The sequence below is a fragment of the Trachypithecus francoisi genome, unplaced genomic scaffold (genome assembly GCF_009764315.1).
Source record: "Trachypithecus francoisi isolate TF-2019V2 unplaced genomic scaffold, Tfra_2.0 Lachesis_group6, whole genome shotgun sequence".
In the NCBI taxonomy this organism is placed as follows: Eukaryota; Metazoa; Chordata; class Mammalia; order Primates; family Cercopithecidae; genus Trachypithecus; species Trachypithecus francoisi.
Genome location: NW_022681471.1, coordinates 79,170,577 through 79,458,934, shown reverse-complemented (window position 1 = coordinate 79,458,934; position 288,358 = coordinate 79,170,577). Strand labels below are relative to the sequence as shown.

At 40.8% G+C, this 288,358-nt stretch overlaps 3 protein-coding genes and 1 pseudogene across 4 annotated transcripts; 1 reads left to right on the top strand and 3 right to left on the bottom strand.

Moving 5' to 3' along the window:
- Positions 1 to 44,321: 44,321 nt before the first annotated feature.
- Positions 44,322 to 65,552, bottom strand: AMER1 (APC membrane recruitment protein 1). The gene is given in 5 exon segments (XM_033201243.1): positions 44,322 to 50,808; positions 50,811 to 52,163; positions 52,166 to 52,390; positions 52,393 to 52,542; positions 65,331 to 65,552. Coding segments are annotated over 4 exon segments (3,402 nt in total). The 5' UTR covers positions 52,445 to 52,542; positions 65,331 to 65,552; the 3' UTR covers positions 44,322 to 49,036.
- Positions 65,553 to 89,382: 23,830 nt separating this feature from the next.
- On the bottom strand, positions 89,383 to 95,834 carry ASB12 (ankyrin repeat and SOCS box containing 12). 2 transcript variants are annotated; one of them, XM_033200984.1, is made up of 3 exons: positions 95,661 to 95,834; positions 90,015 to 90,861; positions 89,383 to 89,657 (listed from the first exon to the last, which is right to left on the bottom strand). In XM_033200984.1, the coding sequence occupies exons 2-3, from the start codon at positions 90,835 to 90,837 to the stop codon at positions 89,524 to 89,526; spliced, it is 957 nt and encodes a 318-aa protein (XP_033056875.1). In that variant the 5' UTR covers positions 90,838 to 90,861; positions 95,661 to 95,834; the 3' UTR covers positions 89,383 to 89,523. The 2 variants fall into 2 exon arrangements, with proteins under 2 accessions (XP_033056875.1, XP_033056874.1); XM_033200983.1 differs by lacking the exon at positions 95,661 to 95,834 and adding an exon at positions 91,926 to 92,051.
- A 58,563-nt stretch (positions 95,835 to 154,397) lies between these two features.
- On the bottom strand, positions 154,398 to 275,523 carry MTMR8 (myotubularin related protein 8). Its single transcript, XM_033200985.1, is given in 17 exon segments — positions 154,398 to 157,341; positions 159,530 to 159,618; positions 159,621 to 159,655; positions 212,092 to 212,220; positions 214,859 to 215,059; positions 217,843 to 217,892; positions 219,014 to 219,139; positions 225,665 to 225,735; positions 225,738 to 225,773; positions 227,231 to 227,363; positions 230,833 to 230,967; positions 232,131 to 232,259; positions 236,933 to 237,033; positions 237,036 to 237,089; positions 238,334 to 238,496; positions 241,581 to 241,703; positions 275,353 to 275,523. Coding segments are annotated over 17 exon segments (2,127 nt in total). The 5' UTR covers positions 275,377 to 275,523; the 3' UTR covers positions 154,398 to 156,813.
- LOC117077321 lies at positions 257,754 to 258,707 on the top strand (annotated as a pseudogene).
- Positions 275,524 to 288,358: the final 12,835 nt, after the last annotated feature.

The following is a 288,358-nucleotide window of genomic DNA, read 5'->3' as shown; positions in this document are numbered from 1 at the left end:
TAGCTCTGAGACATTTGAAGGACTGAAGCCTTCTTTTCTCATCTCATCAAGGTCATTCTCTGCCCAGCTTTGTTCCATTGCTGGCGATGAGTTGCATTCCTTTGGAGGGGGAGATGCGCTCTTATTTTTTGAATTTCTAGTTTTTCTGCCCTGCTTTTCCCCCATCTTTGCGGTTTTATCTGTCTCTGGTATTGATGATGGTGATGTACTAATGGGGTTCTTGTGTGGGTTTCCTTCCTGTTTGTTATATTTCCTTCTAACAGTCAGGACCCTCAGCTGTAGGTCTGTTGGAGATTGCTTGAGGTCCACTCCAGACCCTGTTTGCCTGGGTATCAGCAGCAGAGGTTGTAGAAGATAGAATATTGCTGAACAGCAAGTGTACCTGTCTGATTCTTACTTTGGAAGCTTCCTCTCAGGGGTGTACTCCACCGTGTGAGGTGTGGGGTGTCGGTCTGTCCCTAGTGGGGGATGTCTCCCAGTTAGGCTACTCAGGGGTCAGGGACCCACATGAGCAGGCAGTCTGTCCCTTCTCAGATCTCAACCTCCGTATTGGGAGATCCACTGCTCTCTTCAAAGCTGTCAGATGGAGTCGTTTATGTCTGCAGAAGTTTCTGCTGCTTTTTGTTGTTGTTGTTGTTCACCTGTGCCCTGTCCCCAGAGGTGGAGTCTACAGAGACAGGCAGGCCTCCTTGAGCTGCTGTGAGCTCCACCCAGTTCCAGCTTCCCAGCAGCTTTGTTTTCCTACTTAAGCCTCAGCAATGTCAGTCGCCCCTCCCCCAGCCTCGCTGCTGCCTTGCGGTTAGATCGCAGACTGCTGTGCTAGCAACGAGGGAGGCTCCGTGGGCTTGTGACTCTCCCAGCCAGGTGTGGGATATAATCTCCTGGTGTGCCCATTTGCTAAGACCCTTGGTAAAGCACAGTATTGGGGTGCGAGTTACCCTATTTTCCAGGTGTTGTGTGTCTCAGTTCCCCTGGCTAGGAAAAGGGATTCCCTTCCCCCTTGCGCTTCCCAGGTGAGGCGATGCCTCGCCCTGCTTCAGCTCTCGCTGGTCGAGCTGCAGCAGCTGACCAGCACCGATTGTCTGGCACTCCCTAATGAGATGAACCCAGTACCTCAGTTGAAAATGCAGAAATCACCTGTCTTCTGTGTCACTCGTGCTGGGAGCAGGAGACTGGAGCTGTTCCTTTCGGCCATCTTGCTCTGCCCCCCCATTTTTCCTTTCTAGTCCTCTGGGCCTGTGATCGGAGGGGCTGCAGTGAAGATCTCTGACATGCCCTGGAGACATTTTCCCCATTGTCTTGGTGATTAACGTTCAGCTCCTCATTACTTATGCAAATTTCTAAAGCTAGCTTGAATTCCTCCCCAGAAAATGGGTTTTTCTTTCCTACCATATAGTCAGGCTGCAAATTTTCCAAAGCTTTATGCTCTGCTTCCCTTTTAAACATGAGCTCCAATTCTAAACATATTTTTGTGAATGCATATAACTGAATGCTTTCAGAATAATCCAAGTCACCTCTTGAATGCTTTGCTGCTTAGATATTTCTTCCACCAGATACCCTAAATCACCTCTCTCAAGTCAAAAGTTTCGCAGACCTTGCACCCCCTGAAGCCATGATCAGAGCTGTACCTTGGCCCCTTTTAGCTGTGGCTGGAGCTGGAGCACCTGGATGCAGGGTACCAAGTCCCAAGGCTGCACAATTGTGCAGAGGCAAAAATGATGCCAGTCTCTTTGCTAAAGCATAGCACAAGTGAATTTTACTCCAGTTCCCAATAAGTTCCTTATTTCCATCTGAGACTACATCAGTCTGGACTTCATTGTCCATATCACTATCAGCATTTTGGTCAAAAAAATTCAACAAGTCTCTAGGAAGTTCCAAATTTCCCCACATATTCCTGTCTTGTTCTGAGACCTCCAAACTGTGTCAACCTCTTCCTGTTACCCAGTTCCAAAGTTGATTCCACATTTTCAGGTTATCTTTATTGCAGTACACCACTATTCTGGTACCAATTATCTGTATTAGTCCATTTTCACACTGCTATAAAGAAATACCCGAGACTAGGTAATTTATTTTAAAAATATGGATTAATTGACTCGGTTCCCCAAGGCTGGAGAGGCCTCAGGAATGTTGGGGTCTGCGTGTTTCCTAAACAAAGGAATGAACACACAAGACAACACAAGACAAGACAAACATAGCGGCCGCCCCGAACGGCACGCTCTGCTTTATTTTATACAGTCATTTGTGGAATGTTGCCAAGTCACAAGACACATTGTTGTTTTTCTGACCTTTCCCTGACTTTCTGGATTTTCAAGATTTTATACATAAACCAGCCCCCAGGGTCTGCTGTTTGCAGCTGGCTCCTTTGTCCTCCCTGTTTGCAGGGAAGGAACGCCCTGCTTCATTTGCAAGAGCAGGACTTATCAGGAATGTCTCGTTTGCGAGCACGTAGTCCTCTACATTTCCCCCTTCTTATTTACAGGTTTGAATTTCTTTTAAAACCATCATCACATGATGGGCTCGCTGGGATTTGGTGTTTGCCCTTTGGCACCGTCTCCAGCAGACTGTGAAAATGACAAAGGCAAGAACAACAAACAATACATTACTAGAAACAGAAGTCAGTTAAGTTTTCACAGGACTCATGGGGTTCAAAGACGTCAAACTTTGTGCAATACCAGTCATTAAATCTGCTCCAGTCAGCAATGGTAACTGATTGCAAAATGTTTCAGAAATGTTTTGTGTTAATTCTTGTATTTCTAGGGAAAGATTATTATGGCCAATTAAAAATCTCTTTATCTCAGTCCAATTATGTACAGTGTTGTTAAAAGGAACAGGAGTAATACAAAATTGGGTAGTATTCCAATCACATTTCAACAAAGCTTGGGTGTTCAACACTGTTAGCTGATCTCCCAACCAAGAAACCACTTGCTCCAGATTATCCACTCGTTCAGTCAAATGAGCATCTATGTCTTGTTGCTGCTGCCACAACAAATGTGATTGTTCATGCCATTGTTGTACGAATTCTGCATTTTGTATACTCTGGGGTAGAGCTACTCCAGCAACAGTGGCAGTGGAAGCAATTGCTACAAGTCCTATCACCGTGGTCATGACGATTCCAACCATCCTCCGACTGCGGTGGACAAGATCTTGCATAACCTTGTAAATTTGAGTAACCCCAGCAGATTCACTCCAAGTACGTGTTAAGTTTACAGGTAGCCAGGTTTCTTTTCTGGCTCTTAGTATATATAAATCGGAATGACACTCATTCCAATTATTATTCCACCAAGTAGTATTTATACAACTTAAGAATGTACAATTGTTTGTACAGTTAACTACCCCTGTATTATTATCCCATTTAAAAATTCCTGTCAACAACAAGTAAGGCTTTCTTACACACACAATAACATATCTAGAACTATTTTGATGCAAAGATATATGGAAAGGGTTAGCAATATTAGTAAGATTTAAGGACATGTTTCCCATGAAAGTGAACATTGGTTTATCAGCAGCTAGCAACTTCCAAATATAACTTTGTATTTGTGAGGTATTAGCCAAATGTGGCATGGGGGTGATAAACCACCATCATGCCAAATAATAGTTTCATTGCCATCTGCAGCAATGCTGTGATTACTCTTATGCCAGCGCAGGTTGACATGACTAAATTTAGTTTGAAAATCTCCATGTACACTCCAATCAGTAACAAGGTATTTACGACCTTTCCCTTTTACTTCTAACAACAGTCACGGCCCACTACCTCTACATCTAGTCCACTCTAGTTGGGAAACACCTCCGGACACATTGGGGATGGGGTATAAAGATAATGTAGTTGGCAGAGTTTCATTAAGTAATGCAGTATGATTATACTTGAAACTTTGAGAAACAATAATCATAGTAAAGGCAGAGATATGACTATGGTTATAGCAAACAGCCTAAGCCTCATGAGAAAGATGCAGACAACATGGACTACTCCCAAGACATATAGGTAACCCTTCAGCCCCAAATTGATAGGAACTATTTACTGTGCCAGTGTCTAATTCAGGATCCTGGTTTAAAAAAGGCGATGACATCCAAGCAGTATCATTAGTAAATACTGAGACTTCTCTGTCTCCCCAGGCCACACCTTGATATAAGGGGGGGAAAGGAATATAAGCCCAGTGTGTAAATTCTCCAGCCATTACCTGACAATTTACTACGGCCAGCATAGCCAGGAATAAAGTCAGTGGGGTTTTGGGCTGCCCAGCTTGTTGAACAACCCCTTCAGCTTTCTGAGTAAGCTTTTTCAGTTGACCCCATGTCGGGGGCTCCACACGTCGAGTCCCGAAGGTGAATGTTCTCTGAGCGCTCAGATTCAGCTCCTGAAATTCCTTGAGGAACTCTTCGGATCGGCTCCTCTTCGCCATGGCACTGTTTCAACCATCGAGATGGAAACCACTCGTCTCTGGCACCTGTATGGACAAGAGCATAGCCTCGGCCCCATTGTAAAACTTTTCTTTTTAAATATTGCCCTTGTAATGAGGGATAATACACCCACAGATTACTGTTTTGCGGCTTTTCTAAGGCTGTTGAAAATGTTTCACCGCTGCAGACTGCTGTAATTGGCGCCAATGGTTGAGAAAATTTAAAGTAAAAAGGGCTTTCAGAATTTGATGTTTTGGGGAATCTCACCCATCTCCCCCTTTTTTTGTTTTAAAAGTTGTAATTTTAAGGTAGCATTTGTTTTTTCAATAATTGTTTGACCGTGACTGTTAAATGGAATACTAGTGGAATGACGAATATGGTATAAAGAAAGGAAGGCAGCCAATTTACGAGAGCAATAAGCAGGGGCATTATCAGTTTTTAGTTTAGCAGGAACTCTTATACCTGTAAAGCAAGTAAGTAAGTGAGTAATAACAGAGTCAGCCTTTTCAGAAGGCAATGGTGTAGCCTATTGGAAATGTGACCAGGTATCAATTGTATGATGAACATATTTTAAACGACCAAAAGAAGGAACATAAGTTACATCCATTTGCCAACTGTGATTTTGTTGAATGCCTCGAGGATTAATACCTGGACTTAAAAAAGGTGCAATAAGAGGAGCACAAGATGGGCAGCCTCTGACAATAGCTTGGGCTTGACGGCATGTTATAGAAAATCACTGTTGTAATCTTAAGCTATTAGTATGATGTAGTTGGTGCTCATCCTGAGCCCATTGGACACTTTCAATAAGTGAGGAATCAATCTGGTTATTCTTAAAAGTTAAAGGTCTTGGCAACACCTAATGGGAAACCGTGACACACAACACCTGGAAAATCGGTCACTCCCACTCTAATACTATGCTTTACCAAGGGTCTTAGCAAATGGCACAGCAGGAGATTATATACCACACCTGACTTGGAGGGTCCCATGCCCATGGAGCCGCCCTCATTGCTAGCACAGCAGTCTGAGATCTAACTGCAAAGAGGCAGTGAGGCGGGGGGAGGGGTGCCTGCCATTGCTGAGGCTTAAGTAGGTAAACAAAGTGGCCTGTAAGCTCGAAGTGGGTGGAGCCCAACACAGCTCAAGGAGGCCTGCCTGTCTCTGTAGACTTCACCTCTGGGGACAGGGCATAGCCAAACAAAAGGCAGCAGAAACCTCTGCAGATGTAAATGTGCCGGTCTGACAACTTTGAAGACAGTAGTGGTTTGCCCAGCACGGAGTTTGAGATCAGAGAACGGACAGATTGTCTGCTCAAGTGGGTCCCTGACCCTGGAGTAGCCTAACTGGGAGACATTCCCCACTAGGGGCAGACTGACACCTAACACCTCACACAGCTGGGTAAACCTCTGAGATGAAACTTTAAGAGGAACGATCAGACAGCAAAATTTGTTGTTCAGCAATATTCACTCTTCTGCCTCTGCTGCTGATACCCAGGCAAACAGGGTCTGGAGTGGACCTTGAGCAAACTCCAACAGACATGCAGCTGAGGGTCCTGAATATTAGAAGGAAAAATAAACAAACAGAAAGGATATCCACACCAAAACCCCATCTGTATGTCACCATCATCAAAGACCAAAGGTAGATAAAACCACAAAGATGGGGAAAAAGTAGTACAGAAAAGCTGGAAATTCTAAAAATCAGAGCACCTCTCCCCCTCCAAAGGAATGCAGTTCCTTGCCAGCAACGGAACAAAGCTGGATGGAGAATGACTTTGACGAGTTGAGAGAAGACTTCAGACAATCAAACTTCTCCGAGCTAAAGGAGGAATTATGAACCCAGTGCAAAGAAACTGAAAACCTTGAGAAAAGATTTGACGAATGGCTAACTAGAATAACCAATGCAGGGAAGTCCATAAATGAACTGATACAGATGTAAACCATGACTAAAGAACTATGTGACAAATGCATAAGCTTCAATAACTGACTCGATCAACTGGAAGAAAGAGTATTAGTGATTGAAGATCAAATGAATGAAATGAAGTGAGAAGAGAAGTTTACAGAAAAGAAGTAAAAACAATGAACTAAGCCTCCAAGAAACATGGGACTATGTGAAAAGACCAATCTACGTCTGATTGGTATACCTGAAAGTGATGGGGAGAATGGAACCAAGTTGGAAAACACACTGCAGGATATTATCCAGGAGAACTTCCCCAACCTAGCAAGGCAGGCCAACATTGAAATTCAGGAAATACAGAGAATGCCACAAAGACACTTCTCCAGAAGAGCAACTCAAGACACATAATTGTGAGATTCACCAAAGTTGAAATGAAGGAAAAAATGTTAGGGGCAGCTAGAGAGAAAGGTTGGTTTACCCACAAAGGGAGGTCCATCAGAATAACAGAGGATCTCTCGGCAGAAACTCACCAAGTCAGAAGAGAGTGGGGGCCAATATTCAACATTCTTAAAGAAAAGAATTTTCAAGCCAGACTTTCATATCCAGCCAAACTAAGTTTCATAAGTGAAGGAGAAATAAAAGCCTTTACAGACAAGCAAATTCTGAGAAATTTTGTCACCACCAGGCCTGCCCTACAAGAGTTTCTGAAGGAAGCACTAAACATGGAAAGGAACAACTGGTACCAGCCACTGCAAAAATGTGCCAAAATGTAAAGACCACCGAAGCTAGGAAGAAACCACATCAACTAACGAGCAAAATAACCAGCTAACCTCATAATGACAGAATCAAGTTCACACATAACAATATTAACCTTAAATGGAAGTGGGCTAAATGCTCCAATTAAAAGACACAGGCTAGCCAATTGAATAAAGAGTCAAGACCCATCAATTTGCTGTATCCAGGAGACCCATCTCACATGCAGAGACACACATAGGCTCAAAATAAAGGGATGGAGGAAGATCTACCAAACAAATGGAAAACAAAAAAAGATAGGGGTTGCAATCCTAGTCTCTGATAAAACATACTTTAAACCAATAAAGATCATAAGAGACAAAGAAGGCCATTACATATTGGTAAAGGGATCAATTCATCAGGAAGAGCTAACTATCCTAAATATATATGCACCCACGATAAGAGCACCTAGATTCATAAAGCAAGTCCTTAGAGACTTACAGAGAGACTTAAGCTCCCATACAATAGTACTTGGAGACTTTAATACCCCATTGTCAACATTAGACAGATTAACGAGACAGAAAGTTAACAAGGATATCCAGGAATTGAACTCAACTCTGCACCAAAGGAACCTAATAGACATCTACAGAACTCTCCAACCCAAATCAACAGAATATGCATTCTTCTCAGCACCACATCACACTTATTCCAAAATTGACCACATCATTGGAAGCAAAGCACTCCTCAGCAAATGTAAAAGAACAGAAATAATAACAAACTGTCTCTCAGAGCACAGTGTAATCAAACTAGAACTCAGGATTATGAAAGTCACTCAAAAATGCTCAACTACATGGAAACTGAACAACCTGCTCCTGAATGACTACTGGGTACATAACGAAATGAAGGCAGAAATAAAGATGTTCTTGGATAACATTCCAGAATCTCTGGCACACATATAAAGCAGTCTGTAGAGGGAAATTTATAGCACTAAATGCCCACAAGAGAAAGAAGCAGGAAAGATCTAAAATTGCCACCCTAACATCACAATCAAAAGAACTAGAGAAACAAGAACAAACACATTCAAAAGTTAGCAGAAGGGAAGGAATAACTAAGATCAGAGCAGAACTGAAGGAGATAGAGACAAAAAAAAATATATTTCAAAAAAATCAATGAATCGAGGAGCTGGTTTTTTGAAAAGATCAACAAAATTGATAGACCATTAACAAGACTAAGAAAGAAGAAAAGGGAGAAGAATAAAATAGACACAATAAAAAATGATAAAGGGGATATCACCACCGACCCCACAGAAATACAAACTACCATCAGAGAATACTATAAACACCTCTACACAAATAAACTACAAAACGCAGAAGAAAAAGATAAATTCCTGGACACACACACTCTCCCAAGACTAAACCAGGAAGAAGTTGAATCCCTGAATAGACCAATAGCAGGCTCTGAAATTGAGGCAATAATTAATAGCCTACCAACGAAAAAAGTCCAGGACCAGACGAATTCACAGCCAAATTCTACTAGAAGTACAAGGAAGAACTGATACTGTTCTTTTGAAATTATGCCAATCAATAGAAAAAGAGGGAATCCTCCCTAACTCATTTTAGGAGGCCAACATCATCCTGATAACAAAGCCTGGCAGAGACACAACAACAAAAGAAAATTTTAGACCAATATCACTGATGAACATTGATGCAAAAATCCTCAATAAAATACTGGCAAACCACATCCAGCATCACATAAAAAGCTTATCCACCATGATAAGTAGATTTCATCCATGGGATGCAAGGCTGGTTCAACATATACAAATCAATAAATGTAATCCAGCATATAAACAGAACCAATGACAAAAACTACATGAATATCTCAATAATGCAGAAACGCCTTTGACAAAATTCAACAGCCCTTCATGATAAAACTCTCAATAAATTCGGTATTGATGGAACATACCTCAAAATAATAAGAGCTATTTATGACAAACCCACAGCCAATATCATGATGAATGGGCAAAAACTGGAAGCATCCCTTTGAAAACTGGCACAAGACAGGATGCCCTCTCTCACCACTCCTATTCAACATAGTGTTGGAAGTTCTGGCTTGGGCAATCAGGCAAGAGAAAGAAATAAAGCATATTCAGTTAGGAAAAGAAGAAGTCAAATTGTCCCTGTTTGCAGATGACATGATTGTATATTTAGAAAACCCCATTGTCTCAGCCAAAATCTCCTTAAGCTGATAAGCAACTTCAGCAAAGTCTCAGGATACAAAATCAATGTGCAAAAATCACTAGCATTCTTATACACCAATTACAGAAAAACAGAGAGTCAAGGATAGGTGAACTCCCAATCACAATTGCTTTAAAGAGAATAAAATACCTAAGAATCCAACTTACAAGGGATGTGAAGTACCTCTTCAAGGAGAACTACAAACCACTGCTTAATGAAATAAAAGAGGACACAAACAAATGGAAGAACATTCCATGCTCATGGATAGGAAGAATCAATATCGTGAAAATGGCCATACTGCCCAAGGTAATTTATAGATTCATGCCATCCCCATTAAGCTACCAGTGAATTTCTTCACAGAATTGGAAAAAACTACTTTAAAGTTCACATGGAACCGAAAAAGCCCGGATTGCCAAGACAGTCCTAAGTCAAAAGAACAAAGCTGGAGGCATCATGCTACCTGACTTCAAACTATACTACAAGGCTACAGTATGCAAAACAGCATGGTACTGCTATCAAAACAGTGATATACACCAATGGAACAGAACAGAGCCCTCAGAAATGATTCCACACATCTACAACCATCTGATCTTTGACAAACCTGACAAAAACAAGAAATGGGGAAAGAATTCCCTATTTAATAAATGGTGCTGGGAAAACTGGCTAGCCATATGTAGAAAGCTGAAAGTGGATCCCTTCCTTACACCTTATACAAGAATTAATTCAAGATGGATTAGAGACTTAAATGTTAGACCTAAAACCATAGAAACCCTAGAAGAAAACCTAGGCAATATCATTCAGGACACAGGCATGGGCAAGAACTTCATGTCTAAAACACCAAAAGCAATGACAACAAAAGCCAAAATTGACAAATGGTATTTAATTAAATTAAAGAGCTTCTGCACAGCAAAAGAAACTACCATCAGAGTGAACAGGCAACCTACAGAATGGGAGAAAATTTTTGCAATCTACTCATCTGACAAAGGCCTAAATCCAGAACCGACAAAGAATTCAAACAAATTTACAAGAGAAAAACAACCCCATCAAAAATTGGGCAAAGGATATAAACAGACACTTTTCAAAGTAAGACATTTATGCAGCCAACAGACATATGAAAAAATGCTCATCATCACTGGTCATCAGAGAAATGCAAATCAAAACCACAATGAGATACCGTCTCACACCAGTTAGAATGGCAATCATTAAAAGGTCAGGAAACAACAGGTGCTGGAGAGGATGTGGAGAAAGAGGAACAGTTTTACACTGTTGGTGGGACTGTAAACTACTTCAACCACTGTGGAAGACAGTGTGGTGATTCCTCAAGGATCTAGAACTAGAAATACCATTTGACCCAGCCATCCCATGACTGGGGATATACCCAAAGGATTATAAAGTATACTGCTAAAAGACATATGCACACGTATGATTATTGTGGCACTATTCACAATAGCAAAGACTTGGAACCAACTCAAATGTCCATCAATGGTAGACTGAATTAAGAAAATGTGGCACATATACACTGTGGAATACTATGCAGCCACAAAAATGGATGAGTTCATGTCCTTTGTAGAGACATGGATGAAGCTGGAAACCGTCATTCTTGGCAAACTATTGCAAGAACAGAAAACCAAACACCGCATGTTCTCACTCATAGGTGGGAATTGAACAATGAGATCACTTGCACACAGGAAGGGGAACATCAGACACCAGGTCCTATTTTGGGGAGGGAGGAGGGGGGAGGGATAGCATTAGGAGATATACCTAATGTAAATGACGAGTTAATGAGTGCAGCACAACACATGGCACATGTATACATATGTAACAAACCTGTACGTTGTACACATGTACCCTAGAACTTAAAGTTTAATAAAAAAAGAAAAAAAGAGTCAAGACTCATCGGTGTGCTATATACACAAGACCCATCTCACATGCAAAGACACATATAGGCTCAAAATAAAGGGATGGAGGAAGATCTAACAAGCAAATCGAAGCCAAAAAAAAAAAAAAAAAGCAGGGGTTGCAATCCTAGTCTCTGATTAAACAGACTTTAAACGAACAAAGATCAAAAAAGACAAAGAAGGCCACTACATAAAGGTAAAGGGATCAATTTAACAAGAAGAGCTACCTATCTTAAATGTATATGCACGCAATATGAGAGCACCCAGATTCATAAAGTAAGTCCTTAGAGACCTACAAAGAGACTTAGACTCCCACACAATAAAAATGGGAGACTTTAACACCCCATTGTCAATATTAGACAGATCAACAAGACAGAAGTTTAACAAGGATACCCAGGACTTAAACTCAGCTCTGGGCCATGTGGACCTAACAGACTTCTAGAGAACTCTACACCCCAAATCAACAGAATATACATTCTTCTCAGCACCACGTCACACTTATTCCAAAATTGACCATATAATTGGTAGTAAGACACTCCTCAGCAAATGTTAAAGAACAGAAATCACAACAAACTGTCTCTTAGACCACAGTGCAATCAAATTAGAATTCAGGATTAATAAACTCACTCAAAACCACACAACTACATGGAAGCTGAACAACCTGCTCCTGAATAACTATTGAGTAAATCATGAAATTAAGGCAGAAATAGAGATGGTAAAACCAATGAGAAGAAAGACACAATGCACCAGAATCTCTGCGACACATTTAAAGCAGTGTGTAGAGGGAAATTTATAGCACTAAATGACCACAAGAGAAAGCAGGAAAGATCTAAAATTGACATCCTAACATCACAATTAAAAGAACTAGAGAAGCAAGAGCAAGCAAATTCAAAAGCGAGCAGAAGGCAAGAAATAACTGAGGTCAGAGCAGAACTGAAGAAGACAGAGACACAAAAAATCCCTTCAAAATAAATCAATAAATCCAGCAGCTGGTTTTTTGAAAAAATCAACAAAATACATAAACCGCAAGCAAGACTAGTAAAGAAGAAAAGAGAGAAGAATCAAAAAGAATCTAATAAAAATGATAAGGGGATATCACCAACGATCCCACAGAAATACAAACTACCATTAGAGAATACTATAAACACCTCTATGCAAATAAACTAGAAAATCTAGAAGAAATGAATAATTTCCTGGAAACTTACACCCTCACAAGACTAAACTAGAAAGAAGTTGAATCTCTGAATAGACCAATAACAGGTTCTGAAATTGAGGCAATAATTAATAGCCTACCAACCAAAAAAAAGTCCAGAACCTGATGGATTCACAGTCAAATTCTACCAGCGGTACAAAGACGAGCTGGTACCATTCCTTCTGAAACTATTCCAATCAATAGAAAAAGAGGGAATCCTCCCTAACTCATTTTATGAGGCTAGCGTCATCCTGATACAAAAGTCTGGTAGAGACAAAACAAAAAGATAATTTTAGACCAATATCCCTGATGAACATCGATGCAAAAATCCTCAAAAAACACTGGAAAACCAAATCCAGCAGCACATCAAAAATCTTATCCACCACGATCAACTCGGCTTTATCCCTGGAATGCAAGCCTGGTTCAACATATGCAAATCAATAAATGTACTCCATCACATAAACAGAACCAATTACAAAAACCACATGATTATCTCAATAGATGCAGAAAAGCCACTCAAAAAAATTCAACAAACTTCATGCTAAAAACTCTCAATAAACTAAGTATTGATGGAACGTATCTTAAAATACTAAGAGCTATGTATGACAAACCCACAGCCAATATCATATTGAATGGGCAAAAACTAGAAGCATTCCCTTTGAAAAGTGGCACAAGACAAGGATGCCCTCTGTCACCACTCCTATTCAACATAGTGTTGGAAGTTCTGGGTGGAGCAATCAAGCGGGAGAAAGAAATAAAGGGTATTCAATTAGGAAAAGGGCATTCAATTAGGAAAACAACACACATCTTGAACCATCTGATCTTTGACAAACCTGATAAAAACAAGCAATGGGGAAATTATTCCCTATTTAATAAATGGTGCTGGGAAAACTGGCTAACTATATGTAGAAAGCTGAAACTGTATCCCTTCCTTACACCATATACACAAATTAACCTTAAGATGTATTAAAGACTTAAATATAAGACCTAACACCATAAAAGCCCTAGAAGAAAACCTAGGCAATACCATTCAGGACATAGGCATGTACAAAGTCTTCATGACTAAAACACCAAAAGCAATGGCAACAAAAGCCAAAATAGACAAATGGGATTTTATTAAACTAAAGAGCTTCAGCACAGTAAAAGAAATTATCATCAGAGTGAACAGGCAACCTACAGAATGGGAGACAATGTTTGCAATCTACCCATCTGACAAAGGGCTAATATCCAGAATCTAAAAAGAACTTAAACAAATTTACAAGAAAAAAAAAAAAAGCCCCATCAAAAAGTGGGCAAAGGATATGAACAGACACTTCTCAAAAGAAGACATTTATGCAGGTAACAGACATATGAAAAAATGCTCATCATCACTGATCATCAGAAAAATGCAAATCAAAACCACAATGAGACAGCATCTCATGCCAGTTAGAATGGCGATCATAAAAAGTCAGGAAACAACAGATGCTGGAGAGGATGTGAAGAAATAGGAATGCTTTTACACTGTTGGTGGGAGTATAAATTAGTTCAACCATTGTACAAGACAGTTTAGTGATTCCCCAAGGATCTAGAACTAGAAATACCATTTGACCCAGCACTCCCATTACTGAGTATATACCAAAGGATTATAAATCATGCTACTATAAAGATACACACACACACATATATGTTTATGTGGCTCTATTCACAATAGCAAAGACTTGGAACCAATCCAAATATACATCAATGATAGACTGGATTAAGAAAATGTGGCACATATACACCTTGGAATAGTATGCATCCATAAAAAAAAAAAAAAAGATGAATTCATGTCCTTTGCAGAGACATGCATGAAGCTGGAAACCGTCATTATAAGCAAACTATCACAAGGACAGAATACCAAACACCGCATGTTCTCACTCATAGGTGGGAGTTGAGCAACAATAACACATGGACACAGGGCGGGGAACATCACACACCGAGGATGGTCAGGGGTGGGGCGCTGTTGGCAGGATAGCATTAGGAGAAATACCTAATGTAAATCACAAGTTGATGGGTGCAGCAAACCAACATGGCACATATACACCTAGGTAACAAACTTGCACGTTGTTCACATGTACCCTAGAACTTATAGTATAATAAAAAACAACTAAAAAAAAAAAAGAATTGAAGGGAGGGAGAGGGGATGGGTTGAAAAACTAACTGTTGGGTATTATGCTCAGTACCTGGGTGAGGCGATTAATCATATCCTGAACCTCAGCATCACACATTATACCCAGGTAACAAACCTGGACATGCACCTCCTGAATCTCAAGTAAAAGTTGAAATTATTTTTTTAAAATGAATATAATTCATAAGTGTTCAGCTCAGGAAAGTTTCAAAAGTTGAACATGTTTATGTAACTGGCATTCTACATCAAAAAATAGAACATTATCAGGACTGTAAAAGCTCCCTCCTTCCTGTACCAGTCACTACTTACCCTTCCAAAGTCATCACTGTCCTGATTTATAGACAGTAAATTAATCATGTCTGATTTTGAAAGGCATATAAACAGAATCATAGAAGAAAAAAAAAAAAAGTCTGGCACCCCCGCCCATTTCTTCCTTTCTTTCCACGTGATCTCTGCATGTGTCAGCTCCCCTTCACCATCAGCCATAAGTGGAAGCAGCCTGAGGCCCTCATCAGATGCGTAATCTTTAACTTTTCAAGACATCAGAATCATGAGCCAAATAAATCTTTTTTCTTATAAATTACCCAGCTTCTGATATTTCTTTGTAGCAATACTATACAGATTAAGATGAAAGGTTTACTCAGAGACAAAACAAAAAAAAACAAAAAAAACAGTCAAGGGGAGAATGAGATGGGATCACAGACTCTTAGAAATGAAAGGCTCTCTCCTCCTCTATTGCTCCGACAGGAAACAAGGGTCCCAAAAAGGGAAGAAAGGAGCCCAAAGTCACACAGTAAGATACAGACACCAGATATCAGATTGAGGTCTAGGGATCTTAATTTCCAATCTATTCACTTTTTTTTTTTTTTTTTTTTTTACTAATTTTGTGAGGCAAGTAATTGATATCAAGTTGCATATTTAACACTAGTATGACCCTTAAAATACGATGGAGGTTGAACACAATTTTTTTTTTAGTGTAGCTTCTATCTCGTAAAATAATGTGAAATTTGATCCACAGTTTGAGGCTGGGAGAGATGCAATGTACAGAACACTCATGGTATTAATGTCGCCCCTCCCCCGCCCCTGCCCTCACCAATATTCTTTCTGTCTCCTAGAGTGGCTATTGCATCAAATAAAATAATATTAGTGAAAAATCCCATCCCCACAGCACAGACAGACACTTATCCTCTGATTTCTGTAAAATAAATAATAAATTTTTATTGAGTACAGTGTCTGTGACAGGGATTATTCTGAATTATTTACAGATAGTAATCCATCTTATTACAGCAATCCTTTAAGGCAGTTGCTGTTGTTATCATCCCAACGTTAAGGCAGGTACTGTAAAGATCACTTCAACTTTAGGGATGACAAACTGAGGCACAGTTATGTGACTTCCCCTGAGTCACAATGGGAGGAGCAAGAAAGAGTTGTCTGAACCCTTATTTTCAGAGCAAAGGCTTTTAAGAAGAAAACTGAGATCAGGGGTGTTGTTTGGTTTCAATATTATAGTCTCTAGCATTTCTGAGCACATTATATTTTCTATGTGATTCTCTACACATTCTCTTTTTGCTCCTCACAGTAAACCTGGTGGCTAAGGAGGGAGGGAGGGAAGGACACACCACATCCATTTATGACAGATGAGGAAACTGAGGTCCGGAGAAAGAAATAGCAATGCAGGCCCAGGAGACAAGAAAGTCAGGATTTTGCCCTAACTGCTAGGCGGGCAGTAGGCAGGCACTTCTACAACGCAGGGCTATGGGATTCCCATCCAAAGCTTCAGGGAAGACACTCCCTGATTCCTGAGAAAGATGCTGGGAAGCTGTAGATCAACTTCATCGGTGTGGTGCCTGCCATAGATTCAGCTAGCCAGAGAGGAATCAACATGAGACCATCCACACTGTATTCTGGCCAAGCCTAGAGTGGCTCAGAAAGGATAGACATGGCAGCATCAGGACCTGAAACTTCATCACCCTGTTGTTGAACGTTGGTTCAGATTTTACTTTCAGATAACAAATTACTAAGTCATCAAAATGGCATAGTGGAACTAGGGAACCAAGCTTTGAACAGAGAGTCAGGGGATACAGGGGACCCAGCTGCTTAGCTTCCTTTGTGACTTTGGCCAAGTGCTGCCCTGATTCAGCCTGAGTTCCTCCTTTCTAACATGAGGAGGTTGGACTCCTTTGTTATTTAAATTTCCCCTAGCACAGGAGTTTTTAGCCTGAGGTTCAAATTTAAAATTCAGGAGTTAATTTTAATGAAAAAAAAAGTTTATTTTTACTAAGCTCTGACTGAAAATTGCCATTTCCTTCAGTGATGAATGTTGGCACCAAACCACAGTAGTATTAGAAGCAGAGATATATTTGTATCATACTACAGTTGTGGTAAAAATAGTGAAGTATTATTAAAGCTCATCACCACTTTGTAATTGTGTTAATAGACTAATGCATCAATAATGATAAGCATATATTACTATATTATAGATTTTAATAGCTTCATTGATGTACAATTTACATACCATGAAGTTCACCTGTTTAAAGTACAGAATTCAATGATTCCGTATATTTAGAGTTCTGCAATCTTCATCATAATCTGATTTAGAACATTTTCATCACTCTAGAAGACATCTTGAACCCACTGTTGAAATCCTTCAGCCAAAGACCACCAGGAAATACACCTATGTTTGGGTTTATTACTGCAGAAAGAGAGAACACACACCATGGGGAACCAGGGGGTGTCTCAGTAAGAGGTATAAGAAAAAACTTATTATAGGAATTGCGTTTTCGTTGGATGATTTGAAAGTGTATCTAAAGAAGTGGAGGTTTGCTCTAGATTGTATGCTATTAAAATGGAGGACAATTTTATGATTGCACATTTTAATAACTGTTATCTATAGGGAGGGAAACTAGAGCAAGGATAAAGGTGTAATTGGTAAAGAAGTAGCAATCATTCGTTTTGGCCAAGGAGGGGTGCTTGGTACAGATAGCATAGCAAGCTGATTTTTGCCTGTGCTTAGACAGAAGTATGAAGTGACCTTGACTTGTCTCATTATATAATGGTCTCATAGTAACCTTGTCTGAAGTTGGTATTTTGTGAGATTATTAATATCGTCTATGAAAATAATATTATTTAGCTGTGAGTGCGAGGCCAGCCTTAAATGTTAGAGACTGCTCTTTCTTTCTTTCTTTTTTTTTTTTAATTCTCTCATTTGGATAAGGACAGATGAAGTTGGGCCACAGCACATCAATCCAGAGTACCCAGATATTAACCACTGCAAGATTTTGATTACTATCTATAGGGTGTCCATCCAATATTGTTTGTAGTTTATCTGGGGTTAATCCTTTCTACTACTTCTGTCATAGGATGAGATTTTGAAACACCTGACTTGACAATAGCTGCTTAGTAGCATTTAAGACTCTGGACAGGATATATTGGCCAACTGTAACATAGGCAATTGTCAGAAACAAAATGATTATTAGTCTTTGCCATAGGTCCAGACTCAGGCAATGGAAACATGTCCAAGAATTCGGTGGGGTCTGTTTCAGAAAGCCAGGTGGCTTTTTCTCTTAGCCTAGTCACAGACTGTTCTGTTTGTCCTGTAGTATTCATATAAATGCAATAATAAAAAAATGTCGTAGCACAATTTCCCTTGGCTGAGAGGAAAGAAAGGGCTATACAATTACCCATGACAACTTAGTTAATTAATTCAGACTAATTTGTTGGCCTTCCAAAACAGAAGTAACTTATAATTTAATGACTTGTGAAAAAGTTTTCAATTATGCTTTCTAGTTCTATTATTCCCACTATGAGAACTGCAGATCACAGAATATTCATGGAGAAGAAATTGGTTACCCCTCCAGGAAGTTTTACTGAATAACCTGTACTTGTTTTATTTTGGAGGCTTCAGGGTATTGCCTTTAAATAAATAAAATTTACTGAAGGGATAGTTTTAAATATCTGGAAATATCTACCAATTGCTGCTAACACACAGGAAAAATTAATGAACACTAGAACTCATTTTTCCTATCTACCTGCAATGTATCCTTTACCCACCTCTCTCCATTTTTCCCTCCTCCTTACTCTCCCCAGCCTCCAATACTGGGTTTTTCTTTATGGGAAGTTTCTTGATTACTTATTTAATCTTTTTACTTTAATAGGTCTAAGTAGACTTTTTGTTTCTTCTTGAGTCAGTTACAGTAGTTTATGTCTTTCTAGGAATTTGTGTCCATTTTATTTATATTATTTATTGACATATAAATGTTCCCAGGATTCCTTTATAATTGTTATTTCTATATAGTTAGTAGGAGTAATATCTCCTGATTTTAGTAATTTTAGTCTTCTTTTTTATTTGTCAGTCTAGCTAAAAGTTTGTCAACTTTATCAAAATTTTAAAAGAAACAACTTTTGGGTTTGTTGATTTTCTCTATTTTTTTCTATTTTCTATTTCATTTATTTTAGTGATAACTGTGAAAAGAAAATAAAAACTCAGGACCCCAATTCACTATGCCAAAAGGAGAAAAAAAAATAAGCTAAAAGCTGAGTCATGCAAGAAATTGCCTTTCCTTTTATTCCTAAGCAGATAGCTACAGGTGAAAGTTTAATATTTCCACTATATGTTCACTTTATCTTTATGTAAAGTGCCGATTTACTGAGCATGGGAGTAATACATAACTGACTATTCCCCTACCTGCTCCTCTTCTCTTGCAACATGTGGATTCAATAATGTGACCATAGCCTCCCTCTTTTCCTTCTAGCCTGATTTTCTCCTTTAAATATCCAAGCCCCCAAAATCATCTTGGATAAAGGCACAGATTTGTCTCCCAGGCATGTCCTTAACCTTGGTAAAATAAACATAAATTGATTGAGACCTGTCTCAGATACTTTTTGGTTTACACAACTTTGAGGTCACATTTGACAGAAACCAGTCTTCCAAATTAATCCACCTTGGGGAAGTCTCGTGACTCAAGGGCAACATTCTCTCTCTGAGTAAATAATGTTACTGTAAATTTCTCAGATTTTTGATGTATTGATCAATGTATAACCTACGGACACTAAATTCGATGCTGATTTATTTTAAGGTTAGCTGAAGCATGAATTTCCACTGGATTGCCTTGCATCTAGACATATTTAGCCTCTATGATATAATCTGTAACCAATGATTATAACTTCTGTATTGTATCCTCCAATGAAAAGAGGACAACTCCATTATGAGGAGTCCCTCTCCCTTCTTTTAAACTTCTATAAAATCCTCTCACTTAGTGACAGATTTCAGAACACCCCCCAGCGTTGATGGTGTGTCTTCCAGATTGATCCTCACATTTGGCTTCCAATAAAGTTTTATCAAACTATTTCTGCCTCAATAGCCTTAATTTCAGTCAAATTTAATTATAATGTTTATTATTTTCTTCTTTCTGCTCACTTTGGCTTTACTTTGGGTTAAGCAATTGGTTAAGATAATTCTTCTTTTGTAATATAGGCATTTATAGCTATAAATTTTCAAGAACTACTTTAGCTGCATCTCAAGTTTTGCTGTGTTATGTTGGTGCTTTTATTCATCTTAAACTGTTAATTTTTGAGTAGTCTCTTCTTTGTACCATTAATTATTTAGAAGTGTGTTTTATAAATTCCACATACTTATGAACTCAAATTTTCTTCTGCTGTTGATTTTTAATTTTATTTCATTGTGGTCAGAGAGTCTTATATTATGAAATATGTATTTGGTACTTTTCCCCATTCACAGCATACAACATCCTAAATCCTTGGAATCTTCAAAGGGATAAGTATCTTTTGTATGCTAATGAGTTGACCACAGGAGGCATGGTAGTGCATGCCTGTAATTCCAGCACTTTGAGAGGCCGAGGTGGGCAGATTGCTTGAGCTCGGGAGTTTGAGACCAACCTGGGCAACATAGTGAGACATAATCTCTAAAAAAAGACAAAGAAAATGAGTTGACTGATGGCTGTAGCCTCTAGGTAGCTTCAGGATGGATGCTGGTCACCAGAAAGACAAAGGCAGAATTAGAGGGCTGGAACTTTGAGCCCCACCCCCTAACCTCCAAGGAGGAGACAGGGGCTGAAGATGAGCTGATCACCAATGGCCGATGATTTAATCAATCATGACTATGTAATGAAGCATTCATAAAATAATAAAAAAAAAAGAGTGGATTCGAAGAGCTTCCCGATATCTGAACACATGGAGATTTCTGGAAGGTGGTGCACCAAGGAAGGATTTGGACAATACGCACATGTAATTCTGTACCCCCACCCTGTGCATCTTCCTTTGTAATATTCTTTAAAATAAATCAGTAAGTGTAAATAAATGTTTACCTGAGTTCTGTGATCCACTCTAGTAAATTGATCAAACATGAGGAGGGAATCATGGGAACCTCAATTTATAGCCCATCAGTCAGAAGCACAGGTGAAACAACCTGGGCCTTGTAATTGGCATTAGAAGCAGGGAGCAGCCTTGTGGGACTCAGCCCTCAACCTGTGGGATCTGATGCTATCTCCAGGTAGATAGTGTTGGAATTGAACTGGGTTGGAGGATATCCAGCTGGTGTCTGCTGCAGAATTGCTGGCTTGCTCGATGTGCACTTACATCTGCTGTCAGAAGCACCTTGACAGAGTATAGTGGGAGAAACTGAGGTTTTTGTTTGTTTGTTTGTTTGTTTTTCTCAGAGAGCATGAAGTGCATGATTTCAATCCTCCTAAATCCACTGAGGCTTGTTTTACGATCTAGCATGTGATCTATCCTGGAGGATGTTGCATGTGCACTTGAAAAGAATGTGTATTCTGCTGCAGTTGGATAGAGTATTATACAGATATTGTATAGTTGATTTATAATGTTGGTCAGTTCTTCTATATCATTGATATATTCTGTTATTCTTCTATCTTTACTATTCTAAAATGGCCATCTTTATATATGCTAACAGTTTTTGCTTCAGTGTCTATTTTGTCTCATATTGATAAAGCCACTCATGTTCTTGGCCAGGTGCAGTGGCTTACGCCTATAATCCCAGCACTTTGGGAGGCCAAGGCGGGTGGATGACTTGAGGTCAGGAGTTCCAAACCAGCCTGGTCAACATGGTGAAACCCCAGCTCTACTAAAAAATACAAAAATTAACCAGGCATTGTGGTGGGTGCCTATAATCCCAGCTACTCAGGAGGCTGAGGTGGGAGAATCACTTGATCCCAGGAGGCAGAGGTTGCAGTGAGCCGAGATGGTGCCAGTGCACTGCAGCCTGGGTGACAGAACACGAGTATCCATCTCAAAAAGAAAAAAAAAAAAAAAGCCACTCATGTTCTCATATGATTGCTGTTTGTATAGTATATCTTTTTCTTCCCTTTTACTTTCAACCTATTTGTATCTTTGAATTTAAATTGTGCTTCCTGTAGAGAGCATGAAGTCTGATTGTGTCTGATGATCACTGTCTTTTGATTGGATTATTAATCCATTCACATATTATGTTACTATTGATATGATTAGATTTATGTCTGCCATTTTATTTAATTTTATTTCAAAACATTTTTCTGTAGAGATGGGGTCTCGCTATGTTGCCCAGGCTGGCCTCAAACTCCTGGCCCCAAGTGATTCTCCTGCCTTGGTCTCCCAAAATGCTGGCATTACAGGTGTGAGCCACCATGTCTGGCCTTTGTTTTCTATGTGTTCCATGACTATATATTTCCTCTGTTCCTCCTTCACTATGTCCTTATGTCATAAATTGATACTTTTTAGTGTAAAATATTAATTTCTTTAATTTTAACCATAATTTTTTGAATTATTTTATGAATGATTGCTCCAGGAGTTACAATATGAATCATAGTGAATCACAAGCTACTTTAGATTTATATAAAATTATTTCTAGTAAGGTATAGAAACTTTACTCCTGTGTAGCTCTCTTCCCCCTTTTTCATGTTATTACTATTATAATATTATACCTATATAAGTTTTCAAACAATACTTTTTTATAATTTTCATTTCATATAATTTAATGTCTTTTTTTTTTTTTTTTTTTTTTTTTTTTTGCGATGGAGTTTAACTCTTGTTGCCCAGGTTGGAGTGCAATGGTGCGATCTCGGCTCACTGCAACCTCCACCTCCTGGGTTCAAGCGATTCTCCTGCCTCAGCCTTCCCAGTAGCTGGGATTACAGGCATGTGCCACCATGCCTGGTTAATTTTGTATTTTTTGTAGAGATGGGGTTTCTCCATGTTGGTCAGCCTGGTCTTGAACTCCCGACTTCAGGTGATCCTCCTGCCTTGGCCTCCCAAAGTGCTGGGATTACAGGCTAAGCCACCGTGGCTGGCCAATTTTATATATTTTTCAAGAAACAAAGAGAATAAAGAAGAACACACATATTTATAGTTTTTTTTAAATTAGACTTCTTATTTACCATTTCTGGTTGTCTCTATTTCTTTCTGTAGATTTGAGTTGTCCTCTACTCTGTTTCCTCACCTCCATATAGCTTAATTCCTACTCTCTCTTTATATTGTTATTGTCAAATATGTTGCATTGCTACATGTTATAGATCCCAAAATAAATTTTATGTCATTGTTTTATGTAATTGTTTTTTAATTCGCATATTATAGAATTCACCATTTTAAAGAGTACATTTCAGTAGATTTTCAGATATTCACAGAGATGTGCAAGCATCACCACTAAGTCCAGTTATATTCATAACCCCCAAAAGAAACGACTTACCCATTACCAGTCACTCTCCATCCTTTCCTATGCCTAACCCTTTGCAGTCACTAATCTGCTTTCTGTCTCTAAATTTGCCTATTCTGGGCATTTCGTATAAACAGAATCACATCATATGTGGCCTTTTGTTTCTGGTTTCTTTCACTTAGCATAATATTTCAAGGTTTATCCATTATGTAGCATGTATTGGGACTTTATTTCTTTTTATGGTTGAATAAAATTCCATTGCATAGATAAAACATATATTGTTTATCCATTCATCAGTTTATGGACATAGTGTTGTTTCCACTTTCTGGTTATTATTAACAATGGTGCTATGAGTATTTGGGTCCAAGTTTTCATGGGGACATATGTTTCCAATTATCCTGGGTGAATACTTAGGATTGGAAATCCTGAGTCATATAGTAACACTACTAAATACTATGTTTGGAACTATTTGAGGGACAGTAAAACTGTTGTCCACAGAAGCTGCACTATTTACATTCCCATCAGCAATATATGACAGTTCTAATATGTCCACATCCTTACCAACATTTTTTATTTTCTGTTTTAAAAAAATTATAGCCATAATTGTGAGTGTGAAATAATACTGCATTGAAGACTAGATTTGCAGTTTCTTAATGAATAAATACACTGAACATATTTTATTATTGCTTATTGGCCATTTGTATATCTTCTTTGGAGAAACATCTATTCAAATTTTCTGTCCATTTAAAACATTTTATTATTTATCTTTTTATTGATGACTTTTAAAGTTCTTTAGATACTCTGAATACTAGACTGTAAATCAGACATGTGATTTATAAATATTTTTTCCCATTTGTCTATTGTCTTTCTCTTTGTTTACAGTGTTTTTTAATGCACATTTTTAATTTTGATGAAGTTCAGTTAATCTATTTTTGGTTGTATTTTGCTGCTTGCTCTTTTTGATGTTATATATACATATATATTTATATATATATATAGACCAACCTAAGTTCATAAAGATTTACTCCTATGTTCTCTTATAAGGATTTTACAGTTTTAGCTTTTACATGTTTCCTTCTGATCTATTTGAGTTAATTTTTGTATATGGTATGAGGTAAGTGTCCAAATTCATTCTTTTGTATGTGGAAATCCAGTTGATATAGCACCATTTGTTGAAAAGATTATTTTCCCTCATTGAATTGTCTTGACACCCTTGTCAAAATCAATCAACCAATAACGTAGACTTTCTGTTTTATTCCATTTATCTATATCTATATCTATCTATCTATCTATCTATCTATCTATCTATCTATCTGTCTATCCATCTTTATATCAGAATCCCACATTCTTGATTACTGTAGCTTTATAGTAATATCTGAATTGAGAATATTACTTTTCCAAATTTGTTTTCCTCTTTCAAGAACTTTTTGGCTTTTGGATTGCTTGCATTTTCATATGAGTTTTAGAATCAACTTGTCAATTTCTGCAAAACAAAACAAACTACAAAAGACAAAAAAAAAAAAAAAAACACTTAACTGCAATTTTTTATTTTATTTTTTATTATACTTTAAGTTCTAGGGTATGTGCATAACGTTTATATCATGTATAACTCCCCAATGCAATCCCTCCCTCCTCCCCCCTCCCCATGATAGGCCCCAGTGTGTGATGTTCCCCTTCCCGAGTCCAAGTGATCTCATTGTTCAGTTCCCACCTATGAGTGAGAACATGCGGTGTTTGGTTTTCTCTTCTTGTGATAGTTTGCTAAGAATGATGGTTTCCAGCTGCATCCAGTCCCTACAAAGGACGCAAACTCATCCTTTTTTATGGCTGCATAGTATTCCATGGTGTATATGTGCCACATTTTAATCCAGTCTGTCACAGATGGACATTTGGGTTGATTCCAACTCTTTGCTATTGTGAATAGTGCCGCAATAAACATACGTGTGCATGTGTCTTTGTAGTAGAGTAATTTATAATCCTTTGGGTATATACCCAGTAGTGGGATGGCTGGGTCATATGGTACATCTAGTTCTAGATCCTTGAGGAATCGCCATACTGTTTTCCATAATGGTTGAACTAGTTTACAATCCCACCAACAGTGTAAAAGTGTTCCTATTTCTCCACATCCTCTCCAACATCTATTGTTTCCTGACTTCTTAATGATTGCCATTCTAACTGGTGTGAGATGGGTCTCATTGTGGTTTTGATTTGCATTTCTCTGATGGCGAGTGATGACGAGCATTTTTTCATGTGTCTGTTGGCTGTATGGATGTCTTCTTTTGAGAAATGTCTGTTCATATCCTTTGCCCACTTTTTGATGGGGTTGTTTGTTTTTCTTGTAAATTTGTTTAAGTTCTTTGTAGATTCTGGATATTAGCCCTTTGTCAGATGAGTAGGTTGCAAAAATTTTCTCCCATTCTGTAGGTTGCCTGTTCACTCTGATGGTAGTTTCTTTTGCTGTGCAAAAGCTCTTTAGTTTAATGAGATCCCATTTGTCAATTTTGGCTTTTGCTGCCGTTGCTTTTGGTGTTTTAGACATGAAGTCCTTGCCCATGCCTATGTCCTGAATGGTACTACCTAGATTTTCTTCTAGGGTTTTTATGGTATTAGGTCTAACATTTAAGTCTCTAATCCATCTTGAATTAATTTTCGTATAAGGGGTAAGGAAAGGATCCAGTTTCAGCTTTCTACTTATGGCTAGCCAATTTCCCAGCACCATTTATTAAATAGGGAATCCTTTCCCCATTTCTTGTTTTTGTCAGGTTTGTCAAAGATCAGATGGCTGTAGATGTGTGGTATTATTTCTGAGGACTCTGTTCTGTTCCACTGGTCTATTTCTCTGTTGTGGTACCAGTACCATGCTGTTTTGGTTACTGTAGCCTTGTAGTATAGTTTGAAGTCAGGTAGCATGACGCCTCCAGCTTTGTCCTTTTGACCTAGGATTGTCTTGGCAATGCGGGCTCTTTTTTGGTTCCATATGAACTTTAAAGCAGTTTTTTCCAATTCTGTGAAGAAACTCATTGGTAGCTTGATGGGGATGGCATTGAATCTATAAATAACCTGGGCAGTATAGCCATTTTCACGATATTGATTCTTCCTATCCATGAGCATGGTATGTTCTTCCATTTGTTTGTGTCCTCTTTGATTTCACTGAGCAGTGGTTTGTAGTTCTCCTTGAAGAGGTCCTTTACATCCCTTGTAAGCTGGATTCCTAGGTATTTTATTCTCTTTGAAGCAATTGTGAATGGAAGTTCATTCCTGACTTGGCTCTCTGCTTGTCTGTTACTGGTGTATAAGAATGCTTGTGATTTTTGCACATTAATTTTGTATCCTGAGACTTTGCTGAAGTTGCTTATCAGCTTAAGGAGATTTTGGGCTGAGATGATGGGTTTTCTAAATATACAATCACGTCATCTGCAAACAGGGACAATTTGACTTCTTCTTTTCCTAACTGGATACCCTTGATTTCTTTCTCTTGCCTGATTGCCCTAGCCAGAACTTCCAACACGATGTTGAATAGGAGTGGTGAGAGAGGGCATCCCTCTTGTGCCAGTTTTCAAAGGGAATTTTTCCAGTTTTTGCCCATTCAGTATGATATTAGCTGTGGGTTTGTCGTAAATAGCTTATTATTTTGAGGTACGTTCCATCAATACCGAATTTATTGAGCGTTTTTAGCATAAAGGGCTGTTGAATTTTGTCAAAAGCCTTTTCTGCATCTATTGAGATAATCATGTGGTTCTTGTCTTTGGTTCTGTTTATGTGCTGGATTACGTTTATTGATTTGTGAATGTTGAACCAGCCTTGCATCCCAGGGATGAAGCCCACTTGATCATGGTGGATAAGCTTTTTGATGTGCTGCTGAATCCGGTTTGCAGTATTTTATTGAGAATTTTGCATCGATGTTCATCAGGGATATTGGTCTAAAATTCTCTTTTTTGTTGTGTCTCTGCCAGGCTTTGGTATCAGGATGATGTTGGCCTCATAAAATGAGTTAGGGGGATTCCCTCTTTTTCTATTGACTGGAATAGTTTCAGAAGGAATGGTACCAGCTCCTCCTTGTACCTCTGGTAGAATTCAGCTGTGAATCCATCTGGTCCTGGACTTTTTTTCGTGGGTAGGCTATTAATTGTTGCCTCAATTTCAGAGCTGTTATTGGTCTATTCAGGGATTCAACTTCTTCCTGGTTCAGTCTTGGGAGAGTGTAAGTGTCCAGGAAATTATCCATTTCTTCTAGATTTTCTAGTCGATTTGCGTAGAGGCATTTATAGTATTCGCTGATGGTTGTTTGTATTTCTGTGGGGTCAGTGGTGATATCCCCTTTATCATTTTTTATTGCGTCTATTTGATTCCTCTCTCTTTTTTCTTTATTAGTCTTGCTAGCGGTCTGTCAATTTTGTTGATCTTTTCAAAAAACCAACTCCTGGATTCATTGATTTTTTGGAGGGTTTTTTGTGACTCTATCTCCTTCAGTTCTGCTCTGATCTTAGTTATTTCTTGCCTTCTGCTAGCTTTTGAATGTGTTTGCTCTTGCCTCTCTAGTTCTTTTAATTGTGATGTTAAAGTGTCAATTTTAGATCTTTCCTGCTTTCTCTTGTGGGCATTTAGTGCTATAAATTTCCCTCTACACACTGCTTTAATGTGTCCCAGAGATTCTGGTATGTTGTATCTTTGTTCTCATTGGTTTCAAAGAACATCTTTATTCTGCTTAACTGCAATTTTAATAGAGACCATATGCAATCTGTAGATCAGTTTGGGGATTAATGTTATCTTAACAATATTAAGTCTTCCAATTCATGAACATGGGATTGCTTTCCAACTTTTTTATGCCTTCAAATTCCATCAACTTTTTTTTTTTTTTTTTTCAGGATACAAGTTTTACACTTCTTTTGTTAAATTTATTCACAGGTATTTTATTTTTGATATTATTATACATGGAATTTTAAAATGTTTATTTCCATATTGTTCACTATTAGTACATAGTGTGTGCAAGTGATTTTTGTATATTGAGCTTGTAACCTGCAACACTGTTGAGTTGATTTATCGACTCTCAACTCTGGGTGAATTCCTAAGGATTTTCTATATATAAGATGGTGTCATCTGCCAATAGAAATATTTCACTTCTTCCTTTTGAATATTGACACCTTTTTTGTCTAATAGTTTCGCTAGATTCTCAAATACAGTGTTGAATAGAAGTGGCACAAGTGGACATCCTTGCTGGTTAATGATTTTAGGAGGAAAGTTTTCAGTATTTAAACATTAAGAATTATGTTAGCTGACTGAATTTTGTAGATGCCCTTACTTAGGTTGAGGAAGTTCCTTTCTATTCCTAGTTTTTGAATGTTTTTATCATGAAAGGATGTTGGATTTTGTCAAATGATTTTTTTGTGTGTGTCTATTGACATGATCATTGCAGTTTTGGTCTTTTATCGTATGGTGTATTGCATTGATTGATTTTTCATATGTAAAACCAATGTCTCATTTCTGAAATAAATTTCACTTTGGTCATAGTGTGTAATCTTTTGTAAGCTTCTGGATATTTGTCTGCCAGTATTTTTGTTGAGGATTTTTACATCTATATTCACAAAGAACATTAGTCTGTAGTTTTATTTTCTTATGATACCTTTGTTTTGTTTACTTTTGGTAACAGAGTAATTTTGACCCAACAGAATGAGTTGGGAAGTGTTCCCTCCTCTTCCACTTATTTTGGAAGAGTTGTAAGAGATTGGTGCTAATTTTTCTTTAAACTTTTGGTACAAATCACTAATAAAGTTAACCCATCCTTGACTTTTCAAAATTTTAGAATAATATTCAATCTCTTTACTTGTGATAGATCTATTTACATCTTCTCTTTTTTTTCTTGTGTCATTTTCAGTAGTTTGTGTCTTCATGGAGATTTCCTCTTGGTTATCTAAATTGTTGCATACAGATGTTCATAGTACTCATTTATAATCCTTTTATTTATTTAAAATCACTAGTAATGTCCCCTCCTTCATTTCTGATTTTAGTAATTTGAGGTTATTTCTTTTTTCTAGATCACTTAATGTACAGGTTTGCCAAATTTCTTGATCTTTTCAAAGAACAAACCTTTTTTTTTTTTTTAGAACAAACCTTTTGTTTCATTTTGTTGATTTTTGTGATTGTTTTACTATTGCATGTACTTATATTCTATTCTTGGAGTAGACATACATGAAAATGCCCTAATTTCTCACTTCTGGCTGACTTTTTGGCTCTGCACAAATTAAGGTAGAGTTTTAAACTGCTTGCCTGAATGCTGAAGACTTGTTCCAACATATACACTGAGCTACTTGGCAAGAGCTGAGAAACTTACTGGTTCCAAGCATTTAAGAATATCTCTATCCAGTTATTAGTCAACCACTCTGCTAACCAAACAGGAACTTCAGAGGCCACGCAGGTTAAAGAATACAGACGTTATAGAGTTAGTTGAGGATAGTCACTAATCAAGCAAATAGTAACAAGTGACAACAAACACACACCGGCAGAATCTGATTCCAGAGTTGCCACATTATATTACTTAAAAGTAAAATTTTTGACACATGCCAAGAAACAAGTATGACTGATATACAGTGGGGGAAGCATTCAATAGAAACTGGCCCCGAGGAAGGACTTTGGACTTACTAAATAAAGACTTAAAATGAGCTCTTTTTAATATGTTCAAAGAACTAAAGAAAACATTTCTAAAGAACTTTCTCTAAAGAAAAGTACACGAATAATGTCTCACTAAATGAGGACAATCAATAATGAGAATGAATGTATAATAAAGAACCAAATAAAATTTCTGGAATTGAAAAGTTAGATAACTGAAATTAAAAATTAATTAGATGTGCTCAGTGAAAGATCTGATATGGCAGAAGAAAGAATCAGCAAGCTTGAAGATATGTCATTTGTGATTATCTAGTCTGAGGAAAAGAAAGAAAAAGAATGAAGAATAAACAGGCTTGTGGCACATAGGCATAACAAAGGAATAAACGATGGAAGTCCTAGAAGGCAAGGGTAGAAAGAAAGGGACAGAAAGAATATTTGAAGAAATAATAGCTGAAGTCATCCAATTTTGATGAAAAACATTAATTAACACATCCAGGATGCTCGATGAACTTTACGTAGGATGAACTCAATAAACTTCACACCTAGGCATATCGTAATCAAACTGCCAAAACAAAGACAAAGAAAGAATATTGAAAACAACAAGAAAAAAATGACTCAGCATGTGCAAGAAACCACAAGAAGATCAACATTTACCTTCTCATCAGAAACAATGGAAGCAGTGGGATGGCTGAGTCTAAGTACAGAAAGAAACAAAAAATTCCTGCCAATCAAGAATCATATATATGGCAAAGGTATCCTTCAAATTTGAAGGAAAGATTCCTAGATAAACAAAAATAGAGAGAATTCATTGTTAGAAGACATGCTTTACAAGAAATGCTAATGGATGTTCTTCAAGCTGAAAAAAGTGACACCAGACAGTGATTTGAATATACTGATACACCTGAAAAAAAAACAGCTCCAGTAAATGCAATTATATAGATAATGATAACAGACAATATAATTACATATTTGTTTCTTAACCAATTTAAAAAGCAATTGCATAGGATAACATTGGTAAAGTCCTTTCAGAGTAAAAGCCTCCAAAAATTTTCCCATCCATTAAAGCAACATAAAACTTGGTAAAAATAGTCAGAATCAACTTTTTCAGAACACTGGAAGTTAGCCAAAGGCTCGCAGAAGCTGGGTGGTGTTTACTCAAGAAATACGACTGAATCTTGGTAAGAGCAGTGAGATTTGTTGTGTTTCAACTTGCCCTAGTCCCATTCTCCACTATCCAGTTAAGCAGTAACTTTGAAAAATAATAGCCTACTTTCTTCAGCATCTTATCAGCCCTTGGAGAAAGCAGAATGGAGCTGCAGCTCTTTAAAAATCTTACTCCTAAAGAATTGTCATTATCTGACCTGTCTGGTGGTTTCCTGGAGGAACCCCTTACAAGCCTGACTTGGAGTTTTCCCAGTGATAAAAGCCCTCTATCTTGGCAGGGGGCGGGGGGATGTTTTTTGAAAATAATTACAGGCAGCAGTTTTACATTTGCAGCTGCCTAAGACAATTGATAATATTTGGGTAAATAGCAGACTAACCAAAATATAAACAGGAAAAGTGGAACAATAAGATGTACACACAAACTTTGAAAAGGTCCAACATATTCCTAAGAATCTGGAAGACCATACATGTGCCTAGGAATGTGCATATACTCAGAAAGACTTGAGAAGGCTCTAAGCTGTCACTTCTGGCTAACCTTGAAGTTGTGCACAAATAAGAAGAGAAAGCTAAGGTAAACATGTAAACTACCTGACTAAGTATAGAGTTGTAAACTGCCTGGATGAATACCCCAACAAAGTACCCCTCAGCAAAGACTAGGAGATGTATTGGTTCCAAGCATTTAAGGAAATAACTGTGCAATGTTAGCTGACCACTAAGCTAACTAAGCGGAAACTTTAGTGGTCACACACAAAGTATATGAACTTTACAGAATTCGTTCATAAAATCTGCAAAAGAAACAAAAACAACAATTACAATAAACATCAACAACAGCAAACCCTCAGAAGCAGGGAAAATCTGCTGTCCAGAGTTGCCATATTATATCACTTAAATTACAGTGTTTTAATTTTTAAAATTATGAGATTAGCAAAAGCACAGGAAATTATCGTCCACACACATGATAAAAAGCAAACAATTAGAAACTGTCCCTGTGAGAACTCAGACATAGGACTTACTAGACATTACTTTAAATCAATTATTTTAAATATGTTCAAAGAACTCCTTTAGTTCTTTATTATTTCCTTTAAACCATATCTAAAGAATTAAAAGAAAGCATGAAACTGATTTCTCACCAAATAACAATAAAGTGATAGAAATTATCAAAAGGACCAATAGATATTCTAGAGTTTTATATAGGCAAACATAAAAGACAATATAAATTTTACTACCATGTGACTTAAAATACAACTACATAAAGCAACAATTATGAACCTATGTTAGTGGGTACACAATGTGTAAAGATGTAACTTGTGACAATAACAGCATAAAGATGGGGGGACACAGTGAGATAAAAGCAGTGTTTTTGTATATTATTGAAATAAAGTTGGTATCAATCCAAATTAAATTGTTATATATTAAGATGTTATTTATAATCCTCAGGGAAACCACTAAAAAAATAAAACCAAGAAATGTGGTAAAAGAAACAATAAGAGAATGAAAATGGTACACAGGAAAATATCTATTTAACTCAAAGGAATGCAGTAATAGAGAAACAAAAAGACCTAAGAAACTTGAAAACAAATAGCAAACTGGCAGGCAGAAATCCTACCTTATCCATAATTAGGTTAAAAGTAAAGGAACTTAAATTGTCCATTTAAAAGGAAGATACAAGACAAATAGCTAACTGGACGGCAGAAATCTACCTTATCCATAATTAGTTTAAATGTAAATGAACTTAAATTGTTCATTTAAAAGGAAGATACTGAGAGATTTGATAAAAAAACATGATGCATATACTTCCTATGAGAGACATGATTTAGAATCAAAGACACAAATGGGCTGAAAGTAAATAGTTGCAAAAATGTATATCATGCAAATAATAACCAAAAGAGAAGTAGAGTGGCTATACTAGTATCAGGCAAAACAGACTCCTTCAAATTATCTACAGATTGATGTAGTCCCTATTAAAATCCCAATTTATGTCTTTTCTTTTTCTTTTTTTCTTTTTATTTTTTATTTTTATTTTTATTTTTTTGAGGCAGAGCTGGAGTGCAGTGGCATGATCTCTGCTAACTGCAACCACTGCTCCCAGGTTCCAGTGACTCTCCTGCTTCAGCTTCTCAAGTAGCTGGGATTATGGGTGCCTGCCATCATGCCTGGTGAATGTTTTTGTATTTTTAGTAGAGACGGGGTTTCACCACGTTGGCCAGGCTGGTCTCGAACTCCTGACCTCAGGTGATCCACCCGCCTCAGCCTCCCAAACTACTGGGATTATCGGCATGAGCCACTGCACCCAGCTCCAACTGATTTCTTCACAGAAGGCATTAACGTTTGATTTTTCTGGCTCTTGTTATAATGAGTGATTTTTTTATATTGTATCCTAGACATTTTGTATATTATGTTAGGGGGCTCTGCTTCTATATAAATGTTTTATTCGAGCAGGGAGTCATCTTGTTTATCTTGTTTATGTTAGGAGGCAGGTCCTGGTCTACTTTTGTGGGCCGTGGTTCCAACGGCAATTTAATTTTCCTTATGATCTTTATGCTGCTATTTTAATCTGCTTAATTTATTTGGTGCTTCTGGGGCCCCAACTTGCTTCTGCTGATGCTGCCTGAGGGGTGGGAGGAGTGTTCCCTAGGCCAAACCACCTGGCAAATCTAGATTAGGGCAAAAGAGTCATTGTCCTGCAGGGAGAATAAGCACTTCCCAGGCAGGGCTGGTTATTTTGATGGGACAACCCTGCTGATGCCACCTAGTCACCTTGTGTGTCTCAGTGGGAAAGGGGAGTCTTAGGCCTGTTAGGGAAAGGAAGTGGTTCCTTTACCTGCTTATTGTCAGTGGGGCTCCCAATCAACCCCCTTTGACTATGCTGCCAGGATCACCTGATGTTGGGACACCTATTCTATCTTGGGGAAGGTTGAGCCTTCCTGGGCTGCCTTTTGATGCTAGGTTGACAATTAGGAAATGCCAGGTTGTGGTTGCCTACTTCTCTTGGATGGGTGATCCGTGATGCCCTGCAGTTGTGCTATTCCTTCAATCCTGTGGTCCCATCCCAGCTTGCTTTCTTCTTATCACTTTTTCAAGTTTTGGTGGTGTCTTGCACTATTTTCAGAGTTTATAGTTGTACTTTGAGAGGAAGAACAGGGAGAAATTAGCTGAAACTATCTTTTGTAGACCAGAAGTTCCTGTGAAGCATTTCAGAAAATCCTTATTAATTGTCACAAACAATGAGCAATATGTGATTTCTATCATCAAGGAACTATGGTCTAGTGGAAAAGATGAGACAAGAGTATAAATAATTCTAATAGCTGCATTTACTATTTAACATATTTTAGCCTATAGTTAATAAATATTCAGTTTCAAACATTTATTAACTTGTGCAAATTCTGAGGGAAATACTTATATGTTGCCCATTTTAAGGATGATCAAGAAAATTTAAGCAACTTATTCAATGTCACATAGCCAATAGGTAGCAAAGTCAGGATTGGGACCTAAGCAGTCTAGCTGAAAAGCTGCTGCTCTTACGACTATGCTAAGTCACGTGCCAACAGAAAGAGACAAATGAATGACTATAGTGTTTAGGAGAGCAAATGAGCCCATCATGATGTGGAATTCAGGAGGAAGTGGCCTTTACGGGGCATCATAAGAGATAAACAGGATTTCCAATGGGCAAAAGTGATGGAAGTCTAGATGGAGGGAACAGCATGTACAAAGGCCCTGTGGTGGTAACAATGGGGGCCTACCAAGGAAACAGCTGAAGTATCCAGTATATCAAGAGGTGGGAGTTAGGGCTGCAAAGGAGGTTGGAGCCATAAGAGAAAAGGCTTTTAATGTCACCCTGAAGAAGTCATTCTTAATTTCATAGGCAATAGTGACCTCACAAAAGGCATGGTCTGAACAGTTGGGTGATACTTAAAGAACATTCTGGTGGCAGTAGTTGAGAAGGATGGAGCCCAGTGGAGGCTAGGAATAAAGGCCTGACCTAGGACCATGGCAGCTGAGATGAAGAAGAAGGGACAGATTCACGAGATATTTAAGAGGTAGAATCAGCAGAATTCTTGCACTGATTAGAAATGGAGACTGAGTGAGAGAAAGGAGTCAATGATAACTGTCAGTTTAGGAGCCTGGAAGACTGGAATGTTGAATTCTTCTGGCTTCATGAAATGGAAAAGGCAGTATAGATCCTCTGTATAGAAATTATTTTGAGACATAAAGCCTATTCTGCTGACAGACAGATAGGCAGACTTCTTTTTTCAAGGCAAAATTACTTCCAACTTTCCTCATGGATTCTATTTCCAACTGCTATATTCATTTTCCTTTGCTTTCTTCTGGACATGTTCTAATCTCTGACACTCTCAGAATGCAAGACACAGGCAGAGTGGTGAGGGTAGGGTGGAGGGAGGGAGGCAGAGAGAAAGAAAAAAAAAGTGTGTTGGGACAATGAGTCTAAGACGTAAGAATATCCGCTGGATTCTAACCTTTAACTCAGAGGAGACAAAGAGACAAAAGGACACTGTGGATAACCTACTCCATCAGTACTACAGTTCCCATGTCAGAGCCTTGTCCATTTTGACAAAGAATCAGAGGACAAAAGAGTGATGATGAAGCCTTCAGGGTTAAGACAAGGAACCATGAGTCCTGGAGCCTAACTCCAGCTCAGCCTCAGATCATTGGAGGGACCTTGGGAAATTCTCTTCTATTCCAGGTACTCTCTTCTGCTATAAATACTCAATTAGTTTTAACCATATGTAGTTGTCAATACTAGGCTAGTTTTGATTGACACAAATAGCAATATCTCATGGTTCAACTTAATACTCTTATCTATTGTAGTCATGTGCCTGCTTATTTTACCAGCCTGTATGCATGTGCATTCACACACAGATGCTGGCATGCATGCACACACAGACAGACACACACACATACACACACACACACACACACACACACCACTGCTAGATTGGCAACTCCCTTGTGGCTGAGACAGGTCTGGATCTCCGGGGAAAAAAAATAAAAGCCCTGATTTATAGTGTCTTCTGATTTCCATTGTGGAAATTACTCCCACCATAGCCAATTTCAGTCTACCAATGTGATGTCACTGTATGTAGAGTTAAGAAGAGATGTGTACAATTGGCTCTTGAGAGCTGTTACCAGCTGACCCTGGCACATCACTGTTTGTTTCCATATCTATAGCACCTAGCGCAGGATCTCAGACTTAGCATGAGGGCAGTAAAAATTTATTACTTTGGAGATGCAGCCTCCTCCCTAGAATCCAAGCTGCACAGATAATGCCAGTAATAATGACAACCATTTTGTCTTCTTCCTTTACAGTTTTCAAAATACTCTTTATAACCATTGCACAGGAGGGGGATATGGCAGAGATCCCTATTCTTACCTAATGGCTGAGGAAGCTGAGCTCTAGAGCAGTGAGGGAAGTGCCCAAGGTCACAAAGATGAGCAGGCCAGAACCAGAAAGGCAAGTCTTTGATCTAACTCCCAGGAGGATAAGTGAACACTCCTACTGCCATTGGGCTGTACTCATTGGAGCTCAGCTCTATCTCAGGTTATGGTGAAGACACTTTTTGACTCATGAGCCTAAACCTGGGATGCTGCAAACAGTTTCCACCACCTGCCCACAATTACTCTGAATAGTGGCTGCCATGAATAAAGCCAGCCAAGGAGGAAGCTACATGAGACCATCTGTACCCTGCATGGTCCTCTGGCTAAGCCAAGAACATAGTCAGTCTTGGTACTGAGAATGAGAGTGAGAAAGAGAGGAATATCAAAAGATTGAAATTGAGGAGCTGGGAGCAGCAAGAGAGTGAATTCCTCTAAGTATGCCAATTTTTCATATTCCTAAAAAAAAAAAAAAACCCACTCACAAGTCAAAAATAAAACTCTAAACTTACTGTGTCCAATGACTAGCCTATCACAGTGTTGGTCTCACTATTGGCAGTTTAAAGGATTTTTTTTAATTTGTTTTATTATTAAAAAAATTGTGGGTACGCAGTAGGTGTATATACTTATGGGGTTCTTAACATGTTTTGACATAGGCATGCAATGTGAAATAAGCACATTATTGAGAACAGGGTATCCATCTCCTCGGGGCCCAAGCCTCGTGACAGAGATTAATTCATAGAGGGCAGAGGACAACCAGTGCCAGAGTATTCACATAATACTACCACCTTGAATTTCTATATCCTTTTACAATTTTCAAAAATTAATTTAATATCCCATGTCTACAGCATTGTTCAGTGGGGGAATGAGAATGGCCTCCACTGGATGACAGGGCTGGTGAGAGGGAGGATCACTGGGCATTACTGATCCTGTTTAGCAGCTAAGAAAATAGACTCAGACCTATCCAGGTTCTCAAAGACTTGCCTGTTACTCTGGCTGCTCCCAACACAGGCCTGTCCCAAACAGTTATTTCAACTTCCAAGTGAACAGGGTTACTTCTCAGACTGGCCTACCGCTAAGCCCAGCCCTAAAGGTGGAACCAGAGATATCCTACAAATACTTGGCTTTATGTCTGGACTACCCTGAAAGTAGTGCTCAATGGACCCTGAGGAAAGCATCTTGGTGGATCCCCTGTTTGCAACCTGTATGCAGATATGGCTCATTCGCTCACACACAAAGCTACTGGAGACTCATAAAAGCCCAGCCTTGGCACCAAGCACTAGCAACTGTCACCTCCTTCCTGCTCATCTGTTTGGTCCCACTGTTATGCACTTGCTTCCCCCCTTGGCACTGGACTTCTGATGCCCACTTTAGGTTCCTTACTTACATGATGATTTTAATTCTGATTAAGCAGTTCATATCTTAGCCTGGTTTTTCAGGTACAATGCAGGTCTCTGGGCTTTCGATTGCAGGTCAAATAAACACTTGCCACTGACTTCGTTTGAAGTCTCCATTTCAACCTTCCCTGGGAAAAGCAGCATTAAACTTTGAGCCTGAATGCTGACAGCCTTGGGTCTCCTGAGATCCCAGGTCTAGCCACCAATAGACACTCACATAACTCAATGGGAGAAGCACACGAGGTCCACACTCTTACATCTCCATCTGCTGAGCCCTACAAAAATGTGATCATTTTGACCAAATTCTCTCCAACTACAGGGTCCTACCAAAGATCCAAAATGAGGTTGCCTATGTGCCAAGGATAGGAGACACAATGATAGTCAAGACTGACCACCATATGTGCAGGGCCTGCATGGGGCAGGCAGTAGACAGAGAGGCTTTATACACATTATTGCTCTCTCCCATGACGAGGTGCAGATTATTTCTTCTATTTTATAGATTAAGATGTTGAGGCTTAAAGAAGGTCTCATTTACGAAGGTCATACAGCAGGTAGGTCACAGAGCCAGGAATAAGACTTGGGTCTGTTTGACTCCAAAATTCATAATATCACTTAGACTCTTACAGGTATCCAGGAATCATGACAAAGAGCTTCAGTAAATTTATCCAAATTGTTCACCTTAGCATACTAAAATATAGAATTACCTGCTCTATGATGGTGAATTTTTAAACCTTATTCATTCTTCCTCAAAGAATGTCAGCATTAGGCCAGGCACAGAGGCTCATGTCTCTAATTCCAGCACTTTGAGAGGCTGAGGTGGGCAGAGAGCTTGAGTCCAATAGTTGGAGACCAGCCTGGGCAACATGGTGAAACCCCAGCTCTACCAAAAATACAAAAAATTAGCCTGGTGTAGTGGCCTGTGCCTGTAGTCCCAGCTACTTGAGTCTGAGGTGGGAGGATTGCTTGAACCTGGAAGGCGGAGGTTGCAGTAAGCCAAGATTGGGCCACTGCTCTTCAGCCTGGGTGACAGAGTGAGACCCTGTCTCAAAAAAAAAAAAAAGTCAGTGTTAAAAGTATGCTAGAGAACATCAAGGAAATAATGGCCCCATACCTCCCTGCCTAGGTTAGGCAGTCCCTAAGAGATCATATCTTATTCAGGGACCCATGCTTGAAGGGGGCACCAACACACTGGGGTATATCTAAGAGGGAGAAAGAAGGCTGGGGAGGGGGCTAAGACCCAAGGCACATAAGGAAGGACTGAAAGGAGCTTACTTGTTATGGTCTGAATGTTTGTGTAATCCCCAAATTCATATGTTGAAACCTGGCCCCCAATGTGATAGTATTAGTAAGTGAGGCCTTTTGGAGGTGATAGGTCATGAGGGTTCTGTTCTTATGAATGGGATTAATGACCTTATAAAAAAGGCCCAAGGAAGCTGTTTGCTCCTTCTACCATGTTAGGACAAAGTAAGAAGGCACCCGCTGGGCATGGTGGCTCACGCCTGTAATCCCAGCACTTTGGGAGGCCGAGGTGGGCAGATCACCTGAGGTCAGGAGTTCGAGAGCAGCCTGGCCAACATGGCAAAATCCCATCTCTAATAAAAATACAAAAATTAGCTGGGTGTGGTGGTACAAACCTGTAATCTCATCTACTCAGGAGGCTGATGCAGTAGAATCACTTAAAACCAGGAGGTGGAGGTTTCAGTAAGATGAGATCACACCACTGTACTCTGGCCTGGGTAACAGAATGAGACTCCATCTGAGGGAAAAAAAGCAAGAAGGGGCACCATCTATGAGGAAGTAGGCCTCACTAGACACTGAATCTGCTGGCACTTTAATCTTGTGCTACCTAGTCTCCAGAACTGTGAGACATAAATTTCAGTTGTTTATAAGCTACTGAGTATGTTATAACAGGCCAAATGGACTAAGACAGAGCTGAAGCTAGTTAGGCATGGAAAAGACACTTCTACAGGTGACTTGAGTCAGCTCATGTCACTGCTCCCACCTCAGGAGTCTTTACAGTGTACTTACAATTATCTACAAGGCCCTGTTTCATCTCCCTAGCCCCAACACTACCTCTATGATATCGTCTCCTAGCATTGTCCCCTTCACTCACTCTACTTCAGCCATACTGGGCTTATGTCTGTTCCTCCAATACATTATATGCTCTCACCTCAGAGCCTTAGCTCTTCTCTCAAATGTGACCTACTCAGTGAGTCTTCTCTAGCCACTCTATTTTAAACTGCAACCCCTGTCTCTCCTCCCCTACTTAATTTTTCTCCTTTGTACCTATCGTCATTTGACACACTATTTTATTTTATTTTCTGCCTCCCTACTCTCACAAAAAAGTAAGCTCTGTGAAGGTAAGGGTTTTATCTCTCCTGTTCACTTCCATATGCTTGGCATGGAGAACAGAGTCTGACACAAAACAGGCACTCTAATATTTATTGATCCAAAGAATACCACCTCTGCCTTCAGATCTGGAAGGGCTATGATGGGGTAGATAGCAGACAAGATCTGTGTGGCACCCAAGGACTAAGCTAGGCCAATTCCAGCTCAATATAAGAAGGGGCATCTCAGGTATTAAAACTTCTCCAGGAGTCTATGCCAGCTGCAGTGAGCAGGCAGAGGACACATGGTGTACGAGGGGACTTCAAGCATCAAAAGGGGCAGGGTGAGAAAAGAACTGCAGCTCAAAATTCTATATTCTCCAACCCCTGCCCCCCACATTTACAGTGAGGAAACTGAGACTGAGAAATCACCCAAGTTCCCAAGAGTTATAGGAAGAGCAATGACTAAAATCTTAGGGTCTTGAGTTCTAGGATAGTGAAATCACTTTTTTCCCCAATGAGAAAGTCTTCTGTGGCAGACTAATTTCTAGAAATATTTATGTTTGTGTATGTTGTCTCTCTATGTCCCCATTCCCCATCTTTCTGCTCCACGGAGGTAATCAGGCCCTTGACAGACCTCTTACAAGAGGGATTTTGCAGTGTAGAAAGAAGAAGCAGACTGAAGCCACTAAATCTATCATTCTTTTATAAAACCCCCCAAACCACAGTGAAGACATAATATCCTACAGGCAAAGGAAAGATGGAAGAGACTTCTGAGAGCCCAGAGAGAGAAAAGAAGAAAGATTCCTACCATTCCCAGCCCCAGCTGGGAAGGGACAGTTCCTGAGTCTGGGACTGTAGGAACCCTTAGCTGTAGAACCTCCTCCTCAAGGAGACGGTAGACATAGTCCTAAGGTGCTCAGAGGGAGGAAGAACCTAAGATCTCAGGCTCTTACTACTATTAGTGTAAAAAATGAGGTGTCAGTGACGACTGGAACAGATGGGAGATTAGTTGCCCTTGACCTGGTTTTTGAGCACCACAAATAGTCCCTGGATTCCAGTGCCACCCTTGAGGGAGTGGGGACTCCCAGTCATGACTGACATGGAATTTCCCACTTCCCTGTTTGGATGGGGAGTCTGGGGTCAGAATTCAGTTACTTCAAAGAAAACAAACAATGGCTGTTTCTTGCCCTGACACATCTGAGTCTGAAGATGCAGATGGATGCCCATTCCGTTTTCGGCCTCTTAAAGGACATAACATTACTTAGAGCATCCACTTCCTGTTGGTGATGGGTGCTGCACAGGAGCCCTTGGAAAGCTGCATGAAGTGCCCCATGGGCTGGAAGGAGCAGAGAAAATGTGCTCGGGCATCCAGAGGGAGCAAATGGGAAAGTAGGAGAGAAACTGGGGGAACAAAGAACAGCCTTCAAGAGCCCATCAGACAGCAATTATTCCCCCAAAGAAAGAGACTATTTCCCACTGTGGCTATTAAGTGATTTACAATTAAGTAGCTCCTCATGAGGCAGTGCTCCAATTGATGATAAAGGTCTGAGTGGCGAAAGCAGAGTGGTGGGAGGCCCTGTCTCCAGGCATGTAAGTGCTTATGTCTATTGACTCACTCTGCTATTCATCATCTTTCCCAGGCCACTTATCAGAAGATTTAAGTGAGAGTAGTGTTGAGCTCACCTGGAGGGAAACAATTCTCAGAGATCCAAGGCTGGGGGTTGGGAGGGGGATGGGAGTCCCACCCTGGACTCCACCAGGGCCACAGCCACCAAGCTCCCCTGCTGACTGGGGGTGGGGGCCTTGGAGCTTGGAGGCTGGGCTGGGCACAGTGGGATAGGGAGGCAGCTAGCAGTCCCTTTCAGCTTTCGGATGCTCTGACCTGAGGCCAGCTGCTGGGACCATTGCTGTGAGCCCTAATGTTCAGCTGACAGCTTCACTGAAGTGCAACGGTAAAAGCACAAGATTTGGAGTCCAGTGAGCTAGTTGGGTGAATTTTGGAAAGGGTCTTCACCTCTCTGAGTCTCAGTTTTCTCATCTGAAAATAGGGATAACAACAAATGTCAACTTCATAGGGTTGAGGATTACACAAGAAAATGTAATGTTTAGTGCCCCGCACATATCAATGATATTATTCATTCTGTGCTTGGAGAATTATTAGCAGTAAACTTTCTCTTCTACCACCTCTTCTACCCCAGCCTGCCCTACCATCTTTTCCACACTGACTTGCAGTCAGTATTCTGTATAATCATGAACAAGTCACTCTACTTCTCCATGACTCTATTTATTCATCTATAAAGTGGGGATGAAATTACCTGCTCTTTTCATCTACTTTGTAGGGACATTTAGAAGATAACAAAGATGGAAGGAGTTTGCAAACTACAAAATGTCACCCTCAGGTCACTTGCTCTTACTGGCTAGTTTTGGTTCCCAGAAGCCAGGCAGCTCAGCTAAAGCCTAGGAGTTATTAAGCAAAGGAAGAACATGATCAGTAGGGCCCACAGCCCAGTCAACCTCCTTGGGAGTGGGGCAGTGGGAAACTAGCAGCTTGCCCACAGCAGTTTCCAAAAGGCTTACAAAAAGCTCTCTTATCTGATGGATTTATGTCTGCTTTAAACATTAACTGGGAACAAGGGCAGACCACTTGCTAGGCACAACCCCAGCCCTCAAGCAGACCATAGAACAGTGCTGGAGCTGACCAAAGTGAATTTCTTGATGATAAAAGGAAATTCTTAAGAAATTCCCTCCATTAACACCACCCACCCCTCCGGCCCCCCACCCCAATAAGCACTGCAAAGCACTCCTCGGGGACCACAGCAAAGGCAGCCATCTGTCATGGCAGAACAAGAAGAGCTCTTGTCTAGTAGGTTCAACACACCAGCATCATGTGGGTAAAACAATAAATACTCCCTCCCAGGCCACCTGAGTCAGAATCAGGGTGAGAAATCCTGCACTTAGGTAGTTGAAAACGTCCTGAGTCATTTGAGGTAGCCCAGTCTTCTGACTTACATATGGGAACTAGTCAAGTAAAGTCTAGCCCAAGATTTGCCAAAGATGAGATTTGCCCATGGCCCAGTTGATTAACTGGGGGCAAAAACTGGGCAGAAACCCAGGCCTCTCAGACTCCAGGACCCCTATGAATTTCTAATGGATATAATGAGATTTTTATGGACTTTCCCAGAGGTTCTTGCTCCAAAAGTTCCTTTAGCACCCATGCCTGCTCCTTCCCTCCCTGGACAGCCCAGGAGAGTTAATCCAATTTCTATGAAATATCAACTCCCCTCCCATAAGTTTCTCTTTTTTTTTTTGTCTTACTAACTTGCTTTTAATTGGCTTTGCTTGATTCATGAAATACCGAGGGCCACTAAGCTTCTTTGTTGGTCTGGGAAGGGGCCCTAAGGATCCCTTCAATTATATCCATGGCAGCACTGCCCACAGCACTTTCAAGCAACTGTGGCTTGCTTAGAGATTGCAGTTGGGGGGAACTCAGGAATGCATCTACAGCAGGTGCCAGATGCCCTTGCTTGCCAGGGACCAAGGGTAAGAATCTGGATTAGAGAAACCAAAGCCATGTGCACAATCACCTTCTCTTGGTTGGTGGCACAGGTAGGCATTTGTGTGGTAACAGAAAGTGGCAAGTGATTCCTACCTAGGCTAGGACAGGCCTGGAAATCAGCACATGTCCCCAAGGTGACTGATTGTTGCTGTGGTATACCACTGGTGCTCACTGGATAAGATGCCCTGGAGTAAGTGGCAGAAGCCACATTCCCCCACCCAGCCCAACAGCTGAATAGGTTGGGCAGGCAGCTATCTGGCCAGCATCTCTGACCATAGGCCTGGATAAAAGATGCCATTCCTGCAGCTTGGCCTGCTGGTCCCACCATTAGACATAACCTTTTGATTGAGCCATCAGCAGGAGGTACACATCTTTGTCTCCTGGCTGGTAGGGAGACCGCATACTTGCAGAAATTGAGGCTAATTTTAGAAATGCTAGCCAGCCCCTGGCAGTGCACAGGGACTTAGGGGGCAGGTCTTAGGGCATAGAAGGTGTGATAGAGAGTTTACCAATATGGCATCTGACTGGGATGTAAGGCATGGCTTGGATGAAAAACTGCAATTTCCTCTACTTTCAATTTCAGCCCTGGCTTCTGTTTCCTCTGCTAGGTTCTCCCCACTCCACCTCCACCCACCACCTCCTTGGTTTCTCAATTTCTCTCCAAGGGCAATCTCAACAACCATGGGTTACAAGCACGCTACTGTGGAACAAACCACAAGAATGCACATTAGTGACTGAGGGGTTCCCTCTTGAACCCAGAAGTTTATTAGCATTCAGCAAAGAAGTATACGTTGTTACAAACAGGCAGTGCATCCAGATATCCAGATGTCAGTGAGAGCTAGAAGTGGAGAGGTCAGAACTCAGGTGATTCTGTGATGTCTCAGGGATGGAGAAGAGGAAACTCAGGTACAGCCAGGGGCCACACTCCCCTTTCTGCACTGGGAGAGAAATAACTCTTACACCTGGGGTGATGATGTACTGCAGTTCCTAATTTCTTCCCTCCTTCCTCCAGCCATTTTATGTAACATGACCTAAATATACATTCTTGTTTTATTCCCCCACCCCCACCCCCATATACAGCAGGAAAAATAAGCACCAATAATAATAACAATAATTAAAGTCCCACCTCTCAATAGACCCAACCCTCACACATATACATACCATGTGGATTTTCTTCTTTGGAGTGACTATAGGATTGGAAAGTTGGGGATCAGGCCAGCAAGCCATCACCCTGAAAGTCACTGTTCCCCAAAGTACCATCCACGTGTGAGCTGGAGCAGGGCAGGGGAGGGGGAATGGTGGTAGGGGAGGAGATTCTCCCAAAGCAGCAAGAGGGGTGAAGGAGTTCCCCAAAGCCTCTTCTGGGCAAATGTCACAATCAACTGAGCTCCTAGGAAGTCCTATGCAAGGGTTTCCTCAACGAGGTGGTAAATTCCTGATAGTGCAAGCATCATTGTCATCTGTCTCCCACAGCTTCTCGGGGAAAGGGGACATGGTTGAAACCCCCTGCCTTCCCCATTGGGTGGAGAATGTCCCCAAAATGCTCCTTTGGAGAAACTCAACAAGACAAATAGCACAACATGGGCACTCTGATTTCAAAACAAAAGCACAAAACATAAAGGGGGAAAAAAAAGGCACATGAGTACTCTCAGAAGGTCTAGACATGGGGAAGGAGGGTTCAAAAGAAAGAAAAACATAAAATAAAGCCAGAAAATGACAAGCTGTCTACCAGGTCCCACACGCCTGAGTCACCTGGCGTTTGTCTTCAGTACCTGGGCATCTTCTGCTGTCCCTATCATGAGGGGAGGGAATGGACAGTGTGATACAGCTAACGTAGGGAGAGGAGAAAGAGGGAGGGCCCTAGGCAGTTGAGATGCCAGCCCTCTGCACAAGCAGCAGCAATTTTTGTGTCATCTTTGTTTTGTTTAAAACTGTAAACAGCACCGCTTAAAAATAAATCAGAAAAGAACAATTGATAAACATTGTTTTCCATGAATATAAAATGCAAACAATATAAAAATAGATAATTGACTTTTGATATATATATATATTAAAAACAACTTGAATGCAACATACACATGGGTAAACTTGAAGTCTCCCTGCTAAACCCCATGCCTCCCTCTAGCAACTGGGCCTGGGGGCTGAGGGCAGGTGGGGTGGTGGCACTGGCACAGGTAAGGAAAGCTGCTGGCAGCAGGATGAAGGGTACATACCCAGCCTCCTGAGTGTGTGAAGCTACTTCCCTTCTTGGCATAGGACTAAGGAGGGAGAGAGACTGGTGTTTACTGAACCCATTATCCGGGCAGTCTTGTGGCCTGGTACCCAAGTTGAGGCCAGATAGGTAGGGCTGGCTTGAACTGGGCCCCAAGGCAGTGCTTCCTTGGAGACTCTAAAGCACCAAGAAACTGGCATCCTGGCCCTGGGAGAGGCCTACTAGGTAGCCTTCTCTAGCCACATTCACTAGTTCTCCAAGGATCAGTCTCATCTGGGAATTCTCAGGATCACAGCTGTCTGGCACTAGGCCTATTGGGTAACAAGATGAAGGCAGCTGCTTTCACTAAGTCCCATTTTCCCTTAAAGTCACATCTAAAAGCGTTATTCTAGGACCTTGCAATGGAGACATGGTGTTCATGTAGTCATAGTCTTGGAGGTGTGGACATGATATCAACAGTTTTAGTGGTCTGGGGTGTATTTGCTGCCAACCAAGTCAGCACTGGTCTGTGTTTGCAAACAGGCCTGAAGCTTGGCTGGCTCTCCCAATGTCACCCTGTGCTGTCATCACCATGGGTCCCCAGACAGGTCTTCCTTCCTCCTCTAGGCTGCAGTTGGATTTCAGCCATAAACTGCTTAGCTCTAGAGATTCAAAGGAACCTGCTTCTGCAGCCACATATCTTGGCTGCCCCACTTCAGGTGGTAAGGATCCTGTCTCTGGGCTGGCTAGGGCAGTGAAGGGACTTGCAGGCAGCAAGGCTGTCCAAACCATGTACTCTCACTCAGCCCCAGGCCCTACTCTGTGGTGTGTGACCTTCCAAATCCCATCAAAGTGTGTCAGGGCTATGCCAGTGCCCCTCAGAGACAATGCCTCATGCTGCCTTCCTGACCCTGAGGGCAGCTCTCAGCCCTTAGCCAAAGGTTGACCACCTCCTTTTTCTCTTCCCAGATAGGCTGGTGGCCCTTCTCCAGCAGGGTCTGGAGGCTGGTGATGGCTCTACTGCCTGCTGTGGCTGGCACAATCCACATGTAGACAGGAGCTCAAGCTGCCCTGAAAGAAGAGGCAAGAGGTGGGTTTTTCCCTGTTGTAAAGGCATTTGGTGAGTGTTTACTTCCTGCCAAACAGCCAGGCCAATTTCAGCCCCACCATTCCAGAGCAGCTTTGGTAAGAGGCCAGAAAGTTGGAATTTGGGCACTTCTCTCTTGGAATGCTGTGCTTGGGGTACCCTCTTTCATTCTCCAGCTCCACAATAGATACATTTCTTCACACTGTATCTGTAGCCAAAGTCAGCTTGAAGAGCTGGTCTGGGTCCCTTGAGTGGTGGTGTTAGTGCCATGCAAATTCATGTGGTGCTTCCAGGGGTGCAGCTTCTACCAGCCAGGTCTGCTATTTGTGAGTAAGGGCCAACCCCAATCTGAGAAATGGTGACAAAGACCAGCATGGACACATCCCCTGGCCAAGAAACAGTTTGCCCACAAAGTCACCTTGACTTAGAGGGCAACACCATCTGTTTCCAAGCTAAATTGCTGTATCTCAGGAATGGTAAGAACCCTGTTGACTTCTTCTCTCAACAGGCATGGAGATGGGGGGATGTGGGGGCGGGGGTGCAATAATCATAATTTGAGTGAACACAGCCAAGCAAAAAATGTTCCATATGCCATTTCCAATAAAGATATGTAAAAGGAACCCTCTCCTATAGGTGACTAATGAGAGGTTGGGCTTGGCAAGATTAGCCTGCTCCAGTGGCTTCCTGACAGCAAGCTCTTCCCCACCAGTATTTCCAACCTAGTTTAACATGAAAACTGCAGGGATGCAGAAGAAGGTAGGGTGCCATTCATTCCATAAAGGGCTGCAACTGCCAAGAAGCCCTGTCCTTTGATGATGCTGAGGACTTGGCTAATTGGAAGATAAAAGCTCTTTAAAGGGCCCAGAACAGCAGCTGAGATGCCTTTGGTATCCTATCTTGGAGTGCAAAGCTGGGGCCTTATTGCAGAGTTCAAATGATGGGGTGGGCAAGGCTTAAGGAACTTTTTGTGTTGGGAGGATTGAGAAGGGAGTAGTTTTCCCTTTTAAGAAACTGAGATACCTCAAGCTCTGCAAAGTCTGAAATCCCCTCTCTTGCTGGCTGTGATAAAAGGACCCTCATTTTCTATCTTTCCCCTACACCCCACAAAAACCCCAGTCCCTATAGTCAAGCCTAATTTAGGTTGCTTCTCTTCCCTTATCTCAATTAAAAGACCAAGTTCCTTGTGATGAGATTATGAAAACTTCCTTTAGAGGAAAAAAGAGCAAAAATTCAAAAGTTTCTGCAACTCAGGTAGTCACAGGCTTAAAAGAAAGAAAAAAAAATCCTATCATTCCAGAGCTCAAGACTCTATGGCAGTGTCCACAACAGAACTTTGTTTTGTCTTCTGTTTGCAAATGGATTAATTTTATCGCTCCATCAAGGGGATTAGCATTTTTGTCTTTAACCCAAGCTATGGCAGGACAGCTTAAAAGGCCCCCATCTGGTCATGATGCCGAAGTCCACAGCGATAGGCTATGAGACACATGCTACTTGATCCTAAGGACAGCTAGCTGGGATGAATAGCTTATAGTCATCTGATATAATGATGGCAGCTATGCCAAGGCTAGAAGGAATAGGGGTGGGGAGGATCTGTACCATAATTTCACATTGCTAATAGCAAATAAGCCCCACTTCCCCAAGTGGGAGGCAATGCAGACTTGGCTGCTAATCAGTGGTTCATCATTCACTGGGGGAAACGGGCAGGGGGCGCTAAAGGTTTAGCCTGTGTCAAGGATGCATGCTAAATATGTGTGCGTGTGTATGTGTGTGTGTGTGTGTGTGTGTATGTGTGTGTGTGTGTATGTGTGTGTGTATATATATATACACATACACACACACATATATATAATCACTAACTTGGCAACTGGAATAGGCACAAAATTATAGCATCCCAAACCTGGCATGGGTCACAAGAAGAAACCTCAAAAGCAAAAACTGGAGTGCAGTAGCAGCAGCAGCCTCCCTGGGCAGATGCACTTGAGTTGAATGTGGCCATAGATGGCAGAAGAGGGAAGTGGGAAAACCAAGGTGAAAACTCATAGGAGTTTTCCTTGGCCCAAAGGGTTTTCAAGTTAAAGAGCAACCCCCATCCCCCCACCCCTCTGCCCAACCCTTGATCCCCATTCACATGCTCAGGCCCCGTGCCCCTACTCCAGAACTGATGATAACTACTTGGCTAGGTTTCCATTCATGGCAGTGGAGGAGTAGCTGGTGGCAAGACAGGTACCTTGCTCGGACCTCTCCTTTGACAGGTCAAGGCTGGAAGGTCCATAGTGAGTGGGCTGAGGCTGGGGGTGCTCAGGCTGGACCCTGGGCAGCTGAGGAATGCCATGGGTGATGCCCACAGGCTTGGCCTGTGGTAGAGGGCTGGGGCTGAAGCCTTCAGAACTGGAAGAGCAACTGGGCTCATCAACAGGCAGCAGCATATCTCGAGGCCTGGCCCTCACACTCTGGGAGGCCTGTGGCTGGAGGTTATAGCAAGGGCCCATGGGCAGGTGTAGGTGTGAGGGACGAGCTAGCTGAGGCCCGGATTCCCCAGGTGCCCTTGACTCTGGCACTGATAGTGACACTGACGTGGTCATAGGAGGTATGCAACAGGTTGCCTGCTCATATGGAGACTGGCTGGAAGGTCTGTCCAACTGGTTAGGGCTTACCCAGGCAGGACCTGGCCCCACTGGAATAGGGCAGGGAGCCCAAGCAGGCCAATCATAGGCCCCTGGGGGTTCAGTATAGAGGGAAAGGGGACTGTCTCGGCTCCACTCTCCTTCTTCCTCCTCTTCGTCTTCTTCATCTGAATCTTCCTGCTGGGCCTGCAGCTCATCAGACTCCAGGTAGCCCTGGGCCAAGTGGGAATTGGAGAGCTCCATCTCCAGGGTCTCTGCAGTGTCGAGAGAGCGGCTTCTCCTGTTGAGGGCCATAGCAGCAGGTGGAGGTCGAGGGTGCAGGCCAGGCAGTCCCAAGTATCGAGGGAGGCTGCTCACACCCCAGGGCAGGCCTTGGTAGAATCGACTATGGTAGTTGTTGAAGGCATGTTTGTGATAGTAGCCCAGCTCAAAGGCTTCCAAGGAGGCTGCAAGATCTTCATCATTGTGGAACTCAGGATTCTCTTCACACTTGCCTTCCCCATCCCGTTCCACATCAGCGATGTCAAAGGTCACCATGGGAGGCAGCTCAGGGAGGTTTTGAGTGAAAGATGAGTCAGAGTCAGAGCTGTACGACATGCTGGAAAAGAGGTTCCCATTGCTGGTGAACTCTACCAGGGCCTGTGAGAAACTCACAGTGGCATTCCCTTCCTTCTCAACCTCCTCTTCCTCTGGATCTTCAGGGGGTGAATAAGTAGGGTAGGCCCTCCTGGGAGATCCTCCAAAATTTGCTTCTTGCATATCTGGCTCAAACATGGCATCACTCTGGAAGAGCTGCATCAGGCAGGTACTTTGATCTTTCTTGGAGCAGGTTCCTTCATAACGCTTCTCCAGAGGACGGAAGTCCCTCCAGTCTGGCTCGCTGCTCGCAGTGGTGGGAAAAGCTGAGGTAATTCCCCGGTGGGAAATCTGAGAGGTCCCTGATAGCCCTGCTGCCAGGCCCATCACTGATGGGCCTAAGGGCCTCATCTGATACTCTAAGACGGGCTTCTCCTGCCGGGCCTGGGCTTCTCGGACTTGAGTCTCTCTAGAACGAGCCTCTCGGGCCTGGGGTTCTCGGGTTCTGACCTCCCTGCCACGAGCTTCCCAAGTGTGGGCCTCCCTGGCATAGGCTTCCCTGCCATGAGACTCTCGAGTATAGGCCTCCCTGGTGTAGGCCTCCCTGGCATGAGCGTCTCGAGCACGTGCCTCCTGGGCCTCAAGCTGCTCCCGCCGAAGCTCCCAATACAACAACTGTTTCTGGATGGTCACTAGCCGTTCTTCCTCTGTCTCCATTGCCCCAGGTGGCCGGGAGGAAGAAAAGGCTCAAAGTTTAAGAAGGGGTCAAACATCTCAGAGCTTCGACCATGGAGGTCATAAAGGCAGTCATCTCCAGGTGGAGAGTTCTCAAGGCTGTCATCTGGCTCATAGAACTCATATAGGGCATCTCCACTGTAACTGTCTCGGGGTAGACAATCCCTGTGGACAAGCCCCAGGGCCTCACCTGAATCATCCTCAAATCCAGGTGTGGTGGAGTCATAATAACCTTCATCACTATTGGGGGCAGATTCTTGCTGGTCACTCTGAGGAGTCAAAAGTTCCCCAGGGGCTAGGCCAGGATAAGACCTAACTGGGTCAAGGAGCATGTAGCCGTGGTGGCCTGGGGATGTGGTGGGATGGTAGCCCAGGTTCATATTGGGCCTTGGATACATCTGAGCAGTTGCCCACAGATATTCTAAGTCATCATCTTCTTCCTCCTCCTTAACCTCCTCTTCTTCCTCCTCTAATTCTACCTCTTCTTCCTCTTCCTCTTCCTCCTCGTCATCATCATCTGGCAAGGCCATCTCCTCTCCACCTCCTTGGTAGGTCACCAGGCAAGAACTTCGCTTGGTCCCATCTCGGTTTGCTCTCTGGCCCCCAGAGGCCATGCTGTCTGTCATACTGTCCATGTCCTGTTCTGCTATAATGTCACCACAGCCTGTCAATGAGTCAAAGCTTTTCAGGGATGTCACATCCCCAAACAAGAGGCTCAGCTGGTCCCCCACAGGGCCATTGGGTGGGTTTACCTCTCCTGCTACTACCTTCTCCCCTGTTTCTGGGCTATGGGGTTCCTCTAAGCTACTGGATTCAGGGGCAGGTTTGGGTTGCACATGTGCTGAGGCACAGGCCTCCATGGGTTTTTCTGGATCTTTACATGCCATTTTCTCAGTAGTTGGTGGAGAAGGCTCTGGTGTTGGAGAAACTTTTGGCCCAGAGGCATCTTGGGGGTTAGCATTTTCCTTTCTAGGGGCTTGGAAGGTCTCTTCAGAGCAGGGCACCCGAGGGGCTGAGCTCACGTGCTCATGAGGCCTGGCTTTGACCCTCTCAGACCCCTTGGCCCCTGGCTCACTTTGCTCAGCCCCAGTGACCTTGCTCTTCCGGTGACGGCGGATACTGCTAAAAAAGCCTTTTAGGCCTTTCTTTGGCTTGGGCATAGAGGGAACCTTCTCAGCCACAGCTTTCTCTGTGGCTCCAGCCACAGACGTGTTACATCTGGAGCCTGTCTCCAAAGCCCCATGGGTACTCTGAGAGCTGGGAAATCGGCAGGGTAACTCAGGCAAAGGCAGGGAGAAGCCAGTTCCATCACTGACAACATCTTCAGGGCCATGGGCTGCTTCACTCAGGCCATCGTGGTCTTGCTCTTGCTGAGACTTTTCTTGGAGCTGCCTTTCCCAGAACCTTTGCTCCGTCCCCCTCCAAAGAAACTAGGCAGAGTACAGATACCCTTCTTGCCACCAAAGAGTTTCATGGCAGTTTTCTTCAGCCTACCTGGGCCGGATGAGGATGGCTCTGATGTTGGTCCTTCTGTCGCCTTAGCTGCCTTGTTCTTGGCTCCTTTTTCTGTCGTTTGTTCATGGGTACTCCAGAGGCTGCAGCTCCTTTGGCCTGAGCAGCTTCATCCTTTTGGGTCTCCATGATGATGGGGACAACTGAGGTACGTCCAGCTGGAAATTCAGCCTCGGGCTTCCAGGCACTGTTATAACATTATCAGTCAGGAAGCATCACAGTGGGGTCTGGAGGAGATAGGAGAGACAAAGACAGAGAGACAGATACTAGTGAGCAAGCATCCAGGCTGGGTTTGCTTTCATCGGACATCAGGCTTGAGTGGAACGAGAAAGTAAGGGAAAATGTGGGGCAAATCTTAATCCACTCGATATGCTTGGCTTGCTGGGCCAGCTCCCTCTGGGCCCCAAGGCAGTAAAACTCTACACTGAGCAACAAGAAGCCTTCACCCACTACCTTCTTGCTGGGTCCACTCCCTTCAGACCATCCTAAGCTCAGGGGACCACTGGCAGGGGGACCTGCAGTTGTGTGAAAGGCCTAGTGGTGCTATTGGTTGTGGGAGGTATTATCAATTATCAAAGGGGATGAGGATAGGGAGAAACAAGAAAGGAAAAAGGGATGTTGGCTCCAACATCACAGAATTTTTGAAAAGTATCTGGCAAAACAGTCTATTGAGTCCTCACAGGGTTCTGTTGGATTCAAGCTTCAGTTTCATATTAGTCTGGGCTCTCACTGACATTTCATCTGAGACTGAGAAGTGGCCCTGAAGTTTCACCTTCCATCCATAGCTTCCTAAATTGCCTACAGAACCATGCTCAGGCTTCAGAATCTCAGAATAGGAGCCTCACAGATCCAAAAACTAGGTTTGCAATCTAGGACCTGCTAAGACAATGAAATGGAGCCTCAAGAAAGGTACTCTCTGGGCTTCAATATTCGCCATCCAGAGGCCTACCAACATCTCTCCCTCAGAGAGGTGATATGAGCGTGGGTCTAAGCCAGACCCTCTATTGGCTGTCCTGTTGGGAAGATTTTTTTTTTTTTTTTTTTTTTTACCTGAAAATGTGGAAGCAACTTGGGAAGATATTTTAATGTGGTCATCAATGGAACCCCAAATTCCCCTTGAGAACCATGAGGTGGACTGTTTCTCGTCTACTCTCCTCCTCTTATTATTTTTGTCCCCATCTAGCTCCCTATCTAGGAAGGGAACTTCTTGAAGGCCTTGCGTGATTCATATCCTGGTGTGTGAGATAGGTTCCTAATAGCTTTTTAAATAAATAAATCTGGTGCAAGCCACACCCTTCTGGTTAAGGCTCTCAATCCTCCAAATGCCCAAATACCAACAAAGATGGAATAAAAACAAGACCTAGCCACTACCCACCACAATATACCTCTGCACCTCTGGTCATCGGCTAGCTCAGTGACCAGCCTGCTAAAACCCAATGACCCCTCCCTGGGAAGTCCCTCACCAATGTGTCCCCTCTCTGTAGAGTGGCACCAGCAGATGGGGGATCTGGGAGGAGAGGAGAGAGGGGAAGGGGAAGGAGAGGGAAGGAAGAGGAAGAGAGGGGGAGAGAAGCAAGCACCCTTGGTCCAGGAACAGCTGGACAGTACACCAGGCCTGTGATTGCTTGCCACAGTAATGAGATTCACACATTCACCTGAAGTGGAAGACTGTGGACCAGCACTGAGCGTGGAAAGAGGCTGGCAGCTACCCTCTAGCCTTGGAGCTCCTGCTTCTGTCTGGCAAACATTAATTTTGTGCCGGCTGCCTTGCTTGGCTTGACACTTGAACCATCAGTGTGATAAAGAACACGCTACATAACTGAATATTAAAATTGGAGCAAGATAACAGCTGGTTATCCAGAAAAGAAAAGAGCAGGTGAAAAGGAAAGTTCATTTGAACCTCTCTCTGCAGAGATCTGCATTGCCATTTGCTCAGGTTAGAGATTTTTCTGTGACATATTTTGACATCACACTATTCCAACTCAGCCCTGCAACTGATAGTCCCACAATAGACAGCGCCCCCTCCCACCTCCAAATACACACACAATCATACCTAAACACACAATCACCCAGTTTCCTGCCCCTGGGTCTAGTGGGAGTAGGGGTCCTATCATGTCTGAATGCCCCACTTTCCACAGCACATTTTTACCTCAGCCTTAAAATTACTGGTAAGGTTATCATCACGGTGATGGGGATAGGGGAGTTGGGGTGGCAGTACTGGAGTTGTTTGTGAAATTCTATTCCTCTCTGGAATTCAGTGCTGCAGGGCAGGCCAAGAAGGGAGAACTCCCAGCCTTTGCTTCTAGGGAGCTCCTAGGCAACAGGGAGAGTCCTACATGTAACAGTCTGTTAGAAACTGGACCACACAACAGGAAGTGACCAGCAGGCAGGAGAGCGAGGTGAGCATTACCTGAGCTCCGCCTTCTGTCAGATCAGCGGAGGCAGATTCTCACAGCAGCGTGAACCCTATTGCAAACTGCACATGCAAGGATCTAGGTTGCACTCTCCTTATGAGAATCTAACAAATGCCTGATGATCTGAGATGGAACAGTTTTATCCCAAAACCTTCCCCCCTCCATCCGTGGAAAAACTGTCTTCCACGAAACAGGTCCCTGGTTCCAAAAAGGTTTGGGACTGCTGCCTTAAAGAATAGCCCGTTATTTCTTAAGCTGGTTGGTGGAGTATCATTCTTTATACCTTGTAAACATATTCAAAGATAAATGTGAAAGGGAGAAAGACACTTCTTGGGCAGTAAGGCTGGACCTCAAGGAAAACCTCAGAGTCAAGTGAGAAACTTTATGGACCTAGACATCCTTGTGAATCAAAGGCTGACTTGTCCTGCTGGGTTTGGGGCTGGAGTTCCTGGGAACAGAGTGAGTAGGCAAATTGAATCACAAAGAAGGCTGCTTTCTGGAGCCTTGATGCCCCCGTTGGAGGACAGTCTCTTTGGGCTTTCCCTTGCCCTTGCTCCTATGCTCTGTGGAGTAGAGGCCAGCCCACCCAGCTCTTTCTGTATTGTCCCCTTTCCTGCCACAGGGAGCTGCAGTTTGTTGTGGAAGGAGCCATGGACCACAGGGCTGGGGTCCAGGCCATGTCAGCCTCCCATCTGCCAAGGGACCCTGAATGTGCCAACGTAGCCTGCTGAAACTCAGGTACTTGTGAGCTATTTTGGGATCAAAACAGCTCCTCTACCTATCCTTCTACCTGCCCACTACAGTGGTGTGACGATTTTATGTGATAATAGGCACAAAAAAAGCACTTTATAAACTGTATAGTACAGTGCAAATGAGAAAGACTGTCATTACTGTTATTATTACTCCTTCTAGGTCAGATCCCAGTTTCTTAGGAAGCAACTGACCATGTGTTAAAGGCTGTTCATTTGGGAAAGCTATTCACTCACTGTGGGGAGCTCAGGGACTTGCTGCCTCGGTCCACGCTGAGAGGGAGACAGATATGAGGGGGATTTTAAAGAGGTGGGTGTATCTACACAAACTCCTCTGCTAAGAGGTTTGAAAAGTCCTCTGTGTGTGTTGTGGGAGATAGATGAATTAGGCAGGGTGTCCCTGGGATGGAGTTTCTCTCCCTCCAGTTCAGGCCCTTCTCCTAACCAAGTCCAGGGTCATCTTTGCTGGCAGGTACCAGCCTTAAACTGGTACTCCGCGTTCTCTCTCCCAGAGCCATGTACCCCTATAGCCATTCACAGTGTCTGCCTATGTTACCCAGAACACTGGGAAGGAAGGTAGCAGGGTCACCCATAGCTGGTAGCTCCCTAGCCTAGCCCCACCTAGCTACCTCTGCCCTAGGCCTCTTCTCCATACTCTGTGCTATCCAAACAGGTGCCAAAGCTATCCTTCCTCAATGGGTTATGCTGCCTTTACTTAGGACCACAAGAGTTCACCAGGAGAGTCAGGTGGGGCAGAAAGCAAAGGAAACAGCAAAGGACAGACTCTGCAGATCCCCTAGGCTGGCAGTGGTTTTCCCTGGGGGTTCTGACAAGAAAGTGACACTGCCAAATGCAGGGCCCCACAACCCTCATGTTCCTTAACCAGTGTGGCTGAGTTTCAAGTGGGTTGGGGGTTAAGAGAACCCTCCCAAGCCACTCTGTGGTCCCTTGCAGGGGCTGCCTGCTGCAGTTGCTGCTATCATGGCAGAAAGCAGACTGTGGTAGAAAGTGCTGGGGCCATTCCAGCTCCCTGAGCCAGATTTAGGCCATTCTGGGGCCAGTGGAAGGCTGGCTACAAAGGAAGAGCTTCTTCCTTCTCCTCTCCACTTAAAACATAGGCAGGAGGCCAACCACATACCCGCCCTAGAGACCCTTCTCAAGGAGAAGGGACAGCTGCAACACGAGCCTTGCACATTCTGCTCCAAATCAGCTTCCTGGGGCCAGCTTGGCCAACTTAGAGAGGGCTGAATTGGGGGAAGAAACAGAAGCATGTGGATTTATGCAGTAGCTCCAGAGACATGGCCTTGACTAGTCATAGTTCCTCAGGCCTGTTCCAAGCAGTCTTCCTGAAAGCAAGCCCACTTCAGGCCCACCTGCCTTCTGTATGTTGGGGAGGGTTGGTTAAAGAAAAAATGGTGAGGATGGCCCTCCAGAGAGCTGGCCAGCTCTGCGCTGGAATCAACTCTGCCCAGCTAGGGGAAATCCAGGAAGTTTTTTTTCCCATGTTTATGCCTCAGTTTCCTTAACTGCAAGATGAGGCCATTGAGAGTGCCTACCTCTTAAGGCTATTGTAAGAAGCAAAACCAATCCACATAATGTACCAAATCAAGTGCATTACATAGCAGAAGCTCAAAACGTTATAGTAACTAACTTTTATTCATATTTTATTCAAATTATGGTAGAACAATTTCTAGAAGTAAAATCATCTCAGTCAGGTTCAGTAGGGTGCTCCCTCGGGCTCTGTGGGTAAGTCACCAAACCTCCTTGGGGCTCAGTTTCCCCAAATGGCAAGTGGTAAATGAGGATAACTGTATGGTCATGTCATAGGAGGCTTTACTTGCTCATTTAGCCAACTTTCGATATTCAGGAACCTAAAAGAGTCAGCTAGCTACTGGCTAGCAGCCCAGGATTATGTGGGACTTTAAACTAGCCAGGTTCTCTAGCCCAGGTCAAACTCAGCTAAAAGTACCAACATCAAAGGAAATGCAAATCAACAGATATTCTTCACACTCAGGGTATTTACCACTTTATAAAGCACTTCCCACTCCCACACCCCCCATTTGCCCTCCTCAACCACCCCATTAATCAGGCCTGGTGGAGGATGGCAACTCCTTGTCACAGAGAAGGAAACTGTGCCTAGACTTGGGAAAAGACTTGTCCAAGGTCACATAGTGAAATGGTGACAGAGCCACACTAGCTCCCAGGACTGTTGAGTCTCAATTTCATGCCATTCTGCTGCACCGTGCAGGCCACCAATCAAAGGAGGAAGACTGAGCGAGAGAACTGCAAAGGTTCCCCTCACACCAGCAAGAACTATAATCTCCCACTCCCATCCCACCTCTGTCCCAGCCCTGCTAAGCCTTCTTTGCCACATTTCCAGTCCTCACTGGTTGCCACTGTTTGGATCCTACCAAACACATTCCAGAAAGCCTGGTGGCATCAGAATCTAGGGGCCAACAACCCAGCCTGTGGCTGTTCTCCTCATCAGCAACCCTACTAGCACTCCTCTCAAACTACAGGACATGTCACTCTACTCCCCTTTTCCTTAAGAGATAGGTTTGAGTGGCCCAAAAACCAGAAACCTGCCAACATGGACAAAGATGCAGAATTTGAGCTATTTAAAGAAAATGACTTATCAGATCATCTGGAACTTGAATGATCCATTTCTAACACCCATAGCCAAGCACTGCTCTCAAAGCTATTTGGTCAGAGCCTGAAGGAAGGGCTGCTTGGCTTGGTACCCTCTGATGGAGTTGCAGAGGCAGCTGGCAGAGCCCCCTCAGCTACCCCTTCATTCACTCCTCCCCTACTTTGCAGCCTTCCTGCTGAGGGGCACCTCCTGCCCAGGGGGCATCTCACCAACTCCAGATTCAGCAAGACCCCAAACTGGGACTTCTCTCTCCTGTCCCTATTCCCCCACCAGCCCCCCTCAACTGACTTGTTCACATACTGAGCTTTGTGTAATTCATCCTGACAGGCTTTGGTCTGTTCATTCATCTCTCTCAAATGGACCCTCCTTCATCTTACAGTCACTACATCTAGCACATAGCAAGAGCTCAAACAATGCTGATTCAACTGAATTCTAATTCAGCTGAAGTTTCTTGGTCCAGAACTGGAATGCCAGTCTCACCTTCTATAGGCTGTGTGGTTTGAGAAAGTGACCTAACCTCTCTGACACTCAAATGCCTTATCGGCAAAATGAAGAAAATGCTATGTACCATGCAGGATTGTGGTAAGGATTAGAGATGACCAATGTAAAAGCAAACTGGTAACTACATACTAAGCAGATATTCAATAAAGGGCTCTTGTGATGAGGCCACTTGCAGGCACCTTTTCCCCTCCAGCTCCTCAATTGCCACCCCACATTCTCCGAAGATGACACAAGCCTCTTAGCTGAGCTCCCTCTAGTCCCTCCCTGTCGTTACATCCCCTGGCTCCCCTCTCCCATCTCATTCATCCTGTACATTGTTGCCAGGTTCATTTTCTTACAACTCCTATTTCAGCACATCACTCCTCCACTTACCAAATTATTCTGCACTGCCTATAGGATAAGGGCCAACCCCTGTGTCTGACGTTCAAGGCTTGCTCTCCCTGAGTGCCCCTTGGAAGTTTCTCAGCCTTGTTTCTCTGCCTCTTGGCCCCAGCCCCAAATACACAGAGGTTTGCCCAGTCTGGGAGATGTGGTCACCCAGATACCACCTCTCCCTAGAAATGGGCTTTCCTGGTGAGTCCTCTCAGTGCCCCAGGTTTGTCCTCAGGCTCTTGAGGTCCCCTCCCTGCCCAGCTTGCCTTGAATGACAAGGGCTTTGGGAGCCACTTACTTGCCACTTCCATCTCAGGCTCTCAAACTTTCTTAGAGAGAAGTGTATCTGAAGTGAGTACCATGCCTGCCTGCATAGGCTTCCACTAAGTCGGTACTAGCCCAGCTAGAGCGAGATCAGACAGGCACCAACCCTTCCCCAACCCCTGTTCAAATGAAGAACAGGAGAGGAGTTAACTCCAGAGAAACAGATGTGACAGAGCAGCCAAGGAAAGCCTACAGAGGAGCAGCTGGGTCAAGTGAACAACAGATACCTCTGACTTTCCTATGTGTCCACTCCTTTCTACTAACCATGCCCTGTATGAGAGGCCAAGTGAGGAAACTGAGGCTTGGGAGGGGACTAGGAGAGTGTAATTTGAGGAAGAACTCTGGAACTGAATTGGGGACCAGGAGCTTTGGACTTCTGAGTAAACTTGAGCAAATCCTTTCCCTGTTCTGGACCTCAGTTTCCTCATCTAGAAATGGGAGACTGGACCAGGCAGTCTGCTTGCTCCAGGTTGCTCTGAGAGGCTGGGGGAAGAGTGGTCCTGTGCCCAGTTTTCTAATGGCTGCTGAGTCAGAAGGCATAGCAGGGGGCACTAGATTGGCTTTGGGGGTCCTCGGTCTTACTGGTAGGCCTGGTTACCTAGCTGGTTGGACCTAGTTCACCACTTCAGGACAGAGGTGCACTGTGGCCCAGCCTCACTCCTTGCACCACCCCTCAACATTTTGCTCTTTCAAAATGCACTGAGTCTGGCCTGTGAATATTTCCAACATATCCAGAAAGGAGGGGGCCCAGAACTGATCATGCCGTTCCTCATTCCCCTGAAAAGAGCCACAGCCCCCAGCAAGAAGGACTGAGCAGATGGAGAGGGAGGGAGGCTTGAGGCATGCTCACTAGGGATGGAGGGTTAGTATCCACTTGGAAGCCCAGCAGGGGGAAAAACTGTAGGAGATGAAACTTGGGAGCTTCATAAGGGAAACCTTTCACTCGTTTCATGTCTCTTTTGCCTTTTGGTCTTGGTCTGCAGTTTTGCCAGGACTGAATATTTCAAAAGGAGAGGAGGTAGTTGGAAGAATTTGGCAGTCTAATGATCCCCTCCTAGTATAGTGGAGGTGTTAAAAATTCCTTAAGGGCCAGGCACGGTGGCTCACACCTGCAATTCTGGCACTTTGGGAGGCCTAGCCAGGTGGATCACTTAACCCCAGGAGTTCGAGACCAGCCCTAGCAACATGGCAAAACCTCATCTCTACAAAAAATACAAAAAATTAACCGGGTGTGGTGGTGTGTACCTGTAGTCCCAGCTACATGGAAGGCTGAGGCAGGAGGATCTCTTGGGCCTGAGACATCAAGGCTGCAATGAGCCATGGCCACGCCATTGCACTCCAGACTGGGCCGCAGAGCAAGACCATGTCTCAAAGAAACAAAATTCCCTCAAGAACTGTTACATCTCCACTCGTAGATAGTGTGTATGGGAGAAACAACCCTGCTCTAGCAGTGAAATCTCTATTTCAAAATGCAGATCAAAAGGTCACAAAGGCCACTGCAGCACCAGTATGCCTGCCTATGACCACACCAAGTCCCTCAGGTCATTTCTCCATTGTTCATATTTTCTCCTGATTCCAAAAGGGGAGGTGGAGGGAGCAACGTACTCTTACTGGGCTAGCACCTGTACCTCTGTAGTGGTTCTGATTTCCCTGCCTGCCTTTGCTAGAAATACACTTATACATGCACAGGTTTGAAAAATAAGACAAAGCAGAGCAGACGGAAGACTCTGAGATTATTTAATTCAGAGAACAGAAGTTGGGGGTGGAGAGAGAGTTTAATGCCTATGAAATCTCCAATAGATTGTTAAGCAGAAGAGCAATGGAGGCCAGCTATTCGCAACTCCTTCCCCCAACACACACACACACACACACACACACACACACCCACACACACATGCAAGGTTTAACTACAGCATGACAGGCTCAGATTAGCCCTGAGAAAGAACTGGGCAATGAGGCAGGTGACCCAGGAATCAGTGACACAGAAAGGCTATGAAATATTGCCTCAGGGGCTTAACCCTTTATCACCCACACTGTATCTCCCAGACAAGATTCAGGCAGGGAAACTGAAATAACGGACATTCTTCTAGCCTCAGATAGCCTATCTGTTAAGCAAGGGGGCTGGAAACCCCTTCTCCCTCTTGGTTCTACCTGCCAGGCTTGCTGCTGTTTCCTAGTGGAGCAGGGTTGTTTCTCCCATACACACTATCTACGAGTGGAGATGTAACAGTTCTTGAGGGAATTGTTTCTTTGAGACATGGTCTTGCTCTGCTGCCCAATCTGGAGTGCAGTGGTATGACCATGGCTCATTGCAGCCTTGATGTCTCGGGCCCAAGAGATCCTCCTGCCTCAGCCTTCCATGTAGCTGGGACTACAGGTGCACACCACCACACCCAGTTAATTTTTTGTATTTTTTGTAGAGATGCGGTTTTGCCACATTGCCTGGGCTGGTCTCGAACTCCTGGGGTCAAGTGATCCATCTGGCTAGGCCTCCCAAAGTACTGGAATTGCAAGTGTGAGCCACCATGCCTGGCCCTTAAGGAATTTTTAACACCTCCACTATACTAGGAGGGGATCATTAGACTGCCAAATTCTTCCAACTACCTCCTCTCCTTTTGAAATGTTCAGTCCTGGCAGAGCTGTAGACCAACACCAAGAGACAAAAGAGACATGAAACGAGTGAAAGGTTCCCCTTATGAAGCTCCCAAGTTAACTCAGTCCCCATTTCCTCTTAGGGAATGAGGGAGGTAAGATGAGGGGGATGGTTAATGAAATCTGCATTGATTGGAAGCTGCTGGTTCCATGGGACACAGTGGAAAGAGCCACTGCACAGGAAGCAGGAGCCTATCCTTAAATAGTTGTGTGATCTTAAGCAAGCCCCTGATGCTTTCCAAGGCTCAGGATTCTCATCTGTAAGCATAGCAGTTCAAACTGGTGCTCCCCAAGGACTGCCCATCTTAGAGGAAGGTGTTCAGCAGAGGCCTGGGGAATACTTCTCCGCCCCAACCATGTTGGTATTTAGGCCCCACTTCCCATCTCTTCCTGCCCTTTCCCCTGCAATGCCAAAGGGAGGCTGACATAGTAAAACTTTCCTTTGGAGGTAGGCTGCCCACAGCTCTACTTCCAGATCCAAAGGTGGCCTCTTAACTGGCTGACTTTGCAGCATGCTTCTGATCCCTTTCTAAGACCCCATTCTAACACTCATTCAAAAACCTTGTTTGTATTACAGCATATTTATATACAAAAATAGCAACTCCCTGCCAATTCCCTACTCTTTGATGCCCCCTTCCCCTAAAAGGATCAGGTTCCCATTCCACAACCTGTCATCTGGGAAACCCCATCACTGAGCCTCAACCTCTTCTCTACTTCTGAGTCACACCATCTCAACCAGAATAGACTCATTCACTCCCCTCACCCTGCCTGTCAATCACTTTCTCTTCTCCCATTCCTGGGTCTGCTTACCCTTTGCCTACCAAACCCCTCTACTTTCTGGCAGCTTCCAAGGATGATCCCCCTGCTTATACAGATCTTTCATCTCTCTTCACATAGTTTGTCTCTAGGCTCATGAATCAGCAACCAAAGATATGCATGGTCTGGGATCTGAGCATTCCAAATCCTAAGCCTGTTGTTGGGGGAGGATATATCATTATTATTTTTTCTTGTAGTTGCAATCATCCCCCTTCTAATCCATCCTCATTAGGCACACTCAATACAATACATATCTGAGCCTTGAGTACCATTTCTCTAGTCACTTTCATATGAATCAGGACAAGCACAAGTTGGAAAGGTAAAGGTCTACTCGAAAACTCTACAAAGAAAGCAAGTCCTTCCGGAACAATTGTTAACTGCTCTGCACTGCTTGTCTTTGAGAGGGTTGTGGCTGAGGTCCAGGTTTTATTTACTCCTCCAAAGGGTTCTGAGAGAACCCAGACATCCATGATATCAGACAAAACAGAGGCAGGCCAACTTAATTATAGTCTGCATCCTATTATAATTTAAGCCTGAATATGCCCAGGAGAAGTAGGCAGCCCTGGAGGAGTTCCAAGAAGAAAGAAGTCATCATCGGTGGGCAAGAGCCAGGCAGGAAAGGCACCAAGGAAAAGGTAGGCCCAGAACTGAGGTCTGAGAAGGAAGAAGATTTGGACAGGTGTAGGCTGAGTGGGTTTGGGTGTGGGCAAGGGAGTTACATAGAGCAGATACATTAGGTGCCTGTTGGCCTGAGACAAGGCAGAGGGCAGGTCCAGCCCTGGGCTAGAGATGACCAGCTGCAAGTAGAGGTTTGTGTTGGGGCCTAATCAAGGTGGGAGGAGGTGACTGTAGTGTGATATCTGTGGTCCTGGCTCCTGTCATAAAGATCCAGAGCTAGCCTTCCTCCAAGTGAGGAATTTACTGGGTCTCATTGCCCCTCCTCAAAGTGCCCAAGCTTTGCTTGGGCCCTGCAGCCCACAGGACTCTCCACATCAGAGATTAATCAAAGGTCCAAGAAGAGCCTACCAAGTCCCTCAGTGGCTTCCTCTGTCCTATTCCTCAAAAAGGCCTAGAGAGCCCACTGCCAGAGGTGCACCGTGGTGCAGTGACTGTGCAGTGGGTGGGGCCGAACGAGGGGAACCGCACTGGGGGAGGGGGCTCTGCTGGAATCCTGGTGGGGCAGGCAGTCCAACAGTGCAGTGCCCCCCGCCTTGCCCATGCCCACGCCGCTGCAGCAGGCAGGCAGGCAGAGCCGCAGAGGGAGGTATTTGTGTGTTGAATAAGGCTCGCCTTGACCCCGCGGCCCTTGCCAAGAGGAGCCTGGCCAAACGGAGACCAGCTCTGAGGGACCAGTCCAGCTGCCGCCTAGGCGCTTGGGCTGTGACGCATGTAGCGGGCGCAGCCCCTCACCACTGGGGGAGCCAAGCAAAGTCCAGCGTTCGGGCGGTCACCAGTGTCAGAAGTGTCTCCAGCAGACAATGACAGTGGCCTAGAGGGCTGGATATGTTAAGTAACTGCGAAGTTGGAGGGCTTGGCCACCTCGATAGCTCTCCTGTACACACAGAGACTGTATGATATGTTCCGTACTACAATGAGGGCTCCTTCGACCTCAGGCAAGGAAATGCCCCCCAAACACCGTGCCTATCGCTATTTTTAAACGGGAGGCTGGAGAGAAAAACGCGGCCAGTATCCTCCAAGGGAAAAGGAGGTGAGGTGAGGCGGGAGACAAAGCGGCCTTGCAGCTCTAACTCAAGGACTAGCTTGCGCCGCTGCTCTAACCCAAGGACCAGCAAGAGCCCGGCTGCCAGCCAGCCTGCCCGACCGCGGGGGCGGGCGCCAGATGCGCCGGGAGGCCCAGGAGGAGGGGCGCGGCTAGTTGGGGCCGCAAGGCCAAGGTTCTGAAGGGAAGTGTGCGACTGAGCTCAGCCCACAGGCCCAACTGAGCTCCTCTGGGGAGGGGGCAGTCTGTGGATGTCCTAATCCACGCCAAAGCCGGTTTCCGTCGGGCCCAAGCCAGCACGCCAGCTTGAGTCCGCAGAAAGCGGGGAGAGGCTGGAGATGCACAGGGGAGGGGAGGGGGCGGCAGCCAGGCAGCCGAGGCGAGGGGTGAGCGGTACCCGCGTTACACAGCTGTTCCAGCAAATGTGCTACAACAAAGCTGCAGAGCTCCCGGCCTACAAATGCATGGCTTGGGGTGCTGGCTGGCGGCGCCCTTCCCGGGACTGTGCGGCAGCACGTGCGGGCCCATCCCCGCCCCCCCGAAAGCCGGGAGGCATGGCCAGGCTAGCCTGCCTTCCTACCCTCCCTCCCCAATCTCCCCCGCTCCCCAGCCGTGGTCGCATGTGCCCAGGGGACTCAAGGCCGCTCGGCCTCTCCACCCGACACTCCGCAAAGCGGGTTCCAAAGGAGAGGGGCGAGCGACCAGGACTCCGACCCGCCCAGTCCTTAGCGCCCTTCTCCAGTTCGTAGGAGCAGAGCACGCGGGAAAGCACCCGACCGCGGGCAGGCGGAGGCTCCTGGCTGTACGCAACGCTTACCCGGCCGGGTCAGGTTCCTAGCCCGGTTATTGTCCGCTGAGCCGCCCTGGGCCGGGCTGCAGCCTCGGCTGCCGCGGCTGAGAGCGCCGCCACCGCAGCTGCTGCTGCCGCCGGCCGCCGCGGCTCCAGTCACCTCCAGCACTGACTCCCCTTCCCCAGGCTTTGGGTAGCTCCACCATACCCCCTCCCCCAGTACTCCAAGGCCACCGGGTGGGGCAGCTGCGTCTTGATTGGCAGGCGTGTGGTCCAATCGCTATGGTGGGAAGGCGTGCCCCGGCCCGCCCACTGTTTTCCTTGTTGCGTTTCTCTTTAAATGCAAATAAGTGCAGGCGTGGTGTTGGCAGGGGGCGGAGAGGGTGCGGAACCACTGGCTGGGGCTCCCCACTCCCGCCCCCACGCCGCGCTGGTAGTGGCGTGGCTGCACTGTGGCTTCAAGGAGCCGGTCCTGCCCAGATGGGGCTCGCAGGATCCCTGGAGCTCGGTTTCGGTTTTCACGCACTGCCATTTCCCTGGCCGCTGTGCATTCGCGTGTGCCCTGGCCGCCACAGGCCGTTTATTCCTGAGCTAGAGGCCGGCGGGGAGTAACGAGGCAGAGAGGTTGAGAAACCTGGGGAGACTGCAGAAATCCTTAGCACCTCCCCGGCCCTTCCTTAGTCGTAGAGACAAGGCCCTGCGGATCGCGCCGCCAGGCCACCCAGAGGAGGGACTCACCTGCCAGGAAAGCCAGCTGCAGCGCCTGCGCCCTAACTTCGTCCGCCTCTCTGGCACACCAGTGCCCCTAAGACCATAGAGGCCAACTTCCACCCGTTACCGACCGGCCCTCTGCTGCCCCGAGTAGGGAAAGCCCCTCCCCACAGTTACCCAGATGGCCTGCGACATGGACCAATTTGGAATACAGAGCCCCGGGCTCCCCTTCCAGGATTACTTTCACTTTTCTTCTCTAAGATGATACCTGTTTTACATAGTTTGACCCTCACCCAAATTTCCCACCTTCTATGGAATGTGGAGGGAATACCCAAGGTCTTCAGAGTCCCCCTTCCCCCATCCTTTGTGAGCCTGGCTTTGTGCAGGCTTTTTTTCCTGAAAAATCTAAATATCGAGAGGAAAATCTTGTCTGGGCCCAAACCAGAGGTCAAGCTGAGGACAAAATGAGGAGGCCTGTACCAGCCTTGTCTGCTACTGTGTGTGGGATGTGGCAGGGAGCCAGCCGAACTTGGGTCTCTAGTCTAAGGACATTAAGTGGCATCAGGGGCTGCCAGGGCCGGGTGAGCGGAGGCAACAAAGAATCTACTTCCACCTCTAGTTCAAGAATATCCAGAAGGCCCAGCCCTAAAACTCTGTGCTTGTCTAAAAAGGGAGGTGGGTGGATTAAAGTTGAGGATAGAGAGAAGGATTAGAGAACAATGCGTGCTATTTTTGCATTGCAGGAGTGTTCTCTGCTGCTTCTGGGTCCTGACAGTCTTGAAAAGATCCAGCTGCTGAACTGGTAAGAGGTGGACTTCTGCCTCTGCATGTGTAGAGCACAGGAACTGACATGGCTGCTAGGGATCTGACTCTAGCTCTACCTCAGACTTGCTGGACACCTTGGCCAGTTAGTTTTATTTTTCTCTGGGCCAGTCCATCACCCCGCCTCCACAAGGAGAGGGTAAGCATCATCAGGCTCCCTTGATATCTTTGAGATCTGACAGTTCAACTCTTTTTTTTTCTATAGTATTCCATGACCTTCCACGGAATATTATAGAAAATATAGATGTTCCATGACCTTCCATGACATTCTATACATTGCCAACACAAATCAATATTGAACATCAGACTCCCTTCCTAGTACTGAGTCTAAATAAATGGTGAGGAGTAGGGAGCTGCTGCTGGCTCATTATGTAATTTTTTTCCCATCTGAATGGCTGGACTATAAAAGTTTCCCTGAGGCTATGCTTTCCTGCTTTGCAAAGTCCTGATTCTCATTTGTAGGCCTGATTTGGAAGTTTATTTTGTTTTCCAGAATCTCCATTATAGACTTCCTCCCTACCTCGTGCCTCTGGTCACTGCCACTTGCTCACATTTCACTCAGAACCTTGATTCTCTGAATTAGACCAAGATTATGATTTGGAGAAGGCAGTTTGCAAACCTGGGGTCCACGGAAACAAAGGGTGAGAGCAGTCTCAGTTGTGGAAGCAGGGAGAGAGGAGGTGTGCAAAGTAGTCAGGTGGCAGGCTTGAAATAGTCCCAGGCACTATTGTGCTTCTCCTGTCACAGGGACTAGTCTTCTATGCCTTCTGCCCAGTCACCAAACATTCTGTCACACCAGGATGGTCTCTATCTCCTGGCCTCGTGATCCGCCCGCCTCGGTCTCCCAAAGTGCTGGGATTACAGATGTGAGCCACCACGCCCGTCCGAAACCAGTTTTTAATATAAACACACATGAGCCTATGATTTCTTATGCACAGATTCACTTTATTGTGCAGACCTAGACCCAGTTTTCCAGGGCAAAATATTTTGTTCTTCTTCATATCCTCGGCACTCAACAGAGAGTTTGGCACAAACTTGTCATGAGCATGTATTTACTGAACATAGTCAAATGAGGCATTTCAGGCCTACTATCAAGCTTAAGTGCCAGCATCCACCAGTGAAGTGTGATGTTACCACTCACTGGGCATCTCCTTTGTGCCAGGCCCTGTGTTAAGTGACACACTCATTACCCAGAATGATGGACTACACACAGCTTCTGGTCTCAAGGGCAACCAGTCTAGTGGAAGAGGAAGAAAACTCCTGAGTTTCTTGCTTGGGCAAGGGACAGCTGGATGGTGTTGTCATCAACTGAACTGAGGAATATATAAGAACACAATTAGGAAAATGTAATGATTCTCTTTAGGACATACTGAATTTGACTTGTCAGAAATCCCACCTCAGGGCCTTTGCACTGGCTGTTCCTTCTGCCTACAGTGTTTGTCCTCTGAATATTGGCATAGTTTGCACCTCATTTCCTTCAGGTGGCTGCTCAAATGTCATTAATAATGACACCTTCACTGAACAGTTGATGTATAAAATAGCAATTCCTATTTCCACCCCCTTCACTCTCCAATTCTTTAATTGGCCTTTGTTTTTTATCCATAGCATTTACCACCTCTTGGTATATTCTTATTGTTATTTATTTTAGAGTCATTTTTAAATTTTCTGTTTCTTATCATGAAAATGGAAGCTCTGTGAGGGATAGACAATGAACAAATAAATACATAAAGTATACAATAGGTCAGATGGCAATAAATGTGAGGGAGATCCTGCGGCAGTGGCACATGCCTGTAGTCCCAGCTACTTGGGAGGCTGAAGCAGGAGGATAGCTTAAGTCCAGGAGTTCTGGGCTGTAGTGCACTATGCTGATAGGGTGTCTGCACTAAGTTCAGCCTCAACATGGTGACCTCCCAGGAGCAGGGGACCACCAGACTGCCTAAGGAGGTATGAACTGACCGAGATCAGAAATGGAGCGCATGAAAGCTTCCATCTTGATCAGTAGTGGGATTGCACGTACGAATAGCCACTGCACTGCAGACTGGGCAACATAGTGAGACCTTGTATCTTGAAAAAATAATGCGATGGAGAAAAATAGAGCAGGGAATGGGTACAGGGAGTACTGAGGGGTGCTGTTTTAAACAAGGAAGTTGGAGAAGGTGATATTCTAAAAAAGACCTAGAGGAACTGAGAGAACAAACCATGAGGATATCTGGAGGAAGAGCATTCCAGGTAGAGAGGCCAGTAAATACAAAGTCCCTGAGATGGTGACATGCTGAAATGTTAGAGGAGCATCTAGGCAAGCCAGTGCACCTGGAACACAGTGAGTGAGGAGGAAAGTGGTCAGAGGAGGTCAGAGAGGACATAGGGAAACAGACAATGTATAGTTTTGTGAGTCATTTTAAATACTTTAGATTTTGCAGGATTTTGAGCTGAGGAGTTACATGACCTCAGTAAAGCATTTAGGGTGCTATGGCAACAAAGGAAGAAGCAGAGAGGCCAGGAAGGAGGCTCTGATAGTGATCCATAGCAGAATAGAGGCAGTGGAGGTGGTGGAAACTGATTGGGCTCTGGATGTATTTGGAAGATAGAACTGGCTGGACTTGGTGTTGATAACTTAGATGAATGATGTGAGGGAAAGAGAAGAGTGAGGAATAGAAGCCCACAAAGCCCTGAGAAAGAGGGATTGGCAATGTGAAACCAGAGCAAAGAGAACTGGCTCTCCTAGAAGCCAAGTAAAGTACTGGGATTTTATACAAGACAGAGTTACCAAGAGTGTATGTGTCAGATGCTGCCCAGAAACCCAGCAAGATACAGGCAGAAAAGATGCCACCGGATGGGCAAGTCACTGGTGATATGGGGAAGACCAGTTCAGGACAGAGCTGTAGATATACACCAGACTGCGCTGGGGTGTCAAGAGAATGGTCTGTGAGAAAAGGGAGAATGATGTATACATCTTCCTTGTTCTAGAAGTTTGACCGCAAAGATGTGGTAGCTAGAGGGGGCCCTGGTGTTCAGGTTTGTTTTTACAAGATGGAAGGATGTGAGTTTGTTTATGTGCTGAGAGGAAAAGAAATCAATCAAGTAGAAGATACAGGAAACAAGATAATTGATGGGTGGGGGCTGCAGGTGGGAGTAGGGAATGGAATCCAGAGCCCTTACAGATGAATTAACCTTTGCTGGGATGAGGGATCAAGACAAGAGGGAAAAATGGGTGGATTCAGTAGAGTTTGTTGTTATGGAAGGTTGAAGATGTCACTGCTTATGACGTGTACCTGCTCTGGGAGGAAGGATGCAAAATTCCTAGTTGACAGTGAGAGGAAAAGCAGTTCTGGAGCGAGGTTCAAGGAAGTCTGTCAATATTGGACATGGTTTGAAATAGCCACTGCAGACAGTGGGCTAGTTGGTAAAGGTCCAGCTAGGCTGTCACCCAGGAATGTATAGCCACCCCATTCTGTAGTTTTGTGACATCCTGCTTCCTAGCTATGTGACCTAGAGCAACTTCACTTAGCCTACTTAACTTCACTGCACCTCGATTTCCTCATCTATAAAATGGGCATGAGTAAAACAAAGCCATTGAAATAAATGAGTTAATTCATGTGAAGTGATTACTGAGGACACTGCCTGGAACATATAAGTGCTTGATGGAAATCAACTCTTTAGAGTTATTTTTATTTTTGATTGACAAATCATAATTGTATGCACTTATGGGATATAATATGATGTTTTAATATATGTATACAATGTGGCATGATTAAATCAAGCTAATTAACATATCCATCACCTTGTTTACCTGTCATTGTTTTATGGTGAGACATTTGAAATTTACTCTCTTAGTTACTTTGAAATAGATCATGCATTCTTATTGACTGTAGTCACCCTACTGGGCAATTGATCTCAAAACTTATTTCTCCTGTGTATTAGTCAGTGTTCTCTAGAGAGACAAGACTAATAGGATATATGTATATATGAAAGGGAGTTTATTAAGGAGAATTGACTCACCCGATCACAAGGTAAAGTCCCACAATAGGCCTTGTGCAAGCTGAGGAGCAAGGAAGCCAGTCCAAGTTGCAACACCTCAAAGGTAGGGAAGCTGACATTGCAGCCTTTAGTCAGTGGTGAAGGCCCAAGAGCACCTGGCAAACCACTGGTGTAAATCCAAGAGTCCAAAAGCTGAAGAACTTGGAGTCCGATGTTCCAGGGCAGGAAACATCCAGCACAGGAGAATGATGAAGGCTAGAAGATTCAGCCAGCCTATTCCTTCCACTTTCTTCTGCCTGCTATATTCTAGCCCAGCTGGCGGCTGATTAGATGGTGCCCACCCAGATTGAGGGTGGGTCTGCCTCTCCCAGTCCACTGACTCAAATGTTAATCTCCTTTGGCAACACCCTCACAGACACACCCAGGAACAATACTTTGCATTCTTCAATCTGATTAAGTGGACACTCGATTTTAACCATGATAAGTCCACCCTTTGTCGACTTGAACCCATACACATCTCCTGAAATCATATATAATCTTTAAATAAAGACAATAATAAGGTCAAAATTAAGCCTTACATAACACAGCTATCCTTTGTACAACCGGAAGCTGACTAATCCTTAGCCTAAATGCTATTACATAAAGATAACAACACTTAAATGCTGATAGGAAGTCAATAAATCTTATGTCACATGATGAAGGAAAAAGAAAGGAAATAAAATGAATATTCTCTTAGTGCAAGTGTATACTTGCACAAACATATTCTTAACGAAATAAGGAGGAAATACACATGACAATTACAGTCCTTATTTCTGCAACTGATCTGAGCTGTTATTGATGACTATAATCTTCTAATACCCATTTGGCATCCCCCTTTGCCTTCAGCAAGCACCTCAGCAGGTCGTGGTTTTTTACCTGATGGAGTGACCCAAACTTCCATTCCTGAAGGGTCTGGGCTCTTTGTAGTCCTGCCTGGATTGTGTTGTTGTAGTTTCTCATTGACCTTAATCACAGGATATGGTAATACTAAGAGATGCCCAAAGGGACCTCCCGTATTCCACACATACTCTTCCTTACCTCCACTGTGGAGTAGTAGACTGATTTCATCTTGATGGTCCAGGTCATTCACACCAGCCAACATTGGAACTCCCTTCTTAGCCTGTTGACTTAGAGGTAGGAAGTCCAAAGTGTCCAGGTGGCAATCTTAACTTCCAGTTTAATGGAGTCATTGTTGTGCCTCCTGGTGGCAGTATTCCTCCTTCTGGAACTAAGACCTCTAGGCCAGTAGAAAGTAATGAACAGGAAGCAAAAATTTTGTTAGTGGGTCACTAGGGGTAATGGTGAGTGGTGCCACCCATTGATGACTGGACCTGTGAATCCTGGCTATGAGAGGAACAGTACCATATACTGGACACTGATTTAGAGCATACACAGCCTTCTGGAGAATTTTGCCCCAGCCCTCCAAAGTATTGTCACCTACTTCGCATTGTACTTGTGACTTCAAAAGGCCATTCCACTGTTCTATCATTCCAACTGCTTCAGGATGATGGGAAACATGGTAAGAAGAGTGAATTCCATGAGCATGAGCCCACTGCTGCACTTCTTTAGCCATAAAGTGAGTGCCTTGGTCAGAGGCAATGCTGTGTGGAATACCATGACTGTAGATAAGGCATTCTGTGAGTCCACAGATGGTAGTCTTTGCAGAATCATTGCACACAGGATATGCAAACCCATATGCAGAATAAGTGTCTGTCCTGGGGAAGACAAACCACTGCCCTTTCCATGATGGAAGAGGTGCAATATAATCAACCTGCCACAAAGTAGCTGGCTGATCACCCAGAGGAATGGTGTCATATGGAGGGCTCAGTGTTGATCTCTGCTGCTGGCAAATTGGGCACTCAGTGGTAACTGTAGCCAGGTCAGCTTTGGTGAGTGGAAGTTCTTATTGCAGAGCCTATGCATAACCTCCATCCTTGGCACCATGGACAATTGTTCATGGGCTCATTGGGCTATGACAGTGGTGGCTGGGGAAAGAGGCTGAGTGGCATCCACAGAATGAGTCATCCTATCCACTTGATCATTAAAATCCTCCTCTGCTGGGGTCACCCTTTGGTGGGCACTCACATGAGATAAAAATATCTTAATTTTAGACCACTTGGAGAGGTCCATCCACATACCTCTTCCTCAAATTTCTTTGTCACCAATTTTCCAATCATGCTTATTCCAAGTCCCTGACCATTTAACCAAATTATTGGCTATAGCTCATGAAACAGTAAAAAATCACATATCTGGCTATTCCTCCTTCCAAGCAAAGTGCTCAACCAGGTGCACTGCTCCAAGATCTGCCCACTGGAAAAGTTTCCCTTCACGGCTGTCCTTCAGGGCTGTCCTAGAAAGGGGCTGAAGCTGTTCACTTTTGGGTGGTGCCTGCGTATCATGCAGAACCGTCTGTGAACCAGGCCCTAGTTTTCTCTTCCTCTGTTAACTGATCATAAGAAACTCCCCATGAGGCCACTGGTGTAGGCTCGAGGAGAGAAGGCAGGGTGGCAGGAGTGGGGACCTTGGACATTTGAGTCATTTCTTCATGTAACTTACTTGTGCCCTCAGGACCTGCTCAAGCCCAATCATGTATATACTACACTTTCATTTGATGATGGAATGCTACTATGCATGCCCCACTTTATGGCTAGATGGGTCAGAAAGCACCCAGTTCATGACAGGCAGTTCAGGTCGCATGGTGACTTGATGACCCAGAGTCAAACGTTCAGTTTCCACCAAAGCCCAGTAACAGTCCAGGAGCTGTCTTTCAAAAGCAGAGTAGTTATCTGCAGAAGATTGCAGGGCCTTGCTCCAAAATCCTGGAGGGCTCCACTGTGGCTCACCTGTGGGGGCCTGTCAAAGGCTCCAAACAGTATCTCTATCTGCCACTGACACCTCGAGCATCGTTGGATCTGTTGGGTCATATGGCCCAAGTGGCAGAGCAGCTTGCACAGCAGCATGGACCTATTTCAGAGCCTTCTCCTGTTCTGGACCCCACTTGAAACTGCCAGCCTTTCAGGTCACTCAATAAATGGGCCAGAGTAACACACTCAAATGAGGACTGTGTTGCCTCCAAAATCCAAATAGGTCCACTAGGCATCGTGCCTCTTTCTTGGTTGTAGGAGAGGCCAAATGCAGCAACTTATCTTTCACCTTAGAAGGAATATCTCGACAGACCCCACACCACTGGACCCCTAGGAATTTTACTGAGGTAGAAGGTCCCTGAATTTTAGTTGGATTTATTTCCCATCCCCTGGCATGCAAATGTCTCACCAATAAGTCTAGTGTGTTTGCTACTTCTTGCTCAGTGGATCTAATCAGCATGATGTCATCAATGTAATGGACCAGTGTGATATTTTGTGGAGCAGAAATGTGATCAAGATCTCTGTGAAAAAGATTATAGCATGAAGCTGGAGAGTAGGTATACCCCTGAGGTAAGACAGTGAAGGTATATTTCTGGCCTTGCCAGCTAAAGGCAAATTGCTTCATATGGTCCTTATGGACAAGAATGAAGAAAAAGGCATTTGCTACATCAGTGGCTGCATACCAGGTGCCAGGAGATGTGTTAATTTGCTCAAGCAATGAAACCGCATCTGGTATAGCAGCTGCAATTGGAGTCACCATTTGGCTAAGCTTATGACAATTTGCTGTCAGTCTCCAAGGTTCATCTGTCTTCTGTACAGGCCAATTAAGAGAGTTGAATGGGGTTGTGGTGGGAATCACCACCCCTGCATCTTTTAAGTTCTTTTTTTTTTTTTTTTTTTTTTGAGACGGAGTCTCGCTCTGTCGCCCGGACTGGAGTGCAGTGGCCAGATCTCAGCCCACTGCAAGCTCTGCCTCCCGGGTTTACGCCATTCTCCTGCCTCAGCCTCCCGAGTAGCTGGGACTACAGGCGCCAGCCACCTCGACCGGCTAGTTTTTGTATTTTTAGTAGAGACGGGGTTTCAGCATATTAGCCAGGATGGTCTCGATCTCCTGACCTCGTGATCCGCCCATCTCGGCCTCCCAAAGTGCTGGGATTACAGGCTTGAGCCACCGCGCCCAGCCATCTTTTAAGTTCTTGATGGTAACACTAATCTCTGCAATCTCTCCAGGCATGTGATATTGTTTTTGATTTACAGCCCTCACCCTATCACCCAAGGAACCAGTGTGGGGATTCTGCCAGCTGCTAAATATGTCTATGCCAATTATGCATTCATGCACTGGGAAGATGACCATAGGATGAGTCTGGGGACCCACTGGACCCACTGTAAGTCAGACCTGGCCTAAAACTCCATTAATTACCTGACCTCCATAAGCCCCTACTTTAACTGGAGAGCCACAATGACGTTTTGGGACCCCTGGAATCAATGTCAGCTCAGAGCCAGTGTCCAGTAGTCCCCCAAAAATCTGATCATTCCCCTTTCCCCAATGCAATTATTCTGGTAAAAGGCTGGAGGTCTCCTTGGGGAAAGATGGGAGAAAGATTAACAGCATAAATTGTTGGTATTGTAGTTGGGTCTTTCTTCAAGGGGATTCGGCTTCCCCTTCATTCAAGGGATTCTGGGTCTGTAAACTGGTTCAAGTATGGAAATTGATTGAGGGGCTGTGATTCTATATTTTACAATTCAAATTAGTCTTTTGTCCACTTGACCTCGAAGTTTTCTGCTCATACAAATTAAGAAAGAATGCAGTAGGCTTTCTATCAATTTCACTTCCAGGAACACCGTGTTTCCATGCAGAGCCAGAGCTCTGCACAAGTCGGACTATTCTGATGGCTGCTTTGCCTCTGCTGTCCATTACGGTAACTACACCCATCTTGCCTTTGACGGTTGAGAGTCGCCACTTGACTCCTGCTACCTCAGGATCCAATTATTCCCACTGCATTTAAATTTTTCTAATTTAGTTACTGCAGTTGCCAGTGTGAGTTCTGGCATACAGAGAAGAGCAATCACAGAGCTCTTCAAGGATGCAGGTGCTCCCATCACAAATCTGTTTCACAAACTACTGGTGAAGGGTGTGTTTTCTGGATCCTCCCAGCTGGGATGAGTAGGTCTAAAGTGATTAATCCACTCTAGCATTCCAATCCCCCTAAGCCTTTGGATCCCTTCCTCTATAGTAAAACAAGGGAGATCAGGCATTTCCAGCTTGCTCACAGTAGGCCATCTTTTGATCCATATTTCAGCTAACCAAGCAAATAAACTATTAGAATGTTTATTAACTCCCCAAGCTGCAACGTTAAATGCAGGATCCCTGCTTAGTGGGCCCAGATCAATAAATGCAGCCTGATCCAACTTTATATTCCTTCCACCCTTATCCCACACCGTTAATATCCATTCTCATGCCTGTTCTCCAGATTTCTGCTTATATAAATTAGAAAACACAAGCAGTTCTTTTGGAGTATGTAGTACACCTCCTTGTGTGTCACACTCTAAACCTCATCTTTAGGGTCCTGCCAGGACTTAAGTCTAGTTATAGGTCTAGAAGCAAACAGTGGTATTGCAGGTGGGTCATGGGAGAATCAGCATTGTCCTGCCTGGCAACTGCCTCAAAGCAGGACATTACTGTTGCCTCAGGCAGTTCATGGTTAATCTCCTCAGACAAAAGTGGAAAGGCTGATGGCAGCGTGGGTAGGGAGGGGATCTTGCCACCACTGGGGATAGGGAGGCTGTTTTCGCTGGCAAAAAATGACTTATCACAATTTAGGCGCTCAGTGTCTGCAGCCTCATCAGTGTCCTCCCGCATGTCCTCATTCCAAATTGCAGGGTCCCACTCTTTTCTAATCAATGTCCTCACTTTAACAGTAGACACCTGGTGAGGCTGTGCATGCACCTTTCATTGTAGGTCAGCCACTCGCATGACAAGAACTTGTGTCTGATTTTACACAATTTCAGCTGTTTCTCTATAGGAGATAAGACTCTCACTCAAGGCAATCTTAGAAGATTTGAGGATCAGTATGTACTTCTGGAGCTGGGAGTTACAATCCCTGAGTTCATCATTTTCTTTCATCATTTTGTCCAATTAACTTAGGAGCAACCAACCAACATTATTATATTACTTGGTTCTCCACATATGGTCAAAGGTAATATGTATAGTCACTAAACTCCTTGCCTCTCACAAGCAGTGAATCAGGAGTATCAAATGTGTTTATTTTTGCATAACTCTCCAAACAGTTCACACCAAGGACTATCAATCTTCTCCATACTATTAGAAGTAGAGTCCTTAGCATTTGGGGGTCTAATCATATTAAGCAACCAACTCCAGAAACTCCCAAACCACCTAAAGAACTCCATCCTTAACATTCTGTTTCTCTAGAACTACCCCACATCTGGTACCAAAATCTGTAATAGGGTTCCCTAGAGGGACAGGACTAATAGAATATATGTATGTATAAAAGGGAGTTTATTAAGGAATATTATTGACTCCCACAATCACAAGGTGAAGTCCCACAGTAGACCTTGTGCAAGCTGAGGAGAAAGAAAACCAGTCTGAGTTGCAACACCACAAATGTAGGGAAGCCAACATTGCAGCCTTCAGTCAGTGGCTGAAGGCCTGAGAGACCCTGGCAAACCACTGGTGCAAGTTCAAGAGTCCAAAAGCTGAAGAACTTGGAGTTTGATGATTGAGGGCAGGAAGCATCCAGCACAGGAGAATGATGAAGGCTGGAAGGCTCAGGCAGTCTATTCCTTCCATGTTCTTCTGCCTGCTTTATTCTAGCTGAGCAGGCAGCTGATTAGATTGTGCCCACCCAGACTGTGTGAGGCTGAGTCTGCCTCTCCCAGTCCACTGACTCAGATTTTAATAATCTTTTTTGGGAACAACCTCACAGACACACCCAGGAAACATACTTTGCATCCTTCAATCCAATCAAGTTGACACTCAGTATTAACCATCATATCCTGTTTATCTGAAACTTTGTACCCTTTGATGAATAATTCCCCATTTATTTTCCCCCAAAGTCCCTCAGCCTCTGGTGACCATCACTCTTCTATTGATTCTTTAGATTTCTATGATGATTAGTCATTTCTATTTCTTCGATGGTATTCCTTAGACCAGGCTTAGGAGAGGACAACGGCTTGATCCAAAGTTAGTGTGGAGAATGAAGTGATTGAAGACAGAGTCAAAGATGGACAGTGAGGGAAGGGAAGACAGGGAGAGGGGAAATGCAGATAAATTAGGTTATGTGGTTCCTGAAATGCAGTTCCTAACACAGAATAGGTACTCAATACATATCTGTTGAATTGATTCTGTGGAATCAAACCATAGAGTTCCAGGAATGTAACTTCTGGGAAAGCAAGCAAATCTGACTAGAAAGGGGAACCTGGATTTCCAGGTAAGGCTAAGGATACAAAAATGGAGAGTGAGGGGTGGTGTGAGAGTCAAGGAGGTGAAGGAACTGCAAGCCAGAGCATTGGAGGTATCAGTGGACCAGATTCTGCGACTAGCCTAGCCTCTGCTTTTCTCCTGGGAAGAAGCAGCCTACTTGGAGACTGGCAAAGTAGGAGCTAGCAAGTAGTCTAGTAGCTGGAAGCTAATGTCTTCTGTGCCTATAGGTGGATAGAGCTCAGAAGATACCAGCATGAAGCAGATGGTCATTTGTTTGACTGTTTAGGAACAGGGTTTCCTCAGGGTTGAGGGAACAATGAAACCCCTTTAGAGTTTGGAAATTACCAGTAAAGTAGGATCGGGGCCCCTCTGAGCCCTGGGCAGGGAGAGGGAGGCCTCTGATCTTCCCATATGCCCAGCCCCTCACTGCAGGCTTACCCCAGCCCCTTTAGCTTATCCCCAGTCACTGGGGCTGCCACCTTTTCCTACTTTGCTACATCACTCGTTAGTGCCAAGCTCTGTCGGCGGGAGGGCGGGGACCCAGGCCTGCAAAATGAAGTCAGAGCTTGCAAACTCCATGCACCACCCCTGCCTCAGTGCTAACATTCACACGTGAGGCAAAGCAGCATCTTGGGAAAGGACAGTGACTTGGGTATCAGGAGTCTTGTGGGTTCAGTCCTGGCTCTGCCACTGCCTCACTGTGTCAAGTCCCCTCCCTTCTCTGGGCTTTAGTTGTGACATCTGTACAAAAACTGTTCTGCTTACTTCACAGAATTGTTCTAAGAAGTAAATGAAATTATAGGTGTGCAAATAACTTGTAAGTAGTAAATTGATATGTGCACACAAGACAATGGTTTAGTTAATGCTAGCAGATATGTTCTGGGAAATCAGGGAACATGTTCTCCATGTGCTCAGGAAGTCATTCCTGAGACTGAAAGTGTCCCATTCTAAGAACTGAAAACTTCAACTCTAAAAAACTAAGGCATTCATGGCTCTCTTCAGTCTAGTCCGCAACCTAGCTCCTGTTCAAATTCACTGAACTGAAACCAAGCTGCCCTGCATTTTCCCACTTCTATGCTTTTGCTCATTGAGTTCCCTCCACTAATACCTTTTGCTTCCTCTCTGCTGATTAATGTTTTTCCACCTTTCAAAGCAAATATCAAATACTACCTTCTCCATCAGGCTTTCTGTCAAGTTAGTAGCTGAATGGAGATCTCTCTGGTTTCTGGAGTCCCATGGGCCATTTTACACTTTGGATCTAGTCCTTGGGGGCCATCTTTTTGAATAAAGAAAAATAATTTTCCCATTGCAGGAGAGAGTGCAGACTGATAGTGGCACGTAGAAAGCAGAGCCAAGATGTAGGATAATGGCAATGTCAGGAAGGAAGAAAGGGAGGTGTCTTAGTCTGCTTGCACTGCTATAACAGAATGCTTTAGACTGGGCAATTTATAAACAACAGAAATTTATTTCTCTCAGTTTGGGGGGCTGGAAAGTCCAAGATCAAGGTGCCAGCAGATTTGGTGTCCAGTGAGGGCCCACTTTCTAGTTTATTAACAGCATCTTCTTGCTGTATCCTCACATGGTGAAAGGGGTGAGGGGTGTCTTTGGGGCCTCTTTTATAAGGTCACTAATTCCATTCATGAAACCAGAGCCTTCATGATTTAATCATTTCCCAAAGACCTCACCACCTAATACTGTCACACTGGGGATTAGGTTCCAACACATGAATTTGGAAAGTACCACATTAAGATGATAGCAGGAGGAGAGGCGGAGCAAGATGGACGAATAGGAACAGCTCCAGTCTCAAACTCCCAGCGTGAGCAACACAGAAGACCAGTGATTTCTGCATTTTCAACTGAGGTACTGGGGTCATCTCACTAGGGAGTGCCGGACACTAGGTGCTGGTCAGCTGCTGCAGCCCGACCAGCGAGAGCTGAAGCAGGACGAGGCATCGCCTCACCTGGGAAGCGCAAGGGGGAAGGGAATCCGTTTTCCTAGCCAGGGGAACTGAGACACACAACACCTGGAAAATCGGGTGACTCCCACACCAATACTGTGCCTTAAGCAAACGGGCACACCAGGAGAATATATCCCACACCTGGCCGGGAGGGTCCCATGCCGACGGAGCCTCCCTCATTCCTAACACAGCAGTCTGCTATCTAACCACAAGGGAGCAGCGAGGCTGGGGGAGGGGCGCCTGCCATTGCTGAGGCTTAAGTAGGTAAACAAAGCCGCTGGGAAGCTCGAACTGGATGGAGCTCAGAGCAGCTCAAGGAAAACTGCCTGTCTCTGTAGACTCCACCTCTGGGGACAGGGCACAGTTAACAACAACAACAACAAAAGCAGCAGGAACCTCTGCAGACGCAAACGACTCTGTCTGACAGTTTGAAGAGAGCAGTGGATCTCTCAACAAGGAGGTTGAGATCTGAGAAGGGATAGACTGCCTGCTCAAGTGGGTCCCTGAACCCTGAGTAGCCTAACTGGAGACATCCCCCACTAGGGGCAGTCTGACACCCCACACCGCACAGGGTGGAGTACACCCCTGAGAGGAAGCTTCCAAAGTAAGAATCAGACAGGTAAACTTACTGTTCAGCAATATTCTATCTTCTGCAACCTCTGCTGCTGATACCAGGCAAACAGGGTCTGGAGTGGACCTCAAGCAATCTCCAACAGAACTACAGCTGAGGGTCCTCACTGTTAGAAGGAAAACTATCAAACAGGAAGGACACCTATACCAAAACCCCATCAGTACGTCATCATCATCAAAGACCAGAGGCAGATAAAACCACAAAGATGGGGAAAAAGCAGGGCAGAAAAGCTGGAAATTCAAAAAATAAGAGTGCATCTCTCCCTGCAAAGGAGCGCAGCTCATTGCCAGCAACGGATCAAAGCTGGTCAGAGAATGACTATGACGAGATGAGAGAAGAAGGCTTCAGTCCATCAAACTTCTCAGAGCTAAAGGAGGAATTACGTACCCAGCACAAAGAAACTAAAAATCTTGAAAAAACAGTGGAAGAATTGACAGCTAGACTAATTAATGCAGAGAAGGTCATAAATGAAATGACAGAGATGCAAACCATGACACGAGAAATAGGTGACAAATGCACAAGCTTCAGTAACTGACTCGGTCAACTGGAAGAAAGAGTATCAATGATTGAGGATCAAATGAATGAAATGAAGCGAGAAGAGAAACCAAAAGAAAAAAGAAGAAAAAGAAATGAACAAAGCCTGCAAGAAGTATGGGATTATGTAAAAAGACCAAATCTATGTCTGATTGGGGTGCCTGAAAGTGAGGGGGAAAATGGAACCAAGTTGGAAAACACTCTTCAGGATATCATCCAGGAGAACTTCCCCAACCTAGTAGGGCAGGCCAACATTCAAATTCAGGAAATACAGAGAACGCCACAAAGATACTCCTCCAGAAGAGCAACTCCAAGACACATAATTGCCAGATTCACCAAAGTTGAAATGAAGGAAAGAATCTTAAGGGGAGCCAGAGAGAAAGGTCGGGTTACCCACAAGGGAAGCCCATCAGACTAACAGCAGATCTCTCGGCAGAAACTCTACAAGCCAGAAGAGAGTGGGGGCCAATATTCAACATTCTTAAAGAAAAGAATTTTCAACCCAGAATTTCACATCCAGCCAAACTAAGTTTCATAAGTGAAGGAGAAATAAAATCCTTTACAGATAAGCAAATGCTTAGAGATTTTGTCACTACAAGGCCTGCCTTACAAGAGACCCTGAAGGAAGCCCTAAACATGGAAAGGAACAACCGGTACCAGCCATTGCAAAAACATGCCAAAATGTAAAGACCATCGAGGCTAGGAAGAAACTGCATCAACTAACGAGCAAAATAACAAGTTAAAATCATAATGACAGGATCCAGTTCACACATAACAATATTAACCTTCAATGTTAATGGACTAAATGCTCCAATTAAAAGACACAGACTGGCAAACTGGATAAAGAGTCAAGACCCATCAGTCTGCTGTATTCAGGAGACCCATCTCACATGCAGAGACATACATAGGCTCAAAATAAAGGGATGGAGGAAGATCTACCAAGCAAATGGAGAACAAAAAAAAGCAGGGGTTGCAATCCTAGTCTCTGATAAAACAGACTTTAAACCATCAAAGATCAAAAGAGACAAAGAAGGCCATTACATAATGGTAAAGGGATCAATTCAACAGGAAGAGCTAACTCTCCTAAATATATATGCACCCAATACAGGAGCACCCAGATTCATAAAGCAAGTCCTTAGAGACTTACAAAGAGACTTAGACTCCCATACAATAATAATGGGAGACTTCAACACTCCACTGTCAACATTAGACAGATCAACGAGACAGAAAGTTAACAAGGATATCCAGGAATTGAACTCATCTCTGCACCAAGCGGACCTAATAGACATCTATAGAACTCTCCACCCCAAATCAACAGAATATACATTCTTCTCAGCACCACATCGCACTTATTCCAAAATTGACCACATAATTGGAAGTAAAGCACTCCTCAGCAAATGTACAAGAACAGAAATTATAACAAACTGTCTCTCAGACAACAGTGCAATCAAACTAGAACTCAGGACTAAGAAACTCAATCAAAACCGCTCAACTACATGGAAACTGAACAACCTGCTCCTGAATGACTACTGAGTACATAACAAAATGAAGGCAGAAATAAAGATGTTCTTTGAAACCAATGAGAACAAAGATACAACATACCAGAAGCTCTGGGAGACATTTAAAGCAATGTGTAGAGGGAAATTTATAGCACTAAATGCCCACAAGAGAAAGCAGGAAAGATCTAAAATGGACACTCTAACATCACAATTAAAAGAACTAGAGAGGCAAGAGCAAACACATTCAAAAGCTAGCAGAAGGCAAGAAATAACTAAGATCAGAGCAGAACTGAAGGACATAGAGACACAAAAAACCCTCCAAAAAATCAATGAATCCAGGAATTGGTTTTTTGAAAAGATCAACAAAATTGACAGACGCTAGCAAGACTAACAAAGAAGAAAAGAGAGAAGAATCAAATAGACGCAATAAAAAATGATAAAGGGCATATCACCACCGACACCACAGAAATACAAACTACCATCAGAGAATACTATAAACACCTCTGTGCAAATAAACTAGAAAATCTAGAAGAAATTGATAATTTCCTCGACACTTAGACTCTTCCATGACTAAACCAGGAAGAAGTTGAATCCCTGAATAGACCAATAGCAGGCTCTGAAATTGAGGCAATAATTAATAGCCTACCAACCAGAAAATGTCCAGGACTAGATGGATTCACAGCTGAATTCTACCAGAGGTACAAGGAGTTGCTGGTACCATTCCTTCAGAAACTATTCCAATCAATAGAAAAAGAGGGAATCCTCCCTAACTCATTTTATGAGGCCAATATCATCCTGATACCAAAGCCTGGCAGAGACACAACAAGAAAAAGAGAATTTTAGACTAATATCCTTGATGAACATCAATGCAAAAATCCTCAATAAAATACTGGCAAACCAGATTCAGCAGCACATCAAAAAGCTTATCCACCATGATCAAGTGGGCTTCATCCCTGGGATGCAAGGCTGGTTCAACATTCGCAAATCAATAAACGTAATCCAGCATATAAACAGAACCAAAGACAAGAACCACATGATTATCTCAATAGATGCAGAAAAGGCTTTTGACAAAATTCAACAGCCCTTCATGCTAAAAACGCTCAATAAATTCGGTATTGATGGAACGTACCTCAAAATATTAAGAGCTATTTATGACAAACCCACAGCTAATATCATACTGAATGGGCAAAAGCTGGAAAAATTCCCTTTGAAAACTGGCACAAGACAGGGATGCCCTCTCTCACCACTCCTATTCAACATAGTGTTGGAAGTTCTGGCTAGGGCAATCAGGCAAGAGAAAGAAATCAAGGGTATCCAGTTAGGAAAAGAAGAAGTCAAATTGTCCCTGTTGCAGATGACATGATTGTATATTTAGAAAACCCCATTGTCTCAGCCCAAAATCTCCTTAAGCTGATAAGCAACTTCAGCAAAGTTTCAGGATACAAAATTAATGTGCAAAAATCATAAGCATTCTTTTTTTTTTTTTTGAGAAATTAAAATTTCTTTTATTTCCTTTTAAAATGCCAAAGTAACAGGAAAATAGAAAGAATAGTATAATGAACACCCTAATGGTCTTCAGACTCTCTAATTGTTAAAATTTTTCCACATTTATATCCCCACTCCCCCCAGCCCTGTGCGTGTATACACTTTTTTTTTTGTCCTGGCTGAACCATTTGAAAGTAAGTTATAGACATCATGACAGTTAATGCCTAAAGACTCTAGCATATGTTGTCAAAATGAAGATGTTCTCTTACATAGACACAATGCCATATTAAAATCCAGGAAATTTAATATTATTTTAAAATTTATCTTAACATGTAGTTTCCATGTAGTTATATGCCAGTTTCTGACCTGCCTCAAACTGCCTTTTTATAGATGATTTTATTTTTTTCAATTCATGATTCAGTTAAGGATTTCATTTTGTCTTGTTGACATAATTTTTTCTTCTCTTCTTTTTTTATTATTATTATTTTTTTTATTCTACTTTAAGTTCTAGGGTACATGTGCATAACGTGCAGGTTTGTTACATACGTATATTTGTACCATGTTGGTGTGCTGCACCCATCAACTCGTCAGCACCCATCAATTCATCATTTATATCTGTATAACTCCCTAATGCAATCCCTCTCCCCTCCCCCCTCCCCATGATAGGCCCCAGTGTGTGATGTTCCCCTTCCTGAGTCCAAGTCATCTCATTGTTCAGTTCCACCTATGAGTGAGAACATGCGGTGTTTGGTTTTCTTTCTTGTGATAGTTTGCTAAGAATGATGGTTTCCAGCTGCATCCATGTCCCTACAAAGGACGCAAACTCATCCTTTTTTATGGCTGCATAGTATTCCATGGTGTATATGTGCCACATTTTCTTAATCCAGTCTGTCACAGATGGACATTTGGGTTGATTCCAAGTCTTTGCTATTGAATCACAAGCATTCTTATACACCAGTAACAGACAAACAGAGAGCCAAATCAGGAATGAACTTCCATTCACAATTGCTTCAAAGAAAATAAAATACCTAGGAATCCAACTTACAAGGGATGTAAAGGACCTCTTCAAGGAGAACTACAAACCACTGCTCAGTGAAATCAAAGAGGACCCAAACAAATGGAACAACATACCATGCTCATGGATAGGAAGAATCAATATTGTGAAAATGGCCATACTGCCCAAGGTTATGTATAGATTCAATGCCATCCCCATCAAGCTACCAATGAGTTTCTTCACAGAATTGGAAAAAACTGCTTTAAAGTTCATATGGAACCAAAAAAGAGCCCGCATTGCCAAGACAATCCTAAGTCAAAAGGACAAAGCTGGAGGCGTCACGCTACCTGACTTCAAACTATACTACAAGGCTACAGTAACCAAAACAGCATGGTACTGGTACCAAAACGGAGATATAGACCAATGGAACAGAACAGAGGCCTCAGAAATAATACCACACATCTATAGCCATCTGATCTTTGACAAACCTGACAAAAACAAGAAATGGGGAAAGGATTCCCTATTTAATGAATGGTGCTGGGAAAATTGGCTAGCCATAAGTAGAAAGCTGAAACTCGATCCTTTCCTTACTCCTTATACGAAGATTAATTCAAGATGGATTAGAGACTTAAATGTTAGACCTAATACCATAAAAACCCTAGAAGAAAACCTAGGTAGTACCATTCAGGACATAGGCATGGGCAAGGACTCCATGTCTAAAACACCAAAAGCAACGGCAGCAAAAGCCAAAATTGACAAATGGGATCTAATTAAACTAAGGAGCTTCTGCACAGCAAAAGAAACTACCATCAGAGTGAACAGGCAACCTACAGAATGGGAAAAAATTTTTGCAATCTACTCATCTGACAAAGGGCTAATATCCAGAATCTACTAAGAACTCAAACAAATATACAAGAAAAAAAACAAACAACTCCATCAAAAAGTGGGCAAAGGATATGAACAGACATTTCTCAAAAGAAGACATTCATACAGCCAACAGACACATGAAAAACTGCTTCTCATCACTCGCCATGAGAGAAATGCAAATCAAAACCACAATGAGATACCATCTCACACCAGTTAGAATGGCAATCATTAAGAAGTCAGGAAACAACAGGTGTTGGAGAGGATGTGGAGAAATAGAAAAACTTTTACACTGTTGGTGGGATTGTAAAGTAGTTCAACCATTATGGAAAACAGTATGGCGATTCCTCAAGGATCTAGAATAGATGTACCATATGACCCAGCCATCCCACTACTGGGTATATACCAAAGGATTATAAATCATGCTGCTATAAAGACACATGCACACGTATGTTATTGCGGCACTATTCACAATAGCAAAGACTTGGAATCAACCCAAATGTCCATCTGTGACAGACTGGATTAAGAAAATGTGACACATATACACCATGGAATACTTTGCAGCCATAAAGAAGGATGAGTTTGCGTCCTTTGTAGGAACATGGATGCAGCTGGAAACCATCATTCTTAGCAAACTATCAAAAGAACAGAAAACCAAACACTGCATGTTCTCACTCATAGGTGGGAACTGAACAATGAGATCACTTGGACTCGGGAAGGGGAACATCACACACTGGAGCCTATCATGGGGAGAGGGGAGGGGGGAGGGATCGCATTGGGAGTTATACCTGATATAAATGATGAATTGATGGGTGCTGACGAGTTGATGGGTGCAGCACACCAACATGGCACAATTATACATATGTAACAAACCTGCACGTTATGCACATGTACCCTAGAACTTAAAGTATAATAAAAAAAATTAAAAAATTAAAATAAATTAAAAAAAGAAAAAAAGATGATAGCAGGAGGGAAGAAAGGAGGGAGAGAGGAAGGAAGAAAGGCAGAAAGGAAAGGGAGGTCAGGAGGAGAGATAAAAGGGAGATAAGGGGCGTAGCTTACCTGAAGTAGTTAAGATTTGGCCTTCTGAAAGTTAGTGACTGTGCTGGGGGTAAGGGGGATTGAGGAAACTGAGCTTTCACCTGGACAAGACACTAAAGGCCAAGAGGAAGATTTCACTCGAGGTGCAGTAATAGCATCTCTGCTTTCTTCTCATACTTCCTAGGCAAAATTGCCTTGGAAAAGTCATCATCAGAATTTGAGGTGATTCATTCCAACTCCTGGCCCATTTACTGGATGGGAATGATGAGGCCTGGGGAGGGTAAAATATTAAGGCACCAGGCCTTAAAGTTGTCTCTTCTCACTAACAGCACAGGCAACCAGAGAAAGAACAGCTAGGAATGTTCTGAAGAGCTGGACCGTAAATAATAACATGGGCATTTACCTTAGTTGGGTTCTCCATTCCCTCATCTGGGAAATTGAAGCTAAGAGTTTTGGCCCTTCCTCGTTACCTAGAATTTTGTACATTCCTATAACCTCCTCAAACACATGAACTTTGAAATGCCCAAAGTGTCCATGTGCCTTCATGAGTCAACCAGAATCTGTGTCCCAGATGCCACGGAGGAGGCCACCTTGCCCAGGCCCCATTCAACGGGTGTACTTTCCTGGAGAACTATAGCAGATAGGGCTGCTGAGGTTGACTCGATCCCCAAGGGCCCTAAGGGAATCACAGGCAGGGCTAGGGGTGAGGTTTTGCACAAACTACCACTTAGGAGCCCAGATTGAAAGAAAGATAGAAGAGAGCTGAGGATGCCTACCCTGAAGCCCTGAGTTCTTTAGTTCTCATGCTCCTTGGAGAAAAACAGTTGCACTGTTTCCAAAGTGCCTAAGAATGAAAATCTGAAAGCTGGGTGGGGTGGGAGCATGGAGATAGATATCCAATTTTCTCACCTTCCTTCCTAAAGTCTCTCAGGCAGAAGTAGCTAGGGAGAATGGGGGAGGTGAGAGAAGTAGGGGGCAAATCAGGTTAAGACTCTGTGCTCTGCCTCCCTTTCCCAGTGATAGGGAAGCATGATGTAGGAGACCATCAAAGCAGCTCTCAGGAGGGGCTCTAAATATGTAAAGTGCTTCCTGGGTACAGATTATCTGGGATCTCCTCCTCTACCCCTTAATCTTGTGTCCCTTTCACTGCTCACCCATGTTCTCACCCATAGTTGTACAGGAGAAATACAAGAAGGTCCTGTGGAGTGATTAAAATTTAGTAAAATGAATTTCCCTGGATTTAAGTGGATATCTGTGCTGGTCCAGGGTCTGTTTGCCTCCTTCCCCTGTTCTCCACATTATAGGCGGTCTGACCCCTACAGGCTGTGTTTCCCAGGCTCCCAAGTCAACTACCTTCTGACTGGGTTTAACCAATAGAAGGTACTGGTGGGAAGGCAGGGAAAATGGAGAAACCAGGGTACTTAGCCTCTGCCTTCTCTGCCTTGGGTGGTGCCCCTGCTGTGTCTCCTCTGTGGTTCCTGCTATCAGCATACTTCCAATTCTGCTGTGTGATTCCAGCTCCTGGTTTAGGTCATACTACCTCCTCCCATGGTCCCTCCATTCTTCACCACCCAAATCATGGGCAGGCCTGTGATTTCACTTTCAATCAGATGACCCCTGTCCCTCCTCCCTTACTCCTGAAGCCTAGAAGTTATGCTGGCTTCCTGGACTTGCTAATCTCTAGGTTATCTGCTTGTCTTACTTGAATTCTCAGCCTATCACCTATGTAACCAAATTATTTTTCACATTAGATATTCTGTCATAACTATTTGATAGTTTGCTTACCCAGGTAGATCTTGAACATAAACTGGACTAGCAGAAATGCAGCCTATGATTCAAGGTGAGTGAATGGGAGGCTCCTCAGTCACTTGACTCAAAGTAATATGAGACTGGGGGACAGCCAATGTAAAGGTGTCTTGCAGCAGCCAGAGAATTGAAGGGAGGCACAGGGCTGGGCAAGCTGATGCTACCCTTCTACCCACTTGTATTATTCAGGACCTTGCTTCCAGGGCAACACAGCTCCCAAAACTCTCTAAAGGATCTTGGTGTGGAGGTATAGGCCATTGGGTTAGTTTCCTCTTTTGCTCTTACAGACTCCGGTGCTTGTCAGATACCAGACCATTTGCTATCCTTCCCCATGGCCAATCATACCCCTTCCCTCAATAACACCCACGCCCCCATCCATGCCCACACACACCAGACACAACAGACACTGGGACTTATTTTCTGGATAATTTTATTGTGGAGGATAATACAGGAGAGCAACTCCAGGTAAGTGGATGAGGCTGTAATGCCCTCCAGCTACCTGAGTCCCCAGGTGGTTTTTGGAGGCATCATAAGTTCCTGGGGAGACTGCAAGATTACAGTTGGTGTTTTAGATAGCTAATCAACATGGGAGGAATATCCAGCTGGTTGATGGCTTGTGGCTGGCCAGCCTGGCACAGGGCTCTGCGGATGACTAAACGGGCCTGTGATAGAAGTGACCGTGGAGTGGCTACAGCAAGAAGAAACAGGTCATGAGGAGCAATTATCAGCATAATTCTCCCACACAAGCCTACATCCACCCTCCCCTGGCTACTACAGCCCTAATGCTCTATCCTTTCCAAGAAATAAAACAGTCATTGGCAGAGCCAGAACCAGAAATTGGGCTAGTGCTCCCCACCCCCACCCAACCTTATCTTAGTGACCTTTCTCTACCATGGAATACATAACCTCTTCTCTACTGGGGCCCCAGGAGAGGGAGGAAAATGGAGTTTTCTCCAGTGCATCTCAGAGGATTGGCTTTTACAGTGATTTGGGGCCCTGAGACCTCCAAGCCTCGTGACCCAAGGCTGGCCTGTTCACCACTCACCTCGGGCCTGTAGCAGCAATGCAATGCCTTTATCATCTTGTGAGGTCAGGTCAAGGGAGAGAGATGGAAGGTAGATATTAGCACCAAAATCTATTAACAGCTGGATGTACTCTGGCTCACAGTTATGGTGTAGGCAGATTTCAAGGAGGGTGCGGGGTCGTGGGACACGAGCCAATAGGCCCTGGTCAGTGCAGTTGTAGTCAGGGTCTGCTCCGTGGAGCAAAAGCAGGCGGAAACAGTCAAGGTGCCCGTAGACTGCGGCCAAATAGAGGGGGCCAGAACATGAAGCTATGTTTGATGCCCAGACTGGTAGTTTAGCTTTGACGTTGGCCTCTGCACCATGGCCTAGGAGCTCCTGCAGGATAGCAACAGCACCATCACGGGCAGCTGTGAGCACGGGAGAACAGTTGTTGTAGACGCTACCACCAGGGCAGGCACCAGCTTCCAAAAGCACACGTACACAGTCCAGATGGCCATGACTGACAGCAGTGAAAAGTGGCGTCTGTGCCTTGACATCCAAGCTGTCAACATCAGCGCCATGTGCTAAGAGGACCTGCAAACAGCTCAAGTGTCCATAAGAAGCAGCCAAGCGCAAGGGTGTCCCAGGAACGCCCCAGCCACTCCTGCTGTTGATGAAACGTTTGTAACGCTCCTGGCGCAAAAGCTGGTCCAAGGTATAGGAGTCGTTGTCATACACTGCTTGATTGAGAGCCTGCTTCTCCTCCGTGTCGGTGTCCTCCTCCTCCTTGTCAGGCTGCAGGAGGGAGAAGATCTTGGTGATGTCCATGAGGTTCATCTTGGCTAACTGGAGAACTATTCTCATTATGAGCAAAAGGAAATACCAGATCTGTGGGTGACAAACAAGTGGGAGAGAATGAGGGTACTCATCAAAAGCCTGACCACACACCCTCCTTGAAATCTGCCTCCATTTCACCCCTTGCCCCCTGCCCTTCACCATCAGGCTACTCATTCATGGGTCTCCTACTTCTCACTCCCAATCCCACTGTCTTACTTCAGGCCCCAAAGACACTGCCAAAACAGGTCAGGGCATTTTATAGTTTGATGCCTTTGCATATACTCTTCTGCCTGCCCCTCAAACTCCTACTTCTAGGAAGCCTTCCCTAATCTCCTCTTCCTGCTCAGGGATTCTGAAGGATCACAACTAAACTTCAGCTATGAACTTTCAAACCACATTTCTGCTTATCTATATTCCATTAGTGTATAAACTCCAGGGCAAGGACCCTGTATTCATTTTGTATTCCTCTACCTCTAGTAGGGTTGTATCATGGCTGGAAATTTGGTAGACGCATCTTCCTCAGATCAGAATGTGTGGATTAGTAAGGTGGCTCTGGCCTGGCACTGGCTAGGCCAATAGAACCATACTTTGTGGTGTCAAGCTGTCATCCCTGAGCTTCTGACATCAGTCTTTTGGGGCAAGCCCTTAACTCCATTTTCAGATAGTTTAACTCTTCACAGCCCCTCATATATGACTAAAGCTCCCTCACCCGAGTGTTCTGTAACCTTCCCTCAGATGAAGGCCTCACATTTCAGGAATAGAAGTATTCAGGAAATTGGTATCAAATGATATTTACTGATTAAATGAAGAGGTGGCGTTACAAAGAACATATTTCAAGTAAAATGAAGACAGATGGCAGGAAACAGTCGAGGTTCCCAGGGCAAGTTTCCTCTCTGATTACAACTAGATTCTCCCCCAGGGCCAATGTAATCCAGGAGTCCCTTTGATTGCCAACACTGCCTCCCCATTCCTCTGGTTTAACCCTTTTCCATCCTCTCTGTCTGACCCAGCCTAGAGCCTTGACTCAACCTTCAACTCTTCTCTTCCCACAATCCTCAGGCCCTACAAAACCACTCATGGCTCAATGTCTGACTCAACCTAACTTCTGACCTTACCAGTCCTATTCCTAATGCTTCAGTGTCAAGGTCACCCACCTCAGTTTGTAATGTCATCAGGGTGAGCTGGCAGGTTTCTCAGAACTTAAGTTTCCCTACTCTCCCATATCCTGCAGCCGAGGTCTCAGGGCCTCATACCTCCTTTTATTCACTGTCTACCCCCACCCCTCTTGTTAGTCTGGGACCTCAGGTAGCTACCTCATAGAAAGAAAATTATGAGGTGGGTGAGTAGGGTCACCCTAAACTTTAGGCCCCTCCCCACCCACCAGCATCAGCTCCATATATGGTCTTATTATTTATTTATTCTTGGGGTGCAATGGAAAGGACAGGAGTTTAGAAATCCAGCAGACCCAGATTTGCAGCTCAGCACTCTCAGTTCCTAGCTGAGTAACCTTGGGTAAGTCTCTTCCCTTCTTTGGGACTCAGTTTCCTCATCTATAAGACAGAAATGAAAGTCCCTTTCTCATGAAGTTGTTAGGAGTAAGAGGGCTACTACATACTCTGCACCTTCAGCCTCCTCACACTGGCTCCTCCCCCTCAACCATCTTAGGAGACGAAACAATAAACTTCTATGGTCCTTTGTCCCACTCTAGCTATCTTTCTCTTCATCTCTCCCTTCTTAACCAAACATATCCAAAGAGTTTTCTACTATGTACTTCACCACCTTCCATTCACTTATACAATCTCTGTAGTCTGGCTTCACCCACCCTCAAACACACACCAAGAAAGCTCTTCAAAAGGTCATCTTTGTGGGTAAATCCAGTGGATGTCTTGAAGACCTTTTCTTCCCTGACTTTTCTGGAATATCTATACCTACAGACCACTCCTCCCTACAAACTCCTCCATCATCTTCCTTGCCAGCACACTCTCCTGAGTTTTCTCCCTTCTCATTCTCCCCTGAAATATTTATGTTCGCTTCTCCATCCTCTTCTCTCCATTCATGCTCACTTTATTCTGATTATTTTAAACCTCTCTGTCCAAGTCCCCAGCTCTCTCTTTAGCTCCAGGCATGTATCTACTGAGTTTCTTCAAGCACTTCAAGACAGCAGTATCACATCACCACCACTACCACCATGATAAAACTTGATCCATATATCATTTCCTCGCCATTTACCTGGTCAACCAAACCAAAAACCAAGACTCCTGTCAATCTTCTTGCATCTTTATCTCACTCTCATCAAATCCCATTAAGTCCTGTGGATTTTACCTACTAAAGACCTCTCCAGACCATCTGTCCTCTTCAGGGACCATTCTCATTGACCATGCTTTATCTAGGCCCCCACTGCCTTTTGCCTCAGCAGTTATAGTGGTCTCATAGGTAGTTTCTCTTTTCATTATTTTCTCAACATTGTTGATAAAGTGGTAATTTTAAAATACATATCTGATCTCTGCCAATCGTCTGTTTTAAATACTTTAATGGCTCCCCTTTCTTTCCAGCTACATCCCAAATACTTTAGCCCAACTCAGAGGTCCTTCATGAACAAATCTTGGCCAATCTCTCCAGCCTCACTTCCTACTACTCCTTGACTTATACCCTGAGATCCAGTGACAAGAGACAAGAAATGATGGCTCTCCATATACACCATGTTTCTTTCTGCCACAAGCAACTCCTTCTGCCAAGTTAATTCCTCCAGAGAATTGTAACTCCTATATGGGTCTTTGTTTGCCCCCAGTGCAGATAAAGAGGCCATATGTGGTAGTGGCAAAACATGGGAGTTCTGCTTCTACCCCAGCTCCAGCATTTAGTAGCTGTGTGACCTAGGGCAGGTCACTTAATCTCTCTGTGCCCATTTCTTAATCTGTAAAGACAAAATAACAATAGTACCTGCCTTGGAAGGTTGTTAGGATTAAATGAGTTAGTACATAGCACGTGCTTAGAACAGTGCCTGAAAGTAGTTCTCGGTAACTATTTTTACTATGAGGATGATTATTACTTATGTCTCCATTTTCTATGGCTATTGCTCCCTACTTAATGTTCTAGAACCTCAGAGCTGCAATGGACCTTGTAAATAACTTAATTTAATTTTTTCAATTAGAGATGGGGAAACCAAGGTTCAGAGCAGAGCAGGACTTTAGTAATGTCACATGGTTGTTATTGTTAGTTGTCTTATGAACAAGAACTCAGAACACCTTATAATCCTATACTTTTCAAAGCAATTTCATGTAACAAAATAGGTAATATTATCCCCATTTTTTGGATGGAGGAAACTGAGTCCAGAGAGGGTAAGGGGTTTGCCATATGCCTTACATCAAGGCAAGAGCAGAGTCAGAAACAGAATCCAGGTTTCTCTACTCCTACTCCTGTTCTTTCTGTTGCAAGATGAAACACAAACACATAACCCCCTCCCTTGACTCCAGCAGAGTCACATTGCAGCTCCCAGGATCTTCAGCTTTTCAGAGTCATGATGAATTCCAGGGTCTTCGGTAATGGAAGGTTCTTTTACAAATAATTTATTCTGAAAACTGGTAGGAATTCCCTCTTTAGTATTTTATTTTGGGGACTAGGGTCTGGGGAGATAATGTGGCAGGGAGTGGCAGAGGAAAATGCCAAAGCTCTTGCAAAGGTCATACCAAGAGCCCACAGCAGAGCTCATATAATGAGCCTCCAGAGGGAGACCAAGCCATGCTCTCCAGCTGGCTTTGGCACTGGAGTGAATTGTGCCTTCGTTAGATAAGGACAAGAAAATCCAGCTAGCCTGTTGTCTAACCTCATTTTGCTGTAGTTTATTAATCAATAGTTATTATGTGCCTCCTACGTGCACGGAGCTCCTTCCTGATCCTAAAGATGTAGGAATTTTAAAACTTTTTTTGTGAGACTGGTTCCTGTGACAAACTAGTGAAGTCTGTAAACGCCTTTCAGAATGGTTTTTACTACATAAAACACATAAAATTAAAGGAACCAATTATAATAAAATGCGACTGTCAACATATTATTAATGCATGATATAGTAAGAGATGTTCTTTAGTAACACATTAAATAAAAAGGTCTAGTAATAATTTCTAAGTGGTAATAAATGACATTTCAAGATATCTGCCACAACTGTAATATGATATGAAATATCTGTGGTTTCTTCTGGTAACCAAGTTACAGGAACTGGTTATGCTACTGCCATTTGCTACCTGCATTCATCCTTGAAGGAAACAGTAAATTTTAGCTAGAGGTTAGGGGGAAAAAAGATAATTGTCTACTCATCCAAGTTTCTGGACCCCTTGAATTCTATCTAAGGTCCTCTTGGTGTCTGTGAATACAGGTTAAGTACTCCTACAGGAAAGTGATTGGTTTCTGTGCCCTAGAGCACTCCTTCAGGCATTAGTAGAACGTTTTTAAGCCTTATCTTCCTTCTCCCACCCTTAGGAGTTCTGCCCTTATGCCCTTAAACCCACTCCAAGGCACCCATACACACAGACTAGCCAACACCACCACACAGGGACACAAAGACAAATCTCCACACTTCCTGTAGTGTATAATCTCAATTGCTCTCAAGAAGCAGGTCTGTTTAGACTCGAGGTCCTAGGCAGACATATCCTCTTGGGACACACAAGGCAGGGAGCTGGCATTATATCCCTCCTCCCTCCTCCTGGTGGGTTACCCTAACGACCTCCCAAGCGCCTCCCCAACTCCCACCACGTCCCAGACCCAGTGGAAACAGCCTACAACGGGTAGTGGGTGATCACAGGTCTGCGGGACCGCGGTGGTCACTCTTCTCAAACCAGTCCTAGGCTCCAGGTACTCACCGAGCTTCAGCCTGAGGCCGTGCTGCCCGGGGTCGCTGCTCCCACCCGTCTGTGAAACATTGGGGCCTTGGTGTCCCCTCCTTAGGGAGCCTCTACGGCCCCAGCCTGGAGCAGCTGGGGCTCTCGGTTCCCACTGTTAACAATGCCGCTGAAAGACTAGGAGTCAGCCCCTAGTCTTGGTCCAAGGGGCTAATTTTAGGCTGCCCTCCACCCCCTCTTCCCAGGCCGTGTTATCTTACCAGTGCCATTCTGGGAGCGATTTCAGTAAGAGGAGGGGCTCGCCTGCGGTGAAGTCCTGGAAGGACTGACTGACAGATAGACAGGTGCCTGGCGAGGCTAGGGTTCCTGCTCCCAGCCTGTCCTCCTGTATCCCTCCCTGCCACTCAAATGGGAGGCAGGGTGAGGCCCCTGAGCTGTGGGTGTTCCCACACCTCCACCAGGAGGCACTGAGAAGGCCCAGCCTCAGCCTAGCACACATTTTTTTTTTCTCTTCTGAACTGAGCCTCTCTGCATATCCTCCAACTCATTGCCCCTCCCCTTCCCCCACTGCTCAGAGTGAGGAGGAGGGTGGGAAGGAGAAGCCTCCATAACAGAATGTGTTCTCACTCAGCTTTTCTAAAGCTTAAGAAGGGCTTGGTCATTTATAAAGACCTTCCCAGTCCAGCAACCCACCAGGCTCAGCCTGAAGAAAATGCCCACAACCTCCCACTCTCCTCACCCTAAAGCATCACCATTAGTTTAATGTGTCCAGCACTGGGAACTTTGTCAAAAACTCAGCTCTCACTTTTTCTGCCCCCAAAACAGCCCTCTAGGGATCTGAACCCAGGTATTATATCCTCCATGTCATCTTGTTTCAGGGAAAACAGCCCCAGCTCCTTCATCTTTCTTTCAATCTGGTATCTATTTAGTTCCCTCCCCAGTCTTGTCTACCTCACTCATGAAGTGGTCAAGCAACCTGCTTGCACATTGATAGTGCCAGGGAGCTCACAGAAGACCAGATCACTCCTCTGGGAAATGTTGGAATGTCCTAGTGTGATCAGTGACTCTGAAGATCAGAAATATCAAAAAGCATACCAGTTTCAGCTTAGCTTGAGCCAGTAGACTTTGTCTGAGGCCTCATGAAAGCCCATTTGCAGTCAACAAATAAGCTATTATGATCCTCAAGATGATAGAGTAAGGTGTTATTCTTGAAAAAAAAGATTTGCAGGATTTTTTAAAGTAAGTTTTTGTTGAGATAATTGTAACTCATATGTGGTTGTGGAATTAATACAGATTCCAAGTACACTTTACTGAGTTTCTCCCAAAGCTAACATCTTGCAACACTATAGTAATAATATAGTATAGGATACAGATTGATTTCTTTTATCAGCATTTTGTACTTTTCAGCTTGTATATTTTGTTAAGAAAATACCTAAATATTTCAATTTCTGTGGTGCAAATGTACATGGCATTGGATTTTGATTTGGGTTGCCATGAATTTGGTTCTTCAGTTCCAAATGTTTGTTTCTTCGTAGAAATGCAGTTGGTTCACATGCACTCGTGTTTATTGCAGCACTATTCGCAATAGCAAAGACATGGAACCAACACAAATGCCCACCAGTGATAGACTGGATAAAGAAAATGTGGTACATATACACCATGGAATACTATGCAGCCATAAAAAAGAGTGAGATCATGTCCTTTGCAGGGACATGGATGAAGCTAGAAGCCAAATCCTCAGCAAACACAGGAACAGAAAACCAAACACTGCATGTTCTCACTCATAAGTGGGAGTTGAACAATGAGAACACAGGGACACAGGGAGGGGAACAACACACACTGGGGCCTGCTAGGAGGTGGCGGGCAAGGGGAGGGAGAGCATGAGGACAAAGATCTAATGCATGTGGGGTTTCAAACCTAGATAATGAGCTGATAGGTGCAGCAAACCACCATGGCACATGTAACAAACCTGCATATTCCGCACGTGTATCCTGGAACTTAAAGTAAAATTAAATTAGATTTTAAAAAAAGAAATGTGATTTTTTAGTGTGTGTGTTGATCTTGTATCCTAACTGAACTCCTTAGTTACAGGAAAGATTTTGTAGTGGTTGATTGTTTACTTTTGTTTTTGTTTTTTGGTAAGTTTATTGGGATTTTCTACATAGCCAATCATGCCATCTGCAAATGAGGGCAATTTTATTTTTCCTTTTCCAATCTGTATGCCTTATTTGTTTTCTTTGCCTTAATACAATAGCCAGAACATCCAGCACTATGTTGAAAAAGAGTTGTGAGAGTGGACATGTTTGCCTTTTCCCAGTCTTAGAGAATTAGCATTCAGTTGTTCACAATTAGGTATGATGTTAATTGTACTTGTTTCTTTATTTTTATTTTTATCTTTCTCAATTTTTTCTTTTTTTTTTCTTTTTTTTCATTATACTTTAAGGTCTAGGGTACATGTGCATAACGTGCAGGTTTGTTACATATGTATACTTGTGCCATGTTGGTGTGCTGCACCATCAACTCGTCAGCACCCATCAATTCATCATTTATATCAGGTATAACTCCTAATGCATTCCCTCCCCTCTCCCCCTTCCCCATGACAGGCCCCGGTGTGCGATGTTCCCCTTCCCGAGTCCAAGTGATCTCATTGTTCAGTTCCCACCTATGACTGAGAACATGTGGTGTTTGGTTTTCTGTTCTTGTGATAGTTTGCTAAGAATGATGGTTTCCAGCTGCATCCATGTCCCTACAAAGGACACGAACTCATCCTTTTTTATGGCTGCATAGTATTCCATGGTGTATATGTGCCATATTTTCTTAATCCAGTCTGTCACAGATGGACATTTGGGTTGATTCCAAGTCTTTGCTATTGTGAATAGTGCCGCAATAAACATACGTGTGCATGTGTCTTTATAGCAGCATGATTTATAATCCTTTGGGTATATACCCAGTAGTGGGATGGCTGGGTCATATGGTACATCTAGTTCTAGATCCTTGAGGAATCGCCATACTGTTTTCCATAATGGTTGAACTACTTTACAATCCCACCAACAGTGTAAAAGTTTTTCTATTTCTCCACATCCTCTCCAACACCTGTTGTTTCCTGACTTCTTAATGATTGCCATTCTAACTGGTGTGAGATGGTATCTCATTGTGGTTTTGATTTGCATTTCTCTCATGGCGAGTGATGAGAAGCAGTTTTTCATGTGTCTGTTGGCTGTATGAATGTCTTCTTTTGAGAAATGTCTGTTCATATCCTTTGCCCACTTTTTGATGGAGTTGTTTGTTTTTTTTCTTGTATATTTGTTTGAGTTCTAGTAGATTCTGGATATTAGCCCTTTGTCAGATGAGTAGATTGCAAAAATTTTTTCCCATTCTGTAGGTTGCCTGTTCACTCTGATGGTAGTTTCTTTTGCTGTGCAGAAGCTCCTTAGTTTAATTAGATCCCATTTGTCAATTTGGCTTTTGCTGCCGTTGCTTTTGGTGTTTTAGACATGGAGTCCTTGCCCATGCCTATGTCCTGAATGGTACTACCTAGGTTTTCTTCTAGGTTTTTATGGTATTAGGTCTAACATTTAAGTCTCTAATCCATCTTGAATTAATCTTCGTATAAGGAGTAAGGAAAGGATCGAGTTTCAGCTTTCTACTTATGGCTAGCCAATTTTCCCAGCACCATTCATTAAATAGGGAATCCTTTCCCCATTTCTTGTTTTTGTCAGGTTTGTCAAAGATCAGACGGCTATAGATGTGTGGTATTTTTCTGAGGCCTCTGTTCTGTTCCATTGGTCTATATCTCCGTTTTGGTACCAGTACCATGCTGTTTTGGTTACTGTAGCCTTGTAGTATAGTTTGAAGTCAGGTAGCGTGACGCCTCCAGCTTTGTCCTTTTGACTTAGGATTGTCTTGGCAATGCGGGCTCTTTTTTGGTTCCATATGAACTTTAAAGCAGTTTTTTCCAATTCTGTGAAGAAACTCATTGGTAGCTTGATGGGGATGGCATTGAATCTATACATAACCTTGGGCAGTATGGCCATTTTCACAATATTGATTCTTCCTATCCATGAGCATGGTATGTTGTTCCATTTGTTTGGGTCCTCTTTGATTTCACTGAGCAGTGGTTTGTAGTTCTCCTTGAAGAGGTCCTTTACATCCTTGTAAGTTGGATTCTAGGTATTTTATTTTCTTTGAAGCAATTGTGAATGGAAGTTCATTCCTGATTTGGCTCTCTGTTTGTCTGTTACTGGTGTATAAGAATGCTTGTGATTCAATAGCAAAGACTTGGAATCAACCCAAATGTCCATCTGTGACAGACTGGATTAAGAAAATGTGGCACATATACACCATGGAATACTATGCAGCCATAAAAAAGGATGAGTTTGCGTCCTTTGTAGGGACATGGATGCAGCTGGAAACCATCATTCTTGGCAAACTATCACAAGAAGAGAAAACCAAACACCGCATGTTCTCACTCATATGTGGGAACTGAACAATGAGATCACTTGGACTCAGGAAGGGGAACATCACACACTGGGGCCTATCATGGGGAGGGGGGAGGGGAGAGGGATTGCATTAGGGAGTTATACAAGATATAAATGATGAATTGATGGGTGCTGACGAGTTGATGGGTGCAGCACACCAACATGGTACAAATATACGTATGTAACAAACCTGCACGTTATGCACATGTACCCTAGAACTTAAAGTAGAATAAAAAAAAAATAATAAAAAAAAGAAGAGAAGAAAAAAATTATGTCAACAAGACAAAATGAAATCCTTAACTGAATCATGAATTGAAAAAAATAAAATCATCTATAAAAAAGGCAGTTTGAGGCAGGTCAGAAACTGGCATATTAACTACATGGAAACTACATGTTAAGATAAATTTTAAAATAAATATTAAATTTCCTGGATTTTAAATATGGCATTGTGTCTATGTAAGAGAACATCTTCATTTTGACAACATATGCTAGAGTCTTTAGGCATTAACTGTCATGATGTCTATAACTTACTTTCAAATGGTTCAGCCAGGACAAAAAAAAAAGTGTATACACGCACAGGGCTGGGGGAGTGGGGATATAAATGTGGAAAAATTTTAACAATTAGAGAGTCTGAAGACCATTAGGGTGTTCATTATACTATTCTTTCTATTTTCTGTTACTTTGGCATTTTAAAAGGAAATAAAAGAAATTTTAATTTCTCAAAAAAAAAAAAAAAAGAATGCTTGTGATTTGTGCACATTAATTTTGTATCCTGAAACTTTGCTGAAGTTGCTTATCAGCTTAAGGAGATTTTGGGCTGAGACAATGGGGTTTTCTAAATATACAATCATGTCATCTGCAAACAGGGACAATTTCACTTCTTCTTTTCCTAACTGAATACCCTTGATTTCTTTCTTTGCCTGATTGCCCTAGCCAGAACTTCCAACACTATGTTGAATAGGAGTGGTGAGAGAGGGCATCCCTGTCTTGTGCCAGTTTTCAAAGGGAATTTTTCCAGCTTTTGCCCATTCAGTATGATATTAGCTGTGGGTTTGTCATAAATAGCTCTTAATATTTTGAGGTACGTTCCATCAATACCGAATTTATTGAGCGTTTTTAGCATGAAGGGCTGTTGAATTTTGTCAAAAGCCTTTTCTGCATCTATTGAGATAATCATGTGGTTCTTGTCTTTGGTTCTGTTTATATGCTGGATTACGTTTATTGATTTGCGAATGTTGAACCAGCCTTGCATCCCAGGGATGAAGCCCACTTGATCATGGTGGATAAGCTTTTTGATGTGCTGCTGAATCTGGTTTGCCAGTATTTTATTGAGGATTTTTGCATTGATGTTCATCAAGGATATTAGTCTAAAATTCTCTTTTTCTTGTTGTGTCTCTGCCAGGCTTTGGTATCAGGATGATGTTGGCCTCATAAAATGAGTTAGGGAGGATTCCCTCTTTTTCTATTGATTGGAATAGTTTCTGAAGGAATGGTACCAGCAACTCCTTGTACCTCTGGTAGAATTCAGCTGTGAATCCATCTAGTCCTGGACATTTTCTGGTTGGTAGGCTATTACTGCCTCAATTTCAGAGCCTGCTATTGGTCTATTCAGGGATTCAACTTCTTCCTGGTTTAGTCATGGAAGAGTCTAAGTGTCGAGGAAATTATCCATTTCTTCTAGATTTTCTAGTTTATTTGCACAGAGGTGTTTATAGTATTCTCTGATGGTAGTTTGTATTTCTGTGGGGTCGGTGGTGATATGCCCTTTATCATTTTTTATTGCGTCTATTTGATTCTTCTCTCTTTTCTTCTTTGTTAGTCTTGCTAGCGGTCTGTCAATTTTGTTAATCTTTTCAAAAAACCAATTCCTGGATTCATTGATTTTTTGGAGGGATTTTTGTGTCTCTATGTCCTTCAGTTCTGCTCTGATCTTAGTTATTTCTTGCCTTCTGCTAGCTTTTGAATGTGTTTGCTCTTGCCTCTCTAGTTCTTTTAATTGTGATGTTAGAGTGTCCATTTTAGATCTTTCCAGCTTTCTCTTGTGGGAATGTAGTGCTATAAATTTCCCTCTACACATTGCTTTAAATTTCTCCCAGAGATTCTGGTATGTTGTATCTATGTTCTCATTGGTTTCAAAGAACATCTTTATTTCTGCCTTCATTTTGTTATGTACTCAGTAGTCATTCAGGAGCAGGTTGTTCAGTTTCCATGTAGTTGAGCGGTTTTGATTGAGTTTCTTAGTCCTGAGTTCTAGTTTGATTGCACTGTGGTCTGAGAGAAAGTTTGTTATAATTTCTGTTCTTGTATATTTGCTGAGGAGTGCTTTACTTCCAATTATGTGGTCAATTTTGGATAAGTGTGATGTGGTGCTGAGAAGAATGTATATTCTGTTGATTTGGGGTGGAGAGTACTATAGATGTCTATTAGGTCCGCTTGGTGCAGAGATGAGTTCAATTCCTGGATATCCTTGTTAACTTTCTGTCTCGTTGATCTGTCTAATGTTGACAGTGGAGTGTTGAAGTCTCCCATTATCATTGTATGGGAGTCTAAGTCTCTTTGTAAGTCTCTAAGGACTTGCTTTATGAATCTGGGTGCTCCTGTATTGGGTGCATATATATTTAGGAGAGTTAGCTCTTCCTGTTGAATTGATCCCTTTACCATTATGTAATGGCCTTCTTTGTCTCTTTTGATCTTTGATGGTTTAAAGTCTGTTTTATCAGAGACTAGGATTGCAACCCCTGCTTTTTTTTGTTCTCCAGTTGCTTGGTAGATCTTCCTCCATCCCTTTATTTTGAGCCTATGTATGTCTCTGCATGTGAGATGGGTCTCCTGAATACAGCAGACTGATGGGTCTTGACTCTTTATCCAGTTTGCCAGTCTGTGTCTTTTAATTGGAGCATTTAGTCCATTAACATTGAAGGTTAATATTGTTATGTGTGAACTGGATCCTGCCATTATGATATTAACTGGTTATTTTGCTCGTTAGTTGATGCAGTTTCTTCCTAGCCTCGATGGTCTTTACATTTTGGCATGTTTTTGCAATGGCTGGTACCGGTTTTTCCTTTCCATGTTTAGGGCTTCCTTCAGGGTCTCTTGTAAGGCAGGTCTTGTAGTGACAAAATCTCTAAGCATTTGCTTATCTGTAAAGGATTTTATTTCTCCTTCACTTATGAAACTTAATTTGGCTGGATGTGAAATTCTGCGTTTAAAATTCTTTTCTTTAAGAATGTTGAATATTGGCCCCCACTCTCTTCTGGCTTGTAGAGTTTCTGCCGAGAGATCTGCTGTTAGTCTGATGGGCTTCCCTTTGTGGGTAACCCGACCTTTCTCTCTGGCTGCCCTTAAGATTCTTTCCTTCATTTCAACTTTGGTGAATCTGGCAATTATGTGTCTTGGAGTTGCTCTTCTGGAGGAGTATCTTTGTGGCGTTCTCTGTATTTCCTGAATTTGAATGTTGGCCTGCCCTACTAGGTTGGGGAAGTTCTCCTGGATGATATCCTGAAGAGTGTTTTCCAACTTGGTTCCATTTTCCCCCTCACTTTCAGGCACCCCAATCAGACATAGATTTGGTCTTTTTACAAAATCCCGTACTTCTTGCAGGCTTTGTTCATTTCTTTTTCTTCTTTTTTCTTTTGGTTTCTCTTCTCGCTTCATTTCATTCATTTGATCCTCAATCATTGATACTCTTTCTTCCAGTTGACCGAGTCAGTTACTGAAGCTTGTGCATTTGTCACCTATTTCTCGTGTCATGGTTTGCATCTCTGTCATTTCGTTTATGACCTTCTCTGCATTAATTATTCTAGCTGTCAATTCTTCCACTCTTTTTTCAAGATTTTTAGTTTCTTTGCGCTGGGTACGTAATTCCTCCTTTAGCTCTGAGAAGTTTGATGGTCTGAAGCCTTCTTGTCTGATCTTGTCAAAGTCATTCTCTGACCAGCTTTGATCCGTTGCTGGCAATGAGCTGCGCTCCTTTGCAGGGAGAGATGCACTCTTATTTTTTGAATTTCCAGCTTTTCTGCCCTGCTTTTTCCCCATCTTTGTGGTTTTATCTGCCTCTGGTCTTTGATGATGGTGACGTACTGATGGGGTTTTGGTATAGGTGTCCTTCCTGTTTGATAGTTTTCCTTCTAACAGTGAGGACCCTCAGCTGTAGTTCTGTTGGAGATTGCTTGAGGTCCACTCCAGACCCTGTTTGCCTGGGTATCAGCAGCAGAGGTTGCAGAAGATAGAATATTGCTGAACAGCGAGTGTACCTGTCTGATTCTTACTTTGGAAGCTTCCTCTCAGGGGTGTACTCCACCCTGTGAGGTGTGAGGTGTCAGACTGCCCCTAGTGGCGGATGTCTCCCAGTTAGGCTACTCAGGGGTGAGGGACCCACTTGAGCAGGCAGTCTGTCTGCTCTCAGATCTCAACCTCTGTGTTGGGAGATCCACTGCTCTCTTCAAAGCTGTCAGGCAGAGTTGTTTGCTTCTGTTCAGGTTTCTGCTACTTTTGTTGTTGTTGTTGTTAACTGTGCCCTGTCCCCAGAGGTGGAGTCAACAGAGACAGGCAGGTTTCCTTGAGCTGCTGTGGGCTCCACCCAGTTCGAGCTTCCCAACGCCTTTGTTTACCTACTTAAGCCTCAGCAATGGCGGGCGCCCCTCTCCCAGCCTCACTGCTGCCTTGCGGTTGGATGGCAGATTGCTGTGTTAGCAATGTGGGAGGCTCCGTGGGCATGGGACCCTCCTGGCCAGGTGCGGGATATATTCTCCTCGTGTGCCCGTTTGCTTAAAGCCCAGTATTGGGGTGGGAGTTACCTGATTTTCCAGGTGTTGTGTGTCTCAGTTCCCCTGGCTACGAAAAGGGTTTCCCTTCCCCCTTGCGCTTCCCAGGTGAGGCGAAGCCTCGCCCTGCTTCAGCTCTCGCTGGTCGGGCTGCAGCAACAGTCCAGCACTGATTGTCCAGCAATCCCTAGTGAGATGACCCCAGTACCTCAGTTGAAAATGCAGAAATCACCGGTCTTCTGTGTCGCTCACGCTGGGAGTTGGAGACTGGAGCTGTTTCTATTCGGCCATCTTGCTCCGCCCTCGTACTTGTTTCAAAGATGCCCTTTATCAAGCTTATGAAATTCTCTTCATAATTTTCTGAGTTTATCAGGAATGAATGTTACATTTTGTTAAATGCTTTTTTTTCTGCATCAGCTGATGTGATCATTTCATTTTTCTTTCTTTAAACTCTTGACTGGTGGATTATGTTTGTTAATTTCAAATGTTGAACCAGACTTGCATTCTTGAAATGATCCACATTTGGTAATGGCATATAATTCTTTTTTATGCATTGTGGGATTTGGTTTGCTAATACTTTTGGTGAGGAATTTTGCATCTGACTTGATGAGAAATATTGTTTGTAGTTTTCTTTTTTTGTTCTGTCTTCGGTTTTAGTATCAGAGTAATAATGGCCTCACAAAATGATTTGGGAAATGTTCTCTCCTTTTCTATTGCTGGAAGAATTGTGTAAAATTGGTGTTAATTCTTCTTTAAATTCTTGGTAGACTTGTCCAGTGAAACTGCCTGGACCTAGAGATTTCTTTTTCCGAAACCTTTAAATAATAAACTGCATTTCTTTAATGCATATAGAATTATTCGTATAACCTATTTCACCTCTTTTAAAGTGTTGATAGTTTGTGGTTTTTGAAAAATTGGTTCATTTTTTCTAAGTTGTTGATTTATGATGGTAAGGTTATTCCTAGTATTCTTATTTGTAATAATTATTTTATTATGGCTATATATGTACACACACACACATATATTACCGATTTAACTATTTATAAGTGTACAATTCAGTGACACTAACTACATTCACGGTGCTGTACAAACACCATCGTTATCCGTTTCCAGAGTTTTTTTTTTTTTTTGAGACAGAGTCTTGCTCTGTTGCCTGGGCTGGAGTGCAGTGGCCGGATCTCAGCTCACTGCAAGCTCCGCCTCCCAGGTTTATGCCATTCTCCTGCCTCAGCCTCCCGTGTAGCTGGGACTACAGGCGCCCGCCACCTCGCCCAGCTAGTTTTTTGTATTTTTTTAGTAGAGGCGGGGTTTCATCGTGTTAGCCAGGATGGTCTCGATCTCCTGACCTTGTGATCCGCCCGTCTCGGCCTCCCAAAGTGCTGGGATTACAGGCTTGAGCCACCGCGCCTGGCCAGAGTTTTTTTTTTAAATCATCTCAAACAGAAACTTTAAATAAAAATTCCCCATTCCCCACCTCCTTTCAGCATCTTATAACTTTCTGTCTCTATGAATTCACCTATTCTAGGTACTTCATGTGAGTGGAATAATACAATAATTTGGTTGTGTGTGTGTGTGTGTAGCTTATTTCACATAGAATAATGCTTGCAAGCTTCATCCATGATGCAGCATATATCAGAACTTCATTCATTTTTAAGGCTGAATAGCGTTCCAGTGTATGTATGTACCATATTTTGTTTATCCAATAATCCTTTGATGGACGCTCAGATTGTTTTTTTCTTTGGGGCTATTATGAATACTACTATGAACATTCCTGTGTAAGTTTTTGTATGAACTCGTCTTCATACATTTATCTTTGTGTATACCTAGGAGTAGAACTGCAGGGTTATATAGTAGCTTTATAATTTTTTTGAGGAAAAGAGACACACTGTTTTTCCATTACAGGTGCACCATTTTATATTCCCACCAGCAATGTATGAGTTCCAATTTCTTCATATCCTAGCCAATACTTGTCATTTTCCTTGTTTTTATTATAGCCATCTCAGTAGGTGTGAGGTGGTATCTTGTGGTTTTGGTTTTCATTTCTCTAATTACTAATGATGTTGGCCTCTTTTAATGTGCTCATTGGTCATTTATACATCGTCTTTGGAAATATGTCTATTCAAGTACTTTGCCATATTTTTAAATTTTAGAACATACTCATGTTTATTAGCTGGTTTACACTTGAGAAAGCAAAGGTAGGTACACAAAGAGCTGTTTGACAAAGTCTCAGTTATCGAAAAATAGTATTTATCTGTCTGCCCTACTCAGAGGGCACTTACATCTACTCCTAGGTGATTGTCCTCTGGAATGCAGCCATTCGGTTTATGACATTGCACTGCTGTTGTATTGCACACAGAATGCAGACCTGTGTGCATCTAGTGTCAAAGAAGTGGTCCATTAAACACACTAAAAGCACTAGTTCTAAATGTCAAATTTAAATGTTAGTAACTACCAAACACTAACTATGTAATAGAATGGTCAGAAAAACAACAAGCTTTGAATACTGTGTAAACTACAGGCTCTTATAAAATATAGGCTCTCATCAGCTGCCTCCAACTTATTTCCTTCCTTGGCCAAAGCCTGTGCATTTATGCCAAATCAAGTACCTATAACGCAACACTTTTATTTAAAAATTGTGATAAAAACAGATAACATAAAATTTACCATTTCAACCATTTTAAAGTATACAGTTCAGTAGTGTTAAGTATATTTACATGTTGGTGCAACAGATCTCCAGAACTTTTTCCCACTTGCAAAATTGAAACTCTATATTCATTAAACAACTCTCCAACTCTCCTTTCCCCCAAATCCTGGAAAGCACTATTTTACTTTTTATTTCTATGAATTTGGCTCCTGTAAATATGTAATATAAGTGCAACATGTGATATTTGTCTTTTCGTGACTGATTATTTCACTTAGCAGATGTCCTCAAGGTTCATCAAAGTTTTCATAGTAGTATGTATTAGTCCATTCTCACATTGCTATAAATAACTACGTGAGACTGGGTAATTTATAAAGAAAAAAGGTTTAATTGACTCACAGTTCCACAGACTGTACAGGAAGCATGGCTGGGGAGGCCTCAGGAAACTTACAATCATGCCAGAAGGCAAAGAGGAAGGAGTCACATCTTACATGTCCAGAGTAGCAGGAAGAAAACAAAAGGGTAGGTGGTACACACTTTTAAATGATAAGATCTCATGAGAACTCACTCACTATCATGGGAACAGAAAAAGGGAAATCCACCCCATGATCCAATCACTTCCCACTAGGCCCCTCCTCCAACACTGGTGTATTAGCCAGGGTTATCTAGAGGGACACAAGTAATTGAATATATATTCATAAATACATATATATATATATAATAGAAGATAATATATGGAATATATATATATATATATATATATAGAGAGAGAGAGAGAGAGAGAGAGAGAGAGATTATTACTAAGTATTAACTCACACAATCACAAGATTCACACAATAGGCTGTCTGCAGGTTGAGGAGCAAGGAGAGTCAGTCTGAGTTCCAAAACTGAAGAACTTGGAGTCTGATGTTCGAGGGCAGAAAGGATCCAGCATGGGAGGAAGATGTAGGCCGAGAAACCAGCCAGTCTCACATTTTCACGTTTTTCCGCCTGTTTTATATTTGCTGGCAGCTGATTAGATTGTGCCCACCAGATTAAGGGTGGGTCTGCCTTCCCCAGCCCACTGACTCAAACGTTAATCTCCTTTGGCAACACCCTCACACACACACCCAGGATCAATACTTTGCATCCTTCAATCCAATCAAGTTGACACTCAGTATTAACCATCACAAGTCCACCCCTTGTCAACGTGAACACATACACATCTCCTGAGATCATACATAATTTTCAAATAAAGACAATAATAAGGTCATAATTATGCCTAACATAATACAACTGTTCTTCCTATGACCAGAAATGAACCAATCCCCAACCCAAATACGATTGTGTAAAGTTAACAATACTTAAATGCTGATATGATGTCAATAAAGCTTATATCACATGATAAAGGAAAAGGAAATAAAATGAAGATATTTTCTTAGTACAAATGTATACATGCATAAACATGTTTTTAGCAAAAGAAGGAGGAAATACTCATGACAGTTACAGTCTTTCTAGCTGCAGCTGGTCACGTGGTCATAGTTGGTATTGATGACTACCTTCTACTCCCCATTCTATATTCCCTTTTCCTTCAGCAAGCACCTCAGCAGGTGGTGGTTTTTTTCCTGGTGGGGTGACCCAAATCTTCATTCCTGAGGGGTCGGGACCATTTGTAGTCCTGCCTGGATTGGGCTGTTGTAGTTTTCCATTGACCTTAATCACAGGGTATGGCAATACTAAGAGACACCCTAATGGATCTCCTGTATTCAATGACTCTTCCTTACTTCCATTATGGAGTAGTGACTGATTTCATCTTGATAGTCTGAGTCAATCACCCAAGCCAACACTGTAACTCTCTTCTTAACCTGTTGACTTAGAGGTAGGAGGAGCCCAAAGTGTCTAGGTGGCAATCTTAACTTCCAGTTTAATGGAATCGTTGTCACATGTTCTGGTGGCAGCCTTTCTCCCTCTGGTACTAAGTTCTTTAGGCCAGCAGAACATTATATCGCAGGAACATGCAGCAAAAATTTTCCTAGTGGATCAAGAGGGGTAATGGTGAGTGGTGCCACTTCCACTTCCACCCCTTAATTCCTGGACCCATGAATCCTGGCTCTGGGAAAAACAGAACCATATACTGGATGCTGATTCAGAACGTACATAGCCTTCTTGAGAACTCTGCCCCACCTCTGCAAAGTATTGTCACTTAGTTAGCATTGTACTTGTGATTTCAAAAGGCCATTCTACCATTCTATCAATCCAGCTGCCTCAGGATGATGGAGAACATGAAAAGACCAGTGCATTCCATGAGCATGAGCCCACTGCCACACTTCTGTAGCTGTAAAGTGAGTGCCTTGGTCAGGGGCAATGGCAACACTATGTGGAATACCATGATGTTGGATAAGGCATTCCGTGAGTCCTCGGATGGTAGTCTTGGAAGAAGCATTGAGTGCAGGATAGGAAAACCCATATCCAGAGTAAGTGTCTATTCCAGTGAGGACAAACCTCTGCCCCTTCCATGATGGAAGAGGTCCAATATAATCAATGTGCCACCAGGTAGCTGGCTGATCACCTCGAGGAATGGTGCCATATCGAGGGATCAGTGTTGGTCTCTGCTGCTGGCAAACTGGGCACTCAGCAGTGGCCATAGCCAGGTCAGCCTTGATGAGTGAAAATCCATGTTGCTGACCCCATGTGTAACCTCAGTGCCTGCCACCATGGCCACTTTGTTCATGGGCCCATTGGGCAATAACAGGGGTGGCTAGGGAAAGAGGCTGAGTGATGTCTACACAACGGGTCATCCTATCCACTTGATTATTAAAATCCTCCTCTAGTGAAATCACCCATTGGTGACCACTCACGTAGAATTCAAATATCTTCACAGTTTTTGACCACTCAGAGAGGTCCATCCACATACCTCTTCCCTAAATTTCCTTGTCCAATTTTCTAATTATGCTTTTTCCAATTCCCTGACCATCCAGCCAAACCATTGGCTACAGCCTATGAGTCAGTATATAATCACACATCTGGCTATTTCTCCTTCCATGCAAAGTGCACAAGTTGCACCGCTTGAAGTTCTGCCCACTGGGAAGATTTACCTTCACCATTGTCCTTCAGTGATTTCCTAGAAAAGGGCTGTAGTGCTGCAGCTGTCCAGTTTTGGGTGTTGCCTGCATATCGTGCAGAAACATCTGGGAATCAGGCCCTAGTCTTCTCTTCATCTGTCAACTGATCATAGGGAACTCCCCATGAGGCCATCAGTGCAGGCTGGGGGGTAGAAGGCAGGGTGGCAAGGGTGGAGACCATGGGCATTTGAGCCACTTCCTCATGTAACTTAGATGTGCCTTCGGGACCTGCTCGAGCCCGATCATGTATATACCACTTCCATTTGATGATGAAATGCTTCTGTGCATGACTCACTTTATGGCTAGATGGATCAGAAAGCACCCAGTTCACAAGAGGCAGTTTAGGTCACATAGAGACTTGATGACCCATAGTCAAACGTTCAGTTGCGGAAACTGAAAGCCCAGTAAAAAACCCAGTAAAAAGCCCAAGTAAAAACCTCCACCAAAGCCCAGTAAAAAGCCAAGAGCTGTCTCTCAATAGGAGAGTGGTTATTTGCAGAAGATGGCAGGGTCTTGCTCCAAAATCCTAGAGGCCTCTGCTGTAATTCATCTATGGGTGCCGCCAAAGACTCCAAACAGCATCCCTACCTGCCACTGACACCTCAAGCATCACTGGATCTGCTGGATCATGTGGCCCAAGTGGCAGAACAGGTTACACAGCACCCTGGACTTATTGCAGAGCCTTCTCCTGTTCTAGAACCTACTCATGCTGGCAGCCTTTCAGGTCACTCAATAAATGGGCCAGAGTAACACACTCAAATATGGAATGTGTTGCCTCTGAAATTCAAATAGGCCCATGAGGTGTTATGCCCCTTGCTTGGTTGTAGGAGGGACCAAATGCAGAAACTTATTCTTCACCTTAGAAGGAATATGTCATCAGGCCCCACACCACTGTATCCCTAGAAATTTTACTGAGGTAGAAGGTCCCTGAGTTTTAGTTGGATTTATTTCCCATCCTCCAGCACATAAATGTCTCACCAATAAGTCCAATGTGTTTGCTACTTCTTACTCACTGGATCTAATCAGCATAATGTCATCAATGTAATGGATCAGTGTGATATCTTGTGGAAGCAAAAAGCGATCAAGGTCTCTCCGAGTAAGATCATGACACAAAGCCGGAGAGTTGATATACTCCTGAGGTAAGACAGTGAAGGTATACTGTTGGCCTTGCCAGCTGAAGGTAAATTGCTTCAGATAGGACTAATGGACAGGAATGGAGAAAAAGACATTTGCCAAATCAGTGGCTGCATACCAGGTACCAAGAGATGTGGTAATTTGCTCAAGCAATGAAACTGCATCTGGTACAGCAGCTGCAATTGGAGTCACTACTTAGTTAAGCTTACAGTAATCCACCGTCATTCCCCAAGGTCCGTCTGTCTTCTGCACAGCCAAATGGGAGAGTTGAATAGGGAAGTGGTGGGAATCACCACCCCTGTATCTTTCAAGTCTTTGATAGTGGCACTAATCTCCACAATCCCTCCAGGGATGAGATATTGTTTTTGATTTACTATTTTTCTAGGTAGAACCAGCTCTAATGGCTTCCATTTGGCCTTTCCCACTATAATAGTCCTCACCGTACCAGTCAGGAAGCCAGTGTTGGAGTTCTGTCAGCTACTAAGTATGTCTATGTCAATTATGCATTCTAGCACTGGGGAAATGACCACAGGATGAGTCCAGGGACCCACTAGAGCCACTACAAGTCAGACCTGAGCTAAAACTCCATTAATTACTTGATCGCCATAAGTCCATACTTTAACTGGAGGACCACAGAGATGCTTTGGGTCCCCTGGAATCCATATCAGCTCAGAGCCAGTGTCCAGTAGTCCTCGAAATGTCTGATCATTTCCCTTTCCCCAGTGCACAATTCCTCTGGTAAAAGGCCCAAGATCTCCTTGGGGGAAGAATGGGAGAAAGACTAACAACATAAATTTGGTAATGTAGTGGAGTCCTTCCTAAAGGGTCCCAACCTCCCCTTCATTCAAGGCATTCTGGGTCTGTAAACCGGCTGAAGTCTGGAAATTGATTGAGGGGCCATGATTCTCTGTTTTATAATTCACATTAGTCTTTTATCCATTCGACCTAGAAATTTTCTACTTGTATAAATTATGTAAGAATTCAGTAGGCTTCCTATCAATTTCACTTCTAGGAATATGGTAATTAATTAGCCTATGCCAGAGCTCTACACGAGTTAAACTATTCTGATTGCTGCTTTGCCTCTGCTGTCCATTACGGTAGCTACATCCACCTTATCTGTAACAATTGAGTGCCACCACTTGGCCCCTGCCATCTTGAGATCCAATTATTCCTACAGTATTTACATTTTGTACTTGAGTGACTGTGGTTCCCACTATTAGATCTGACATACAGAGAACAGTAATTATAGGGCTCCTCAAAGATGCAGGTGCTGTCCTCACAAATCTATTTCTCAAGGCATTGGTCAAGAGTATATTTTCTGGATCTTCCAAGCTGGGATGAGTAAGTCTGAAATGACTAATCCACTCCACTGTCCCAATCTCCCTAAGCCTTTAGATCCCTTCCTCTACATTAAACCAAGGGAGATCAGGCATTTCAAGTTCGCTCACAGTGGGCCATCTTCTAATCCATATTTCAGCTAACCAAGCAAATAAACTATTACAATCTTTTTTAACTCCCCAAGCTGAAAAATTAAATGCAGACTCCTTACTTAGTGGGCGCAAATAAATAAATTCAGTCTGATCAAACTCTGCTCCTTCTGTCATCATCCCACACCCTTAATATCCATTCCCATGCCTGTCCTCCAGATTTCTGTTTATATAAATTAGAAAACTCTCTTTCTTTTCAAATGTAGCACACCTCCTCATGGGTCACACTCTCAACCTCATCTGTAGGGGCCAAGTGGGACTTGAGTCTAGTTATTGGTCTAGTAGCAAACAGGGGTGTTGGGGGTGGCTCCTGAGGAGAATCAACATTACCTTGCCTGGTAACTGCCTCAGGGAAGGCCATCACTGTTGCCTCAGGCAGCACAGCGTTTATCTCCTCAGACAAAGGTGGAACGGCTCATGGCAGTATAGGTTAGGGAGGGGGTTGTTGCCACTACTGAGGAGGGGGAAGCTGTTTCTTCTGGCAAAAATGTTCATCAGAGTTTACAAACTCAGTGTCCCAAGCTTCATCACGGTCTTCCCATATGTCCCCAATCCAAGTTGCAGGGTCCCATTGTTTTCCAAATCAATGCCCTCACGTTAACAGTAGACACCTGGCAAGGCTGTGCATGCACCTTTCGTTCCAGGTCAGCTACTCACATGGTAAGAGCTTTTGCGTATTTTTCCACAATTTCTGCTCTTTCTCTACAGGAGATAAGACTCCCACTCAGGGCAATCCTAGCAGATTTAAGGCTAGGTATCCGTATCTGTTTCTGAAGGCGGGAGATAGAATCCCTGAGTTCATTATTTTCTTTCATCACTTTTTCTACTGAACTTAGGGACAACCAACCAGCTTCATTATGTTCCTTGGTTCTCCACATATGGTCAAAGGTATTTTGTATAGAGTCACTGAACTCCTTGCCTCTCAGAAGCAATGATTCAGGAGTGTCAAATGCATTTATTTTGCAAAACTGTCTAAACAGTTCAAGGCAAGAACTATCAGTGTTTTCCATAATATTAGAAGTAGAGTACTTAGTATTTTTGGTTTTAATCATATGAAGCAGTCAACTCCAGAACCTCCCCACTTCTGGTACCAAAATCCATATTACGGTTCTCCAGAGGGACAGAAGCAATGGAATATATGCGTATATATATGTATATATATATATACCACACACAGAGACATATATATGTGTATATATGTGTATATGTATATATATATGTGTGCATATATATAGCAGATTTTATTATTAAGTCACACAATCACAAGATCTCACAATAGGCCATTTTCAGGTTGAGCAAGGAGAACCAGTCTGAGTTCCAAACCTGAAGAACATGAAGTCCTATGTTCAAGGGCAGAAAGCATCCAGCATGGGAGGAAGACGTAGGCTGGGAGGCTAGGGCAGTGTCGCATTTTCACATTTTTCTGCCTACTTTATATTTATTGTCAGTTGATTCGATTATGCCCACCAGATTAAGGGTGGTGGGTCTGCCTTCCCCAGCCCACTGACTCAAATGTTAATCACCTTTGTCAACACCCTCACACACACACCTGGGATCAATACTTTGAGTCCTTCAACCCAATCAAGTTGACACTCTGTATCAACCATCACAACTGGGGATTACAATTCAACATAATATTTGGGTGGTGACAAAAATCCAAACCATATCATAGTATGTTACAGAATTTTCTTCCATTTTAAAGCTGAATAATATTCCATTGTATGTATATGTCACATTTTGTTCATTCATCCATCACTGGATGCTTGGGTTGCTCCCACCTTTTGGCTTTCATTAATATGTTACTATGAACATTGGTCTACAAGCATCTAGTTGAGTTCCTGCTTTCATTCAATTCTCTTCGGTATATACCACAGAATTGGGATTGCTGGATCATGTGGAAGCCCTATTTTAAAGTTTTTAGGAACTGCCATGTTGTTTTCTATATCGGTTGCACCATTTTAAAATTCCATCAACAATGCACAAGGGTTCAGATTTCTCTAAATCTTTGCCAACATTTGTTACATTCTGATTTTTATTTTATAGTAGCCATTCCAATGGGTGCAAGATAATATCTCATTGTGCTTTTGATCTGTATTTCTCTAATGATTAATGATATTGAGCATTTTTTTCATGTGCTTTTTTGCCATTTGTGTATTACCTTGGGAGAAATGTCTATTCAAGTTCTTTGCACATTTGAAATTTATTTATTTGGTTTGTTTCATTGTTGTTTTGTTGTAGGAGTTCTTTATTATTCTGGGTATTAACCCTTTATCAGATATATAATTTGTAAATGTTTTCTGCGTTCCATAAGTTGCCTTTTCACTCTGTTATTAATTTTTGATGAACAAAATTTTTAAGTTTGATGTATTATCATTTGTCTATTTTTGCTTCTGTTGCCTCTGCATTTCATGTCATAGCCATGAAATCACTTCCAAATCCCATGTCATGAAGTTTTGGCCTATGTTTTCTTCTGGGAGTTTTATATTTTGGGGTCTTACATTTAGGTCTTTAATCCATTTTGAGTTAATTTTTGTATATAAGATAAGGGTTCTTTTGTGTGTGAATATCCAGTTTTGTCAGAACCATTTTGGAAAGACTCTCCTTTTCCCCATGAGTGGCCTTAGAATTTGTGGAAGATAATTGTTACACCATATAACATGAGGATTTATTTCTGGGATTTCTGTTTTCTTCCATTGGGTCGTAGTTGTTTTTATTGCTAGTACCCATGTTTTTTTTTTTTTTTTTTTTTTTTGTGACTTAAATCCATACATTATTTTTTTAATCATCATTTTATTTTTTATTACTTTATTTATACTTTAAGTTCTAGGGTACATGTGCATGACGTTATATCATGTATAACTCCCCAATGCAATCCCTCCCTCCTCCCCCTCCCCATGATAGGCCCCAGTGTGTGATGTTCCCCTTCCGAGTCCAAGTGATCTCATTGTTCAGTTCCACCTATGAGTGAGAACATGCGGTGTTTGGTTTTCTCTTCTTGTGATAGTTTGCTAAGAATGATGGTTTCCAGCTGCATCCATGTCCCTACAAAGGACGCAAACTCATTTTGATGGCTGCATAGTATTCCATGGTGTATATGTGCCACATTTTCTTAATCCAGTCTGTCACAGATGGACATTTGGGTTGATTCCAAGTCTTTGCTATTGTGAATAGTGCCGCAATAAACATACGTGTGCATGTGTCTTGTAGTAGAGTAATTTATAATCCTTTGGGTATATACCAGTAGTGGGATGGCTGGGTCAATGGTACATCTAGTTCTAGATCCTTGAGGAATCGCCATACTGTTTTCCATAATGGTTGAACTAGTTTACAATCCCACCAACAGTGTAAAAGTGTTCCTATTTCTCCACATCCTCTCCACACCTGTTGTTTCCTGACTTCTTAATGATTGCCATTCTAACTGGTGTGAGATGGTATCTCATTGTGGTTTTGATTTGCATTTCTCTGATGGCGAGTGATGATGAGCATTTTTTCATGTGTCTGTTGGCTGTATGGATGTCTTCTTTTGAGAAATGTCTGTTCATATCCTTTGCCACTTTTTGATGGGGTTGTTTGTTTTTTCTTGTATATTGTTTGAGTTCTTTGTAGATTCTGGATATTAGCCCTTTGTCAGATGAGAGGTTGCAAAAATTTTCTCCCATTCTGTAGGTTGCCTGTTCACTCTGATGGTAGTTTCTTTTGCTGTGCAAAAGCTCTTTAGTTTAATTAGATCCCATGTGTCAATTTTTGCTTTTGCTGCCGTTGCTTTGGTGTTTTAGACATGAAGTCCTTGCCCATGCCTATGTCCTGAATGGTACTACCTAGATTTTCTTCTAGGGTTTTATGGTATTAGGTCTAACATTTAAGTCTCTAATCCATCTTGAATTAATTTTGTATAAGGAGTAAGGAAAGGATCCAGTTTCAGCTTTCTACTTATGGCTAGCCAATTTTCCCAGCACCATTTATTAAATAGGGAATCCTTTCCCCATTTCTTGTTTCTCTCAGGTTTGTCAAAGATCAGATGGCTGTAGATGTGTGGTATTATTTCTGAGGACTCTGTTCTGTTCCATTGGTCTATATCTCTGTTGTGGTACCAGTACCATGCTGTTTTGGTTACTGTAGCCTTGTAGTATAGTTTGAAGTCAGGTAGCGTGACGCCTCCAGCTTTGTCCTTTTGACTTAGGATTGTCTTGGCAATGCGGGCTCTTTTTGGTTCCATATGAACTTTAAAGCATTTTCCAATTCTGTGAAGAAAGTCATTGGTAGCTTGATGGGGATGGCATTGAATCTATAAATAATTGGGCAGTATGGCCATTTTCACGATATTGATTCTTCCTATCCATGAGCATGGTATGTTCTTCCATTTGTTTGTGTCCTCTTTGATTTCACTGAGCAGTGGTTTGTAGTTCTCCTTGAAGAGGTCCTTACATCCCTTGTAAGCTGGATTCCTAGGTATTTTATTCTCTTTGAAGCAATTGTGAATGGAAGTTCATTCCTGATTTGGCTCTCTGCTTGTCTGTTACTGGTGTATAAGAATGCTTGTGATTTTTGCACATTAATTTTGTATCCTGAGACTTTGCTGAAGTTGCTTATCAGCTTAAGGAGATTTTGGGCTGAGACAATGGGGTTTTCTAAATATACAATCATGTCATCTGCAAACAGGGACAATTTGACTTCTTCTTTTCCTAACTGATACCCTTGATTTCTTTCTCTTGCCTGATTGCCCTAGCCAGAACTTCCAACACTATGTTGAATAGGAGTGGTGAGAGAGGGCATCCCTGTCTTGTGCCAGTTTTCAAAGGGAATTTTTCCAGTTTTTGCCCATTCAGTATGATATTAGCTGTGGGTTTGTCATAAATAGCTCTTATTATTTTGAGGTACGTTCCATCAATACCGAATTTATTGAGCGTTTTTAGCATAAAGGGCTGTTGAATTTTGTCAAAAGCCTTTTCTGCATCTATTGAGATAATCATGTGGTTCTTGTCTTTGGTTCTGTTTATATGCTGGATACGTTTATTGATTTGCGAATGTTGAACCAGCCTTGCATCCCAGGGATGAAGCCACTTGATCATGGTGGATAAGCTTTTTGATGTGCTGCTGAATCCGGTTTGCCAGTATTTTATTGAGGATTTTTGCATCGATGTTCATCAGGGATATTGGTCTAAAATTCTCTTTTTTGTTGTGTCTCTGCCAGGCTTTGGTATCAGGATGATGTTGGCCTCATAAAATGAGTTAGGGAGGATTCCCTCTTTTCTATTGATTGGAATAGTTTCAGAAGGAATGGTACCAGCTCCTCCTTGTACCTCTGGTAGAATTCAGCTGTGAATCCATCTGGTCCTGGACTTTTTTCGTGGTAGGCTATTAATTGTTGCCTCAATTTCAGAGCCTGATTGGTCTATTCAGGGATTCAATTCTTCCTGGTTTAGTCTTGGGAGAGTGTAAGTGTCCAGGAAATTATCATTTCTTCTAGATTTTCTAGTTGATTTGCGTAGAGGCATTTATAGTATTCTCTGATGGTTGTTGTATTTCTGTGGGGTCGGTGGTGATATCCCTTTATCATTTTTTATTGCGTCTCTTTGATTCCTCTCTCTTTTCTTCTTTATTAGTCTTGCTAGTGGTCTGTCAATTTTGTTGATCTTTTCAAAAAACCAACTCCTGGATTCATTGATTTTTTGGAGGGTTTTTTGTGTCTCTATCCTTCAGTTCTGCTCTGATCTTAGTTATTTCTTGCCTTCTGCTAGCTTTGAATGTGTTTGCTCTTGCCTCTCTAGTTCTTTTAATTGTGATGTTAGAGTGTCAATTTTAGATCTCTCCTGCTTTCTCTTGTGGGCATTTAGTGCTATAAATTTCCCTCTACACACTGCTTTAAATGTGTCCAGAGATTCTGGTATGTTGTATCTTTGTTCTCATTGGTTTCAAAGAACATCTTATTTCTGCTTTCATTTCGTATGTACCCAGTAGTCATTCAGGAGCAGGTTGTTCAGTTTCCATGTAGTTGAGCGGTTTTGATTGAGTTTCTTAGTCCTGAGTTCTAGTTTGATTGCACTGTGGTCTGAGAGACAGTTTGTTATAATTTCTGTTCTTGTACATTTGCTGAGGAGTGCTTTACTTCCAATTATGTGGTCAATTTTGGAATAAGTGCGATGTGGTGCTGAGAAGAATGTATATTCTGTTGATTTGGGGTGGAGAGTTCTATAGATGTCTATTAGGTCCGCTTGGTGCAGAGATGAGTTCAATTCCTGGATATCCTTGTTAACTTTCTGTCTCGTTGATCTGTCTAATGTTGACAGTGGAGTGTTGAAGTCTCCCATTATTATTGTATGGGAGTCTAAGTCTCTTTGTAGGTCTCTAAGGACTTGCTTATGAATCTGGGTGCTCCTGTATTGGGTGCATATATATTTAGGAGAGTTAGCTCTTCCTGTTGAATTGATCCCTTTACCATTATGTAATGGCCTTCTTTGTCTCTTTTGATCTTTGATGGTTTAAAGTCTGTTTTATCAGAGACTAGGATTGCAACCCCTGCTTTTTTTGTTCTCCATTTGCTTGGTAGATCTTCCTCCATCCCTTTATTTTGAGCCTATGTGTGTCTCTGCATGTGAGATGGGTCTCCTGAATACAGCAGACTGATGGGTCTTGACTCTTTATCCAGTTTGCCAGTCTGTGTCTTTTAATTGGAGCATTTAGTCCATTTACATTTAAGGTTAATATTGTTATGTGTGAACTTGATCCTGTCATTATGATATTAACTGGTTATTTGCTCGTTAGTTGATGCAGTTTCTTCCTAGCCTCGATGGTCTTTACATTTTGGCATGTTTTTGCAATGGCTGGTACCGGTTGTTCCTTTCCATGTTTAGGGCTTCCTTCAGGGTCTCTTGTAAGGCAGGCCTGGTGGTGACAAAATCTCTAAGCATTTGCTTATCTGTAAAGGATTTTATTTCTCCTTCACTATGAAACTTAGTTTGGCTGGATATGAAATTCTGGGTTGAAAATTCTTTTCTTTAAGAACGTTGAATATTGGCCCCACTCTCTTCTGGCTTGTAGAGTTTCTGCCGAGAGGTCTGCTGTTATTCTGATGGGCTTCCCTTTGTGGGTAACCCGACCTTTCTCTCTGGCTGCCCTTAAGATTTTTCCTTCATTTCAACTTTGGTGAATCTGGCAATTATGTGTCTTGGAGTTGCTCTTCTGGAGGAGTATCTTTGTGCGTTCTCTGTATTTCCTGAATTTGAATGTTGGCCTGCCCTACTAGGTTGGGGAAGTTCTCCTGGATGATATCCTGAAGAGTGTTTTCCAACTTGGTTCCATTTTCCCCCTCACTTTCAGGCACCCCAATCAGACGTAGATTTAGTTTGGTCTTTTAATAATCCCATACTTCTTGCAGGCTTTGTCATTTCTTTTTCTTCTTTTTCTTTTGGTTTCTCTTCTCGCTTCATTTCATTCATTTGATCCTCAATCGCTGATACTCTTTCTTCCAGTTGATCGAGTCGGTTACTGAAGCTTGTGCATTTGTCACGTATTTCTCGTGTCATGGTTTTTATCTCTGTCATTTCGTTATGATCTTCTCTGCATTAATTAGTCTAGCTGTCAATTCTTCCACTTTTTTTCAAGATTTTTAGTTTCTTGCGCTGGGTATGTAATTCCTCCTTAGCTCTGAGAAGTTTGATGGACTGAAGCCTTCTTCTCTCATCTCGTCAAAGTCATTCTCTGACCAGCTTTGATCCGTTGCTGGCGATGGGCTGCGCTCTTTTGCAGGGGGAGATGTGCTCTTATTTTTTGAATTTCCAGCTTTTCTGCCCTGCTTCTTCCCATCTTTGTGGTTTTATCTGTCTCTGGTCTTTGATGATGGTGACGTACTGATGGGGTTTTGGTATAGGTGTCCTTCCTGTTTGATAGTTTTCCGTCTGACAGTCAGGGACTGTCTGTTGGTCTGTTGGAGATTGCTTGAGGTCCACTCCAGACCCTGTTTGCCTGGGTATCAGCAGCAGAGGTTGCCGAAGATAGAATATTGCTGAACAGCGAGTGTACCTGTCTGATTCTTTCTTTGGAAGTTTCCTCTCAGGTGTGACTCCACCTTGTGAGGTGTGGGGTGTCAGACTGCCCCTAGTGGGGGATGTCTCCCAGCTAGGCTACTCAGGGGTCAGGGACCCAACTGAGCAGGCAGTCTGTCCGTTCTCAGATCTCAACCTCCGCGTTGGGAGATCCACGGCTCCCCAAAGCTGTCAGACAGAGTCGTTCGCGTCTGCAATTGCCCCCGCTTTTCCCCTATTGGACTGCAGCTGTGCACTGTCCGCAGAGGTAGAGTCTACAGAGACAGGCAGGCTTCCTTGAGCTGCTGTGAGCTCCACCCAGTTCGAGCTTCCCAGCGGCTTTGTTTACCTACTTAAGCCTCAGCAATGGCGGGCGCCCCTCCCCCAGCCTCGCTGCTGCCTTGCGGATAGATCGCCACAGACGGCTGTGTTAGCAGTGAGGGAGGCTCTGTGGGCGTGGTGGGACCCTCCCGGCCGGTGTGGGATATATTCTCCTGGTGTGCCTGTTTCCTTAAAGCGCAGTATTGGGGTGGGAGTTACCCGATTTTCAGGTGTTGTGTGTCTCAGTTCCCCTGGCTAGGAAAAAGGATTCCTTCCCCCTTGCGCTTCCAGGTGAGGCGATGCCTCGCCCTGCTTCAGCTCACGCTGGTCAGGCTGCAGCAGCTGACAGCACCGATTGTCCGGCACTCCCTAGAGAGATGACCCAGTACCTCAGTTGAAAATGCAGAAATCACCGGTCTTCTGTGTCGCTCGCGCTGGGAGTTGGAGACTGGAGCTGTTCCTATTCGGCCATCTTGCTCCACCCCCAGTAATACTTGTTTTAATGCTAGTCTAATGTTTTAATTACTATAGCTCTGCCTCGGACTTCCAGTACTGTTTTGAATAGAATAGTGAGAAGATATCTTTGTCTTATTCCTGACCTTACATGAAATGCTTTCAATCTTTAATCACTGAGTATGATGTTAGCTGTGTATTTTTTCCGTTTTAAATTAGGTTTTTGTCTATTTGTTGTCAAGTTTAGGAGTTCATATATCTGAGACACTAACCCTTATAAGATAAAAGTCATCAAATATTTCCCACCATTTTGTGGGCTGCCTTTTCACTTTATTGGTTCTCTTTCTGTGCTGCCATCCCAAGTTTCAGTATTTGAGAATGTTTTATCATTTCCTTGCTGGAATACAGCGTTCTCTCAAGTGTGGTTTTTTGTTGCTAAGGTCTTTCTTTGTGAATGAAAAGAGCATGAGACTGTCTAGTCAGCCATCTGATAATGTCTCTTTCACTTTCTCAATAATGAGCTTTGATACATGAAATTATTTAATTTTAATGAAGCTCAATTTATCTATTAACTGCTTTGTGGTTTGTGCTTCTTGTGTCCTCTACAAATGCATTGCTAAACCCAAGGACATGAAGATTTACACCTTTTTTTTTTTAACAATAGTTTTACAGTTTTATCTATTACATCTGGGTCGTTGATCCCTTTGAGTTATTTTGTTATGTTGTGGGGTAAACATCCAACTTTGTTACTTTGCATATACAAATCAGTTTTCCTAATATCATTTGTTGAAGAGACTTCTTCTTTTTTTTTTTTTTTTCTTTTCACTCATTGAATATACCTGGAAGCTTTGTCAAAAAAAAAAAAAAAAAAAGAAAAGAAAAGAAAGAAATGGCCATAGATGTGTTTAGATGTGTTGGTTTTTTTCGGACTCTCAGTTCTATGTAACCGGTCCGGGTCTATCACTACATGAAAATCACACTTTTAAAAAATTTATACAAATGTATAGGGTACATGTGAAAGTTTGTTACATATATATACTGTGTGGTGATCAGTTCAGGGTGTTTAGGGTTTCCATCACGTGAGTATAATATAGTTTTGTTAACTGTACTCACCCTACTCTGCTATCAAATATTGGATATATTCCTTCAATCTAACTGTATGATTGTACTCATTAACCCACTTCTCTTCATCCTCCTCAATTCTCCCATTCACCCTTCCCAGTTGATATAGTTTGGATATTTGTCCTTTCCAATCTCACGTTGAAATTTGATCTCCAATGTTGGAAGGGGTTCCTAAGGGAGGTGTTTGAGTTATGGGGATGGAACCTTCATGAATGGCTTGGTTCCATCCCCATGGTAATGAATGAGTTGTTACTCTATCAGTTCATGGGAGAGTTAGTTGTTTAAAAGAGTATGACACTGCTCCCCACCCTCTCTTCCTCCTCATCCCCGATCATGTGTTGCCTGCTCCACTTCACCTTTCACCATATTTGGAAACTCCCTGAAACTTTCACTAGAAGCAGATGTGGTGCTATGTTTTTTGTACAGCTTGCAGAACCAGGAACTCAATAAAAACCTATTTTTTAAAATAAATTACCTAGCTTCATGTATAGTAATGCAAATGGACTAAGGCATCAGTCTCTGTTATCTATCTTTTCCCTCTCTACTTCCACGTAATCAAACTTTTTAGCTCCCACATATGAATGAGAACATGTGATATTTGTATTTTTGTACCTGGCTAATTTCTTTTAAGATAATGACTGCTAGTTCCACCATCTTGCTGCAAATGACTTCATTCTCTCATATAGCTAAGTTGTATTCCATTGTGTATACATACCACATTTTCTTTATCCATTCATTCATTGATAGACATATTGATGGAGTGGTGTATTATTTGATATATTTCTTTCCCTTTGGATAGATACATAGTAGTGGGATTGAATGGTAATTTTACTGTTTTTTTTGAGATCTCTCTCTACTTCTTTCCATAGCGTCTGTACTAATTTACATTCCCAATAACAGTGTATAAGAGTTCTGTTTTCTCTGCATATGATTTTTTTCATATTTTTAATAATGGTCATTCTGACTGGGGTAAAATAATATCTTATTATGGTTTTGATTTGCATTTCTCTAATGATTAGTGACGTTGAGAATTTTTTTAAATTATACTTTAAGTTCTAGGGTAAATGTGCACAACGTGCAGGTTTGTTACATATGTATACATGTGCCATGTTGGTGTGCTGAACCCATTAACTCGTCATTTACATTAGGTATATCTCCTAATGCTATCCCTCCCTCCACTCCCACTCCACAACAGGCCCTGGTGTGTGATGTTCCTCTTCCTGTGTCCAAGCGTTCATTGTTCAATTCTCACCTATGAGTGAGAACGTTCAGTGTTGGTTTTCTGTTATTTCTTGTGATAGTTTGCTGAGGATGATGGTTTCTAGTTGCATCCATGTCCCTACAAAGGACACAAACTCATCCTTTTGTATGACTGCATAGTATTCCATGGTGTGTATGTGCCACATTTTCTTAATCCAGTCTACCACTGATGGACATTTGGGTTGGTTCCAAGTCTTTGCTATTGTGAACAGTGCCGCAATAAACATATGTGTGCATGTGTCTTTATAGCAGCATGATTTGTAATCCTTTGGGTATATATCCAATAATGGGATGGCTGGATCAAATGGTATTTCTAGTTCTAGATCCTTGAGGAATCTCCACACTGTCTTCCACAATGGTTGAACTAGTTTACAGTCCCACTAACAGTGTAAAAGTGTTCCTATTCTTCCACGTCCTCTCCAGCACCTGTTGTTCCTGACCTTTTAATGATCGCCATTCTAACTGGTGTGAGATGGTAGTGCATTGTGGTTTGATTTCCATTCTCTGATGGCCAGTGATGATGAGTATTTTTTCATGTGTCTGTTGGCTGCATAAATGTCTTCTTTTGAGAAGCGTCTGTTCATATCCTTTGCCCCACTTTTTGATGGGGCTGTTTTTTTTTCTTGTAAATTGTTTGAGTTCTTTGTAGATTTTGGGTTAGCCCTTTGTCAGATGAGTAGATTACAAAAATTTCTCCCATTCTGTAGGTTATGTGTCTCTCTGATGGTAGTTTCTTTTGCTGTGCAGAAGCTCTTTGCTTTAGTTTAATTAGATCCCATTTGTCAATTTTGGCTTTTGTTGCCATTGTTTTGGTGTTTTAGACATGAAGTCCTTGCCCATGCCTATGTCCTAAATGGTATTGCCTAGGTTTTCTTCTAGGCAATATTTCTGGATTTTCTATTGTCTTCCGTTGGTCTATGTGTCTGTTTTTAAACCAATACCAAGCTGTTTTGGTTACCATAGCTGTGTAATATATTTTCAAGTTTGGTAATGTGATATCTCCTGCTTTGTTATTTTTGCACATGATTGTTTTGGCTATTTGGGCCCTTTTTTGCTGCTATAAGAAAGCTGGGATGATTTTTTTCATTTATGTGAAAGATGTCATTGATATTTGATAGGGACTGTATTGAATCGTAGATTGCTTTGGGAAGTATAATTACTTTAACAATATTAACTCTTATTTCTGAGCATCACTAGTTTGTGTCCTCTTCCGTTTTGCTTCATTGGTATTTTGTAGTTTCCTCGAAGAGGTCCTTCACCTCCTTGGTTACATTTATTCCTTGGCTATTTTTTGTTTTTCTTTTTTTTGTAGCTAGTGTAAATAGGATTTTCTTCTTGATTATTTTTTCAGCTAATTCATAATAGGTATATAGAAACACTGCTGATTTTTGTATGTTGATTTTGTATTCTGGGACTTTACTGAGTTTATCAGTCTATGAATTCTTTAGTGGACTCTTCAAGGTTTTCTAAATATAAAGTCATGTCATCTGAAAGAAGAAATTTTGACTTCCTTTTTTTCCAATTCAATGCTTTTTATTTCTTCTCTTGCCTCACTTCTCTGCCTAGAATTTCCAGTGCTATGTTAAATGAGAGTGGTAAAAGTTGGTATCCTTGTATTGTTAGTTTTTATGGGAAATACTTTTAGCTTTTCCTCATCTGGTATGATGTTAGCTGTGGATTTTTCATATATACCTTCATTATGTTAGGGTATGCTCCTGCTATGCCTACATTGTTGAGAATTTTTATCATGTAGGAATGATGAATTTTTTCAAATGTTTTTTTCTGTACCTGATGAGATAATCATATGGCTTTTATTCTTAATTGTGTTGATGTGTTTTATCATGCTTACTGATTTGTGTATGTTGAACCATCCTTTCATCCCTGGATTAAATCCCAATTAATAATGATGTATTATCTTTTTCTTGTCCTGTTGGATTCAATTTGCTCTTTTGTTGAGAATTTTTTCAGCTATATTCATCAGGAATATTGGCCTATAGTTTTCGTTTTCTGTTGTATCTTTATCTGGTTTTGGTATCAAGGTAATGCTGGCCCTGTAGAATGAGTTAGGAAGAATATCCTCTTGAACAACTTTTGCAATACTTTGAAGAAAACTGGTGCTATTTTTCTTTATGTGTTTGGTAGAAATAGGCAGTGAAGCCACCCAGTACTGGTTTTCTTTGCTGAGAGACTTTAAATCACTGAATAAATCTGGTTACTCATTATTGGTCTGTTCAAGTTTTCTACTTCTTTATGATTCAGTCTTGGTAGGTTGTATGTGTCTAGCACTTCATCCATTTCTTTTAGGTTATCCAATTTTTGGCATATAATTATTCATAATAGTCTCTTATAATCTTGTTTTATATGTGATACCAGTTTTAATGCCTCTCTTTCATTTATGATTATTTTAACTTTTATTTTAGGTTCAGGTGTACATGGGCAGGTTGTGTGATTAGCAATGTCGAGCACTTTTTCATATGCTTATTGGCTGTGTGTATATCTTTTTTTTTTTAAGTGTCCATGTCCTTTGCTACTTTTTAATATTGTTTTAACTTGTAAATTGTTTAAGTTTCTTGTAGATTTTGGATATTAGACCTTAGTTCGATGCATAGTTTGCAAATATTTTCTCCATTCTGCAGGTTGTCAATTTACTATGTTGATAGTTTCTTCAGCTGGGGAGACGCTTTTTAGTATAGTTAGATCCCATTTGTCAATTTTTGTTTTTGTTGCTATTGCTTTTGGCATGTGATCATGAATCTTTACAAGACCTTATGTCCAGAATGGTATTTCTTAGGTTGTCTTCCAAGATTTTTATAGTCTTAGGTATTTATGTAAGTATTTATCCATTTTGAGTTGATTTTTGTATATGGTGTATGGAAGGCATCCCATTGCGTCTTCTGCATATGGCCGGCCAGTTATACTAGCACTTTTTGTTGAACAGGAACTCTTTTCCCATTACCTGTTTTTCTCAACTTTGTTGAAGACTATATGGTTGTAGGTCTGCAGCATTATTTGGGGTTCTCTATTCTGTTCCAATTTTCTATGTCTGATTTGTTTTTTGTAATATGCTATTTGTGTGTTTGGTTAGTGTAGCTTTGTAGTATAGTTTGAAATGGGTAATGTGATACATCCAGATTTGGTTTTGTTTGTTTTTTATTTGTTTTGCTTAGGATTGCGTTAGGTATTTGGGCTCTCTTTTGGTAGAAACTTCAAAATAGATTTTCTAATTCTGTGAAGAATTTCGTTGTTAGTTTGAGAGGAATAGCAATGAATCTGCAAATTGCTTTTAGAAGTATGGACATTTAAAAAATATTGACTCATCCTGTCTGTGAACATGGATGGAATGTTTTTCCATTTGTTTGTCTCATCTCTGATTTCTTTGAGCAGTCTTTTATAATTCTCATTGTATAGTTCTTTCACCTCCCTGGTTAGCTGTATTCCAAGATATTTTATTCTTTTTGTGGCTATTGTGAATGAGATTGCATTCTTGATTTGGCTCTCAGCGTGGTGTTGTTGTATAGGAATGCTAGAATTTTCTATGTTAATTTTGTATCCTGAAACTGCTGAAATTGTGTATCAGATCAAGTTGTTCATCAGCTTAAGCAGCTTTCGGGAAGAGACTATCGGATAGCATTATATCCAGCATTATATTCTAGGTACAGCATTATATTATCTGCAAACAGAGACTGTTTGATTTTCCTCTCTATTTGGATGCCTCTTATTCCTTTCTCTATTGTCTGATTTATCTGGCTAGTACTTCCAGTACTATGTTGAATAGGAGTGGTGATAGTGGACATCCTTTTCTTGTTCCAGTTCTCAAGTGGAATTATTCCAAGTTCTGCCCATTCAGTATGATTTGGGCTACTGCTATGTCATAGATAGCTTTTATTGGTTTGAGGTATGTTCCTTGAACGTCTACTTCCTTGGGGTTTTTAACATGAAATGATATTGCATTTTGTCAAAAGTGTTTTCTTCATTTAGTGAGATAATTATGTAGTTTTAAAAATAGATGTTTATGTAATTAATCAAATTTATTCATTTGTATATCTTGAATCAACCTTGCATCTCAGGGATAGAGCTTACTTGATTGTGGTAGATTACCTTTTTGATGTGCTGCTTGATTCAGTTTGGTAGTATTTTGTTGAGGATTTTTGCATATATGTTCATCAAGGACGTTGGTCTAAAGTTTCTTTTTGTTGTTGTTGTGTCTCTGCTAGGTTTTGCAGTCAGAATAACGCTGGCTTCAAAGAATGAGTTATGGAGGAATCATTCTTCCTCAACTTTCTGGAATAGTTTCAGTAAGAATGCTGGTACCAGCTCTCCTTTATACACTTGGTAGAATACAGCTGTGAATCTGCCTGGTCCTGGGTGGAGGCTTTTTATTGCTGAGTCACTTTTATAATTCATTATTGGCTGTTCAGGATTCAATGTCTTCATGGTTCAATCTTGAGAAGCTGTATTTTTTCAGACATTTATCTATTTTGTCTAGGTTTTCTAGTTTGTTTACATAGAGGTGTTTGTGGCAGTCTGAGGATTTTATATTTCTCTGGGGTTGGTGGTAATGTGCTCTTTGTCATTTCTGATTATGTTTATTTGGATCTTTTCCCTTTTGCTTTAGTCTAGTTATCAGTCCATCAATCTTATTTATTCTTTTAATGAACCAATTCATGGATTCATTTTTTTTTTTTTTTTTTGTTTTGCATCTCAGAGTCTTTCACTTCTGCTCTGATTTTGGCTATTTCTTGTCTTCTTCTATCTTTGGATTTAGCTTGTTTTTGTAGTTTCTCTAGGTGTGATGGTTGGGTTGTTAATTTGAGATGTTTCTACCTTTTTCATGTGGGTGTTTAGTGCTATAAACTTCCTTCTTAACACTGCTTTTGCTGTGTCACCAAATTGAACAAAGCTAAAGCAGTGTTAAGAAGGAATGTTGTATTTTTGTTCTTAGTGGTTTCAAATAATTTGTTAATTTCTGCCCTAATTTCATTATTTACCCAAAAGTCATTCAGGAGCAGGTTGTTTAATTTCTATGTGATTGTATAGTCTTGAGTGATTTTCTTAGTATTGGTTTCTATTTTTATTGTGCTGTGGTCCAAGAGTGTGTTTGGTAAGATATTGGGTTTTTTTGAATTTGTTGAGGATTGTTTTATGCCCGATTATGTGGTTGACTTTAGAGTATGTGCATGTGCTTCTGAGAATAATGCATATTCTGTTGTTTTTTGGGGGAGATTTCTGTAGATGTCTGTTAGGTCCATTTGGTCAAGTGTTGAGTTCAGGTCACAAATATCTTTGTTAATTTTCTGCCTTGATGACCTGTCTAATATTGTCAGTGGGTTGTTGAAGTCTCCTACTATTATCGTGTGGTTATCTAAGTCTCTTTATAGGTCTCTAAGAACTTGCTTTATGAATCTGGGTGCTCCTGTGTTTGTGCATATATTTATGAAGGGTGGGTCTTCTTTTTAAATTGAACCCTTTACCATTATGTAATGCCCTCTTTGTTTGTTTGAATTTTTGACCATTGTTGGTTTAAGTCTGTTTTGACTAACAGTAGAATAACAACCCCTACTTCTTTCTTTTCCTGTTTGCTTAGTAGATTTTTCTTCACCCTTTACTTTGAGCCTATGGGTGTCTTGCATGTGGATGGGTGTCTTGAAGACAGCATACTGTTGGTCTTGCCTTCTTTATCCAACATGTCACTCTGTGCCTTTTAATTAAAGCACTTATCCTGTTTACATTCAAGGTTAATATTGATATGTGTGGATTTGGTCCTGTCATCAAGTCATTAGCTGGTTATTATGCAGACTTGATTGTGTGGTCACTTCTTAGTGTCATAGACTAAGTGCATGGTCTATGCATTTAAGTGTGTTTTTGTGGTGGCTGGTAACAGTCTTCCCTTTCCATATTTAGTACTCCCTTCAGGGCCTCTTGTAAGGCAAGTCTGGAGCTAACAAATTCCCATAGCATTTGCTTGTCTGAGAAGGATCCTATTTCTCCTTTGCTTATGAAGCTTAGTATGGCTGGATATGATATTCTTGATTGAAATTTTTCATTAAAGATGCTGTATATAGGCACTAATTCTCTTCTGACTTACAGGGTTTTTTGCTGAAATGTCCTTTGTTTTCCTAACGGGGTTCCTTTGTAGGTGACCTGTCCCTTCTCTTTGGCTGCCTTTAATATGGTTTCTTTAATTTGACCTTGGAAAATCTATGTGTCCTGGGGATGGTCGTCTTGTATAGTATCTTCAGGGGTTCTCTGCATTTTCTGAATTTGAATGTTGGCCTCTGTAGCAATGTTGGGGAAATTTTCTTGAATGATATCCTTAAATAGTTTGTCCACATTGCTTGCTATTTCTCCCTCTCTCCCAGGGACACCAATAATTATAGATTTGGTGTCTACATAATACCATTTTTCTCAGAGCTTTCGTTCACTCTTGTGTTTTCTTTTTGTTGTTGTGGTTGTTGTCTGGGTTATTTGTAGAACCAGTTTTCAAGCTCTGAGATTTGTTCCTCAGCTTGGTCTATTTTTGCTGTTAATACCTGTAATGGTATTCTGAAATTCTTGGAGCTTTTCTGCTTTATCAGATCAATTTGGTTGTTTCTTAAAATGGCCATTTTTGTCTTTTATATCCTGTATCATTTTATTGTATTCCTTAGATTCCTTGAATTGGGGTTCCACTTTCTTCTGAATGTTGATGATTTTCATTCCTCTCCATATTCTGAATTCTATTTTTGTCATTTCAGCCTTGTTAGGAACCACTGTTGTGGAAACAGTGCAGTCATTTGGAGGTAAGACACTCTGGGTTTTTCACTTGCCACAGTTTTTGCACTGTTTATTTCTTATCTATGTAGACTGTTTTCTTGATCTTTGAAGCTGCTATCCTTTTGGTGTTTTTGCTATTATCTTCTTTGATGCCCTTGAGGTTTGATTGTGGTATAAGGTCGGTGTGACTGTCTTCATTTCTGGAAGATTGTATGGGGACCAGGCTCAGCTCAGCACTCCTGATCTGCATGCTCTGACTCTGGGGGGCAGGTACTAGGCACCTGGCTTTCTTCTCCAGCTCCTTGCAGTTAGAAGCCTGCGTGCTGGAGGGGGCTGAGGTGTTCCCACTCCACTGGGCACAACACTCTAATGGCTGGTGCCAACCAAAGCACTTCATTGGGGGCAGTGACAGCACAAGCTGTGGCTGCTTGAATGTGCCAGTAGCTGTGGCAGCATGGTGGAGTGCATGCACATTGGCTGGAGTGGGATACTGGTAGAAGTGAGGCTGAAGCATTCCTGTGCGTGCTCCTGCTGGCGGTGGGCCATAGGCAGGGGAAAGGTTGCCAGTGCCTGTGCTTGCACTCATGCTGGTGGCAGTGGCAGTGGGGCACTGGTGGATGTGGGGCTGCTGGCCTCCATGTGTGTGTTTGCACTGTTGACAGTGTCAGGGTATGGATCTGCCACCATTCAGCACTTATTCATACCAGTTGTGGTGGCAGCATGGGAGAGTTGTGATCATCAGTGTGTGTGCACATTCACACGAAATTGTTGCACAGCTAATGCTGAAACATTAGTGGTGGTGGTGGGGCAATGGGTTACACTCACACTGGCAGCAGTGGTGGGGTGCATGCATACTTGCACACTGACAGAGGAGAGGAGGTGAGGTCCACTTGCACATGTGCACCAGCAAAGCAGTTGCAGGGTGGCCATGAGCAAGAGTGTCCTGGCAAAGTGGTGTGGGGAAGGCTGTAATGGGGAGGGTGTGTAGGGGAATGGTGTACTCTGTCAGTGGATGCTCTGCTCGGGACCTCTTGTGGTGAGGCATAGTCTGCTGGTGAAGGAGATATAATGAGGGTCCCTAGGAAGCACCCTGGTTGGGCATCCAAGGCTTCACTGCCAGCAGGTGCTGTCAGGCTGGGGTCCTGGTAGGGCAACAGACAGGTGGGCACTCAGATTGAACTGGTCTCATTTCACAAGCAAGACAGCCCTGTTCTGTCCAGGTCTGACATTCATTCTATGACCAAAGTATCCTAGAAAAGCATGGGAAGCCTTGGAGGATGGGCATCCCTGGCATTGCTCCCATGCAGATATTCCCACACCAAACCCTCTGGGCTCTGTGCAAGCTGGAGTCCAGGTCCTAGCACATCTCTAAGAAGTACTCCCTGCCAGCTTAAGTGTCCATAGGGGTCGTGGCATTTCCTGCTGCCCAGACTTCAGAGGTCCATAATGGGAGCAGGCTGCTTCTTGCCTATTCCCCTTATTGCTCATCCCCATGAGGAATGAGTCCCAGTTCTTTGTATTCCCTTGCAGGGTTCCCAGATACCTACCCCTTCAGCCCAGCATCTGCTCCTTTCCTCCATCTACTCTTAATGCCTTCCCTCTGAAGATTTGCTTGGAATTTGCCAGTCTTCCTGATGTTCCAGTCTCTCAGTCGTAGATGTTCCTCCTGGCTGTGTCTAGTTGGCCATCTTGGCCTATCACTCTCAATCTTGAAGAACAGTTTTGTCAGATACAGAAATCTCAATTTTCAGAGTACTTTTTTTTTTTCTTCAGCACTTTAAATGTATGAATTTTCTGTTTTCTGGTATTGAAGGTTTCTGCTGAGAAACAAACTGATGATCTTATTGAGAATATCTTTTATGTGATAAATTGCTTTTCTCTTCCTCCTTTCAAGATTTTTCTCATCCAATAATTTGATAATAATGTGTCTTGGTGTGAGTCTCTTTGGCTAAATCCTACTTGGAATTTGTTGAACTTCTTATACTTACACATTCATTTCTTTCCTCAAATTTGGGAGGGTTTTGGACATTATTTCTTCAAATAACCTCCTTGACCCTTTTTATTTTTCTTCTGGAAATTTTATGATGCATTTTTTTTTTGTCTCATCATAGTGTCTCATTAATCTGTTAGACTCTGTTCACTTTTCTTCATTCTTTTAAAATTTTTGCTCCTCAGATTTGACAACTTTAAATGACTGTCTCCAAGTTCTGATTCCTTCTGTCTATTAGAGCCTGATGTTGAACCACTCTAGCAAGTATTTCAAAGGAGTTTATTTTTTTAGCCCACGATTTTTTTAAAAAAAATTATTTCATTGATTTTTAAAATTTTGCTCACATACTGTTTTCTTGATTTCCTTTAGTTCTTTTTACATATTTAAAGAAGTGTGTTAAAGTCTTTATCTAGTACGTTTGATGCCTATGTCTCTTTTTGGATGATTTCTGTAGATTTATTTTGTTTCTATAAATAGACTAGGCTTTTGTGTTTTTTTCTATGTCTTGCTATATATTTTTTGAAAATTAGGCATTTGAAAACAAACAAACAAACAAACAAACCAAACAAACAAACAGTATTTTTCTGGTCTTTGCAGACTAGCTCCTTGCAGGGTTAGACTTTTATTAATTAGCAGGGTATATTTTTGTCCTGGAATTGGCCCGGGCAATCCCAGCCTTAGAAGGCCTTTTCTCAGCCTGTATTTTCCCTGAGCTCTTTTTCTCCAATTTCCCCACATACAGTCAACTTTTATGTATCTTAGTTTCCCTGAGTCTCACTGCGGCTTCTTTTTGGGGACATGGCAGTTAAATATTTTTCCCCTACCAATAATCTCCTGACCTTGGGGTCTATGGGTCTATAGTCCCCCTGTGGTTTTCATGAGCTGTACTCACTGCTTCTAATGACTTTTCTTAGCTTGAGATCTGAACCGTATCACTTTTGGCCATCTAAGCTCCAGTTCAGGTGACAGAAATCAATCCACCAGGTTGCCCTCAGACAGGTTAGAACATGGAAAATTAGTTCTACTCTTCTCTCTCTGGTTTGAAGGAGAGCTGGGGACTGAGCCACCTCTTCCCCAAAAGCATGTAACACCAGGGAAGGTGGGGTCAAAGGTAAGTAACAATGCCGCCGGGCGCGGTGGCTCAAGCCTGTAATCCCAGCACTTTGGGAGGCCGAGACGGCGGATCACAAGGTCAGGAGATCGAGACCATCCTGGCTAACACTGTGAAACCCCGTCTCTACTAAAAAATACAAAAAAAAAAAAAAAAAAAAAAAAAAAAAAAGAAATTTTCCTAGCTTTTTGAATGTGACTTTTTCTTCATTGGGCATTTGCTTGGTTTCTATTAATCACTGACTGATTTCCAGAACTCCTATACAGCTAGATAATTTTTAGTAGTTCCTTTTTAATGTTTTTTTTAATGGAGAAAGATGGTTTGAATTTTCCTAGTTCACCATTTTTCTTTAAGCTTTTAACTTTTGAAGCATAATTTCACTGGACACAAATTTCTAGATTGGGGCTTTTCTACTTTTGGTACTTTACATTTTTGATTCACTACCTTCCTTCTGGCATGGCTCTGAGCAGTCCAATGTAATTCTTATCCTTGCTACTCTAAATTTAAGTTTTCTTCCCCCTCTAAAGCTCCTTTCAAGATTTTTCTTTGTCTTTGATTTTCTGCAGTATGAATATGATATGCCTAGGTATAGAGTTTTGGGTATTTATTCTTCTTGGAGTTCTTTGAGCTTCCTAGATCTGTTGTTTGGTGTTTATCATTACTTTTGGGAATTTCTCAGTCATTATTACTTCAAATTTTTCTTCTCTTCATTTTTCTCTTTCTCCTTCTTCTGGTATTGCCATTACATCTTTATGTAATGTTATGCTACACTACATAAAGTTATGTTACACCTTTTCTAATTGTCCCACATTTCTTGGATATTGTTGTGTCCTTTTCACTTTTTTTCTGGTTTCATTTCAGTTTAGGAGGGTTCTATTGACATTTCTTTAAACTCACTGATTTTCTTTTTCCTTGGCCATATTCAGTCTAATAGTCTATTGGTGAGCTCATCCAAGCCATTCTTCATTTCTATTACATTATATTTGATTTGTAGCATTTATTTTTCCTTCTCATATTCTTGCACACTGTCCATTTTCTTAATTGGTCCCCTAAGTATATTAATTATAATTCTTCTAAATTCTTTCAGATATATTACCCTGTATTATGGAGGAGCCTAACTGATGTGGTGGTAAGATATGGAGGAAGTAGAGATGTTCTATTGTCCCATGATAGGGTCACAGTGTTTTAGTGGGCTTGTGTCCCAGGGTTGTGACTTTCAGAAATGCTTTTTATACTTCTCCACCCGCTTTGTTGAGACAGAAAGGCTATGTATTTTCCTCCCCCACATGTGGAAGGCTAGAGAGGACTGGAGGTGGGTATTACTCTTCTCCCATTTCGATTAGACTGTGGCAAAACTCAAGTCAGTTATGTTCCAGTGAAGTAGTTTGATGTCAGGTCTTCTTAAGAAGAACAGAAAGTTCCGTGTATCTCAAAATGGTTACTTTCAAATGGCTTTTTCTTTTCCACTGTGAGAATCTGGTAGTACTCCTGGTGAAAATGCTCACAAAACAATGGAGTCATCCCTAAGATGGTCTCCTGGAGGGTTTCTTTGTTGTTGTTGTTGTTGTTGTTGCTGTTATTAACCCTTAAATTTGTCCACACTGAGATTCCATTAATTGCTCAATTTAAGTTTTCCCTACTCTTGTACTGATTCCTATTGCAGCGTTCTGCTCACGAATTTCTGCTCTGTTTGGTAAATTGTGGTTCTTCTGTATTTACCTATCTGTCTCTAATTTTGAGGGTAGCAGTTTGTCCTGTGAACTCAGTTCTCTGACAGATTTGAGAAAAGTTGTTAATTTCCAGATTGTTAGCTCTTTTCTTGCTATTCGGATAGGAGTGATGAGTTCCAAACTCTTTACATGCTAGACTGGACAGAGGCAAGTTTATGGTGTTTTTTAAATTTTGAGACTTCCTCTTTGTCCCATGGATTATTTAGAAATGTGTTGTCAAAGTCTTCAGAGAGTTTTGTTACTATCTTTTCATTTTTAATTTCTAGTTGTTTTACACTGTGGTCATAATCAGTCTGTAATGCTTATGCTTACTTTCAATTGTTGAGGCTTGTTTTAGGGCCAGGATATGGTCTTTTATTTTTATTTTTTTTGTATATTCTCTATCTGAGCTTAAATATCTATACTGCTGATGAGTATAGCACTCAATATATGTCTATTAGATTGTGTTGGCTGACTGTATTTTTCACTTTTATATTATTTAAGAGACAGGGTCTCTGTCACTCAGGCTGGAAAGCACTGGTATGATCATAGTTCACTGCAGCCTCAAACTTCTGGGCTCATGTGATCCTCCCACCTCAGCCTCCCAACTAGCTGGAACTATAGGCACGTGCCACCATACCCAGCAAATTCTGTTACTTTTTGTAGACAGGGTCTTGCTATGTTGCCCAGACTGGTCTCAAACTCCTGGCTCCTGGCCACAGACAATCCTCTCGCCTTGACTTCTCAAAGTGCTGGGATCACAGGTGTGAGCCAGCATGCCGGGCCTTTCAGTTCTACATTCTTGATGATTTTCTACATAGTAGTTTTATAAACTGGTGAGAGGTGGATGTTGGAGTCCCCAAATATAATTGTGGGTTTCTCTCTCTCATTCACTAGCTTTTCTTTTATGTATTTTGAGATTCTAGTTTGTACACATTTAAGATTATTATGCCACTCTGATAGAGTGATCCTATAATAATTATGTTATGTCCCTCTAATAATTTTTTGCTCTAAAGTATATTTTATTAGATATTAATATAGGCAATGTTTTCCCACTCTTACTGTTAATCTACCTGTGTTGTTAAATTTGAAATAATGTCTACGCTTCTCATCTGTCTTTTGATTGGTGTATTTAGACCATATACATTTAAGGTAATTGGTGGTATTTTAGCACGTAAGTCAGACATTTTAGTATTTGTTTTCTATTCATTTCCTTTGTTTCTTGTTCTCAACGTCCTATGCATTACTTGAACATTTTAAGGATTTCATTTAGATTTATAGTGCTTCTGAATGTATGTTTTTGTATAGTTTTGTAGTGGTTACTCAGGGTATTAAAACATATCTATGTGACTTAGCCTCTGAGAATTAACATTTTACCACTCTGTGAAGTGTGGAAACCTTACATCCATTTAGGTACCTATATTTATTCACTTTTAAAATGCCGTTGCCTTGCATACCAGATGGTGTTACAATTTGTTTTAATAATCAGTTGAGCTATAAACTTAGAGAATAAGTCATTGTACATACCCATATTTCTTCTCTATTGTTCCTCTTCTTTCCTTATTTTTTTATTCTTCTTTATTTCCTTTCTGTTTGAAGAATTTCATTTAGCCAATCTCTAAGAGTAGGTCTGCAAGCAACAAATTATTTTAGTTTTCCTTCAACTGAGGATATCTTTATTTCCCATTTATTCCTGAAAGATAGTTTCGCTGATAATGCAATTTGAAGCTGATAGTTTTTTGTTTGTTTCTTGTCAGCAGTTAAAAACTTTTGTCCCATTTTTGTTTTCTGGATTCCAGTTTCAAATGAGAAATCTTCTTTTATTTATTTATTTATTTATTTTTTATTATACTTTAAGTTCTAGGGTACATGTGCATAACGTGCAGGTTTGTTACATATGTATACTTATGCCATGTTGGTGTGCTGCACCCTCAACTCGTCAGCACTCATCAATTCATCATTTATATCAAGTATAACTCCCAGTGCAACCCTCCACCTCCCCCTTCCCCATGATAGGCCCCACTGTGTGATGTTCCCCTTCCCGAGTCCAAGTGATCTCATTGTTCAGTTCCACCGATGAGTGAGAACATGCGGTGTTTGGTTTTCTGTTCTTGTGATAGTTTGCTAAGAATGATGGTTTCCAGCTGCATCCATGTCCCTACAAAGGACGCAAACTCATCCTTTTTGATGGCTGCATAGTATTCCATGGTGTATATGTGCCACATTTTCTAATCCAGTCTGTCACAGATGGATATTTGGGTTGATTCCAAGTCTTTGCTATTGTGAATAGTGCCGCAATAAAATACGTGTGCATGTGTCTTTGTAGTAGAATAATTTATAACCCTTTGGGTATATACCCAGTAATGGGATGGCTGGGTCATATGTACATCTAGTTCTAGATCCTTGAGGAATTGCCATACGGTTTTCCATAATGGTTGAACTAGTTTACAATCCCACCAACAGTGTAAAAGTGTTCCTATTTCTCTACATCCTCTCCAACACCTGTTGTTTCCTGACTTTTTAATGATTGCCATTCTAACTGGTGTGAGATGGTATCTCATTGTGGTTTTGATTGGCATTTCTCTGATGGCCAGTGATGATGAGCATTTTTTCATGTGTCTGTTGCTGTATGAATGTCTTCTTTGAGAAATGTCTGTTCATATCCTTTGCCCACTTTTTGATGGGGTTGTTTTTTTCTTGTATATTTGTTTGAGTTCTTTGTAGGTTCTGGATATTAGCCCTTTGTCAGATGAGTAGATTGCAAAAATTTTCTCCCATTCTGTAGGTTGCCTGTTCACTCTGATGGTAGATTCTTTTGCTGTGCAGAAGCTCTTTAGTTTAATCATATCCCATTTGTCATTTTGGCTTTTGCTGCCGTTGCTTTTGGTGTTTTAGACATGAAGTCCTTGCCCATGCTTATGTCCTGAATGGTACTACCTAGGTTTTCTTCTAGGTTTTTATGGTATTAGGTCTAATATTTAAGTCTCTAATCCATCTTGAATTAATCTTCGTATAAGAGTAAGGAAATGATCCAGTTTCAGCTTTCTACTTATGGCTAGCCAATTTTCCCAGCACCATTTATTAAATAGGGAATCCTTTCCCCATTTCTTGTTCTCTCAGTTTTGTCAAAGATCAGATCGCTGTAGAGTGTGGTATTATTTCTGAGGACTCTGTTCTGTTCCATTGGTCTATATCTCTGTTTTGGTACCAGTACCATGCTCTTTTGGTTACTGTAGCCTTGTAGTATAGTTTGAGGTCAGGTAGCGTGACGCCTCCAGCTTTGTCCTTTTGACTTAGGATTGTCTTGGCAATGTGGGCTCTTTTTGGTTCCATATGAACTTTAAAGCAGTTTTTTCCAATTCTGTGAAGAAATCATTGGTAGTTTGATGGGGATGGCATTGAATCTATAAATTATCTTGGGCAGTATGGCCATTTTCACAATATTGATTCTTCCTATCCATGAGCATGGTATGTTGTTCCATTTGTTTGTGTCCTCTTTGATTTCACTGAGCAGTGGTTTGTAGTTCTCTTTGAAGAGGTCCTTTGCATCCCTTGTAAGCTGGATTCCTAGGTATTTTATTCTCTTTGAAGCAATCGTGAATGGAAGTTCATTCATGATTTGGCTCTCTGTTTGTCTGTTACTGGTGTATAAGAATGCTTGTGATTTTTGCACATTAATTTTGTATCCTGAGACTTTGCTGAAGTTGCTTATCAGCTTAAGGAGATTTTGGGCTGAGACAATGGGGTTTTCTAAATACAATCATGTCATCTACAAACAGGGACAACTTGACTTTTTCTTTTCCTAACTGAATACCCTTGATTTCTTTCTCTTGCCTGATTGCCCTAGCCAGAACTTCCAACACTATGTTGAATAGGAGTGGTGAGAGAGGGCATCCCTGTCTTGTGCCAGTTTTCAAAGGGAATTTTTCCAGTTTTTGCCCATTCAGTATGATATTAGCTGTGGGTCTGTCATAAATAGCTCTTATGATTTTGAGGTACGTTCCATCAATACCGAATTTATTGAGTGCTTTTAGCATGAAGGGCTGTTGAATTTTGTCAAAAGCCTTTTCTGCATCTATTGAGATAATCATGTGGTTCTTGTCTTTGGTTCTGTTTATATCTGGATTACGTTTATTGATTTGCGAATGTTGAACCAGCCTTGCATCCCAGGGATGAAGCCCACTTGATCGTGGTGGATAAGCTTTTTGATGTGCTGCTGAATCCGGTTTGCCATTATTTTATTGAGGATTTTTGCATCGATGTTCATCAGGATATTGGTCTAAAATCTCTGTTTTGTTGTGTCTCTGCCAGGCTTTGGTATCAGGATGATGTTGGCCTCATAAAATGAGTTAGGCAGCATTCCCTCTTTTTCTATTGATTGGAATAGTTTCAGAAGGAATGGTACCAGCTCCTCCTTGTACCTGTGGTAGAATTCAGCTGTGAATCCATCTGGTCTTGGACTCTTTTTGGTTGGTAGGCTATTAATTATTGCCTCAATTTCAGAGCCTGCTATTGGTCTATTCAGGGATTCAACTTCTTCTTGGTTTAGTTTTGGGAGAGCGTAAGTGTCCAGAAAATTATCCATTTCTTCTAGATTTTCTAGTTGATTTGCGTAGAGGTGTTTATAGTATTCTCTGATGGTATTTGTATTTCTGTGGGGGTCGTGGTGATATCCCCTTTATCATTTTTTATTGCGTCTATTTGATTCCTCTCTCTTTTCTCTTATTAGTCTTGCTAGCGGTCTGTCAATTTTGTGATCTTTTCAAAAAACCAACTCCGGATTCATTGATTTTTTGGAGGGTTTTTTGTGTCTCTATCTCCTTCAGTTCTGCTCTGATCTTAGTTACTTCTTACCTTCTGCAAGCTATTGAATGTGTTTACTCTTGCTTCTCTAGTTCTTTTAGTTGTGATGTTAGAGTGTCAATTTTAGATCTTACCTGCTTTCTCTTGTGGGCATTTAGTGCTATAAATTTCCCTCTACACAGTGCTTTAAATGTCTCCCAGAGATTCTGGTATGTTGTATCTTTGTTCTCATTGGTTTCAAAGAACGTCTTTATTTCTGCTTCATTTCGTTATGTACCCAGTAGTCATTCAGGAGCAGGTTGTTCAGTTTCCATGTAGTTGAGCGGTTTTGGTGAGTTTCTTAGTCCTGAGTTGTAGTTTGATTGCACTGTGGTCTGAGAGAGAGTTTTTAATTTCTGTTCTTTACATTTGCTGAGGAGTGCTTTACTTCCAATTATGAGGTCAATTTTGGAATAAGTGTGATGTGGTGCTGAGAAGAATGTATATTCTGTTGATTTGGGGTGGAGAGTTCTATAGATGTCTATTAGGTCCGCTTGGTGCAGAGATGAGTTCAATTCCTGGATATCCTTGTTAACTTTCTGTCTCGTTGATCTGTCTAATGTTGACAGTGGAGTGCTGAAGTCTCCCATTATATTGTATGGGAGTCTAAGTCTCTTTGTAAGTCTCTAAGGACTTGCTTTATGAATCTGGGTGCTCCTGTATTGGTGCATATATATTTAGGAGAGTTAGCTCTTCCTGTTGAATGATCCCTTTACCGTTATGTAATGGCCTTCTTTCTCTCTTTTGATCTTTGATGGTTTAAAGACTGTTTTATCAAAGACTAAGATTGCAACCCCTGCTTTTTTTTGTTCTCCATTTGCTTGGTAGATCTTCCTCCATCCCTTTATTTTGAGCCTATGTATGTCTCTGCATGTGAGATGGGTCTCCTGAATACAGCAGACTGATGGGTCTTGACTCTTTATCCTTTGCCAGTCTGTGTCTTTTAATTGGAGCATTTAGTCCTTTACATTTAAGGTTAATATTGTTATGTGTGAACTGGATCCTGCCATTATGATATTAACTGGTTATTTTGCTCGTTAGTTGCTGCAGTTTCTTTCTAGCCTCGATGTTCTTTACATTTTGGCATGTTTTGCAATGGCTGGTACCGGTTGTTCCTTTCCATGTTTAGGGCTTCCTTCAGGGTCTCTTGTAAGGCAGGCCTGGTGGTGACAAAATCTCTAAGCATTTGCTTATCAATAAAGGATTTTATTTCTCCTTCACTGATGAAGCTCAGTTTGGCTGGATATGAAATTCTGGGTTTAAAATTCTTTTCTTTAAGAACGTTGAATATTGGCCCCCACTCTCTTCTGGCTTGTAGAGTTTCTGCCGAGAGGTCTGCTGTTATTCTGATGGGCTTCCCTTTGTGGGTAACCCGACCTTTCTCTCTGGCTGCCCTTAAGATTTTTTCCTTCATTTCAACTTTGGTGAATCTGGCAATTATGTATCTTGGAGTTGCTCTTCTGGAGGAGTATCTTTGTGGCGTTCTCTGTATTTCCTGAATTTGAATGTTGGCCTGCCCTACTAGGTTGGGGAAGTTCTCCTGGATGATATCCTGAAGAGTGTTTTCCAACTTGGTTCCATTTTCCCCCTCACTTTCAGGCACCCCAATCAGACGTAGATTTGGTCTTTTTACATAATCCCATACTTCTTGCAGGCTTTGTTCATTTCTTTTTCTTCTTTTTTCTTTTGGTTTCTCTTCTCGCTTCATTTCATTCACTTGATCCTCAGTCGCTGATACTCTTTCTTCCAGTTGAGCGAGTCCGTTACTGAAACTTGTGCATTTGTCACGTATTTTTCGTGTCATGGTTTTTATCTCTGTCATTTCGTTTATGACCTTCTCTGCATTAATTATTCTAGCTATCAGTTCTTCCACTCTTTTTTCAAGATTTTTAGTTTCTTTGCGCTGGGTATGTAATTCCTCCTTTAGCTCTGAGAAGTTTGATGGACTGAAGACTTCTCCTCTCATCTCATCAAAGTCGTTCTCTGACCAGCTTTGATCCGTTGCTGGCGATGGGCTGCGCTCCTTTGCAGGGGGAGATGCGCTCTTATTTTTTGAATTTCCAGCTTTTCTGCCCTGCATTTTCCCCATCTTGTGGTTTTATATGTCTCTGATCTTTGATGATGGTGACGTACTGATGGGGTTTTGGTATAGGTGTCCTTCTGGTTTGATAGTTTTCCTTCTTACAGTCAGGACCATCAGTTGTAGTTCTGTTGGATATTGCTTGAAGTCCACTCCAGACCCTGTTTGCATGGGTATCAGCAGCAGAGGTTGCAGAAGATAGAATATTGCTGAACAGCGAGTGTACCTGTCTGATTCTTACTTTGGAAGCTTCCTCTCAGGGGTGTACTCCACCCTGTGAGGTGTGGGGTGTCAGACTGCCCCTAGTGGGGGATGTCTCCCAGTTAGGCTACTCAGGGGTCAGGGACCCACTTGAGCAGGCAGACTTTCCGTTCTCAGATCTCAACCTCCGTGTTGGGAGATCCACTGCTCTCTTCAAAGGTGTCAGACAGAGTCATTTGCATCTGCAGAGTTTCTGCTGCTTTTTTGTTGTTTTTTACCTGTGCCCTGTCCCCAGAGGTGGAGTCTACAGAGACAGGCAGGTTTCTTTGAGCTGCTGTGAGCTCCACCCTGTTCGAGCTTCCCAGCAGCTTTGTTTACCTACTTAAGCCTCAGCAATGGCGGGCGCCCCTCCCCCAGCCTCACTGCTGCCTTGCGGTTAGATCGCAGACTGCTGTGTTAGCAATGAGGGGGGCTCCGTGGGCGTGGGCCCCTCTGGCCAGGTGTGGGATATATTCTCCTGGTGTGCCCGTTTGCTTAAAGCGCAGTATTGGGGTGGGAGTTACCCGATTTTCCAGGTGTTGTGTGTCTCAGTTCCCCTGGCTAGGAAAAGGGATTCCCTTCCCCCTTGCACTTCCCTGGTGAGGCGATGCCTCGCCCTGCTTCAGCTCTCCCTGGTCGGGCTGCAGCAGCTGACCAGCACCGATTCTCCGGCACTCCCTAGTGAGATGACCCCAATACCTCAGTGAAAATGCAGAAATCACTGGTCTTCTGTGTCGCTCGCGCTGGGAGTTGGAGACTGGAGCTCTTCCTATTCGCCCTCTTGTTCCGCCCCCGAGAAATCCACTTTCATTTGATATTCTCTGTCAATAATACATCATTTTTCTCTGGCTGTTTTCAATAATTTTCTTTCTTTTTAGTTGTCAGAAGTTTAATTATCATGCATCTTGATATGAGTCTTTTGGTGGTTTACTCCCTTTAGGGTTTGCTCAGCTTCTTGAATCTGTAGGTTTATATCTTTCACTGAATTTGGAAAATTTTCAGCCATTATTTCAGCCCTGCTCTCTTTCTCCTTTCTTGAACTTCGAATATATGAATGCTTTTTAAATTTAAATTTAATTATTTTTTATTACACCAGTCCCTCATGCTTGTTTTTGTGTGTGTTTTTTTTCCTTTTATAAGACTGAATAAATTCAATTTATATATCCTCAAGTTCACTGATTCTCTTATCTGTTATCTCCATTCCACTAGAAGCTCATCCAGTGGGTTTTTTGTTTCTATTCTGTTATTGTTACTGGTGGAGGAGATCCAAGTTATCCCAAGTTACCAGTGGCATATTCAAATGGGTCTGCAGCAACTTCAGTCCTCCTCAGTAGAAATAATTTGACTGAGGGGCATAAAGCAGAAGAGACCAAGGCAAGTTTCAGAGCAGGAGTGGAAGTGTATTTAAAAAGCTTTAGAACAGTAAGGAAAAAAAGGAAAGGAAGAAGGAAAGTACAACTTAGAAGACAGTCAAGTGGGCGACTTGAGAAACCAAGGGCACAGCTTGACCTCTTGACTTGGGGCTTTATACGCTGCCATACTTCCAGGATCTTATTGGGAAGCTGCTGATCAGTTTTAGGTGTTTTCTATCTATTAGGAGAATGCCTTTCCCTGGCACTGGCTATGAACAATTATTACTTTAGAGAAACTGTTAACCACCTGACCATCAGGTTGAAGGTCACACAACACTCCTGGTGTGTGTGGGGTGGGGAGCCCTGTTCTGCCCTGCTCATACCTGATTAGTTACCTACTGTAACATTATTGTATCTTTCACTTGTGCTATTTCCATTTCATTTGGTTCTTTTTTTGTTTTTTGAGTCAAGGCCTCGCTCTGTCACCCAGGCTGGAGTGTAGTGGTGCGATATCACAGCTCACTGTAGCCTCAACCTCCTCAGCTCAAGTGATCCTCCCACCACAGCTTCCCAAGTAGCTAGGACTACAGGTTCACACCAACATGCCCAGTTAATTTTTGTATTTTCTGTAGAGAAGGGGGGTTTTGCCATGTTGCTCAGGCTGGTCTCAAACTCCTGGGCTCAAGCAATCTGCCCGCCTCGGCCTCCCAAAGTGCTGGGACGATGCCCCACTTTCGTGTGTGTGTGTGTGTGTGTGTGTCTGTGTGTGTGTGTTTTGATGGAGTCTTGTTCTGTCGCCCAGGCTGGAGAGCAGTGGCATGATCTTGGCTCACTGGACATCTGCCTCTCGGGTTCAAGCAAATCTCCTGTTTCAGCCTCCTGAGCAGCTGGGACTACAGGCACACACCATCACACCCGGCTAATTTTTGTACTTTTAGTAGAGATGGGGTTTCACCATATTGGTCAGGCTGGTCTCTAACTCCTGATCTCAGGTGATCCACCCGCCTTGGCCTCCCAAAGTGCTGGGATTACAGGTGTGAGTTACAGCGCCCAGCCTCATTTGGTTCTGTTTAAAAATAACTTTTATTTCTTTGCTGAAATTGTCCAATTTTTCACTTGTTTCAAATGATTTTTTATTCCTTTTTGAATCCTTTTTATGATGGCAGTTTTAAAATCCTAGTAATTCCAACATCTGATTTACCTCAGTGTTGACATTACTTGATTGTCTTTTCTTACTTAAATTGTGAGTCTTCTATTATATCCTGGACATTTTGTTTATTATGTTAGGAGACTCTATTTAAACTTTCTATTTTAGCAGGCAGTCATCTTGTTTAGCTTTAGCATGCAGATCCTCTCCTACTTTTGTCAGCTATCATTCCAGTGAAGTTTGGTTTTTGAAAGCTTTTCGGTGCTGTTTTGGTCTGATAGGTTTGTCTGCTGCCACTGGGGCTCCTCCTGTTTTCTGCTTGTGCTGCCTGAGGGGAGCAGACATGGTTTCCCTAGGCCTGTTGCCCAGTGTCTCTTAGTTGGTCATGGAACTTTCAGGCTTGCAATGACAAAGAGGCTTCCCTGCCTAGTCCCTGGTTTTGACAGGGTCCCCATCTGCCTGTGGAGATGAAGTAGTCGTCCTGGGATGAGCACTTGTGGCAGGGCCTCTTTTGCTGATGTCTCCTGCTGCCCATGTCCTTGAGTAGGGGAGGGTAGAGATGGAGAGCCCTTTGTCTGGCTGCTTACTGTTAGTGGGGAATGAGGGAGGTCTTGATATCTTGACTAATCCCCCTTGATGATGCTGTCAGGCTCACCTCTTGTTGGAGGAATCCTGCTTGATCTAGGGGAGGAATAAGCCTACCTGGGCTGCCTTCTCTTGTTAGGTTGGGGGTCAAGAAATACCCAGCCTGGACTGCCACCTTGTTGGGTGACAGGACATAAAACATCTTGCTGCTGTTTTGTCTTGCTGCCCATCTAGCCCTGGGATCCCAAAACAGCTCTCCTTCATACCACCTTTCAGAGTTCTTCTTTGGTTGCCACTTGTGTTATTTCCAGGCCTTATGGTTGTACTTAGTGGGAAGGAATAGTGAGAAATGAATCTACACTGTCTTGTCTGGACTGGAAGTCCAATCAATCAATAGGGTTTTAGAGTATGAAATTCTCAAGATAGACAATATTTTAGTCAGTCTTGTGTTTCAGTAGCCTCCATACTAGCTTGTTGACTTTGAACAGGACTTCAGTTATGTCATCCACACAAAATATATTTAAAGCTCCCAGCCCAAGACCCAACACAGATGAACCACTCAATAGATATTCAGTCTTTTCCTAGAAATCATCTAGTTCAAACCACCTGTCTTAAATATAAGGTAACAGAGGCCTAGAGAAACAAGGCAGCCTTCAAATGTACTGTGCCTTACATATACCCAAGTAGCATTTCCCCCTGAAAGGCCAAAAGCATACTCCATTAATTCTTGATTTTGTTCCTTACTTCTATAGGTAGTTCTAGTTCAGTTGGACAGGATTTGAAGATTGAAACTAATCATACCAATTAATATTTGAAAAGTATTTCCAAATTTGCAAAGTGCTTTTGCAGTAACAATTTCCCTTGGTTGTCACAATCACAGCATGAATCTGGCAGGGTAGAGATTATTCCTGTTTTGCAAATAAGGAAGCACAGTAAGTCAGGGGGCTGATAAATCCAGAAGCGATTTCTCATTTAGGGGCTTCCTTTGACACTATCTCTCCTGTGAAACTAAGCCTTTACTGAATGACAGGAGGCTGTGAACATAGTTGATTTCAGAGTGCCCAGCTTGCCACACCCTCAGCCACAGCTAACACAGTGCATTACCTTGGGACTACAGAGTGAATAAATTTCAAGATCAGGCTTATGTTCTATACAAAGTACCATGAAAATTTGGAGCTCAAATTACTCTTAGAGTTTGATATGGTTTGGATCTGTGTTCTAACCCAAATCTCATGTTCAATTGTAATCCCCAGTACTGGAGGTGGAGATCCTTCATTAATGGTTTAGCATCATCCACTTGGTGTTGTTCTCCTGATAGTGAGTTCTTGTGAGATCTGATTGTTTAAAAGTGTGTAGCACCTTCCTCTTCATTCTCCTGCTCCTGCTCCTGCCATGTGAGATCCCTCACTTCCACTTTGCCTTATGCTCTGATTGTAAGTTTTCCCGAGGCCTCCTCAGAAGCCAAGCAGATGCCAGCATCATGCTTCCTGGACAGCCTGCAGAACTGTGAGCCAATTAAACCTCTTTTCTTGATGGATTACCTACTCTCAGGTATTTCTTTATAGCAATGGGAGAAAGGACTAATACCGAGTTTGTTTGTTTAAAAAAAAAAAAAAAAAAAAACTCCTACCAGAATAGATGAAATTACCCATCTGTATAGGTCACCTCAGGGAAGGTGGTTACCTCAAATTAGAAAGCAGGTTGCTGAATTCTAACCAAGGAAAACAGGTATAGCTCAGAAAGGCAAGATTGAAATTTGATATAGAAGAAGCTGTAGCGTGTTTACAATAGGAGCCTGGTTGAATAAACTATATCTCATATAGTGAGATACTATGTGGCCATTAAAATAGCAAAATAAACCTGTATTTATAGAAATGGAAAGATGTTCAAAATTAAGTGAGACTATTATATAAGAGTGAACAGTACAGTCCTATTTTGTTCTCTGCATGTAGATTTCTCTCTGCATAGAAAAATTATGATGTGTTCTTTTTTGGTTCTCTATATTTTAAAAACATTATACAATAAACAAAGATTTGTTGGTTAATTTAGCATAATATATTATATTGGAATCTGACTGTCTATAGACATTATGTGAAGAGTAGGAAGGGGCTAAATGGAGGTGAAAAAAGAGGCATAAGAGTGAGAACTTGTCAGTGTAATCAGCAGCATCAGGGCTGAAGGTAGGAGGAGGCTGACTAATGCTTTTTGACTGTTTTTTATGTGCCAGGGACTTTATCAGGTAGTACTTTATATGTTAGCTCTGTTAACTTGCGTAACGACCCTGTGTGGTAGGTACAATTATCATTCCCATTTTATAGATAAGACATCTGAGGCTGAGAGAAAATGACTTGCCCAAAACCACTGGGCTAGTGAATGGCAGAGACAGGACTAGAACCCAGGTCCCTCTGTGTCCTACCCACTGGAGGCCCAGATCACGTAGTCCCCAGAGAGGGAAGCTCTTTTGAGGCCTGGAGGAATAACCTCCAAATTCATGAGTGAGAATTCTTGCTGGGAGAGGGGGTGGTGGGGGCAGGAGAGAAGGCCCTGAAAGGGGATGAACAGCTTGGTCCGTAAACAGGTCTGTCCCCAATGTGAATGGACAAACTGATATACTGTCAGCACTCTTTTGTGAGTTAAGTTGGTGTCAGTCTTGCCCTCACAGCTGGTCACTGACAGTGCTCTTCAGAACCAGGTGCCCTGATACCTTTCTTGTCTTATTTTAACATCAACAGAGTATTTTAACCTACGTGCAGATTCTGTCTTTGTAAAGTGGTTCATCTGTTGAGGCTAGGTCGGTGTACCATTTTTGGAGGTAAGCCATCTTTTCTTTTATTTATAGCTAATACACAGGAACCTCACACATGCAAAAGACTGAAGGTTTTTAATTTTGGATAGAAAACACTGTATCATCCAAACATTTACAAACTGTAACATAACTGCAGTAGAGGGCCAATGAGCTCTGTGGCACTGGACAAAACAACTGGCAGTGAAGATTGTCACTGGGTCACACATCCATATCGCAGTGGTGTGACAGGCTCAAGATAACACAAGACAGGGGATTAAAGTCAATCATTCATGCTGTTGTACCTTGGCAAGTTCAGACTTGAGCTACTGTGACAGTGTCAGTCTGTAAACCTGGAGCTAATAAAAAGTCAGGTTCTCAAAGAACCTATATAGTTCAATTCTGAATTATACATCAGTTGCATGATCTTCATGCAGGTATGTGGCTGACATTAATGTATTACAGATAACACTGGTCATATACTTGAATCTTACTTTTAAAGCTGCCTGATAATATATCCCAGAGAAAACGCCAATTGCTTCACTTTGGTTTGTATCTCTGGCTTGGCATGTCCCAAAGTACTCATTAAACTTAGCTAGACAATATCAAAGTAAGAGGCTTAGCACTAAAAGAGTTTCTAATTTCTTGGACAAATCCTCTTCATCTGAATGCCCAAATAACCTATGAGATCAGATGCTACTAAAGTTCTAGTACACACACACACACACACACACACACACACAGCTACACTATGAGCTATATTCCAAAAGGACTGAACTTGTTAGCTGTTCCTAAGCCAGAGGCATTGTCAAACTATAATATACAACATGCTCTGTTTCAGAAGTAGAATATGTGCTCTGCATTCTCATTGGCATTCACAAAATGAAGAAACCACCCTGTCTGCAAATGCAAGTGAAGTGGAGACTTGGAGACACTATGTGAACTGGTATGGCCAAATGCATGTGAAGCGGGACCAGAAGACATGGGTCTTTGAACACTGATTATCTATGACTTTGGTACATGTTTCTCACCTGACAGGTGAGAAATCAATGTTGCTTCAGCAAAAGAAGCAAAAGAAAGCTAAGGACTGATCTGCCTCAGGGACATGTTAAGGGGAGAGAATACCACCCATCATCCTTCACTCTCTAAAAGTAGAGAAAACCTAGGACTACATATCACAACAGAGAAAAATGTTGACAAAGAAAATACACAACTCATAGCATTCTTAAGGAAAGAGTTTCTACCAGTGTAAAAGCCTTAAAAAGAAAATATATTAGTCTCAGTACCACTTGGAAAAGACTTTTGGACCTTATGTGAACAATTTAATCTCAAGGAGCACATGAAATTTTAAATAACTGGAATGCTGGTAATCATGGATAGGTATATACTCTTTTTGTTGAACTGGCCAGGTATGTTTCTGTATTACTCTCTTCCCCCGACCCTTCCCACCTCCTTCTCCACAACTGGGATTCTGTAAGGGCTGGTGTAGAGCCCTCTAAAAAGTTAAGTATGAAACCATGAAAATGGTTGAAAGGTTAATAAAGCTGTGGAAGAGAAAAAAGCTTTTAGGTTACCCCCAATGCCTTAAAAAGCACCAAGAGACAGGACACCAGACTTAACATGGAAGCCACTGGTTTCACACATGCCAACTTCTCAGCATATTTTTGTTCAGTTCCTGCAAGACTCATGGGTCTAAATGAAACAGATGTTTTCAAAGCACACTTCTCTTTTGTGAAAACAGTCACAAATCACAGAGAATGTAACATGCTTTTACTTGCATCGACATGTAAAGGAGACATGGGCTGCCAAGACTGGTGACAATACTAGTACTTCCTATTTCAGGGGAAGGCAAAGACTGTCAGTCCCACAGCCAGGGAATCAGAGAAGACATGTTTTATACGGCTTGAAAAGCACATTTTGCGTTTTTGTTTTTTGCTTTGGAAAAGTTTCTATGCCACCATCAAATACTTTGAAATCACAACTGCCTTCAAGGGACAAGAAAACAAGAGTCCGTTATGACCTCACATCTTTCCATTTGTCTGTTACTGCCTGACACTTCAACCATTTCTTCACAGTATATTAAAACAAAAACAAAAACATAGGAACAACATGTAAGGCTTAAGCCTTGTCTTTTTGTTTGTTTTTAAATGTGTACATCAAAAGGAAGGCTTTGATTTGGCACTTAGAATAAAGCAACCAGACTTGGTTGGAATCATATCTGCCTGTATCATACAAAGAATTCTGAGAGTGAGATGCCTGAAGGTGAGGTAAAAATTTGGTTTAGATATCACTAAATCATAAACATTGGAAAGTAATAAAGTGAGAATTATCTTCCTAGGTATAAACCAATCTGGAGTACAGTAAGCCCCTTTTGAGAGGGATATTTTAATGTAAAGGTAATTTACGTTACCCTACACAATTGTTTAGAAAAAGTACACTTAATAAAATACTCTCATAGAAAGATTTCCCAATAGTATATCAAAGCCTAATTAGCATCAAGAAGAGTTGGGTGTTTAATAAAAGCCAGTATGTAACAAAGAACTAACACGATCATCTTTAGTTATTAAACTTCTTTTTCTACTAAATTAAGGCCAAGCTTAAATAGTTACCAATTAGGTTTGAAAAGCACCTCTTAAAAAGACTTGGATTCCTTTTGGCTGGAAGTGTTCTGAGAAAGGTCTCACTTCCAGTGAAGTGTGAGGGGTATCTCAGACAAAAGATGTTTCATGCATGTTGGCAGGCAATGACAATTGACTTGCTGGTAAATGAACATAATTTCTAAGGGTACTTTCCAAAGATACACATGTCTAATATATTCACCATAAGCTTTCAATTCTTGTAATTAGTTCTATAGAGTTTCAGGTTTTCTTTCATAGAGCAAACCTTATTCGTGAATTTCTTCTTTAAAAAGTCAAACTGTTAGCTGTTATTTAAGTTTGTTATTTAAAATTGTTTTATTTATTACTGTGACAAATCTGTCATTCCATAAACTAAGTAAATAATTAATGCATTTTAAAAACGGTGGCCATGGTAGACTCTGAGCATCGCCACAAGCACAGGGACAGAGCCTGCCTCATGCTTAGAAAAGATAAGCAGTAACCCCAGGCCTACGAAACTTGTGTAGAAAGCAGGCAGAGGTCAGATTAGTGGATGACAGTGGCAGGTGGTTAAATGCCTTCCTATTTAAGTAGAGTAGTCACATGAGAATGGAACTTCTGCTTGGGGAACTGGAAAGGTAGGACAGTGGGGGAAGGGAGTCACATTTCTTTCACAGGATAGGTGCTGTATCAGAGTATGAAGTGAAAGCCATTAATAGATCATCTTTTCTAGTACTCCTGGCAACTTACCTTCAAGAGTCTCCTCACTATTGCTGGGCTCCTACCTATAGATAGCTAATCTGCTTTTAATAGTGTATAAATACCTAGATTCCATCTTTTTCTTCTCAGATTTTTATTTATTTATTTACTTTCCTATCTTGAACCCTTTGCTCTTCTCCCCCCCCCCCCCCCCCCGTGGTGAACAGGTTTTATTTAGATAGAGTTTTCACGGCAAAGGGAAACAAAAGAGATGGATAAACAAAATCTTTTCCCTAATACATAGTTCAGGTAACATTTTCTAATGTCTCATCTCTTGTTCCAACCAAACCACTGCAGAACATCTAAAAGTACAGCATCTGAATCCATAAATTTCCAATCTCATTCCTGGGGAAAGTGTAGAGTAGTAGCTGGTATTATTGGAACATATTAAAAATTTTGGGATTTTGTCACTGTGGGAGAAATGACTTTTCCAACTCTCTTTTGCCATTCAGGTCTTCAACAATGACCTGCTTCTCAAATATTCCTCTCCAGCTTAAGTTATCCAACCTTCTAAGACAACTAATTAGCCAAGGACCAATCACCTGAGGGCTAAAGTAATTATCAAGACTATATCAACTTGTTCCATGTATGAAATTAGATCCCTGGAAAGCTACAGATCCCAAGTTATGGCCTTCTCACTGCATGACTTAATACTCTGTTGTTGGATTTTGAAGTTTAATGGTAAAGATACAGCCATATGGAAAACATTGCATAAAACAACTGTGACATATAACTGCTTACTAGATAACTGGATGTCAAGAACATTAAGACATAAGAATTGTTGGAAGACAATACCTTAAAACTTTTTTTTTCTAACGAGCTGGTATAAACCTTGTCTTAAGTAATGCAATCCATGTAACTCCTTACATTTCTTCTTTTGTCTTATTTTCTAATATTAACTGCAATTGCAGCAATCATCTTTACCTTAATTTTTCTGGAACACATATTTTACCCAACTGTCACTTGTATTAATTCTTATTTTAATGGTTCTTTTATATTTTTATTGGTTTTGATGAAGCCAGATCAAATCTAATTTGGATTTAGAAAGGTATAAATAATAGATAAAACCTGCCTACTTTCTTCTATGTTGTCTTTGAAAGTTGATGGAGGGTTATTTTTTGAATTAGAGTATTTTTCACATCAGGAAAACAAAATTAGCTAGGTGTCTGGGTTAGGATGGGGTATCATGGGTGTAGCAGAGAGAGAATGGAATAGTTCACTCTAACTTACGCAGACAGACAATGGAATAGTTCATTCTAACTTACGCCAAGATTGATTTTCTGAAATGGCTTTGGAAATATGCTACCTTTCCACACTATAGCTCCCTCTTCGGCATTGAAAAGTCTTAGGTTAACTTTATAAAAGGTGACTTATACTCCTGGTTTAACAACAGTCTGTATATATATCTTCTAGGATTACTTTGCAGATGGGACATGGGTAAAAAAGCATGGACTGAAGTGAGGAGAAGATACGATGAATGACAAGGGTGTGAACTCTCAGGCACCATTATTTTAGAGGGTCTTTCAGTGATCAGGGACTATGATGAGGAAACAGTCTTAGCAGTGAGAGAGGTCTTGGGGAAGATTTAGGTTCTCCTGTTTCTTTTGTGTGTGTGTGTGTGTGTGTGTGTGTGAGATGGAGTTTTGCTCCTGTCACCCAGGCTGGAGTGCAGTGGCGTGGTCTCGACTCACTGCAACCTCCGCCTCTGGGGTTCAGCGATTCTTGTGCCTCAGCCCCCTAAGTGGCTGGGATTACAGGCACCCGCCACCACGCCTGGCTAATTTTTATATTTTTAATAGAGACAAGCTTTCACCATGTTGGCCAAGCTGGTCTCCAACTCCTGACCTCAGGTGATCCACCTGCCTCAGCCTCCCAAAATGCTGGGATTACAGGCGTGAGCCACCGTGCTTGGCCTAGGTTCTCCTGTTTCTCTTTCTTCCTTTGCGGCCAGCTTTTCTCAGATTTTTAAATCCAACTGTAAAACCAAAAGGTGTTTCGTGTTGAGAATAAATAGGTGATTTTCATGCAGCTTTTTTTTTTTTAAGTTCTGTATATTTTATATGTAAGCAATAATGTGGTATGTTGGGGAATAAAAATATCAAAGACCAAACAAACTGACCTCACAGATTTTGAGACTGAGATCAATCCCATGGCCTTAGATAATTAACGAAATAAGCCAGTCTTTTAAAAATGCTGTTTTCACCTTTGGAAATATCAGAGTTGTGGTTTACTACTTCTAGTTTAGAATTATATTGAAAAGACCTTCCTTTCACTATTGATTAATTTTGTTTTTGATCTAAGAAATAAGTTAGGTACTATGTACTGTACCTATACAGATCTTTAGGAATAAATCAAGAATCTTTAGTCTTTTATAGAATTTGCAAAAACTACTATATCTTGTCATTTACCTTTTTACTTTCTTCTCTGAAAACTCAACACACTATATCCAGAACATCATGCTAATAAACTGCAAAATGCAGATTGAGATATGGGAGAAAGATCTGGGAGCAAGATCCAGAATGGCTCACTGGTGGCAGATTGGTACCGTCATCCTTTTCGGCAACTTCCTTCACAAAGCCAGGAGTAGATGTAGCCTCCAGATCAAAATGGTGTGCACAAACCCCATTTTTTTTTCCAAAAGAAGTCAAATGATAACTGGCAACATCTGATGATTTAGGTTATATAAAGCAAGGACTAAATCATGGAAAGAGGAGGACCAGAGAGATAAAAAAAGGAAATCATCTTGATGCTTTAAAATTATAGGATCAAGGTAGGTATCAAGAATATGTAAGTAAAATATGGCCTTTATTTATTAATGGGGAAGACCCAAATAAATTAAGAGTTCTTTAAAAACAAAAAATTAAAAATTTACCAAGAGGAAGTAAATAGAAAAATGACTCCTGTTTACATATAAAAAAAGACAACCAAGATGATTTAGAGTTCTTCCACTAAAGAGGATATTTTGGGTCTACAGTTTAGCTAGGGATAAGAAATCAACGAGCTATCCTGGCACTCCTCTCCTCCATTTAAATTAAACCCTTAAAAGGTCCCTCTTTCTCTCAAAGAAAAGCACCTAATGACATAATCCTTTAGATATTTCTATGTGCACAACTGGATGTGATAATCAAGGGATGCCTCTTTAAGTCATCTAATTTTTTAGCTTAAGCCAAATATAGAGTATTTGGAACAGACATTTTGGGTAAGGACCTGGATTGTGTTGGCATTAAGAGTTCTGGAATTGCTGAGAATATACAGAGCATGACCCAAACTGACTGAGGCCTATCCTACTCTCAGTATGTGGAAGTAGCAAAATCATGACTGAATATCCAATAGGACAGATGAAAAACCCATCAAGTATATCAACCCCTAGGAGAAAAACTGGTGTTTAAATAAAAATACATCCCTTTCCCCAGGAGTATCTGGATCTGCTATCAGAATGGACTTTTTTCAAAACTGTACATTAGCACAAGGTGATAAACCTACCAGATTTAAAAGTAGTGCCAATTGTGTCTAAAAAATCCACAAACCTCATGTGATATCTAGATAAGCAAAACCATTTGTCTTCATAAAAAGACTTAAAAAGGGTCCTATTTTCCACAAAACCAGATGGGCACACAGACCATGTCTCAGTCTGAGTCTGAAGCACTGAGATTTTCAGTTACTTCCTGAACTGATGCAATTAATGTTACTAATTCAAACCCCATTAATTTGAAATTTATAATTTTAGATTGTAGTGGATTCAAGTTTACCTATGGACTATCTATGAAAAAGGGAATTGGCTAAGTATTATAACAAGACCTAGCTGGGGTGTGGGTTGGGGAAAGCATGTGTTGTAACTTAAGAAAACTTTCTTTATATATTTCAAACCACTAAGAACTCATGCACTCATGCTAACAATTAAGCATCATTTTGATTTCTTTCTCAGGAAAACATTGTATGTCTCCATTGGCAATAATGTTAGCTAATATCCCATGACTAAGCATACCTGAAAGTAAGATTTTCTTTTAATATATTCTGCAATTCAGTTACCTGCTGTATACCATCTCTCCATATCCTCAAAAGGGTCATTATTGACCACTGTGACAATATTTCCACTTCACTCTCACATTACAGCAGTCAGGATAGAAAATAGGGGCGGTCGATCATTAAAGAAAACAGACAGTAGAACCAGCTTAATATGTGTCTCACCTGAGAGGCAACATTTCTATAGTTAAATCCCATTTTAGAACAATAACATATTCTTTCTCTTGCCTACACTCTGTACTGCTTAATATGAACATATTGGTCACTTAATCAGTAAAGTAATTCCCTTCCAGACTTAAGTGGGGAGAGGGATGCCTTGGCTTCACTCACTTAAACCAATTGGAAAAGCAGCATAGCCCTCTCTGGGACAAGAATCATTGTAGCTGCTGTAGGTATACCTAGCATGGAAGATGAGTAACTAACTCACTGATGCTTGGAGTAGTCTGCCTCCTTGGTGCTGGCCTTGGAGATGCCTGTGTCTCCCAAGATGCCCATGTCCCCAGAGAAACCCCTGGCCTCAGAAATACCCATGTTTCCAGAGATGTCAGTGGCCTCAGAGATATCCATGGCCCCACAGATTCCTAAGTCTTCGGAGAAGCCCATAGTCTCAAAGGTGCTCATGTCTCCAGAGATGCCCATGGCCTCAGAGATGCCTGTCCCTCCAGAGATGCCCACATCCCCAGAGATATTTATGGCCCTAAGGCTGCTCACAATCTCACAATGGTTATGGTGGAGGTCTGCACACTGGCTTTTTACTTGATCCATCTGAGCTCGGAGGCCTCCTTCCCTGGAGAGGGTGCCATTCTCCATCAAGGTATTCAGGTCTCCATCGATACCCATAAAGCCAAGAGGATTGGTCAAAGGACTTCCCAGATGCTGGGATAATAAGTTTCCTAATTGAGTGCAGGTACAGATCTCTTCTGGTGGCTCATCACGGGCTTTTAGTTCTGCCTCAGGAGCAAGAAAGGGTAAGAAGAATTAGAAACAGGAGAAAAACTAGACAAACATCACCTTGAGCTGCAGAGATCCTATTGCTGTCACTTATAATGGTAGCAAATGACCTTTTGCTCACCCTCTCCCCTACAACATCTTTCCCTCATCACATGCCATAGTACTTTAGAAGCCCTACCATTGAAGAATCTCAAAGGTCTTATATCTATAAAAGTCCTCTTTTATCAGCACTCGCATGTTCTCACTCATAGGTGGGAACTGAACAATGAGATCACTTGGACTGGGGAAGGGGAACATCACACACTGGGGCCTATCATGGGGAGGGGAGAGGGGGGAGGGGGGAGGAGGGAGGGATTGCATTGGGGAGTTATACATGATATAAATGATGAATTGATGGGTGCTGACGAGTTGATGGGTGCAGCACACCAACATGGCTCAAGTATACATATGTAACAAACCTGCACATTATGCACATGTACCCTAGAACTTAAATTAAAAAAAAAAAAAAAAAGTCCTCTTTTATAAGTGCAATTTTGTTCATGGGATGGGGAGAGGGCGGGGGAATAGATCACTAATATTTATTGAATACTTCTATGTGCTAGGCACTTTATGCACAGTATTTCTTTTTATCCTTATAATAAACCTATTAGTTTAGGTATTAGCTATATTTACAGATGAAGAACTGAGGCTCAGAGAAGTTAAGTAAGTCACCCAAATTCGCACATGTACGAAGTAAACAACTGGGATCTGACCCTGCATCTACCTAACGCCAAAGTCTATGATCTGTCATCTACCTCATGCTACCTCTAACAGATATTTTCACTTTCAGAGATAATATAATGATTCACTGATACTTTACAACAGTGATTCTTTGGGGTCATAAGTCCCCATTGAAAATCTGATGAAAATTATGGACCTTCTCTTCAGAAAAATGCATACATTTTTCTGAAGGTGGTGGGGGGAGTCTTTTAAATTTTCATTTTGTACCTTATTTTTCTGTATTTTCTAACTTTACACTTATATTGTCTTTTTAAAAAGTAAACAGGGTTGTCTGGGTGATACTATCAGCCATTTTTGTTTTTCTGCTCTGTATTAAAAAAAGAAAGTTAATAACACACATACATAAAAGCACATACATACTTCAAAAAGAAGTCTTTCCAGAGTGATCTGAGTCTATGTGAAATGAATCTGATTCTCTCTCAGGAGTCAGGCAGGGATAAGTGAGAGGGCTGGGTCAAGAATAGGGCACCTTCCCTGAGGGCCTTGTGGAAGAATCTGCTAGTAGCTAAAAGAGGAGCCCTAAGAAGAAGTTTCTCTACTACATCTAATCTACTTAAGACTGGGCCTTCTCGGGGATGCATGCTTCCTACGATTTTAAGTTATGCTTTAGTCTGCCCTCCCACCTTTTTTTAAAATGGAACCAAGTAATTGGCTGTTGCCTCCCAAGAGGACATTAAAAAGTTTGGGATCTGATGTAATCACAACACATTTATTTTCACAATAAAATGACATTTGTTTACTTACAGGAAGCAGAAAAGCTATGCGTTATCTGCCTTAAAGTGGGTTCACACCCAGTTCCTAAATAGCACACCATTTCCAATAATTCTTTTCTAAGAGGTACCTTTCCCCTGTCCTTCAAACAAACCCTTAGGGATCCCTACATTTTATAAGCAGCTCAGTTTATGAAATTAACAAGAAATAATTTTTGAGTTCTGTAACCTGTAATTAAAAAACAAGTATCCAACATGGTCACTCAATAAGCTGAGTTTGCAGTCTACATGGGAAGGAATAAGAACCTTCTTTTATAAGATTTTTAACTGGAAAACAGCAATTGCACTGTTCTTATCAGTATAACCAAGATGCTATACTTATTCTCTTGATGGATAACAAACGCTATGTGATTTCCCTAGTCATTCCCTCTTGTTCCTCCTACTCATTCCATCCAGATCCAAAAAGAGATAAAGATAACAAATTTACTTGTTTATCTAGTTGAGTGACATATTTACCACATTTTGGGAAGTAAGAAAAGGAGTTATGCTGAAAGCTTTGTAGACACGGGACACATGAAAAGCCAAAGAGTATAAAAAAGCCAGTCAGGGAGCTTTCCACAAGTATCAGTTCAACTCCAAGCAGGCTGGACCTACCCAGAATGGTCAAGAAGATCTCTCTTTGGGACTTTTCTCCTCACCTTTTCTAGTTCATGCACATCTGTCTCCAGCATTGCTCTCTGTTTCTTAATTTCCAGGAGGTTCTCTAGTATACTCTGCTTGGGCTGTAGCCTTTGTCAAAGCGGTTATACATCCCACACCAGAACCTCAAATAGACAAAAAGGGTGGGGGGGGGAAGTGGGTTAGTTTAGCTGGAGTAATTGATTACCAATGTTTTCCTTGTGCCAAGAAAATATTAGCCTAGTAGGTGGGAAGATCTCATGAGTACTGTAATTTGATGACATTAAAAAGAATGGACATGCTCATAATTGGAAAGAGTAAAGATACCAGCAGAAAAATCTCAGCTGAAGGAGACACTTTAGACTTCAGCAAACTTGAGGTTCTTTTAAACAATCAAATTACCCTTTTACTTTGAGATAATTATAGACTCACATGTAGTTTTATGAAATATAAGGGAGAGGAGTGACATCACCAAGATGGCAGAATAGGAAGCCCTGGACTCTCCTTCCCCCAATGGATACACTAATTTAATTGCAACACAAGGATCAATTCCCTTTATGAGAAATCCAGCAACTCATGGAGAGGCTTCTGCACCCTGGATAAGTATGAAACCAACCAGATTGTAAATAAAACATCTGTAGAAAAAGCAGAAACATACACTCATCATAATCCCTACTCCCAGCACAGTGCCATAGGATCAGGAGGAAACCCCCATTCCCAGCTTCTACCTCAGAATGGAAGAAGCCAGACTGCACATCTAACATCCCAACTTCTCCAGGTGCCACCTGAAAGACCGGCTTCTTTCTCACCTATTTCAAAGAGGTGAAAGGGTCTGGCATGTGATAGTATCCTGAGGGCTACAGAGAAGAAAATGGCAGTTTCAACTAGCATGTAGGCATGTACCACAGCTCCTGTACCTGGCTCAACACAGGGTGGGGGGAAAATCCCAGTTCCCAGCTTCTCCCTGGGAAGGGAAAAAGTTGGAACATGCACCCAGCATTCTAAATTCTCCAGGATCTACCAAGGGAATGGCTTTTGTGACACCTGTCTAGGAGTACTGATGAAACTGGACATACTCTGGATGCCTGGGGGACACTAATAACAAAGACAGCAGTTTAAACTAGTACAATGGGTTGAAAGGCCCACAGCAACTCTGGCTTGGTTGGCTGGTTAATGTCTTCTCCTGTACAAGGCCAATTCATATGACTGGGAGTGATAGTGGATTCTTCTAATGTGGAGAAAAAGGGTAACACAATCTGAACAAAGAAACAAGCTAAAACTCCAGAAACTGACTCTAATGAAAATATATGAATGACCCGACATAGAACTCAAAGTATCCATCATGGAAAATCTCAACAAGCTCAGGAGAACAATCCATAAACAAAGTGAAAATTTCAACAAAGAGACAGAAAATGTAAAGAATAGGCAGATGTCTTAAAGCTGAAGAATACAATAACTGAAGTAAAGAATCCAATAGAGGAGTTCAACAACAGACTAGAGCAAGCAGAAAAAAGACTAAGCAGACTCAAACACAGATTATTTGTCATTATCCAGTCAGAGGGACACAAAGCAAAAAGAATAAAAATAAATAAATAAAATAGCTTAAGGGACCTATGGGACACCATTATTAGCAGACCAATATATGCATTATGGGAGTCCAAGAGAAGATAGGAAGGACTAGAAATCTTATCTAAAGAAATAATGACTGAAAACTCTCTAAATCTGGGGAAGGAAATGGACATCCAGATCTAGGAAGCCAAAATGACCCAAATACGATGAATCTAAAGAAATCTACACTGAGACATATGATAATCAAATTGTCAAAAGTCAAAGAGAGAATTTTGAAAGCAGTAAGATAAAACCAACTTGTCATATGCAGGAAAAGCCATTAGGACCATCAGCAGACATCTCAGCAAAAAAAACTTTCAGGTCAGAAGAGAGTAGAGAGTGGGATAATATATTCAAAGAGCTGAAGGAAAACTAAAACTATGAACCGATAATGATATATGTAGCAAAACTGTTCTTCAAAAACGAAAGAGAGATCACGACTTTCCCAGACAAACAAAAGCTAAGGGAGTTCATTACCACTAGACCTGCCTTATAGGAAATCTAAAGGGAAGTCTTCTCTTTAGATTGAAAGAGAAATGAAAATGAAAACAAAAATGAAAGAATGCTAAATAGCAACACAGTAGCATAAAAAAGTATAAAAGTTGTTGGTGAAGGTAAGTATATAAACTAATAAAGAATACTATATTACTGTAATGGTTGTGGGTAAATCACTTTTAATTGTAGTATAAAGTTTTAAAAAAGTATTAACATAATTATAAAGTATGCTAATGAATATACAATATAAATAGATGTAAACTTTGACATGAATAACATAAAGGGAGAAGAAGAAAACGTGTAATGTGTGCATAATTAAAGTTAAGTTGTTACCTGCTTAAGACAAGAGTGTTAGACTGTTAGATATTTTATGTAAGCCCCATGGTAGCTACAAAGGAAATACCTACAGAAGTTAAAAAAAAAAAAGAAGTGAAACGAATCAAAGCATACTAATATAAAAACTAAACAAACAAACAAACAAACAAACAAACAAACAAAACATAAAGGAAGAGAGCAAGAAATGAAAAGAAGAACAAAAAAATCCCTACAAGGCAAACAGAAAACAATGAACAAAATGGCAACAGTAAATCATCCCCTATCAATAATTACTTGAAATATATTCATAGATTAAACTCCTCAATAAAAATACACAGAAAGACTGAATAGTTTAAGAAAAACATCCTATTATATGCTGTCTATAAGAGACTCACTTTAGATTTAAGGGCACACATAGACTGAAAGTGAAGGGATAAAAAAAGATATTCCATGCAAATTGTAACTTAGAAAAAGAAAAAAAGCAGGTGTGGCAATAGTAATATCAGACAAAATGAACTTCAAGTCAAAAAATGTCACTGAGACAATGAAGAATTTTATGTAATTATGGAAGAATCAATATACCAGGAAAATATAACAATTATAAATATATATGCATTCAACATCAGAGTACCTAAATATGTAAAGTAAACACTGATGGAACTGATGGGAGAAACAGACAGAAATACAGTAATAGATTACTTCGATACTCTACTTTCAATTATGGATAGAACAATCAGAGAAAGAAATCAAAAAACAAATAGCAGACTTGAACAACTCTATGGAACAAATGGACCTAATAGATATACAGAATATTCAACCCAATAACAGTACAATACACATTCTTTTCAAAAGTACATGTAACATTCTTCAAGATAGATCACATGTTAGGTCATAAAATAGAGCTTATCAAATTTAAGAAGATTAAAATCATACCAAGTATTTTTTTCTGTTCACAATGGAATGAAACTAGAAATCAATAGCATAAAGGAAACCTGGAAAGTTAAAAAATATATGGAAATTAAAAAAATACACTCTTAAACAACCAATGGGTCAAAGAAGAAATCAAAAGGGAAATTGGAAATTATCTTGAAACAAACAAAACCACAACATACCAAAACATGTAGGATGCAACAAAGGCAGTACTAAGAAGGAAATTTATTAGCACAGCTATTACAGAAAACAGTATGGAGGTTTGACAAAAAATTAAAAATAGAAGTATCATATGATCCAGCAATCCCACTTCTGGGTAGAGGAACTGAAATCAGTATTTTGAAGAAATATCTGCACTCTCATGTTCATTCTGGCATTATTCACAAGAGTCAAGATATGGACTCAACCTAAGAGTCCATCAATAGATGATTGAATAAAGAAAATGTGATATATATACATAATGGAATACTATTCTACCTTAAAAAGAAATAAATGCTGTCATTTGTGATAACATAGATGGAACTGGAGGACACTATGTAAGTGAAATAAGCCAGACACAGAAAGACAAAAACTATGTTCTCACTTATATGTGGAATCTAGAACAATCAAACTCATAGAAACAGAGAGTAAAATTGTGGTTATCAGAGGTTGAGATAGGAGAGAATGGGGAGATGTTGGCCAAAGGGTAGAAAGATGCAGTTAGATAAAAGGAATGAGTTTTTGAGGTCTTCTGCCCAGCATGGTGACCATGGTTGACAATAATGTATTGTATATTTCAAAATTGAAGAGAAGAGAGTAAATTTCAACTGTCTCACCACAAAAAATGATGGCTAAATGAGGTGATGGATATGTTAAATAGCTTGATTTAATCATTTCTCTTTTTATTAATATATCAAAACATCACACTGTACACCTGAAATATATACAATTATGACTGGCCAATTAAAAATATTAATAAAAAGAGAAATTTATAGTGATAAATTATAGTGATAATTTATAGTGATACTAAAAAAGAAGAAAGATCTAAAATGAAAAACCTAACTTTATATCTCAGGAACTAGGAAAAGAACAAACTAGCCCAAAAGTAGTGGAGGAAGGAATAATAAAGACTAGAGAATAAATGAAATAGTGAATATAAAATCAAAGAAGCTAAGAGGTGAGGCCAGATGCAGTGGCTTACTCTTATAATCCCAGCACCTTGGGAGGCCAAGGCAGGAGAATTGTCTGAGGCCAGGAGTTCAAGACCAGCCTGGACTACACAGAGAAACCCCATCTCTACAAAAAAATTTAGAAAATAGCACATGCTTGTAGTCCCAGCAACTTGGGAGCTGAGTTTGGAGGACTGCTTGAGCCTTGTCCAGTCTGCAGCCAGGCCAGCAGAGTGAGTCTCTGTAAAACAAACAAACAAACAAACAAACAAACAAACAAAGAGGTGTTTATTTTTTGGAAAAAAAAATTCCAAAATGGATAAAACTAGCTAGACTAAGAAATAAATAAAATCAGAAATGAAAAAGGAGACATTACAACTGATGTAACAAAAATTTAAAAGATCATAAAGACAACAATGTACCATTAAATTGGATAACCTAGAATAAATGGATAAATCCCTAGAAACATACAACGTACCAAGACTGAATCACAAAGAAAAACTGAACAGACTAATATTGAGTAAAGAAATTGAATCAGGAATCAAAAACCTCCCAGCAAAGAAAAGCCCATGGCTAGAGGCTTCACTGAAGAATTCTCCCAAATATCTAAAGAATTAATGCTTTTTAAATCGTGTCTATTTGATTCTTCTCTCTTTTCTTCTTTATTAGTCTGGCTAGTGGTCTATTTTGTTGATCTTTTGAAAAAACCAGCTCCTGGACTCATAATTTTTTTGAAGGGTTTTTCATGTCTCTATCTCCTTCAGTTCTGATCTGATCTTAGTTACTTCTTGTCTTCTGCCAGAATTTGTTTGCTCTTGCTTCTCTAGTTCTTTTAATTGTGATATTAGGGTGGTGATTTTAGATCTTTCCTGCTTTCTCCTGTAGGCATTTAGTGCTACAAATTTCCCTATAAAGGCAGGTTTAGCTGTGTCCCAGAGATTCTGGTACGTTGTGTCTTCGTTCTCATTGGTTTCAAAGAACTTATTATTTTTGCCTTAATTTCATTAATTACCCAGTAGTCATTCAGGAGCAGGGTGTTCAGTTTCCATGTAGTTGTGTAGTTTTGAGTGAGTTTCTTAATCCTGAGTTCTAAATGATTGCCCAGTGGACGGAGACACTGTTGGTTATGATTTCCATTCTTTTGCATTTGCTGAGGAGTGTTTTACTTCCAATTATGTGGTCAATCTTAGAATAAGGGCAACATGGTGCTGAGAAGAATGGATATTCTGTTGATTTGGGTTGGAGAGTTCTGTAGATGTCTATTAGGTCGGCTTCGTCTAGAGCTGAGTTCAAGTCTCATTGATCCGTCTAATATTGACAGTGGGGTATTAAAGTCTCCTGCTATTATTGTATGGGAGTCTAAGTCTCTTTGTAGGTCTCTAAGAACTTGCTTTATGAATCTAGGTGCTCCTGTATTGGGTGCATATATATTTAGGATAGTTAGTTCTTCTTGTTGCATCATGTAATGCCCTTCTTTGTCTTCTTTTTTGACCTTTGTTGTTTTAAGACTAGGATTGCAATCCCTGCTTTTTTCTTTTAATTTTTATTTTTTGCTTTCCATTTGCTTGGTATATATTCCTCCATTCCTTTATTTTGAGCCTATGTGTGTCTTTGCATGTGAGATGGGTCTCCTGAATACAGCACACCAATGGCTCTTGACTCTTTATCCAATTTGCCAGTCTGTGTCTTTTAATTGGGGCATTTAGTCCATTTACTTTAAGATTAATATTATTATGTGTGAATTTGATCCTGTCATTATGATGTTAGCTGGTTATTTTGCCTGTCAGTTGATGTGATTTCTTCATAGTGTCGATGGTCTTTACCATTTGGCATGTTTTTGCAGCGGCTGGTACTGGTTGTTCCTTTCCATGTTTAGTGCTTCTTTCAGGAGCTCTTGTAGGGGAGGCCTGGTGGTGACAAAATCTCTCAGCATTTGCTTGTCTGTAAACGAGTTTATTTCTCCTTCACTTATGAAGCTTAGTTTGGCTGGATATGAGATTCTGGGTTGAAAATTCTTTAAGAATGTTGAATATTGGCCCCCACTCTCTTCTGGCTTGTAGGGTTTCTGCAGAGAGATCCACTGTTAGCCTGATGGGCTTCCCTTTGTGGGTAACCCGACCTTTCTCTCCCTTAATATTTTTCCCTCATTTCAACCTTGGTGAATCTGACGATTATGTGTCTTGATGTTGTTCTTCTCGAGGAGTATCTTTGTGGTGTTCTCTGTATTTCCTGAATTTGAATGTTGGCCTGTCTTGCTAGGTTGGGGAAGTTCTCCTGGATAATATCCTGAAGAGTGTTTTCCAACTTGGTTCCATTCTCCTCATCACTTTCAGGTATACCAATCAAATGTAGGTTTGGTCTTTTCACATAGTCCCATATTTCTTGGAGGCTTTGTTCATTTCTTTTCATTGTTTATTCTCTAATCTTGTCTTCATGCTTTATTTCATTAAGTTGATCTTCAATCTCTGATATCTTTTCTTCCGCTTGGTCAGTTCAGCTACTGATACTTCTGTATGCTTCACGAAGTTCTCGTGCTGTGTTTTTCAGCTCCATCAGGTCATTTATGTTCTTCCCTAAACTGGTTATTCTAGTTAGTAATTCATTTAACTTTTTTTCAAGGTTCTTAGCTTCCTTGAATTGAGTTAGAACATGCTCCTTTAGCTCAGAGGAGTTTGTTGTTACCCATCTTCTGAAGCCTACGTCTGTCAATTCATCAAACTCATTCTCCCTCCCATTTTATTCCCTTGCTGGCAAGGAGTTGTGATCCTTTGTAGGAGAAGAGGTGTTCTGGTTTATGGAATTTTCAGCCTTTTTGCGCTGGTTTTTCCTCATCTTCGTGAATTTATCTACCTTTGGTTTTTGAAGCTGATGAGCTTCAGATGGGGTTTCTCTGTGGATGTCCTTTTTGTTAATGTTGATGATATTTCTTTTGCTGTTCTGTTTTTTTTTTTTTTTTTTTTTTTTTTTTTTTTTTTTTTTTTTTTTATGGAGTCTCACTCTGTCCTCCAGGCTGGAGTACAATGGTGAGATCTCAGCTCACTGCAACCTCTGCCTCCCGGGTTCAAGTGATTCCCCTGCTTCAGTCTCCTGAGTAGCTGGGACTACAGGTGGGCGCCACCACGCCCAGCTAATTTTTTATATTTTAGTAGAGACAGGGTTAAACCATGTTCCTCAGGCTGGTCTTGAACTCCTGACCTTGTGATCCACCTGCCTCAGCCTTCCAAAGTGCTGGGATTACAGGCATGAACCACCGTGCCCAGCCAATGTTGATGCTATTTCTTTCTGTTTGTTAGTCTTCCTTCTAACCGTCAGGCCCCTCTGTTGCAGGTCTGCTGGAGTTTGCTGGAGGTGCACTCCAGACCCTATTTGCCTGGTTATCACCAGTGGAGTCTGCAGAATAGCAAAGATTGCTGCCAGTTCCTTCCTCTGGAAGCTTCGTCCCAGAGGGGCACCTGCCAGATGCCAGCCAGAGCTCTCCTGTATGAGATGTCTGTTGACTCCTGCTGGGAGGTATCTCCCAGTCAGGAGGCATGCGGGTCAGGGACCCACCTGAGGAAGCAATCTGTCCCTCAGCAGAGCTCAAGCACTGTACTGGGAGATCCACTGCTCTCTTCAGAGCTGGCAGGCAGGAATATTTAAGTCTGATGAAGCGTGCCCACAGCTGCCCCTCCCCGCCAACACTTCTCAAATTATTTCAAGAAATCAAAAAGGAGGGCATGCTTCAAAACTCATTTTATGTTAGCCAGAGTTACCCTTATACCAAAGAAAATTATAGGCTAATATTGCTGATATTGAATATAGATGCAAAAATCTTCATGAAAATACTAGTAAACTGAATTCAACAGCACATCAAAAGGAACGTATACCACCATCAAGCACAATTTATTCCTGCAATGCAAGGATAATTCAACATATGCAAATTAATTAATATGAGACACCACATTAACAGAATGAAAGAAAAAAATTACATGATTATCTCAATAGATGCAGAAAAAATGTGGCAAAATTCAAGCCTCTTTCATAATAAAAACACAGTAATTTAGGTATGGAAGGAATTTATCTCAATACAATAAAGTCTATATACTACAAACACACAGTAAACATTATACTCAATGTTAAAAGACTGAAGCTTTACCTTTAAGATTGGGAACAAGACAAGAAAGCCTGCTTTCACTAAACTTAAACATGCAGGTAAGAGACTTATACACAATAAACTACAAAACATTGTTGAAAGAAATTAAAGATTGGGGGTGGAGCAAGATGGCCGAATAGGAACAGCTCCAGTCTCCAACTCCCAGGGCCAGCCACACAGAAGACCGGTGATTTCTGCATTTTCAACTGAGGTACTGGGGTCATCTCACTAGGGAGTGCCGGACAATCGGTGCTGGTCAGCTGCTGCAGCCTGACCAGCGAGAGCTGAAGCAGGGCGAGGCATCGCCTCACCTGGGAAGCACAAGGGGGAAGGGAATCCCTTTTCCCAGCCAGGGGAACTGAGACACACAACACCTGGAAAATCGGGTAACTCCCACCCCAATACTGCGCTTTAAGCAAACGGGCCACCAGGAGATTATATCCCACACCTGGCCGGGAGGGTCCCACGCCCACGGAGCCTCCCTCATTGCTAGCACAGCAGTCTGCGATCTAACCGCAAGGCAGCAGCGAGGCTAGGGGAGGGGTGCCCGCTATTGCTGAGGCTTAAGTAGGTAAACAAAGCCCTGGGAAGATCGAACTGGGTGGAGCTCACAGCAGCTCAAGGAAGCCTGCCTGTCTCTGTTGACTCCACCTCTGGGGACAGGGCAAAGCTAAACAACAACAACAACAACAACAACAAGGAGCAGAAATCTCTGCAGATGCAAACGACTCTGTCTGACAGCTTTGAAGAGAGCAGTGGATCTCCCAACACGGAGGTTGAGATCTGAGAAGGGACAGACTAACTGCTCAAGTGGGTCCCTGACCCTTGAGTAGCCTAACTGGGAGACATCCCCCACAAGGGGCAGACTGACACCCCACACCTCACACGGTGGAGTACACCTCTGAGAGGAAGCTTCCAAAGTAAGAATCAGACAGGTACACTCGCTGTTCAGCAATATTCTATCTTCTGCAGCCTCTGCTGCTGATACCCAGGGAAACAGGGTGTGGAGTGGACCTCAAGCAATCTCCAACAGACCTACAGCTGAGGGTCCTGACTGTTAGAAGGAAAACTATCAAACAGGAAGGACACCCACACCAAAACCCCATCAGTACGTCACCATCATCAAAGACCAGAAGCAGATAAAACCACAAAGATGGGGAAAATGCAGGGCAGAAGAGATGGAAATTCAAAAAGTAAGAGCGCATCTCCCCCTGCAAAGGAGCGCAGCTCATCGCAGCAAGGGATCAAAGCTGGACGGAGAATGACTTTGATGAGATGAGAGAAGAAGGCTTCAGTCCATCAAACTTCTCAGAGCTAAAGGAGGAATTACGTACCCAGCACAAAGAAACTAAAAATCTTGAAAAAAGAGTGGAAGAATTGATAGCTAGAATAATTAATGCAGAGAAGGTCATAAACAAAATGACAGAGACAAAAACCATGACACGAGAAATACGTGACAAATGCACAAGTTTCAGTAACGGACTCGCTCAACTGGAAGAAAGAGTATCAGCGACAGAGGATCAAGTGAATGAAATGAAGCGAGAAGAGAAACCAAAAGAAAAAAGAAGAAAAAGAAATGAACAAAGCCTGCAAGAAGTATGGGATTATGTAAAAAGACCAAATCTACGTCTGATTGGGGTGCCTGAAAGTGAGGGGGAAAATGGAACCAAGTTGGAAAACACTCTTCAGGATATCATCCAGGAGAACTTCCCCAACTAGTAGGGCAGGCCAACATTCAAATTCAGGAAATACAGAGAACGCCACAAAGATACTCCTCCAGAAGAGCAACTCCAAGACACATAATTGCCAGATTCACCAAAGTTGAAATGAAGAAAAACATCTTAAGGGCAGCCAGAGAGAAAGGTCGGGTTACCCACAAAGGGAAGCCCATCAGACTAACAGCAGATCTCTCAGCAGAAACTCTACAAGCCAGAAGAGAGTGAGGGCCAATATTCAACATTCTTAAGGAAAAGAATTTTAAACCCAGAATTTCATATCCAGCTAAACTAAGTTTCATAAATGAAGGAGAAATAAAATCCTTTACAGATAAGCAAATGCTTAGAGAATTTGTCACCACCAGGCCTGCCTTACAAGAGACCCTGAAGGAAGCCCTAAACATGGAAAGGACATCCGGTACCAGCCATTGCAAAAACATGCCAAAATGTAAAGACCATCGAGGCTAGGAAGAAACTGCATCAACTAACGAGCAAAATAACCAGGTAATATCATAATGGCAGGATCAAGTTCACACATAACAATATTAACTTTAAATGTAAATGGACTAAATGGTACAATTAAAAGACACAGACTGGCAAACTGGATAAAGAGTCAAGACCCATCAGTCTGCTGTATTCAGGAGACCCATCTCACATGCAGAGACATATAGGCTCAAAATAAAGGGATGGAGAAAGATCTACCAAGCAAATGGAGAACAAAAAAAAGCAGGGGTTGCAATCCTAGTCTAAGATAAAACAGACTTTAAACCATCAAAGATCAAAAGAGACAAAGAAGGCCATTACATAATGGTAAAGGGATAATTCAACAGGAAGAGCTAACTATCCTAAATATATGCACCCAATACAGGAGCACCCAGATTCATAAAGCAAGTCCTTAGAGACTTACAAAGAGACATAGACTCCCATACAATAATAATGGGAGACTTCAACACCCCACTGTCAACATTAGAGAGATCAACGAGACAGAAAGTTAACAAGGATATCCAGGAATTGAACTCATCTCTGCAGCAAGCAGACCTAATAGACATCTATAGAACTCTCCACCCCAAATCAACAGAATATACATTCTTCTCGCACCACATCACACTTATTCCAAAATTGACCACATAATTGGAAGTAAAGCACTCTCAGCAAATGTAAAATAACAGAAATTATAACAAACTGTCTCTCAGACCACAGTGCAATCAAACTAGAACTCAGGACTAAGAACTCAATCCAAACCGCTCAACTACATGGAAACTGAACAACCTGCTCCTGAATGACTACTGGGTACATAACGAAATGAAGGCAGAAATCAAGATGTTCTTTGAAACCAGTGAGAAGAAAGATACAACATACCAGAATCTCTGGGACGAATTTAAAGCACTGTGTAGAGGGAAATTTATAGCACTAAATGCCCACAAGAGAAAGCAGGAAAGATCTAAAATGGACACTCTAATATCACAATTAAAAGAACTAGAGAAGCAAGAGCAAATACATTCAATAGCTAGCAGAAGGCAAGAAATAACTAAGATCAGAGCAGAACTGAAGGACATAGAGATACAAAAACCCTCCAAAAATCAATGAATCCAGGAGTTGGTTTTTGAAAAGATCAACAAAATTGACAGACTGCTAGCAAGACTAATAAAGAAGAAAAGAGAGAAGAATCAAATAGACGCAATAAAAATGATAAAGGGGATATCACCACCGACACCACAGAAATACAAACTACCATCAGAGAATACTATAAACACCTCTACGCAAATCAGCTAGAAAATCTAGAAGAAATGGATAATTTCCTGGACATTACACTCTCCAAGACTAAACCAGGAAGAAGTTGAATCCCTGAATAGACCAATAGCAGGCTCTGAAATTGAGGCAATAATTAATAGCCTACCAACCAAAAAACGTCCAGGACCAGATGGATTCACAGCTGAATTCTACCAGAGGTACAAGGAGGAGCTGGTACCATTCCTTCTGAAACTATTCCAATCAATAGAAAGAGGGGAATCCTCCCTAACTCATTTTATGAGGCCAACATCATCCTGATACCAAAGCCTGGCAGAGACACAACAAAAAAAGAGAATTTTAGACCAATATCCCTGATGAACATCGATGCAAAATCCTCTATAAATACTGGCAAACCAGATCCAGTAGCAAATCAAAAGCTTATCCACCATGATCAAGTGGGCTTCATCCCTGGGATGCAAGGCTGGTTCAACATACAGAAATCAATAAACGTAATCCAGCATATAAACAGAACCAAAGACAAAAACCACATGATTATCCAATAGATGCAGAAAAGGCCTTTTACAAAATTCAACAGCCTTCATGCTAAAAACACTCAATAAATTCGGTATTGATGGAACGTACCTCAAAATAATAAGAGCTATTTATGACAAACCCACAGCTATATCATACTGAATGGGCAAAAACTGGAAAAATTCCCTTTGAAATCTGGCACAAGACAGGGATGCCCTCTCTCACCACTCCTATTCAACATAGTGTTGGAAGTTCTGGCTAGGGCAATCAGGCAAGAGAAAGAAATCAAGGGTATTCAGTTAGGAAAAGAAGAAGTCAAATTGGCCCTGTTTGCAGATGACATGATTATATATTTAGAAAACCCCATTGTCTCAGCCCAAAATCTCCTTAAGCTGATAAGAAACTTCAGCAAATCTCAGGATACAAAATTAATGTGCAAAAATCACAAGCATTCTTATACACCAGTAACAGACAAACAGAGAGCCAAATCAGGAATGAACTTCCATTCACAATTGCTTCAAAGAGAATAAATTACCCAGGAATCCAACTTACAAGGGATGTAAAGGACCTCTTCAAGGAGAACTACAAATCACTGCTCAGTGAAATAAAGAGGACACAACAAATGGAAGAATATACCATGCTCATGGATAGGATGAATCAATATGTGAAAATGGCCATACTGCCCAAGGTTATTTATAGATTCAATGCCATCCCCATCAAGCTACCAATGAGTTTCTTCAAAGAATGGGAAAAAAACAGTTTTACAGTTCATATGGAGCAAAAAAAAAGCGCCCGCATTGCCAAGACAATCCTAAGTCAGAAGAACCAAGCTGGAGGCATCACGCTACCTGACTTCAAACTATACTACAAGGCTACAGTAACCAAAAGAGCATGGTACTGGTACCAAAACAGAGATATAGACCAATGGAACAGAACAGAGTCCTCAGAAATAATACCACACATCTACAGCCATCTGATCTTTGACAAAACTGAGAAACAAGAAATGGGAAAGGATTCCCTATTTAATAAATGGTGCTGGAAAATTGGCTAGCCATAAGTAGAAAGCTGAAACTGGATCCTTTCCTTACTCCTTATACGAAAATTAATTCAAGATGGATTAGAGACTTAAATGTTAGACCTAATACCATAAAAACCTAGAAGAAAACCTAGGTAGTACCATTCAGGACACAGGCATGGGCAAGGACTTCATGACTAAAACACCAAAAGCAACGGCAGCAAAAGCCAAATTGACAAATGGGATATGATTAAACTAAGAGCTTCTGCACAGCAAAAGAAACTACCATCAGAGTGAACAGGCAACCTACAGAATGGGAGAAAATTTTTGCAATCTACTCATCTGACAAAGGGCTAAATCCAGAACCTACAAAGAACTCAAACAAATATACAAGAAAAAAACAAACAACCCCATCAAAAAGTGGGCAAGGATATGAACAGACATTTCTCAAAAGAAGACATCATACAGCCAACAGACACATGAAAAAATGCTCATCATCACTCGCCATCAGAGAAATGCAAATCAAAACCACAAGGAGATACCATCTCACACCAGTTAGAATGGCAATCATTCAAAAGTCAGGAAAAACAAGGTGCTGGAGAGGATGTGTAGAAATAGGAACAGTTTTACACTGTTGGTGGGATTGTAAACTAGTTCAACCATTATGGAAAACAGTATGGCGATTCCTCAAGGATCTAGAACTAGATGTACCATATGACCCAGCCATACCATTACTGGGTATATACCCAAAGGATCATAAATCATGCTGGTATAAAGACACATGCACACGTATGTTTACTGCGGCACTATTCACAATAGCAAAGACTTGAAATCAACCCAAATGTCCATCTGTGACAGACTGGATTAAGAAAATGTGGCACATATACACCATGGAATACTATGCAGCCATAAAAAAGGTTGAGTTTGTGTCCTTTGTAGGGACATGGATGCAGCTGGAAACCATCATTCTTAGCAAACTATCACAAGAACAGAAAACCAAACACCACATGTTCTCACTCATAGGTGGGAACTGAATGATGAGATCACTTGGACTCGGGAAGGGGAACATCACACACCGGGGCCTATCATGGGGAGGGGGGAAGGGGGGAGGGATTGCATTGGGAGTTATACCTGATGTAAATGACGAGTTGATGGGTGCTGAGGAGTTGATGGGTGCAGCACACCAATATGGCACAAGTATACATATGTAAGAAACCTGCACGTGACGCACATGTACCCTAGAACTTAAAGTATAATAATAATAATAATAAAAAAAGAAATTAAAGATGATACAAATGAATAGAAAGACATTCCTGTTCATGAATGAAAGACGTAATATTGTTAAGATGTCAATACTACCCAAAGGGATTTACAGATTTAATGCAGTTTCCATCAAAATCACAATGATGGTTTTTTACAGAAATGGAAAAAGTAATCCTAAAATTTATATGGAATTGCAAGGCACTCTAAATAGCAAAAGCAATCTTGAAAAATAAGACAAAGTTGGAGGTCACACACTTCTTGACTTCAAAACATATATATATATATATTTTTTAAGACGGAGTCTCGCTCTGTCGCCCAGCTTGGAGTGCAGTGGCAGGATCTCAGCTCACTGCAAGCTCCGCCTCCCGGGTTTACGCCATTCTCCTGCCTCAGCCTCCTGAGTAGCTGTGACTACAGATGTCTGCCACCTCGCAGGGCTAGATTTTTGTATTTTTTAGTAGAGACGGGGTTTCACCATGTTAGCCAGGATGGTCTTGATCTTCTGACCTCGTGATCCGCCCGTCTCGGCCTCCCAAAGTGCTGGGATTACAGGCTTGAGTCACTGCGCCCGGTCAAAACATATTATTAAGCTACAGTAATCAATACAATATGGTACTGGCATGAAGACACACATATGGACCAATGGAATAGAACAGAGAACCCAGAAATAAACCATTGCATATACAATGAAATGATTTTTGATAACAGTGCCAAGATAATTCAATGCAGAAAGGACAGTCTTTCAAAGAAATGGGTGCTGGAGAAACTTTATATCCACATGCAAAAGAATGAAATAGAAATGAATAAATTCCTGGACACATACACCCTCCCAAGACTAAACCAGGAAGAAGTTGAATTATTGAACAGACAAATAACAAGTTCTGAAATTGCAGCAGTAGTAAATAGCCTACCAACTAAAAAAAGCCCAGGACCAGATGAATTCACAGCCAAATTCTACTAGAGGTACAAAGAGAAAATGATACCATTCCTTCCGAAACTCTTCCAAACAATTGAAAAGGAGTGACTTCTCCTTAACTCACTTTATGAGGCCAGCATCATCCTGATACCAAAACCTGGCAGAGACACAACAAAGAAAGAAAACTTCAGGCCAATATCCCTGATGAACATCGATGCAAAAATCCTCAATAAAATACTGGCAAACTGAATCCAGTAGCACATCAAAAAGATTATCCACCACAGTCAAGTTGGCTTCATCTCTCAGAGGCAAGGCTGGTTCAACATACACAAATCAATAAACAGAATCAATGACAAAAACCACATAATTATCTCAACAGATGCAGAAAAGGCCTTCAATAAAATTCAACGTCCTTCATGTTAAAAACTCTCAATAAACTAGGTATTGATGGAACGTATCTCAAATAATACGAGTTATTTATGACAAACCCACAGCCAATATCATACTGAATGGGCAAAAGCTGGAAGCATTCCCTTTGAATACAGGCACAAGACAAGGATGCCCCCTCTCACTACTCCTATTCAACATAGTATTGGAAGTTCTGGCCAGGGAAATCAGGCAAGATAACGAAATAAAGGGTATTCAAATAGGAAGAGAGGAAGTCAAATTGTCTCTGTTTGCAGATGACATGATCCTATATCGAGAAAACACCATCGTCACAGTCCAAAAGCTCCTTAAGCTGATAAGCAACTTCAGCAAAGTCTCAGGATACAAAATTAATGTGCAAAAATCTCAAGCATTGCTATAACACCACCAATAAATAGACAAGCTGAGAGTCAAATCATGAATGAACTTCCATTCACAATTGCTACAAAGAGAATACAATTCCTAGGAATACAGCTAACAAGGGATGTGAAGGACCTCTTCAAGGAGAACTAGAAACCATTGCTCAAGGAAATGAAAGAGGACATGAACAAATGGAAAAACATTTCATCCTCATGGATAGGAAGAATCAGTATCATGAAAATGGCCATATTGCCCAAAGTAATTTAGAGATTCAATGCTATTTCCATCAAACTACTATTGACATTTTTCATAGAATTAGAAATAACTACTTAAAAATTCATATGAAATAATAAAAAAAAAAAAAACAACCCATGCCGCCAAGACAATCCTAAGCAAAAAGAACAAAGGTAGAGGTATCACACTACTTGACTTCAAACTATACTACAAGGCTATACAGTAACCAAAACAGCATGGTTCTGGTACCAAAACAGACACACAGACCAATGAAACAGAATAGAGAGCTCGTAAATAACACCACACATCTACTACCATCTGATCTTCGACAAACCTGACAAAAGTAAGTAATGGAGAAAGGATTCCCTATTTAATAAAAGGTGCTGGGAAAACTGGCTAGCCATTTGCAGAAAACTGAAACTGGACTCCTTCCTTACACCTTATACAAAAATTAACTCAAGATGGATTAAAGACTTAAATGTAAAACACAAGACCATAAAAACCCTAGAAGAAAATCTAGGCAATACCATTCAGAAAATAGGCATGGGCAAAGACTTTATGATGAAATTGCCAAAAGCAGTTGCAACAAAAGCTAAAATTGACAAATGGGATCTAATTAAACCAAAGAGCCTCTGAACGGCAAAAGAAACTATCATCAGAGGGAACAGACAACCTACAAAATGGGAGAAAATTTTTGCAATCTACCCATCTGACAAAGTTCTAATATCAGAATTTACAAGGAATTTAAACAAATTTACAAGGAAAAAAACAACTCCATCAAAAAGTGGGCAAAAGACACGAAAAGACACTTAAAAAAAAAAAGATATTTATGTGGCCAACAAACATATGAAAGAGAGTTCAACATCACTGATCATTAGACAAACACAAATCAAAACCACAATGAGATACCATCTCATGCCAGTCAGAATGGTGATTACTAAAAAGTCAAGAAACAACAGATGCTGGCAAGGCTGGGGAGAAATAGGAACACTTTTATACTGTTGTTGGGAATGTAAATCAATTCAACCATTGTGGAAGACAGGGTGAAGATTCCTCAAGGATCTAGAGCCAGAAATACCATTTGAACCAGCAATGCCATTACTGGGTATATACCCAAGGGAATATAAATAATTATATTATAAAGATATATGCACACGTATGTTTATTGCAGCAGTATTCACAATAGCTAAGACCTGGAACCAACCCAAATGCCCAACAATGATAGGCTGGATAAAGAAAACGTGGTACATATACACCATAGCATACTATGCAGCCATAAAAGGAATGAAATCATGTTCTTTGCAGTAACATGGATGAAGCTGGAAGCCATCATCCTCAGCAAACTAACACAGGAATAGAAAACCAAATACCGCATGTTCTCACTCATAAGTAGGAGCTGAACGATGAGCACAAATGGACACAGGGAGGGGAAAAACACACACCCAGGCCTGTCAGCAAGGGCGGGGGTAGGGAGAGCATCAGGACTAATAGCTGAAGCATGTGGGGCTTAATACCTAGATGACAGGTTGATAGGTGCAGCAAACCACCATGACACACGTTTACCTATGTAACAAACCTGCACATTATGTACATGCATCCTGGAACCTAAAATAAAATAAAATTAGAAAAAAAGAGACAAAATAAAAAAGAATAAAGTTGAACCCTTACTTTATACCATAAACAAAAATTAACTCAAAGTGTATAAAAGACCTAAAGGTAAGAGTGAACATTGTAAAATTATTTACATTGAACACAGGATAAAATGTCATGACACTGAATTCAGCAATCTTATATCACAGATATAAGACCAAAAGCATAGGTAACAAAATAAAAATGGATAAATTGGGCTACATCAAAATTAAACTTTCATGTATCAAAATACACTATCAGAAGAGTGAAAAGGAAACCTACAGAATGGGAGAAAATATTTGCAAATTATATAACTAGTAAGGAGTTATTATCCAGAATATATTAAAAACTCCTACAACAACAAAAATTATAAAGTGTGCAAAGGACTTTAATAGTCATTTCTCCAAAGAAATTAAAATGGACAAGACACACATAAAAAGATGTTCAACAACACTAATAGAGAAATGAAAATCAAAACCACAATGATGTATCACCTCACACCCATTAGAATGGCTACTATCCAAATAAAAGGAACAAAGCACAAAGAATAACAGTGTTGGTGAGGATGCGGAAAAATTGGAAACTTTGTCCACTGATGATGGGAATATAAATGATGCAGCCACTATTTAAAACACTATGGTGCTTCCTCAACAATGTAAAAACAGATTTAACGTATAATCCAGCAATTCCACTTCTGGATACATATCAAAAGAGTAGGAGCCTGAACAACATAGCAAGACCCTGTCTCTACAAAAATAAAATAATTAGCTGGGCGTGGTGGCACATGTACGTAGTCCTAGCTACTCAGGAGGCTGAGGTGGGAAGATCACTTGAGCCCAAGAATTACAGGTTACAGTGTGCTATATAACTGTGCTACTGCATTCCAGCCTGGGTGACAGAGCAAGACTCCATCGCAAAAAAAAAAAATTGGAAGCAAGGACTCAAGATACTTTTACAAAAATGTTCCATTCAGTATTATTCACAAAAGCCAAAAGGAGGAAGCAACCCAATGTCCACTGCCAGATGATAAAAAAAAAATATGGTATATACAACCAATTAAATATTATTCAGCCTTAAAGAGGAAGGAAATTGTGACACATGCTACAATATGGATGACTTTTGGGGACATTATGCTAAGTAAAATAAGCCAGATACAAAAGGAAAAACATTGTATGATTCCTCTTATATGAAGATTAGTCAAGTTCAGAGATAGAAAGTAGATTGGTGGTTGCCAGGGACTAGGTGGCATGATTTGTTTAATGGATCGGGTTTCAGTTGAAATGATTTGTTCAATGGGTAGGGTTTCAGATGAAAAAGTTCTAAAGATTGACCTACCACTACTGAACTAAAACCTAAAAATGGAACTAACCTAAAACCTAAAAAAGTGAACTAACACCTAACAATGGTCAAAAAGGTAAATTTTAAGTGTATTTTACTACACTTAAAAGTAAATTTAAAAAGAAATAATAGCGTCCCCATGGACTCTTTACCCAGTTTTCGCAATGGGTAACTGCAGTACAATTTCCCAACTAGGATACTGAAACTGATAGTCAAGATACCAACAACTCCACTAGGCAAACTCCTGTTCTCCTTTAGTAGCCACACCCACCTCCCCCTCATATCCACCACTCCTTCAGAGTGTGGACTCTGTCCTTAGCCCTTCATAACCATTAATTTGTTCTCTATTTCTTTAATTTTGTAAAGAAATTTATGTAAATGAAACCATACAGTAGATAGCATTTTGAAATTGGCATTTTTCATTTAACATATTCTCTGCAAGGTGTTGCATATATTTAGTTTGTTCTTTATTGCTGAGCAGTATTCCATGGTACAGATGGACCACAGTTTGTTTAACCATTTACCTGTTGAAGGACATCTGGGCTGTCTTCAGTTTTTGAGTATATGAATAAAAATGCTATAAATATTCATGTAGAGGTTTTCATATAAACAGAAAGTTTGATTTTTTTTCCGGCATATATGGCCAAGAGTACAATTTGTGCAATTGTTGGGGCATATGGCATTTGCATGTTCAGTTTTTTAGAAAACTGACAAATTGTTTTTCAAAGTGGCTCCATACTATTTCATATTTCTATTACATAAATGAGCCAAAGGTAGCCTCTGCATATGGACCTTATGTTGTTTATTTTTCTGAGCAGGCTGGGAATCCATTCGCTCAAAAGCCTACCAGTACCAAAATCAAATTTTTACACATCCAATTGTTTTAAATAGCCAAAGTAAGCATTTTTTAACCCTTTAGAGCCTTCTTGTCTTGCATACCCCACAAAACTGCACCCAGCATCTGCTAACCAAAGATAAGATTAACCCTGGAGTAATAAAGACCTCACATCACTGCTGCCCTTCAGAACCCTCTGACCCAGCAACTTCCTGACATGCTGCCTAGTGATCTAGACATTTAAACTCCTCTGATATTCCTCTTTCTTGAAGATAAGTTTCCTTGCCTTTCTCCCCTTCTGAGTGCTGGCCTCTACACTCATGCAAACATGCCTGCTGAACACCCTACACCCGCCCCCCTCAAAAAGCTTGTTGTGTGCTACTGCGGTCATATCTTTTCATTTTCTCCTTGATCAGTCCTGAAATCCTTCAACTCATTACAAGTGGCAACAAGGATGGAATTTTGGTGATGACCAGGAAATCAATATGGGACCTACCATGTCAATAGGAGGATTAATGTCAAAACAACCCTGGATGACCTTAAGTACTTGGGACTCAGAATTTGGAACACCTTCGCATAACTTTGGCATGGCATTCTTCTGTACTGAATTGCACTCTATATTTTCTATGGTCTCCCCCATGCCTCATGAGGCTGGAGAAGTGGCAGTGCCAGTATTTGAGTAAATCCTCGCCATCAGAACTGACTTTTGAGAGAGAGGCACCAAGCTGCCCAGGGTAGGTCAGTCTGCTCACCTGGGTCTCCCACTAGAAAAGCACTAGGTAGGCACTTGTGGGCCTGAATAGAAAAAGGGAAAGTACATACCTATGGATCACATGTGGGTTACCCCAGATCCCATAATGGTCTACAGTGGGAGAGCTCCCCATGGCCAGACTGGTAATATGTTATGAGAATACTCTGAGATGAGAGAATATCCTTGTCCCTGGACACTGCTATGGCAGGCAAACAAGCTGATAAGGCAGAGATGTCAGTCTGATGCTGGTCTCCTAAGCACAACTGGAGAGACACTTGCAAGCAGCTAGTAGTCCTCTGCTATCATGACAAAAATGCTTTTGATACTCTCATTCTAGTCCTCTGTTGGAAGTATACTGAGCTCTCCATCTTTTGGCTGAGTCAACTAAAGAATTATTTCAATGACTAAATCAAATAAAGTTATATCCCAGGACACCAAAGGAAGTGGCTATCCTACTCAAGGGATGCTCCAAACCATAAAGTAGGTGCATGTTGGACCTCGCTGTTGGTTGCTTTTCACCAGGGTTTGCCCAGAGAGGAGGCAGAAACTCAAACTCCTGCAGGAGATGAGTTGGAAGGGAAGATCCTGGGGAAGAGAATTGGTGACCTCTAAAGAAGAAAGCAGCAGCATGGTATCATCATGCTAGGGACTAGGATCATTTACTCTCCGCTTTGCCAGTAACCACCAGCAAAGTCATAAAACAGAAAAACAAAGGAAGACAGCCACTTCTCTTTTGGAGCAGAAAATGCATCCTCTTTCTTGCCCTTGCATCCAGTCTCTCCTTAAGGACCTGACCCAGGAAGTGAATGAAAAAGGGGCTGTCTGACTATATATACAGAATGTATCTGGCAAGGAGCAAACTCCACCTAATAGGGGAATTAAACTATTGGCTGCCATAGTACAAGACGGAAAAAAATGGTGTCACTGCTAAAGGATCCCACATAATAAGCATAGAAGGTAGGAATGACCCTCAAAAGAGACTTTGTGCCTCAGTCCACATATACCTTGTTGATGTGGATTTTTATGGCTTAGTGGGCTTCCTATCCTATATTAGGCCTTATAAAGGCCTGGGAAGACTGTCAATGGAAAATGTTAACCAAGGCCAAAGACTCCTCCATCAGCTGGGGATGTTGAAGTGGGTTTATCAGGCAACAGATGACCTGCAGCACGATGACTTGGCAAGTCCAGAGGAAACTGAATTCAGTCCCACGTCTAACCACTTATTTCTCAGGAGGGTTCTGACAAGTGTAAGTCCTCCTTTTGGGCAATAATGGCTAATGCTAAAACAATTTAAGAGTTCATAGCTTCACTCGATGTAGTAGAAATACATGAAAGACAAACTCAAGTGTTGCCTGTTAATTCTATAACTCCATCTAGCCTAAATCAAAATTACTACCAACAGTTATGCTGCACCCTTTTAGACCAAGCAAACCATGTAGAGCCAGGTCCATGGTTTAGCTTGAACCCTGAGATAAACAAAAGGGGTTACATTGGACCCTAATGGACAAAAGGGCCCAAATCGGATGTTCTCTCATACATTGGTGAAGCAAGTATTAACATTTACTAGGGTTAGATTACAATCTGCAGCAGGTATTCAAAGTCAGTCTCATTTGGGAAACCTGCTCCTGATCTCCTCCAGTGGCAGGGACCCACCCTCACATAGGGATCTGGTGGTTGCAGAAGGTGGCTACTTCCAGCAGACAATCACCCTTTTACCATATTAACTGTAGTTTGGCTCCACAACATTGGCTGGCTTTGTTGGACATGGGTGCCCAGATCTCCCTAATCCTAAGAATCACTCATGCTTTAAAGGAATCCCCTCAACCCTCACCTTGTCCAGGAGGATGATTATGTAAGGGAGCAATTACTTACTTAACTATTAAAACTGATCCAGTTCTGCTAAAAGATGCTTTGATTCTGGTTGTACCCCTGAGACTATCCCTTTTCCCATTATTTGAATGGACTTCCTCAATCAGCTAGTAACTCCACAGAACCTAATGCTTTTATGGTATTCGTGGCATTACCTGGTAGGAACCAATTAACTTTCCCCTACCAGTGCAGGTGGTAAATATGGCACAGCACAAGCTAAGGCAAGACCCTGAAGGATTATAGGCCATCATAGCTTAGTTAAATAACATGTACTGATTCTTAACATCTCACCTGTCAATTCCCTGGTATAGCCTATGTGTAAAGCCACTATTAATAAAGAGAGGTTAACTATAGAGAGTTAAATAAGAGTACCTTTTATTGGAGCACTTCTACCAGATATCATCACCTTAATGGACGACATTCAAAACAACATAGATAAATTGCACGGAGTTACAGACTTGCCTAACATGCTCCATTGGGAAATATTTTGTAGGAGAGCTAATCACATTTGCCTTCACTTTTGAGGGTGAAGAGTGTATTTTTTCCCAGCGACCTATGGAATACTCAAATAGCCCTGTGATCAAACATGTGCAGACATGACCTAGATGCCTGCCCCATATTTCCACCAGAAATTCAGCTTTGGCATTATATTGATAAAATCCTCCTTACTAAACCTTGCCAAGATTCTGTCTCAGAGGCTATCACAACTGCGAGCAAACACTTCAATGAGAGGGGATGGTATCTTAGTCCACTTAGGATGCTATAACACAATACCATAGATTGGGTGACTTACAAACAATAGAAATTTATTCCTCACAGTCATGGAGGCTAGGAAGTGCAAGATCAAGATGCCAGCAGATTTGGCATCTGGTGAAGGTCCTCTTCCTGCTTCATAGATGGTTGTCTTTTTGCTGTGTCCTCACATGGCAGAAGGAGCAAACAATGTCTCTGGGGTCTCATTTATAAGGGAACTAATCCCATTCATGAGGGCTTTGCCTTCTCGGTCTCAACTCCTAATACCATCACATTGGGAGTTAGGATTTCAACATATGAATTGGGAGAACATAAATATCGTCTACAGCAGATGGGAAACTGCCCCACATAAGGTACAAGACCTCTCTACTAAATCTAGGGGTTACCTTTGGAACTCAGAAGGCTGAACTATTCTCAATCTGGTAAGACAAGCTCCTAGTGCTCCAACCTCGCACACTGGTAAAGAAGATCCAACATTCGATAGGAATGTTTATATTCTGGCTCCAACACACTCCTCACCTCCAATATTTGCTACTGAGTCACCTGTAAGTCTCATTTTTCAGTGAGAACCTGAGCAACGATGTACTAGATAAACTAAAGGATGCTATCATTTTGGTTCTCCTGTTAGTGTACCTCAGATAAAACTTAAAATGAGATGTTTCTGACACACACACACATACACTCACACACACACACACACACACACACACACACACACACACAAATTGTTTCCTAGATTCTCTGGAGGTAAACCTAAATGCAAGAATTAAAACTGTAAAATTCTTTTTTTCCCTCACAAGAAGATTTAGAAGACTAAAACTGTAAAATTCTTAGAAGAGAACATAGGGGGAAATCTTCATGACATGGAATTTGGCAATGATTTCCTCAATATGACACTAAAAGCACAGGAAACAAAGAATAAATGATAAACTGTACTTTATCAAAATTTTGTGCACCAAAAGATGCTATCAAGAGAATAAAAAGGCAACCAGAGAATGGGAGAAAATATTTGCAAATCATATATATGGTAAGGGATTGATACAAAGAATATATAGAGAATTCCTAAAACTCAACCACAAAATCAAACAACCCAATTCAAAAATGGGCAATGGACTTCAATAGATATTTCTCCAAAGAAGATATACAAATGGACAATAAGCACATGAAAATATGCTCAACGCCACTAGTCACAAGGAAAATGCAAATCAAAACCACGAGATACTACTTCATACCCACTAGGATGGATACTATCTAAAAAAAAGGAAAAAATACAATTATTGGTGAGGATACAGAAAAAATGAATCCTCTGTGCATTGCTGGTGGGAATGTAAAATGGCACAGCCACTGTGGAAAACAACTTGGAAGTCATTTAAAAAGTTAAATATAAAATTACCATATGATCCAACAATCCACTTTTAGGTATATATCCCCAAGAACTCGAAGCAGGAAATCAAACAGTTTAATACCAATGTTCATAGACAAATTATTGACCAAAGCCAAAAGGTGGAAGCAACCCAGTTGTCCATCAATGGATGAATAAACAAAATGTGCTATATCCATACAATAGAGTATTTTTCAGCCTCAAAAAGGAATGAAGTTCTGATACATGCTACAACATGGATGGACCCTGAAAACACTATGCTAAGTGACATAAGCCAGACACAAACACATACAAAAACAAATATTGTATGACTTCACTTACATGAGCTACCTACAATAGGTAAATTCATAAAGATAGAGAGTAGAATAGAGGTTGCCAGGGGCTGCTGGGAGGGGAAAATGGAGAGTTATTTTGTTATACTATGGAGTTCCTGTTTGGGATGATGAAAGAGTTCTGGAAATGGATAATGATGGTAGATACACAACTTCTGATTGCTGATTACACCGTACACTTAAAATGGTTAAAATGGTAAATTTTATGTTATGTATATTTTACAAAAAGCAAAACAAGCAAAAAATACCATGGGGCCAGAGGACAGATTGTTATATAAATGAACCACAGATAGCCTCTGTATACGGACCCTATGCTGTTTACTTCTTCATTACAGGTTAGGAACCTATTAGCTGAAAAGCCTGATGGTACCAATCTGAAAATTTTACACATCCAATTGTTTTAAATATAGCCCACATGAGTATATTTTTAGGCATTAGAGCCTGCCTGCTTTACATACACTACAAAACTTCACAAAACATCTACTACCCATAGACAAGAAAAACTGTAGGGCAATAAAGACCCCAAGCTGCTGCTGGTCTTCAGAGTTTCCTGACCCACAGACTCCTCGCTGTGCTGCCTAGCAACATCATATATTAATAGATATGTCAGCCCCCTCTCCTTCACGAGTTCCTTAGCCCTCCTCCCCTTATGGGTTGTGCCCTCAGGCCTATACCAGAGAGTCTGGATGGCCTCATGCTGTGAAGGATTTTCCCAGGTGCAAACCTGTCAAAGGATCACTTCAATTTTGCTGTGTGTTAATGCCATCTCATGATTCTTATCAGAGGTAAAATCCTTCAAAGTCACTATAATCCCCACCAGGAAGGCAGGAAAAATTCAGCTTTTCGATATCTTTGACAGCACTTTGTACTGTCACCATGTTTTTTTTTAATTTTAACCATTCTGATAAATGTGTAGTAATACCTGATTGAGCTTTTAATTTGCATTTACCAAATTGGCTAATGATGTTGAACATTTTTCTTTTTTTTTTAAGTTTTAATGTTATTTCCCCAAGACAGCTTAGCTTGCACTCGACTTGGATAAATTTCATAAGCTAGTTTTCTGCTGTTACTAGTTTTAAACTTGAATTATAGTTCTGATGACAAGACATGCTGCAAAAAATACTCTAGTTCAACAGAGTTATGTTCACAAAACAATTTTTATCCATTCTACAGTGTTTCAGAATTACTAGTTGATTTTTAAACACAAAGTATATATAGAGGCTAACGGTGGTTAATGTGATATATTTCTTATAGCAAACTGTGGTTCACACAATACTTGTGCTCAAAGGGGAAGGCACAGGATTTCCTAAAATGAGCCATCTTATAAAGAGTTCTTACTGTACAAATTACATCACATTTACTGTACGTAACCTCAAAACTGAGGTATTATTCAATTTATAAAAACCACTTGATCAGTCTTTATGAAGCAGTATATATGTGACAAATTCCATTTTAGAAGTTTCCACCTCATTCTCATATAAAACAAAATTTGAAAACAAGTTAACATTTAAATACAGCATGGTATTCTACCACAACTGAAATTTTTTTCTTCTCTACAGTACTCAACAAAATCCGAAAATGAACTATGCTGTAGATTTACCTCATGCAAAGATCTTTATGTTCTCCCTGAAAGTGAAAAGCATGGCCTTTTTAGCACATTTTACTGTTTTTATACTATTATGGCAACTTGTGTCCTGCAGCACAGCCTCTTTTGAGAAAAAGTTATGATTTTTTTTTTTTTTTTTTTTTGAGACGGAGTCTCGCTCTGTCCCCCAGGCTGGAGTGCAGTGGCCGGATCTCAGCTCACTGCAAGCTCCGCCTCCCGGTTCACGCCATTCTCCTGCCTCAGCCTCCCGAGTAGTAGCTGGGACTACAGGCGCCCGCCACCTCGCCCGGCTAGTTTTTTGTACTTTTTAGTAGAGACGGGGTTTCACCGTGTTAGCCAGGATGGTCTCGATCTCCTGACCTTGTGATCCGCCCGCCTCGGCCTCCCAAAGTGCTGGGATTACAGGCTTGAGCCACCGCGCCCGGCCAAAAGTTATGATTTTTTTTCACGCAAAAATATATACAAATTAGCTTTGATAAGGAAAGTCTTTCATAGCATCAAACATTTATTCAGTGCAAATGCACAGGAAAACCTTCCTGAAATGTTTTCTGACTTGAGAGTCAACTAAGAAGAAAGCCATACTAGGTAAAGTAAATAAAAACTTGAGGGGGTGGGGAGGAAAAGGGGTAAGGGGAAATAGAAAACATAAGTTGCAGAGTAAACAAATGTCTGCTGCTGATCCGGTATTTGTTTTTATGTCCAGTGTACATTAACACTTATGATCTCATTTTGATGATTTACTAGGTTATCAGCCACCTAAAGGCAAAACAAGCTTGCATGTGTTCACATACAGCACCACTACCACACTCCTGTACATAGTCACTCCAGGACTAGGAGTCTAATTCATGAATGAGAGCTCTAGATTTTAAAGATGATCCTGACTGTCCATCACTGAGCCAGATATTCATTCAACATTTTCCATTCAGACACTGCTTCATAGCAAGGCCTAGGCTCATTTTCCTTTTACTTATACGGGCATCCATATACGGGCAGCCTTGAAGATAATAGTACTACACTTTCCCCTCAGTTTACATAGAGTAAGTCAATGTTCTTTCTCAGGCACTGAAGATCTGTGACCTGTAGCCCTTTTTACTATGAACAGCCTAAATAAGCATTCATGTAAAGTTTTCATTACATTTTGCCACTCATTCTCACTCATACCCATTCACCATCTTGACCACATTTGGGCATTTTCTGTGATTCCAAATGAAATCTTCACATTTTCTTTCCCAATTTAATGCAGAAGCAGATCCCATGAGCTAAGCTTGATGGATCAAACATATATATACACACACATATATATAATTTTTATATACTTTATATATAACATATATAAAATTGTACCTAACTTCCACAATACTGTTCTAAAACTGGAATCGTTCTACTGGTATACTGGCAGATAAACTGAAACCAAATGTTCCACCTTGAATTGCCTCTGGATCAAGGCTAAGATCTTCATCAATATCATTTGAAGAGAACTGAGCAATGATTTCATAGGCCAATTTGTAGATGTTTCCATTTTCATGATTTTGAAGTTTTTCAATTTTCTCCAGTCCTCCATATTTTTCTATAAGATTGGCTATGGATTCTGCCTCATTTTTAGCCATTTTTAATATATTACTTAGTCCATCCAGTACTACTTGTACAACTTGTACATCTTTTACAGTCAGCTTCTGAGTGCCAATATCCCCTTATCCAAAAGGTTTATTATTCTTAGTACAATACGGGCATCAATTACTGCCTATATCTGCTGTTGATTACCTGCAGTAATGTTACAGAGGAACCATACTGCCTCTTTATTAATTTTCTCTTTGGGATGTGTCAGGATTGCCAAAAGTATAAAAGAGCATCATAATTCAAAACTACTTCTATTTGCTCTTCAATTCCAGTGGCCAAGTTGCCCATAGCTTGAGGTGCAGCAGTCTGAACTACTCGGTGGCTGAACAGAGGGACCAAATGAGGAACTATTCCAGAGTCTATTACTATCTGTATTTGTTAATTGCCAGAAGTGTCTGTTCATATACTTTGCCCACTTTTTGATGGGGTTGTTTTTTTCTTGTAAATTTGCTTGAGTTCCTTGTAGATTCTGGATATTAGCCCTTTGTCAGATGAGTAGACTGCAAAAAGGCTCTCCCATTCTGTAGGTTGCCTGTTCACTCTGACGGTAGTTTCTTTTGTTGTGCAGAAGCTCTTCAGTTTAATTAGATTCCATTTGTCTATTTTGGCTTTTGATGCCGTTGCTTTTGGTGTTTTAGTCATGAAGTCCTTGACTATGCCTATGTCCTGAATGGTATTGCCTAGGTTTTCTTCTAGGGTTTTTACAGTTTTAGGTCTAACATTTAAGTCTTTAATCAATCTTGAACTAATTTTTGTATAAGGTGTAAGGAAAGGATGCAGTTTCAGCTTTCTACATATGGCTAGTCAGTTTTCCCAGCACCATTAATTAAGTAGGGAATCCTTTCCCCATTTCTTGTTTTTCTCAGGTTTGTCAAAGATCAGATGGTTCTAGATGTGTGGTGTTATTTCTGAGGGCTCTGTTCTGTTCCACTAGTTTATATCTCTGTTTTGGTACCAGTACCATGCTGTTATGGTTACTGTAGCCTTTTAGTATAGTTTGAAGTCAGGTAGCGTGATACCTCCAGCTTTGTTATTTTGGCTTAGTATTGTTTTGGTAATGGGGGCTCTTTTTTGATTCCATATGAACTTTAAAGTAGTTTTTTCCAAATCTGTGAAGAAAGTCATTGGTAGCTTGATAGGGATGGTATTGAATCTATAAATTACCTTGGGCAGTATGGCCATTTTCATGATATTGATTATTCCTATCCATGAGCATGGAATGTTCTTCCATTTGTTTGTGTCCTCTTTAATTTCGTTGAGCAGTGGTTTGTAGTTGTCCTTGAAGAGGTCCTTCACATCCCTTGTAAGTTGGATTCTGAGGTATTTTATTCTCTTTGTAGCAACTGTGAATGGGAATTCACTCATGATTTGGCTGTTTGTTTGTTATTGGTATATAGGAACGCTTGTGATTTCTGCACATTGATTTTGCCTCCTGAGACTTTGCTGAATTTGCTTATCACCTTAAGAAGCATTCCCTCTGAAAACCAGCACAAGACAACGATGCCCTCTCTCACCACTCCTATTCAACATAGTGTTGGAAGTGCTGGCCAGGGCAATCAGACAAGAGAAAGAAATAAAGGATATTCATTTTCCTAATGAATAGGAAAATGGAAGTCAAATTGTCCCTGTTTGGAGATGACATGATTGTATATTTAAATGTAAATGGACTAAATGGTCCAATTAAAAGACACAGACTGGCAATTTGGATAAAGGGTCAAGACCCATCAGTTTGTTGTATTCAGGAGACCCATCTCACATGCAGAGATACACATAGGCTCAAAATAAAGGGATGGAGGAAGATCTACCAAGCAAATGGAGAACAAAAAAAAGCAGGGGTTGCAATCCTAGTCTCGGATAAAACAGACTTTAAACCATCAAAGATCAAAAGAGACAAAGAAAGCCATTACATAGTGGTAAAGGGATCAATTCAACAGGAAGAGCTAACTATCCTAAATATGTATGCGCCCAATACAGGAGCACCCAGATTCATAAAGTAAGTCCTTAGAGACTTAAAAGAGACATAGACTCCCATACAATAATAATGGGAGACTTCAACACCCCACTGTCAACATTAGACAGACCAACGAGACAGAAAGTTAACAAGGATATCCAGGAATTGAACTCATCTCTGCAGCAAGCAGACCTAACAGACATCTATAGAACTCTCCATCCCAAATCAACAGAATATACATTCTTCTCAGCACATCACACTTATTCGAAAATTGACCACATAGTTGGAAGTAAAGCACTTCTCAGCAAAAGTAAAAGAACAGAAATTATAACAAACTGTCTCTCAGGCCACAGTGCAATCAAACTAGAACTCAGGACTAAGAAACTCAATCAAAACCGCTCAACTACGTGGAAACTGAACAACCTGCTCCTGAATAACTAATAGATACAAAACAAAATGAAGACAGAAATAAAGATGTTCTTTGAAACCACTGAGAACAAAGATACAACATACCAGAATCTCTGGGACACACTTAAAGCAGTGTGTAGAGGGAAATTTATAGCACTAAATGCCCACAAGAGAAAGCAGGAAAGATCTAAAATGGACACCCTAACATCACAATTAAAAGAACTAGAGAAGCATGAGCAAACACATTCAAAAGCTAGCAGAAGGCAAGAAATAACTAAGATCAGAGCAGAACTGAAGGACATAGAGATACAAAAAACCTTCCAAAAAAATCAATGAATACAGGAGCTGTTTTTTTGAAAAGATCAACAAAATTGATAGACCACTAGCAAGACTAATAAAGAAGAAAGGAGAGAAGAATCAAAAAGACGCAATAAAAATTGATAAAGGGGATATCACCACCGACACCACAGAAATACAAACTACCATCAGAGAATACTATAAACACTTCTGTGCAAATCAACTAGAAAATCTAGAAGAAATGGATAATTTCCTGGACACTTACACTCTCCCAAGACTAAACCAGGAAGAAGTTGAATCCCTGAATAGACCAATAGCAGGCTCTGAAATTGAGGCAATAATTAATAGCCTACCAACCAATAAAAGTCCAGGACCAGATGGATTCACAGCTGAATTCTACCGGAGGTACAAGCAGGAGCTGGTACCATTCCTTCTGAAACTATTGCAATTAATAGAAGAAGAGGGAATCCTCCCTAACTCATTTTATGAGGCCAACATCATCCTGATACCAAAGCCTGGCAGAGACACAACAAAAACAGAGAATTTTAGACCAATATCCCTGATGAACATCGATGCAAAAATCCTCTATAAAATACTGGAAAACCGAATGCAGCAGCACATCAAAAAGCTTATCCACCATGATCAAGTGGGCTTCATTCCTGGGATGCAAGGCTGGTTCAACATTCACAAATCAATAAACGTAATCCAGCATATAAACAGAACCAAAGACAAAAACCACATGATTATCTCAATAGATGCAGAAAAGGCCTTTGACAAAATTCAACAGCCCTTCATGCTAAAAACTCTCAATAAATTCGGTATTGATGGAACCTATCTCAAAATAATAAGAGCTATTTATGACCAATCCACAGCCAGTATCATACTGAATGGGAAAAAACTGGAAGCATTCCCTTTGAAAACTGGCACAAGACAGGAATGCCCTCTCTCACCACTCCTATTCAACATAGTGTTGGATGTTCTGGCTAGGGCAATCAGGCAAGAGAAAAAAATCAAGGGTATTCAGTTAGGAAAAGAAGAAGTCAAATTGGCCCTGTTTGCAGATGACATGATTGTATATTTAGAAAACCCCATCGTCTCAGCCCAAAATCTCCTTAAGCTGATAAGCAACTTCAGCAAAGTCTCAGGATACAAAATCAATGTGCAAAAATCACAAGCATTCTTATACACCAGTAACAAACAAACAGAGAGCCAAATCATGAATGAACTTCCATTCACAGTTGCTTCAAAGAGAATAAAATACCTAGGAATCCAACTTACAAGGGATGTAAAGGACCTCTTCAAGGAGAACTACAAACCACTGCTCAGTGAAATAAAAGAGGACACAAACAAACGGAAGAACATACCATGCTCATGGATAGGAAGAATCAATATCGTGAAAATGGTCATACTGCCCAAGGTAATCTATAGATTCAATGCCATCCCCATTAAGCTACCAATGACTTTCTTCACAGAATTGGAAAAAAAACTACTTTAAAGTTCATATGGAACCAAAAAAGACCCCGCATTGTCAAGACAATCCTAAGTCAAAAGAACAAAGCTGGAGGCATCACGCTACCTGACTTCAAACTATACTACAAGGCTACAGTAACCAAAACAGCATGGTACTGGTACCAAAACAGAGATGTAGACCAATGGAACAGAACAGAGCCCTCAGAAATACCACACATCTACAGCCATCTGATCTTTGACAAATCTGAGAAAAACAAGAAATGGGGAAAGGACTCCGTATTTAATATTTCACATCTGATGCTGGGAAAATTGGCTAGCCATAAGTAGAAAGCTGAAACTGGATCCTTTCCTTACTCCTTATACGAAAATTAATTGAAGATGGATTAAAGACTTAAATGTTAGACCTAAAACCATAAAAACCCTAGAAGAAAACCTAGGTAATACCATTCAGGACATAGGCATGGGCAAGGACTTCATGTCTAAAACACCAAAAGCAACGGCAGCAAAAGCCAAAATTGACAAATGGGATATAATTAAACTAAAGAGTTTCTGCACAGCAAAAGAAACTACCATCAGAGTGAACTGGCAATCTACAGAAGGGGAGAAAATTTTTGCAATCTACTCTTCTGACAAAGTGCTAATATCTAGAACCTAGAAAGAACTCAAACAAATCTACGAGAAAAAAACAAACAACCCCATCAAAAACTGGGCAAAGGATATGAATAGACACTTCTCAAAAGAAGACATGCATACAGCCAACAGGCACATGAAAAATGCTCGTTGTCACTGGTCATCAGAGAAATGCAAATCAAAACCACAATGAGATACCATCTCACACCAGTTAGAATGGCAATCACTAAAAAGTCAGGAAACAACAGGTGCTGGAGAGGATGTGGAGAAATAGTAACACTTTTACACTGTTGGTGAGATTGTAAACTAGTTCAACCATTATGGAAAACAGTATGGCGATTCTTCAAGGATCTAGAACTAGATGTACCATATGACCCAGCCATCCCATTACTGGGTATATACCCAAAGGATTACAAATCATGCTGCTATAAAGACACATACACACATATGTTTATTGTGGCACTGTTCACAATAGCAAAGACTTGGAACTAACCCAAATGTCCATCAGTGGTAGACTGGATTAAGAAAATGTGGCACATATACACCATGGAATACTATGCAGCCATAAAAAAGGATGAGTTTGTGTCCTTTGTAAGGACATGGATGCAACTAGAAACCATCATTCTCAGCAAACTATCACAAGAACAGAAAACCAAACACCGAACGTTCTCACTCATAGGTGGGAATTGAATAATGAGATCACTTGGACTCTGGAAGGGGAACATCACACACCAGGGCCTATTATGGGGAGGGGGGAGGGGGGTGAGGTGGCATTGGGAGTTATACCTGATATAAATGATGAGTTGATGGGTGCTGAGGAGTTGATGGGTGCAGCACACCAACATGGCACAAATATACATATGTAACAAACCTGCACATTGTGCACATGTACCCCAGAACTTAAAGTATAATAATAAAAAAAAGAGAGAGAAGGAAAAAAAAAAAAAAGAGAAAACTCCATCGTCTCAGCCCAAAATCATGAATATTCTTAATGGCATCTAGAATAGTGAATCATTCCCAGAAATTTATTTACTTGGCCCATATCCATTGGAGGAATGACAATCTATGGCAGCTATGGCCATACAAAGTGTATTTCCTAAATAATAAGACCTGAAAGTCAAAATTACTCCTTGATTCATGGGCTGCAGAATGGATGTTATGTTAGCGACCATGAAAACTTTCTTCTCCATGCAGATATCCATAAGAGCTCCTGGATGACTTGGTGTATTGTCAACGAGTGGCAATACTCTGAAAGAAACCTCTTCTTCTGTACAGTGCATCTCAACAGTGACCTTAAAATATTTAGTAAACCATGCTGTGAACAGACATCCTGTCATCTAGGCTTTTTTGTTCTATTTATAGTGCACAGGCAGAATAGATTTATTATAATCGTTAAGGGCCCTAGGATTTTTGGAATGATAAATGAGCACCGGCTTCATCTTAATGTCACCAGCTGCATTAAACCCTAACAAAAGTTAGGTTGTCCTTTGGAACTTTGAAGACAGACACTGACTTCTTCTGATTATGAAAGTACTATGTAGCAGCTTCTTCCAATAGAAAACTGCTTCATCTATATTGAAAAATCTGTCATTCAGTGTAGCCATCTTCATCAATTATCTTAGCTATATCTTCCAGATAACTTGTGCAGATTCTACATCAGTACTTGTTACTTCACCTTGCACTTTTGTGTTATGGAGATGATGACTCCTTTCCTTAAAACTCATGAACCAACCTCAGGTAGCTTCCAACTTTTCTCCTGCAGTTTCCTCACCTCTCTCAGCCTTCAAAGAACTGAAGAGAGTTAGGAACTTTTATCAACAATAGGACTGTTTTGCTTTCTTATCGTTTGTGTTTTCACTAGAGCAGCACTTTTAATTTCCTTCAAGAACTTTTCCTTCACATTCACAACTTGGGCTGCTTGGTGCAAGAGCCCTAGCTTTTGGCCTTTCTCAGCTTTCGACATGTCTTCCTTGCTAAGCTTAATGATTTCTAGCTTTTGATTTAAAGTGAGAAACGTGACTCTTCGTTTCACTTGAACACTTAAAGGCTATTGTATGGTTATTAATTGGCCCAATTTCAATACTGTTGTGTCTTGAATCCAGAGGACTGAAAAGATGGAGCAATGATCTTCATTTCTTTCCATATTCTGCATTCTATTTCTGTGATTTCAGCCATCTTAGACTGGTTAAGAACCCTTGTTGAATAACTAGTACTGTCATTTGGAGGAAAGAAGACATTCTGGCTTTTCAAGCTGTCATAGTTCTTGCACTGGTTCTCATTTTTATCAGCTGATGTTCCTTCAATCTTTGAAGTCACTGTCCTTTGGATTTTTTTAAAAAAATTTTATTCTATTTGATGACCTTGAGGTTTAATTGAGGCAAAAGGTGGGTTCAGTTGACTGGGTTCATTTCTGGAAGATTTTAGGGGGCCAAGCCTCAGCTCAGGACTCCTGAACAGGATGTGCTAACTCTGGGTGACTGCTATCAAGCCTCTGCTTTGTTCTTTGGCTCCTTGAAATTATGAACCTACTGTGCTAGAAGGGCCGAGGTGCTCATGGACCGCTGGTCACTATACTCTAATGGGTGGTAACAGTTAAAGTGTTTCATAGGGTGATGGCCGTGGGATTCATCCTTGTTTGCATGTGCCAGCAGTGGTGGCAGTGGCAGCACAGTGGGGTGCATGCTTGTTTGCTGCAGCAGGGTGCTAGGAGGTGCCAGGGTGCCTGCCTCCATGCAGGCATTCACAGTAGTGGCGGTGGAGGTTCAGGAGGGCAGGGGCACGACTGGTGACTGTGTGTGTGGTCCTGCTGGTGGTGTTAGCATGGGGGTAGGGCACTGATGGGTGCAGGACTTGTCTACCCTCTGTGCATGTTCATGCAGGCTCAGGGCAGGGGAGAGTCTGCTAGTCTCCATGCCTACTTTCACTTGCAGGGACAGAACTGCCTGGCTTTGTGCCTGCCAAGGCTCCAACTGCAATGGCAGTACAACAGCGATAGAGGGTAGAGGGTTGTAGTGAACTCCTGCTGGTAGCAGTGGCAAAACAGGGTTCAGTGCATGTATATGCTGGCCAGGCAGGGAAGAAGGCAAGATTGGCCCCATGTACACATGTGCTGTCAAGGCAATGTAAGAAGTGGCCCTGGGTCCAGGGGAAGCTGCATTGTGGGTATGGAGTGGGTGGGATGGTACGTGACCTCGGGGGCCACCCTACTATAGCTCATCAACAGTTAGGTGCAGTCCACCAGCTCAAGAGCTATGATGCAGACCCCCAGGGTACCGAAACTGCACTGCAAACCAATGTGGCCTGGCTGGGGTCCTGAGCAGCCAGAAGACCAAGGGGTGCACAGATCAGACTGGCCTGTGTGATGGGCAAGACCACCCTGCAGAGTTCAGGTCCACTAGTTTCCCTAAGACTAAAGTACACTATGAGAGCAAGTCGAGCCTAGGGAAATGGGCATCCCTGGCTCTGCTCCAATACAGATGCTCGGGCACTAAACCTTCTGTGCTCTACAACTGGCTGGCATGCTGCCCCTAACACTTCTCTAAACTGCTCTCCCTGCCAACTCAAGTGTCCATCGCAGTCTGGGGGACCTCCTGCCAGGATTCTAGAGGTCCATAGCAAGAGACAGTTGCTCCTTGCCAGTTCAACTCACCCATTCCCCCATTGTTGTTAGGAGCCAGTAACAAGTCCCAGGCATGGTGGCCCCATGCAGAGTCCTCAACTTCCTCCCACTTCAGCCCAGCTTCTGTGTCTTCCCTCTGACTACCCTCAGTGGCTTCCCTCTGAAGATTGGTTAGGAGTACACCAGTTGTCCCAGTTCCCTTGGTGGCAGCTGTTTCACCTGGCTTTGTCATCAGTCATCTTTCCCAAATAAATTTCCTCTGAAGTCTATTTAATCTAATATTATGTGATGTGGCCACTGCTGCTTCCATTTATGTTTTCATGATGCTTCTCTTTCCATCCTTTTTACTTTCAACTTGTCTATTTTATTATAATTGAAGTGTAATTCTTGTAGACAGCATATATTTTTTATCCACTCTGCTTATTTTTGTCATTTAATTGGTGTATTAAGATCATTTACACTTAAGATGATTATATATGTTAGAGCTTAATATCCCATGTTATTGTTTTTGTTTGTTCAATCTGTCATATCTGTTTTCTTGTCATGCCTTCCTGTGGGTTACTTTTTTACAATTTTATTTTGATTAATCTAAAGTGTTTTTGAGTGTATCTCTTTGTATAGGTCTTTCAGTGGTTTCTCTATGCAGTATATTATATGTGTGCCTATATATACTTTCTCTGTGTGTCCGTGTATCATGGCATACTGGTGTCAGCATTTTATAAGTTTGAATGAAGTCTACAAATCCTCCTTCCTTTTACATTCCTTTTCCCTCCCCTATTTATAATATAATTATCTTAAACATTTCCTCTCTACATATTTAGAATCATATCAGATAGCATTATAATATTTGCTTCCACTGTCATACATTTGAGACAATTCAAGAAGAGATGGAAAGTCTATTGTATTTATACATATTTCTATTCTTTCCATTCTTCTTTCTTCTTTTCTGATGTTCCAAGCTTCCTTCTTTTATCATTTCCATTCTCTTTAGATAACTTCCTTAAGTCTTCCTTTTAGGGTAGGTCTGTTGGTGACAAACACGTTTTATTTCATCTGAGAATATCATCACTTCTCCTTCATTCCTAAAGAATATTTTTGGGCTAGATGCAGTGGCTCACACCTGTAATACCAGTACTTTGGGAGTCTGAGGTGGGCAGATCACTCGAGCTCAGGAGTTCAAGACCAGCCTGGACAATGTGGCAAAACCCCGACTCTGCAGAAAATACAAAAATTAGGTGGGCATGATGGTGCATGCCTGTTGTCCCAGCTACTCAGGAGGCTGAGGTGGGAGGATCACTTAAGCCTGGGAGGTCAAGGCTGCAGTGAGCCATGATCGCACCACTGCACACCAGCCTGGGTGACAGAGCGAGGCCCAGTCTCAAAAAAGGACTATTTTCACCAGTTATAAGATTTTGCATTGTTATTTTATTTATTTATTTATTTTTTTTGGCACTTAAAAATGTGCAACTTCCTTCTGGCTTCCATGATTTCTGATGAGAAATCCACTGTCATTTAAACTGTTTTCCCCCTATAAGTAAGGTGTCATTTCTCTCCTGCTGTTTTCAATAGTTTGTTAGGCCAGGTGCAGTGGCTCACAGCTATAATCATAGCACTCTGGGAGGCCAAAGCAGGTGGATCATTTGAGGTGAGGAGTTCGAGACCAGCCTGGACAATATAACAATATCCCGTCTCTACTAAAAGGACAAAAAATTAGCCAGGCATGGTGACGTGTGCCTGTAGTCCCAGCTACTCGGGAGACTGAGGTGGGAGGATCACTTGAACTTGAGAGACAGAGGCTGCAGTGAGCCAAGATCATGCCACTGCACTCCAGACTGGGTGACAGAGCGAGACTCTGTCTCAAAAAAAAAAAAAAAAAAAAAGAATATTTTAGTTTTCATAAGTTTTGCTATGATGTATTTTCATGTAAATTTATTTGGGGTTTATCCCATTTGATGTTCACTCAGCTTCTTGAATCTATATATAAGCCTTTTGCCATACTGGAATATTATCAGTCATTATTTATTTGAGTACTTTTTGAGGTCTTCCATCTTTCCTCTTTCCTTCCAAGTTTTCAATTATACAAGTGTTAGAACTTTCATTATTGTCCCACAGACCCCTATGATTCTGTTTATTTATTTATTTTTTTCAGTCAGTTTTCTCCCAGACTGGGTAGTATCTATTTTTATATCTCAAGCTCATGTATTCGTTCCTCTTTCCCTTCCACTCTGCTGTTGAGCTGATCCATTTAGTTTTCTTCATTTCTATATTATTCATTTGAATAATTTTCATTTGGTTCTCCTTTATATCTCGAATTTCTTTGCTGAGACTTTTTTCATTTGTTTCAATCATGTTTGCAATTGTTTCTTGAGGCATCATAATGATGGCATCCACTGACTACCTTTTTTCATTCAAGTTGATAGTTTCCTTGTTCTTGGTCTGATGACTGATTTTCAACTGAAACCTAAATATTTGGGGAATTTTGTGACGAGACTCTGGATTGCATTTAGATCTGCTGTTTTAGCAGGCTTACTATAACACTGTTTTGGCAGGGGATAATAAAGAAGGAGGAGTGCCTCCTCATTATTGCCAGGTGGGAATATAAGTCAAGGTTCTCCATTTAGTTTCTACTGACACTTAAGTTGGGGAGGTGCCCCATAGTACTACTGGGTAGAAGTGGGGATTCAGGCTTCCTACTCGGGCTATGCTAATAACACCCTAGCTGCATTGGATAAAAGCGGCTCATTGCTTTTCCCCATGTGACCTCCAACGATAACACAGCGCATGGCCATATTAATGCTAGGTGAAAGTCCAGACTCTCCAATAGGCTTCCTCTGATCACAACCAAGTGGGGAGGGGAAGAGTTACCTTATTACCACTTAGTGGAAGTCCAGACCTTCCATATGGTCTCCACTGACACCTCAGGGACAGAAGTGTCTTTTAGGGATTTAAATTCCAACTCCTCACTTGGCCTTTTCTGACACCACCCTGGCAGGGGGCCATTTGGGTATTTTGTGATAGCTCGATGAGGCCAGAAATCTAGACTCCTGACATGGCCTTTTCTGACTAAGTAGAGCCATAGTGTTTTCTGTAGTGTTTGACACAGAGCAGTTATTTTCTCAAGTTTTCTGTCTTACTAGGCTCTTTTCTGGTCCTTTGGCTAGAAAGAGATGGCTTCTATTTGTGGTTTTTTTTCTGTTCCCATGTTATTTCTGGGTTGCCAGCTTCTTCATCTCCAAGTCTGGGTTATATGAGGCAAAAACAAAACCCAAGAAACTCACCATCATGTTGTTCCTTAGGTCCTGTGGACCCTAGCCAATCTGCCTTCTATTCTGAATTTTTCATGATGGGTTAATATTTGTTTCATAATGTCCATGGGCTTCAGTTTTACTTAGTGGGGGGAGTACGAAAAATATGTTGACTCCATCTCCCCCTAAATCTGTTTTTTTGCTTTTTTTTTTTTTTGAGATGGAGTCTCCCTCTATCACCCAGGCTGGAGTGCAGTGGCGCGATCTTGGCTCACTGCAACCTCCGCCTCCCGGGTTCAAGCAATTCTCCAGCCTTGGCCTCCCAAGTAGCTGGGGTTATTTTTGTATTTTTAGTAGAGACGGGGTTTCACCATACTGATCAGGCTGATCTCGAACTCCAGACCTCAGGCCTTCCAAAGTGCTGGGATTTCAGGCGTGAGCCACCACGCCTACCCTAAATCTGGTTTTTATATCTTAAGGAAATGCAGAATTTCTGGCACTACAGTTGTCAATAAGTACATGTAAACTACCTTCACTTCACTGAGAAGTTCCCATTTGGAATACTCAAAGCTAAAAAAAAAATTGGTGGCAATGAAAAATACCTATCATTGGTGATATCACCAAAAATAGTGGAGTAGGGAACTCCATACCTCCATGAAAGCAATAATTATGCAGGAAGAAACTGTAGGAATAAACATTTTCAAATTCTAGAATCTAATTTAAATAAACTTACACCAACTACAAAAACCAGGGAAATACTTAGTTAAAAAAAGAGACTAATAAATTTTGGTAACAGGGTGCTACAACATGTCGACTTCCCTTTCTGCCATCCCCTATTCCCCAGCTTAGTGGTGGCCTTGGAGATGGTAGTCTACATTACTGATGTGGCTTGCTGCTGCAAGGGAAGCAATATAAATCTTGATCTCAGAAAACTATGGTTATATATTTTGGCCTGCCTGGTAGCTCCCTAAGGTATAGGCTCAGGACCTTGACTTTATTTTGCCCACCTTGGAACTTTCTCAGAGCTGGAGTGGCCTTTTTCATGATATTTGTTGAAAGCACTTAAAGGCAAATATACTAGCCACAGCCACCTGAGGCAAGGGATAATAGATGGAGCAAGCAGCAGACAGAATAAAAAGCCTGGGAAGGAAAAGGCTGGGGAAGCAAATACATAAGAAAAAAAAATTGCTCTGGAAATCTCTTGCAAACACCAGGGAATATAGGAGGTCAGACACATGCTGAGGGCTGGACCTATTCTCAGAAAATATGTTAGAAGACCCTAAGTTTTCACCTGTGGCTTACTTTTAGGCTCTACAGAAGCAGGACATGGCTAAGACACAAGTGACCCAGCTAAGCATTGAAGATAATACATCAACAAAAAGCCAATCTGCAAAGACTAGAAGAACTATTGTTATTTTTCTGGAATTTGAGGAAATCTCTGTGAAATCACTATCTGAGAACTAAGCTGACAGAGAATTCACTGACTACATGTGGCAAATAACACAATCTTTAAAAACATAGTTTAGAAAAACTACTAGGGCCGGGCGCGGTGGCTCAAGCCTGTAATCCCAGCACTCTGGGAGGCCGAGGCGGGCGGATCACGAGGCCAGGAGATCGAGACCATCCTGGCTAACACGGTGAAACCCCGTCTCTACTAAAAAATACAAAAAACTAGCTGGGCGAGGTGGCGGGCGCCTGTAGTCCCAGCTACCTGGGAGGCTGAGGCAGGAGAATGGCTGAGATCCGGCCAATGCACTCCAGCCTGGGCGGCAGAGCGAGACTCCGTTTCAAAAAAAAAAAAAAAGAAAGAAAGAAAAACTATTAAACTAACAATTACAAACCACAACAAGGAGCAACAAAAAACCCTAGAGAGAGGTAAAAATCTGATTTCCACTACATTATAATATTGAAACTACCCAGTTTTCAACAATAACAACAAAAAAAATTATGAGGCATTAAGGAAAAAAACAAAAACATATGCCCCATTCATAGGAGAAACAATTAATAGAAACTGTTTATGAGGAAACCCAGATACTAGCTAGTCAACAAATTTAAATAAACTGTTTTAAATATGCTCAAACAGCTAAAGGAAACCATAGAAAAATAACTAAGGGAAACCTGGAGAATAGTATCTCACCAAATATATAGCATCAATAAAGAGACAGAAATAATAAAAACAAAACAAAACAGAAATTTTGGATATGACAAGTACAATAATTGAAATGAAAAACTCACTAGAATAGTTAAACAACAGATTTCAGCAGGTAAAAGAATGAATTAATGAACTTGAAGATAGGTCCACTGGGGTTACCCTGTCTGTGAGACAGAAAGAAAAATGATGAAAAGAGCCTCAGGGGCCTGTAGAAGATTATTAAGCAGACCAGTAAGTGCATAGAGAGAGTCCTAAAAGGATAAGAGTGATAGAAAGGAGGGAAAGAATATTCCAAGACATAATGAGAGAGTATGTCACAAATTTGATGAAAGACATGAATCTAGATAACTACAAAGCTCAATAAACTCCAAGTAGGAAAGCTTTAAATTTTTCCATGTTGTTACCTGTGGGTTTGGCATATATGGCATGTATTGTATTGAGTTACATACTTTCCATATATAATTTGTTAAGTTTTCATCATGAAGAGATATTAAATTTTGTCAACTACTCTTTCTTCATCTGTTGAAATGATCACATGGTTTGGTCCTTCATTCCACTAGCATTCTGTATTACATTTATTGATTTGCACATGTTGAGCCATTCTCGTATCCCTGGGATGAATTCTACTTGATCACAGTGAATCATCTTTTTTTTTTTTTTTTTTTTTTTATTATACTTTAAGTTCTAGGGTACATGTGCATAACGTGCAGGTTTGTACACATGTATACTTGTGCCATGTTGGTGTGCTGCACCATCAACTCGTCAGCACCATCAATTCGTCATTTATATCAGGTATAACTCTCAATGCAATCCCTCCCCCATCCCCCCTCCCTGTGATAGGCCCGATGTGTGATGCTCCCCTTCCCGAGTCCAAGTGATCTCATTGTTCAGTTCCCACCTATGAGTGAGAACATGCGGTGTTTGGTTTTCTCTTCTTGTGATAGTTTGCTAAGAATGATGGTTTCCAGCTGCATCCATTCCCTACAAAGGATGCAAACTCATCCTTTTTTATGGCTGCATAGTATTCCATGGTGTATATGTGCCACATTTTCTTAATCCAGTCTGTCACAGATGGACATTTGGGTTGATTCCAAGTCTTTGCTATTGTGAATAGTGCCGCAATAAACATACGTGTGCATGTGTCTTTATAGCAGTATGATTTATAATCCTTTGGGTATATACCCAGTAGTGGGATGGCTGGGTCATATGGTACATCTAGTTCTAGATCCTCGAGGAATCGCCATACTGCTTTCCATAATGGTTGAACTAGTTTACAATCCCACCAACAGTGTAAAAGTGTTCCTATTTCTCCGCATCCTCTCCAGCACCTGTTGTTTCCTGACTTTTAATGATTGCCATTCTAACTGGTGTGAGATGGTATCTCATTGTGGTTTTGATTTGCATTTCTCTGATGGCCAGTGATGCTGTGCATTTTTTCATGTGTCTGCTGGCTGTATGAATGTCTTCATACCACACATCTACAGCCATCTGATCTTTGACAAACCTGAGAGAAACAAGAAATGGGGAAAGGATTCCCTATTTAATAAATGGTGCTGGGAAAATTGGCTAGCCATAAGTACAAAGCTGAAACTGGATCCTTTCCTTACTCCTTATATGAAGATTAATTCAAGATGGATTAGAGACTTAAATGTTAGACCTAATACCATAAAAACCCTAGAAGAAAACCTAGGTAGTACCATTCAGGACATAGGCATGGGCAAGGACTTCATGTCTAAAACACCAAAAGCAACGGCAGCAAAAGCCAAAATTGACAAATGGGATATGATTAAACTAAAGAGCTTCTGCACAGCAAAAGAAACTACCATCAGAGTGAACAGGTAACCTACAGAATGGGAGAAAATTTTTGCAATCTACTCATCTGACAAAGGGCTAATATCCAGAATCTACAAAGAACTCAAACAAATTTACAAGAAAAAAACAAACAACCCCATCAAAAAGTGGGCAAAGGATATGAACAGACATTTCTCAAAAGTGAATCATCTTTTTAATGTGCTGTTGAGTTCTGTTTGTTAGTATTTTTTTTTTTTTTGAGGCAGGGTCTTGCTCTGTGACCCAGGTGGGAGTGCAGTGGTGCAATCATGCCTCACTGCAACCTTGATCTCCTAGGCTTCAGCCATTCTCCTGCCTCATTTTTTTATTTTTATTTTTTATTTTTTTGTAGAGATGAGGTCTCATTAAGTTGCCCAGACTGGTCTCCAACTCCTGGGCTCAAATGATCCTCCACGTTAGCCTCCCAAAGTAATGAGATTACAGGTGTGAGCCACCATGACTAGGCCCTGCTTCCAAGTATTTTGTTGAGGACTTTTGCATTCGTGTTCATCAGGGGTATTGGCCAGGGATATTCCTTTTACTGTTATGTCCTTGTATGGTTTTTGTATTAGGGTGTGCTGTTTTTATAGAATGAGTTTGGAGGTACTGTCTCCTCTTCAATTTTGTTGACTAGTTTGAGAAGAATTGGTATTCGTTCTTTAAATGTTTGGTAGAATTCAGCAGTGAGGCCATCAAGTCCTGGGCTTTTCTTTGATTGGAGATTTTCTATTATGGTTTCAATTTCATTATGCACTGTACATCTTTCCCTCACCATAACCCAAGCTGCAGCTATACAGTGCCATCTTGAAACTAGAGCCACAGCTAGCGTGTATCCTGCTCCAAGAGCCAGCAATAACTGCATCTTTTCATTGCTGAAGCTGTACTGCATTACACCACTTTAATGGTGGTGCACCATTCCCCAGCCAAGCTGTCACAGCACTCTATCCTCTGAGAACAAGCTGCCTAGGAAAGGCTCTGTCTTGCACATTCTGGTGACTGCAGCAACCAACCCTAGCCTCTCAGAGTCTAGGTCCACTGCTCCAGCACAAAGGCAAGTGGTACTCTGTCCCTAGAGGAATAGGTAATCTTGCCCAGTAAAGAAACTGAGTACTGCCCAGTGATGTGCGCAGTCAGCACACTCACCAGCCAAGTTCACTGTCCATGTGCAACCCCGTGCACTCACTAGCCAGGCATATTGCTTCCAGGTGCCCCTGCCCCAAGTTGGTGATTTGGCCCCCATGTGACAATGGCATACCAGCCAGAAATGTTGCTTCCATGGAGCCCTGCCCCAAACTGGCAGATCTCTGCTGCCTACATACTTACCAGCCAGGCATACCAATTCCAGGGGGTACCTGCCCAGAGTGACATGTACACTTAAAGTGAAGAGATGGAAAATGATATTTCATGCAAATGGAAACCAAGAGAGAGCAGGAGTAGCTATAATCATAACAGATAAAATAGACTTTAAGGCAAAAGCTATAAAAAGAGAAAAGAAGGTCATTATATAATGCAAAGGAGTCATTTCGACAAGATGATATGAAAATTTTTAATATGTATACACCTAACACCAGAGTACCCAAATAAATGAAGCAATTATTATAGATCTAAGGGAATAGACTGCAATAAAATAAGAAGACTTCAGCATGTCACTTTCAGCAACGGACAGATCATCCAGACAGAAAATAAAGAAACACCACACTTAAATGACACACTAAATCAAATGAACCTAGCAAACATTTACAGCATATTTGACCAAATGTTTGCAGAATAAACACTCTTCTCAACAGAACATGAAACTTTCTCTAGGACAGATCTACCTGTTCTACAGGTAGCCTGTAGAACAAGCCTTAACAAATTTAAGAAAATCAAAATAATTTCCAGTATATTTTTTACCAGAATGGTGTAAAACTAGAAATCAGTAACAACAGAAACTTCTAAAAATTCACAAATACATGAAAATTAAACAACGTGCTCTTATGGGAAGTTTAAAAATTTCTTGAGAGAAATGAAAATGGAAATACAACATACCAAAATTCTTGGGACACAGCTAATGCAGTTCTAAAAGGAAATTTTATAGCAATAAATGTCTACATTGAAAAAGAAAAAAGATCACAAATAAAAACCTAACAATGCACCAAAGGAATTTTTTTTTTTTTTTTTTTTTTTTTTTTTTGAGGCGGTGTCTCGCTCTGTCGCCCGGACTGGAGTGCAGTGGCCGGATCTCAGCTCACTGCAAGCTCCGCCTCCCGGGTTCACGCCATTCTCCTGCCTCAGCCTCCCGAGCAGCTGGGACTACAGGCGCCGCCACCTCGCCCAGCTAGTTTTTTGTATTTTTAGTAGAGACAGGGTTTCACCGTGTTAGCCAGGATGGTCTCGATCTCCTGACCTCGTGATCCGCCCGTCTCGGCCTCCCAAAGTGCTGGGATTACAGGCTTGAGCCACCGCGCCCGGCCTAGGAATTAAACATTTTAAAACCCAAGTAAACCTATAACTAGTAAAAGCAAAGAAATAATAAAGAGTAGAAATAAATGAAAGAACCCAGGCACAGTAGCTCATGCCTATAACCCCAGAACTTTTGGGGAGGCCAAAGTGGAAGGATCACTTGAAGCCATGAGTTTACACCAGCCTGGGCAACAAAGCAAGACCCCATCTCTACAAAAAATTAAGATTAGCCAGGTGTGGTTGCATGTACCAGTAGTCTCAGCCACTTGGGAGGCTGAAACAGGAAGATCATGTGAGCTCAGGATTTTGAGGCTACAATGAGCTATGATTGCATTACTGTACTCCAGCTTGGTCAACAGAGTAAAATCCCATCGCAAGAAAGAAAGAAAATAAAGAAAAGAGAAGAGAAGAAAGAGGACGGACCTGGTGGCTCACACCTGTAATCCCAGCACTTTGGGAGGCCAAGAGGGAGGACTGCTTGAGGCCAGGAGTTCAAGACCAGCCTGGACAACATAGTGAGACCCCCATCTCTACAAAGAAATTTAAAAACCAGGCAGATGTGGTGGCATGCACCTGTAGTCCCAGATACTCAGGGGGGCTGAGGCAGGAGAATCACCTGAGCCCAGGAGGTCAAGGCTGCAGTCAAACATGATTGTGCCATTGCACTGCAGCCTGGGTGACAGAGCAGGATCCTGTCTCAAAAAAAAAAAAGAAAAGAAAAGAGAGACTTAACATAGATCAATGAAACAAAGAGTAGTTTTTTTGAAAAGATAAAATTGAGATGCCTTTAGCTGACCTAAGAAAAAACAGAGAAGACTCAAATAAAATTAGATTAAAAAAAAGAGAGATACTATAATTGGTGCCACAGAAATAAAAAGCATCACAAGACAGTATCAGGAAGAATTCAATGCCAGAAAACTCAGATAACCTATAAAAAAATGGATAAATTCTGGTCATATACAACTTTCAAAGATAATAAAATACCTAGGAATCCAACTTACAAGGGATGTGAAGGACAACAACCCATCAGAAAGTGGGCAAAGGGTATGAAGAGACATTTCTCAAAAGACATTTATGCAGCCAACACACACATGAAGAAATGCTCATCATCACTGGTCATCAGAGAAAGGCAAATCAAAACCACAAGGAGATACCATCTCACACCAGTTAGAATGGCGATCATTAAAAAGTCAGGAAACAATAGGTACTGGAGAGGATGTGGAGAAACAGGAACACCTTTACACTGTCAGTGGGACTGTAAACTACTTCAACCATTGTGGAAGACAGTGTGGTGATTCCTCAAGGATCTAAAACTACAAATACCATTGGATCCAGCCATCCCATTACTGGGCATATACCCAAATGATTATAAATCATGCTGCTATAAAGACACATGCACATGTATGTTTATTGCAGCACTGTTCACAATAGCAAAGACTTGGAACCAACCTAAATGTCTATCAATGATTGACTGGATTAAGAAAATGTGGCACATACACACCATGGAATACTATGCAGCCATAAAAAAGGATGAGTTCCTGTCCTTTGTAGGGACATGGATGAAACTGGAAACCATCATTCTGAGCAAACTATTGCAAGGACAATAAACCAAACACCGCATGTGTCACTCATAGGTGGGAATTGAACAATGAGAACACTTGGACACAGGAAGGGGAACATCACACACTGGAGCCTGTCATGGGGTGGGGGGAGGGGGGGGGATAGCATTAGGAGATATACCTAATGCAAATGATGAGTTAATGGGTGCAGCACACCAACATGGCACATGTATACATATGTAACAAATCTGCATGGTGTGTACACGTACCCTAGAACTTAACGTATAATAAAAAAAAAAGAAAAAATAACTTTTCTACAGAAAAAAAGAAGAAATAGAAAATCTGAACAGACCAAGAGTGAGTAATGAAATCGAAACAGTAATAAAAATCTTCCATCAAAGAAAAGCCCAGGACTTGATGGCTTCACTGCTGAATTCTATCAAACATTTAAAGAACAATACCAATTTTCCTCAAACTAGTTGACACAATTGAAGAGGAGACAATATTTCTAAACTCATTTTATAAGGACAGCATTACCCTGATAGCAAAGCCTGGCAAGGACACAACTGAAAAAGAATATCCCTGATGAACACAAATGCAAAAATCATCAACAAAATACTATCAAACAGAATTCAACAGCACATTAAAAAGATTATTCACTATGATCAAGTGGAATTCATCCCAGGGATGCAAGAATGGCTCAACATATGCCAATCAATAAATGTGACACAGAACACTAAATGGAATGAAGGACAAAAACCGTATGATCATTTCAATAGATGAAGAAAAGGCATTTGACAAAATTCAATATCCCTTCATGATAAAAACAACACATTATATATAGAAAGTATGTACCTCACTACAAATAAAAGTCATATATGACAAACCCACAGCTAACACCATATTGAACAGGGAAAAGTTGGAAGCTTTTCCTTAAGATCAGGAACAAGACAACAATGCCTACTTTTACCACCTCTGTTCTACTTAGTATTTGAATTCCTAGCCACAGCAATTAGGCAAGAAAAAGAAATGAAAGTTATTCAAATTGGAAAGGCAGTTAAACTATCCCTGGTTGCAGATGACATGAGTGTATACAGTTGACCCTCAAACAATACCAGTGTTAGAATTGTCAGACCCTTGCACACTGGAAAATCAATGTATAAGTTCTCACTTATCAATAAACTTAACTACTGGTAGCCCACTGTTGACCAGAAGCCTGATCAATAATATAAATCATTGATTAATACCTATTTTGTATGTTATATGTATTATATAGTGTATTCTTATAAGTTAAGCTAAAGAAAAAAAAATTATTAAGAAAATCATAAGAAAGAGAAAATATATCTACTATTAAGTGAATGTAGATCATCATAAACATCTACATCTTTGTCATCTTTGTGTTGAGTAGGCGGAGGAAAAGGAAAAAGAAGGGCTGGTCTTGTTGACTCAGTGGTTGCAGAGGTAGAAGAAAATCCACATATAAATGGACTCACACATTTCAAATCCGTGTTGTTTAAGGGTTCACCGTATACAGAAAAACCCAAAAGACTCCACCAAAAAACTGCTAGAGCTAATAAACAAATTCAGTAAAGTTGCAAGATACAAAAATCAGCAGTATTTTTATACATCAATAGTAAACTATCTGAAAAAGAAATCATGAAAACAATCCCACTTACCATAGTTACAAAAAACATATACCTAGGAATAAGTTTAACAGAGGAGGTGAAAGATCTTCACACTGAAAACTATAAAACATTGATGGAGAAAATTGAAGAGGACACAAATAAACAGAAGGATATCTCATCTTCATGGACTGGAAGAATTAATATTGTTAAAGTGTCTACACTATCCAAAGTGATCTACAGATTCAATGTAATCCCTAATGAGAATATCAGTGGCATTCTTCACAGAAATAGAAAAAAGAATTCTACAATTCATATGGAACCACAAAAGATCCCGAATAGCTGATGCAAACTTGTGGGAAAAAAAAGAAAGAAAGAAAGAAAGAAAGCTGAAGATATCACACTATCTGATTTCAAAATGTACTACAAAGCTATAGCAAGCAAAATAGCATGGTACTGATCTAAAAATAGACACACAGACCAATGGAATAGAGACCCTAGAAAAACAAATGCATATACAGGCAAAGGTGTGAAGAACAAACATTGGGAAAAGTATAGTCTTCAGTAAATGGTGCTGAAAAAAAAAAAGGATACCCATATGCAGAAGAAAGGAACTAGGTACATATCTCTCATCACATACAAATATCAACTCAAAATGGATTAAAAACTTAAATGAAAGACTGAAAGCTATGAAACTACTAGAAGAAAACATAGGGAAAACACTTCATAATATTGGACTAGGCAACGATTTTTTGGCTATGACTCTAAAAGCACAGGTAACAAAAGCAAAAGTAGACAAATGGGATTACATCAAACTAAAAAGCTTCTGCTGCACAGTAAAGGAAACAATCAACAAAGTGAAGAGACAACCCACAGAATGGAAGAAAATATTTGCAAACTATCCTTCTAAAAAGGATTAATAACCAGAATATATAAGAAACTCAACTAAATAGCAAAGCAAACAATCTGATTTTAGAATGGGCAAAAGATCTGAATAGACACTTTTCAAAAGAAGACATACAAATGGCCAATAGGTATATGAAAAAAATGCAACATCACCAATCATTATGAAAATGCAAATCAAAACCACAATGAGATATCATTCTGCCAAGTTTGAATGGCTATTCACAAAAAGACAAAACATATCAAGTGCTGACAAGGATGTGGAAAAAAGGGAACGCTCACATACTATCAGTGGAAATATAAATTCATACATTCATTATGAAAAACAGTATGGATTTCCTAAAAATATAAAAATAGAACTGCCCTATGATCTATCTGCCCTATGATCTTTCTTTGGCTATATACCCCAGATACCATTACTGGGTATATAGCCAAAGAAAATGAAGTCATTGTGTCGAAGAGGTATGTGCACTCCCATGTTTATTGCAGCACTATTCACAATAGCCAAGATATGAAATCAACCTAAATGTTCATAAACGGATGGATTGAGAAGGAGAATGTGATATATACACATGAGGAAATAATATTTTAGCAATATAAAAGAAAGAAGAGCTGTCATTCACAGCAACACAGATGAGCTTGGAGAAATTATGTTAAGCGAAATAAGCCGGGCACACAAAGGCAAATACAGCATAATTACTCTATACCCCATATGTAGTACAATTATTGTGTCAGTTAAAATTAAAATATAATAATAGCAAAAAAAAAAAATACAATGAGCACTCAACTGGAAACAGAAGAAAACATCCGAAACATGAAAAAGGAAATTTGTGAAAAACCTACAGCTAACATCAATACTCAATAGTGAAAGACTGAAAGCTTTCCCCCTAAAATCAGGAACAGGACACAGGTGCCTCTTTTCACTACTTTTACCCAACACTGTACTGGAAGTTCTAGTCAGAGCAATTAGGCAAGGAAATAAAAGACATCCAAATTGCAACTGAATAAATAAAACTCTCTATTCAGAGATGACATGATCTTACATTTACAAAATCCTAAAGAATCCACAAAATGAGCTATTAGAGCTAATCAATATATTAATGTCTGCTTTGCACTCTTTGTGAGTGCTTCAGCCTGCAGAAGCTTTGCAAAAATATAGCAAACATTACCAGCACTCTCCTGGTTTCCTTTATATTTCTTTTCTTTATTGGGTAAGGGACAGAAAAGTAGAAGATACAGAGGAAGAGTAAATGAATCAAACAGATGTTATCTTGACTGGCCGTATTCCTACAAATCAACTATAATTTCTTATCTATTTCCCTAAGCAGGTAACAGCAAAGCCCTGAAAACCAAAAGGAATTGGGCTCTTGTTTTCAGAAGCAGCAAGGTATGGGTGATATGAGGACAGAGTATCCTACTCCATAGCCAGGCTTGTACAGATGGTGGCAGCTATCCAAGGAGAAGCAAGGAAGCTGAAACCCTGGGACCTGCTACAAGAAAGGAGGGAAAAACTTAAGAACTTACTGAATGTTGTAGGGTACAGTACTAGGATTGAGTACCCCATACATAGTGAAGCCTTTATAGAGAGGGTTCCTGAAGTCTGGTTTCCTCTGAACCAAGAAAGGCCACACAGAATGTGTTTTCTCATGGACTCTGTTAGAAAAGAAAAACAAGCCAAAAAAATTAAAAGCAGTAAGCAAGTAATCTCAATAGTCCTGTTGAATTGATAAGCAGCAATTTTACTAACAAGTAACCCAACTCAAGAAAGGAGGACAGGATATGACAGAAGAAAAATAAGTAGATAAAAAGTGTTGATGGAATAACAAATTATCTGGGCTTCAATTTATCCATCTTTAAAATAAATGAGAGGTTAGAAAGAGTTCCATATTGGAGAACAGGAGATTCTAAGTCCAGTCTCTGTGTGGAACAGCTGTGTGATCTTAAGAAAATCCCGAGTTTTTTCTGGGCCTATTTCCTCACTGTTAAATGTGACCTCTAAGTTATCTTCCAAATCAAGGATTTTATGAACTTCTCTGGTTTTAAAAATTCTGGAATTGCTTTTAAAAGTCTGGTAAGTTAAGAGATAGGTTCTACGGGGTGAATTTCTGGCTCTTCTGTTTTTCATTTTACTTAAAGCCAGCTTCTCCTCCCTTCAGAAGGTTTAAGATAGTGAAAGACAATTGGAAATTATACTGGAAAATGTTCATGAGTTTTCCCAGATGGGCAACTAAAGACTATGGCATTTATATTACAGAACTGATTCTTATACTTGAGACCATGGGGAGCCTGCTTAACCAGTAAGCAAGTCCCCTAGTTAACACCTCAAAATACATGAGATCCACTGGTTCCCAAAGAGAGCTGCTATAAACCATTCATGAGAAGGTCATTTGCACACACACCATGTCAAAGGAAGCTAAAAGGAGAAATGAAGAGTGATATAAGCAGTAAGACCTAAAATTGTGGTCTTGTAACTTTTACAATTGTCAGAGCATTCCAGTGAGGCCAAAGGCTCTGTATATCCATCTTTCTCATTTGCTGTTGGTTTGTAACAGAAAAAAAATATTGCGTTGGTAAAGTAACTAATTTGTTGAGTATTTACTGTGTTCAAACACTGTTCCAAGCTCTTTACCTAAAATGCCTCCTTAAATTTTCCCAATAAAACCTTTTGAGATATTTTAGCCCTAATTACTGAGAAAATGAGACTAAATATTATTTTGCTCAAGGTCACATAGCTAGAAGGTAACAGAGCCAAAGTTTGAACCCAAGTCTGCCTGATTCTAAAGCCCATGCTTTTTCGTTCATGAATGTATGACACTTCTGCTTATTTTAAGTAATCACTATTTTAAAATATGTTAAAATATTCAACTGTTATGTTTTTTAAATGGATATCCAGATTTGTGTGAAAAATACCACATATATTGACTTGATTTTAAGAGAAGGAAAAAGATTATGGAAAAGATTCTCAGTTTTAATGCATAGGTAAACAAAGACAGAATGAATATCTTAAAAGAATTTGGGGAGAAAGTGACAAAGGTCTAGTTGTAAAGAGAGAGAGAGAGAGAGAAACATGCATGGCATCAAGAGAGAAACTACCAAATAAATACAAATGTTGAAACAGAAAGACTTATCATTGTTCTCTATGTTGACAGGAAAACCAAATCACAGAGAAGTAATGTCATCCTGGCTATGCTATAAAGGGCCCTGTGGGTTGGGCTAACTACTAACTCAGCCAACAGCTGTGAAATAGGAGTGAGTTGTGAAACAGCTACTTTTCTATTTCTTTTTCTCTGTCTCTAAAATAATGAAGATACTGTTCATAGGAGCTCTACCTTGTCAATTTCAAAAAGTACTTATGTCTCATATATTGCCAAGATGTTAGTTTAAGAGAGGGGTGCAAACTCAACTGCCTACTAGAACTAGGCAGATAACATTAGAAATGGGCTAAGAATAAACTATAGAGAATGGTAAGAACTGCAGTCAACAAGAGTGAGTTTGCCTCATCCAAATGGAACAGCTACTATTCACCTCTAGCTGATTATTATCATGAGAAAATACAGTCTAGTGTTGTCAAAGCTCCTGATTTTTCAGAATATTTATAAAAAACATTCTAAAATAACTGGATTTTAATGTGAAATCTACTGATATTTAAATGTTAGCAACTAGGCATAAGAATGACACAATGGACTTCGGGAACTCAGGGGGAAAGGGTAGGAAGCGGGTGAGGGATAAAAGACTACAAATTGGGTTCAGTGTATACTGCTCAGGAGATGGGTGAACCAAAGTCTCACAAGTCACCACTAAAGAACTTATTCATGTAACCAAATACCACCTGTTCCCCAAAAACCTACGGAAATAAACAAAAATGTTGGCAACTAATTAGGAGTTTTAAAAAATACTCCACAGACTAAACAAACCATGCCTGTTGGGTTCAGCCTATGAGCTGCTAGTTTGTGATCTCTGATATGAGTGAGAAAGGACTGTAGATAATGACTACTTGTACCTGCACAGCAATTAATTATTTGCAAAGGCCTTGTACATCCATTATTTTATTGGATCCTCATGATTGCTCTAAAAAGTAGGCATTATTATCCCTATTTTACAGATGAGAAATCTCAGGGTTCTGAGAGATCTCTGTGCAAACATTGAGTGCTTTATGCGTCAAAAGTTCTTTTTATTATTGTTATCTCCTCCCCTTTCTCGACTGCTATGTCAAATTCAGGGTGGTAGGTACATTCTTTTTGCAATGACCCCCTTTCTCCCTGTTCAGTGTCTTCTCACAAAGTAAATTCACCTTAGATCTTCCCGATCCTTCTGGCAGTTACCAAGGAAGTTTCCAAACTGGCAGGAGAAAACATGGTCATGAATCTCTAACAGGAAGTTCTCATTAAACTCAAAGGCACAGGGAAACTGTTCCATTAATTGCCAGATACAGTCTAGGAACTGGGTGAAGATAGGGGACACTTCTTTAGAGTCCCCATCGAGGTGGCCACACCTGAGAGATGCAAATAAAGGTAAAGGAAGACACTAGTTAGCATTAAGGATTACACTGTTGGGAATAGGCTGTAACAGGGTCATCTTTTGTCTCTGTTGGCAGTGGCAAGGAAACACCTCATACCAAAATGCCAGCCAGAATTTCAAAGCTAGTTAATCCAAGCAGACTTCTTAGCTGCTGGTGTCCTTCACTGTCATCCATACTCTAAACCCTTTGGTCATCTAGTCTATTTTTTTATACACCCTCTTTCCAATAGAACTTTCTGCAATGATGGAAAATTTATACAGTTGTGTTGTCCAATATAGCAGCCACTAACTGTTAAGCACTTGAAATGTGGATACTGTGACTGAGAAACTGAATTTTTAATTGTATTTAATTTTAATTAATTTAATTTAAATAGCTACATTTAGTTCTATGTGAGCAATGACCACATCTATATTGTTTACTGCATAGTGTCTGGCACAAAATTTGTATTTAAGAAACATTTATTAAAATACATGAATGAAACCTCATCCCAGAACTGTTTAATGTTTTCTCCCATCTTCTGGTGAGTTCTACTTCCTGAATACCCTTGTAGCTATCCCATTGCTTCTGTCTTTTTTCAGGCCCTCATCAATTCTGGTAGCCTACTAATTCAGCCCCTTGCCACCAATTTCAATCTTCTACATGCTGTCAGAGGGATATTTGTAAAATATAGATCTAAACATCATTTCACTGCCTTGTCAAAGTCCTCCAATATAGCTTTACTATGTACACAAAACACTCAAATATTTTAGCTTTTTAAAAAAAAAAAAAAAAAACAGGGCTCTGAATGATCTTCTCCTCACTGGCTCCGCTTCCCTGGCCTCATTTCCTCTATTCTCCCTACACACCCTTTGACCCAGTCACACTGAATTGCTTGCAGCTCCTCAAACACATAATCTTGTTTAAAAAACACTCAAATATTTTAGCTTTTTAAAAAAAAAAAAAAAAAAAAAAACAGGGCTCTGAATGATCTTCTCCTCACTGGCTCCGCTTCCCTGGCCTCATTTCCTCTATTCTCCCTACACACCCTTTGACCCAGTCACACTGAATTGCTTGCAGCTCCTCAAACACATAATCTTGTTTAATGCCTTTATGGTTTAAAACACATCAGTAGCGGCCGGGCACGGTGGCTCAAGCCTGTAATCCCAGCACTTTGGGAGGCCGAGACGGGTGGATCACGAGGTCAGGAGATCGAGACCATCCTGGCTAACACAGTGAAACCCCGTCTCTACTAAAAATACAAAAACTAGCCGGGCGAGGTGGCGGGCGCCTGTAGTCCCAGCTACTCGGGAGGCTGAGGCAGGAGAATGGCGTAAACCCGGGAGGCGGAGCTTGCAGTGAGCTGAGATCCGGCCACTGCACTCCAGTCCGGGCGACAGAGCGAGACTCCGCCTCAAAAAAAAAAAAAAAAAAAAAAACACACATCAGTAGCTAGAATGCTTTCTCCTTTTCTAAATAACATCTACTCATACTTTAAATCTCAGTTAAAATGTCAGCTATTATAGGAAGCCTTCTTTGCCCCAGAATGGGTAAAATTCCTTAGTTTATGTTTTCCTCTGTCTTAAGCACTTATCATACTACACTGTCATCACTGATTTTTCTTTTCTTTCAAAGAAGAGATAGGGACTATATCTGATTCAACTCCGTCTTCTCAATACCTAACATAATGACTGGTCCAAAGTTTGTGGGTGAAGGAAGAATAAATACATGGACCCAAATGGCTAGAGAGTGGCAACCAAATGAAATAAAATGAACACATATCAATGGGGGAAAATAAGACCTGAATTATAATCCTGGGGTAAAACTCAAATTTTTTTTTTTTTTTGAGATGGAGTTTTGCTCTTGTCACCCAGGCTGGAGTGCAATGGTGTGGCCTTGACTCACTGCAACTCCACCTCCCAGGTTCAAGCAGTTCTCCTACCTCGGCCTCCCAAGGAGTTGGGATTGCAGGCACTCGCCACCATGTCTGGCTAATTTTTGTTTTTTTAGTAGAGAAGGGGTTTGAGTATGTTGGCCAGGCTGGTCTCAAACTCCTGACCTCAGGCGATTCACCTGCCTTGGCCTCCCAAAGTGCTAGGATTACAGGCATGAGCCACTGCGCCCAGTCAAATCTCAAATTTTATTTGCCTTTGGAATCAGCTTAGTGTCTGATATAATATACAGCACATTGTTAGGCATTTGACAAATATTTATCGATTGTTCTGATAACACAGGTAAAGCCTTAGTGAAGCAGTTTGGTTTATGGCAGACAACAGATAAATATAAGCCCTTATCCTCACCCCTTAAAAAAGAACAAATCTGCACCTTTTATCTTTCAAAAGGTGCACCTTCTAAGGTGCATTATCTTGATATTAGTCCCTCTGAATGACCTCCTCATTCCCTTGTTCTTCCTATTACATTTCTTCTCATTTCCAAAATTCATCCTTAAATGCTGTGTACTCCTGGAAGCCTACCCTGACCTCTTCGTGCAATGCTAAGCACTTTTCCTTCTATAGCCTGTGATGCCTTGTTCTTCCTTGAAATATTTAACAATTTGATATAATTACTTGTCCTCCTTAAAAACAGGGATAATATTCTGGTTACTTTTGTCACCTTAGTGCCCTAGCATAGTATCTAGAATACTTGTTTCTTGATGAAAAGAGATTTATGCAATGTTCAACTTCCTCTTCCTTCCTTTATATGTACATACTGAGGTTTTGACATACTTCACCCTAATGAACTATCCTCAGCCCCTTCCTTCAAAATGAGTATATTTTTACCTTTGGGAAAACTTATGGCCCATGGATATCCATTCCTTCTCTATCAAGATCTTCATTTTATACAAAAGAAGAGTTTGCATTAGGAAAATCATAAAATGAATTAATTATACACACAAGAATGTCAAAACACTTTGCTGAAATGGTTGAACTGATCATAAAATAGTTAATTTCCTAAATGATAACTAAGTAAGTAACTCAGATTTCATTCACAGGCCTATACAGGGTGCCTTCAAATTTCAGATGCTCTCAGACATATCCAGAGTCAAATTTCCTTTGTTTCACATGATGTGTGACAAGCCACTGAGCCATAACTAAATGCAATCCTGACAGCATGATATTAAACTCAAACTTTGAAAAACAGAAATCCAAAGGCAGCTCTTAGCTTTATACCAGTAACAAAACCTTTTTAACCATTAAAAAAAAATTTCCAGCCAGGCATGGTGGCTTACACCTGTAATCCCAGCATTCCGGGAGGCTGAGGAGGGCAGATCACATGAGGCCAGGAGTTTGAGACCAGCCTGGCCAATGTGGCGAAACCAATCACTACTAAAAATACAAAAATTAGCCGAGCTTGGTGGTGCACATCTGTATCCCAGCTACTTGGGAGGCTATGGCACAAGAATCACTTGAACCCAGGAGGTGGAGGTTACAGTGAGCCAATATTGCACCACTGCACTCCAGCCTGGGTGACAGAGCAAGACTCCATCTCAAAAAAAAAGAAAAAGAAAAAGCTTCCCAAAGAAATGAGAATAAACCACTATGGTGAGTTCTGTTTCTTAGAAAGATCAACTAAGAGGCCTTAGATTCAGCACTAGAAAACAATCATGAGTCTGACATTCAAACAGCTGACATGTTAAAGATGATGAGCCCCTTGGACAGTCTATTTAACAGTCATCCATTAAGTTTTGCAAACTTTTTGAGCTTTTCCTACTCTGTACAGTAGTCTATTACATATAACTTATGTTCTGATAGGTAAGAAGTATGTTGAACATACAAAAGAAAGTATACAGATAGTACACACCTAAATTAATGAAAAAGCTAATTGAAAAAGCTATTTTTGTAGACTTAGAGTTAATTCTGGCAAAAAAAAAAAAAATTGTTTGAGAGTTCTTTTTATATTGTCGCAATCTGTCTCTTACACAAAGCAAAATACAGTAGTGTGCTCTCTTACCATGAGTCCTTTGAATGTCCTATAAAATGGATCTAGGAGGATGCTAGCCACCGAGCAGACTTGTGCTGTGCGGTCCCACCCATCAGAACAATGGACTAAGACACTGGCCTTTTCTACCTTCACTGCCTGTGAAGACAAGAGGCAAAAAAAGTACCATAAGCAACCCTTGCATAGCTTCTTGGGTTAAAGAGCTGCCAAATACAGTCCCTAAATCACAGAGAATCTGGTTTATGGGCTACATTAATTTTTTCTCATAATGTTAGCATCTTCTATGGGGAATGAAAAGGAAAACAATGGAGTGCAAGAGAAGGACAGCTTACCAAATGGGAAAAAAATATCAAAACTAACCCATAATGCGGGGCAAAAAGAAAAATGAGGGGATTTCTAAATTCACTAAGCTTCTGAAGAAACCAAGGATCAATTCTCAGAGGATAGGTGAACTGGAGGAAGAATTCACACTCAAAAACACAGACAGCTCTGCATTCTTGTCCCAGATCTGACAACAATCTCCTCTAGCTGTTTTAGTCTTACTAACACAAATGCTTTCAACATAAGATGGAGGTGCTCGCCTGTCTTAGGTCACTTTAATAAGCAATTATATAAATACAATCAGAATGATGTAAAAATCTGGGCAGTTATTCAACCTGGGAAATTTTGGCAATGGTACATATTGACCATTCACTTATTCATTCTAACAATTTTGCGCCTCTATGTGCCAGGTATTAGAAATACAAAAATAAGACTCAGTTTCTGCTTTCAAGGAACCCACAAACTAGTCAGGGTGACCGAAGATAAATAAATAATTAAAATACAATGGAAAAACTACTGGTAATATACAGTAATGTGTCGTAACAACATTCTTTTGCAGGAGCCAGGGAAGCTCGACCCTTGAAGAAAGAGTAGGATTTCCTTAGGTGAAGAAGGACATTAATTCACTCATTCATTCATCCATACACCTAGCCAATAATTGAGTGACTATACAAGAGGCACTATGATGTGCACTGGGAATACAAAAGAGACAAACACTTACATGCATGGCTGCAAACCAATGAAAAATAAAAGGTAAAAATCCATGCCAGGTATAACAAAGGCACAAAAGATAACCAGGGAGGAGGAGACAACTAAGGTGGGTCTGGAAAGATGAATAGGAATTATCAGATGGACCAGGAGGAAAGGACATTTCAGGCTGGAGAATGATGTAACAGAGTGTACACTGCAAGGAGGCATGACATAGAGGAAGAACACTTAATGGCTCAGGCTAAGCTGGAAGTGAGAGAACAAGGAGTGATAGAGCTGGCTAGGAGGACAAGGGTCAGACAAATCAGGTATACATTTTATCTGATGGCAATAGGGAGTTGATAGCAGAGGAGTGCCATGATCAGATGTACATCGTTGAAAGATCCCTGTGGTGGCAGTCAGGAGAATGGATTGAGAGGACATGAGTTGGATACAGGAAGACCAGTTAGGGAGCTACTAAAATCATGAAAGTCCATATAGGCCTGAGGTAAGGTAGTAGCAGTGGAGCTGAAAAACAGAAGAGAGATTTTAATTATGCACATTTTAACAGGACAGAGTGAGAGACTAGACGTGGGATGAAAGAGAAGGAAAAGTTAAAGATAACTCTGAAATGTGTGGTTTAGCAACCAGGTGGATGGTAGTGCCATTAGACTAAATAATGAACACAAAAGAAAGTTTTAGGTAGTAGTAGGGGTATGTAAGATTTCTGTTTTGACCATGGTGAGTTTGAGGTAGTTCAGGGACATCTAATGGAAAGTCCAGTGGGACAACTGGATATGCGGGTTTAAAGGTCAGGAGAGGAAAGATCTGAGCCAGAGTATAGATTTCACCATTATGTGAATAGAGACAGTAGTATACACTGTGTGCATAGTTGACGCTGTCCAGGCAGAGACCAAATGTGACAAAAGAAAAGACCTTAAAAAGCAGTGACCCTTAAAGGGCATGTAGAGGAAGGAGGATTATCATAAGAGTCAGCCTGTTCAAAAAAGCCCAAAAGGTAAAAAAAAAAAAAAAAAAAAAAAAAAAAAAGAGCTAGAAGGGAGTAGTTGGATAAAAGTCAGGACTATAAAAAGGGTTCAAAGTGAAAAGGAGTGAACAGTGCCAAATGCAACAGGAAGGTCAAAATAGAGTGAAGACTAACAAGTGACTCGTAGATACGACAAATCAAAGGTCATAAGACCTCTGGAAGAGCAATATATGAAAATTGGATCACAGTGGGCTGAAAGGTGAAGGGAGATGAAGTACTAATAGGAAAGACTGACTACTTTTCAGAAGGTTATAACCAAGAGGAAAGAGGGCAATAGCTAGAAGACTGAAAAAGTACTTTTTCTTTAGGAATGAGAAACCATTTGAGCATACTACTGAGGGAAGAAGCCAGTCGAAAAGAATAGGTTGAAAATGTAAGACAAAGAGGGTTTAACCGATAGAGTTGGTTCCTTAAAGTAGGAAGAGATGGAATTTCAAATATAGGCAGAGTGAGTATCCTTACACAGAAGATGGGGCACCATGTCCTCTGAGATAGCGAAGAATTTGGTAAGGATAATAGTGAGAAGATGTATTATATACATTTTTCCATGAAGGACATGTTTCAATATGGGCTTATAGAGGGGGAGTTACCATGATGTAGCCAGTTTGAAAGCAAGGTACAAGGAATATCTGCTTGGTGAAACAGGACTGGGAGCCAACCAAATACACATAAAATAACTGTTTCGTGGCCCTGCAACTACAGGACCTCAGCTAAGATTATCGGGCATAAACCTGTGAGAGTACCAACTAACATATCTGTGGGATATATTTATTTGCAGCAATGCTTAGAGGTCAGGGTGTAAGAGCAGAGAATGACAGTGGCTAGCAGGGCAAGTAGAGTAGAAGGATAAGAGACAAGGTGGAATGGATGAAGTGCTATACTACCTGGTCTTGGTATACAGGGAAGAAAAAAGAAGTTTGGAAAAAGAAGAGTTAAAAGTGTAGAGGTTTCCATGAGATAGAAGAACTATGCTAGCTGGATTAAGGATGTGAAAGCTGGAATTATAAAAAGTACAAAGAACTATAAGTGCAGAATGTTTGATAAATTGTACATTGACATTCAAATCTCTTCAGATGACGGGAAGAACCAGGATGGAAAACAAGGTGGCAAGGCTGTTCCCAACATCCTTAATGGAGGGGGAAGAGTAACTAGGAGGTGTAGAGGGTGGTATAGCCAAATGAAATAGATCTGAAAGGAGGAGGGGCTTTTGTAAGGAGCAAGGAGAATAGCTTGGTCATGTGGTTCATATGATGCGGGACAATGAATAATCTTTGTAATGGGGTACAAGAAAAAATGGTATCCCTAGAAAGGTAGTCAGGTTGCAGGTAAAAAAGGAGTTAAAGAGATCTGGAAAAAAGTTTTTCAACCTTTTTGACTTCTCAATTAAGCAGACACCTCAGGTAGTAGCAGAGCATGACGGCAGCAACCATGTTCTTTGTTTAGGGCTCCAAATGGAGTCAAAAGTCACTGGTGGACAGAAAAAGATGCTGGATTTCACTAATGATTAAAGAAATACAAATTAAAACATAACATAAAATTTATCACCTATCACATTGGCAAAGATCAAAAAGATTGATGATAATCATTGCTGCCAAAATGGAAAAATAGGCACTGTTGATAGGAATGGAAATGGTATTATCTACTTGGAGGGCAATTAGGCCACATCTGTTAAAATTTGAAACATTCATACTCTGACTCAGAAAATCCACTTCTATAAAGATACATGTTTAAGAATATTTGAAAGACGGGCGGATCACGAGGTCAGGAGATCGAGATCATCCTGGCTAACACGGTGAAACCCCGTCTCTACTAAAAATACAAAAAACTAGCCGGGCGAGGTGGCGGGCGCCTGTAGTCCCAGCTACTCCGGAGGCTGAGGCAGGAGAATGGCGTAAAACCCGGGAGGCGGAGCTTGCAGTGAGCTGAGATCCGGCCACTGCACTCCAGCCCGGACGAAAGAGCAAGACTCCGTCTCAAAAAAAAAAAAAAAAAAAAAAAAAAAGAATATTTGATGCAGCAATATCTGCATTAGCGAAAAATTAGGAACAATTAAATTCTCCATCAACAGGGGACTATGGTAAATTACCACAAGGAATATAACATAGTTGCTGAAAAGAATGACGTAGTACTGACTGAACTGTCCTAACAAATGCTCATTAAATAGTATAAGTATAAAAGGCCAATTAAAGAACAGTATGGGACGGGTATGGTAGCTTACACCTGTCATCCCAGCACTTTGGGAGGCCGAGGCTGGTGGATCACCTGAGGTCAGGAGTTCAAGACCAGCCTGGCCAACATGGCAAAACCCCGTTCCTGCTAAAAATACAAAAATTAGTCAGGCGTGGTGGCATGCTCCTGTGATCTCAGCTACTCAGGAGGCTGAGGCAGAAGAATCCCTTGAACCCGGTAGATGGAGGTTGCAGTGAATCGAGATCAAACCACTGCACTCCAGCCCGGGCAACAAGAGCAAAACTCTGTCTCAAAAAAAAACAAAAACAAAAACAAAAACAACACAAAACAAAAAAACCCAGTATGCACAGTATGAGCTCATTTCACAAAGTATTAATATGTGTAACTCTATACGTTGAAAAATTCTACAACAGCACTGTCTAATATGGTAGTCACTAGCCACCTATATGTACTTAAATTTGAATTTGTTAAAACTAAATAAAGTCATAAATTCAGTTTCTCAGTCTCACTAGCCACATTTTAAGTGCTCAATTTCCACATGTAGTGGTACTGTATTAGACAGTACAGATAGAGAATATTTCCATCATCACAAAAAATTCAAATGGACAGTGCTGATCAAGGGACATAAACATTAAACTACTATCAGTGATGTGTGTGCACTGTGGGACAAACTATGGGGAATGTTTACATTTTATGTTATATATTTCTGAAATGTTTACTTCTTTGATAATATACATGTACTGCTTTTGTAATGAGAAAACAAGTAAATATAATAAACATTTAAAAAAGAGAGAGAAAAAGAAGTAACATAGTATGTTAGAGAATAGCAAGAGGTCCACTACAGCCAAGTTGGGGTGACATTGTGAAAGACTCTGAATGTCAAGCTTATGAGGTCTTATTGGCAATAGAATTGATAACCAATGGAGGATTTTGAGTTTAAAGTGACATGATCAGACATGTTCAAGAAAAATAACTAAAGAGTAACTACTAGAGACAAGTAAAGCAGTTAAGAGGTTATTACACTGTGGGCAATGTGTGTGGCTATCTTAACTAGAGAAGTAGCAGTGGAGACTGGGAAGAAAGGACAGATTTGAGAAACACTTTTGAAGCAGAACACATGGGACTTGGCAATAGCCAGATGGAGGAGAAGAGGTAGAATTCAAGGCTGACTGAGGTTCTCAAGCTTGGGATACTGGATAGGTGGTAATAGAGATAGAGAACACAGAAACACTGTGCAATCCAAGCCTATCTTTTTGGTTCACTCATTTTAATTCAACCAATATTTATAAGGCTGTACTGTCTATCAGATCTCCCTCTTATCCATCCTCACTCTCTTTGGTCTAATAAACTTGGTTTCAGAAAGGGACTATAGATATATGGATGTAGAATCTATGAAAAAGGAACAGAACAAAGAATAGTTAGAATAGTGCGCTTGAAACAACTGACAGGGTCACATAGTGAACATCAATAACAATGAAAAGTGCAGGCAACAGGACTAGGAAAGCAAAAAGCATTAGGGCTTGGATATTTAAGGCAGTTAATTATATAAAATCTTCAAACCTTTTAAGCCAGAAGCTATATATAACATTGCCTTCAACTGAGAAAATTATAGCAGATGGATGAAAAGTCATTATCTCCTTTACTTTTACCAAATAATGGGGGTGGGATGAAGAGGGAGAGTTCTCATGTAGAAATACATAAAAACAAAATGTCAAAATGAGAAAATATACACTGAATTTTGTTTTTGTTTTTTGTAAGAAAACAAACCACTTAACAAAGGCTACAGAGCCTAGGGTCCTAGAGATCAGAAAATAAATGAGTCAGCATAAACACAGGGTGACAAAGCCTACCTAGACTGCATTGGAGGCAGATCTATACAAAGACATTTAAAAAAATAGGTCTTTGTACTCAGAGTTCTGAAAACTCATAGATATGTAAGCTCTGCATTTATTTCACACACACTCTTGTACTTAATACCTTAGTATCAACACAAAAAAATATATCACAGAATAACTGAGCCAGAGATCAATTATTATCGCTTATCGATTAGAGATCACCTAAGAGTTTTTAATGTGAAGTCCAGGGTTCTGTGGACCCTCTGAAATTGAGGTTCATTTTCTGTATGTACCATCATATGTTCATTTTTCCAGTTGGGGAGAGGGTTAATAATATTCCCAAAGAATTCTGTGGCCGCCTGAAAGTTACATCATTAGATTTTAGTTCAACCACTTTGTTTAAAGATGGAGACACTGAGACCCAGAGAAGAAAAGAGACTTGCCCAAGGGCACACAGTGAATTAGTGGCAGAGCTGAATCTAGAAACTAGATTATCTTTTCAATATTCTTTCCATGGCACACTACTACTTCAACATATCCCATAATTAAAGTCAGTACAATTTTAAAAGTCCTGATTATTACCTTTGTAATGAAAATTCCAGCATCCATAATAGCTTTAATGTGTCTTAACCACCCTGAGCTCTCCAGGCCGTTAAGAATTCACTCATTGTTGGAGTTTCCAATTCACAAACTAAGGTAGAAAAGGAAGCAGAGACTGAAATTCACGATCAACTCGATTTATTCATTAAGAAAGGGGAGAAAGTGGATCTCCATATCGTAAGTGAGGAAGCTGAGGCAGAAAGGTAAATGATTAGCTAGAAACCACATTTCTAATTAAATGATTAGTTAGAAATTAAATTATTAGTTAGAAACCTGATTTCTAATTAAATGATTAGTTTCTAATTAAATGATTAATTAAATGATTAGTTTAGATTTCTAATTAAATGATTAGTTAGAAACCTGATTAGTCAGGGACAGAACTAGGTCTAAAGCCTACCAGATCTCTTAGCTGGGCCCCTGCTTTATTACGCTGTAGAACCCACTCTTAAGCCCTTAGAAATCTCTCAAGAAGAGAGCCAGAAGACTGAATTAGCATCTACAGGAAAACACACCTCCCTGATTAGAAAACATATTTGATCCCTATCCTAATCCCACCCACTTATGCTAACTCTGAAGGCCCTCAGCATCTGCCTCTACTCCCACACCCCCATCTACTCCCTATAGCCCTGTTCTGTCAACACGTTGAAAAAAAAATTACCAGTTAATTTTTATGCACTCTGCAATAATTATCCAGCAGAGGGAAATCTTTTGCCTTAAAAATCTGTAAAACAAAGTCCTCTTCCATAACATATTCTGGGGCAAAAAGAAAGGAGTAAGAGACCTAAGGAAGAGGGACATTAATATTTTAAAAGGGATGCAGACTGAGCAGATGAGATCTGGCAAGGGTGATGTAAAGGAGAGGTCATGGCAGACTACACAAGTAAGAAATTGAAGAAAAGAGAGGAAGAACGGGGAGTTCACTAAAGAAGGCAGGTTTTCACTATCTCTGCCTGAAGTGACATAGAACATCATGGAATCTGGCTAGTGGTTTTAGGAGAAATGTTCTACACCCAAGAGTCTTATAAGGCCCCAATCCCACCTTGCTCCTTTCTGACCCTAATCATTTTGTAGTCGATAACAGATCACCAAAACTGTCTGATATCAACTTTATTCTTTTGAGGTCTAAATTCAGCTTCATCAGCATAGTGATGAAATCAGACTAAATCCTTATACCAAATTAAATAAGGTAATTTCTTACCCTGAGGATGATAAAATCAACCCCAAATTTATTTAATACTTATGTTGGTTTGCCTATCCCTGAAAATCAACCTCTGTATTTCTACGGAAATAATTTTCATACCAACCAGACCAGACCCAGATGAACTTTATCGAATTATGAAACTGAACATCTTACTCCTTTTTCCAGACCAACACTGCTGTAATTCAGTACTATGTAAGCTAGATTCATATGGCAGTTAAACACCTAACCACTTACTGACTCTGCTTACCTGCTTGCTTTTATATTCCACCCCAAATCAGGCATGCTTTCTGCTTACATAATAATGCAAAGCTATGGCCGCTTGCCTAGCCAAGGTGAAATCCCTGTACCTTCCAAGAGTTTCTGCAGACTGCTCCGCATTACATGGATGTTCTCAATGCCCATGAATCTGAAGCGAATGTTGGCATAGTTGTCTTCATTTTCATATCCCTTCCCAGCTGCTCGGTTGGCCATGGCATTCAACTGCAATAGTGGATAACATAATAGAGCAGATAGGTCAGATGATGAAAGAATGGAGTTCATCAATCTCAATGCCTCATTCTGAACAGTATAAAATCATAATTCTTTTTAATCCCAATTAAAAAGAAGTTAAATCAGATGAGATACATTCTAGAATGGAGAGAATTTCACTAGTTTTTACATTAGATACTTTTAGTAACAGACTCATATAGGGGAAAAATAGGGAGACATAGTGTTTTGTTTCATTATGAAAACCTTTCTTAAGAGATAAAGGATATAGCAGCTATGAGAATATCTGATCTAAAAAACTGAAATAATAATTTTGAGCTGCCTACCACAAATGTTTTCTCAGCTGAAAGGGTTTTATACTGAGAAACATGCAAAAGTTCAAAAATATTTACAACTGAGAAGCTCTAGAAAGAAGCTTAAGAGCTTTAGGATGAATTAATTGTATTTATTTTTTAAGAGACAGAGTCTCACTCTGTCATTAAGGCTGGAGTGCAGCAGCACAATCACAGAGTTCACTCCAGCCTGGAACTCCTGGGCTCAAGCAATCCTTTTGCCTCAGCCTCCTGAACAGCTAAGACTACAGGCGTGCACCACCATGCCGGGCTAATTTTGTTTACAATTTTTTTTTTGTAAAGATGCAGTCTTGCTGTTCCCCACGCTAGCCTTGAACCTCTGGACTCATGTTATCCTCTTGCCTTGGCTTCCCAAAGTACTGGGATTACAGGCATAAACCACCACATACAGCCCAATTAGTTTTAAATAGCTATTCTAGAAAAATGTCTAAAATGTGACTGCATGAGATAAATGACTTTTACTCACTGACAAAATTGAAATGGAGACACCACCAATTGTTTTAACACTATGTTCAGCTTGTGGTAATCAGAGAATACCTAGGTCATATGAAGAATGCTGGGTGGGGTAGGGAGTAAATGAGACTTGCGGAGACATGAATATACTAACTAGAAGGAAGCCAAGAGACTGTCTATGATAATGACCATCTTGCTAATTAAGTGATTTTCTATTTTCTGGGCCTATTTTCTCATCTCCCAATATGGTGCATTTCAGAAGGCAGGAGGAGCATGTATGTGGACAGGGTATAATTTTTGTATTAAAAGAATACAAAAATCTCAAAGCAAAAACTATTCAAGTTAGAACATGCAGAGGGAAAAAAGTCAGTGTGCTAAACATATTCTGTTTACAATGCAAGACATCTGTTAAAAGGGGAAATGTGATGGTAATTTTGATCTTTTATCACATTGATAGTGTTACTGAGCTTTCATTAAATTAATGACAAATGTCAAAGGAACACTTGTGGAAGCATAAGCAATAGTCACCTAGTAGCAAGGATGTTTGTTATGAGTGATGCCTCAGCAAAAATAACAATAATAATAATAATTACAGTAGTCACTACCCAGGTCTGGGTAGGCCACCTAATGCAGATAACGAGTTACCTCATACCAGTATTCACTCTTTAAAAATATGTCTGGCAGATCTGAGTAACAGATACCTATTTAATATTCAGGTGGCAAACTGAGAGGAAAATGGAACCTGTTAAAAGGAGCTTTTTGGTGATGGATTTGAACAAAAGGCACCAACCCTTTTGTTTCTTCAAAAGCCTGCTGTAGTTCTCTTTACTATTTTAAGATTATTTAATCTTTAAAGATACAGACGTGATTAAACTCTTTCCAATTGCAGAATGTCAGATGTAATATTTATTGTAATGTAATATTTATTGAGCTCCTACCATGCTGACACTGTGCTAAATCCTTTATGTACATTATCTCATTTAATCCTCATTACAGCCTCTCAAAGTGGGTACTAATATTATCCCCATAAGAAAACAGGCTCAGAGAGATGAACCAATTTGCCCAAGATGATATGGATAAAGGCTGAAAGCAGGATTTGACCACAGGTTTGACTGACTCCTAGAACAAAATTTTGTCAGTATAATATAGTTCCTACTAAAAGTACAGATCTAGCCATCCAGAAGAGAGGGAATGCCAGATATTTCTAGGCCTGTCTTAATTTGCTCAAATTGGAGAGAGGAAAATAGAACATAAAAGGGGCTTTTTGGTGTTAGATTTGAACAAAAGCCACCAACTGTTTTGTTTCTTCAAAGCTTGGTATATTTCTCTTTACTATTTTAAGATTATTTAATGTTTAAAGATACAGACGCGGTTAAACTCTTTACAATTGCGGAATTTCAGATGTGGTTATGGCTGAAACAAGACAGCAAGCTTCTGAGAAACTGAAGGATGGACCTGAGCAGAAAGGGAAATTATTTTCTCTCCTGAGCTCAGTCAGTCCTAGGTAGCTCTGGAGAATAGCCACTGAGGGATCACAAAGATGGGGCAGAAAGCTGTCTAAGGCAACTATCTGGTTTCACGTACATCCAACTGCTCAACTCTTAAGTCACCACCATCTGGCTTAGGCTTAGATGAAAATCACCAATTTAGTAATCACTAGAATCAGCAATGAAACCTTTTAGTCAGCCACACTTTACATACCAAATTATAAGCAAAATTATTTCTTTCTGGGGCTGTTTGTAAAAAGAACAACATTTAAGAATAGGGAATCTTCCTTTACTTTCTTTGTGGGACACAATGAGTTCTTCTACAGCCCATATAGAGCTAGACCAAACGTTGAAGGTTAAGGAATTAATGCAGAGAGGAGTTTAAGCTGATACTTAGGTTAATATGAGGACACTCTGTTCAACAATGTTCACATTTGAAAGAGACAAAGCCTGAGAAAACATATTGCAACAAATCATGCAGTATTAAATTATTGGAAAGATCAAAGGATTTGACTGGGTCTATCCATGTCCACTGCCAAAATCCACAGCAAATTTATGAACTTGGTCTTTTTTATTCTCTGGGACCAAGATTTAAACTGCACTGTACTAAACTGGAAAAAATTTAACCAGCTAACAGTGCTAGATGCTAAAAAAGAATTACTGCCACATGAGCTAAAGATTTTTTGTTAATCGTATAGCAGTAAAATTTGTGAACCCTGGTGCTTTGGGAGAACCAAAGTATTATTAAACTACTGTGATCTAACACATTTACAGAAAAAAAATATGTTGGTTGTAGTAAGTTTCCAATGTCTAAGTTGAAGCTCTTTCTCGGACAGTAAATTTAGACCCCAGAATGGGAATACTGAAAATTCTGGTTAAGGAACAGACTTGGTAAAAAAGATGAGGGATGCTAATAAGCCTCTTATGCAGGGCGTCACACTGAGGTAGCAAAGCCGGGTTGTTCTAATTACCCTCTCATAACCTCACTTGTCAGTGACAACCTTATAAAAGGAGCCCCAAATGGCTTCCTGAAATGATTTTACACAATGTCTGAAGTAATAAACACACATACACAAACCTAACTTCCCCAATAACACTGCATGTCTCAATATATGAGGAGGAAGACTGCAAGAGGCAGAAATATCAAAGACATCACTGACAAATAGATACCTTTGGTCTTGTGTCTACAACATACATAAACTGGCTCCCTGGGTTTGCTTGGCTAATGGCCTCCAACAAGAGCTCATCATCTACACAGCGAGTGTAAAATCCAGAGAGAGGCTGGCTACAGCGGCAAATGGCAGCCTGTAAGGAAAAAGCGTGTCAGTTGAGTGATTATATACACAAATGGTCAAAAATCTTTCTTGACCCTGGCCAGGTTCCATGAGTAGAGGGAGAGGATGAGCCAACTTAAGATAGTGTCCAAAGCAAAGAGAAATGTGACTCTAAAGTCATTCTCCACTGACATTGCGCTTAACCTCCTGCCTACCCTGGGCATGTGGCTCTAATTACCAACCCAGTCTTGGCAAATCAGACTATAGAAAAAAAAAAAAAAGAAAAAGAAAATCACATCGTGAGTATTTCCTTAGTGAAATTCTATTCTCGATACATAATGGGCTACTTTTCTGAAACTGCCTCACTTTTTACAGTCCCAGTGATATTGCCCACATAAACCATAAGCTTGCAGAGGCAGCAGAATTCAAGATAGAGCAAAGATCTACAGCGTCTTAAGAGAACAGGGTTCACTAGTTTCAGAAGTTAATGCCAAATCAGAAGGGTGGTTTATTTCAAGCCACTTTAACACAAAAACAACGTAACTATTTAACATGAATGTCTGGTAATGATTAGTTACTGAAATTGATTACACTTTGACGTGGTTTTTAAGGGGTCGACTCACTTCAGTAGTATGACACCCAATTGCATTACTATACTCTTTAGCACTTGAATGGCTGCCCACTTGACAACTTGCCTATTTGTCTAACCCCAGATCTCAGAGTGATTACAAGAGGTGATAAATATTATCACTTCCTACATAAGTAAGGGGACTGAAACACAGAGAAGTCAAGTGCTTTCTTACTACTACCTGAAATTACATGAAAAGCAGTAAGAAAGTATCAAGGATATCTGTATTCTACCGGGAGGCCACAGTCTCAAAAAATCCTGTATACAACTAATTTCCTGTCATTTCACAACTTTCTACCAAGCTGGATCCCATAGAAAAGGAAAAAAAGAAAAACAAACAAACACACTAAAATGCCACTTAACATCTGCATAACATTTTACAATTTACAAGGTACACGTATATTATTCCCTCCTGAGATCCTCTCAAAAAACTTCAGAAGTATGAAAGTCCAGAGAAGTTAAGGAACTTGCTTGAGGTCACACAGCTACTAAGTGGCAGCATGAAACTTAAAACAGGTCTTCCAGAGCCAAGTATAATTCTCATTAGAGAAATTTGCTTAACTCACATTGTTCTCTTTGTAGAGGTAGGAGAGCACAGGGACACGTTCTTTACTTCTGAACTTCGAACTTCCAACCACCGTTCCCAAGGTAACAGATTTAGGAACCACTATTTCAGGAGGGTAGGTGCTGCATATCTAAAAGAAAATAAGCACAATATATATAAATATATATTTATATATAACTCTCTCTTTGGAAATACGTATTTTGGTAACCACTAAAAGCTGATAAACTTCAGAAAATATGTCAGTCTTTCATAGAGTAAGTCATACCTAAAATGTCAACAGCTCTACCCCCATACTAGTGTTTTAAAGGCCGTCCAGATATGAATACTAGGAACCTAGTATGCAGTTTATGAAAGAGTACATCATATTTTCTCCTCCTTCACCTGTCTGCTTCATATTTGCATCTGTTCATATTAATTTACTTGTTTACAGTTATTGTTTTTGCTCTGATAGGCATATGCAGGAATTCAAGATGGGGTTTTATATGTGTTTCTATGATTTTTGTTATTCTAATTCTAAAAGTACATTTTGTTTTTATATGTCTCAATCTCTTCCTTTCCAGAAACTAACAGCATACTTCGAAAAGCTTTATACCAAGGATATTTCATTTCTATTTCTGAGGAATAGATGATGAAATACCAGCTAGCTAATGCTTGAGTGATTGCTAATTCCAGCCTGTTGCTAGCAAGTGAAAAAGTTATATATATAAACTGCATACTAGGTTCCTAGTATTCATATCTGAATGGTCTTTAAACCACTAGTCTGGGGGTTGGAGGTGTTGACATTTTAGGTATGACCTACTCTATGAAAAGACTGATATATTTTCTCAAGTTGATCAGCTTTTAGTGGTTACCAACATACATATTTCCAAAGAGACAGTGACAAAATATTATAACACCACAGAGCTGACATTGCAAAATTAATTCTAAACACTCCCCTAAGTAAAGAACACCCCTAAACATTTAACAATACATGAAACAAATATAAACCGAACTGGCAAAAATAAAAAAAGTTAAAGGTAGATAAGATCAAGAATGCTCTATGTAACTCATTAAAGTCAATGTTCCCATAATGCAGACCATTTAAAAATGTTTTCTACCCACCCCCTTACCCGGACTTAAACTTTGGAGAAGACGGTCATACAAAGAAAAATAAATGGAGCTCTCTGTTCAGCTTAGGTTATACACATCAAAAAGACCAACAAGAATATTTCAGACCTTCTTTGGAAGACTCAGACACACATTTGAGGTGGACAGATTTTACTTCCAATCTCTACTCATTCCTCTCAAGCATGACCCTAACAAGTTACCTCACAGATGACCCTGAGAAGTCACAGCTCATCAATCCCCATACCTAGTAGACATTCAAAGCTATGTTACCAGAAAGTCATTGCAATTACAGTCTTACTATGATAGTAAAAACACTGTTAAAGATGAACAATTCAGGGATATCACTTAAACATCAATGACTCTCTCTGCAGAAAAATTATCCTAGCAGGCCTGATTGCTACCTGTATTAGTCAGGGTTCTCTAGAGGGAGAGAACTAATAGGATATATGTATATATGAAAGGGAGTTTATTAAGGAGAATTGACTCACATGATCAAAAGGTAAAGTCCCATGGTAGGCCGTCAGAAAGTTGAGGAGCAAGAAAACCAGTAGTGGATCAGTCCGAGTCCCAAAACCTCTAAAGTAGGGAAGCCAACAGAGCAGCCTTCAGTCTGTGGCAGAAGGCCCGAGAGGCCCTGGCAAACCACTAGTGTAAGTCCAAGAATCCAAAAGCCGAAGTATTTGAAGTCTGATGTTCAAGGGCAGGAGGAATTTAGCATGGGAGAAAGATGAAGACCGGAAGATTCAGCAAGTCTGCTCATTCCACCTTCTTCTGCCTGCTTTTTCTAGCTGCACTGGCAGCTGAGGGAATGGTGCCCACCCAGATTAAGGGTGGGTCTGCCTCGCCCAGTCCACTGACTCAAAGGTTAATCTCCCCTCTAGTAACACCCTCACAGACACACCCAGAAACAATACTTTGCATACTTCAATCCAATCAAATTGACAATATTAACCATCAGACTACCCTTAGAAAGGCCTACTTGCATTGTGTTTAAAACTGTTTGTACAATGTGGTTTATCCTGAACACCTGCTTTCCTTCTGGACATCTGGACTTTTGGCATACACTAGGCAGAACGTGCCTATGTGGGCAGGTCCCAATAGAAGCCCTGAGCACTCTGCCTCTAATGAGCATCCTGGTAGATAACATTTCATAAGTGTTGTCACAATTTCTGCTGGAGGAATTCAGTGTGTCCTATGTTACTCTGCTGAGAGAAGACTCTGGAAGCTTGTTCCAGTTTTGTTGACTTTCTCCCCTGAACCTTTTCCTTTTGCCGATTTTTGCTTTGTATCCTTTCACTGTAATAAATCACAGTCATAAGTAGGACTATACGCCGAGTCCTATGAATTCTCCTAGTAAATCACAAAACCTGAGGAACGGTCTTTGGGACCTCCAACACATTCCCAGATGTCCATATTTGGCCCAGAGCTCTTTCTTGAGATCCAGACCCAAATGTTTGAAATCAAATACTTGATATCTGTTTAATCACCTTGAAATCAAGTGTAAAATTGAAGATACCATCTGCCCCTCTTCTTGTGGTCCTTATCTTTGCTAACATCAAAACTACTCATTGGTCATCAAAGCCAGAAACCAGAAAAGCTGGGATGCATATTAAATTCCTCCACTTTTCTAGTCACATTTGATCTGTCACCAGTTGCTTTCAATTCTACCACCTAAATATCTTTCAAAACCATCTCCTTCTCTCCATCTGCAGCCATTGCCCTAGTTCAGGTTCTCATAACTTTACATATCATTCTCCTGCATTCTTAGCTCCAGCAAACAAATTCTCCACACTAATAACACTTATCTTTCTAAAATACAAATATACATATGTTCCTTTCAAGTGTAAATACTCTTGTGATTCACAACTGTCTTCATGATAAAGTTCAAATTCCTTAATTTGGCCATGAAGCCCTTTATGATATGGTTTCACTTCCTGACCTCCTTCCTTCTCCCCCTGTATAAATTAGGAGAGAAACTCAGAAATAATCCACACATTTACAGTTCACTCATTTTCAACAAAGGCACCAAGAACACATATTTGGGGGAAAGGAAGCTCTTCAATAAATGGTTCTGGGAAAACTGGACGTCCATACGCAGAGAAACACTTCAGGATACTGGTCTGGGCAAAGACTTCTCAAGTAAGACCTCAAAAGCATTATGCAACCAACCAAAGCAAAAATGGACAAGTGGGATAACACTGAGCTAAAAATCTCCATGGCAAAGGAAACAACCAACAAAGTGAAAAGATAACCCACAGAATAGGAGAAAATATTTGCAGATTACCCATCTGACAAGGGATTAATAACCAGAAAATATAAGGAGCCCAAGCAACTCAAAAGAATGAAAACAAATAATCCAATTAAATATGGAGAAAGTATCTGAATAGACATTTCTCAAAAGAGGACATACAAATGACCAACAAGTATATGAAAAAACATTCAACATCAATAATCATCATAAAGATGAAAACCAAAACTACAATAAGATATCATTTCACCTGTTAAAATGGCTTTTATCAAAAAGGCAATAATGGATACTGGTGAGGATATGGAGAAAATGAAATCTTCATACACAATTGGTAGGAATGTAAATCATATAGCCACTACTGGCCAGGCGTGATGGTTCACACCTATAGTCTCAGCACTTTGAGAGGCCAAGAAGGGAGGATCGCTTGAGCCCAAAAGTTCAAAACTCCCATCTCTACAAAAAATGAAACAAATTCGCCAGGCATGGGGGTGGGTGCTTGTGGTCCTGGCTACATGGGAGGGCGAGTTGGGAGGACCGCTTGAGCCCAAGAGATTGAGGCTACAGTGAGCTATGATCATGCCACTACACTCTACCTTGGGCAAGAGTGAGGCCTTGTCTCAAAAAGAAAGAAAAGAAAACTGTGGTATATACGCACAATGGAATATTACTCAGCCACAAAAAAATGTAATCCTGTCATTTGCAACAACATGGATGGAACTGGGGGACATTATATTAAGTGAAATTAACAAAGCATAGAAAGACAAATATTGCATAACCTCACTCACATGTTGTACGAGCAAAAAAATAAAAATGAACTCATGGATAGATGATGGTTACCAAAGGTTGGTAAGGGTAGTGGAGTGGGGGGATAAAAAGAGGATCCTCAATGGGTACAAAAATACAGTTAGATAGAAGGAATAAGAAGGTATTCAGCAGCAAAACAGGACAACTACAGATAACAATAATAAAAAAAACTGAAAATGGAATTGGAATGTTCCCAACACAAATAAATGATAAATGCTTGTGGTGATGGATACCCCAGTTACCCTGATCTGATCATTACATATTGTATGCCTGTATAAAAATATCACATGTACCCTATAAATATGTACAACTATTATATATCCATAATTAAAAATTAAAAATGTTAAAAGTAAATTAGCCTTCACAAGGCTACTCCACAAAGCATCAGGCTGTTTCTGGCTTCCTAGGCTGATTTTCATACCCTGCACCTATGCTCACATAGCACCCTATGCTTTAGGCCATGAGATCTCTTACTCAGTCCCCATTGCACAGTAGGTACTCAATAAATGTTTGTTGAATGGCTGAATGTTGAATGGAAAGGAGAGAAGGATTATGAATCATTTCTCTTTTTCAAAATCTTGTTTCCTGATATTCTGCCATTTTAATTGAATGCACCAAAAGGCAAACAACAAGGACAAAATTACCTCATAGTTTCTGTTGGCATCTGTTATGGTCCAGTATCTGTTGGGTATTCCCATACGCCCAAAGTCTGATACTGCTTCAATCAGTTTCCATCCACTTTCCTCATCTCTTTTGAGGATTTGGGATTATAAGAAAAAGCATAAAGATCTTCAGGTAATGCTGGAGAAGAGAGATAGGCATGGAAAACAAAATGATGAATGAAACCTAAAAATCATCAAACAACTCAAATAAATGCTAGATTTCCTTTTCCCAAAGGGAATGTTTGTCAAACAGTCCCAGAAAAAGACTGTAGTGTGTGCAAGTTTGCCTTTATGTAAGGAATAAAAACTGGAATACTGCTTGGGTTCTTTTAAAAAATGTTTTAATTTTTTGTGGTATCAATACAAAGTGGGATCTTTCTGCCTGGCTTCCTATAAAAAAAGAATGCTGGATAATTGATTGAACTGAGGCTTCAGGGTTTCACATGTTAGGAAAAGAGTCCTTACCAAAAGTTTTTAACTGGGCTCCCATGTCCTGACAGTACTGCTTATTGTAACATGTTGCACATCTTCAACAATGTTTTTGCATTCTACTTGTCAAGCCAACAGCAACTTCTGACTTATAAATGGCCACTCCCTCTCTTTTCTCTGTCAGTCCTGCTTCCTCCCTTCACAAGATACAGTATCCAATCAAGTAACTCATTTGACCAATTTATGTGGCAACAACTTCTCCAGAGATGAATGGAGCCTATCAGAGACTTGTAAAATGCTGGGTCATGCAGCAGGTAACTTTATCAATAAAAATCAGCAAATACTGAGGAATTATTTTGGGGAAAGGGGAAAAATGGGGGAGAAAATGTAAGAGCATGATTAAAATCAAAGACTAAAATCAGAGGAAGCTAACGGTTAATTGCCTAGGGGTGGGGGATGGGGAACGAAAGGATGAAGCTGGAGGAAGCATTAAGTCCTACATTAATGAGGACTTTGATGAACGGCCTTAGTCTTCTAGATGGAATTAAAAGTAGGGGTGGACATCGTGGGCCAAACAAAAAGTCTGCAGGACAACAGGAAACAAATTTTGTTCCACAGCAGTCTTCCTTCCTAAACTGAGGAAACATTCACCAAGTTGATACTTAAAAGGAGGGAGGGAGAGAGAAGAAAATGTCTACTAAACATCTACTATATACTAATATATGAAGGTATTCAAGGTTCAAAACAACCCCCATTGGAGAGCTTTTACTCTCCTTACTTTTATAGGTAAAGAAAATGAGTTCAGAGGTTATATAACTTGCCCAAATATAATGGAGCTAATAAGTGGTAGAGTCCAGATCCAAACCTCCTCTGACTCCATAGCCCTTATCTTTCCATTATGCCACTTTGGAAAAATATTAAAATGGTTTTAGATAAAAATACTATCACAACCACCTGGCTGAGAAAGCTTGAGTAGTGAAATATAAACCTCATGGCACACAAGGTCAGAGTCTAAAACAAAGTGGGCCACCCGGAAATTCTTGCAGCGGAGGGTCAGGGGACAGCCCAGGCTAGTCATGGGTAACTTCTCCACAGTGGCAATGTGATGGAGTGCAATCTGAAAAACATAAAAGAAGCAGCGTATACATACAGATATGCAATATCTCTATCACTATCAGTATTCCTGACTCTCCGTAACGGTAACAGCATGACCAGATCTGTAGGCTACATCTATAGCCTACAACCATTCTTTGTAAGACATAACTGGGGTTCTCTCAAATAGAACTAAAGCATAATAGTGGTAAAGCAACAAGAAGCAGACCGCAGTGTTAGAAAATTTCTCTCTCCTTAGGGATACAAGATTACCAAGTTTGTGGGACAATTTTGGTGGATCAGCTCAGAATAGATGACTTTTAGCATGCTGTGATAGAGTTCACAATCACAGAATAATTGTTACAGAGGAAAATAAGAATTTCTTTTCTTATATCAAATTACTAATTAAGATAGTTATTAATAGCTGTTATTGTGCTTTATTATAAACAAAGTAGTCCATGACCATTAGCTATTTAAAAAGAGCCATTTGACGTGTAATCATCCTATTTCAGGAATGAAAAAAAACAAAGCTCTGAGAAGTGAATTCCTCATCAGATATCATATAGCCAAGAAGTGGCACAAACAGAATTTGAACCATAGCAGTCCATATAAGGCCAGGATTCTTCTCTGGGAATTCTAAAAACTCTAGTTCTGGAATAAGGATTTAACTAGAAGTGTTAGGGAGGAACTATTCCTCTACATTTTAACTCTAGTGACAGTAAAGCAAAGAATGTAGGATGATTACTTCTGTTCATGCTGATGCCAGCAAAAAAAGAAATGCATGGAAAGGGAACTGATGAAATAAAATGTGTCCAAATAATATTAATTCTCTCTTAATTGATTCAAAAAGCCATAGAATCATAGTTTTGCATTTTGATCTTTGATGTTCTCCTCCTATCCCTATCTGACGTTTCTGCAACTATGGAGCCTGGATGTGCTCTTTCCATTCTCTAGACTCCCTGTCCTGTGCCTGGAATGGTCTTGGAATCAACAGTGCCTTTTCTGCTCTCCCACCACCTCAATGCCCCAGTCCCTAATTTATTTGGAAAAGTCATCTCTTCAATGAAATCTTTCAATCATATCCACCATCTAAGAATGGAGCAAGTGTGGAAATGATTCAGATATTCCTAGGATAAATTTTCTATTTTTTTAAGGCAGGATCTTGCTCTGTTGCCTAGGCTAGAGTGCAGTGGCTTAATCACGACTCACTGCAGCCTCAACCTCCTGGGCTCAAAGGAGATCATCTTGCCTCATCCTCCTAAGTAAGTTAGGAATACAGTTGTGTGCTACCATGCCTGGCTAATTTTTTAACTTTTGTAGAGACTAGGTATTGCTTTGTTGCCCAAGCTGATCTCAATCTCCTGGCCTCAAGCGATCCTTCTTCCTTAGCCTCCCAAACTGCTGGGATCACAGGTATGATTAATTTTTACCTTAACTGTTTTGTCACACTCAAGTCCTGCCATGGCAGTTCTGGAAGTATTACAAAATGTAAGATGAATTAATATATTCAACCACAAGAAAATCAAAGATCTTCCAGTCAACATCAGAGATGTGTGTTTTGGTAGTACAATACTGATAATTGAGATCAGGGCCCAGGCAAACAATTGTGGTGAAACTGGGAAGGGTCAGGGGAAGGTAGGCAGACTAAGGCTGGGAAGAACTTCCCTAATTGGGTAAATAAGCCTCCTCTGACATCAGAAATAGTGTAAGTCCTCCCTTCCAGATACAGTCCACTGGATTTGAAATAATACCCAAAAGGAACAAATCTGGAGACATCTGTACTGTCTATAAATGCAGGTAGATAGGAGATAGGCTCGTGGCACAGTACTAAAGAACTGGTTCCTGAACTGTTAGAACTGCAAGAATCCTTACTAATTATATAATCTAACCACCTCATTTTACAGATGAAGAAACAAGCCCGGAGAGTAAGAATCACTTGCCTAAGGTTACGTAGCCAGTTAGCATCAGAGCTTAAGTCTAGCCCAGCTCTCATTCCTCTTTTGACATTCTTATCATCACAGCACAAAGAGCAAGATATATATGGGAAAAGTTCAGTTTTAAAAGGAAGTATTAAGATACTTTTTTCATATGCATACTCAATTCAATTTATTTTATACTTTTATGATAGTATTTACCATGTTCCAGGCATTGTTATAAGCACTTATAAACATTCACTTTATAATTCTTGTATCTTGACTTTTTTAAACTAATTCAAGGTATTATTTTATCTCTATTTTACAGATGAAGGAAGCGAGACACAGAAAAGTTAAACAACTTGCCCAAGGTTACAAAACTAGTAAATGTTGAAGCTGGGATTTTAACCTGAGCAGACTGGCTGTAAAGCTTTAATCACTAAGCTACGCTGTATAAAAGAAGCATGTTGTACTTCTTATAAATGAAGAGGTCTAAGCATAAATCTAATGATTAAGATTAAATTATGATCTTTAGGATGGGTAAGGCATAAAGTAATGTTGGGGTGCTGAAGTAATTAGAAAACATTACTTACAGGTGTAAACATAAACACACACACATGCCTGTGCATGCACACACACACACACACACACACACACATATATATATATATATATATATATACCTAGGTAAAATCCTGTCTTAGGACAGATAGATGGTCTAAATTAGTGCTGCCCAAGGTAAAGTCAATAAGGCCTTAGCATCAGCATAACCTGAGCCCTTTTTATAAAATCAAAATCTTATGCTTAAGATTCTGCATTTTTATCAAGTTCCCATATGCTACAGATACTGCTGGTTCTTGAACTACATTTTATGGATAGCAGGCTTTAAATTACTTCAAGATGCTTACAAACATAGTTCAGGAAATTAGCAGAAACTATTCTACCTAAAAATAATTTAGCTAATCCCCAGGAATATTCCAATGTAGAATAAAATGACTATGATGACTAGAGTCAATAACTTGAAAAAAGAGGAGTAATACAATTCAGACCACAAAAAGATTATTAGAATAGGTCCTTTGAAGAAAAGGTTTTACAGTAATTTAAAAATTATACTTGAAATTTCAAGAAACTACCATATAGACAGCATGTATGCACAACTCTTTAAGACCCTTTGATACTTCTTCTCATGAACATACCCATGTTTCTTTCCGGGCTGCACCAGAAGTCTCCACATAGATCAGGTGGGTTGCAGTAAGATAAAGAATCCCATTAGCTGGTTTCTTACTCACATAACGATCCACCAATTTCACATTTTCTACCTGTTATTGGAGTAAAAAATACTGATTAAGTTACCAACTCACCACCTGTGATTGAAGTGGGGCCATTCAAAGCAAGATAAATGCTGTTAATTTGCTACAAAACTTGAGTTTTTCCAGTTCCTGCCAAGGTGGCAAACTAGTATGATCCGTATTACCTTTTCTGAAACCAGCACTGGAAAAACTAGGAAAGTGAGAGGAAAACCTGTATTCTAGAAAAGATAAAAATTCTAGACAAAGTTTACAAGATGAAGTATGTATAACTGGAAACTATATAGAACCTGAGAGCTTGCTGAGGTACTTATCTTGTTGGAAGAAGGTACAGCTATTGTACGTGTAAAAAAATCAGTAAGGGTAAATAACATGAAGATAGATCTTACATTACAGGGCAAGAATAGAATAAAACAGAAAAGGAGAAATACAAAACAAAACAAAACAAAAGGAGTACCATAAATAAAACACATAAAAAGAAATGCCATAATTAAATCCCAATATAAAAGTAATTGCAATAAATGTACATGAATTAAACTTACCAATTAAAAGAAAGACACAGACTAAACAAAAGATTCAACAATATTCATACTAGAAGAGATATACTTTAGAGTCACAGACAAACTGAAAATAATAAGATATGCCAGGCAAATATAAACTAAAATAAAGCTGAGGTAGCAGTCTCAATATCTGACTAAATAGAATTTACATGACAAAAATCAATAGGACAAGAAGATATAGCCATCATAAATATAAACATATTGTATAATACAGTCTCAAAATATATCAAGCAACTAGCAGAACTGCAAAGAGAAAAGGAACAAGTGCATATGGATACTTTAATATTCTTCTTAGAAAACTGATAGGTCGAGCAGACCAAAAAAAAAAAAAAAATCAAATGAAGATACAGAACATTTACACATTACAACTAAAAAACTCAAGCTATTATATACAGAGTAAGACTCTATATCCAACAAATCGAACATTCAAGACAACAAAAAAAAAATTTCCAAAAAGAGACTATGATTACAGCCATAAATGAAACATCAATAAATTCCAAACGTTGAATATCATACAGTTTAGGCTCTCCAACCACAATGCAATAGCACTGGAAATTAATAACAAAATAATAGCCAAAATTTAACAAATGTTTGAAAACACAATAGCTTATTACTAAATTAACCTTGAGTTAAAAAGAAAAAGGAAAGGAAACTAAAAAAGATTTAAAAGTGAATGATAATAAAAACACAAATAAAAATTTGTAGGACAGAGTTAAACAAGAACTAAGCAGTAAATGTATAGCAGTAAGTTTATCATAAAATGAGAAAGGTTAATGACATACTAGTTAAACAGTCAATGTAATAGAAATAGCAAAATTACAGAGAAATAAGATGGTAAAGGACAGAAATTTAAAACCAGAGAATCCTCCTCCACAGATACACACACACAGCCTGAACAGAAAAGATTAAAAAACCAGAATTTAATTATGTCAAAAGGTTAATAGGATAGATCTTTGCTAAAAAAGAGAAAAGATGCAAATAAAATACAGAATGAAAAAGGGAAAACATAAAAAGCTAAAACTATGAGTATTATGAAAAACAATATGCTAATAAATTGGAAAACTTACAAGAAATATTTTTAAATATCAAGAAAAAAATCAAATGGCAATGGTAGTCAAAGATTTTCCCTAACAAAACCCTCAGGTCCAGATGATGTTACAGGTTTATTCTACCGAACTTCCAAAATATAATTAATTACTACCTTATCCAATTGACTCCGGTCACTGTAAAAAAAATAAAGTTACTCAGTCCATTTTATGAGGGCAATTTAATCTTGATTCTAAAATCAAATAAAGACAATTATAAAGTAAGAAAGTTTAGGGCTATTTCATTTATGAAATGTAGACACAAAAAATGCTAAATAATGTTAATGAATCCAACAGTATATTTTAAAAAATACATTTTGATCAAGTGCAGTTTATCACAAGAAAGCATGGGGAGTTCAACATCAGAAAATGTCAATGTAATATATCAGCAAGACTAAAAAGAAAAATTATATGCTTTATCTCAATTGATACAGAAAAAGCAGCATTAATATAGCTTAATTCTATTTATAATGATAATCCTTAGTGAACAAGGAATAAAAGTAAACATTCTTAACTTGGTAAAAATTATATACAAAAAACCTACAAAGAATGTTATGAATAATGAAGAAACTAACTGCATTCATTTAAAATCATGAACACGACAAACTTGACTCTATCACTGCTACTGTTTTAAATATCGTGGCTAAATACTATGAGGAAAGGGGGCGTGGAATTAAGAAACGCAAGGATCAGAAGGAAAGTTCTATATTTGGCACCACTTACAGAGAAGGTAATCATTCAACTAGAAAAAAAATGAAAGAAAAGAATCAACCAAACTCTCAGAGCTAATATAAAAGAGTTCAGCAAGGATACCAAATATAATATCAACCTACAAAAGTCAATAACATTTTCCTACACCAGCAATGACCACTTAGAAAACATAAAAATACCATTCACGATGGCAACAAAAATTATACAGAATCTAGAAATTAGCTTAATTAACCAAGCATATACAAGACCTTTACAGAGAAAACTTTAAAAGTCTAATGAAGGATATATAATACAATCTAAAGAAATAATGTCTATGCTCTTGGATAGGACAACTTAATATAATAAAGATGGCAATTATCCCTCAAATTAATCTATAAATTTAATACAATTTCAATCATATTTCAAAGTGGATTTTCTAATAAACTTATTCTAAATTTACATAGAAGAACAAAATCCCACAAATTGCTAAATCAAACTTAAAACAAAGTAAAGAGGGTAAGATTTGCTCTACTAGGTATTAAAACATACTCAAAGCTGTGGGGAAAAAAAACCACCACCACCACCAACAACAACAACAAAAACCACTAGTACTATTGCAAAAACAGAAAAATAAACCAATGGAAAAGGACCAGAGCTCAAAATCAGACTGATGTAAAAAATGGGAGTCTAATAGAGCATAAACATGGCACTACAAATTGACAGACAAAAGAGTATTTACTAGATGTGTTGGGGAAACAGTATTAGTACACGCAGTAAGATAAAGCCATATCCCTACCTAACACCATATACAAAACTAGATTCTAGATGCATCTATATGTAACTTTTACATAAAACTGTAAAGTTATTGGAAAATGCAGAGTACCTTGGATCTATAAACAGGGAAAGACTTTTAAAAAATTAATAACAGAATGGGAGAAAATAGGTGCAACTCCTAAAACTAACAAGGAATTATTATCTAGAATATACAAGGGACTTTTGTAACTCAATATGAAAAAGAGGCCCCAAAAGAAAAATATATGAAGCATAAGAACAGGCAAGTTGCATAAGAGGCAATCCCAGAAGCATACAACCATGAAAAGAAGCTCAAAACATTGGGAATAAAATAAAGTTAAATTAAAATAAGATATTGCTTTAAGACTACAAGATTTGCAAAAACTAGAAAGCAAGAAAATGCCAAGTGTTGGTAGGGTTGAAGGCATATAAGAATACTCATCCACTATAACCAGGGGGTTACAGACAGGTGGGGCCATTCAGAAGGGCAATCTGGCACTACTTAATCAAATATATATATATATATATATATATATATATATATGTTTCCTACGACTCAGCAATTCTATTCCTGAAAATGGGCTCAAAGAAATGTTCATGTAGGTCTACAAGAGGACATGTAAGGATGAATATGTCAATCACTTTGAGAATAGTCAGGTAACATAGTCTGGATACTTGTCCCCACCCAAATCTCATGTTGAAATATAATACCCAATGTTGGCGGTGGGGCCTGGTGGGAAGTGAATGGATCACGGGGGTGAATTCCTCATGAATGGTTTAGCCCCATCCTTTGGTGCTGTCCTCATGATAATCAGTGAATTCTTGTGAGATCTGGTTGTTTAAAGGTGTGTGGCACCTCTCACTCTTTTGGTCCTGCTCCAAACATGTGAGATGCCTGCTCCTCACCTACAATTTATGCCATGATTGTAAGCTGTCTGAGACCTACCCAGAGGTGGATGCCTGTGTTATGGTTTCTGTACAGACTGCAGAACTGTGAGTCAATTAAACCTCTTTTCTTTAAAAATTACCCAGTCTCTTCCGTTCTAAGATGGCTGATTAGGAACAGCTACAGTCTACAGCTCCCAGCGTGATCGACGCAGAAGACAGTGATTTCTGCATTTCCAACTGAGGTACCTGGTTCATCTAATTGGGACTGGTTGGACAGTAAGTGCAGCCCATGGAGGGCAAGTCAAAGCAGGGTGGGGCATCGCCTAACCCAGGAAGTGCAAGGGGTGGGAGATTTCCATTTCCTAGCTAAGGGAAGCCGTGACAGACTGTACCTGGAAAATCGGGACACTCCTGCCCAAATACTGTACTTTTCCAACAGTAAAAGCAAACGGCACACTAGGAGATTATATCCCGCGCCTAGCTCAGTGGGTCCCATGCCCACAGAGCCTTGCTCACTGCTAGCGCAGCAGTCTGAGATTGACCTGCAAGGCAGCAGCCTGGCAGTGGGAGGGGTGTCTGCCATTGCTGAGGCTCAAGTAGGTAAACAAAGCTGCCAGGAAGCCCAAACAGGGTGGAGCCCACTGCAACTCTGCAAGGCCTGCTGCCTCTCTAGAGCCCAACTCTGGGGGCAGAGCAAAGCTGAACAAAAGGCAGCAGAAACGTCTGCAGACTTAAACATCCCTGTCTGACAGCTCTGAAGAGAACAATGGTTCTCTAAGCATGGTGTTTGAGCTCTAAGAAAGGACAGACTGCATCCTCAAGTGGGTCCTGAACCCTGTTTAGCCTAAGTGGTAGACACCTCCCAGTAGGGGCCAAATGACACCTCATACAGGTGGGTGACCCTCTGGGATGAAGCTTACAGAAGAAGGATCAGCCAGCAATATTTACTGTTCTGCAGACTCCACTGGTGATACGCAGGCAAACAGGGTCTGGAGTGGACCTCCAGCAAACTCCAACAGACCTCCAGCTGAGGGACCTGACTATTAAAAGGAAAACTAACAAACAGAAAGGAATAGCATTAGCATCATCATCAACAAAAAGGATGTGCACACCAAAATCCCATCTGTAGGTAACTAGCATCAAAGACCAAAGGTAGATAAAACCACAAAGATGGGGAGAAACCAGAGCAGAAAAGCTGAAAATTCTAAAAACCAGAGCATCTCTTCTCCTCCAAAGGATCGCAGTTCCTCGCCAGCAATGAAACAAAGCTAGACGAAGAATGGCTTTCACAAGCTGACAGAAGTAGACTTCAGAAGGTCAGTAATAACAAACTTTTCCGAGCTAAAGAAGGATGTTCAAACTCATCACAAGACAGCTAAAAACCTTGAAAAATGATTACATGAATGGTTAACTAGAATAAACAGTGTAGAGAAGACCTTAAATGACCTGACGGAGCTGAAAACCATGGCACAAAAGCTACGTGACACATGCACAAGCTTCAATAGCCGATTGGATCAAGTGGAAGAAAGGGTATCAGTGACTGACAACCAAATTAATGAAATAAAGTGAGAGGAGAAGTTTAGAAAAAAGAGTAAAAAGAAAGAACAAAGCCTCCAAGAAATAAGGGATTATGTGAAAAGATCATATCTACATTTGATTGGTGTGCCTGAAAGTCACGGGGAGAATGGAACCAAGTTGAAAAACACTCTTCAGGATATTATCCAAGAGAACTTCTCCAACCTAGCAAGGGAGGCCAACATTCAAATTCAGGAAATACAGAGAACACAAAAAGATACTACTTGAGAAGAACATCATTAAGACACATAATTGTCAGATCCACCAAGGTCTAAATGAAGGAAAAAATTTTAAGGGCAGCCAGAGAGAAAGGTCGGGTTACCCACAAAGGGAAGCCCATCAGACTAACAGCGGATCTCTCAGCAGAAACTCTACAAGCCAGAAGAGAGTGGGGGGCAATATTCAACATTCTTGAAGAAAAGAATTTTCAACCCAGAATTTCATGTCCAGCCAAACTAAGCTTCATAAGTGAAGGAGAAATAAAATCCTTTACAGAGAAGCAAATGCTGAGAGATTTTGTTACCACCAGGCGTGCCTTACAAGGGCTCCCGAAGGAAGCACTAAACATGGAAAGGAACAACCAGTATCAGCCACTGCAAAAACATGCCAAATTGTAAAGACCATCGATGCTAGGAAGAAACTGAATCAACTAATGAGCAAAATAACCAGCTAACATCATAATGACAGGATCAAATTCACACATAACAATATTAACCTTAAATGTAAATGGGTTAAATACCCCAATTAAAAGACATAGACTGGCAAATTGGATAAGAGTCAAGACCATCGGTGTACTGTATTCAGGAGACCCATCTCACATGCAGAGAAACTCATAGGCTCAAAATAAAGAATGGAGGAAGATCTACCAAGCAAATGCAAAGCAAAAAAAAAAAAAAAAAAAAAAAAAAAAAAAGCAGGGGTTGAAATCCTAGTCTGATAAAACAGAATCAACAAAGATCAAAAGAGACAAAGAAGGCCATTACATAATGGTAAAGGGATCAATTCAACAAGAAGAGCTAACTATCCTAAATATACATGCACCCAATACAGGAACACCCAGATTCATAAACCAAGTACTTAGAGACCTACGAAGACACTTAGACTTGCACACAATAATAATGGGAGACTTTAACACCCCGCTGTCACTATCAGACAGATCAACGAGACAGAAGGTTAACAAGGATATTAGGATTTGAACTGAGCTTGGCACCAAGCGGACCTAATAGACATCTACAGAACTCTCCACCGCAAATCAACAGAATGTACATTCTTCTCAGCACTACATCGCACTTACTCCAAAATTGACCACATAGTTGGAAGCAAACCACGCCTCAGTAAATGTAAAAGAACAGAAATCACAACAAACTGTCTTGCAGACCACAGTGCAATCAAACTAGAACTCAGGATTAAGAAACTCACTCGAAACCACACAACTACATGGAATCTGAACAACCTGCTCCTGAATGACTACTGGGTAAATAACAAAATGAAGTCAGAAATAAAGATGTTCTTTGAAACCAATGAGAACAAACACACAATATACCAGAATCTCTGGGACACATTTAAAGCAGTGTTAGAGGGAAATTTACAGCACTACATGCCCACAAAAGAAAGCGGAATGGATCTAAAATCGACACCCTAACATCACAATTAAAAGAACTAGAGAAGCAAGAGCAAACACATTCAAAAGCTAGCAGAAGGCAAGAAATAACTAAGATCAGAGCAGAACTGAAGGAGATATAGACCAAAAAAAAAAAAAAAAAAACTTCAAAAAAAAAAATCAGTGAATCCAGGAGCTGGTTTTTGAAAAGATCAACAAAATTGATAGACCACTAGCAAGAATAATAAAGAAGAAAAGAGAGAAGAGATGCAATAAAAAATGATAAATGGGATATCACCATCGATCCCACAGAAATACAAACTACCATCAGAGAATACTATAAACACCTCTATGCAAATAAACTAGAGAATCTAGAAGAAACAGATAAATTCCTGGACACATACACCCTCCCAAGACTAAACCAGAAAGAAGTTGAATCCTGAATAGATGAATAACAGGCTCTGAAACTGAGGCAATAATTCATAGCCTACCAACCAAAAAAAAGTCGAGGACCTGACGGATTCACAGTCAAATTCTACCAGAGGTACAAAGAGGAGCTGGTACCGTTCGTTCTGGAACTATTTCAATCAATAGAAAAAGAGGGAATCCTCCCTAACTCATTTTATGAGGCCAACATCATCCTGATACCAAAGCCTGGCAGAGACACAACAAAAAAAGAAAATTTTAGACCAATATCCCTGATGAATATCGATGCAAAAATCCTCAATAAAATACTGGAAAACCGAATCCAGCAGCACATCAAAAAGCTTATCCATCATGATCAATTCAGTTTCATCCCTGGGATGCAAGGCTGGTTCAACATAGGCAAATCAATAAACATAATCCATCATATAAACAGAACTAATGACAAAAACCACATGATTATCTCAACAGATGCAGAAAAGGCCTTCAACAAACTTCAACACTGCTTCATGCTAAAAACTCTCAATAAACTAGGTATTGATGGGTTGTATCTCAAAATAATAAGAGCTATTTATGACAAACCGACAGCCAATATCATACTTAATGGGCAAAAACTGGAAGCATTCTATTTGAAAACTGGCACAAGACAGGGATGCCTTCTCTCACGACTCCTATTCAACATAGTATAGGAAGTTCTGGCCAGGGCAATCAGGCAAGAGAAAGAAATAAAGGGTATTCAGTTAGGAAAAAAGGAAGTCAAATTGTCCCTGTTTGCAGATAACATGATTGTATATTTAGAACACCCCATTGTTTCAGCCCAAAAATATCCTTAGGCTGATAAACAACTTCAGCAAAGGCTCAGGATACAAAATCAATGTGCAAAAATCACAAGCATTCCTATACACCAATAACAGACAAACAGAGAGCCAAATCATGAGTGAACTCACATTCACAATTGCTACAAAGAGAATAAAATACCTAGGAATCCAACTTACAAGGGATGTGAAGGACCTCTTCAAGGACAAGTACAAACCACTGGTCAATGAAATAAAACAGGATACAAACAAATGGAAGAACATTCCATGCTCACGGATAGAAAGAGTCAATATAGTGAAAATGGCCATACTGCCCAAAGTAACTTATAGATTCAATGCCACCCCCATCAAGATACCAATGACTTTCTTTACAGAATTGGAAAAAACTACTTTAAAGTTCATATCGAAACAAAAAGAGCCCGCATTGCCAAGACAATCCAAGGCAAAAAGAACAAAGCTGGAGGCATCAGGCTACCAGACTTCAAACAATACTACAAGGCTACAGTAACCAAAACAGCATGGTACTAACATCAAAACAGAGATAGACCAATGGAACAGAACAGAGGCCTCAGAAATAACACCACACATCTACAGCCATCTGATCTTCAACAAACCTAACAAAAACAAGCAATGGGGAAAGAATTCCCTATTTAATAAATGGTGATGGGAAAAAATGCCTAAACATATGTAGAAAGCTGAAACTGGATCCCTTCCTTACACCTTATATAAAAATTAATTCAAGATGGATTAAAGACTTAAATGTTAGACCTAAAACCATACAAACTCTAGAAGAAAACCTAGGCAATACCACTTAGGGCATCGGCATGGGCAAGGACTTCATGACTAAAACACCAAAAGCAATGGCAACAAAAGCCAAAATAGACAAATGGGACTTGATTAAACTAAAGAGCTTCTGCATGGCAAAAGAAACTACCATCAGAGTGAACAGGCAACCTACAGAATGGGAGAAAACTTTTGCAATCTACTCATCTGACAAAGGGCAAAGATCCAGAATCTACAAAGAACTTAAAGAAATTTACAAGAAAAAAACAAGCAACCCCATCATAAAGCGGGCAAAGGAAATGAAGAGACATTTCTCAAAAGAAGACATTTATGCAGCCAACAGACACATGAAAAAATGCTCATCATCACTGGTCATCAGAGAAATGCAAATCAAAACCACAATGAGATACCATCTCACACCAGTTAGAATGGCAATCACTAAAAAGTCATGAAACCACAGATGCTGGAGAGGATATGGAGAAATAGGAATGCCTTTACACTGTTGATGGGAGCGTAAACTAGTTCAACCATTGTGGAAGACAGTGTGGCGATTCCTCAAGGATCTAGAACTACAAATACCATTTGACCCAGCAATCCCATTACTCGCTATATACCCAAAGGATTATAAATCATGCTACTATAAAGACACATGCACATGTGTGTTTATTGCGGCACTATTCACAATAGCAAAAGCTTGGAACCAACCCAAATGTCCATCAATGATAGATGGGATTAAGAAAATGTGGCACATATATACCATGGAATACTATGCAGCCATAAAAAAAGGATCAGTCCATGTCCTTTGAAGGAACATGGATGAAGCTGGAAACTATCATTCTGAGCAAACTATCACAAGGACAGAAAACCAAACACTGCATGTACTCACTCACAGGTGGGAATTGAACAATGTGAACACCTGGACACAGGGCAGGGAGCATCACACATGGGGACCTGTCATGGGGTAGGGGGCAGGGGAAAGGAGAGCATTAGGAGAAATACCTAATGTAAATGACGAGTTGATGGGTGTAGCAAACCAACATGGCACATGTATACCTATGTAACAAACCTGCACATTGTCCACATGTACCCTAGAACTTAAAGTATAATTAAAAAACAATTATACAGTCTCAGGTATTTCTTTATTGCAATGCCAATTCAGAAGGTCAAATGTGGTGGGATATTATGCAGCTCAGGTATTTCTTTATTGCAATGCCAATTCAGAAGGTCAAATGTGGTGGGATATTATGCAGCTATTAGAAGCAATGGGTTAGAGATACATACAGCAAAATAAATAAGACAGTGAAAAAAGTAAGAGAATGACATAAAGAAGGCATCACTATATAAACTAAAAATTCATGTGTATAAAACAACTATCATGTTTTGAAAGACACATTCTAATACAAATCACATTAATCATATTAGAATGCTTGCCTGTGATGGGGGAGTGGAATGGGGAAAAAAACGGGCTAATTAAATAAAAACGAGAGGTAGCTTTTCATGGACTAATGATGATAAGTACCAAGAATTGAGGAGTACGTGATGAACTCAATGCAATACACCTGAGGTTAGAAAAATCAAAACAAACTAAAATGCCATCTTTTCTTTTCAGAAACATGGGAAATAATCTTAGATATTTAAACGGTGTTGTATGATGTTAGCCTCTTTAACTCATAAGTGAATGAGTGGTTCAGAACTCATCCTTCTAACATGTATGTCCATACCCTTAGGTGTCATGATTTTCATTTACATACACACAAAAAAAGGTAAAGCAAGATGCCTGTGAACATAAAGTCGCCAGCCCAATGATCTTTTCATTTCATATATTCTCTTGTTGACATCCACAAGTCATTAGCCCAAAGTCTATCGGTGTGACAAATTATGTAGGCAAATTACTATAGCTAAAAGGGATAACACAAAAATGGCATCAGCTTTTTCCCTGAAGACATTTAAGAACAGGATACTCATTTATCTACTGAGGCCTTGATGCTTTCTCTTATACAGTCAAGTACCACATAACAACATTTCAGTCAACGATGTACCATAAATACAATGGTGGTGGAAGCAAAAGATTATATACCACATAGCCTAGGTGTGTAGTAGGTTTGTGTAAGTACACTCTATGTTGTTCACGCAATGACAAAATTGCCTAGTGAAGCACTTCTCAGAACATATCCCCATGGTAAAGTGATGCATGACTGTAACTGTAAATGTGCTCTAATTAGGGAACCTCAATATCCAAGACAGACCAGGTATGGTGGATCAAGCCTGTAATCCCAGCACTTTGGGAAGCCAAGTGGGAGGATTGCTTGAGCCCAGGAGTTCAACACTATCCTGGGTGACATAGCAAGAACTCGTCTCTACAAAAAACAATAAAAATAATTAGCCAGACATGCTGGTGCATGCCTGTAATCCCCGCTACTTGGGAGGCTGAGTCAGAAGGATCACTTGAACTCAGGAGTTTGAGGCTGCAATTGCACCATGCCACTCCACACCAGCCTAATTGAGACAGCAAGACCCTATCTCAATCAATTAACAAATCAATCAATATCAAAAATATTCTCCTTATTATTCTTGTAAAGTATAAATAGCTTATTTACATTTATAAGAAAAGCATTACAAGCTCAACAGATGAAGTAGCCAAAGAACATGAACAGATAATTCACATATGAGAAAATAAAAATGTGATGAGTTAAATTTCACTAGTAATGACAGAAATGCTAATTTTAAATGACATGGAGCTACTATTTTATACGTATTAAATTTGCAAAACATCAAATACTGCATGGTTGTGGTAAAACTGCTACGCTTATACATTGCTGATTGCAATGCTATATCACTTTTAGAAAGCAATACGGAAAAACTGTCAAGAACATGTAAGTATGAACCAGTATCCTTGATCCAATACCCCATTCTTAGCAGTTTATCCTCTGAAGTTTATCCTTATACATTGCTGATTGCAATGCTATATCACTTTTAGAAAGTAATATGGAAAAACTGTCAAGAACATATAAGTATGAACCAGTATCCTTTGACCCAATATCGCTACCCTTAGAAGTTTATCCTCAGAAAATCAAATTTATATACATGAGAATATTCCCTGAGATTCTGCCAATAATAGGAGAAAACTAGAATACCTATATGTCCAATAATAGGGGAAAGGATTCGGTAAATTTAAGAACATTATATTAAAATTGACTATTAAGTAGATATATAATACTAAGGTTCCTAGGTAGGTGCCTTTCACATATTAAGTATCCAAAAAGTTAATTAGATCTGAAATCTGGTGCCGTTAAAAATTTTTCAAGAACTGTATAAAAATACTTAACATAATAATAAATTTAAAAGTTAAGTAAAACTATTATAAATATGTTAACAATGTCAGTATGCATACAAAGACTGGATGAGAACACAATGGAATGAAAACGGTAGCCTAAATGTAGAATGACAGGATTTGGTGTAATCCTTAATGTTAAGATTTTTAAACCTTTTTTATTATGAAATAATTATAGATTCATAGGAAGTTGTAAAAAAAAAAAATTACAGGAAGGTCCTAAGGACCTTTTGCCCAGTCTCCCAAAATTTAACATCTTACAATAACTATAGTAAGCCATTCAAACCAGGAAAATGATATTGGTACAATCCACAGATCTTATTCGGATTATACCAGTTATATATGTAGTTATACATGTATACCATGTACAGTTATAAATTGTGTGTGTATGGCTATATGCAATTATATCACATGTACAGCTTTGTGTAACAATCACCACAATCATGATACATACATACACACCACAAAACTCCCTTCTGCCATTTCTTCAAAGTCACACCCATCCCTTCTCCATCGAACCCTTGGCAAACACTAATCTGTTCTTCATCTCTACAATTAATTTTTAAAGAATATTATACAAACAGAACCATTCAGTATGTAACCTTTTGAGATTGGCCTTATTCACCCAGCATAATTCTCTTAAGATTCATCCAGGTGTTTGCATATATCAATAGTTTACCTCTTTTCATTGATTAGCAGTATTGCAACTGTATGGACATATCACAAGTTATCTAACCATTTACTCACTGAAGGGACATATGGGTAGTTTCCAGTTTTGGGCTATTATGAATAAAGCTGCTATGAACATTAGTGCACAAGTTTCCGCATGTAAACAGGTTTTCATTTCTCTGGGATAAATGGTCAAGAGTGCAATTTCTGTAATGTTTCTTAATGACAAATTAAAATGCATATGTATGCACTTAAAGGAAAAGAGTACTTCATTGTCAGACAAATAACTCGAACAGTGCTGGGCCAATCAATCCACAGACACCAATAACACCAATCTAGGGAGTATGTCCAAGCCAAAAGTGGGAACAAAGAGAGATGATAAACACTGTGCTATACTCCACATGTGTTATCTCATTTAATCCTCATAATTATTTAAGATAGATGATATTGCTAATCCCATTTCATATATGTGGAAACTGGGTCTCAGAGAGGTAAATTAACTTATCGAAGACCACATGGGTGGTTAAGTGGTGAGGTAAAGGCAGGCAGTGAGAAGCAAGAACCCAAACTCTTAACCATTTGATATGGTTTGGATTTGTGTCCCTTCCCAAATCCTATGTTGAATTGTAATCCACAGTGTTAAAGGAGGGGCCCAGTGGGAGGTGATTGGATCATGAGAGCAGATTTGACCCTGGCTGTTCTCATGATAGTGAGTTCTCATGAGATCTGGTTGTTTAAAAGTGTGTAGCACATCCCTCTCTCTCTCTCTCTCCTGCTCCAGCCATGTGAAAATAAGCCTGCTTCCCCTTCACCTTCTGCCACGATTGAAAATTTCCTGAGGCGTCTTCAGCCATACTACTTGCACAGTTTGTAGAACTATGAGTCAATTAAACCTCTTTTCTTTATAAACTACCCAGCCTTCGGTTATTTCTTTATAGCAGTGTGAGAATGAACTAATACGCCATTATACTATACTGCCACAGACTTATTAACCATGTGTGCTTGGGGAGAGGAAGGGAACTGAAAAAAATCTTCCACCCCTATGGCCCACCCTCTAAAAGAGAAAAGTAACAAAAATGTAGTCAAGGCATGGAGACTAGGGGAAGATGCCAAGATACCCGAATCTAAGCACACCACATTATATTTGGGCAGCGACAGATTAGAAGACCAGGCAGTAATAATGGGAACTTCCTGCCAAAGTAGCTGAATCTGAAGAATACTGATCTTGTAGTAAGATGGTACAGCACTGGGCTCAAAGAAAAAAAGCCAAATGGACTCAGGAAGTTTTCTTTCAGCCAGATATCTTGATGTTCACTCTACCACAGAGTCAGACACCAGCAAAAATACAAACAACGAAAGCTAGATTTAATTCAATAATTCTTTTTTGAATGCCTACTATGTACCAGATTCTGTGCTAAAACATCCTATGGGAAATAAAAGTAGAATGTATGAGACATTGTAAATTATAAACTATAAAATCCCAGGAGTTTATAATTTGTTGAAGAAATGCAAACATGAACCCAACTCAACATAACATAACAAAAGACACCCTGTGGTAAATGTCAAAACAGGTGCATGAGCAGAGCACTAGGGCAACCAGAGGTCCAGGTTTCAGAAAGATTCCCCTGGGAGACAGCTAGAACTGAATATTCAAAGTATTCTTTCTTTAATTCAAGATTCTCGAGTATCTACTATTTTCAAAGTATGGAGTTAGGCATTTTAAGGGAAAATGAAATAAACAAGGCATGATCCCTCCCTACAACCATCCATATAACAAACATTCACTGAGAATCTACTATATGCCAGGCACTGTGTCAAATGTTATAGAATTAAAGATGTCTGAGCACGCTCTTTACCCTAAAGGACTAACAGAGTTAGTGCTCACAAATCAGTCAAGGAAGTACCATCAGTATTTAGGAAACAGAATAAGGATTATACTTAGCCAAGAGTGGAATGAAAGTAGTTAAAGAGAAGTGAAAAACGTTGCTGAACATCTATAGTGGGTTGAATGGCAGCCTCCTGAAAGACAGGTCTTTTTTCTAATACCTGGACCCTGTAAATGTGACCCTATTTGGAAAAGGGGTCTTTGTAGATATAAGTAAGGTAAGGTTCTAAGATGAAATCATCCAGGACTCCCAAGGTGGGCTGTAAATCCAATGATAAGCGTCCTTATAACAGACAGAGAGGAGACGGCACACAGAGAAGGCCATGTGAAATGGAGGCAGAGATTGGAGCGATGGATATAGCCACCAGGAATTCTGACAGCTACCAGAAACTAGAGGAGGCAATAAGGAAGGATTCTCCCTTAAAGCCTCCAGAGAGAGGGCAACCCTGCCAACATGTGAATTTCAGACTCCTGGGCTCCTGAACGATGAGAGAACAAATTTCTATTGTTTTAATCAAAAAAAAAAAAAAAAAAGTAAAGGAATGGCCAGCTATGGTGGCTCACACTTGTAATCCCAGCACTTTGAGAGGCCAAGGCAGGAGGATCATTTGAGCCCAGGAGTTTGAGACCAGCCTGGGAAACACGGCAAAACCCATCTCTACAAAAATTAGCCAGGCATGGTGGTGGGTGCCTGTAGTCCCAGCTAATCAGGAGACTGAGGAGGTGGAAGGATTGCCTGAGCATGGGAGGCAGAGACTACAGTGAGCGGAGAGCACACTAATGCACTCCACCCTGGGTGACAGAGAGAGACTGTCTCAATAGAAAAAAAAAAAAAGTAAAGGAATGGAGAAAGATATACCATGCTTACACTAATCAAAAGAAGTTGAGCCTTTCCGCGCTACCTACAGAGGGGTCCATACAGCGTTGTTCTGGATTCCCGTTGTAACTTAAAAGGAAACTTTCACAATGTCCAGAGCCCTTGATGTCCTGCAAATGAAGGAGGAGGATGTCCTTAAGTTCCTTGCAGCAGGAACCCACTTAGATGGCACCAATCTTGACTTTCAGATGGAACAGTACATCTATAAAAGGAAAAGTGATGGCCTCTACATAATAAATCTGAAGAAGACCTGAGAGAAGCTTCTGTTGGCGGCTCGTGCCATTATTGCCATTGAAAACCCTGCTGATGTCAGTGTTATATCCTCCAGGAATACTGGCCAGAGGGCCGTGCTGAAGTTTGCTGCTGCCACTGGAGCCACTCCAATTGCTGACCACCTCACTCCTGGAACCTTCACTAACCAGATGCAGGCAGCCTTCTGGGAGCCACGGCTTCTTGTGGTTACTGACTACAGGGCTGACCACCAGCCTCTCACAGAGGCATCTTATGTTAACCTACCTACCACTGCTCTGTGTAAGAGAGATTCTCCTTTGCGCTATGTGGACATTGCCATCCCATGCAACAAGGGAGCTCACTCAGTGGGTTTGCTGTGGTGGATGCTGGCTCGGGAAGTTCTGTACATGTGTAGTACCATTTCCCGTGAACACCTGTGGGAGGTCATGCCTGATCTCTACTTCTACAGAGATCCTGAAGAGATTGAAAAAGAAGAGCAGGCTGCTGCTGAAAAGGCAGTGACCAAGGAGGAATTTCAGGGTATATGGACTGCTCCAGCTCCTGAGTTCACCACTACTCAGCCTGAGGTTGCAGACTGGTCTGAAGGTATGCAGGTGCCCTCTGTGCCTATTCAGCAGTTCCCTACTGAAGACTGGAGTGCTTAGCCTGCCACGGAAGACTGGTCTGCAGCTCCCACTGCTCAGGCCACTGAATGGGTAGGAGCAACCACTGAATGGTCTTAAGCTGTTCTTGCACGAGCTCTTAAGCAACATGGAAAATGGCTGATGGAAAATAAACATCAGTTTCTAAAAAAAAAAAAAAAAGAAGAAGTTGAAGTACATATATTAATACAAGACATAAAAGACCTCAGAGCAAGGAAAGTTATCAGGAATGAAGAGAGGTAGAATAGTCCGAATGCTGGTGTCCCTCAAAAATTCATATGTTGAAATCTAACTCCTGCCAATGCAATAGTATTAACAGGTGGGGTATTTAGGTGGTGATGAGCTCATGAGAGTTCTCTCCTCATAAATGGGATTAGTGCTCTTATGAAAGAGGCTTAAAGGAGCCTGTTTGCCCCTTCTGCCATGTGAGAAGGCAGCAAAAAGACCACTGTCTATAAGCCAGGAAGTAGGACTTCACGAGATACCAAATCTACATGCATCTTATCTTGGACTTCACATCCTCCAGAACTGTGAGCAATAAATTCTATTGTTTCACTGAGTGATATGGTTTGACTCTGTCCCCACCGAAATCTCATGTTGAATTGTAATACTCGGTGTTGGAGGACAGCCTGGTGGGAGGTGACTGGATCGTAAGGGTGGACTTCCCCCTTGCTGTTCTCATGATAGTGAGTGAGTTCTCACACGATCTGGTTGTTTAAAAGTGTGTAGCACTTCCCCTTCACTCTTTCCTGTTCCGCCATGTGAAGATGTGCCTACTTCCCCTTTGCTTCCACCATTATTGTAAGTTTCCTGAGGCTTCTCCAGCCATGCTTCCTGTACAGCCTGCAGAGCTGTGAGTCAATTAAATCTCTTTTCTTCATAAATTACCCAGTCTCAGGTAGTTCCTTATAGCAATGCAAGAACAGACTAATACAGAAAATTGGTACCAGAAAAGAGGAACATTGCTAAAAAGATAACTGAAAATGTGGAAGCAGCTTTGAAACTGGGTAATAGGCTTTGGGTGGAAAAGTTTGGAGGGCTCACAAGAAGACAGGAAGATAAAAATTTGGAACTTCCTAGAGTTGTTGAATGGTTGTGACCAAAATGTTGATAGTGATATGGACAATAAAGTCCAGGCTGAGGTGGTCTCGGATGGAGATGAAGAACATACTGGGAACTGGAGTAAAAGTCACTCTTACTATGCTTTAGCAGAGACTAGCGGCATTGTGCCCCTGATCCAGGAATCTGTGGAACTCTGAACTTGAGAGTGATGACTGAGGGTATCTAGAGGAAGAAATTTCTAAGCAGGAAAGTGTTGAAGATGTGCTCTGGCTGCCTCTAATAGCATATTCTCATGTATGTGAGCAAAAAGATAATCTGAAACTCTAACTTATATTTAAAAGGGAAGCACAGCATAAAAGCTTAGAAAACTTGCAGCCTGGTCATGTGGTAGAAAAGAAAACCCATTTTCAGGGGAGGAATTCAAACTGGATGCAGAAATTTGCATAAGTAAAGAAGAGCCAGATGTTAATAGCCAAAACAATGGAGAAAATACCTCAAAGGCATTTCAGAGACCTTCACAGCAGCCCCTCCCATCACAGGTCCGGAGGCCCAGGAGTGAATCAAGATTTTGTGGTCTGGGCCCAGGGCCCTGCTGCCCTGTGCAACCTGGGGACACTACTGTGTCCCAGCCACTCCAGCTCTAGCCATGGCTAAAATGATCCCAGATATGTCTCAGGATGCTGCTCCAGAGACTGCAAGCTACAAGCCTTGGCAGCTTCCACATAGTGTTAAGCCTGCAGGTGCTCAGAGGGCAAGAGATAAGGCCTAGCAGCCTCCACCTAGATTTCAGAGGATGTATGGAGATGCCTGGATGTCCGGGCAAAAGTCTGCTGCGGAGCCAGACCCTTCATGAAGAACCTCTACTAGGGTAGTGTGGAGGGGAAATGTGGGATTGGAGTCCTCACAAAGAGTCTCCACTGGGGCACTGCCTAGCGGAGCTGTGAGAGGAAGGCCACCATCCTCCAGACTCTAGAATGGTAGATCCACCCACAGCTTGCACTGTGCACCTGCAAAAGCTGCAAGCACTCTACACCAGTCTGTGAAAGCAGCCAAGGGGGCTGTACCCTGCAGAGCCACAATGCAAAGATGCCCAAGGTCTTCTGAACCCACCCCTTGCATCACTGTGGCCTGCATGTGAGAAATAGAGTCAAAGGAGATTATATTGGACCTTTAATATTTAATGACTACCCTGCTGGGTTTCAAACTTGCATGGAGACTGTAGCCTCTTTGTTTTGGTGAGTATATCTCCTTTGGAATGGGAGTAATTACCCAATGCCTGTACCTCCATTGTATCTTGGAAGCAACTAACTTGCTTTTTTATTTTACAGGCTCATAAGTACAAGAGATATGTCTTATCTCAGATGAGCCTCTGGACCTGAACTTTTGAATTAATGCTAGAATGAGGTAAGACTCTGGGGAACTGTTAAAAAGCCATGATTGTGTTTTGAAATGTGAGAAGGACATAAGATTTGGGATGGGCCAGGGTGGAATGATATGGTTTGGCTCTGTGTCCCCACCCAAATATCATGTCGAATTGTAATCCCCAATGTTGGAAGAAGGGCCTGGTGAGAGTAATTGGATCATGGGAGCAGACTTCCCCCTTGCTGTTCTCATGAAGTGAGTTCTCATGAGATCTCATTGTTTAAAAGTGTGTAGCACTTCTCCTTTGCTTCTCTCCTATTCTGCCATGTGAAGATGTGCTTGCTTCCCCTTCATCTTCTGCCATGATTGTAAATTTCCTGAGTCCTTCCCAGCCATGCTTCTTGTACAGTCTGTGGATCTGTGAGTCAATTAAACTTCTTTTCTTCATAAATTACCCAGTCTCAAGTAGTTCCTTACAGCAATGTGAGAAAAAACTAATACACTAAATCTATAGTATTTTTGTTATAGCAGCCTGAACAGACTAAAATAACAAGAATTATATAAAAATAGAGGGGTCAATTCTCTAAGAACATATTTTTTATTATGATCATGGCTCACTGCAGCCTCAACCTACTGGACTCAAGTGATCCTCCAATCTCAACCTCCCAAGTAGCTGGGATTACAGGCATGGATCACCATGCCAAGGTAATTTTTTAACTTTTTGTAGAGAAGAGTTCTTACTATGTTTCCCAGGCTGTTCTCAAACTTCTGGCCTCAAACGATCCCCCTGCCTTGGCCTCCCAAAATGCTAGGGTCTCAGGCATGAGCCACTGTGCCCAGCCTGACACGTGAATGTAACAACGCAGTTCTAAATAACACATGGATCAAACAAGTTGCAAGAAAAATGTTTTTAAAACATTTCAAAGTAAAAGAAAACACACCTTAAAAAAATTTGAAGAATATAGCAAAAGCAGTGCTTAGAAGAACATCTATAGCACTGAATGCATGTATTAGAACAAAGAAAAATCTAAAGTCAATAATCTAAGCTTCTACTTCAGAAAACTAAAAAATACAAGAGCAAATTTAATCCAAAGTAAACTTCTGAAATATTACAGAGTAGAAATCAATGAAATTGATAACAGGAAATCAATAGAGAAAATCAACAAAACCCAAAGCTGGCTCTTTGAAAAGATCAAGAAATTGGTAAGATGCTAGCCAGGCTACCTGAGAAAGAGAGTGAAGACACAAATAACATCAGAAATGAAAGAGGGGTCATCACTACTGATCCCATGTACATTAAAAGGATAATCAAACAATATTATAAATAACTATATGTCCGGAAATTTGATAATCTAGGTGAAATGGACCAATATATCAAAAGACACAGTCTACCAAAACTCATACAAGGAGAAACAGATCATCTCAGTGGTCCATATCTATTAGAGAAACAAAATCCAAAATTAGTAATCTTCTAAAACAGAAAGGTTTAGGTCCAGATGGTTTCACTGGTGAATTTCACCAAACAATTAAGAAAACAATTATAGCAATTATCTACCATCTCTTCAAAATAGAAGCAGAGAGAATACTTCCTAACTCATTCTATAAGGCCAGCATTACCCTAATTCCAAAACCAGAAAATACATTACTAGAAAGGAAAAGTACAGACTAATATTTTTCATGAATATAGATGCAAATATCCTCAACAAAATAATGGTATATTAGTTAGGTAGGGCTGCCATAACAAAGTACCAGAAACTGGGCAGCTTAAACAAGAGAAATTTACTGCCTCACAGTTCTGAAGTCCAGACAACCAGAATCAAGGTGTCAGCAGAACCGATTTCTTCTGAAAGATGTAAGGGAAGGATCTAATCCAGTCCTTTCCCCTTGGCTTATAGATAGACATCTTCTCCCTCTGTCTTTTCACATCAGCTTCCCAATATGCATGCCTGTGCCCAAATTTCTCCTTATAACCCAGTCACATTGGGTTAGGGCTCACCCTAATGACATCATTTTAACTTGATTACCTCTGTAAAGTCCCCATCTCAAAAAAAGTCATATTCTGAGGTATGGGAGGTTAGGACTTCAACATATGAACTTTTGGGGGGACACAATTCAACCTGTAACAATTAGTAAATTGAATCCAACAATGTATAAAAATAATGAGGCCGGGCGTGGTGGCTCACGCCTGTAATCCCAGCACTTTGGGAGGCCGAGGCAGATGGATCATGAGGTCACGAGATCGAGACCATCCTGGCTAACACAGTGAAACCCCGTCTCTACCAAAAATACAAAAAATTAGCTGGGCATGGTGGTGGGCACCTGTAGTCCCAGCTGCTGGGGAGGCTAAGGCAGGAGAACTGCGTGAACCCGGGAGGCGCAGCTTGCAGTGAGCCGAGATCACACCACTGCACTCCAGCCTGGGTGACACAGCGAGACTCCATCTCAAAATAAATAAATAAATAAACAAATAAATAATAATAATGATACACCACAACCAAGTGGGATTTATTCCAAGTATGTAATGTTGGTTCAACATTTAAAAATCAATTAATGTAATCCATTACATTACAAGCTAAAAAGGAAAAAAATCACAGAGTCATACCACTAGATGCAGAAAAGCATTTGACAAAATCCAATCCTCATTAATGATAAAAACCTCTCAACAAACTAGGAACAGAGGGGCATTTCCTCAACTTGATAAATAGCATCTACACAAAACCTACAGATAACATCAGTGGCTTAGCCTCACAAACACAAACCTCCTTTCAGTTAAAGCAGGGAACTGACTTCACTGCACTGTGCCAGTTTCCCAATTATGCCTGCCACTGAGGTTATTGCAAACACCAAATGAGTATGTGTCTGACTTCACTTTGTAAACCACAAGAGATAATTATTCTAGAACAATGTTACCCAGAAATGCTCACACATTTCAGAGTTCCACTAAATAATTATGTTATGGCTGTAGCAATTAAACTGTGCAGTGACTTAGCCTCACAACACAAACCTTCTTTTGGTTAAACCACTGGTACTACCTGGGCTATATGCCAGGGGAGATTTAAAAAAACATATTCGGGCTCCACCCTCAAAGGTTAACTTAATTGGTCTGAAGTGAGGCATTTAAATTTTTTAAGCTCCATCTATTGTGTAGCCATTGTTGAGAACCACTGAATTAATCCAAACTTCATCTAAATAAAATTTTTATTTGAGAAAAATTAAGGACATGGAAAAATCCATTGATCCGGAATTATTTTAAAAACAACAACAAATTTAGTGCAATGGCTCTCCTGCTTAGCTGAATATGGAGAACTTCAAGAAATACTGATTCTTGGGTCTCACCCCTAGATATTCTAACATAAATGATCTCAAGAGTCTGAAAAAGTCCCCAGGTTATTCTAGTATATAGTCAAGGATGAGAACCACATTCATCCCGTTAATCCTCTTATTTTCCAGGGCTAAGTTCCAAGGTTCACCCTTAAATACAGAAACAACAACAACTATAATAACAAAAGAGAGAAGTTACTATACACCAAGTATTGAGCTTTACATGTCATATTTCATTTTAATCCTTACTACAACACAGTGCAGTTATACGCTTCAAAGAAAAAAGATCTCTTTTGATCACCTGCCCCTAGAATTCTGTCCTGCAAAGTCATTCTTAAAACTGTTTTCCAATTCCAAGAAGTCTTATTTTCATGTACAAGCTAGGAAGGCATTCATTTTCCAGCATAGATCCATCCTTGCTGGAGGCATATAAATACAATTAGATATATAGATAGATATACAATATTTTAACAAAATTATTGGAGGCAGTATTTTATATATTATATAATTTATAATTATATATATAATTCCAAAACCAAAAATCATATATGATATATGTAAAATCAAAATCAGAAATTATGTATATTATTATACATATATAATTTATTATACATAATTTGGCTCATGGTTCTGCAGGCTGTACAGTAAGCGTGATGTTGGCATGTACTCAGCTTCTGGGGAGGCCTCAGGAAACTCACAATCATGGTGGAAGGTGAAGAGGGAGCAGGCACTCACACGTCGAGAGAAGGAGCAAAACGGGGGGAAGGAGCCATACACTTCCAAATGACCAGATTTCATGAGAACTCACTCACTATTATGAGAACAGCACCAAAAGGATGGTACTAAACCACTCATGAGAGACGCACCCCCATCATCCAATCACCTCTTACCACTCCCCACCTCCAACACTGAAGATTATAATTAAACATGAGGTTTGGTGGGGACAGATCCAAACTATATGATTCTGCCCCGGTCCCCCAAATCTAATGTCCTACTCACATTGAAAAATACAACCATACCTTCCCAATCGTTCCCAGAAAATCATAACTCATCCCAGCATTAACTCAAAAGTCCAAAGTCTCATCTGAAACAAGGTAAGTTCCTTCTACTTCTAGCCTGTAAAATCAAAAACAAGTTAGTTACTTCCAAGATACAATGGGGTTATAAGCATTGGGTAAACATTTCCATTCCAAAAGGGAGAAAGCTGCCAAAAGAAAGGAGCTATACGTTTCATGCAAGTACGAAACCCAGCAGGGCAGTCATTAAAACTTAAAACTCCAAAGTAAATAATATCCTTTGACTCCATGTCCCACATCCAGGGTACATTGCTGTGAGGGGCGGACTCTGAAGGCCTTCGGCATCTCTGCCCCTGTGGTTTTGCATTGTTCAGAACCTGCAGCTGCTCTCACAGGTTGTAGGTGAATGCCTCCAGGTTTTTCAGGTGCAGGGTACAAGCTACCAGTGGATCTACTATTCTGTGGTCTAGAAAGTGGTGGCCTCCTTCTCACTGCTCCACCAGGTAGGGCCCCGGTGGAGACTCTGTGTGTGGGCTCCAACCCTACATTTCTCCTCCATACCGCCCTAGTAGAGGTTCTGTGTAAGGGTTCTGCCCCTGTAGCAGGCTTCTGCCTGGGTACCCAGGCATTTTCATACAACCTCTGAAATATAGGCAGAGGCCCCCAAGCTTCCTCTTTTGCAATCTGTGTCCCTGCAGGCCTAATACCATGTGGAAGCCACCAAGGCTTATGGATTGAACCCTCTGGTGCTAGAATCTGAGCTACACCTGGGCCCCTTTGTGCCAAGGCTGGAGCCAGAGTAGCCTGGATTTGAGAACCAATGTCTTAAGGATGCCCAGGGCTGCAGGGCCTTTGGCTTGACCCACAAAACTTTGGGAGGCCTAAGCAGGATTGCTTGGGCCCAGGAGTTCAAGGCCAGCCTGGACAACATAGTGAGACCTCATATCTACAAAAAAAAACAAAAAAATGTTTAAAAATTAGCCATGTGTGGGGCCACGCTCCTGCAGTCCCAGCCACTCAGAAGGCTGTGGTGGGAAGGATCGCTTAAGCCTGGGAAGTTGAGGCTGCAGTGAGACAAGTTCATGCCACTGCACTGCAGCCCAGGTGACAGAGCAAGGCATTGTCTCAGAAAAGGAAAGAAAGAAACTAGGCTTGCCCTTGCTAGACAAAGTGTAGTGTGATTAGATTGAAAGAAAAACAAATCAGTATCAATTGCACAGGGGCTCACTCAATAACACTCAGGAAAAGAAGTCACACTTCAGGGGAAAAAATGGTTAAGGGATGAGTAGTAGTAATTGTAAAAAAACAAAGCATCTTTAGCTTTCCCCTGATTGTCCCAGAGATCCTTATGCAGTCCTGAATGGTAGGAGATGCTCAACAAGAGGAAAAACTGGCCACTCAGAAGAAATTCCCGCTAAGGCCCAGGGCACTACCTACCAAAACGCTACATTATGCAAGTACAAAGAGTGCTGTGTGACGCTTGGAGAACAGTCTTTGAGGAAGCCTGAAGGGAGGGGAAAATTATTGAAATCCAGGCTGGACTTCCTGTATAGTATGTCTCCCCAAGGCAGGAATCCTGTGCCTATTAGTAGGTAGGACCTTCTAGGAGACTTGCAGTTACTCAGACCCTCCCTCTTTCTACTCAAGGGCAGCAGAGCCCCATCTGTTTCTGACACAATGCTATAAGAGGGTTCCTCTACCTGTAGTGCTTTTACCTGGCAGAAACTGAGGTCTCACACAATAAGTGTGTGGGGTTAGGGGTGAGGGGAAGGGAGAAAGAAAAAGAGAGACTGGGGGGAGAAAGAAAAGACAAAAAGGAATGGGAGAGAAGGGGATGCAAGAGAGAAGGTAAAAAGAGAAGGGAGGAGAGAGGAAAGGAGGGAGGAGAGAAGAAAAACGAGAAGAGAGGGAGAGTAAAGAGAAGGAGACAGAGAAAGATGAAAAAAGAGAGAAAAAGGGAGAAAAGAGGCTGACCTTTTTTGGTACAGATTTTAATTCCCAGGCAGGCCACCCAATTGTTTTGTTATTTCTCCACTCCTGAGCTGTAGATAGAGCACTCTGACATTTATAAGATCTTTGCTCTTGGAGAAACTGTGAATCATAATTCATGTTTGTTTGTTTTTCTCATTTCCTTTCTAGGAAGGGAGGAAGAGAGAAATCAGGTGTACTTCAGAGGTCTCTGAATCCATCTACTGTCCTGATTTGCCACAATTATTGGTAACAACTTAGACGCACTGCAACAATAAATAAAAGAAGTGACACCTGGCTCTAGAATACCAACCAGTGTAATGATATTCATCAGTCACACCCATGTCCCAAGTAAGTCCTGCCCCTTGTGTCACTGCCTCCAACAGCAGAGAGCATTCATCATGAAAACAACCGCTGTGTCCTGTATGTATTAAAAAGGACAGGCTTACATGACAAGCCTCTCTAATTTAGGTCTCTTCTTTAAAGTAGTAAGTGAGAAAATATGTAACAGGAGGAAGGAAGGGGAATGGCGGAATACTTTTGTGTCAAGATGTACAAGGTCATTCGGGAAGGGGAACATCACACACTGGGGCCTATCATGGGGAGGGGGGAGGGGGGAGGGATTGCACTGGGGAGTTATACATGATATAAATGATGAATGATGGGTGCTGACGAGTTGATGGGTGCAGCACACCAACATGGCACAAGTATACATATGTAACAAACCTGCATGTTATGCACATGTACCCTAGAACTTAAAGTATAATAAAAATAAATAAATAAAAAGAAGATTTTTAAAAATTGAATATGGAGAAAGCTATCTTTCAGTGGTGAAAAGTATAAGCAGAGATATGGTAACTCTAAGACTTCATTGGAAAAATCTCTCAGAGCAATTATTATGATAAAACCATCAGAGGAAATAAGGATGTGTGCTTAAGTGTCATATATCCAAGATGTACTCCAAAGCTAAATAAAAAGGAAATATTTAAAGTTAAAAAAAAAAAATACAATCCAGAATAGCCTTGAACTTATGCCTCTCCACACCCTACTTCTCCGTGTCCCTCCAACTAAAGCAAATTTCAGTCTTGGAAAGGAATCCTGCATCTTGTGGTCCCCCATCTATTATTTTTAATGCTGAAAGCACTCAAGAGTTAGAATGAACCTTCCAGATTGATACCAGCATTCTTAAGGCATTTTCTATGAATCCTAGTTCCACAGGATGTTAACAGGCACGTACACACATGCATACACACAGTTCTGTGGTCAGCATAGGGGAACACTGGGTGACAAACACAAGCAGGTTTATTGCAGGGCTTCTCAGAGTCTGTAATAGGTGAACATTCACTATGAATCTCCACAGTGTTTGTTGTGTTAATATATTTTACCTTACAATCATTTTTTAAAACAAATTATCTTGTGGGACTAGTGTTCATCAGGAACATAGTTTAGGAAATGCTAATATACCCACTCAGCTCATTTTATTGAAGCACTATAGTACATGGGTAAAGAGCACAAACTTGGGTCACAGACTGTTTGGCTTCACATTTCCAGCTCTGGGCAAGTTGCTTAAGCTTTCTGGATGCTTTCTTTATATTTAAAATGAGGATAACAGTATTGTTGCAAGGGTTAAATTAGTATATAAATACGTAGTATTTATGTAAAGCACTTAGAATAGTACCTGGCACATAGCAATTGCCCTATAAATGTTAAATATTATTTTACTGATGAAGAAAGTGAAGCCTAGAGAGGTAAAAAGGCAGTCTAAGGTCACATAGCATGTCAGTATCAGAATTGGGGCCAGAATTCACGTCTCCTAACTCTCTGTCTAGTATTGGGTCTCGAATGATGAAAATGTCTTTAGAATTTAGCAAAAAAATCTCTCTAAACCACTTAAGTATTTTACCACAAAAACCAGAAAATGATATCTAAAAAGACACAACCCTAAAACAAATCCCAGTGGTTTCTAGGAGTAACTGCTTAGTTGGGGTTTCCCAAGTACAAAGTGAGTTTGAACGAGTGGGTTTTGGTAGCAAGGAAAATTATTCCAATGCCTACAAAACAGTGTCTAAAATTCCAGACCACTGCCACCAGGGCTTCCTAGGTAGCCTCTTCCCTTGCAATGTAGTACCAAGAGTCTTTCTGGATGCTCAGGCAAATCTCCCTGAGACAGGCTGATCTTTGAGACCTCCCACAACTAATGTATACTAAAGCCTCTACTATTGTTTGGCTCTGATGGAGGGAGGAAAAAACATACAGTTATAGAGCACTTATAATGTGCCAGGCCCTCATCATACCTTATCTTAATCTTCATCATAGTCCCAACAGACTCAGGGTGTTTAAGTGATTTGCCCAAGAACTCAGAGCTAATAATAATATAGCTTGAATTCAAATCCAGCTTTGTCCATGCTTTTTCCATTATATCACACTATTTCCTAGACTGGAAGGATCACAGTGAAGCCAACTGGATTTACAATTTTGGGAACTGGAAGGGGAGCACAATTCTCACCTCTAGAAATCTCATTTCTTTCATAATGAAAACACTTCTTTACCCAGTTTTATCTTTCTTTATTTTGACCCTGCCTCTTGTCTAAATGCATTTCAGGTTGTTTATAATAAAAGACAGATCTACAATTAGGTTATAGAATAGAAAACCAAAGTCATGAAGAGGGGGAGGAAGCAATTATGCTAAGTACAAGGCTAAGGTAGTTAACATGACTGAATATTTGGTCTTAGTTTCCTGGAAGTAAAGGCAAAAAGCATCTACTTTTAAGAAAGCTTCATACAAATTGTAATGTCCTGTGTGGTACTACAAAGTGCTACAAAGTGTTATTAACATACTACAAAGTATTATTATTTTTTATTATTACTACCCAAGATAGCATTCTGTACCCATCTGGCACTCCAATTATTTTGGATGTTGTTTCTGTGATAACTCCACAGTTTATTACAGTCTGAACAAGCTATGCATACAAACAACTAAAAGACAATGCTACCTCTGCTACTTGCTAGATGTTTAACCTTGGATAAAAAACTCTAGCTCTCTGGGACTCAGTTTTCACATCTGTGAAATGAGAGGCTTAGACCATCACAACATGATCCTTATTTATTAATTAACTTATGTATTAGCAGCTTTATTGAACTATAATTTACATACCATAAAATTCACCCGTTTTTGTGAAACAGGGTGTCACTCTGTCGCCTAGGCTGGGGTGAAGAGGCACTATCAGAGCTCATTGCAGCCTCAACCTCCCAGATTTAAGCCATCCCCCACCTCAGCCTCTTGAGTAGCTGAGACCACAGGTGCAAGCCACCACACCCAGCTAATTTTTTTTTTAATTTTTTGTACAGATGGGGTTTCACTATGTCACCCAGGCTGGTCTCAAACTCCTGGGCTCAAGTGATCCTCCCACCTGGGGTTCCCAAAACGTTGAGATTACAGGCTTGAGCCAACCGGGCCCAGTCAAATTCACTCTTTTAAGTATACAATTCAAATAGTTTTAGTAAATTTGGAGTTACACAACCATCATCACAGTGTAATTTTAGAACATTTCCATCATTCCGAAAAGAAACTTCATCCCCATTCCTCATTTAGATAATATTTAAAAGATCCTTTCTAACTTTTCCATTTCTAGACTTATAAAGCTTTAGTAGCTCCTTGGCTATTTACAAGTTCAAATTCCTCAGTGTAACATTCAAGGTCCTTTACAATCTATAAAACCTTCACTGTCTTTTCTTTTACCCATACAAATGTAGAAATTACTTTTTTGTGTTAAAACATTCCTTAATGAGCTAGCAATTATTTATGTGAAGGACAGTCCAGAAAACAGATTTTTGACTAAATTATCCTTGTCCTTGATTAAAGAGATTCATGAATTAAACACATAATGCTATTCTCTAGAGTAGTTACTGAGGTCTAAGAGGCTGTAAACTTGGAAGAGCTTCTCCTGCCTGTCAGGCTGCTCCCATTAGATCACAAGACAGAATGGACATATTTCTCAGTCTCTTTCATTCTTGGATCTTATGCATGGCATCTCATCACCTTACTTAAGAGATCCCAGAGGGCAGTTGCCATATCTATATCCAATTATGTATCCTTAACTCCCAATGTGGGATTCTGCATACAATATTTAATAATGATGATAGTAACTGGTAGCTAAATTAAGCATCTACCATGTGCCAGACACTGTTCTAAGCACTTTACAGATACTAATTTATTTAATTCTTATAACAACCTTGTGAGATAGGTACTATTTTTAACACCGTCTTATAGATGAAGAAACTGAGGCAAGAGAGATTACATATTTGCCAAAATCACAAAGCTAGTTAAGTAGCAGAGTTGAAATTTTATTTCAGACAGTCTGGCTCCAAAGTATGCCCTCTTAAACCACAGCAAATTGTCAAACCAGTTGAAGCTCAATAAATGTTAATTGCATAAAGCCTTATTATTAAGGCTCCATCCCAGGAAAGAAAAGTAATTAAGAATTCTGGGTGCCAACTGACACAGATGTAATGAGGGTAGGGAAAAATACATAGAACAAATTCTGATTCAGACAAGAGAGTCACCAAACTTTAGGGTAGGTCTGAGATGCTCCAAAAATGGTTGTTGAACCCTAAACTATATCTTAGAAAGATAGATCTGTTCTCATACATAGGTGGTGGGAATGTAAAATTGGTAGTGTCTAGCTGAACATGTGCATGTTCTTTTGTTTTGTTTTTTTTTTTTTTTTTTTTTTTTGAGACGGAGTCTCGCTCTGCCGCCCAGGCTGGAGTGCTGTGGCCAGATCTCAGCTCACTGCAAGCTCCGCCTCCCGGTTTCACGCCATTCTCCTGCCTCAGCCTCCCGAGTAGCTGGGACTACAGGCGCTCGCCACCTCGCCCGGCTAATTTTTTATTTTTTTAGTAGAGACGGGGTTTCACCGTGTTAACCAGGATGGTCTCGATCTCCGACCTCGTGATCCGCCCGTCTCAGCCTATGACCCAGAAATTCCTCTCCTATGGCATACACCAACAAAAATATATATTTAAATCTGCCAAAATGTACTACTGGTAAAGGCAGAACTGGAAATTCCCCATCAACAGAAGAATGGATAAATCACATGTGGCATGTTAACAAAACATAATATAGCAATGAGAATGATTTATAACTTCAAAAAATAATATGGATAAATCTTTCAAACAATGTTGAGCAAAAGAAGTCAAACACAAAAGAGACTGTATTAATCCATTTATATTAAGTACAACAAAAGGGTAAAATGAATGTATCCTGTTACAGGTCAGTATAGTGGTTTACCCTTGGGAGGGGTATTGACTGGAAAGGGGCATGAAGCAGACTCCGGGTAATGTTCCTTTTTTTGGGGGGGCAGTTGTTGTTGTTCTTTTTAATCTCAGTAGTGGTTAAACAGGTGTGTCGAGTATATAAGTTTATAGCACAATGAATACTTCCAATCTATACACTTTTATATATGTGTACTGTACTTCAATAAATTCTTTATAGTCTTTCTGAGTAGAGAAAAAGACTCAAGCAAGAGCCAAAAATAAAAGTCACTTTTGTACTTGACATGCACAACTAATGACTGACAAACTCAGTTATCCCTTTGACCTGAGATGGACAAGGCAGATGTTTCTCTCTTTTGTGGAAACAGTGAGTTAACAAAAGGGAGGCCATTTTAATCCCGAGCCATTAATGCAACCCTAATCCTTTCTAAAAACTGAGAAAAAAACGGATTCACAGCAGCATACCACCTGTGGGCACTCACAGCCCTGCCAGGCAACAAAACAAATACTAATTCTGTTTAAAGAATCAAGTCTTCATTTGGAGTTTTTATTTATATTTCAAGACTAAAGACACTATCCATGCAGTACAAATGGATTCTGACCGTGATGCAAATTTAAGTTTTCTTGAGCACGAACCCTATCCCAGCGCCAGTCTGAGCACTCCTATCTTTATTTATTAGGCAAGCATTCCACATCTATGGATCTCAGTTTCCTTATCTGTAACATGGGAATAATAATAGTATCTCCTAATAGGTTAATGTAAGGATTGAAGGCATATTTCATGTAAAATATCTAACACAGGGCCTGCCACATAGTTAAATATTCAATATGTATTAGTTGCTATTATAATTTTCATATGGGCCCATTAATGGTTTCTTCTCCCTTCCAATTTCCATACAGCAAGCCCAGTTTATAGTTTCAATCCTTAACAGGGGAATTTTAATATTTTAACACTCAAGGACAAGGGCAGTTCTGCCTCCCCATCTCCCCCAGTTGTCAAAAGAGAGAAAAAAGGAGTATTCAAGTGAGCTGATTTTGAACTAGAGCTTAGGTGGGTTGGGAGAAAAGGGAGTCTGGACAACAGAAGTTCCTTTCCTTTAATGGTACCACCTTCTTATACCATGTCAGAGCACCTCGTACAAATGACATGATCTGGAAACAAAGGGACACAGAAAAAGGTAAGGCTGGCTGTTACACGGGATGTGGTTATCCTCCACAGACAAAGGCCCTGAAGAGGAGGGAGTCAGAAAAAGAGGTTGAAGGTTGGAGTTTGTGCTTTGCCCATCAGGCAGCATCAAAGTCTTATGCTAAAAAGTGGGCAAAACATTACTAGTTACAAAAACTCTTTCACGCACATCCTCTTATTTAATCCCACAACCATCTCGTGAAGTGAGTCAGGCAAATTTCATTATCGTCATTTGGTAGGTGTATCAGTCCGTTTTCAGGCTGCTGATAAAGACATACCCGAGACTGGGCAATTTATTGCAGGTTTATTGGACTTAACAGTTCCATATGGCTGGGGAAGCCTCACAATTATGGCAGAAGGCAAGGAGGAGCAAGTCACATCTTAGCTGGATGGCAGCAGGCAAAGAGAGAGCCTGTGCAGAGAAACTCCCGTTTTTAAAACCATCAGATCTCATGAGACCCATTCACTATCACAAGAACAGTGCGTGAAAGCCCTGCCCCCATGATTCAACCATCTCCCACCGGGTCCCTCCCACAACACGTGAGAATTATGGAAGCTACAAGATGAGATTTGGGTAGGGACACAGAGAAAAACCCTATCAAAGCTAAGGCTCAGAGAGCTTAAATTTGTCCAAAGTCATTAGTTAGTAGTTGGTGGGGGTGCGGTGGGCAGCACTTTAATTCAAGTCTTCTGGCTTCAAAATCTATGTTCTTTCCATTAAAAACACGCTGGATTTTTTGCCAGGACTTCAATTAGCCTGGGCCACGTGTGTTACGATCAACAGGAAAAAATAACGACAGACTAGCTGTGAACTTTTCACTGTTCCCCAGCCCCAGAGAGGAGAAGGAAGGGAAGCGGATTTGAAACAGAAAGGGGCTGGCGTTGGGAAAGGAGGGAGTAGGATCTGGAAAGATGAGAGGAAAAAGTAGCAGAAGCAACTCTAACTCGGGGCTGGCTAAAAACAGGCGACAACTGGCTAGATAAACCTCTTGGGTTTCTCCTACCGGCTGAGCAGGGCCAGATTCACTCTGCCCCATTCCCCTTCCTTTTCTATTGCTCAGCTTTGGCCGAAGAGATGCTGTAGCCCCACAAACCCTCACAGGCAGCCGTGGAGCTGGGGCGAGAGTAGGGGATCTGGGCAGCCCCTGGGGAAGGTTAGTGGCTGGAGGAGCCAAGAGGATGGTGAAGAAACGCTGGATAAAGGAAGTAACTCTGCAGGAGGCAGTGCCATGTGGGGTATTCGCGAATGGCGGTTACAAGTGCGGCTAGTATAAAAAGCTGAGATAAGGGTGGGTGTGAGGTCAAGGCTAGGGAGGAGCTGGAGTCAGAGGGCCAGAACAGGCGTGCACCGGGCGCGGGGGCGGTGTCGCGTAAGGGAACAGTGGCGCAGACCCCACCTCTTTCATGGCCGCCGACGCCCGCAAGCCGATGCTGAGAAGGGGTGTTTGGTTGAAAAGGGGTGTGGACGGAGAAAGAGAACCCAGGACCTCGCACGGGAAAGACGCGTCAAAAACGGCTGAGAAGGCTGAGGAGGTGTGTCTGGGCTCCCAGGTGAACACCAAGAGGAAGCTCGCAGCTGTCAGCCTCGCTTAACTCTTCTCCTTACCTTGGGTACGGTAATATGATCCATGACCCCAGTTCCCGCCACCGGAAGATCTCAGTGCTACTCCGGATGCCGCAGCCACCGCTCTAGCCGCCCCCTGCCCTAACCCGGGTTTCTACCCCGCCCTCCGGGTCGTGTCGCAAACTCTCGTCACCTGATCCTCGGCGGCAGCTCCTATCGCGACACTTTGACCGTAGCCGTTTCCGCCATCTTGCTTCCTGGCAAGTGCCCTTTTCTTCGGGGAATTGATTATTCTGGTTCAGGTTCAACGTTTGGCCCAGTCTTTAAGTCCCAGATTCGAGTACTGCCACCCTTCTCACACTCCTTGATGCTATAAGGGCTCTGAACACAGATGTCAGTCCTTTACTCTAATATTACAATGATAGCATGCTGCAGTGGTAACACAGGCTGCCCCATGCTGGCAATTGGGTTTCTGAAGAGCTTCCTAGATGTGAGACCTTGGGAAAGTCACCAGAGAATATTTTTTGAAATATGGAAAGGTATATCCTCCTCTCTGTCTCTCCTTTATGTGTCTGCTGCCATCGACCTAGTTAAAATCTAAAATACTACAGTAACCTCATCACTTTTGCCATCATAGATATGGGAAGAGGACCAAGGAAGGGCCCACTGGACTAGTTGTCAGATGAGGGGTAAATAGGTGCAGACCCTCAGTGGTGTGCTCCAAGTCAGACTTGTGATGGGAAAAAGAACAATCTGAGAGTTGGGAAATCTGGGTTCTACTCCTCTCAGGTCTGCCACTAACTTGCTATGTGACCTTGGGGAAATCACGTCACCTCTCTGAGTCTCAAGTTGACCAAGGTTACAGTGAGGGTATTGGCCACTATCTCAGGGTAATTTCTAGCTCTACTATTGCAGTGTTATGGTTTGCAATCTCACTGCCCCTACAAAATAATTTTGTTCTTCTTTGAGTTCTTACAACATTTGCTAGCAAAACTATTCGTTTATCATATTCTGCCTTTTTCTCTAGCCTGAAGGTCTTTCCCTCGATCCGTGACACTATTCTCCCTTGCACCATCGTTCCATCATTTTCAGCCCTTTCACTGCCAAATATCTCAAAAGAATAGTCTACTTATCATCACCTTCACTTCTCCATAACAAACTCACTCCTCCCTACCACTCCACTCAATTGGCTCTTTCACATCATCCTCAATTCCAGCTGCTGATTCCAAACAGCTCTTCTCAGTGCTAATTTTCTATTTGTTTTACAGCATTTAAAAATATTGATTCATATTCCTTTTTGACATTCTTTCTTCCCTTGACCTTTATTATAAAGCAAACTCACTGCCTGCATCCCCACCTGTTCCTTCTCTGATTCCTTCCCAACTCCTTTCTCCTTTTTTAAAGCCATTTTCCTGGCTTCTATCCTCATTTCTCTTCTATTTTCTTTCTTTTGGTTATCGTGATCTCTTCCACAAGTTAAACCCTTACTCCCGGATATGGCTTGGATATGTGTCCCCACCAAATCTCATGGCTAATTGGAATCCCTTATGTTGGAAGTGGGACCTGGTGGGAGGTGATTGGATCATGGGGGTGGTTTCTTCTGAATGGTTTAGCACCAGCCTCCTTGGTATTGTCATTGCCATAGTGAGTGAGTTCTCACTAGATCTGATGGCTTAGAAGTGTGTGGCACCGTCCCCTGCCCACTTTCCTCCTGCTCTGGCCATGTGAAGTGCCTCACTCCCCATTTGCCTTCCACCATGACTGGAAGTTTCCTGAGGCCTCCCTAGAACCAGAAGCTACTATGCTTCCTGTACAGCCTGCAGAACCGTGAGCCAATTAAACCTCCTTTCTTTATAAATTACCCAGTCTCAGGTATTTATTTATAGCAGTGTGAAAAGGGGCTAATGCACCCTCAGTAGGGGATTCCCAACTTCATATCTCAAGTACCATGACCTTTTTCATGAGTTCAAATTTAGAACTTCCAATTGCCCTCTGACAGTTCTACTTGTGTGTTCCTGCTAGCACATTAAAGGCATCATGGCACAAAACAAACTCATCTTTGACACTCTCTCACAACCCCCTTGCATTTTCCTACCTCTACCACTTGCTCTTTCTTAATTTTTTCCTATCCCTACTAATTGCACCACCATATACCCTGTTACTCAGACTCAAAACCTTCTTTCCATGCTGTTTGGGATAGTGGAAAGGGTGTGTGGACTCTAGTCAAAACAGGTTCAAATTTTGGCTTAGCAATATGCTAATAATACATGGCCCTGGGCAAATTACACAAACTCTCTGTGCCTTAGTTTTCTCATCTATAAACCTATTCTCATAAAGTTCTTGTGGGAACTCAAAATGTAATGTATATGAGGTTCCAGGAACATTGTAAAGACACAATGAATATTGATAGGTTCCTTCCTTTCCTCAACTTTATCATAAAATATCTCTGTTTTCTCTCTCAAATACTTACCTTGCTTCCTAGTTGCTGATAAAATAGAAGCTGTGAGAAGGGAACTTCCACATCATCCCACAACCAAATTTGCTTGATGCCTTGCATGTGAGCTCATATAATCTGTCTTCAGTTAACGAATCCTTCCTCAGCTTCCCTAAGGCAACCTTCCACTTGTCCACTCAATTTCATTCTCTTTATCCTGCTCAATTGTTTCCTTGCCTTTATTACTAAATGTTTCCACTTTACTGGATCACTGCCATCAGCATGAAAGCATGCCATAGAATTTCCAATCTTAAAAAAATATCTTTTTGGACCCACATTTCTGTCCCCAACCTGCCATCTCTCCATTCCTCTCATACTTTATAGCAGAACTCTTCAAAAGATTTATCTAAATCCATTCTCTTCTATTCCTGTCCTATTTTCACTTTAAACCTCTCTAATCAGGCATTTCTTCCACCACTCCACCAAACTATTCTTGTCAAGGTTACAATATTCTCCCCATTGCAAAGTCCATTGGTCATCCTCAGATCTCTTTTTGTCCTCTCAGCAGTATTTGATCACTCCCTTCTCATTGAATACATTTTGTTCACTTGGCTCCAGGGATAGGGATACCACTCTCTCTCCTACGTCACTGACTTCTCATTCCCAATCTCTTTTGCTGTTTCACTTCATTTCGTCTATCTCTATATGTTGTAATGCTGCCAGAGCTCAGAACTATCCTCTTCTTTATTTACTCTTATTCTTTGGGTGCTGTCATCCAGTGCCATGGCTTTAAATAGCATGTATTTGTGGACAACTCCCAAATTTTATCTCTAATCTTTATCTGTCCTCTGAACTCTAAATGTACATAATATTCAGCAGCCTACTGACATGTCTCCTTAGATATCTTAAAGACATCTCAAACTTATTACATACAAAACAGAATTTTTGACTCTTTTATTTTATTTTATTTTATTTTTATGATACTTTAAGTTTTAGGGTACATGTGCACAACGTGCAAGTTTGTTACATATGTATACATGTGCCATGTTGGTGTGCTGCACCCATTAACTCATCATTTACATTAGGTATATCTCCTAATGCTATCCCTCCCCCCTCCCCCAACCCCACGACAGGCCTCGGTGTGTGATGTTCCCCTTCCTGTGTCCAAGTGTTCCCATTGTGCAGTTCCCACTATGAGTGACAACATGCGGTGTTTGGTTTTCTGTTCTTGCTATAGTTTGCTGACAATGATGGTTTCCAGCTTCATCCATGTCCCTACAAAAGACATGAACTCATCCTTTTTTATGGCTGCATAGTATTCCATGGTGTATATGTGCCACATTTTCTTAATCCAGTCTACCATTGATGTACATTTGGGTTGGTTCCAAGTCTTTGCTATTGTGAATAGTGCCACAACAAACATACATGTGCATGTGTCTTTATAGCAGCATGATTTATAATCCTTTGGGTATATACCCAGTAATGGGATGGCTGGGTCAAATGGTGTTTCTAGTTCTAGATGCTTGAGGAATCGCCACACTGTCTTCCACAATGGTTGAACTAATTTACAGTCCCACCAACAGTGTAAAAGTGTTCCTATTTCTCCACATCCTCTCCAGCACCTATTGTTTCTTGATTTTTTAATGATTGCCATTCTAACTGGTGTGAGATGGTATCTCATTGTGGTTTTGATTTGCATTTCTCTGATGACCAGTGATGATGAGTATTTTTTAATGTGTCTGTTGGCTGCATAAATGTCTTCTTTTGAGAAGCATCTGTTCATATCCTTCGCCCACTTTTTGATGGGGTTATTTGTTTGTTTTCTTGTAAATTTGTTTGAGTTCTTTGTAGATTCTGGATATTAGCCCTTTGTCACATGAGTAGATTGCAAAAATTTTCTCCCATTCTGTAGGTTGCCTGTTCACTCTGATGGTAGTTTCTTTTGCTGTGCAGAAGCTCTTTAGTTTAATTAGGTCCCATTTGTCAATTTTGGCTTTTGTTGCCATTGCTTTTGGTGTTTTAGACATGAAGTCTTTGCCCATGCCTATGTCCTGAATGGTATTGCCTAGGTTTTTTTGTAGGATTTTTATGGTTTTAGGTCTAACATTTAAGACAATCCTAAGCCAAAAGAACAAAGCTGGAGGCATCATGCTACCTGACTTCAAACTATACTACAAGGCTACAGTAAGCAAAACAGCGTGGTGCTGGTACCAAAACAGAGATATAGACCAATGGAACAGAACAGAGCCCTCAAAAATAATACCACACATCTACAACCATCTGATCTTTGACGAACCGGACAAAAACAAGAAATGGAGAAAGGATTCCCTATTTAATAAATGGTGCTGGGAAAACTGGCTAGCCATATGTAAAAGCTGAAACTGGATCCCTTCCTTACACCTTATACAAAAATTAATTCAAGATGGATTAAAGAATTTTTTATTTCTACCTGAATCCTCAAGCCTGCTCTTTACACAGTATTACTCATCTCAGGAAATTGCAACTTTATCCTTCCAGTTTATCCTGGTGCATTTGTGTTGCTAAAACTAAATACTCTAGACTGGATAATTTGTACAGAACAGAAATGTACTTATCACAGTTCTGAAGGCTGGCAAACCAAGCTTAAGGAGCCAGTAGCTTCAGTGTCTGGTGAGAAGGGCTGTCTTTGCTTCCGAGATGGCATCTTAAATGCTCTCTGGAACGATGAACGCTGTATACTTACATAGCAGGAGATACACACATGGCTAGTTCCATCCAGCCCTTTTATAAGGCACTAATCCTATCCATAAGACTACAGTCCTCATGGCCTAATTACCTTCTAAATGCCCCTTAATCATTAATTCTTAATAGTGTTGCATTGGGGATAAAGGTTCAATATGAATTTTGAAGGAGACACAAACATTAAAACATAGCACAGTCATTCAGGACAAGAGTCTTGGAGGCATCCTTTCTCTCATATCCCATACCTGATATCAAATCCCATCCCATCCCATCAAATCCCATGAGTTCTCCCTTCAAAATTGTCTCCAAATTCAATCACTTCTCACTCATGTATCCTGGCCCAAGCCTCTATTTTATTTTATTTTATTTCATTTTATTATTTTTTGAGACAATGTCTCTGTCACCCAGGCTGGAGTGCAGTGGTGTGATCATAGCTCACTGCAGCCTCCAACTCCCAGGCCCAAGTGATCCTCCTGTCTCAGCCTCCCAAGTAGCTGGGACTACAGGTGTACCACCATACCTGGCTAAATTTTTTTCTTTTTAATTTTTTTTAGTAGAGACGATGTCTTTCTATGTTGCCTAGGCTGGTTTCCAACTCCTGGTCTCCAGCAATCCTCCCACCTCCACCTCACAAAGTACTGGGATTATAAGCATGAGACACTGTGCCTGGCCCCAAACCTCTGTTATCTCTTGCCTGGATTGCTGCCACAGCCTCCAGCTGGTCTGCATGTTTTGGCCTTGGTACCCCTAGAACCTATAATCTACATAGCATCTTCTATGGGACTAGAATCTAGAATCTAGAATGATATAATTCCTTGGTTTAAAACTGTCTACTGGCTCCCCATCTTAGAGTAAAAGCCAAATATTAACCATAGTCTGTAAATCCCTACATAATATCTAAGCCCAGTACAACTCTTATTATATCTATTATATCTTCTATCACTCTTTTTTCTGTCTCCTCAAGTCATATTGGTTTCCTTGCTGTTTCTTAAATATACCAGACATGCTTCTGCCTCAGGGCCTTTATGTTTGTTATTTCCTTTGCCTGGAATGCTCTTCCCTCAGATATTTATATGTTTACTCCTTCATCTCTTTCAGGTCTCTGATCAAATGTCTCTGTATCAATCCTTACCTACCTGAACACCATATATAAAATAAAACTATCATTACTTCTTCTCCAACATTCTCTACACTCCTAACTTTTTTCCTTCATAGTTATCAATACTACCTGATATATTATAGATGTATTTGTCATTTATTACCTCTCTCTCTAGTATGTCATCTCTATGAGGGCAGGGACTTTTTGTTCACTGTTGGATTTCCAAAGTCTGGAATAGTCCTAACACATAGTAGGTACTCAATAAATATTTGTTGAATTAAGAAAAAAACAAATATTTTAGCAGTAGCTCAAATTTTTCCCACCATTAATATTAGTGATTTCTCATAACATTCCCTTTTTAATGCAAGTTGGTGTCATTTCAGAGTAAATTGATGCACACACACTGACTTGCCAAAGGTTACAGAAGAACCACAAGTCAAAATGTACCCCCATAGGAGTAGAGAAAGCCTGGCAATAAGAGAGAAAATCTGGAAGAAAAAACTACTAGGCTAATAAAAATATTTTCATTGAAAGAGATACTAGTAGCATCTATTATTTGTTTCTTCCCTGTAGAATGTCAGCTCCATGAGGGCAGCAGTTTGTCTCTGTTCTGTTCACTACTGTACCCTACTGCCTAGACAAGTTCTTGGCAAATAGTAAATGTTTGATAAATAACCAAAGGAATGTCTAACAGCTAATGTAGGTCAGAGGGTAAACTAAAGGAAAGAAGTCTGGAGGCAAGGAAACCAAGTAAGAAGCTATTGTGATCATCTCAAAAGAAGTTGTGAACTGACAATCCTGTGGGCTTTTTGACTTTGTACCTAAAGCTCAGGTCTCAGTAAGATTAACCAACATATGAGATACTAATTGCTGCAGTAACTCTCACCTGTCCTATTTCACATCTAAGCCTTCAACTCAATTATTTCCCACTTATGTTCTACTAAAGCCTTTCCTACTGTTGGGGGTTGGTATTTTTCCCATGGTACACCAGGGAAGTAAGTAAGTACACTTTGCACCCACTATCTTTATAGCTATAGATACAGCCTCAGAAAGGTAGTGCCAGAGATCACCAATGATGTAGTTGATTATGACTCTTTAAAAAGTCACAGAACCTTTGTGACCTCACTTCTATTCTTGAGATAGCTTGACAAATCACAGCAGATAGCAGCTGAGGCACAACTTTATTCAAGTCACCAAGACTTCCTCTACCTTGCTTCTGGGGAAAGGCCATGAGAAATAGACTGTATTTTTAGTTTATTCCAGTCTCAGCTTATCAGACTTCTTGAGCCAAGTGCTAACAAGTTTCTTTTGAAGACCAACTTGCTAGAGACAGCTTACCTGAATCATGCAGTGGATACAGGATATCAGTGAAGAGGTCTGGCAGGACTGCCTCACCCTCTTTCTACCGACTGGTACGTGCTGTGATGCAGCAATTATCACCAATTCCCCACCCTGGTTATTAGCATCTTACTCTGAAGGCAACTTGTTCCAGTTGACCCAGGAAGAAATTCAGATTTTACTGGCAAGAGAGGGGAGAGAGAAGTTGTTTCTCCAAGGAGTCACCCTTGCAGGAACCAAATGCTTGTTGATTCGGGACAATCTATATACTGAAGGCAACAACACCATGGACCTGCGCACCAAAGGCCAGAGTCAGGGCAGCAGGGCAGTGACCGTAGTTCAGATTGAGTCTGTATGCCTTGTGGTGATTGGACGAAAAGGAACAGAAGGAGGGCCTCTCAACTTCGAAGCTTTTGAGATGTCAGGTTACATCAGAGAGGCCATTCAGCAGCATGTGGCCCATTTATAACTAAATAAAAATAATTGGTGTTTGACCTGTAATTTGAATTCAGTGTTATGTGTTTCACCTACTAAATTAATATGTTCTTCAGGAAAATAGAAGATTCCAGACCAGGTTTGGAGGGGTGTGTGTGTGTGTTTGTGTTGGAAAGAGGTATGAGTTGGAGAGTGAGTAGTTTCTTCAGGCGTTTGGGATCTGGTCCATTATTTAAAAATTGTGTGCCCCTGGAATACCACCTCTTCTGTATTAGTCTATTCTTGCATTTCTATAAATAAATATGTGAGACTGGGTAATTTATGAGAGAAAGAGGATTAATTGGCTCATGGTTCCACAGGCTGTAGAGGAAGCATGATGCTGGCACCTGCTTGGCTTGTGGAGAGAACTAAGAAAACTTATAATCATGACAGAAGGCAAAGGGTTAGCAGACACTTCACATGGTTGAAGCAGGAGCAAAAAAGTTTGAGCGCAGAGGTGCAACACACTTTTAAATGACCATATCGCACGAGAACTCACTGACTATTGTAAGGACAATATTGAGAGAAACGATGATCAACCATTCAGGAGAAATCCAACCCCATCATCCAATCACCACCCACCAGGCCCCACATCAAACATTGAGGATTACAATTTGGCATCAGATTTGGTAGGGACACAGATCCAAACAATATCATTCCACTCCTGGCCTCCAAATCTCATATCCATTTAACATTGTGAAATACAATTATGCCTTCCCAAATGTCCCCCAAAGTCTTAATTCATTCCAGCATTAACTCAAAGTTCAAAGTCTCATCTGAGACAAGGGAAGTCCCTTCCACCTATGAGCCTGTAAAATCAAAAACAAGTTATTACTTACAAGATGCAATGGGGATATAAGAATTGGGTAAATATTCTTATTCCAAAAGGGAGAAATTGGCCAAAAGAAAGGGTCTACAGGCCCTAAGCAAGTTTGAAACCCAGTAGGGCAGTCAGTAAATCTTAAAGTTCCAAAGTAATATTCTTTGACTCTAGGTTCCAAATCCAGGGCATACTGGTGTGAGAAGTGGGCTCCCAAGGACTTGAGCAGCTCCACCCCTGTGGCTTTGCAGGGTTAAGCCTCCACAGATGCTTTCATGGGCTGGTTTGAGTGCCTGTGGCTTTTAAAGGTGCAGAGTGCAAGTTGATAATGGATCAACCATTCTGGGACTGGAAGATTGTGATCTTCCTCTCACAGCTCCACTAGGCAAAGCCAAAGTGGGTACTCTGTGTGTGGGCTCCAATGCCATATATCCCCTCTGCATTGCCCTAGTAGAGGTTCTCTGTGGGGGTTCCAACCCTGCAGGAATCTTCTGCCTGGACACTTAGGCTTTTTTGAACATCTCTGAAATCTAGGCAAAGGCTTCCTAGCCCTAACTCTTTCACTCTGTGCAGCAGGAGGCTTAACACCATGTGGAAGCCACCAAGGTTATGGCTTGCACCCTCCAAAGCTGCAGCCCTGAGCTGTGCTGGGGCATTTTTGAGCTGGAGCTGGAGTGGCCAGGATGCAGAAAGCAGTGCCCTAAGGTTATGTAGTGCATCAGGGGCTGCAGGCCTGGCATACAAAATCATGCAGTTCTCCTAGTCCTCTGGGCCTGTGATGAGAGGGACTGCTGCAAAGGTCTCTGAAATGTCTTTGAGGCCTTTTCCCCATTGTGTTGACTATTAGCACTTGGCTCCTTTTTACTTATGCAAATTTCTGTAGCCTGCTTCAATTACTTCCATGAAAATTGGCTTTTCTTTTCTACCATATAGCCAGGCTGCAAATTTTTAATCTGCTTTGCACTCTGCTTCACCTTTACATATAAGTTCCGACTTTAGATCATTCTTCACTCACACATATGATGATAGGATGTTAGAAGTAACCAGGACACATCTTGAACACTTTGCTGGCTAGAATTTTTTTCTACCAGATACCCTAAATTGTCACTCTAAAGTTCAAAGTTCCAGAAATTCCGAGAATGGGAAAACAACACACCAAGTTCATTTCTTAGACATAAAAAAGTAAACTTGCTCCAGTTCCAAATAAGTTCCTTATCTTCATCTGAGACCTCATCAACCTGGACTTTATCATACATATTACTATCAGCATTTTGGTCAGAATCATTTGGCCAATCTCTAGGAAGTTCCAAACTTTCCCTCATCTTTCTGTTTTCTTCTGAGCCCTCCAAACTCTTGGCCTCTTAACCAATTCCAAAGCTGCTTCCACATGTTTAGGTATTTTTACAACAATGCTCCACTCCTGCTGCCAATTTTGTTTATTAGTCTGTTCTTGCATTACTATAAAGAAATACTTGAAACTCAGGATACAAAATCAATGTGCAAAAATCACAAGCATTCCTACATACCAATAGCAGACAAACAGACCGCCAAATCATGAGTGAACTCACATTCACAATTGCTACAAAGAGAATAAAATACCTAGGAATCCAACTTAAGAGGGATGTGAAGTACCTCTTCAAGGAAAACTACAAACCACTGCTCAACAAAATAAAAGAGGATACAAACAAATAGAAGAACATTCCATGCTCATGGATAGGAAGAATCAATATCTTGAAAATGGCCATACTGCCCAAGGTAATTTATAAATTCAATGCCATCCCCATCAAGATACCAATGACTTTTTTCACAGAATTGGAAAAAAACTACTTTAAAGTTCATATGGAACCAAAAAAGAGCCCGCATTGCCAAGAAAATCCAAAACCAAAAGAACAAAGCTGGAGGCATCACGCTACCTGATTTCAAACTATACTACAAGGCTACAGTAACCAAAACAGCATGGTACTGGTATCAAAACAGAGAGATAAACCAATGGAACAGAACAAAGGCCTCAGAAATAGCACCACACATCTACAACCATCTGATCTTTGAAAAATCTGGCAACAACAAGAAAGGATTCCCTATTTAATAAATGGTGCTAGGAAAACCGGCTAGCCATACGTAGAAAGCTGAAAGTGGATCCATTCCTTACACCTTATACAAAAATTAATTCAAGATGGACTAAAGACTTAAATGTTAGACCTAATACCATAAAAACGTGAGAAGAAAACCTAGGCAATACCATTCAGGACATAGGTATGGGCAAGGACTTCATGACTAAAACACCAAGAGCAACTGCAACAAAAGCCAGAATAGACAAATGGGGTCTAATTAAAGAGTTTCTGCACGGCAAAAGAAATTACCATCAGAGTGAACAGACAACCTACAGAATGGGAGAAAATTTTTGCAATCTACCCATTTGACAAAGGGCTAATATCCAGAATCTACAAAGAACTTAAACAAATTTGCAAGAAAAAAACAAGCAATCCCGACATACTGGGGTGGAGCAAGATGGCTGAATAGGAACAGCTCCAGTCTCCAACTCCCAGCGTGAGCGACACAGAAGACTGGTGATTTCTGCATTTTCAACTGAGGTACTGGGGTCATCTCACTAGGGAGTGCCGGACAATTGGTGCTGGTCAGCTGCTGCAGCCTGACCAGCCAGAGCTGAGGCAGGGCGAGGCTTCGCCTCACCTGGAAGTGCAAGGGGGAAGGGAATCCGTTTTCCTAGCCAGGGGAACTGAGACACACAACACTTGGAAAATAGGGTAACTCCCACCCCAATACTGGGCTTTAAGCAAACAGGCACACCAGGAGAATATATCCCACACCTGGCCGGGAGGGTCCCATGCCCACGGAGCCTCCCTCACTGCTAACACAGCAGTCTGCTGCCATCTATCCGCAAGGCAGCAGCGAGGCTGAGGGAGGGGAGCCTGCCATTGCTGAGGCTTAAGTAGGTAAACAAAGCCCCTGGGAAGCTCGAACTGGGTGGAGCTCACAGCAGCTCAAGGAAGCCTACCTGTCTCCGTAGACTCCACCTCTGGGGACAGCGCACAGCTGAAGACCAATAGGGGAAGCAGCGGGGGCTGGTGCAGACGCGAACAACTCTGACAGCTTTGGGGAGAGCCGTGGATCTCCCAACGCGGAGGTTGAGATCTGAGAACGGACAGACTGCCTGCTCAGGTGGGTCCCTCAGGAAACATCCCCCACTAGGGGCAGTCTGACACACCACACCACACAGGGTGGAGTACACCTCTGAGAGGAAGCTTCCAAAGGAAGAATCAGACAGGTACACTCGCTGTTCAGCAATATTCTATCGTTGGCAACCTGTGCTGCTGATACCCAGGCAAACAGGGTCTGGAGTGGACCGCAAGCAATCTCCAACAGACAACAGACAGTCCTTCTGACTGTCAGACAGAAAACTATCAAACAGGAAGGACACCTATACCAAAACCCCATCAGTACGTCACCATCATCAAAGACCAGAGACAGATAAAACCACAAAGATGGGGAAAAAGCAGGGCAGAAAAGCTGGAAATTCAAAACATAAGAGCGCATCTCCCCTGCAAAGTAGCGCAGCTCATCGCCAGCAATGGATCAAAGCTGGTCAGAGAATGACTTTGATGAGATGAGAGAAGAAGGCTTCAGTCCATCAAACTTCTCAGAGCTAAAGGAGGAATTACGTACCCAGCGCAAAGAAACTAAATATCTTGAAAAAAGAGTGGAAGAATTGACAGCTAGACTAATTAATGCAGAGAAGATCATAAACGAAATAACAGAGATGAAAACCATGACACGAGAAATACATGACAAATGCACAAGCTTCAGTAACCGACTCGATCAACTGGAAGAAAGAGTATCAGCGATTCAGGATCAAATGAATGAAATGAAGCGAGAAGAGAAACCAAAAGAAAAAAGAAGAAAAAGAAATGAACAAAGCCTGCAAGAAGTATGGGATTATGTAAAAAGACCAAATCTACGTCTGATTGGGGTGCCTGAAAGTGAGGGGGAAAATGGAACCAAGTTGGAAAACACTCTTCAGGATATCATCCAGGAGAACTTCCCCAACCTAGTAGGGCAGACCAACATTCAAATTCAGGAAATACAGAGAACACCACAAAGATACTCCTCCAGAAGAGCAACTCCAAGACACATAATTGCCAGA

Coding starts and splice junctions, on each gene's coding strand:
- ASB12 (XM_033200983.1), bottom strand. CDS start 91,982: ATGACATTACAAACTGAGGTGGGTGACCTTGACACTGAAGCATTAGGA. Junction 90,862..91,925: donor AAGCATTAGGAATAGGACTG/GTAAGGTCAGAA, acceptor TGTCACCCACAG/ATCTGGTATTTCCTTTTGCT. Junction 89,658..90,014: donor ATTGCTGCTACAGGCCCGAG/GTGAGTGGTGAA, acceptor TTCTTGCTGTAG/CCACTCCACGGTCACTTCTA.